The sequence below is a fragment of the Chiloscyllium punctatum genome, chromosome 7, assembly GCF_047496795.1.
Source record: "Chiloscyllium punctatum isolate Juve2018m chromosome 7, sChiPun1.3, whole genome shotgun sequence".
In the NCBI taxonomy this organism is placed as follows: Eukaryota; Metazoa; Chordata; class Chondrichthyes; order Orectolobiformes; family Hemiscylliidae; genus Chiloscyllium; species Chiloscyllium punctatum.
The window spans coordinates 62917368-63135341 of NC_092745.1; the positions used below are offsets into that span (position 1 = coordinate 62917368).

The following is a 217974-nucleotide window of genomic DNA, read 5'->3' on the forward strand; positions in this document are numbered from 1 at the left end:
CAGAGCAGGTCAGGCAGCATCCAAGGAGCAGGAAAATCGACGATTTGGGCAAAAGCCCTTCATCAGGAATCAGGAAACGTCGATTTTCCTGCTCCTCGGATGCTGCCTGACCTGCTCTGCTTTTCCAGCATCACTCTAATCTTGACTCTAATCTCCAGCATTTGCAGTACCCACTTCCGCCTATTTAATACTATTCTATCTGCTTTTTACTTTAATCAACTCCGTTTACTCACTTTTACTTTTTACCAGTTATACAACTCATCAGCTGTTTGAGAATTGTGAAACGAGGGTTATTTGTATCTGTAACATGTTTCTATACTGAAGAATTCAATTGCTTGAGTTTTTAATGAGCTGTCTAAACCATTTCCGGCTGTGTATGCTTTTGTTTTGGAATTTGGTTAACAGTAGTTTTTGCTTGTTTTTGTTGCAGCTGAGCTCTAACTGAATAGTTTACAGAGTTTACAGTTCTTTAATTTCTATAGTAACAACCAAAGAACAATTGAATGGTTACAGTATAGAGAGAGGCTATTTGACCCATGTGTTGACTGTTGTGTCCACGTCTGGCGTCTGTAAGAGCAACTCAGCATGTCCCAGTCCCCTGTCTTCCCCACAGTTCTAAAAGTTTTTGTTTTGATAATTACCCTGTGCCCTTCTAAATCCGTAAGTGTATCTGCCTCCACCAAACACTTGAGCAGCAGTACCGTTTTAGTTGCCTAGTTATTGGAGGCATCATTATTGTTGAAATGGTCATAAGTCAGCTTGAAAGGAGCAATGAATGATGATAAACTATACTGTACAAATTAGGCTGATGATGAGATGAGTCAAGAAGTGTGGCACTGGAAAAGCACAGCCAGGAAAATCGCGTTTCGGGCAAAAACCCTTCATCAGGAATTCCTGATGAAAGGTTTTTGCCCAAAATATCGATTTTCTGCTCCTCAGCTACTGCCTGACTTGCTGTGCTTTCCAGCATCACAGTAATCTTGGCTCTGATCTCTAGCATCTGCAATATTCACTTTCGCATAGTTTCTACTTAACCACACTGTCCGAACTTCTTATTATGATTTTTAAAACTTCTATCAAACCTTTTCTTGGCCTTCTCCTCTCCAAGGAAAGCTACAGTCTTTCCTCCTACTAAATTATCTCATTTCTGGAACCATTCTTGTCAACGTCTTCTGCACTCTCTCCAATGTTTTTGAGGCTAAAAACTATACACAATACTTGATTTGAGGTCGAATCACTTTCTTATATAAGGTTGTCATAACCTCCCTGTTTCTTGTACTCTATGAACTTATTTATGAAGTCTAGAATACTGTATGCTCTATTAGACAGCTATGTCTGCTCTCCTACCACTTTTTCTGCTAATTGCTAAAACGTCACACTAAACAAATGGGAAATTTCACAGCCTTTTGTAAGCACTGTTAATTAAATGAAAAATGCATTCCAAAGCCTTCCTCTAATTGCTTTAAAAGAATGTTAACATTCAATGCCTTTATAATTGAAACCTGTTTTTACATCTTAATTCAGTGTGCAAATTAATACTTTCTCTTACAAATGGATAATGAGCTGAGTAATTGATTAAGGGAGGTTTTGGAATAGTGCCCATGTCACTAGACCTTAGGAAACCAGGTGAATGTTCTGAATTCAAGTACCTCATGACAGGTGGGGAAATTTAAGCACAGTAAATACTTAGAATAAAATTATAGCCTAATGATAGGCCATAGTGTTTTACAAAACTATCCAATTTGCTAATATTCGTTTAGGATCTGCCATCCATATCCTTACTTGTTTTACACGTGGTCTCTCTCTGGGTAATTCCAGGTAGAGGATGGGAAAAATTTCTGGCTGTAACAGCTGTTCCTATTTTGAGGTATTTTAGGTGTTGGAGTTGATTTCTTCGAATTCCAGAAGCAGCAATTACTGTTTTATATGCTGTAGCAGTGTTTTGGAACTTTTGAGAAAAGAAAGTCAAAACAACAGCACTTTTAAAAGGGAGAGGCACAGATAAAGGAAGCACATGGTGAGATCAGTGCAGGAGAGAGAAAGAAACCCACATTGCTAACTGACAGAGCAGTGAACCTGCGCAGTTACTGTCTTTGCTGTTGAATTCATGTATTGCTGGACATCGGGGTGCGTCTGGGAAAATTAAGTGAAATTCACAACTGATATTGGAGGAATCTGTTTGGGAGAGGTCACAGCACAGAAACAGATAAGTGGATATTTTAAGTGGGCTTTACAATAAGTCTGCAGTAGTGAGTAGAGTGTGTTCTTCCTTGATTTATGTTTTATTGAGATATGTCTCTTGTTTAAACTTAAAATATAAGCCATAAGTATTAATTTAACCTGGAGCAGTGTTTTACAGATGAATAAGACAGTGCTATTTTCTGGGTCTGTAGATTGAAAGAAGCAAAAATGGCCTTTAGTAGAGTGATATGCTGTTCTTGTCGGATGTGGGCATTTAGGGACAGTTTACAATTTACTGAGGATTATATCTGCAATAAATGCTGTTGGTTGCGAATCCTATCAGATCAAATGGATCAGTTGGAGAGACGGTTAGAGGCAATGAGGAATTTACAAAAGCAAGGGGATATGTTGGATGACAGTTACATGAAGGGGAAAAAAATCACAGATACAGTCATATAGATGGGTTAACTCCAGGAAAGGTAAGAGAGCTAGGTAGTTAGTGCAGGGGTCTTCTCTGGCTATCCCCATTTCAAATAAGTATGCTACTTTGGAAAATTTGGGGGTGATGGATTCTCAGGGGAACGTAGCATGAACAGCCAAGCTTCTGTTATTGAGACTGGCTCTAATGCAATGAGGGTTACGTCGGGTTCCAAGAGATCGATTGTGTTAGGGGGCTCTCTAGTTCAAGGTACAGACAGATGTTTCTGTGGCCAGCAGCAAAAAATCAGAATGATGTGTTGCTTCCCTGGTGCCAGGATCAAGAATGTCTCAGAGAGGGTACGGAATGTCCTCAAGGGGGAGAGGGGCCAGTAGGAGGTAATTGTACACATTGGAACGAACAACATAGGAAGAGAAAAGGTTGAGATTCTGAAAGGAGGTTACAGAGAGTTAAGCGGGAATTTAAAAAGAAAGTCCTGGGGAGTAGTAATATCTCGATTACTCCCGGTGCTACAAGCTAGTGAGGGCAGGATTAGGAAGATAGAGCAGATGAATACATGGCTGAGGAGCTGGTGTATGGAGAAGGATTCACATTTCTGGATCATTGGAATCACTTTTGGAGTAGAAGTGACCTGTACAAGAAGGATGGATTGCACCTAGTTTGGAAAGGGACTAATATACCGGCAGGGAGATTTGCTAGAGCTGCTTAGGAGGATTTAAACTTGTAAGGTGGAGGGGTGGGAACCAGGGAGATAGTGAGGAAAGAGATCAATCTGAGACTGCTAGAGTTGAGAACAAAGGCGAGTCAAACAGTCGAGCAGGCAGAGACAAAGCAGAGAACAAGGTAGGACTGATAAATTAAACTGCATTTATTTCAATGCAAGAGGCATAACAGGGAAGACAAATGAACTCAGGGCATGGTAAGGAACATGGGAGTGGGATATCATAGCAATTACAGAAACTTGGCTCATGGGTTGGACAGGACTGGCAGCTTAATGTTCCAGGATACAAATGCTACAGGAAGGACAGAAAGGGAGGCAAGAGAGATGGGGGAGTGTCATTTTCGATAAGGGATAGCATTATAGCTGTACTGAGGGAGGAGATTCCTGGAAATGTATCAGGGAAGTTATTTGGGTGGAACTGAGAAATAAGAAAGGGATGATCACCTTATTGGGATTGTAATATAGACCCCCTAATAGTCAGAGGGAAATTGAGAAACAAACTTGTAAGGAGATCTCAGTTATCTGTGAGAATAATAAAGTGGTTATGGTAGGCAATTTTAACTTTCCAAACATAGACCGGGACTGCCATAATGTTAAGGGTTTAGATGGAGAGGAATTTGTTAAGTGTGTACAAGAAAAGTTTCTGATTCAGTGTGTGGATGCACCTACTAGAGAAGGTGCAAAACTCTTGGGAAATAAGGCAAGGCAGGTGACTGAGGTGTCTGTGGGGGAGCACTTTAGGGCCAGCGACCATAATTCTAATAGTTTTAAAATATGATGGAAAAGGATCGAACAGATATAAAAGTTGAAGTTCTAAATTGCAGAAAGGCCAATTTTGGCGGTATTAGGCAAGAACTTTCAAAAGCTGATTGAGGACAGATGTTCGCAGGTAAAGGGATGGTTGGAAAATGGGAAACCTTCAGAAATGAGATAATGAGAGTCCAGAGATACTATATTCCTGTTAGGATGAAAGGAAAGGCTGGTAGGTATTGGGAATGCTGGATGACTAAAGAAATTGAGGGTTTAGTTAAGAAAAAGAAGGAAGCATATGTCAGGTACAGACAGAATAGATTGAGTGAATCCTCAGAAGAGTATAAAGGCAGTAGGAGTATACTTAAGAGAGAGATCAGGAGGGCAACAAGGGGACATGAGATAGCTTTGGCAAATAGAATTAAGGAGAATCCAAAGGGTTTTACAAATACATTAAGGACAAAAGGGTAACTAGGGAGAGACTAGGGCCCGTCAAAGATCAGCAAGGTGGCCTATGTGTGGAGCTGCAGGAGATTGGACAGATACTACACAAGTATTTTGCATCAGTATTTATTGTGGAAAAGGACAAGGAAGATATAGAATGTAGGGAAATAGATGGTGACATCTTGAAAAATGTCCATATTACCGAGGAGGAAGTGCTGGATGACTTGAAATGCATAAAGGTGGATAAATCCTCAGGACCTGATCAGGTATACCCTAGAACTCTGTGGAAAGCTAGGGAAGTGATTGCTGGGCCCTCTTATTGAAATATTTGTGTCATTAATAGTCACAAGTGAGGTGCCGGCAGATTGGAAGTTGGCTGACGTGGTGCCACTGTTTAAGAAAGGTGGTAAGGACAAATCAGGGAACCACAGACCAGTGACCCTGACCTCGGTGGTGGGCAAGTTGTTGGAGGGAATCCTGAGGGACAGGATGTACATGTATTTGGAAAGGCAAGGGCTGATTAGGAATAGTCAACATGTGCGTGGGAAATCATGTCTCACAAATTTGATTGAGTTTTTGAAGAATTAACAAAGAAAATTGATGAGGGCAGAGTGGTAGATGTGATCTATCTGGACTTCTATATGAACCTTCAACAAGATTCCCCATGGGAGACTGATTAGCAAGGTTAGAGCTGATGGAATACAGGGAGAACTCGCCATTTGGAGACAGAACTGCTCAAAGTTAGAAGACAGAGGGTGGTGGTGGAGAGTTGTTTTTCAGATTGGAGGCCTGTGACCAGTGGAGTGCCACAAGGATTGGTGCTGGGTCCACTACTTTTCATCATTTATATAAATTATTTGGATGTGAGCATAACAGGTATGATTGTTAAATTTGCAGATGACACCAAAATTGGAGGTGTAGTGGACAGCGAAGAAGGTTACCTCAGATTACAACATGATCTTGGTCCGATGGGCCAATGGGCTAAGAAGTGGCAGATGGAGTTTAATTTAGACAAATGTGAGGTGCTGCATTTTGGGAAAGCAAATCTTAGCAGGACTTATACACTTAATGAGGTAAAAACAATGACTGCAGATGCTGGAAATCAGATTCTGGATTAGTGGTGCTGGAAGAGCACAGCAGTTCAAGCAGCATCCAAGTAGCTTCGAAATCGATGTTTTGGGCAAAAGCCCTTCATCAGGAATAAAGGCAGTGAGCCTGAAGCATGGAGAGATAAGCTAGAGGAGGGTAGGGGTGGGGAGAAAGTAGCATAGAGTACAATGGGTGAGTGGGGGAGGGGATGAAGGTGATAGGTCAAGGAGGAGAGGGTGGAGTGGATAGGTGGAAAAGAAAATAGGCAGGTAGGACAAGTCCGGACAATTCAAGGGGACAGTTACTGAGCTGGAAGTTTAGAAGTAGGGTGAGGTGGGGGAAGGGGAAATGAGGAAACTGTTGAAGTCCACATTGATGCCCTGGGGTTGAAGTGTTCTGAGGCGGAAGATGAGGCATTGCTTCCTCCAGGCGTCTGGTGGAGAGGGAGCGGCGGTGAAGGAGGCCCAGGACCTCCATGTCCTCGGTAGAGTGGGAGGGGGAGTTGAAATGTTGGGCCACGGGGCGGTGTGGTTGATTGCTGCGGGTGTCCCGGAGATGTTCCTTAAAGCGCTCTGCTAGGAGGCGCCCAGTCTCCCCAATGTAGAGGAGACCGCATCGGGAGCAACGGATACAATAAATGATATTAGTGGATGTGCAAGTAAAACTTTGATGGATGTGGAAGCCTCCTTTAGGGCCTTGGATAGAGGTGAGGGAGGAGGTGTGGGTGCAGGTTTTACAGATCCTGCGGTGGCAGGGGAAAGTGCCAGGATTGGAGGGTGGGTTGTTTGGGGGCATGGACCTGACCAGGTGGTCGCGGAGGGAACGGTCTTTGCGGAAGGTGGAAAGGGGTGGGGAGGGAAATATATCCCTGGTAGTGGGGTCTGTTTGGAGGTGGCGGAAATGTTGGCGGATGATTTGGTTTATGCGAAGGTTGGTAGGGTGGAAGGTGAGCACCAGGGGTGTTCTGTCCTTGTTAAGGTTGGAGGGGTGGGGTCTGAGGGCGGAGGTACGGGATGTGGACGAGATGTGTTGGAGGGCATCTTTAACCACGTGGGAAGGGAAATTGCAGTCTCTAAAGAAGGAGGCCATCTGGTGTGTTCTGTGGTGGAACTGGTCCTCCTGGGAGCAGATCCGGCGGAGGCGGAGGAATTGGGAATACGGCATTGCATTTTTGCAAGAGGTAGGGTGGGAAGAGGTGTAATCCAGGTAGCTGTGGGAGTCGGTGGGTTTGTAAAAAAATGTCAGTGTCAAGTCGGTCGTCATTAATGGAGATGGAGAGGTCCAGGAAGGGGAGGGAGGTGTCAGAGATGGTCCAGGTAAATTTAAGGTCAGGGTGGAATGTGTTGGTGAAGTTGATGAATTGCTCAACCTCCGCGCGGGAGCACGAGGTGGCGCCAATGCAGTCATCAATGTAGCAGAGGAAGAGGTGGGGAGTGGTGCCAGTGTAATTACGGAAGATCAACTGCTCTACATAGCCAACAAAGAGACAGGCATAGCTGGGGCCCATACGTGTGCCCATTGCTACCCCTTTGGTCTGGAGGAAGTGGGAGGATTCAAAGGAGATATTGTTAAGGGTGAGGACCAGTTCAGTCAAACGAATGAGAGTGTCAGTGGAAGGGTACTGTTGGGGATGTCTGGAGAGGAAAACACTGAGGGCTTGGAGGCCCTGGTCATGGCGAATGGAGGTGTAGAGGGATTGGATATCTATGGTGAAGATAAGGCGTTGGGGGCCGGGGAAACGGAAGTCTTGGAGGAGGTGGAGGGCGTGGGTGGTGTCTCGAACGTATGTGGGGAGTTCCTGGACTAGGGGGGATAGGACAGTGTCAAGGTAGGTAGAGATGAGTTCAGTGGGACAGGAGCATGCTGAGACAATGGGTCAGCCAGGGTGGTCAGGCTTATGGATCTTGGGAAGGAGGTAGAACCGGGCAGTGCGGGGTTCCCGGACTAGGAGGTTGGAAACTGTGGGTGGGAGATCTCCTGAGGTGATGAGGTTCTGTATGGTCTGGGAGATGATAGTTTGGTGATGGGGGGTGGGGTCATGGTCAAGGGGGCAGTAGGAAGAGGTGTCCTCGAGTTGACGTTTGGCTTCAGCGGTGTAGAGGTCAGTGCGCCAGACTACCACTGCGCCCCCTTTATCCGCTGGCTTGATGGTGAGGTTGGGATTGGAGCAGAGGGATTGGAGGGCTGTGCGTTGTGAGGGTGAGAGGTTGGAGTGGGGGAGGGAGGTAGACAGGTTGAGGCGGTTAATGTCCCGGCGGCAGTTGGAAATGAAGAGGTCGAGGGCAGGTAATAGGCTAGCGCGGGGTATCCAGGTGGATGCAGTCTGTTGGAGGTGGGCGAAGGGGACCTCGGAAGGTGGGCGGGAGTCCTGATTGTGAAAGTAAGGTCTTATTGTGTGTTGCGGAACAAAGAGACCTTGGAGTGCAGGTTCATAGCTCCTTGAAAGTGGAATCGCAGGTAGATAGGATAATGAAGAAGGCATTTGGTTTGCTTCCTTTTATTGGTCAGTGTACTGAGTACAGGAGTTGGGAGGTCATGTTGTGGCTGTACAGGACATTGGTTAGGCCACTGTTGAAATATTGCGTGCAATTCTGGTCTCTTTCCTATCGGAAGGATGTTGTGAAACTTGAAAGGATTCAGAAATGATTTACAAGGGTGTTACCAGGTTTGGAGGATTTGAGCTATATGGAGAGGATTTGAGCTATAGGAAGAGGTTGAATAGGCTGGGGCTGTTTTCCCTGGAGCGTCAGAGGCTGAGGGGTGACCTTTTAGAGGCTTATAAAATCATAAGGGGCATGGATAGGATAAATAGACAAAGTTTTTTCCCTGGGGTGGGGCAAGTCCAGAACTAGAAGGCATAGGTTTCGGGTGAGAGGGGAACGATGTAAAAGAGACCTAAGGGGCAACTTTTTCATGCCGAGGTTAGTACGTGTATGGAATGAGCTGCTAGAGGAAGTGGTGGAGGCTAGTACAATTGCAACATTTAAAAGGCATTTGGCTGGGTATATGAATAGGAAGGACTTCGTGGGATATGGGCCAGGTGCTGGCAGGTGGGACTAGATTGGGTTGGGATATCTGGTCGACATGGACGAGTTAGACCAAAAGGTCTGTTTCCGTGCAGTACATCTCTACGACTGCAGATTGAGGTTGGTTCTTAATTGCCCTCTGGACAATTAGGGATGGGCAATGCATGCGAGAATCATAGAATCCCTACATTATCCCTACAGCTACCCTCCAAAGACCCTCCCACCCAGAACTAACCGTGTCCCTGTAACCCTGCATCTCTGAACTATTGCAGGAAACCGGAGCACTAGGTAGTAAACGACGCAGACAGAAGCAGAATGTGGAAACTCAACAGTCACCCAAAGATTAAATCCAACCATGGGTCCCAGTGCGAATCACTGAACGGCACTGCCCTTGAAAGAAGCAAGCAAACGCGTTTTTATTTTGTAGTTGTCCTCGTCCAGGCAATGTTGTACAAATCGCATGAATGAAAAGAACAAGGGACTGTGTGTGATTTAAGTCGTTCGTTCACTGAGTCAGGTCAGGTAGAATTGGCCGATAGGCTGCCAGGATCTTTATAGTATAGGTGTTCCTAGAACTTGGGGGGCGGGCGCAGCTTCTCCGTCACCATAGCAACGGCGCCGAGTTCGCTTCCTTACCCGAACGCTGATTCAAATTTGAGCCAATGGCATCAGCTCATTTGCCTAATTTATGTAACTGCCGTTGAGTCTGAGCCAGCTCGCGGAAGGCAATGTCTAACTGTAAAAACTAGTGGAAAATCGACCGGGAGTGAGTGGCGGCACTGGGAGGATTAATGTTTGGGGAGGGGAGAGAGGGACAGGCTGGTCTCTCCAGGAAACTGAATTTAGAAAGGATTAAATTTCCAATAAGTGACCAACCTGGAAACCCAACGCCTTCAGTATTCATTAACACAAAGTGAGGTTCGCTGCCGAATGTGATCTGTCTTTAACAAAACCCATTGGCTGGGCCTGATCGAAACACTGCAGTTTCCAGACACCTCCAGGAGACAAGATTTGTGGTCGTGGTCAGTATATGAACAATAAAGACCTCCTTGCTTCCCGTTTGGCTCTCTTGGTCTGTTCGCCACTTTTCACGCTTTGTTTCTAACTTGCGCCTGCCTTCGTGTCCTTTGCCTCTCTCCCTCGCCTTTTGCATTTTCATCAGAGTTGTGCTTGCTTTTGCAAGTCTTTTCACTTGCGTTGCCTTCTGAATTTGAGTTATTCATTGGGGAGCTAATAGTGGGGGGACTGAGGGAAATTAAACTTCAGGTTTGAAGTGTCCCTGTCTGCTAAAAAGTGACAAATACGAAGTACCCTAAATGCTAGTTAAAACTTCGCCTTGTACTGTTGGGTTTGTAGCTGTCCATTAAGTTATTATCCAGCTCAATGGCATTTGAAACGTCTTGTATTCTTTAATCGGATTTCTCCTTCGTGGCCCAGTTTAACATTGGAAATTCATGAGTGAACTGGAGCTAAGACGTCCAGCAGATTGGATTGTGGAGACAAGTTGGAAATTCATCTGTGTTTTAAAGTGAAAGAAATCAGATGCCAATGATAAATTGATAGGATGCCCACAACTAGGGAGAATTTAGATTTAGATTACTTACAGTGTGGAAACAGGCCCTTCGGTCCAACGAGTCCACACCGACCCGCCGAAGAGCAACCCACCCAGACCCATTCCCCTACATTTACCCCTTCACCTAACACTACGGGCAATTCAGCAAAGTCAACTCACCGAACCTGCACATTCTTGGACTATGGGACGAAACCCACGCAGACACGGGGAGAATTGTCTGAGTGCTAACCACTGTGCCACCGTGCCGCCAGTATTTTGGCAAAATTAAACATGGTATAATCTGAAGAAATATCTAACAGTTCCAAGTATTTATCGATTTGGGGGTTAGTGCCAATTTTATAAGAATTTGAACAAAAAAAACCGAAAAAGGGCTTTTTGAATGTCAGTAAGTTTTTGAACTTTACTAGTGGGAAAATAAGCGGATGGATAGAAAGAATCAGAGGTTTCCTTCTTCATCTTAGGCTACAGTGGGTACAGTATATTCAGGAAATTGAAATGTGACAGTTTACACGTCTAGTAACAACGTCCCCCGCCCTACCACACCCCAACACACACCTAACCCCGCATTTAAAATGGACATAAATTATGAATAGATGGAAAATTAGAGCGTCTTTCAGGGTTTATTGCGTCTCTTTGCTTGATTTCCTTGTTTTCCCCATCAAATGTCCCAGCCCAAGGCGAAGCAATTCAATAGTTCCAAGCACAACAGTGGTAATATGTGCTGCACTGAAAATTGTTATAAACTGTGTTTTTACTTCTTTGTGAAAATGCAATTTAAATATAAATCCGAATCTTGTAATCTTTTGAATTTGCATATGAGGGATATATCATCTTTAGTATTCACTGTGAAGAATGAGATCTTTGTATATGTATTGTAATATAAATGTATCTTAGCTTTCATGACTTGCAACAATGGTTTTACTGGTTTGCTGTATTTAGTTTTCATCAAAGCTGTTTTGTTTATTTCAAATCTAGTAATAGATTTTGTATCATGGATGCAAAATGTTTTATAGTGTAGTTTCTTTCAGCAAATATAACCATGTGGAAAGTTTAAAGCTGAATAATATATTGAAGAGCTGTTTTACCGTCTTAGTAAAACATTACTATGTTCATATTATAACTGTTCGCAGATTTTGCTTTTAAAGATTAGCATTTGCTGCCTGGTCTGAATTAAACTTAAGATGTATTATACAAAAGTGCTGAACATTATTCAGTGACATGATCTACTGTATGCCTGATCTACAGTGTGGAATAATTAAAATTAGCCAAGGGACAGCATATGACAACCACCAGTACCACATACAAATAACTATTCAAAACGAGGTAACTTACTGAATTTAAGACTTCAATTTTCAGTTACATATATTAAACAGAGGTAAAGCAATCTTTGAGAAAATTTCTAACTCAGGTTGAGGCTCAGGTTGTAAGTTTGCTTGCTGAGCTGGCAGGTTAGTTTTCAGATGCTTTGTCACCATGCTAGGTAACATCATCAGTGAGCCTCCGGTGAAGTGCTGGTGTTCTGTCCCGCTTTCTATTTATGTGCCTTGGTCTTAAGGTGGGTGATATTGTTTCCAGTTCTTTTTCTCAGAGGTTGGTAAATGGGGTCCAAATCGATATGTTTATTGGTGGAGTTCCAGTTTGAATGCCAAGCTTCTAGGAATTTTCGTTCATGTTGCTGTTTAGCCTGTCCTAGGATGGATGTGTTGTCTCAGTCAAAGTGGTGTCCTCCTTCGTCTGTATATAAGGATACTAGGATCAGTGCGTCATATCTTTTGGTGGCTAGTTGGTGTTTGTGTATTCTAGTGGCTAGTTTTCTGCCTGTCTGTCCAGTGTAATGTTTGATACAGACCTTGCAAGGTATTTTGTAAATGATATTCATTTGTATCTTGTTGGTATAGAGTCCTTTAGATTCATCAGTAGCTGTTTGAGTGTTTTGGTAGGTTTTGTGGGCTACCAAGATGCCAAGGGGTCAGAATAGTCTAGTACTATACCAACTAGCCACCAAAAGGCATGACCCACTATCACTGTCCTTACGTACAGATGAAGAAGGACATTGCTTTGACTGGGACAACACATCCATCCTAGGACAGGCTAAGCAGAGACATGCACGGGAATTCCTAGATGCCTGACATTCAAACTGGAACTGCATCAACAAACACATTGATTTGGACCCCATTTACCCCGCTGAGAAAAAGAACTGGAAATGATATCACCCACCTTAGGAGATGAAGGTACATAAATAGAAAGTGGGACAGAACACCAGTGCTTCACCGGAGACTCACTGATGATGTTATCAAGCATGGTGACAAAACATCTGAAAACAAACCTGTGAGCTCAGCGAGCAAACGTATAACCAGAGGTAAAGCTTTATTTGACTCAATGTCAGAATTAAGATTGGATAAACACTTAATAACTAAGGACTAATCTTGGCATTTCTTTATTTGATTTATTCAAAATTCTTCAAACATGTAAACAGTTGTGATATTATTCCTGTGTCTAAGATCAGTGGATGTAGAGTCAGGAGGAAAAAAAACAGCAGAATAGACCGTAGGAGCTAAGCTTAACTGCTTACTGAAATCCAATCCATCTGTTCTGAAGAAGGGTCACTGGACCAGAACCATGAACTTTTTTTTCTCTCCTAATGCTGCCAGACCTGCTGGATTTCTCCATCAATTTCTGGTTTTGTTCATTTTCAGGGTTGCTTCTTTGGTTAAGAAGATGGGAAGTGGTGTTCTACATTAATTTGTGTAAAGATGGAAACAGAAATTTCTGGAAATTTTCAGATTGGTAACATTTTGTGGAAATAAATCAAGATTTAATGTTTTAGTTTGATGTCCTTTGTGTCAGTTCTGATACTAATTTATCAGAACCTGGAGGTGAATGATTATTTAAAATTTGCATAAACAATTTGGACTTGAGAAATGGAAATTCTAGAGGAATATAATTGAGTTACCTAAGAACTAGGTAGCTACTTGAGCCTGCTTTTCTACTTCATATGATCATGGCTGATCTCATCTCAGCCTCAACTCTATTTTCCTGCTTGTTCTCCATAACCCTTCAACCCATTATTAATTAAAAATCCGCCTATTTCCTCCTTTTAAATTTACTCAATGACCAGACATCCACTGCATTCTCGGAATTCCCGTGCATGTCTCTGCTTAGCCTGTCCTCCTATTCACTACCCTTTAAAGAGAAGTAATGTATCTTCATCTGTTTTAAATCTGCTACCTCTTAACCCTTCTATTATAGTTTCAGGATATGTTAAATTTGTACTAGTCCTTGGTCAAATCACACTTGGAGCACTGCTCTTGTCTCCATATTATTATTTTTCCTTATTTATTCTTATGGATGTGGGCATCGCTGGCTGGCCGGCATTTATTGCCGGTCTCTGGTTGTCCTTGAGAAGGTGGTGATGAGCTGTCTTATTGAACTGCTACAATCCACCTGCCATTAGGGACGGAATTCAAACAAGTGAAGGTAAGCTGATATGTTTTCAAATTAGGATGGTAGGTGGCTTGGAGGGGAACCTGAAGGTGGTGGTGTTCCCATATATCTGCTGCTCTTGGCCTTTTAGATTGAAGTGCTTGTGGGAAGGTATTGTCTTGAGGATCTTTGGTGAATTTCTGCAGTGCACCTAATAGATAAAACACACTACTGTTACTGAATGGCACTGTAACAAACTCTCTCCATCACATACAATCAAGTGGGTTGCTTTGTCCTGGATGGTGTCAAGCTTCTTGAGTGTTGTTGGGGCTGCCAGGCAAGTGAGGAATATTCCATCACACTCCTGGATTGTGCTTTGTAGATGGTAAACTGGAGTACAATTCTGTTGTTGTTGATGGCCCACAGCATCTCATGAATACCCAGTCTTGAGTTGCTGGATTTGTTTTGACGTCTGTCCTATTTAGCATTGCAATAGTACCACACAACACAGTGAAGGTTATTCTCAACATGAAGGTGGGACTTTGTCTCCACAAGGACTATGCGATGGTCACACTTATTGGTACTGTCTTGGACAGATGCATCTGCAGCTGGTTGGTTCCCTTACCCCTGCCGCAGACCCAGATTTGCAGTTACATCCTTTAGGAGCCGACTAGCTCAATCAGTGTTACTACTGCTGAGCCACTCTTGGTAGTGGACATTGAAATCCCCTACTCAGAGTATATTTTGCGCCCTTGCTTTTGCGTTCTGTGCTTCCTCTACGTGTTGCTCAACATGGACTGGTCAGCTGAGGGAGGACAGTGCATGGTAACCAGCAGGATGTTCCCTTGCCTGTGTTTAACATGAAGTCATAAGACTTCATGGGATCCAGTCAATGCTGAGGAATCCCATGGAACTCCCTCCCGACTGTATACCATTGTACTGACACCTCTGTGGGTCTGTCCTGCCGGTGGGACAAGACATATTCAGGAATGGTGATGGTGCTGATTGGGACTTTGTCTGTAAGGTATGATTTAAAGAGTATGACTGTCAGGCTGTTGCTTGATTAATGTGAGACAGCTCTCTCAGCACGAGCCCCCAGATGTTAGTGAGGAGGACTTCACAGGATTGACAGATCTGTTTCTGCTTTTGTCTTTTCTGGTGCCGAGGTCGATACCAGGTGATCCATCCAGTTTCATCTCTTCGAGACTTTCTAGCGATTTATACAAGTTAATGGCATGCTTGGCCATTTCAGAGGGCAATTGAGAGTCAACCCCATTGCTGTGGGTCGGGAGTCATATGTAGGTCAAATCAGGTGAGGATGGTAGATCTCTCCCCTTGAATGACATTAGTGAATCAGTTGGGTTTTTACAACAATTGGCAATGACTTCATGATCATCAGTAGATTCTGAATTCCAGAATTTTAAAAAAAATTGAATTCAAATTCCACCATTTGCCATGGTGGCATTTGAACCTGGGCCCCAAGAACATTATGATTGAGATTCCCTACAGTGTTGAAACAGGCCATTCGGCCCAAAGAGTCCACACCAACCCTCTGAAGAGTAACCCTCCCAGACCCATTCCCCTAACCTATATTTACCCCAGACTAATGCACCTAACACTGTGAGCAATTTAACATGACCAATTCACTTGACCTGCACATCTTTGTGACTATGGGAGGAAACTGGAGCACCTGGAGGAAATGCATGCATTCACAGGTGTGCAAACTCCACACAGACAGTCACCCAAGGCAGGAATTGATCCCGGGTCCCTGGTGCTGTGAGTCAGTAGTGTTAACCACTGAGCCACCGTACCACCTCGGTCTCTGGATTAATAGTCTAGCATTAATACCAATAGGTCATCGCCTTCCCATGCAAATGTTACAGGCGCTGGAAAAAATGTAGAAAAGAATATTACTAGTGCTGAGTGGATACATTTAACCAGAAAACATGGAACAGGCTGGGATTTTTTTCTGTCCAAAAATAAGAGAGTTCAGATGTTTTCTTGTATTTATGATTATGTACTTTGGCTTGTTTTTTAGAAAACATATGATCCCGTAGAGGCTTTTAAAATTATGTGTAGGTTTTATTTCGGTTATTGTAAAGAGGATGTTTCTTCTGTGTGACATCAAAATTTGGGGTGTTATGAACTTAGCTAGACCCCTCAAATCACGTTTTAAGCAGGTAGCCCAGACCGTAATTTAGCGAAACAAATAGCAAGGTGTATAGTTGATATTCCCAGAGTAAATTAGCTGGTTCAACTGCCAAGTTTTAAACAAACAAAATTTATTTCCAAAATTATGCAGTAAAACACAAAGAACAGAAAACAGAACAATGGACAACTTATAATTATCCAAACCTGACTTAATGGTGCTGTTCCAAAAATACTTGCAACAGTCACAATACACACATCATTTATAACAAACAGTAAAACATGGCACAAGCAACTTGCAGTTCGAAATCAGAAGGGCAGAAGGAGACAGAAAAGGCTTCTAACTTCCCCTAAGACTCTTATTCAACACCATACCTGAACTGAATTGAACTACACAGCTAGAGAGCTGGCCAGCCTTTTTGATTATGCCGGGTTTTTTAAGACAAGGAAATCTTAAGTTGAAGGTATTATCTGTTCAGGTAAACAGAAAGCCCCAATGAACCATTCAAACTTCAGATACGAGGGAGCCTGGTCAATTACCCCTTCTCTGATAAAAAGCTCAAGGACATAGTAACCTTGTAACAGAAGCAATATTGTGACAGGGGCTATAAGTCTCAGAATACAAGTAGATGCAAGCAGATATTTGGAAGGTTACTAAATCAGTGGTAAGAACATCAGTGAGATGATTTATCTGTTTTAATTTCTGTTCTTGATTCATTCTTCTCATTCAGATCTGAACTTATCCTGTTTCTTTACAATGTCCAAAATATATTATTTTGCAATCTTACTGATTGCAATTCTTTTAGGAGACATATCTTCAGGTTGAAGAACCCTCAATTAGCTGGTAATAATCCCTATCTCTCAAAACGAAATTACTTGTTCTTTCATTTCTGTCATGTTCATTCACCTTGGGGTTATAGATTGTATCGCAACGACTAAAATTGATTACAATTTCATAGGCCTAGCTTGACCTGAGCAGAATATAGCTTCACTATGATTTCTTGAAAATTGAACTCAATTGGTTTGCAGTTGATATTTCTGAGCTGAAAATGTGTTGCTGGAAAAGTGCAGCAGGTCAGACAGCATCCAAGAAGCAGGAGAATCGATGTTTCGGGCATGAGCCCTTCTTCAGGCTCATGCCCGAAATGTCGATTCTCCTGCTTCTTGGATGCTGCCTGACCTGCTGCGCTTTTCCAGCAACACAGTTTCAGCTCTGATCTCCAGCATCTGCAGTCCTCACTTTCTCCTAGTTGATATTTCTGGTCTAGTTTTACATGTTTTGGTATGTTGAGTCTCTTTTTCTTGATTCTTGTCCTGAACCATATCTTTTTCTCTAAAGGAACAAGCCTATAGAATAAACGTAGTTGTCTCCTACAGCTTATGAATGATCATGTGAACATACAGCAAGCTGAAAATATTAATGGAGCATGGAATGTTACTTGAGAATTACCTTTGTATTACTGTCAACTGGATTTTTCTATGTTTTGGGGGGGTTGGTGGTTACGGCTGTATTTGTAAACAGAGAATAAAAATCTTAAATTTATTTTTCAGTTGATATGCAAGTTTGATGCCAAGTTCCAACTGGTAATCCTTCAGGCTAATCTTGTAAATTAAGAATATTTATCTGTTCAGGCCACAGTAACTCTGTTAGAGGTAGCCTTGTTTGTCATATTATGTTTCAATTCCTTGTCAGTTAACACACTTATCTCTGATATAAACAGGACAATATTTGACAGTTCTATATTTCACACAACCAGAACTGGCACATTGCAGCCCAAAGTCTTTGTTTTATTATGCTTTTTAAGTAGGTAAGGCAGGAGGCTGGAAGAACACAGCAAGCCAGGCAGCATCAGGTAGTGCAGAAGTCGACGGTTTGGGTGTAAACCTTCTTCAGGTCTCCATCCCCAGTCCTGAAGAAGGGTTGCACTCAAAACATTGACTTCTGCACCTCCCTGATGTTGCATGGCTTGCTGTGTTCTTCCAGCCTCCTGCCTGTCTACTTTGGATTCCAGCATCTGCAGTTTTTTTTGCCTCTTTTAAGTGGGAAAGCCATATATTTCAATTAACAATACTGTTTTAGTATATGGTTTAGGTTCGCTCACTGAGCTGTCGGTTTGATATCCAGACGTTTCATTACCTGGCTAGGTGACATCATTAGCGGCGACCTTCAAGTGAAGCGAAGCTGTTGTCTCCTGCTTTCTATTTATATGTTTGTCCTGGATGTGGTTCCTGGGGTTTGTGGTGTTTTAGTATCCAGAAAACACTTTCTACATCTGCATGATTTATTCATTAATATTGTCTAGTTCTTATCTGCACTCTGTCTCATTGAGAGTTAACATTTGTTGTATTTTAATTATCGGCAGATTTTAAAACCTGATTTTTAGCCTAAGTCATGAGGGATGTTTCAGTTCATTTAGACGTGGGTTTTACTGACTGGCCCATCATTTAATGCCTATTTCTAAATACCCTTGAGATGGTGATGGTGAACTATCTTCTTGAATTGCTGCAATCCATTTTGTTGGTACATTCATAATACCATAAGGATGTTCCAGGATTTTTTCTCAGTGACACTGAAAGAAAGAAAGATGGCTGTATTCCAAAGCAGGAAGATGAGTACCTTGAAAGGGAACTGGCAGGTGTTGGTGTTGCCTTGATTTTTTCTTTGAAATGAGTGGTTGTAGGATTGGAAGGTTCTGTCTGGGAAACTTTGGAGTTCTATAGCCTGTATATTAATGGTGAAAGTAATGAATGTTTGTGGATGGTTTGAAGGTTCTGCAGTGATGGAGCTGCACTCATCCAGGCATTTGTGGAGAATTACATCACACACCTGGCCTTTGTCTTGTAGATGGTGGACAAGTGTTGGGGAGTTGGGAGATGATATACTTGTTGAATGATTCCCAGCTTTTGATCTTTACTTGTTGCCACAGTATTTATATAGTGAGTCTAGTTCCGTTTCTGATCCATGGTAATCCCTGGAATGTTGGTAGTGGGTTAATGTAATATAAAGGGGTGATGGTTGGATTATTTTCTTATTGGAAATGGTCATTGTCTGGCTTTTGTCTGATGCAAATGCCACATATCACCCTAAACCTGGATACTGTGCATATCTTGTTGCATTTGGACACAAACTGCTTTGGTATCTGTGGAGTCGTGAACATTGCTGAACATCTTGTTATTGATGAAGCAGCTGATGATAGGGCCTAGGGCAAATAAAATTGCACCATCAGGGTCCTCTTGTGGCAGGGTGGTAGTGTCCCTGGACCAGGAGGCCTGGGTTCAAGTCCCACCTGTTCCAAAGGTGTGTAATAATGTAGGTTTGCTCGCTGAAGGTTCATTTTCAGAATTATGTAACATCTTCAATGAGATTCTGGATGAAGCCTATATTAGCATAATCTATAAAATAGGTAGAAGCTGAACAAAAGTGGAAGAATATGTATTGTCATGTCAATTCCTGAACAGGTTGATTTTTAGAATTTTTTTTGAGTAATGATCAAGACCTACGTGAAATTGAGATTATTTTGATTTTTAAAAAAACGTATTCCTCCTTTACAGAATGGTTTTTAGCTTTGAGGGAAACTTCCAGGTAGTGGTGCTCCCATGCATTTGCTGTCCTCGTCCTTCCAAATGGCGGAGGTCACAGCTTTGGAAGCTGCCTTTAATGATGTTTTAGATGGTAGAACTGCTGCCACTGTGTTGGTGGTGGACAGAGTGAATGATGAAGGTAGTGGATGAATGTGACAATAAGTGGCAGCTTTGAGCTGTGTTTTCATTATGGATACACTAGAACCAATACTTACTTATAGAATCACAGAATGCTCACAGTGTGTAAACAGGTTCTTCAGCCCAACAAGTCCTCACTGACTCTCCGAAGAGTAACCCACCCAGACCCTTCCCTATTGTAATTTGATTTTTAATGTCTTAGCCCTGTTTAGCTGAATTTCTTTCAGCTTGCGTCGTTAGAGATCTGTGCTTTGGATGATAAGTAATATTTAGTTTGACAAGAAGATATGGCAGCTACAATCCAGAAGATAGAACAGTTCCGTTCAGAAAGTAAATGCTAAAACTTTGACTAAGAGTTATTTCATTCTTGTTTAAAAAACATTTGTGTTTGATGAATTTCCTTGGTTTTATTTACAATCTAGAGGGTTTGTTGCATTTGGTAACAAAAGCCTGGAAATTGACATACACAGTACTATCATATGATTGAATGCAGATATCAGATTTGTATTTCCACTACTTAACAATAAATTGGTTAATGCTTTATTTTAAAATGGCAAAGGGAGGCATTCATTGTACACATTATGTATTTCTACAATGAAACTTACTCAAAATATTTTCGGGCTAAATTCTTGATAAAAGCCACTACAAAATAGTGGCCTATTAAATCGGTTGTGGAAGGTGATTTCATGCTTTAGAAGCCTGCTCTAATATATGATTTTGTCTAGATGTTAAAACCTGTGAAGCATTTCATATAATTTTGTGATTTAGCATAATCTTAGCAGGTTTTGAGAAGATTTGTAACTCAGATTGAGGCTCTGGATGTAGGTTTACTCGCTGAGCTGGAAGGTTCATTTTCAGAATTATGTAACATCTTCAATGAGTCTCTGGATGAAGCCTATATTAGCATAATCTATATAATAGGTAGAAGCTGAACAAATGTGGAAGAATATGTATTGTCATGTCAATTCCTGTGATTTAAGAATTTTCTGATTGGTCAGAATTCTTGTCACAATTACTTCCAGACCCTTTTTTTTTAAATTGCTTTGTTTTGGAATTGACTGTATTTATGTGTGTAGATCATTTAGCTGAATTAAAATAATTGTGTCTTTGAGATTAAAATATGTATTTTAGCCTCAAATCCTTGACAAACATATTTTATTTTTGTTCAGAATTGTTCTTTGATAAAATGTTTAACATTCTGTAATATGATAACTGTATTGCCTACACTTTCGATCATAATTCTACTTTCTTTGAGCAGAGGAACTACTGTATTATGTAATCAGTAGATTTTGATTTTTTATACAATATCAACTAACATATAGAAAATTGACCATTGAGTGAACTGTGCACTGAATATTATATTTTCTTTAAATTTCACTACCTTCCCAGTTGTTTGAAAGCTATTTCTGCTGAGCATTTTTATTATGACTACTCTACTCTACCATTTATAATAGTCACAAATGACTCCACTGTAGTCATAAAAATGTTTTGATGATAACTTGCTAAGCTTATAATTTCAGTAACTTGGTCAACTTTGACAGTAGAATGCTGTAGTGTCCTAGGTTTTGTGAACAAATTCTGCTGGATCAACCCCTTGTTTATGTGACCTCAAACGATATTATAAGTGATTAGAACCTTATTTTTGTATTCTTTATATGCAAATACAATTAATATTGACGTTTGGAAGTCTGCTTTTTCAATTATTCCCCCTATGATGTTAATATGAAATATAATTAATTTGGCAACCTGCGAAATCCATTTGACATGGAGCAGAAGTGCATTCCTACCAAGTTCCTGACACTGCCGCCTGCTCCTGGGGCTGTGGAAGAGAACGGGGAAGAGAGAAGCCAATGGAGAATAAAAGATCCCTCATTCTGAGACACCGTTTCTGAGACATTAGGAAGGGCAGATCTACCTAACAAATAAAAGGCAACTTTATGATAAAGTATTTGAGCATAAAGCAAAAAATCAGGAAACAGATACAGAAATGGAAATACTGTGAAGTAGTCATCGTAATCTAAAAGTGTGGTATCAATTTACCAACCAGTGCTGAGAAATATCAAGTGATGGATTGGAAACAGTGATTGTGGTGGAAGCCGTGTGCTAAATATTTTTTAAAAGATACATTAAATTTGTCAGTTTTGTTTGTCTGAAAGCTATTTATGTTGAGCATTTTTAATTTGGCCCCTCCGCCATTATAAATCCTGCTTTTAAGATGACCACTTCGCAGATATTCCTAACAGAGGTTACACCAAGCTGACTATAGTTTTTGCAAAGATGCTAACACATGGCATGTGGATTGTCCTTCCTTTACTGAAATATGCCAGGTGCTGGCAGGTGGGACTAGATTGGGTTAGAATATCTGGTTGGCAAGGACGAGTTGGACTGAAGGGTCTGTTTCTGTGCTGTACATCTCTATGACTGTATGCTCCCACTTCTTTTGGATTGGAGATGAATGATTTGTTAATGACATTTATGGATATTTGGAATAATTTCTCACTGTTTTTGTTAAGGCGTCATCTAACTATTTCAGCTTGTTTTACCTTGCCAGTTAACTTTGCCAAACAGCAATTCCACGACTCAGGTAGGCTTTGGCTGCTAAATTGAAATGTTACAAATAAATAAGAGAAAAAGACCTATTTGTTTTCAGTTATGAAATGTGCTCCAAAGCTACTTGCCACCACTGAAATTATTAACTTTGCCATTTTATTGAAGAAGTCCTGGTGCATAATTCAGGAGAATATAGTGTACTTTAAAATGTACATTTAATACAAACATTTTTGAACTAGTATCATTTGTGTGTTTGACAAGTATTACACTATAAAACAAAGTGACAATTTAGACAAAATCATGCACTGTTGGCGTCATTGGCAAAGCAAGTATTTGTTGCCCATCCCTAATTGCCATTTAAACTGAATTGCCTGCTAGGCCATTTCTGTGTGCATTTAAGAGTTAACCAAATTGCTGTGGGCTTGGAGCTGCATGGTGGTCAAGGATGGCAGATTTTCTTACTTAAAGGACATTAGTGAACCAACTAGATTCTTTCTTCAGCAAAATTGAAAGTTTTATCAATAAGGAAGTTAACTTTGAATTTCAGATTTTAAAACAGTAAATTGAATTCAATCAGCTGCTATGGTGTGATTTGAATCCCCACCCCCAGACCATTAGTCTGTGTCTTTAGGTTAGTGAGTGGTTCAGTGACATTACCACTTTCCACCATCCCTGACATGGTAACGAGATTGTAACACCTACCAGATATTTAAGTAACAATCTTTTTAGGTAAAATTGAAAGTAGTGTTTGCAGTTTCCTGCACTATGCAGACATTGCAATGATAAAGATATGAAAAATTAGTATAATTTTATCCATAATCAATGTTAAAGTTAATTGATTCAAGCAAATAGTTCAATTAGATTCAATTTCTCAAGCATATTTTTGGCTATGACGTTTACTGTAAAATAAAAATGACAACACATACAAAGCTATCTGATTGTCAGAGTTATTTTACAATGTGAAAATAAAATTAACTAGTTGAATTTTCTGCTTTAAGAAATGTGCTCAATGCTCAAAGAAAGTAACTTGATTTTTGAACATGAAGATTCCAACTGGCAGAATCCCCTTTTACTTTTGAATTTTTATAGCTATACTTTTTAGGCCTGGATTGCACAAATCATTAGGAGGATCTTCATTTTGGGTTGTTAGGAATTTAAGCAGTAAAATTCAAAATAGAATTATATAAGTTTCTGTAATATATCTCTTGAACTATGAATGGACTATAGCAGAAATCTTGCTGTAATGTCATTCATAGGATAATTGTCATTTTTAGGCCAACTTTAACTGCCATTTTTAAATGTAGGATGGATAAGTTTCAACAACTAAATGGTGGCTTTTTGCTGGGATCCTTTTAATTAAGTAAAGGTTGTGCTGCTTGCCAAATCCAAGGGCATGCAAGTCATGGGTTGCCTCCACCGCCAAATCTAAGTGATCTGATGCCTGGAGGAAGAACGCCTCCTCTTCCAATCAATGGCGAACGGTGGCTCAGTGGTTAGCACTGTTGCCTCACAGCGCCAGGGACCCAGGTCTGATTCTAGTTTCGCACGACTGCCTGTGTGGAGTTTGCACATTCTTCCTGTGTCTGCCTGGGTTTTCTCCAGGTACTCCGGTTTGCTCCCACAGTCCAAAGATGTGCAGGTTAAATGCTAAATTGCTCATAGTGTTCAGGGATGTGTAGGTTAGGTGCATTAGTCAGAGTGAAATGTAGAGTAATAGGGGAATAGGTCTGAGTGGGCTACCTTTAGGAGGGTCGGTGTGGATTTGTTGGGCTGAAGGGCCAGTTTCCACACTGTAGGAATTCTCATTCAACCACAGCATCAACGTCAATTTCACCAGTTTCCTCATCTCCCCTCCCCCCACCTCAACACTCCAACTCGGCGCAGCCCTCTTGAACTGTGCTACCTGTCCACCCTCCTTCTCGTCTAACTGCTCCACCCTCCCCTCTGACCTATCACCATCAACCCCCACCTGCATGTACCTATTACCTGCCCAGCTATTCATCTCCCACCACTACCACCACCACAACCACCACCCCAAAGAAGTGCTTATGCCTGAAACATCGATTCTCTTGCTCCTCAAATGCTGCCTGACCTGCTGTGCTTTTCCAGTGCCACACTTTTTGACTCTCATCTCCAGCATCTGCAGTCCTTACTTTCTCCTGTTTGCTGTGCCTTTGTTTAGTAACTTTACTTACTTGGCAAACTTGAGTTTAGAAGAACAAGAAGTAATCTTTATTAGAACATGTAGATCTTGAGGAAACTTAACAATGTGGATGCTGAAAGACTAAAACTAAAGGATTTAATTTAGGACAGCACAGTGGCTCAGTGGTTAGCACTGTCGCCTCAGCAACAGTAACCCGGGTTCGATTCCAGCCTCTGGTGACTGTCTGTATGGAGTTTGCACATTCTCCCCGTGTCTGCGGGTACTTCGGTTTCCTCCCACAATTCAATGATGTGCAGTTTAGGTGAATTGACCATGCTAAATTGCCCATGGTATTCAGGGATTTTGAGGTTAGGTGAATTAGTCTGGGGCAAATGCAGAGTAATAGGGGAATGGTCTAGGTGGGTCATTCTTCTGAGGGTCAGTGTGGACTTGTTGGGCTGATGAGCCTGTTTCCACACTGCAGGGATTCTATGATTTAGAAGATAAGGGGTCTCTGATTTAAAGTGGAAATGAGCCTTTGTTTTCTCTGAGGTCATTAGTGCTTGGAATTCTCCCTCCCCAGAGGGCAATTTTGAACATTTGCAAGGCTGAGTTGGATAGTCTCAATTGACAAAGGGTTTAGATCAGAGAGGTGCTGGAAAAGCACAGCAAGCCAAGCAGCATCCGAGGAGCAGGAAAATCGACGTTTCGGGCAAAAGCCCTTCATTAGAATTGACAAAAGGGCCCAGTGGGCATAGGGAATGGAGAGGAAGTCTTATCGAGTCTACAATCTGATCAAACCTGATATTATCAAATGGTGGAGCAGATTTCAGGCAGTGAGTGCTTTTGAATGGCGTACTCCTTCTTCTAATTGTTTCCTGTATTTTCTTTGTTTGCATGGAATTTCTGTCTTCATTGGAGATTGTCACTAGATAAAAGCAATCATTAAAGTTTATACAAATAAGCTGTATATTTTATGGGTTATCATGCAAATGTTCCTATGTTTTCTTTTGTAGGTTACAGTAGAAGAATCTGGGGCCATTATTAAAAAGTCACACGACGTTTTGTGATCTGAAATAACTATGATCTTCAGGAACTAGAAAAAAATGGGAAAAGAGCCCACAATGTAGTCGGCATTCCTGAAGATGTCATGCATAGGTAATTTGTATCTTGGACATTAATTGAATTTTAAACTAAAATAGGAATTAACATCCTTCTGGAGCCAACAGTGGATATGTTGAGTGATGTCATATGACGCAACTGAATGGATGCAAATAATATTTTGGTTAGCCTGCGTGAGCACCCTTATCATATCCGATACAGGTAGGAATTCTTCAATTTTTTGTTTAACTTGTAAATTATATAAACTTGTTTGAATGTTTTCATTCAATTTTGGCCTATATTGGTAAAACAATTAAACATTTATCTTTTTAAATAACTTAAAAAGCACTTTTTAAGAAGAATCTTGTATCTCTTGATTCTTCCCTTAGGAATTTTAATCACACTGAGTTAATCTCCACCACTCCAGCCAAAATGGGGATCAAATCCTGTGCTCTGGACATCAGCCTGATCCAGCCAATTAAGCCACCTAGTCCTCTAAGAATGTGCATTGTCTCTTATAGTAAAAATATGGAAATCTATAAATTGGACAAAAATCCAATAAAATACAAAAGTCAAAAAATGCAAATCAAAGTATTTTTTTCCCTACTTATACTGGATGTACATGTGTGAAAGTCAGATTTTTTAGATTAATTTTTAAGGTTAAATTTATGGGGTCAATTATTGCATGGATACTACTTTTTAAGGCATTGAAATTCATGCTACAGTCCAAAAAAGATCATTAGCAGAAGCCCAATTGATCTCTAAATAAAGAAAAAAGACACAACTAATTACAGTAATTTCATGAGTTCTACAGGGAAACTGAGCTGCACACAACCTGACTCTGATCTGATGCGTCTTAAATGTTCACACTAAATTCTTCCATTTCCCTTCATTTTCCCTCATCTACTACCCGGGGGGGTTAGCTCAAATGGTAGAGCGTTGCCTTTGCATGCGAGAGATAGTGGGATCGATGCTCGCATGCTCCACTTCCTTTGTGGGTGGCACAGTGGTTAGCGCTGCTGCCTCACAGCGCTGGAGACCCGGGTTCAATTCCCGCCTCAAGCGACTGACTGTGTAGAGTTTGCACGTTCTCCCCTTGTCTGCATGGGTTTCCTCCAGGACCTCCAGTTTCCTCCCACAGTCATAAAGATGTGCAGGCCAGGTGAATTGGCCATGCTAAATTGCCCGTAGTGTTAGGTGAGGGATAAATGTAGGGGTATGGGTGGGTTGCGCTTCGGTGGGTCGGTGTGGACTTGTTGGGCCGAAGGGCCTGTTTCCACACTGTAATGTAATCTACTGTTGTTTTAGTTTTTAAAACCAGCATTTTAAGCTTTTATTTCTGAAAGTTATCGGGCATTTTACTCTCCTACAGTTTCACCGATCATTGTAGCTGTGAGAAATTGTCAACAGCTGTATGGTATTTACAGTGAAGTAAATGCATATAGGCCTATCTTGTAGGAAATGATGGTGTGGTAAACTTTGTATCATACTAATTATACTAATTATAGTGCTCATTCAATAATGAATTTAAGAAACCCGTAGCCTAACATTGTACATAAAAATGCATAATAGCACAAAAAAATTTCATTTCCTCATTGTAACATTTATGTACAGAATAATACCTTGACTCTCAAATATTGATCTGTTTATCTTTGAAGAGCTAGGGTTGACTTTTAGATGAGATATATGGAAAATTCCAGATTTTTTTTGGCCAAACATAGGGGATCGACTTTATTATCGTTAGTTCTCTTTGCCTTTATTAAATATATTCTGACAGGTTTTTGTCTTTTCTCCAAATCATATCTTGTGCATGGCATCAAATATGTACAGGTGCTTTCTTTTTAAGATTGTACCGCCTATTAAGTTCCTGAGAAAATAGGATAGTGAATCCAGCAACAAATTACTTGGCTGCATCATAGGAATTTAGGTAAATTAAAGACTGGTCTGAAATTTGTACAGGCATTCCCAGCATAATTTCAGAAGTTGGAAATGCTGCAGGAGGTCTGAGAATTAGGCTCAGCTTTTATACTTTTGCCGTGTAAGCTACAGTGCTCAAACCATCTCCTTTGTCAAAGGAATGGAACATGTAGTCTTGATCCTTCTTTAATCATATGTTGGGGTCTGTTGTATTGCTGATATGCCAATAGAAAGCAGAGACAAGACTTTCTAAATGGTGGAAGCAAAGTTTGCTTGACTTGGAATGCTGAAATCCCTGGCAGCTTTTGAGTTATTTTATGTTGCTGTGGTCAGTAGAAAGGGCTGTGAGCACTATATTTTCTCACTCTTCCCAAGTTGATGTCCATGTTGTGCTTATATGAGCAGAGTTTCCACCAATAATTTTAAAATATGGGACCTTCTCTGTGCACTTGGGAGAAGTCAGCTGCAGCACTAACCTCGACATGGGAAAACAAGAAGGAATGTGTAACTTTTTTTAGATTAGATTAGATTAGATTACTTACAGTGTGGAAACAGGCCCTTCGGCCCAACAAGTCCACACTGCCCCGCCGAAGCGTAACCCACCCATACCCCTACATCTACATTTACCCCTTACCTAACACTATGGGCAATTTAGCATGGCCAATTCACCTGACCTGCACATCTTTGGAGTGTGGGAGGAAACCAGAGCACCCGGAGGAAACCCACGCAGACACGGGGAGAACGTGCAAACTCCACACAGTCAGTCGCCTGAGGCGGGAATTGAACCCAGGTCTCAGGCGCTGTGAGGCAGCAGTGCTAACCACTGTGCCACCGTGCCACCCACTTGTTACAAATGGCTTTACATTTCGACTCCAGTGATCCTCATATGTTTGTGGATGGATGATTGAGACAACCCACACCGGTGTCCAAGGAGTCAGTTGCATAAAACTTCAATATAACTGTCACCATTCCTTCAGGTCACGAGTCATGTTTCAGCAGTTAGTGTAATTCTGTGTCAGTGTCTGGGATGTTCTCAGTGTGCATTCTCAGTGATTTTTGCCTTGATCATTCAGAGGAAATGGCATTGAGGACAAGATGCTTTGGCCCACTTGCATGTCATAAAGCGTCCTTCAGCTTCAATCTTTCATGTGAAGACTGTTAAACATCTGCTCACAGTTGTTGCCAGTCTTGGTCTTGCTGGTGCATTTGTTCCTCCATTTCTTTATGCTTTCTTGCGTTGTGTCCTATTTTGGCTGAACCCATCAGTGAATCTTGCAATGAACCTGTGTGGCAAACATAAGAAACTGAAAGGTCCTCACTGCTGTGAATGGGTATCCTTCTCATCACTCATAAATGCCTGTTTGACATACTCCTCCATTCATGAGACATGAACTACTGACGAGGAGGGCTATGGCATGCCTGTATATGGTACTTGTACTTTATTCTGATGAATGCAGCAGCAGTCATATTGCAAAGACATTTGGGAAATTGTAGTGCTGCATGAGTCATGATACCTTTTCTGTGCCACATTGCATATAAGAACACATTGCAGATTACTTGCACTTTAAAGTGTTAGGAAATCAAATTGGTGTCTTGTACAGCCTATGAAAGCCTGCCCTACTTTGTTTTGTGGCCTGCAGGTATCTCCTTTTAAGGTTGCTTGTGATCATTTCCATTCACAGAGATGATTATATTCAATCTGCAGTGAACAATGACATGGTCAAAATCACTTGTGTCCAGGGTTTGCATACCCAACAGGTATATACCGCATGCATTTCACATGCACAATGATATAGTTGCGAAGGACTGCAAGTAATGATTGACTCAGTGCCTGTTGAATTGACTCCCATCTTTCAGAAGTGAAGCTCCTGATTTTAAAAAAAAAAGCCTGATTCCTGCCACTCCATGTGCAACTTAGTCATTTTCTGTTCGTATTTTATAGTTAGAATATGGAAGGAAATGCAGGTCACCCTTGGCATCGCAAGTCATAGGCTCAGCATGGTCAAGGATACCTCTTAACTTGCCTTTTTCTACTTGGCAAGTCTTGCACAGCCCATCACTACATGATCCCACCCACAACCTTGACTTACCACCATACCCTCGACTGAGCCCAATCAATCCCCCTGAGGCTTGTCACTTCACACTTTTGTCCAGCCTACCAAAATGATCCACAGTACTCTTGTTGAGGCCACTGTGGTGGTGACTGGTGATTGTTGTCACTGACATCTATCCCTGCTACAGTAGGGGAGCCAAAACCAGAGGACGAAGGTTTAAGATGGGAGGGGAAAGATTTTAAAAAGGACCTGGGGTGCAACTTTTTCACATAGGGTGGTGTATATATGGAACGAGCTACCAGATGAAGTGGTAGAGGCAGGTACAATTATAACATTTAAAAGACATTTAGACAGGTACATGGATCGGAATGGTTTAGAGGCATATTGGTCAAACACCGAGAAATGGGACTAGTTCAATTTAGGAAACCTGGTGGACATAGATGAGTTGGGCCAAAGGGCCTGTTCTAGTGCTTTTTATCTTTTTATGACTCTATTGATAATTAACAACAATTAGTTGTGGATGTGTGAGTATCATGGAATACTTCATCTAAACAGATGTGTGATTTGGAGTTGCTTCCATTTTCAGTTCAATGAATGTTTACAATGATGGAAGAAGAAAACAAACCGTATTTATTGCCATGTATGATGACAATCCAAAGGAATTGACAGGGGCTACCATAAGGGTTTACTGCTGTGAAATTAAAGTAAAATTATGCAACATCAAGTTTTTAAAATGTTGTTTCCTGCAGGTTTTGTAGTTTTTAAGGCTACCCAGGCAAAATCCCCAGTAAAAAGACATAGATTTCTGATTCCTGGCTTTATTGTTAAACCAATATGACCAAATGCAATTTTGCTTGTCTCTGGAGTGATTTGATTTTTCTTTTCGAAATACACAACCTACAAGAGAGAGTCTTGTGATTTCAAGTTAAATTAACATTTTGAATTTTTAAAGTGGAAAAATTAAGTAACAAGCAAGAAAATTGTATTGATGGAGACTCGACCTTCAATGTCTACCAGATACTAATTTTTTTTTATTGCTTTAAATATACAAGTAGTATCATTCCATTTGATGAAATAGATTAAAGTGTAATACAATATTATTAGACAATATTTTTAAAATATTTATTGAATATATAAAACATGGATGAAGGTTGTGTAGCTGTTCAATGATACTCATGAGATTAACCAACTGTTGCTAAGGAATTTGTAGTTTCCTTTGTACACTCTTTCCAGCTAAAATACACCACTAAATTTAGTTCTCACCATTTATAAGGCAAATCTACAAATTCCTGGAAATATATAAAATAGTATTTCTCATGGGGAAAATGGAAAGTTAGATGACCTTGTCCTTGAAAAACAGGGAGGCGTGTCTGAATGTAGTGCAATCCTTTTAGTTGTTGTGTTTGAATAGCTGGTAGTGTGTACAAGTTGAGATATGGGTGTAAAGCTTATAATAATGTATAAAAGTAAGCTGAAGAAGTAATAATTGGTAGAGATTGTATGTGAATAAAATGGATAGTATCTTCTGCATCATAAGAGATGAGGGTTGCAGTTTGTAGGCAATGGCATTTGAAGATGAATTCACTTGTGTGCCATTGTTGAACCATGTAGCATCGCATTCAAGTTCTCTGACAGCTGTGGCTATCTGGTTGCACTGCCTTTGCAAAGCTTTGCTGGAGGATCTCTTTTACAGAGTCATACAGGTTGGAAATAGACCCTTCGGTCCAACCAATCCATGCAAAACATAATCCCAAACTAAACTAGTCTCCACTTGCCTGTTCCTGACCCATATTCCTCCAAGCCTGTCCAATTCATGCCTTTTAAACATTGCAAACCTGCCCATATCCATCACTTCCTCAGGAAGTTCTTTCCACACACCTTTTGTGCAAAAAAATAAAAATTGTCTCTCACGTCTCTTTTAAATCTCATTCCTCTCGCCTTACAGATGTGCCCCCTTGTCTTGAAATCCCCATTCCAAGGAAAAGGACACCTACCATTAACCCTATGTACACCCCTCATGACCTTTTATAAACCTCAATAAGGTCACCTCTGAACATCCTACGCTCCAGTTAAAAAAGTGCCAGCTTATCTAGCCATCTATACCTGGCAACTTTCTAATAGAACTTTTCTGAACCTCCTCTAGCTTAATAAAATCCTTCCTATAATAGGGTGACTAGAACTAGGCATAGTACTCCCAGAAGAGGCCTCATCAATGCCCTGTACAACCTCATCATGACATCCCAACTCATGTACTCCAAAGGACTGAAAAATGAAGGCATGAGTGCTAAACGCCTTTTTAACCACCTTGTCTTTTTGTGATCTAAATTTCAAAAAAATTATGCACCTAATCCCCGAAGTGCTTCTGTTTTACAACAGTACCCAAGGCCCCACCATTAATTGTATAAGTCTCACCCCTGTTTGTTGTACCAAAATACAATACCTCACATTTATCTGATTTGAACTGCATTTGCCATTTTTCAGCCCATTGACCCATTTGATCAAGAAAACCTTCTTCATTGTCTACTATGCCACCAATTTTCGTGTTGTCCACAAACTTAGTAACCGTGCCTTCTGTATGCTCATCAAAATCATTTTTATAAAATGACAAACAAAAGAGGACCCAGAACTGATCCTTGTGGAACACCATTGATGACAGGTCTCCAGTCCGAAACGCAAGCTCCTACTGTCACTGTTTCCTGCTGTTAAGCCAATTATGTATCCAATTGGCAAGTTCACCCTGAATCCCATGTGACCTAATGTTTCTAATTAGTTTACCACGTCAAACCTTGTCAAACGCTTTTCTGAAATCCTAGTAAACTATGTCTACTGCTCTGCCCTCATCAATCTTTTTGGTAGCCTCCTCAAAAAAACTTAATCAAGTTTGTGAGACATGATTTTCCTTGCACAAAATCATGCTATCTCGAAGCAATTATTGCCTCTCTAAATGTTTATAAATTCTCTCTTGCTATGCTAGACTAATACCTGGAATGCATCATTGTCTTTTAGGAAAATTGGACAGGCTAGGCTTTTTTCTGCTGGTGTTTAAAAGAATAAGCAATGATTTGTTTTGATACATAAACAATCCTGAGGGCTGGATGTGGAAATTCCCTTTCCACATATGGGACAATCTATAATTGTGGGTTATTGTTTTAAAAATGAAGTGTCACCCATTCAAGACAGATGATTTTTTTTTTTGTCAGGCATTCATGAATGTTTGAAACTCTTGTTGAAGAAGTGGTGGATGCAGAATCTTTGAATATTTTTAAGGCAGAGGTGGATGGAATTATGATAAGCAAGAGGGTGAAAGATTATTGGAGGGTAGGTGAGTGTGTGTAATAATCAGATTGGCCGTGATCTTATTGAAAGGTAGAACACGCTCAGGAGGTGGTGTGGCTTCCCCTTTCTTCAAAAGGACAATGATCCCATTACCTCGACCAGATCTCTTGTCACCTCCACAAGGTGACCAATGCAACATCCTTGGCTCTTCCATGAAGTTCTAGCATCTGCCTCAATTACACAGTTAACCTGCAAAAAGCATGCATTACAGTGTTGAAGTGCTATCTTACATTGGAAACAATGGGACGGAATTAAGAAAACATTATAATCTCAATTTTTAGGAGCCATTGAACATAGCCCAGAAAGGTTCTAAAGTATGTATAGGAACTTGGGCATTAAACAATACAGCTTACCTTTTTTTAGCATTAGTAAACTTTTAGCTGCTTCTCCAGCTAGATGTGTCCTGTCCAAAGAAACTATCTGAAGCCAAATGATAACATTTTCAAAATGTGAATTAGGTTTACCTTTCCTGTCAATTAATGGTCAACTCTAAAGAAAAAAAGCCAATCTCCAATCTCCCTTCATAACTGAAACTCTCCAGTCCGGACAACATTCTGGTAAATCTCCTCTGCACTCTCACCAGTGCTATCACATCCCTCCTATGATATAGATTTCAGACTGCACAACGTACTCCAACTGTAGATTACCCAAGATTTTATACAGTTTTAGTATAACCTCCCTGCTCTTAAACTCTAAGCATCAGCTAATAAAGGCAAATGCACCATCTGCTTTCTTAATTACTTTATTCGCCTGTCCTGATTCCTTAAGGGACTGGTGAACATACACACCAAGGTCCCTCAGGGTCTCTCCATTCATTGTGTGTTTTCCTGCTTTGTTTGCCCTGCACAAGGGCAGCATCTTGGATGTTTATATTAGATTAGATTTTTAGATTAGATTACTTACAGTGTGGAAACAGGCCCTTCGGCCCAACAAGTCCACACCGACCCGCCGAAGCGCAACCCACCCATTCCCCTACATTTACCCCTTTACCTAACACTACGGGCAATTTAGCATGGCCAATTCACCTGACCTGCACGTCTTTGGACTGTGGGAGGAAACCGGAGCACCCGGAGGAAACCCACGCAGACACAGGGAGAACATGCAAACTCCACACAGTCAGTCGCCCGAGTCGGGAATTGAACCCAGGTCCCTGGCGCTGTGAGGCAGCAGTGCTAACCACTGTGCCACTGTGCCGCCACAGATGTATCTGAATTTAATTCCATTTGCCGCTGATCAGCCCATCTGACCAGCCCAATTATATCCTCCTGTAATCTAAGACTGTCCTTCACTTAATTTACTACCCAACCAATTTTTGATTTATTTGCAAACTTACTGTGTAGCCCTCCTACATTCATGCCTAAGTCATTTATATAAACCATAAACAGTGAGGACACTGATACCAACTCCTGTGGGACCCAACTGTGCACAGACGTCTACTCAGAAAACATTACTCAACAATCATCCTCTGCTTCCTTCCAGTCAGTCAGTTGTGAATCCAATTTGCCAAATTGTTTTGGAAACCCATGGACTCTTACCTTTGTTATCAGTATCCCATGTGTGACCTTATCAAAAGCTTTACTGAGGTCCAAGTAGATCTGCATCAAAAGCATTGCCCTCATCTACACACCTGGTCACCCCTTCAAAAACTTCAGTCTTCCTGACCATAGTATGGAATGTGCCATACACAGTGTAGTTCTACTGATTTTTGAAGGCTTTTAGTAACGACTTATTTTTACAATCTACGAATTGTCTTTCCACAATCCTGGCTACATCATTATATATAGGAAGCCCCTGATTTACTAACGTCAGATGTGTGAATGATGTGGAGGTGCTGATGTTGGACTAGGGTGGACAAGGGCAGAAGTCACACAACACCAGGTTATGGTCCAACAAGTTTATTTGATATCACAAGCTTTCAGAGTGCTGCTCCTTCATCAGATGATCCAACATGCGCATGGTTGTATGAAAAATGACTATATTATCCTGCATTATGTTCTGACTTGTGTACAAATCAACTTGTAAACTACCTCCAGAATGGAGCCCATTCATAACCCAAGGACTGCCTGTACTGCTATACTCAACTTCCAGGTGACTCCCTTCTGCCACTATTGTCGAGTCTTGAGAATTTTGTCATTACCTGTTCTATATACATGAAATATATGCTAGCCTTCCTAGATATGTTTTAATGTGTTAATAATAGTAAACAACCTTTCTTTTTCCTGTTGTGTTAATATTAGCTTACCAGCATTTTGAGGTGGTGAAAACATATTTTATTAAGTTTAACCTTTAAATCTGCAATATTGTTCTTCTAAATGTCCTGTATGCAAACCAGTGGAATCTGAAACAAATTAGAATGTACATTTTAATGACACTGCAGAATCTGTTGTGGTTGGTCAATATTTGGCAAAGTTGTTGCATTATGAGAGGAAGAACAATAATCATATACTCTCTTTCTCATTTGTGTTGTTTAGGTCAACAAAAACAAGGATGTCCATATCCTTGTAGTTGTTACCTTTTCCAGTATTGTTCAAAATAGTTGTTTGTAATTACACAGTTACTGCATGCAATCCTAAATGTAAGAAACAGTTCATAATCTTCACTGTTGTGAACTGGGGTTTTTCATACTTTATTCTTCACGCTAATCCTGAATTATAATTCACATAGATATCTGTAAAAAGAAGCAGATACGTTAATAGCACAAATTCAGGGTGTTATCTTGCCTTGATAATGGCAAAATCTGCAACTGTTTTGGTATTCACAAACTGCTACTTGTGCTCATCCTCATTGAAGATAGCTGTTTTACTGCTCTTAGAAACTATTCTGACCAGAAAGCCGTCAAGGAAGCTATTACTAAATACTAGCTGCTGAAAGAATAGAATTGTTAATCTGGCTGTTCTGTGCCAGTGTGTAGGCTTGCAATTCAAGTGTCCCCCTCGTTGTTATTTTGGTTTAGATCTCTATTTTAAATGGTTTCGCAATTATATACTTGACCCAAATTATGACATTATATCTAATTAACTACTCAATCTGACATGAAAATTGTGGCTTAATAACATTTTTAGGTGAACAAACCTGTTTACAGATATTGGTGAGATAGGTGGGACTGTTTAACATTGCTGTTTGCCTGACCTTTTGAGCTCCCCTTGGATCAAACCATCAACCTCCTCTGTTCCTGCCTCCTGATTAGCATTTGACATTGCAGACCCCAGATTTTCTATATGGATCCCAACATGACAGTGAAACCCTGTTTAAGAACTACATTGCACAGGCACCAAATCCTTTAATAATCCCAACTTTTACTGACTACTTTTATTTCTTGAAAATGTTCTGGCTAAAGTATAAAGTTGCCAATCCTGTTCAAGCTTAAACTTTGATTTTGTTTCTATAAAAGGAGCATAGTGTTAAGTTATTAACTAATTTAAAAACCAGATTTGTTTATTACTTGAGCAGTGAAAGCCAATTATTTTATGATACTTTATCCTGTCACTGTCTTGCTGGAGTTTTTTGAAATTAAATTATTATTATGGTGGAATGGCACCTTTGGAAATTTTCATTAAGTAAAATCCTTTTCTCGTTCCATGTGTAATCTGATTGATTGCAGCTTATAAGAAATTTCATGGCTTTCAAGTTGAATTTTAACTTCCATTTTGGAGAAGTATATTAGTGCAAAATTACTCTTGGACTTCTCAGTTACCCTAACTTCATTGTTTGCAAACACAATATTTTCAGTATGTGTTTTCATTTCAATATTTTCACTATGATGTGGGTGAAGAATTAAGCCACTTGGCTCATGGAGTTTGCTCCACTCTTTGATCATGGTTGATGTATTTCTCAACCTCATTCTCCTGCTTTCTCCCCATAACCCTTAATCCTCTTATTAATCAAGAACCTATCTAACTGTCGTAAATTCATTCAATGACTTGGACTCCTCATCCCACATTGCCATAGTGTTCCACTGACTCGCCACCTTCTGGTTAAATACATTCCTCCTCGTCTCAATGGTATGTGGTCATCCCTTCACTCTGATGCTAGGCCTTTGGGTCCTAGGCTCTCCTACAAGAGGAAACATCTCCATGTCTACTCTATCCAGGTGCCTCTATATTCTGTAAGTATCAATGAGATCTCCTCTCCTTCTTCTAAACTCCATTGAACACAGACCCAGAGTTGTCAACTACTGTCCCAGGATCATTCTTGTTGAATGTCTTATGGACCTCTACCAAGGTTAGCACATCCTTCCTTAAATACAGGGCCCAAGACTGCTCACAATATTCAACATGTCATCTGACCAGAGCCTTATATGCCCCTGTAGTACATCTCTGCTCTTGTGTTCATGCCTTCTTGAAATAAAGCTATCATTGCCTTTCTAACTGCAAACTGAACCTGCATATTAACTTGGGTGTCCTGAGCTAGGACTCCCAAGTCCCTTTGTGCTTCAGACTTCTGAAACCTTTCCCCATTTAGAAATTAAGCTATGCCTCCATTCTTCCTACCAAAGTGCATGACCTCACACTTTCCTACATTGAAGTCAATTTGCCACTTTCCTTTTTTGCCCACCCTCCTAACCTATTCAAGTCCTTCTGCAGACCATTTCTCTTTCTCAACACTACCTGAACTTCTACCCATCTTTGTGTCATCTGCAAACAATACCTTCAGTTACTTAATCCCGATCCAGAGATTTTTTCTCCAATCTGTGTCTTCTGCTAGAGAGCCAATCCTCTAACAATGCCAGTATCTTTCCCCAAGCACCATGAGCTCTTATGTAGCTGGCTCTTATTTATCAGCCTCCTGTGTGGCATCTTGTCACAGGCCTTCTGGAAATCCAAATAGATCAAGTCCATTGGCCCTCCTTTATCTAACCTGTTTGTTACCTCCTAATTTATTGCTGGATTCTAATTTATTGTTGATTCTAATTTATCAGGCATGATCTCCCTTTGACAAAGAAAGCTCTGATGACTCAGCCCTATTTTACATGCACTGCCAAGTGTTCCGCAATCTCATCCTTAATAATGGACTGTAAAATCTTACCAATGACTGTGGTCAGGCTAACTGACCTATAATTTTCTGTCTTCTGCTTCCCTCCTCTTAAGCAGGAGTGTTAAGTTTGCCATTTTCCAATCATCTGGAAACCCTCTGGCCATGCTAAATTGTCTATAGTGTTCAGGTATGTGTAGATTATGTGCATTAGTTAGGGGTAAATATTAGGATAATAGAATAGGTGAATGGGTCTGGGTGGGTTACTGTTGAAGATCAGTGTGGACTTGTTGGGCTGACAGGCCTGTTTCCACACTGCAGGGATTTTGATTCTATGACTCCAGTGATTCTTGAAAGATCACCACTTGTGTCTCCACACTATCTCCTTCAGAACCCTAGGGTAGAGTCCATCTGGTTTGGGTGATTTATCCACTTCCATATCTTTCAACTGCTTCAGCACCTTCTCCTTGATGATGGCCACTACGCTCTCCTCTGCCCCTGAATCTCTTGAAGTTTGGTATGCTGGTGTCTTCCACTGTGAAAACTGATGGAAAGTAATCTACTCAGTCCTTCTGCCATTTCTCAGTTCCCTACCACAAGTTCCTCCAAAAAACCATCCCACAGGCATTCCATGAATGCCTTTCCTTGAGATCCATTACCAACCCGATTTTACCAGCATATTACTGCATATTGAAGTCCCTCATCATTATTGTAATAAGTGCCTTTCTTACATGCCTTTTTTATCTTCTGATTTATACAATAATCTATAACAAGATAAGTTTCCACACTATGGCTGTACTGATGCATGTTGTTTCATGTCTCAAGTTGCCATGTTATGGAATTGATTACTTTTAATGGTGATTTTTGTAGAATGGAAGCTTCCTGCTTGGAATTGGCCTTAGAAGGTGAACGGCTGTGTAAAACAGGAGACTGTCGAGCTGGGGTGTCATTTTTTGAAGCCGCTGTTCAGGTTGGAACAGAGGACCTGAGAACCCTCAGTGCCATCTACAGTCAGCTTGGAAATGCCTACTTTTACTTGCATGATTATTCGAAAGCACTGGACTACCACCATCATGATTTGACTCTTGCAAGGTAGGCATGCATTTTCCCTTACCTTGAGTCTCCATGTATACAAAACTATCACATTCATTTCAGCTTTTTTCTTGAGGGAAGTTATGTTAAAAACATTTTGCTGGAATTTCATTCCTTATAGTTATGAATATTTTTATGCAAGAATATCAGTTTAATTTTATTACTTGTAAACCAGTTTTAATGTTTTCTATATTTTAATTTTGTTTGTTTTTTTTAACGACAGTTCAAACAGTATTTCAATAGATTCCACTTTTAAGATATTGCTGTGAACCATTAAACATTTGATCTACCCCACTCTTTCAACTTAAATTTAGTTTCCTTTTTGACTACTGGTGGAAACCAAGATAAACATTAAAACATCCAGCGTTTTACAAGATGAGTTTTTAATTCTCCAGATTCATCTGCATACCTACTTTCCGTTTTCCACCTGAACCCTGTAGGCAAGTGGAATTTTCTGCAGTAAGAGGCTGCTGCCAGAAACCTAAAGGACCCTTTCAAGTAGCTGGTTAGGAGTGGGTCAGTGGGGGAAAATAATTGCAGTTGATGGGTTGATGATGGCAAGGAAAGAATAGGACTTAGGTGCCCCAAGGTTTTCATAGGGGGTGAGGCTTGGAAGACTACACCTGTTCGCTCCCATAGAAAGAACAATTAAAATTACTTGGTGTACCAGGCTGACTTTAGTTTTGAAGTTGGCCTGGCAAGATACCCTCAATGTTTTCCTTGCATAGACATGGAGTTAAAACTTTACTTGAGCCCTGTTGATACCATTAGAGCCCGAGCCACCTAGTTTAAAGTGTGATTGTGCCTTTAAATAGATATTCTGCTTGAAAGATATGCTTAAAAAAAAATCTTTGTTGGTGGAACAGGTAAGTTACTACTCTAATTTTACCTGCACCCAGTTTCCATCAAAAGGGAAGATTTAAGATCATGCTTTTTATCTGATGCATAATGTGATTTATGTTTTAAGTTAACAACATTTTAATGACTGCTCAGCTTGGAAAACTGAGTCAATATTGTGCTGTAAACTTAAACTGTATGAAACCCAGCATAACCTATCTAAGTTTCAAGTTTTGAATCTTCTATTGCTGAAGTGAAATAAACATGAAATGGCAATTGCAATTTTTTTGGAAGCCTGTGTTGTTTTTCCACATCAGCTATTCGTGTTTCAGTTTTGTGATCTAAATGAGCCATTTTGTTCAAAATACTAAATTATAAATGGACATATTTAGCCTGTCAACATATGAAAAGAGAAGAAATTGCCCAAAACTTCAGCCTTTATTTCAATCCAGTTGAATTCCAAAGACCTGCTAGTACATACAGTATTGCAGAAACCAATGTTATTTAGTTTGGGCAAGGACATTTAAGCAGGAAAAACAGAAAAGGATATCAAATGTGTTTAATGAACTGCATCAGTTCCACATTGAAAATTGATTAATGTTAGTTACAGATTTATTAAATATTATATGCTGACAAAAATCAAAAGTATACATAGAACAAAGGGAATAGTTAGTACAGATGGATTTAGAAAGCATAAAGATGTATCAATATCAAAGGATTTGATGCAGAAAACTTAGCTTCTTTTTGTTTTAAATTACCATTTGCTTAATTTTTCAGAACAATTGGTGATCGACTGGGAGAAGCTAAAGCTAGTGGTAACCTTGGCAATACTTTCAAGGTTTTAGGACACTTCGATGAAGCAGTTGTTTGCTGTCAAAGACATCTAGACATTTCCAGGGAACTCTGTGATAAGGTAATAGTTAGGAAGAATTCATTGTGCTTGGTAGTAGTTCACTTGCTAACCTTTTTTTTGTGTGCTTTTGTAATCAATTGCTTTAGCATATTCCATAATATTATTTTGTTAATGATGTGTGGGCCCTGATTATTCAGCAGGGTCAGTTAGCTTGTTTGACTAGATGGCTGATTTGCAACACAGAATGATGCTAACAGTGTGAGTTAAATTCTCTGCACTGGCTTAGATTACTGTGAAGGATTCTCCTTCTCAACCCCTTCTCTTGAATTTAGTATCTTGAATGTATTTGATTATTCAGTTAGATTATGGCTGATCTGTATTTTAACTTCACACAGTACGCTTGACTTGTACTCCTATAATCTTTATCTCACATAGATCTGTTAATCTCAATTGCTTTGTCGAGAAGAGCTCCAGATTTCTACTATGCTTAATATAAATGAGAACACCTTGACATCATCCCATCCTAGCTCTAATTTTAGGACCATGATCTTTATTCTGGATTCTCCATCAGAAGAGAGAGAGAGCCCTGTATCGGCTATATGAACAATCCAGTTAGATCACCCTTTCAATACTCAAGCAATAATTTATGCAACATGCCCTTGATTAAACCTTTTTAGTGCCGGTATAATTTTGGTTGAATAGTGAGATATTTCTGAGGTCATTATATTCTTTTTGAGGTGTGCCCAAAATCGGATTTCAGTGCTCTACATAGTACTGAATCAAAATGTTGTACAACTGTAATGTAACTCCTAGCTACCTTCAGATAAAGGCCAAGATTTTATTAAATTGATTTATTTTTGTACTTGTACACTATCTTTTAGCATTCCTTATTTTTACCTCAAGCTTCTTTTTAGAAGTTCTTAACTCTTGCGATCCAGAAAATAGTCTGATCTAACTTTCTAGGTGTAAAGTGGATAACCATACCTTCTGTTGCGCATACAGTAGATACTCGTTTATCCGAATACCAATTATCCGAAAATCGGATTATCCGAACGGAATCTGACGGTCCTGTGAAACTATTACAACAAAGTGGTGTTACTGATAATGGTGTCGCCATCACATCTTTTGTTGGTGGCATAGGGTAAATGAGGGTTACCTGAACTGAAGAAGATCTGCAAATATTGCATAAAAGAGGTGTTCATAACACTGCTGCAAAAATCTCAGTCAGTCAATTGTAGAAGTGTTAACATAATTTTAACCAACAATGGTGCAAAGATCGGGTCTTTAGTTTAACTGAGGAAAACAAGGGGGTACTCGCACAAAAAATGATGTGCAAGCGTTGCAGCAAATAAGGTGTTAATGACACTGGTCCAACAATTTTAGTCAGTTAATTGTTGCAGTATTGAAAGCATTTTAACACATGAAAATGACTGACATGCTGAAGGATTTTAAAATACATGACAAAGTCAGTGGTGTCTTCATTCCCTCTACGACTTTTTTCTGAGTTCGTATCTGGTGTAACTGATCGAGTTTGTTGTATGTACTTACCATGTCTGTGAAGAGAAAGCACACCACAGTGACAATTGAACAGAAAAGTGAGATTTTACAGTGCCTAGACCGTGGTGAGAATTGCACAGAAGTACAACATTGGAATAGCGACAGTGTCTGACATCAAGAAAGCAAGACCAGCAATTGAGAAATTCATCAGCCTAAGTGACACTGCAAATGCTGTGAAAAGAAAATCCATGAAAGCAGCAAAGGATGAGCAAATTGTTCAAGCTGTATTTTTGTGGTTTTCACAGCAGCATGAAAAGGGAATTCCCGTATCTGGCCTGATGATACTGGAAAAAGCTTCCAGTTTCCATGAATTTCTCCACACCGGTGAGTCTGATCACAGTGTATCATTGGGCTGGTTACAGCGCTTCAAACATCGTCACAGTATTAGGCAGCTCAGCATTCTTGGAGAGCAGAAGTCTGGATGACAGCACCGTGGAAGATGACAGACTGAAACTGCAATCCATCATTCATGAAGGAAAGTATGAACCTGAGCAATTATACAATGCAGATGAATGTGATTGTTCTGGCGTGTACTGCCAGAGAAAACACTTAGGTCCACCGCGGAAAAGCAGGTGTCGGGAATAAAGTGCAGAAGGATTGGCTCACTATTTTTTCCTGTGTCAATGCCACCAGCACTCATAAATTACAGCTTGTCTGCATTGGGCGATATGCTAATCCTCGTTGCTTTATGAACTGTGACTAGAACTCGTTTCCCATGAGGTACAGAGCACATAATAAGCATGGATGACATATCCACTTTTCTCAACCTGGTTCCATGAAGATTTTGTACACGCTGTCGGGTCACATTTGGCAAGCAAAGGACTCTACCAATGCACCCTTCTGCTTGTTGACAATGTGGGGGCACACACGGTGAAAGGCAGCCAGTTACATTCAGCAGACTGAGCTATCAAGTGTTTGTTTTTACTACCCAACACCACTTCAAGATTACAGCCGCTTGATCAGGGAATCATTGCAATTATGAAAAAATATTACCGCCATGACATGTTGCGTGCCGTCCTGGATGAAGACAATGCTGACAAAGGACTGCAGGAAATCATTAAGGGAATCACAGTCAAGGACGCTCTGTTCATGATTATTGAATCTTGGGACTGCATCATGCCATCAACAATTGCAGACTGTTGGTACAATAGCTTGCATATTGGGAGCCATGCCAGTGAAGTGGACACCCATCCAGAGCAAAGCAAAACCACTGACATCACTGAAAACTGCAGACAGCTGGGTTTAGAAGACTTTGCAGAAATAGAGATTGATGCTTGGGTGAACTGTGAAAAAGAAATTGGAACAGAGACACTCACCGATGATCAAATAGTCAACGTAGTCACAGAGGAACAGCAGGAATGTATGAATGGTGTGGATAGCAAGGAAATTCTGATACTGGCATCACCTCCAGAATTCATTAATGAAGCTAATGACAGTTTGCGACTTTTCATGGAGTGGTACGAAGCACAAGATGGAGTTGATGTCGTTAAACTGATGCATCTTCGTCAAATGTTACTGTTCGCAACAAAAAAAGAGACAGCACTTCCTCAAGCAATAGCAGCTGGATAATTTCTTCGGAAATAATAACCAACCTCCACTTTGATGAATTCCTTTTTATTGTACAGGTTCAGAAAAAGTGATCTGAGTTGTAAAATGTCATTAATTTTTAAGTGATACGCAGTGTTTGCACAGATTTTTAGTGATCAAATGAAATAAAAATTCTGTTTTAACACAATTATGGGCAATGCAGCTTCCTTTGTTTAACGTCAAATCAATTTACCGAATAATCAATTGTCCGAATGAAAACCTGCCCGCCAAGGACTTCAGATGATCAATGACTGTCCTTTTGCAACTTTATGCCTTTTTAACTTACAGTAAGTAATTATGCAGTAATAAGTATCACGTCAGTGCCTTTAGCAAACTTAGGTATCTGGTTCTCTATTACTCCCATTTATACAATTTTATAAATTGAATGGAAAGTTGAAAATAAGAAGGAGGAGGAGGCAATTCAGCCTCTCAAGCCTGCTCTGTAATTCAGTATGATCAGGGCCAATAACTTGGCCTCAACTTCACTTTCCTGCCTGCTTTTCATAACCCTTAAACCCATTACTATTTTAAAAAACATACATTTGTTCAGTGTCCTGGCATCCATTGCACTCAGGGTTAGTGAATTCCAAGATTATTTCCTCCTTGTCACTGTTTTAAATCTGCCATTCTCTCTCTTTGTGTAAGTATACTATACCTATATCCTTATCTTGTCTTTCTAGATTGCCCCGACAAGGGAAACACATTCTTGGGAAGCCCACTAGTTGCACCTTGCCAATTTGAGCACATATCTGTTCTGCTTACTATCTGTCTCATACTGCTTAACCAATAAGTATATCACTGCACTTTTACTGTCAGTGGAACAAAGTCCTGGAACTCCCTCCCCAACAGCACTGTGGATATACAGACATCACAAAGACTACAGATGAAGAAGGGGCTCTTGTACATAGTTAGGATTGGGAATGCTTGTCTTTCGATATGTCCAGATTCCATGAATAAATAAACAAAACTCATTTGCCAAGTAAATAAACTTCTTGCTATTCCATGTGCACTCATTTTTTGTTGACAGCTACTTAATCTAGTTTTCTGATATTCATTTGAATGCAAAATCTAATGGAAGTACTGTTATGATCCCACCTTTTAAGGTAGCTAATACTGGCTGGATCAGATCCTGAAATGAAACCTGGGAGGTTGCCAGATAATTGAGTTTTAATTTTACAATTCGTTCTTCAGTCATTGAGCATACTATATATGAGACTGCTGATGTTCTTAATAAGGAAATGTAAGCTTATTATACAGAAAAAAAATTATGGGATGAATTTTCACAATCTCTGAGGTAGGGACACCACAAGACCCTTGCCAACAGTTCTGCACATCTGTTTTGTTTTTTGCCGAAGTGAATAACTTCACATTTTCACATGTACCATTTGTTGTCCATTAAATAAGTTAATCCAAATCCTACTGAAACTGCTTTACATCTTCCTTTCAATGCACGTTCACACTTAGCTTTGTATCATTCTCAAATTTGGAAATGTTACATTTGGTCTCCATCTCCAAATCATTGATAATATAAACAGCTGGGGCCCATGTATTGATCCTTGCAGTACATTACCAGTCTGAGCCTACCAATCGAGAATAACCTATTTATTCCTACTCTGTGTTTTAAGTCTGTTAGCTAAATACAGTACATTATATCCTATTCCATATATTTTGATTTTTCTAACCAGCCTGCTATGGAGGACTTTATCAAAAGCTTTCTGAAGATGTAACTGTGCCACATCCATCGGCTTCCCTTTGTAGACTCCAACAAGTTTGTCAAATGTGATTTCCCATTCACAAATCCTTGCTGATGGTGCCTATCAGATCATTATCATTCAGGTGTCCAATTAATCCCATTCTTTGTAATAGATTCTAATGTTCTCCCTATTCTTAAGTAAAAACTTAAGAAGTTAAGAGGTCAATAATTCCCATTTTTGTTTGTCTCTCGCTCCCTTCTTAAATAGTGGGATGACATTTGCCATTTTCTAATCCAGAATTATTACACAATCTATAAAAATTTAGAACATAACTACCAATGACTATCCCTCTAGCCATCTCCTTCGGTACTCTGGGATGTAGACTATACCGTCCTTGGGATTTACCAACTTTCAGCCTCATTTAATTTCTTATTACAATCCTCTCAAGGCTGATTTACTTCAAATCTTTTAGCCACCTGATCTCTGGGAAATTTCTTGTATATTCCTAAGTGAAAATTAGACAAAAGAAAATCATTTTGGTTCTCTCATTTCTCTATTACACTCTATACATTTTCCTGGCTCTGTAATGGGGACACACACATTTTGGCCAAATGTTTCCTTTCTCCATACCTACAGAAACTTTTACAGTCCATTGACATTACTGTAGCTTTTCTAAGAAATCATAAAATTTGAAAATAAAACCACTAACTTGTTAAGTTGAATGGTAACTTTGTTAGAATTTTAAGAAATCATTTGCACTGTAGACTTTTATTAATCTTTTGAGTAATTCGTTTTCTTCATACAATTTTTATTTTGACTTTGTGTTTTTAAAAAACAGGTGGGTGAAGCAAGGGCACTTTACAACCTTGGTAATGCATACCATGCTAAAGGCAAAAGTCTGGCTTGTGCAGAAACTCAGAATCCAGGTGACTTTCCAGAAGAGGTGATTGTGGTTTTACAAAAAGCTTCAGACTACTATGAGTGAGTAGTTTCTTTCAATAAAATATAAAACATTAAAATAGTAAAAGAAACCATTTGGTCTATTGTTGCGTGACAGTTTTCTGAGTGAGTTACTTGTTTATCGAAATGTGCCTGCCACCTTAAAAGCTGTGATGGATTCTGTTTCCGATCTTTGGCAGTAGTTCAAATTTTTTTTGCTAAACTACCACTTCAGAAATTCATATTCCTTGTGCATCTCCTCTTACTAAGGAAAGTATTTTTGTATAGAAATCAGCATTTTATTTTTTTTGTCTAGCATAATATCTTGCTTAAGAAGAGGAACAAAGTAACTGGGACAATAAAAATATTAGGCTACTGAATAAACTTGAACATGAAAGACTGCTTGATGGCTAACCTTTGGTTTAGTGAGCATGATCAGCTTGTTTGTTATTTGTTCTTTCTGAAAAATATAAGAGCTAGGATCAGGAATTCAGCCCCTTGAATCTGCTTTGCCCTTCAATCTGACCACGATTGATCACATGTCACCCTCTACTCCACTTTGCTGCCACTCCCAATAACCTATCAGTAATTACAACTGTATCTATTATTTCCTCCTTAAATTTACTCAGTTTGCTGGCAGGCAGGAAAGTGGTTTGAAGTGTGTATACTTCAATGCCAGGTGCATGGGTTGGTACCTGGGATTTTGATATTGTGGCCATTTTGAAGACATGGATAGAGCAGGAACAGGAATGGTTGTTGCAGATTCCGGGGTTTGGATGTTTCAGTAAGATCAGGGAAGGTGGTATAAGAAGGGGAGGTGTGGCATTGTTAGTCAAGGACAGTATTACGGTACCAGAAATAACTTTTGATGAGGACTCATCTACTGAGGTAGCATGGGTTGAGGTTAGAAACAGGAAAGGAGAGGTCGCAGTATTGGGAGTTTTTTACAGGCCTCTAAAAAGTTCCAGAGATGTAGAGGAAAGCTTGCAAAGATGATTGTGGATAGGAGTAAAAGTAACAGGGTAGTTGTTATGGGGTCTTTAACTTTCCAAATATTAACAGGAAGCACTATAGTTTGAGTACTTTAGATGGGTCAGTTTTTGTCCAATGTGTACAGGAGGACTTCTTAACACAGTATGTAGATAGGCCAACAAGAGGCGAGGCCACATTGGATTTGGTACTGGGTAATGAACCAGGCCAGGTGTTAAATTTAGAGGTAGCTGAGCACTGGTGATAGTGACCACAATTCAGTTACGTTTACTTTAGTCATGAAAAGTGATGGGAATATACTGCAAGGCAAGAGTTACAACTGGGGGCAAGGCAATTATGATGCAATTAGGTAAGATTTATGTGCATAGGTTGAGGAAGGAAAGTGAAGAGGATGGGCACAATTGAAATATGAAGTTTGTTCAAGGAACAGCTGCTGTGTGTCCTTAATAAGAATGTACCTGTCAGGCAGAGAGGAAGTGGTTGAGCGAGGAAACCGTGGTTTACTAAAGAAAGTTGAATCTCTTGTCATGAGGAAGAAGGAGACTTATGTAAAGATGCAATGTGAAATCTCAGTTAGGATGCTTGAGAGTTACAGGTTAGCCAGTCTGGACCTAAAGAGAGAGCTAAGGAGAGCCAGGAGGGGACATGAGAAGTCATTGGCAGGTAGAATTAAGAACAACCTTGAAGCTTTCTATAGGTATGTCAGGAATAAAAGAATGACCAGGGTAAGATTAGGGCCAGTCAAGGACAGTAGTGGGAAGTTGTGCACGGAGTACAGAGAGGTAGGAGAGACGCTAAATGAACATTTTTTTCATCATTATTCACACTGGAAAAAGACAATGTTGTCGAGGAGAATACTGAGATGTACGGGCTATTAGATTTGCCGGGATTGAGGTTCATAAGGAAGAAAGAGGTGTAGGCAATTCTGGAAAGTGTGAAAATAGATAAGTCACATGGGCTGGATGGGATTTATCCTAAGATTCTCTGGGAAGCTAGTTTAGAGCCTTTGGCTTTGATATTTATGTTGTCATTGTCTGCAGGAATAGTGCCAAAAGACCGGAAGATAGCAAATGTTGTCCCCTTGCTCAAGAAGGGGAGTAGAGACAGCTCTGGTAATGATAGACCTGTGAGCCTTCCTTCAGTTGTAGGTAAAGTTTTTGAAAAGGTTATAAGAGAGGATTTATAATCATCTCGAAAGGAGTAATTTGATTAGAGATAGTCAACACTGTTTTGTGAAGGGTAGGTTGTGCCTCACAAACCTTATTGAGTTCTTTGCGAAGATGACCAAACAGGTAGATAAGGATAAAGCAGTTGATGTGGTATATATGGATTTTAATAAAGCATTTGATAAGGTTCCCCACGGTAGTCTACTGAAGAAAATACAGAGGCATGGGACTGAGGGTGATTTAGCGGTTTGGATCAGAAATTAGCGAGCTGTAAGAAGACAGAGTGTGGTGGTTGATGGGAAATGTTCATGCTGGAGTTCAGTTACTAGTGCGGTGCTGCAAGGATCTGTTTTGAGTCACTGCTGTTTGTCATTTTTATAAATGCCCTGGATGAGAGCGTAGAAGGATAGGTTAGTAAATTTGTGGATGAATCTAAAGTTGGTGGAATTGTGGACAGTGTAGAAGGATGTTGCAGGTTACACAGGGACATAGATAAGCTGCTGGGCTGGGAGGTGGTAAATGGAGTTTAATGTAGAAATGTGTGAGGTCATTCACTTTGGAAGGAATAACAGGAATACAGAACACTGGGCTAATGGTAAGATTCTTGGTAGTGTGGATGAGCAGAGAGATCTCGGTGTTCATGTGCATAGATCCCTGAAAGTTGCCACCCAGGTTGATAGGGTTGTTAAGAAGGCAAACAGTGTGTTAGCTTTTATTGATATAGGGATTGAGTTTAGGAGCCATGAGGTCATGTTGCAGTTGTACAAAACTCTGGTGCAGCAGCACCTAGAGCATTGCATACAGTTCTGGTCGCTGCATTACAGGAAGGATGTGGAAGCAATGGAAAGAATGCAGAGGAGAATTACCAGGATGTTGTCTGGTATGGAGAGAAGGCCTTATGATGAAAGGCTGAGAGATTTGAGCCTGTTTTCGCTGGCGAGAAGAAGGTTACGAGGTGACTTTATAGAGGCATTCAGGATGATCAGAGGATTAGATAGGTTGGATAGTGAGAGCCTTTTTCTTTGGTTGGTGATGGCTAGCACGAGGGGACATAGCTTTAAATTGAGGGGTGATAGTTATAGGACAGATGTCAGAGGTAGGTTCTTTACTCAGACTAGTAAGGGAGTGGAATGCCCTGTCTGCTATAGTAGTGGGCATTCCAACATTAAGGGCACTTAAATGGCTATTGGATAAACATATGGATGATAATGGAATAGTGTAGGTTAGATGAGCTTTAGATTGGTTTTAAAGGTTGGTGCAACATCAAGGGCCGAAGGACCTGTACTGTGCTGTACTGTCCTATGTTTGATGACCTGGCATTTTTGCACTCCAGGGTAGTGAATTCCACAGATTCATTACCCTTTGAGAGCATTAATTTCTCCTCTGATTTAAATCTGCTGCTCAATGCTAAAACTATGACCTGTCACTCTAGATTGTCTGATAAGAAGAAACTTCCTTTCTATGTCTACTTAGTCAATCCCCTTTACTCAATAGCATCTTGTATACCTCAATTAGATCTCAAGTCATTCTTCTAAACTCTAGAGAATGCAAGTCTAACCTGCTCACTCTCTCAAGACAAACCACTCATCTCTGGAATCAATCTAGTGAATCACCTCTGAGTCCCTACTTGTGTAAGGGGACCAAAACTGTCATTACCGATACAGTCTCACAAATGCTTTGGACAGTTGCAGCAACACTTTTTTCTACTTTTCTACTTTATTCTTTAAGCAATAAATGCCAAAATTCAGTTGCCTCCCTTATTACCTGCTGTACCTGTAATTCATGCACTAGAGCACCCAGATACCTCTGTACAAAAGCACTGTGAAGTTTCCATTTTAGAACAGTCTTACCGGACTCTAAATGTCAACATATATTTTCTCTCCAGGGATGCTGCCAGACCTGCTGAATTTCTAGTAATGTCTGTGTTTGTTTCCGAATTCCAGCATTGGCAGTATTTATGCTTTTTAATCAAGCTTGTTTGTGAACTCAATTTGTCACATAAATACTATGAAAGTGTAACCCCTGACTAGGGACAATGTCTTAGGAGGCAGGCAGGAATCAGACATGTGGCAGACTTTATTCAAGCAACATGGTGCAATACTTTAGGACAGATGACAGTGGCAATGGTGCAATACCTTAGCAGGGATGACAGTGGAGGGACAATGGCGGACATTTCTGGGTATAATGCAGAAGATGCAGGATCAGTTCATTCCAAAAAGGAAGAAAGATCCTAGGAGGAGGCATGGGTGGCCGTGGCTGACTAGGGAAGTTAAGAAACATATAAAGTTAAAAGAGAAAAAGTATAACATAGCAAAGATAAGTGGGAAAACGGAGGACTGGGAAGCTTTTAAAGAACAACAGAGGATTACTAAGAAGGAAATACGCAGAGAAGAAATGAGGTATGAAGATAAACTGGCCAAAAATATAAAGGAGGATAGTAAAAGCTTTTTTCAGGTATGTGAAAGGCAAAAAAATGGTTAAGACTAAAATTGGGCCCTTGAAGACAGAAACAGGGGAATATATTACAGGGAACAAAGAAATGGCAGAAGAATTGAATTGGTACTTCAGATCTGTGTTCACTGGGGAAGACACAAGCAATCTCCCTGAGGTAACAGTGACTGAAGGACCTGAACTTAAGCGAATTTATATTTGCCAGGAATTGGTGTTGGAGAGACTGTTAGGTCTGAAGGTTGATAAGTCCCCGGGGCCTGATGGTCTACATCCCAGGGAACTGAAGGAGGTGGCTCGGGAAATCGTGGATGCGTTGGTGATTATTTTCCAGAGTTCGATAGAATCGGGATCAGTTCCTGCAGATTGGAGGGTAGCTAATGTTGTACCACTTTTTAAGAAAGGTGGGAGAGAGAAAACAGGAAATTATAGACCAGTTAGTCTGACCTCAGTGGTGGGAAAGATGCTGGAATCTATTATAAAGGATGAAATTACAACACATCTGGATAGTAGTAACAGGATCGGTCAGAGTCAGCATGGATTTATGAAAGGGCAATCATGCTTGACTAAACTTCTGGAATTTTTTGAGGATGTAACTCTGAAGATGGACGAGGGAGATCCAGTAGATGTAGTGTACCTGGACTTACAGAAAGCTTTTGATAAAGTCCCACTTAGGAGGTTAGTGAGCAAAATTAGGGTGCATGGTATTGGGGGCAAAGTACTAACTTGGATTGAAAGTTGGTTGGCTGTTAGGAAACAAAGAGTAATGATAAACGGCTCCATTTCGGAATGGCAGGCAGTGACCAGTGGGGTACCGCAGGGATCAGTGCTGGGACCACAGCTTTTTACAATATATGTTAATGATATAGAAGATGGTATTAGTAATAACATTAGCAAATTTGCTGATGATACTAAGCTGGGTGGCAGGGTGAAATGTGAGGAGGATGTTAGGAGATTACAGGATGACCTGGACAGATTAGGTGAGTGGTCAGGTGCATGGCAGATGAAGTTTAATGTGGATAAATGTATGGTTATCCACTTTGGTGGCAAGAACAGGAAGGCAGATTACTACCTAAATGGAATCAATTTAGGTAAAGGGGCAATGCAAAGAGATCTGGATGTTCTTGTACACCAGTCAATGAAGGTAAGCATGCAGGTACAGCAGATAGTGATGAAGGCTAATAGCATGCTGACCTTCATAACAAGAGGGATTGAGTATAGAAGCAAAGAGGTTCTTCTGCAGCTGTACAGGGCCATGGTGAGACCACACCTGGAGTACTGTGTGCAGTTCTGGTCTCCAAATTTGAGGAAAGACATTCTGGCTATTGAGGGAGTGCAGCGTAGGTTCACGAGGTCAATTCCTGGAATGGCGGGACTATCTTATGCTGAAAGACTGGAGTGACTGGGCTTGTATACCCTTGAGTTTAGAAGACTGAGAGGGGACATATAAGATTATTAAAGGATTGAACACTCTGGAGGCAGGAAACATGTTTCCGCTGATGGGTGAGTGCCGAACCAGAGGACACAGCTTAAAAATACAGGGTAGACCATTTAGGACAGAGATGAGGAGACACTTCTTCACCCAGAGAGTGGTGGCTGTGTGGAATGCTCTGCCCCAGAGGGCAGTGGAGGCCCAGTCTCTGGATTCATTTAAGAAAGAGTTGGATAGAGCTCTCAAAGATAGTGGAATCAAGGGTTATGGAGATAAGGCAGGAACAGGATACTAATTAAGGATGATCAGCCATGATCATATTGAATGGTGGTGCAGACTCGAAGGGCAGAATGGCCTACTCCTGCATCTACTGTCTATTGTCTATAACATCCAGTTAATGCAGGGAGAGGATCAAAGATCTTCTCCAAATCTGGCCTTGACATAAGAACCCATTCGTTCCCTTAATCTATGAGTCAGATCAGAAGAGAAATCAATGATAAACTCTGGTTTTTAAAGTGAAAAAACAGTATTCTTATACATTTTGTGTAACAATGATCACATATAATGTGGTTACTGTGCCCTCCCCATTTCTCAATATGACCAAGCCTGTGAAATTATTGATAAATGATGAACACTCCTATGGACTCCCTAGGTTTTATGATGCCGAACAGATAATGTAATCTCTAGGCCTTGGGATTGTTCGATGTAGTCTACTAATTTGCATTCAGAGTTACTGGCTGTTCTCCTTTCGGCATGTCCCTGGCTTTCTTATCTCTTTTTATTGCTTGAATTCTATTGTTCATTGTATTTCATCTTTATCAAATTCTATTACTCATCTTGTATAAAAAAGTTGGCTGTAATATTAATTTCCATTGTAAAGTTTTATAATTACATCTACTGTTAGCACTCTTTAACAAATGAGATGTGGTGTGCCAGGCATCTCTTTAATGTCATCCCCTAATGTTTTTATTATACTTTGGTTATATGTGTGTGTCTATAATTACATTGAAATCTATCTCTGTGATTATTTGAAAATTCTTTAACTAGAATCTATTTCTTAATATTGTAAATCATTTCAAAGGAACAGCTCATTTCTGCGAAATAACTTTAGCTGCTGTTTCTATGGCTGCATGATGCTTAACTAATGCTGTTCGCCTATGGAACAACATCCTTTTCTTTAATGAGATTGGAATTAATTACTTGTCATAGTTTAATGAACCTTCAGTTCCTTCCATGAAGCACAATTCCATTATTTCATCTGTCTTTGTTACAAATCTTTGAACTGTTTTTCCTTGAATTTTCCTTATCAAGGCTGTCTCTGCACTCCTTGTAACTTGTTCAGGCAATGCTCCCTTTTGGAATAATCCCTTCTCAAAGGCACTATTGTTTCACTTAAATGCCGAAGCAGGCTTTTTAGTTCTGTTTTAATCGATTTGTTGATAACAGTTGGTCAACCATGTTGCTGAAGGCACTTTATGCCTGTCAAATATACAGATACTTCATTTGGAGACACTTATTTCTTGTTTTAAGGCAAATTTGTCAGATATTGCCATTTGGGCAATTTGGGAACACTATTTGAATTGATAATTGGCCGTTGACACAAAGCATAATTTTTAGGAGCAACATTTCAGTTTGTGATGGTCTCTGTTAGATACATAGGCACAGTTTGTTTTTTGTTGTAGTGCTAAGCTGCTCCATAACATATGCCTTTTGGTAAAGATTCACGTCTGTGTGCAATTGTAAGTATTAGTTCTGATAGTAAGGATGAGGCATTGGGAGGCAGATTTACTAATTCTGATGAGAGCTAGCTAAAAATTAAAGAAAGAAAAATGATAAACCTCTGGATTCCTAACATCTTGATTTATGGTTCCATGTCTTTAGGGTGTGCGGTGGAATATGGAGGGATTAGATCTGGTTAATGTGCCCAGGGCTTTTTTTCTATTGTTTTCTGATGAACTTTGTTCATGGTGGGTAAAATATGTTTTCTGTTTGACATCATATAATCTTCTGGAGAATTTTGATCAACCTTAAAAGAAAAATCCTCTATCCAGTTTTACTAGTTTGTTCCTGGAAAGGAATGAAGAGCTTGGGATATCTGTACAAAGGATTCCAGCCAGTGTTTCTTCTAGACTGTGCGGGAACCTGAAGTACCTGTGCAGTGTGTTGACCACTTTGACATAATGTGAGGTGGTGCAAATAATTTTTAAAGAGACTATACACATATTTTAAATAAAAGTGCCCACACTATTTTGTAAAAAGGAACATAGTCTTACACCAAATCCATTAGCCACTAATTTGTGCTTTTAAGTGGTAGATGTACAGATTTGATTCTGGTACTCCTGATTTTCACAAAGGGTTTGCATAGACATAGATATGAGCAGTGATCATTATCAACTATTTTATATTTCTTAACTGAATTAATTCTTACATTGTTAAATTACAATCTGAACTAACCATCAAAGATCAGTTCTATTTACTGGTAATAATTTCATTCATAGGGCAAATTTAGTAATTGTAAAGGAGCTGGGAGACCGAGCAGCTCAGGGGCGTGCTTATGGAAATCTAGGAAATACACATTATCTTTTGAGGAACTTCAGAAAAGCAGTGAAATCCCACAAAGAGGTATGAAATAGCAAACATCTATATTTAACCCAATCTTAATTTCAGAATATTTACATGGAGATGCAAATTTATTAAAATTACGTAATTTTGTAATGTTCTCTATAGTTAGAAGGCAGGATACAGTAATCTGGATTTTCTTGGATTAATATTTTGTGCCCTGTTGGAAAGTGAAGCCACAATGTATTAGTTCTTTATTTACTTACTATAGGCATGGATCTGAAGCCACTAGATCCTGCTGTAACTATCTGTAAGGCATAAACTCTTATTGTGTGCTTGTAAATCTTTTTTGGCTTTTTTTTGCCTGTTCATGTCTGTCACAGTTCACAATGCTTCTACAGATGTTGAGAGATAATTTGCATATTGTGTTTATGTTTGCATGACCTGTGGATTTGAAGTATATTATTCTCCATGTTAAATTGTCACCAGATTTAAAAACCTTGTTTTTAAACTGCAGGAAATGGAAGTTTCCTTCTATTGGTTTTGCCTACTAACTGACTGATTATATTGTAAGAGTTATGCGAATCAACTACACAAGTGCAACTCATGCCATTCCTTTTAACTATGAACTTCTGTCAAAGCCAATTTATGAAAATATCAAATTATGAACTTGAAGAAGGGATGATGCTATCAAACCATAAATGAATATTTATAGTTAGTGTTTTGTGTTTAAATTGTGCCTTACATAGATATATTTGGATTCTTTAATCATTTGAAATTTTAAATGCAATCTTATGTATGTAGACTGTGCATTTCAAGCAGCTAGATGCCTTTAATTTAGTTTTAAAGGGGCTATGTTTTTGCTCTGTCAAATATTGCAGTAAATAAAACTGTAACCTGCAAGTTCAGCTTACTGTGCAGTGTACACTACAGTTCTATAAATATTTAAGTTGACTACTTTGATATTCTGCTTGATTTTAACTCATTTCATGCTTTTTAGCGCTTAGAGATTGCAAAGGAGTTTGGAGACAAATCAGCTGAAAGGAGAGCGAGTAGTAATCTGGGAAATGCCTATGTGTTTCTTGGTGAATTTGCATTGGCGGCTGAATATTACAAGTGAGCATTATTTGCATATGAAAACCTTTTTATCATTTGTTTTGAAATCAAGTAAGTTAAAGACCGTGAGAAAAGTTTGTTTGAAAGCCACGATTTCAACAATTTTGAGGAGCTTTGGCCTTAAGTGACCATTCATGTGTAAACTCAGACCAATAAGACATGGTCCACATTATCATGGCTATTTTGAATGACTGTTTCTTGCTCTGGTTTGAAGTCCGTTAGCTTGGCATAGTTCAATGATCAAACCTGTACCCTGATCAAATTCATGTGTCTTGACTATATGGTCTGGTACTTGACTAAAATTCACTTGTGCATAATCCACAGATGATAAGTAGTTGCAGGACTTTCTTTTTCCCCTCTCTTCAAAATAGCAATGCAAGGACCAATGCATGCTTAAATTGCATGGCATGGTCACTTAGCTATATACGGACCAGAGTTTAAATCCAGGCCTTTTCATTAAAAGATTAGTCTGTATGTCTTGGTCCCACACCACAAGGTGAAATCAACGTATGACCATGATAACAAATTATGTTTTAATGAGTGTGATCTTGACAGAGGCTAACGGCCTGTCAATTCCTATTTCTTTTGAAATGGAACAAAATATTTCAATGTTGTGTGACATTTTAAAATGTTTGTTTTAAAATACTTGTGCTTTACTGATTCAGGAGAACGTTACATCTTGCTAGGCAGCTAAAGGACAGGGCAGTTGAAGCACAAGCTTGTTACAGCCTTGGAAACACTTATACTCTTCTTCAAGACTACGGAAAAGCCATTGAATATCATTTGAAACATCTTATGATAGCACAAGAACTTGCAGATAGGTAAAGTTATTTTTAATTGCTTTAATCTCTAAGATCTAGTTTATGGCTGTTACCACAAATCATAATCCACAATATATTCATTCCAGTATGTGAAGAAATGTTCATTGTAGTACTACATTTAGTTTGCAAGCATCTCTTATAGTAAGAAATTAAGCCTTATTGACAGATGTTCATAATGAGAATAATGCTTATCTATCTGAAGAAAGCCAGCCTAACAGAAATAATAAAATTAAAACAGAAATTGCTAGCAAAACTCCACATGTCTGGCAGCAAGTATGGGAAGAAAACAGAGTTAGTGTTTCAATCTGGTGACACTTTATCAGAATCCAGCATGTCTATTCTTGTTTCAGATCTTCAGAATTTGCAGTCTTTGTTTTATTCTATAAGAAATAGTGGTGAGACTAATGTTACTTATTGTTATTGCAGCTTCAGGTTAGGGAAATTGCTGGTTAAGTGTGAAAATCTAACTTTCAAGGGCCCTCTTGTGATGTATGTTCCTACTCCTGGTCTAAGAGGTCAGGGTTCAAACCTGACATGTTCCAGAGGTGTGTAATCACATCTCTGAACAGGTTGGTTTAGAAAATCGGATTTAAAACAATTGAAAATCTAGCTTTCATCATTCAAGCTGTGCAGTTTTATTTTTGCCTATGAAAACTGTCTTTCATTCTTTTCATTATCTTAGAAAAACATTGAATACCTAAGAACCAACAGCTAGATAAGGAGATTATCCTTAACATTTTTTCAGACAGATGAATGATGGGTGAATACTTTATTTCTATGCCTTAACCTTTTTCTTCCAATTGAATGCATGATGTTGCCCTCTTAATGTGGTAAAGTGCTAATTTTGCCAGTCAACCTCTGGGTACTGAAAGTTAGGTATTAAATGTGTAGTCACTTTCTTTTTTAAATTCAGGCTTTAATTGTAGTAGAGTTGCTTTTCTAACCTTTTTGTTTCTTTCCTTTTTTTCCTCCTTTCCAATCCTATTTTTCTTCTTGTTTGCTTTCCCTCAGCATTGCACTTATTTACTCTGTTAATCACATTATAAGTAAACATTCCTACAGCCTGGTTAAGGAGGTCGAAAAGTACAAGTACCATTCAGTTTCCTAAGCAAGGGCATTGCACTATTTCTATCGTGCAGTGTCCAGAGCAAAATATCATAGAAATTAAATGGCCATGAGCAAGAATGGTGGTTATTGTTCATTGATATGCTGCAATAAATTCTGAGCAAATTTGTACTTGATTTTATCTGACTGAATCATAGAAGTGTTATGGCATAGGAGGCCATTTGGTCCATTGTATCTGTATCGCCTCTCCAAAAAGACATCATGCATTACTGCCTATATCCTGTCTTCTCTTCATACCCATGCATATTGTTTCTATTCAGATGTTCATTCAATGCCTTCTTGAATGCCTCAGTTGAACTGCCTCCACTTCACATCCAGGCACTATGCTTCCAGACCTAAGCCACTTATTATGTGGAAAAAACTCTCCTAATAATTTGCTTCTTTTGCAATTCACTTTAAATATGTGCATTCTCATTCTTCATACTTTGTACCAGTGGGGACAGTTTCTCCCTACCTTCTATATCCAGCCCCCTCATGATTTTGAAAACTTCTGTCTGATAATCTCTTAGCCTTTCTCCCCTCCAGAAGAGCAATCCCAGCCTCTCCAATCTATCCTCATAATGTAGATTTCTCAGATGTAGAAATAGTTCTTGTAAGTCTGTGCTGAACTCTTCCCAATGCGTTTGCATCCTTCCTCTAATGTGGTATCCAGAACTGTAAACAGTATTCCAATTGAAGTCTAACAAATGTGTTTTACATTCTCAGCATCATCTCCTTGTTATATTCTATGCCCCTATAAATAAAGCCAAGGGTACAGTATGCTTATTTAACTGCTCTCTCTATATGTGCTGCCTCCTTCAGTATACTCCAAGGTTCGTCTGCTGTTTTTTTTAGAATTAGAATTGGAATCCCTACAATGTGGAAAAAGGCCCTTCGGTCCAACAAGTCCACACTGACCCTATGAAGAGTAATTCACCCAGACCCATTCCCCTACTCTATATTTACCTCTGACTAATAACCTACACTATGGGCAATTTAGCATGGCCAATTCACCTGACCTGCACGTCTTTGGATTGTGTGAGGAAACCCATGCAGGCACTGGGAGAAGAGTCGACCGAGGCTGGAATTGAACTTGGGTCCCTGGCACTGTGAGGCAGCAGTGCTCACCACTGAGCCACCATGCTGCCCTGTTTAGGATTATAGTCTTGTTTTGTACTTTTTGTCCATGTCAGGAATAAAGGTAGTGCCTTTAGTGTAGTGCAGTTTGTCCCCCATCAAACTGCATTATCTCACATTTCTCTGCATTGAGCTTCATCTGGTATTTATTCGCTCACTCCTCCAACTTCTCTTATATCATTTTGAAGTTCTACACTGTCCTCCATGTTTTCAGAAATCTTAATTAAAAGACTTTGCATGGCTATTATAAGATCTGCACCAAAAAAATGTCTTTTTTTTTCCCCCAACTAATATTATAAATATGTGGCCCAGTAATTGAAATCTAGCATTTATGCAAAGTACTAACTCTATCTCCTCACCCGCATACCCCATGTACAGTGCAGTATTCGTAACAAACAAAGTTTTTTTAAATGAAGTATTCCTCTGTTTCATCAGAGTACTTGTTTAGTCTTTTTCAAATACACATTTTATATGTATTCCACTTTTTGCAAGGTGACATTGTTTTATAAATATATACAGAAATCCATTTGTTAACATGTTCTGATTATAGCCCAGACAACTTCCAGAGGTATATATTCCTTGTTTAAGAAATAATAGCACTTGCAATTAAAGGAAAAAAATCAAATAATATGAACTAACATCGTTAACTCTGTTCTTCTTTTGAATTTTAGGATTGGTGAAGGGAGAGCTTGTTGGAGTTTAGGAAATGCTTACACTGCACTAGGAAATCATGAACAAGCTGTACAGTTTGCTGAGAAGCACTTGGAAATTTCAAAAGAGGTAACATTTTTGTATAACTTGCAGTTAATTAAATGCTTTTCAGTATAGGAAACAGAACAGTAAATATGTGCATAGATAGTCCCAACAAACTGTATAACCAGATAATCTGCTGTTATGATAATTGAAAGATAAATATTGGCCAAGACACTAAAGCTCCCCTGCTCTCCTTTAAAGTAGTGCTATGGTATCTTTTAAATCCATCTAAACAGGCAATTGGACCACCTTGGTTAACATCTAATCTGCAAGGTGGCAACTCTGACAGTGCAGCACTCAAGTATTGTACTCGATTTTTCTATTCAAATTCTGGATTGGGACTTTGAACCTGGATACTGGATTAGTGGTACTGGAAGAGCACAGCAGTTCAGGCAGCATCCAACTTTGAAACTGGAACCTTGTGACTTGAGTAAGAGCACTGTGTGATTGCAAGGTTGCAAAGCTGCTTGGACGGTCCATGCACTGCAATTGGAGTGCAGATGAATTGACCTTCGATTCCAGACATTACTGCCATGCATGGATCTTGGAAGTCCACAAAGCGGCAAGAAAGCTTTTAATAGGAATGTGCACTCTAAGCATTGTAATATTGCAGTTCAGCATATTTTGCTGAGGTTGCATTATCCAGAAGCTTTTATCTGGGTTACAAATTGAGCTGAGGGTTGAGACATGAAATGATGACAGAATTTTGTGAGTTAATGATGAAAGCTTGTTCCAAAATATACTATTCGGTGGTGGTGGGGGGAGGGGGGGAAGAGAAGAAGTTTCAAACTTTGCTAGATCCACTAATTATTGAAGCTATTTTCCTCCCATTCAGTTCAAGTTTTGCATTGCCAGCAGATTAATAAATATACCAATTAGTAGTCAGTTCTGTAGTTTTTTAAAATAGTTATCATTCATACTCTTGAACATGAAGGTGAAGAAGTGCTGAAGAAGCTATAAATGATAAGCCAAAACAGACTGTCGGATTGTATCAAACAGCAAGTACCATTTGCTTCTATGTAGCAAGTAAGGTATTGATTGTACCCAATCAGCCCATGCTCGTAAAACTAAAATGCAGTGTTGGACATTAGATGTGTTTTTCCCATTGGACATTTGCTAAATAGACCCAGGTGTGCAAAGAAACACAGACAACAATTTAGGATTCTGGATTAGTGGTGCTGGAGATGACACCCACAGCAATCAACCACACCGCCCTGTGGCCCAATATTTCAACTCCCCCTCCCACTCTGCCGAGGACATGGGGGTCCTGGGCCTTCTTCACCGCCGCTCCCTCACCACCAGACGCCTGGAGGAAGAACGCCTCATCTTCCGCCTCGAAACACTTCAACCCCAGGGCATCAATGTGGACTTCAACAGTTTCCTCATTTCCCCTTCCCCCACCTCACCCTAGTTCCAAACTTCCAGCTCAGCACTGTCCCCGTGACTATCTCCTTTTCCACCTATCCACTCCACCCTCTCCTCCCTGACCTATCACCTTCATCCCCTCCCCCACTCACCCATCGTACTCTATGCTACTTTCTCCCCACCCCCACCCTCCTCTAGCTTATCTCTCCACGCTTCAGGCTCACTATCTTTATTCCTGATGAAGGGCTTTTGCCCAAAAAGTCGATTTCGCTGCTATTTGGATTCTGCTTTAACTGCTGTGCTCTTCCAGCACCACTAATCCAGAATCTGGTTTCCAGCATCTGCAGTCATTGTTTTTACCTCAACAATTTAGGATTGTCAGTTGGCTTGTATTGTATTTAAGTGTATTGAATGCATGAATTTTGCATTCAGTTTGAGAAGAAGGAATTTGGGTCTGCAGCAACTGAGCTGAGCTTAGATAAGGGCAATTACAATGGAATGAGGGCAGAGCTGCCTGAAGGAGTTTTGCAGCAAAGATGATTGAGGAAAAACGGCAGACATGTAAGAAAATTATTTCATGGCTCAAAGCAAAGCTATACCCCAGTGAAGAAGGTTTCTAGGAAGATTATAAGCCTATCATAGTTAACCATGGAAGTTAAGGTTAGTATCAAACTTGAAAGGAAGAAAACACAATTTGGCAAAAATTAATAGTAAACCCAGATCTGAGAAAGTTTTAAGCAACAAAGAACAACCAAATAAATAATTAGAGGAAGATAAACTTTGAACGTAAACTTGCAAGATGGACAGCAATAGCTTCTTTTAAATATGTGAAAAGCAAGAGAGAAGCCAAAGTGAACATAGGCCCCTTGGAGAATGTCCTGGGGAAATAGTGAGGAACCTGGAAATGGCAGAGTTGAATAAATATTCTGCATTAGCCTTCACAGTAGAAGACACAAATAACATTCTAAAATTACTAAAATTTCAACATGTAAAATAAGGAGGAAATAAACACAATAACTATATTACTAGAAGAAAAAAATGTAGTCATTAGCAGGATAGGTAAAGGGGAAGCAATGGATGTTCCATATTTGGATTTTCAGAGTGTTTGATAAGGTATCACACAATAGGTGACTTGAAATCCCACAATGTTAGAATTTGTACTTTAGCAAGGATAGAGGTTTGGCTAACTAAAAAAAAATAGATTTAGGATGGGGGCATTGGTATTGTTGGGATTCGAGAGTGTCTGGCAAGGCTTCACCGTTGTTCGTTCTTGAAATTGGCGATTAATTGTCACCTTTTAACCAAGGCAGTTTTTATGGCAGTGAACGGTGTTACTCTGCTACCAACTATTATTATAATATATTTAGCTATTGACATTAGGGATAAAAGTCTATTCAACAGAACGAATACTAGGATTTAGTTTGAGAAAATTATGTAAAGAACCTGAAATGTAACATCATTTGAAGTAAAAATTCATTTCAGATTAAAGCTGTAAATCATTTTAAGAACTCTCAGCTCTAAAGGTGAATCTTTGTGTCTTCAATGTAAACATGATGTTTTTTTTTAAGAAGAAAGCTTCAATCTGACTCATTGTTGTCCTTCAGCTGAACACAGCCATTTCTAGTCTTGTACATGATTGTGTGTTCCTATTCCTCCTGCATAGGGGGTGGGGTTAGTAGGAAGAATCCTAATCCTCCTTGAACTTGTTCAATACCTTCATCAGTCTTTCTGCTCCTTGCCCATCTACAATGCCAGTTAAACAGGTATTCCAATCTTTTTGGTTTGTAGCCTCAATTACCAATCTTGGATATGGGAAATTAATATAGGTATCACCTGCTTTTCGAACATTTGCTTTACACAAGTTCGCTTTTATGAAAGAACTACCTTAGTACCTGTTTTTGCGAATCCGAAGAAGATTTTCACTTTTATGAAAAACAGCAATACTTTTTCCCATATAAATGATGCACTTTCACATTATGCCATTTTTGGCTTACAAAAGGTTTCCTGGGAAGGCTCTACTTTCAGATAGTGGGTGCTATCTGTAATAGGCTCTGTGCTCACTGGTCAGAGTTTCCTTTACCAGACATCTTCTGATTGAAGAGTCGTTTTATAATCTAAAAGTTTGAGTTCTGTAAGACGGGGAAAAATATTGTTGTCTTAGTGCATTATTGTTATTCAAAACACCATTAGCTATGTACTACATGTTTAGACTTCAAAGATTTCCTGTGTCTAGTAATATGAGGCAGATGAAGTGCATGAGCACTTCAAGAATACTGTTTCTGAGAAGCAAGTCGATATTTCACAAGGTTTGTAAACAGTTATCTATTGCAAGCAGCATAACTAAGTGTGGACATATCTACATCTCGAGTGATCTATTTGCAAGAAAATTCCAATGTTGAAATTCTTTGATTTAGAAAAACTATTTTTTTTGTTAATCACACACATTATAGAAATACAATATTACTTACTGTTCCACCTTCTAGAAGTTTAGATAGCTGTTCAAACTATATCTGAATGAAAAAGTCAGCTTTTGAAATACTTAAGACACTGCTTAACATTGTGGAACTACATGCTGGGTCACAGTTTATAATAGTAATGTGCAATTCTTTTTCAACATATCAATATTTTATAGGTTGGGGATAGAAGTGGTGAACTTGCAGCTCGGATGAATCTTTCAGATCTTCAGATGGTTTTGGGCATTAGTTATAGTGCAAACAACTCCATTTTGGCCATAGGCCATGAACTGGAATCCAACTCACAAGGTAAGTATAATGAAAGATAATTTTTGAGGTCCTAACTCTAAACTGTGCTCTGACAACAGCTCTCTGCTGCAGTCCTTGAAGTGGCTCTGTTATTGCAAATTGCACAAAATTATGTTTTAATGTTGGTATTTTACTTAACCATAAAGTGATTTGCTAATAGTTCACTTTTTTTTTCGGGCTAAATATAGTTACTAGTACTGGTATGAAGTTTATCTTGAGGTTTAAAATATGAGTCTTTAATTTAATCCGCACTGGTTTATCTATTTTAATAATCACCATCACAATTACTAAAGTGCTTCGTTTTGGTGAAACAATAAACAAAGACCAGATCTAGACGCCTACAGGATAATGAAGTGTGTATTTTTGGAAGAGCCTGGTACTGCTCAAAATAATATGGTGATTTGGAAATTATTTTCAACATTTTACTCATATCAACTTTTACATAAATTATTTGTGTTTAGCTACATAGAAGGCATGGTAGCTCAGTGGTTAGCACTGCTACCTCACAGCGCCAGGAACTGGGTTCGATTCCAGTCTTTGCATGGAGTTTGCACATTCTTCCTGTGTCTGCACGGGTTTCCTCTGAGTGCTCTGGTTTCCTCCCACAATCACAAAGATGTGCCAGTTGGGTAAATTGGCCACGCTAAATTGCTCGTAGTATTCAGGGATGTGTAGGCTATGTGCATTAGTAAGGGGTAAGTATTGGGTAAGGAAATGGATCTGGGTGTGTTCCTCTTCACAGGGTCGGTGTAGACTTGTTGTGCTGAATGGCTTGTTTTCACACTGCAGAGATTCTAATTCTAAAAATCAAAAAAGTTATTAGAAGGCATGGTGCCTCATAGCACCAGTGTCTGAGTGAGTTTTCTCTGGGTGCTCTGGTTTCCTCCCACAATCCAAAAATGTTCAGGTTAGATGGATTCACCATGCTAAATTGGACACCATGGGTACAGCTGTGCAGGATAGGTGAATTAGCCATGGGAAATGCTGGGTTACAGGGATGAGGCAGGGGTGGTTCTGGGTGGGATGTTTTTTGGAGGGTCTGTGTTGACTTGATGCATTGAATGGCCTGCTTCTACACTGTAGAGATTCTATACATAATATTAAAATGAATTTTTAAGTGAAGTTTGTGCAACTTTTTAAAAAACATAAATTGAAAGAGCTTTGCCTAGCTCATAGGATACTCAACACACATTGGAAGAGATCATAACATCAGTCTTTATACTTTCATTAAATAATACAAACTCATCTTCAGTCGCAGTTTCTAGTTGGAAAGCAACACACATTAAAAATAAAAGTAATAGCATTTTGAGACATGATTTTCCCCAGCGAACAGAAAATTCGATGGAAGATTCTTTGCTGGAGTGAGAAAGTAGATAGAAGAGCTAATATTGCATATTTATTAAGTTGGTAGTTAAAAACCAAGGTCAAAAGGCAACAGCAAAAACCCTCTTATTGATCTATTATTCTAGGTGCTCGACCAAGCTTAGGACGTCGACAGAGTATGGAGAAAATGGAACTAATGAAGCTAACACCAGATAAGGTACTGATATATAGTTTTTGTAAAAAGAAAATTGAACAACTTAACATCTTGTGACACAAAGGAGGATATTTGGATATAAATTTGGACCAAGATGCATGATTTTTAATGAGCATCTTAAAAGAAGTCTGGGATGCTTAGAAGTTTAATGAGGGAAATTAACAGACTGTGACCCAGAAAGCTAGGTGCAATTAATCAGTAGGAGATTCAAAGTAATCGGGATGCACAAGTGGCCAGAATTGGGGAATACTTAGGTCTCAGAAGATGTAGGAATGGAGGAGGTTACACATATAGAGATAAATAATGCTGTGGAGAGATTTGAGCACAAGTGTGAAGATGTTTATACTTTGAGGTGTTAATGTAGACCCCGACAGGCTAAATGGGATTTGGTCTAAATTAGATTTTAGGGCAGCTCAAGTGGAATCCGTGCAATGAAACAGCATTACTGGACAGAATCTGTCGAGCCAACAAGAAGACTTAATTGGCCGAGATGGTTCTGGACCAGACCTCTACCACCTTCCCGCCTAGACCTGAATTATGTTTTGGATGGGAGAATCCAAGCACCACTTTGCTGATTCTAAGAATGTTTCACCTGTCTTCAGTGATGTGCAAGTGCCATTTTGATCAGTGCTTACTGACTAATACGGAGAAAGTGAGGACTGCAGATGCTGGAGATCGGAGCTTAAAAATGTGTTGCTGGAAAAGCACAGCAGGTCAGGCAGCATCCAAGGAGCAGGAGAATCGACGTTTCGGAAGGGCTTATGCCTGAAACGTCGATTCTCCTGCTGCTTGGATGCTGCCTGACTTGCTGTGCTTTTCCAGCAACACATTTTTAAGCCAGTTACTGACTAACACGCTGTGTTTGCAGCCACCTGATTTCTCAACCCTACAAAGGGCACACATCCAGTAAGTAATGAGGTTCAGGCTGACTGCTTATCATTCTTAGTAGAGCAAGTTGCTAGCACTAATTTCACATTTTTATGCATGACTGAATTTATAGACCTGTAACTTTTGTTTTTCTTATTAATTTTTCTTATCCAATGGGGTTGGCAAAATGAGGTAATTCTTTTCTGACTGGAAAAATTGTAAACCTGGTAAATCAAAATGTGACTGACTTTGCTGGTTGAAAAATGTCAGCATGGATCTATTTTGTAACATTTCAGGACAAATTGTCACTTGGAGTTAGAACCTCATTACCTAATGGTTGATTTCTTGTACCTTTCACAGAAATGAACTGTTGGGCAGCTGAAGTACTTGTATGAACCCATTAATGGATCTTTTTCAGTTCTGATGATATAGTTGACCCCTTGATTATAATTTAAAGTAACACCTGAGTAAAGTTTGTGTTGTGCATGTTATATTCATGTGTACTGGCATTTTGACATGGCTTCAGAAGGCACAGACGTAGTTGTTAAATAATACTGTGAATCCTTGTCAATGTCCTGATCTGCTGCACCTAATGAGATCAATGCAGGCTGCTTAGCTCCTTGACTGACTGCTAAGACAGATAACAGCATCAGCCACACTTTAGTCAAGGCTACAGTCAGGTAAGTAACTGGCACCGGTTTGAATGCTGTCTGTCTCAGTTGTAACTGGTGCTGGCAGTTTGTGAATTGTGATTTTGTACCTAAGATAGGCCATGATGAATTTTTAGTCACATGTTTTATAAAGCTTGAAGAATGCTAATTTATCAAGCTTCTGTTTGGCTTAATATGAATGCTGTACAAGGTGAGGACCCTTTAGATTTCAAAGTGGGACAGAATTAAAATAATAAGTGATCGGATGCTCAGGGTTATGATTCCAGACTGGATTCAAGTGTTTTTGCGAAATAATTACTATATTAATTATCATAACGGAGACTTTATCCTGGCCAGGAAAACAGTACACTAAATGACAGAAGAACTATTTTGTCTCTAAGTGCCAGTGGGAAGTGGGGAGGTGAAAGGGCATATGTTTTATCACCTGTGCTTGTATAGGAAACTGCCGTGAGAAGGGGAAGTAGGTATTAAGAATGATTAAATGAAAGCTGATTAGTGGAGTATGACCTGCTAAAGATGTGGTATGGTTTTGAGTAAGTGCTGGAGGGATGAAGGCAGAAGTATGAAAATGGAAAGAACATGGTCAAGGGCTACATTGACCATGGTGAAGAGAAATTCTTAGTTGAGGAAAAAGGAAAATATATTAGAAGCATTGAGTGGAATTTGCCATGGTCTGAAAAAAAATGATGGACAATATATAACTATAGCTTCCCTAAACATTCCAGGTATATCCAGTTGCTGAGATAATTGCCTAAGCCTGAAAGTTAAAGTTGTAGATGTCTAGAGTGCAGAAAAATGCCCTTTGGCCCTACGAGTCTGCATCAATCATAAATAACACAACTATATTCTAATGCCATTTTCCACCTCTTGGCCCATCGCCTTGTATGCCTTAGCATCACAGTATACATCTAAATACTTAGTAAAAGTTAAGGGTTTCTGCCTCTACCACCCCTATAGGCTGAGAGTTCTGGATTCTGACATAAGTTGGGGTGAAGAAGGTTTCTCTTCGCACTCCTCCTAAACCTCTTGGTCATTGATCCCTCCACCAATCAGAGAAGATTTTTTTTTCCCTGTTTACCCTGTCTATGCCTCAATGTCAGTCAATACAGTATCAAACTTGAAAGATCTATCTGAAGCTGGAAGTTGAACTACAAAATGCAGATTACCACTTCTTAGTGAAGGCAAACTGTTTTGCCATCTTTCTTCTAATTCTTCAGAAGAGACTAAGTGGATGGTGGGTAAGATGAACTGCTCAACTCAAACTTCTGGTTGATCACTTTTCTCTTCCCACATTTCAGTGTCCATCAACCATCCAGTTGCCATGTTTGAGGAATTTAACATGCAGGTTTTGTAATTGAAAAAGTTTAATTTAATTATTTTGTCCAGGTTGAAAACTGGAACAGTGAAATTCTTGTGAAACAGAAACCTGCACTTTGGAAGCCATCAACAAAGTTGCTATTTCTAAATCGATTCAGGGTCAAAAAGCATAAAAGTAACAGTTCATCTGCTAAAGTTCCTCAAAAGGTAAGTTTTGTTACAATACTTTATTTTCATTGTTTGCATGTTGTAATTTGCAAAATTATACATCACAACATTTTAAAACAACTGTAAGTTGTCAGTTATGATGTGTTATGATCCTTGTTGATGGTAGTTACAGAATTAAATTTGACTCTATAAACCATATTTGTTTAATTCATTTTAATTAACATGGTAGCCAGTCACTGAAACTCCATTCCATGAGGCTGCCGAACTTTTTTTAAACAACAGAAGTGTTATAGAGGAAAAAAAATCAAAGTAGCTAAATATAAAATGGTTTGAAATAACTCAAAACAAAATCTTATCCCTTTTCTTGACATTGTAGAAACAGAAAATAGGAGCTGGAGTAGTAGCCCATGATCCTTCAATATGATCATGACTGATTATCCAACTCAGTACCCTGCTTCCACTTTTTGTTTATTTAGCCCAAATAACTATATCTAACTTCAAATCATTAGTCACACACCAGAGAACCAAACTCATTGTACAAACCAACTCATACAACCATAATCCCAAACTAAACTAGTTCCCCCCTACCTGTGCTTAGCCCATATCCCTCCAAACATTTCTAATTCATGTACTTCCTCAAATGCCTTTCAAACATTGTAACACATTGCAACCAACACTTCCTCTGGATGTTCATTCCACACATGAACCACAGTTGAAATAAAATTGCTCGTTTCTTTTTAATCTTTCTCCTCTCACTTTTAAAAATATGGCCCCAGTTTTGAAATCCCCCACCCTCGGGAAAAGACATCTGCCATTCACCTTATCTATGGCCTTCATGTATTTATAAACCTCTAAAAGGTCACCCCTCAATCTCCTACAATCCAATGAAAAAAGTCCCAGCCTTCCAGTCTATTTTGATATCTCAAACCCACCATTCCTGGCAACATCCTTGTAAAACGTTTTTGAACCCTCTCCAGTTTAACATTACCTTTCCTATAAATGGGACAACACAGTCCTCCAGAAGGGCGATAGAGTACTCCAGAAAAGGCCTCACTAACACCTCCTGCACAACCTCCAACGTAACGTCCCAATTCCTATACTCCAAGATCTGAGCGCTGAAGACAAGCATGTTAAATGCCACCTTAATCACCCCACTAAATGTGAACTCAGTGTGTCACTCTTCAGCCCATTGATCCCACTGATCAAAATCTTGGGGTCTATCTGCAAACTTACTAACCATGTTTTCTATATTCTTATTTAAATCATATATATAAATGACAAACAAGAGTGAACCCAGCACAGATCCCTGTGGAACACTACTTGTCACAGGCCTCCAGTCCAAAAAACAACCCTCTACCATTACTCTGTCTCCAAATCATCTCTCTTTCCTGGCATTAAGTAATTTTGCATCCAATTGGCAAGCTCAACTGGAATTCCATGTGATCTGACTTGAGTAAAGCCTTTGACAAGGTTCTGTATGGTAGACCAATTAGTAAAGACCAAGTAAACAATGCCCTCATCATCATCATGGTTACTTCCTCAAAAAACTCAATCAAATTTGTGAGACACTATTTCCTTCACACAAAACCATACTAACTACCCTTATCATTCCTTGCCTCTCAAAATGCATATAAATCCTATCTTTCAGAATCACTACCAAAATCCAGAGTCACTTCTTCAAAACATTCAATGTTTTGGCCTTAGTTACTTTCAGTGACTAGAATTCAACAGACTCATCATTCTGTAGCTGAAGATATTTCTCCTCATCTTGGTCCTCAATGGCCTCCCCCCTTATCCTTAGACTGTAGCTTAAGACTAGACTATCCATTATGGAGATTCAAAGATTTGATATTCAGGAATAATTTCTCTAGATTTAAGTTTGACTTAACTGATTCTCCCTAGTCCTTTGCTGTGAACTATGAAATCTTCTTTTATCAATGCTCACAAAAACTGAATTCAGATTTTCACCTTTTAATAACCTGCAGATTTCAAATCAAACGGTCCTTTAGCAAACTAAATTTTTCTATTGGGGTAACTGCTTTACTTGAACTGTCCGATACTCCTTTTCCAGAGATAAACTATATATCCTCCAATCCCAGTCAGGTCTTCTTTTAACTAACCTAAACATTTTCATATTTTTACGTTTTCTAAGCTAAAATCAATCCTTGATTTTTCTAAAGCAGAAACAAGCAAATTGCCTTCCAGGTTTACCCCACCTGTCATAAATCACCAAGTAAAAGCAATTTTTCATTCTAGACAATTCATGCTGTCTGACACATCCTGGATTAGATCAGTGCTGTGGGAGGACTGTTTGACCTAGTTTTTTTTAAAAACCCTTGCCAGAAAACTAACCAAATCCACATGCCACTATTTTAAAAGTAAACTCTAAAAATAGTATGCATTAATATAAATCAGACTTCTTTCATCACAGTGGATGATTAAACAACTCACTGGAATTGTTTCCACAAATATCCCAACCCTCAATGATTGGAGAACTCAGCATATGACCGCAGATGACAAGGCTAAAGTATTTACATTCGCTTTCAACTAGATGTGCCAAGTGGATGATCCATTTCACCATCCTTTTGAGGTCTGCCATTCTTGACCGATTCATTCATTGCACGTGATACCAAGAAATGGCTGAAGGCACTGGATACGGCAAAGTTCATTGGTCCTGACAACTTCCAGGCATTGAGATTGTGTCTCAGAACCAACTACACTCCTAACTAAGCTATTTCTGTATGGTTACAGCATAAATATATCTGACAATGTGGACTATTGTGCAGGTATATCCTTTGCATAAAAAGCAGAACCCATCCAATCCAGCCAATTACTAACTTATCAAAACAATGTAGATTTATTGTCAAAGTGATGGCAGAGGCCATCGACAGTGCTATCAAATGGCATTTGCAAAGGAATAACTGCTCACTAACATAATTTGGATTCCACAAAGCGACTCACCTCCTGACCTCCATACAGGTTCAAACATGGTCAAAAGAGTTGAACTCCAGAAGCCAAGTGAGAGTGACTGCCTTTGACAACGTGGGTTGGGAAACTCTTGGTTGGTTGGAATCATAATCATATCTACACAAATGAAGACAATTATGTTTGTTGGAGGTCCATTGTCTGCAGCGTTCCTCAGAGTATTCTGTGCCCAACCACCTTTAACCACTTAAATCAATTAACATCTGTTCATCATGAACTCACAAGAAATATTTGCTGATGATCACAGAATGTTCAGTACCATTCACTACTCCTCAGGTACTGAAGCAGTCTGTGTCCACATGCTGCATAATCTGGACAAAATCCAGAACTGGCAAATAGCATTTGTACTAGTGCTGAGCATTGACATCTCCAAGTGGTAATCTAGAATTACCCTTTCACAATCAGTGGCATTACCATCACTGGATCCTAATATCAATTATCTATGGAATACAATTGATCAGAAACTGAACTAGTATCTCGTAGGCACCATACCATCCGTGCTGTGTAGATGTAAAAGCTGTCTCGGGCTAAAGTCTGTTCATTTTGGTCAATTGTTTTTTTTTAAGAGAAGAGATGGAAATTAGAATTCCAGGCTGAACAGTAGTCCTAGAGAGCAATCTCCATTCCCAGGCCTGCTGGTTGTGTATTTCCTTCACACTCATTGTTCTTTAAAATTTTTAAAACTCTGCCCAAAATCCAGTGATTGGTCCATATGTTTTAATATTAAGGATTTTTGCTCTATTCCACAATTATGACTTTGGACTAAATCACTGTTCTTCCATTATTACTGGGTTGGTTAAACACTGGAACACCATTGTGGATCTCCATACACATCATTGGCTGCAGTGGTTCAAGAAGGCAGCTCACCATGCTGTGCTCAAGGGCATGTGGAGATGGGCAACTGCCCTAAATCAGTGGTATATCATCCCATGAATAAATGAAAAAGCACGAATTTCACAATCCTTATGTTTTGATTTCTGGATCATGTCCTAATCTTGGCTGCATGACTGACTTTTTCTCCAGTGGGAAAAATGAACACAGGAGTAATTCTTGAGGGAAAAAACTAAGATGTACTTCAATGGAGTATACTTAGAGTCATACAGATGTACAGCATGGAAACAGACCCTTCAGTCCAACCTGTCCATGCCAACCAGATATCCCAACCCAATCTAGTCCCATCTGCCAGCACCCAGCCCATATCACTCCAAACCCTTCATATACCCATCCAAATGCCTCTTAAATGTTGCAATTGTACCAGCCTCCACCACATCCTCTGGCTTTTGAGAACCTCAGTCATAGGACAGATGTTTCCCTCCTGGAACCTGTAGTAGATACATGAAAATTTCCACTATCCTTTCAATAAGCTACAGGTGTGGACAACTGGACGTCCCAGGTGCTAGTTCCTCCAGTAGATTTTAGGATTACCTTCAGTGGTCCCAATATTTGCCTATAGAATCTTGGACTACAATCCAGGTGCAAGTCTGACGTCAGTAAATGTGGTGAAGGAAGTACACCACTTCTTAGATACTAGATATATTCCCTAGATAATGAAATGATTTGTTCTCCTGAAGGGTCATTAAAGTAATAAATGGATGTCCTTGAAAGCTAATAACGATCAAGTGGATACTGCTAAGTAGTTAACATTTTGACTGGAAGGAAAATAGAAATATCAAGTGTTTTATGCTGCTGGGAGAAGCAGGTGGGGAATGAGGAGAGAAGATGAAGAACAAAAGGCAAGGTCTGGGATAAGAAAGAGGAGGAAGAGATTATTCAGCACAGATACCTTGGAACAAAAGGTTGTAATAAAGCAAAAAAACATTATGCTTCCATTCACATTCTAGAAAAATGAACATTTCTGTCTGAAAACAAAAACATGAAAAACTAAGATCAGCATATGCCAAGGGGAATTTTAAAAAATTGACAAATTTATAGTCTAAAATTGTAGAATTCATTGCTTAGAAGACTGTATAGTACCTGATCAGATGGTGTCATTACTGAAGCTTACCTTGAGCTTCAAGAGAGCAATGCAGCAGGCTGAGATCAGAAACATGAGACCAAAGTGGTGAACTGAAATGGCAAACAACCAGATTCTGAGTTGGGTTTAATGTACTGGGTGGAGATCTTTCACAAAATGAAGTCTCCAATGTAGAGAAGATTATATGGTGAGGAGTAAACACAGTATGGTGATTTGGAAGAAATATAAGTCAATTATTGTTTCACCACTGGAAGGAGTGTTCAGGGCTTTGGAGAGTAAGAGGAAAAGAACACTTTTTGGGAAGGGGATGAGGTATTAGGGTCAGTTTTAAGTAGTGAATCAGGATGCTACAGTGGGGACAGTATCTGTGGATTGCTGACTGAGGAAGGGAGGGATTGGTGGCATTGTGCTGGAATTAGCAGAAGTGGCAGATGATCTACTGAATTTGAAAGCTGGTGGTGTGGAAAGTGAGGGCTAGAGGAACCTTTGATCAAAGAGCCTGTCAACTACTTGCCATGAACACCCCTTTTCTGGTGTTTATATGCACAAATTTTGTATAACTTATGTAGAACCTGCTAAATACTGTAGTCATTGTAAATTTTCATTATATCCAGAGAATCAATCCCAGTGTGGTGGGAGATGAAGGATTTTTTGACTTATTGAGCCGATTTCAGAGCAATCGAATGGATGATCAACGATGTTCATTCATAAAGAGTCAGAATGGGTTGACAAGCACTGCACCAACCTCATCAACCCCATCTAAAACATTTGGTAAGTGAGACTTTCTTACATATCTTTGTTATACCTATATATTGATTCCTTTCAGTTCAAATTTCTTTTAGGTATCTTCAATTTTGCTCACATTCTTAGTCAGTTCTTTGACTATGTGGGGTATCTAGCTCCTTTTTTTGACTGGAAGCAGTTGTTTGTTGTAGTGGCCAGTATATTGAGTCCAAGTCAATGTGCTTATTGATGGAGTCAGTGGATGAGTGCCATGCTTCTAGGAATTCTCCAGCTGTCCTCTGTTTAGCTTGTCCTATGATCGTTGTGTTGCCCCAGGTCACTGTCGTCTAAGTGTATGGCTAGTAAGGACAGCTGGTCATGGTGTTTAGTGGCTAGTTGATGTTCGTGGATGTGGATGGCTAGTTGTCTGCCTGTTTGCCCTTATATATATGTGTTTCGTGCAGTCTTTGCATTGATCATCATAAGTTATGTTGCTTTTGCACATGATAGGTATTGGGTCTTTTGTTCTGGTGAGTTGTTGTTTGAGTGTGGCTGTCGATTTATGGGCAGCCATGAATCCCAGTGATCAGAAGTCTGGCTGTCAGTTCCAAGACTCTTTTTATGTAAGGTAGCATGGCTAATGAGTTGGGTTGTGACATATCCTCGTCACATTGTTTGTCTATTAGGCTTCTGCGGACGAAGTTGCGGCGATTTCCTTTCTTGGCAAAGATCTTGCAGAAATCCCCACAACTTCGTCTGCAGAGGCCTAATAGACAAACAATGTGATGAGGATATGCAACGACCTAACTCACTAGCCATGCTACCTTACATAAAAAAAGGTCTTGGAACTGGCAGCCAGACCTCTCCGACTACTGGAATTCATGACAGCCCATAAACCGACAGCCACGCTCAGACAACTCATCAGAACAAAATACCCTATACCCATGTGCAAGAGTGATGTAGTTTACAAGATTCCATGCAAAGTCTGCACAAACAATATATTGGGCAAAGCAGACAACTAGCAATCTGCATCCACAAACACCAACTAGCCACTAAACGCCATGACCAGTTGTCCCTAGTAGATGACAGGGACCACAAATTCAACTGGGACAACACAACGATCATAGGACAAGCTGGACACAGGCCAATCAGAGAATTCTTAGAATCTGTGAATGAGCGCCATGCTTCGATCAACAAGCACATTGACCTGAACCTAGGTCACTACAACAAACAACCGGAAGCAACAGGAATGGAAGCAAGTAAATTTCAGAAGAGACAGTATTGCAGTGCTTCACAAGAGGCTTCAAAGCGCTGAAGATGTCATGTAGACAGCAGACAAAATGTCTGCAAATCAACTTCCCAGCTCGGCGTACATACCCACAACTACGACAACCTGCACCCGAGCTACAAACCTTTACAGAAATCTTGAACGTAGTCAAAGTGGTGCCAATATTTGAAGCGTGGTTGCTGCCTAGCCAGTGATGCCGTCATAAATGAATGAAATTTTAAAAATTTAAACTAGACAGAGAAAATCATTTTCCTTTTTTGAAGTTTGTACATTCTTGTGTTAAAGTGAACATATCCCCAATAATCTTGCCCTTCAGGTGCCTCACCGCAGACAGGTGAATTTTTGGATCTGCTTGCAAGCTCCCAGAGCCGTCGGCTAGATGATCAACGTGCAAGCATTGGCAATCTTCCAGGTTTACGGCTAGACCAGCATAATAACCACTCTGTACTTAGTCACCTGATCACCCGTGGAGATAGTAAGGAGCCAGACGATTCTTTCTTTGAAATGCTGGTAAAATGTCAGGTAAGCCAAACTTCAATACCATGCATCTTTATTAAGCAAATATTGTGGTTAATGAAGTTTGCTTCATCCCCCCACTCTTCTACAAGGAAAAGACTCTTGCTATTCATTTTATCTATGCCCCTCATGATTTTATAAACGTCCAGGTCACTTCGGAACCTTCTACACTTCATTGGAAAAAAAATCCCAGCCCATCTAGCTTATTTTTATAACTCAAGTATTCCATTCCTGGCAACATCCTGGTAAACCTTTTGAGTCCCCTTCAATTTAATAATATCCTTCCTGTAACAGGGTAACCAAAACTGCACATAGTACTCCAGAAAATACCTTATTAACGTCCTGTACAACCTCAACATGACATCCCAACTTTCATACTCAAGGTCTTAGCAATGAATGCAAGTGTGCTAAATGCCTTCTTAACCACTATGTCTACCCGCGATGCAAATGTCAAACAATTATGTTTTAACAAATGCAATACCTCGCATTCATCTAAAGTAAATTCTGTCTGCTACTTCTCAACCCATTGACCCAACTGGTCAAGATCCCTTTGTAATATTAGATAAGCTTCTTCACTGTCCACTATACCAACAATTTTGGTGTCATTCGCAAACTTGCTAACCAAGCCTCCTACAATTTCATGCAAATCATTTGTATAAATTACAAAAGTGGACCCAGAACCAACACCAATGGAATACCTGTGGTCACAAGTCTCCAGCCTGAAAAACAACCCTTGGCTACCACCCTCTGTCTCCTACCACCATGTCAATTTTGTATACAGTTGGAAAGTCACCCTGAATCCCATGTGATCTAACTTGGTTCTACCATGTAGCACCTTATCAAAGGCTTTACTGAAGTCCATTTAAACAATGTCTACCCCTCTACTCTGAATCTTTTGGTTACTCCCTCAAAAACCTCAATCAAGTTTGAGAGACACTATTTCTCCTCACACACAACCATGCTGACAATCCCTAATCTGTCTTGCCTCTCCAAATGCATATAAATCCTATCTTTCAGAATCATTTCCAAGTGAAATAGAAAAATTCAAATATGGAAATGTGCTAAAATGCAATCAATGGATTTTAAATTTCAAAACAATATTCTGAAATTTTAATTTTGAAAATACTAACTATTATTATAATAAATACTTCATTGTAAGTGACTTAAATCTTTAGTTTCTTCATTTGAATTTCATTCTTCTTTCAGGGTGCTAGACTAAATGACCAGAGATGTGCACCACCACAGACTGTACATAAATCTATTACTGTTCCTGATGAAGATTTCTTCAGTCTTGTCCTGCGATCTCAGGCCAAACGGATGAATGAACAGCGTGTGGCACTTCCCTCCAATATGAAGGAACAAAAGAGGGAGCTCTCCCATTGAATGACATATACATGCTTGCTTACTCATAATTAAGAATCTAATTATTCTGGGAAAGTTTAAATTTAATGTCTTGAATTTGATACAATTCACACTGCACTTTTGGAATAATGGCTGTCTTACATTCTCAAGGTTCTGTTGCCCACAAGTGGATGTGGCTCTTAGGTTTTCTTTCATTGGTCAGTTCTAAATTTTCAAAGGAATTTGACTCGAGAAGGTATTAAAACTGGACTAATGGTTCAAATTCCTTATAAACTAGTCAAAAATATTTAAGTAATCTCCATTTTTTGTAAAATTGAAAGCATTCTTATATCAATGTAATGATGAGTAATAACAGGATCATCCTGCTTTTTTTAAAAAAGAAGTGTTAGATCAAAAATATTAATGTTGGTTACATTTATTTTCAGATGTATTTCAATTTCAGTTAGTATAATAAAGTTGCAACCAGATTTTTTTTGAAAGATGAGCACTACCTGTTTTAGGATTTCATTTTAAACTGATCTTCAACATTTAATTACTAAAGGAAATCAGTGTTTATAACAATTATCTGAAATACAAATATATTTGTAGCCTTGATGTATTCTACTACTAATCCTGTGCTGATTATTTTTTTATTTTCTCTTGCAGTTTAGAAAAGTTTCTTCAAATTGTACAATTTCCAGATTTTGTAAAAAAAAATCTGCTGCTATAAGAAATGCTTTTAGTTCTTTATAAATGCTGAGTACTGGCTTTGTAATAATTTTTTTGTGGTTAGTGTCAGTCTTGACTTTTCACATTGGGTTTAAAATCTCCAAGTCTATCCCTTTTGAAGTCATTCATTCTAGGTTTATTTCAGTCAGGTAAAAAATATTTTTTTAAATAAAAAAATATAGTTGTAAAAGTTCTAAACAAAGGTATTCCTCAAAGTTGGAGGAGAACAACAATTCTGGACTATCTACCAGATTTTTTTTTCAAATGTAAATCTCAGGATAAAAGCTATAAAGAGGCATATTGAACTTTTTTCCCCTACTAGTGTCTCTTAATAAAGCAATTTGAGCTGGTAATGTTTCCTAACACTATGCATTTCTTATATCTTTTGCAATAATGATAGAATAAAGCGAGTGAACAAGCTTAAAAATATTGAGTCAATATTTGATTTGGCTTTTTTGAAAAATGATCCCAAGCAGTGCAATTTGAAAATGTGTTCTCAGAGCAAAAGGAGCAATGTGTTGTATTTATCACTACAAAACACTGAATATTGACAATATAAAATTGCATTACTTTTAATATTTTTAGGGAGGCAAGGACAAATTTTTTTGCCTCGAGTGTTGATCATTATTGGCTTTCACTTCAACTACTGAATGTTGGTTGAGTGTTTTATTTCGTAATGATGTAGTGTGTTGTGGAATCATGACTTCACTAATGTATTTTTATTGTAGATATAACATTAAAGTATGTTGCCTTCAAATCAGAATTTATGTCTCTAAGACTGTACATAAAGTAAAATTACTCAGTGGTCAATTGCTATATTTTCAGTGATCCACATATGAAAGAACATTGTAAATGTTTTAGAAGAATATTTTTGACAGTGTACAGATAGACATAGAGATGTACAGCATGGAAACAGACCCTTCGGTCCAACCCGTCCATGGCGACCAGATATCCCAACCCAATCTAGTCCCACCTGCCGGCACCCGGCCCACATCCCTCCAAACCCTTCCTATTCATATACCCATCCAAATGCCTTTTAATTGTTGCAATTGTACCAGCCTCCTTCCTCTGGAAGCTCATTCCATACCTGTACCACCCTCCTGCGTGAAAGAGTTGCCCCTTAGGTCTCCTTTATATCTTTCCCCTCTCACCCTAAACCTATGACCTCTAGTTCTGGACTCCCCGACCCCAGGGAAAAGACTTTGCCTATTTACCCTATCCATGCCCCTCATAATTTTGTAAACCTCTATAAGGTCACCCCTCAGCCTCTGACGCTACAGGGAAAACAGCCCCAGCCTGTTCAGCCTCTCCCTACAGCTCAAATCCACCAACCCTGGCAAAATCCTTTTCTGAACCCTTTCAAGTTTCACAACATCTTTCCGATAGGAAGGAGACCAGAATTGCACGCAATATTTCAACAGTGGCCTTAACAATGTCCTGTATAGCCACAACATGACCTCCCAACTCCTATACTCAATACTCTGACCAATAAAGGAAAGCATACTAAACGCCTTCCTCATTAACCTATCTACTCCACTTTCAAGGAGCTATAAGCCTGCACTCCAAGGTCTCTTTGTTCAGCAACACTCCTAGGACCTTACCATTAAGTGTATAAGTCCTGCTAAGATTTGCTTTCCCAAAATGCAGCACCTCACATTTATCTGAATTAAATGCCATCTGCCACTTCTCGGCCCATTGGCCCATCTGGTCAAGATCCTGTTGTAATCAGAGGTAACCTTCTTCGCTGTCAACTACACTTCCAATTTTGGTGTAATCAGCAAAGTTCCTAACTATACCTCTTATGCTCACATCCAAATCATTGTTAACAGCTGGGACCCCAAGCACTAATCCCTGCAGTACCCCAAATCACCACCTCCCATTCTGAAAATGACCCATTTCTTACAATGTTTCTTGTCATTTTTTGAGAGATTTGTGAGAAGATTTGTAGCTCAGGTTGAGGTTCTGGATTTGTTTGCTCGCTGAGCTGGAAGGTTCATCTTCAGACGTTTTGTCTGGAGGCTCGCTGGAGATGTTACCTAGTATGATGACGGATCCTCTGAAAATGAACCTACCAGCTCAGCTAGCAAACCTACATCCAATGTTTCTTGTCTCCTAACCAATTCTCAATCCGTGCCAGTTTATTTACCTTTTATTTGATATGCTTTGATTTTACATACTAAAAATCCAAATACAACATAGCTTATATATTTTAGAAGTTACATCCTGAAATCTCCAGTTTCCCCTTCATAAATCCATTATCAAATCCCTTTACAAGAGACTCCTGCATTTTCTGTACTATTGATGTTAACAATCTGTAATTCCCAGCTTTTCTTCCCTACCCTTTTTTTAAAATAGTGGGGTTTTACTAGTCAACCTCCAATCTGCTGGTACTGTTCCAGAATCTACAGAATTTTTGAAAATGTCAGCCAATAATAATACGAACCTCCTTAAGTACTCTGGACTGCAAATTTATTCAGTGCTGGAGATTTATCTGCTTTCAGTCACATTAATTTTGCCAGCATCTTCAATTCTACCTTCCCTATGGATCCATTGCTTCCCTAGCATTTCTGGGAAATTAATTCTTGCTTCTGTAAGACAGAACTAATTGCACTGCCTTTTCAAGAAGCACAACAATGCAGAATCACAAAACATTTTGTGGCTTTAGACTGGAGCAAGATTAACCACCGAGAGCATAACCTAGGAACTTCATGAGGAAGGAGGTCAGAGCTACAATGTCTCTTTAATAAGACTGTGTACTTTCACTTGTAAAAGATCTGTGACAAATAATGGGTGAATGAAGCATGGCTGGGGTCAATCCAACAATTCCTCCTTTAATCATGGCACAGGGAGAAGCAGCTGGACAAGAACAAGCCAAAGGACAGTTGTTATACAAAACAGAATCTACAGGCTTAGGTGTAACTCTGCAAATGAGTGGGAAACAGTGTAGAATAAAACTCAGGCTACCCTGTGTCAGTGTATCATCCCTAAAGTTTTAGACAAGGTCCGGAGGTCAGATAATCCCAACCTGGTAGCCTACAAATAGCAGCTGCCCTATATTTCCACACTAGTAGATTGTTCTAGGATATTACTGATTCTTTCTTTATGACAGCCCACCAATTTACATCTTTTCTCCTTGATGGAGAGAGAGTCAGATAGCTCACAAATTAGGAATCTGATCTTGCTGGTATCGCACTGGTTCAGGATGCAGTTGAATGTGCTCATATAGCTATCAAAGGACCCACCGCAAACCTTTGTCAACAAAGGATTCCACTCCATCACTTTTAAGCTATTTGTGACCATATTGCAGATCTGCACTAGATGTCTAAGAAACTGCACAACACTTATATCCTGGATCATTTTTTCAAAGGCTATCAGCTCACACAAGGATAGTTTCTGGATTATCAATGAATATCCCTTCACATTTTGTTTATGACACCTCTAAGAAATGCTCCCTTCTACAGAGATATAATGCAGCACACACACATGCCTGAGATCACACACATTGCAGATCAGACCACTGACAGGCCTTGCAGAGATGAGGCTCTGGATGGTGCTATACAGTATAACCCAAACAAGGCTTTTGCATCATAGCAATCCACTGCATCTAGCACAATCTCAGCTTTCCAAAGTAGGGATGTGCTTGCTGAGGAGATTCAGCAGCAAGACGACAAAGAGGAGGACAAGGCCAAGAATCCAAAGATGGGCTAGGATGGTTATCAAAGATTGAAAGACAGTCAACTGAACTACAACCTGTAGTCGCCTGATTCTAAGATGCATGAGCTTTGTTAGACTTAAGCTCTTGTTAATATTTAATTGATGTAGTTAGTCAGCTCTCTGCTTGCCACAGTCCTTTAGGGCTGGGTATTTTTTCTATTTATTGATCTAAGCAATCAAACATAGACTCTTTCTTTCAACTATGGTTCTAGATGTCCTCACCTCTGACAACTAATATGCATGCAGAAATCTTACCTGAGACCCAAAGTTAATGCTAAAACAGCTGTGATACTTGGAGCAGTTAGTTCTTCTACTCACACTCCTGAATGTTTGCACAAAAATAATCATGCTAGACATATGAGTGCCATCAGGGAGTCCATTCCCTGGTGAATATCACTGCTTTGTTCCACATCCTAAGTGTGCACCTTTTGTGCTTTATACCCTCATAATCCCTTCAGTGCTTTTAAATGAGTCATCATTGTACTCTTGTAAAGCCCAAGAATCCTCACCAACAACACTACTAGCACAATGACATATACAGTAAGGAACTGCATCCTCCATTTAGCTCCACACTTATTTTACATTGAAACGTGATTTGGCCATTGCCTATCTCAGTGTTGAATATAGAGTCATAGAGATGTACAGCATAGAAACAGACCCTTTGGTCCAACCTGTCCATGCCAACCAGATATCCCAACCCAATCTAGTCCCATCTGCCAGCACCCAGCCCATATCCCTCCAAACCCTTCCTATTCATATACCCATCCAAATGCCTCTTAAATGTTGCAATTATACCAGCCTCCACATCCTCTGGCTTTTGAGAACCTCAGTCATAGGACAGATGTTTCCCTCCTGGAACCTGTAGTAGATACATGAAAATTTTCACTATCCTTTCAATAAGCTTTACGTGTGGACAACTGGACGTCCTAGGTGCTAGTTCCTCCAGTAGATTTTAGGATTACCTTCAGTGGTCCCAATATTTGCCTATAGAATCTTGGACTACAATCCAGGGGCAGGTCTGACTTCAGTAAATGTGGTGAAGGAAGTACACGCTGGTTACTTCGAACAATCTGGCTGGTATCCTTTGGGCTGAACAGTCTCTGTATGATGCACACTTGCATCCTCTTTGATCTGAGTTGCTTGAAGCAACGAGGTCTCTGGCAGTGGAGGGAGCAGGGCAACTCTGGAGAGTCCTTAGAAACTGCTGCTAAGGTTGCTGTTTGTCAGTTCTCCTCCCTGGGAGTGCCTGTTAGCATTATCCTGTATCCTTGAGAAGAGAGGGTACCTGGAACTCAGGCTGAAGCCCCTTGAGCTGGGGTTTGTAGTACCTGCAGATGGAAAGAGTTAGTTGGCGAAGATGCAGAATAGGTGATGCAAGTCAGCTCATTTGTTTTTGTGCTCATCAGAGAATAGCTAAAGACTCTCCAGAGTTGCCGTGCTCCCTCCAACTCTCCATTGCCAGAGACCTCAGTGCTTCAAGCAACTCGGATCAAAGAGGCTGCAAGTGTGCATCATACAGAGACTGCGAACTGTTAGACCCAGTTGCTTACTGGGCTGTTGGTCTATTTTTTAAGGGGGTAAGAATTTATTTGGCATCACCTTTGCTGGTCTTGGCCCTCTCAGCATGGTTGTACACCAGCTTCTCCCGCAACAAGATAAATAGAATTAAGTGTGATGGTAACAGGAGCAGGAACAGTTTGTGAACATGTATAACCTTATCAGGCAGCGAGATGTACTCAGTGAACAGGACGTGCAGTGAGCAGGAAGTGTTAGCAGTCTGAGAGGATGAGGGATCACTCCTTGAGTGCACAACATCCATGCCGTAGTGAGGCTTGCAAGCTGTAATCCTTAGTGAGATGCCTGTACAGTGACAAAGTGAGACTGAGTGATGCCCCTGTATGAGGTAGCAGGAAAAAAAGATAGTGTCACTCACTCTTGTGGCATGTAGGATATCATTCGGTTTCTTGCACCACTGCCCTGCAAACTGCTCCTAGGCAGAATGAATCTAAAGAGATGGTCTCCTGGTGCGATCATCTGAGAACAGCATGAACTTTCTCTCTGTTACTTTTTAAGAGTTATGTTTTATCGTCACAAGTACTTCTGTACAGAACCACATGATCACAATGAAAAGTGTATAATGTCACCATTCCCAGTACCTAGGTACAAAATCTTAGATACAAGGTAGAAAAATAAAGACACAAATTTAAAAGTTAAACATTACAGACCCTCTTAGTATAAAAGGTAGAAAAATAAAGAAATAAAGTTAAAAGTTCAACAGTGTCTCAAGTGCTTAGCCATGCTGAGCTTGCACTCCCTAAAAGGGCTCGATCTTCTCCACTTTGGCCTGCTCTCCAGGAGACCTCGGACTGCTTGCTCTCACTGCTGCAGATGCTGGGGAACCTCCCTCCCCACTGCACTGGGCTCACTCTTCCTGCGGTGGGCTTGATCATTGCCATACTTCAATTTCAAAGTAGTAAATTTCAGGCTTTGGTCACTCATATTAAAAAATGCACATTTCACACAAGTAATACTATTTTGTTAGAAGGCATGAAAATATTTTCTCCTCTTAGATTTTTTAAATATTTCCTTTGAAGCAAGTTATGGTATTACTTAGAAACTTGGGAGATAAAGACTGGCTGTGTCCCATGATGACTTTCTTCTAATATAATTGAAGAGGCCAGTTAATCATTTTGAATATAGTTTCACAAGTTCTGTCAGTTCTCTGCCATTTAATACAAAAAGTTTTTTTTGCTCAAATCATCAGGAAAGCCCACTGCATATTTTAAGGTGAAAGTGAAAAATACATAAAGCATTGCATATTGTTATGATCACAGTTGGTGTTGCTACTGGACAAGTCAAATTCCCAGAATGAAATGTTGCTTGAAAAATCATATATTGTTCTTTGTCTAATTTACACTTTCACAAACATAAGAACACAAAACACAGATCTGGTTTCAACAATAAAAAAAAGTTTACTATGTGAAAGAAAATTAAAACAAACCCACATATACATCAGTTTGAAAGATTTTGTAACAGTAAAACAAAATCCCATTACTCCTCAATACCATCATTTTACAGTTACTTAAAAACCAGAAGGATGTTCCCTCCCTTTCAAATCAAAAGGTTTGGCTTAATCACTTACTTTCAGTTCCAGTCCTGAGACACATCTGAAGCCCTTTTCTTGAAGAGTTACACAATTGATCTTACACTTTCTCAGCTTTGAAGAGCCATTGCAAATTTATTAGCAAACACTCCTGGTTTAGGAGTTTACACAAACTATAGAAGTAATTTCTTCCATTAACTGCTCTGAACAGCCTGGTTTTCTGGCAGAAACTATACTTGCACTTAACGTCAGTCAGGTTTTCTATGAAATGCATAAAAACTTCCAATTTTTTGAATTAACATCAATCCTTGATTATTCTAAACCCTGATATCTTTCAATATTTTCTCTGTCCTGTTGTAAAACTCCACAATAGATGGAGTTTAATTTAGATAAATGTAAGGTGTTGCATTTTGGTAAGGCAAATCAGAGCAGGACTAATACAGTTAATGACAGACTCAATGAAGTGTTGCCAAACAAAGGGACCGAGGGGCACAGGTGCATGGTTCCTCAAAGGTGGAGTCGCAGGTAGACAGGGTAGTGAAGGCAGCATTTGGTATGTTTGCCTTTATTGTTCACAGGAGTTGGGCTGTCATGTTGCAGCTGTACAGGACATTAGTTGGGCCACCTTTAGAATACTGCATTCAATTCTGGTCTCATCGCTATTGGAAACCTGTTGTTAAACTTGAAAGGATTCAGAAAAGATTTACAAGGATGTTGCCAGAGCTGGAGGCTTTGAGCCACAAAAGAGGAAGAATAGGCTGGGGCTATTTTCCTTGGAATGTTAGAGGCTGAGGGGTGACCTTATATAGGTTTATAAAATCATGAGAGGCATGGATAGGGTGAATCGCCCAGGTTAGGGGAATCCAAAACTAGAGGGCATATGTTTAAGGTGAAAGGGAAAAGATTTAAAAGAGACCTGAGGGGCAACTTTTTCACACAATGAATGTTGCATTATGGAATGAACTGCCAGAAGTAGTGATGGGAGCAGGTGCAATTACAACTTTTAAAAGGCATCTAGATGGGTATACGAATAGGAAGGGTTTAGAGGGATATGGGCCAAATTGCTGCCAAATGGGACTGGACCAGTTGAGATAGCAGGTCAGCATGGACGGGTTGGACCAAAGGTGCTTCCATGCTGTATAACTCAATTACTCTTTAAGCCTTTAGTCGTCTGCTCTCTGACACACACTGGATTAAATTCATGATTCTGAAAAGACTGATCGAGTTACTTATTATGCCCATTCACAAAAATAGATTAACATCTATATGCTACTAATTTAAAATCCAAACGTTAAACAAAAATTTTTTTAAAATTGTCTCTTTAATCACAATATGCATATAAATATTTTAATTATTAGGTAGACAAAGATGGCATTGTGCAATTTAAATGCTACTGAAAACAGCTTAATTGTGCCATTCTAATGCTATTAAATAAAGCCTAAAATATTACTGTACATCACAAATAATATAAACTAGACTAAGCCCAATGATTTTTTTCAAGGTGGACTCATGCAATGATAGAATCCTGTTTTTAGTTGGTTTTCATTAATTTTAGTTTTGTTTAATACTGTTGTTATATTTCAGGTGCTCCTCAGTAAAACATCACAGCAATATCACAGTGCATCTAGGGAAACAGACTGATGGCCAAAGCATGCACACTTCTTGTACTTCCTCATAGAAAAGGAACCTTTGTTTTGCAGTAAGGTAATTGCACAACAGTAGAGTACAAGCAGATCAGTGATAATACGGGACAGCTATAGAGTACTGCTGCAGGTGATGTTCAGTCCTGGAACTGAAAGCTGGAAACTGAAAATTTAACATGCGCTGACCATAGCTAAAGGTCTGCACAAAATCAAAATATCTGTGCTATCTATAGAATTTCCTAAAGTTGATATACACCATTCTGGCTGGCTGAAACAATGGCAATGGACCAGACCAACAAATGCTGCTTCTAGTCAAAACAATTTTTTTAAAAGTTCAATTGAAAAATGTACGTGCTGTGATCAAAATTCTCTGCCTTCATGAATTAAAAAAGGAACTTTTAAAAAAAAATTATATCTAAAGCTACAGATCAAAACTTAATTGAAAGATGAAATTACACTGTATTTCTGAAATAATCTTAAAATTACTCTTATGCTACATAAAGCTCTCATTGAAAATGTGCATTTCAACAGGAATATTTAACTTTTAAAGACAGTATCTCATTGTATACTTTTTTCTTACAATTTGCCATTTTATCATTCAAACTTTGTTCACAAAGAGATGTGTGCACACAAAGATTGTAACTGTCTGCCCAAATATAAAAAACTCATTAGCAGCACAAATGTTAACAAATTTGTATTTGAGAAAAAGTGTGTTATGAAAAATGTTTAATTCATTTGACTGAAATTTCCAACAATCCACCAAATGTTACAAGATACAACTAATGAAGTTTTCTTCAACAAAAATCCTCATTCTCTTTGGCTTTCTTCAGATTTTGGTTTATTGAAAGCCTATGGAACAAACAAGCATTAATGGTTCAACTCCAGAGTTTTAAAAATAGTAATCCACATAATCAAACACTTCGGTGAAGTAATCAAAAACACTATATTACTCCATTTACTTTTTCTGAGATTTTCAACGATTTTTTTAATCACTCAAGTAAATGGGATACAGAAAAATTCACACAAGAAACTCATTATGTACATTAGGAAGCTCTTCCAGGAAAAATGAACCTTTTATCATGACTTCAAATTCTTCTACATTACAGTATTTGACATAAATTACACTACTACATTAGGAACAAAACACTTGTTTAAATTTGAAGTTGGAGATAAAGTCTTAAAAAATAAACAAAACTCATGTTATACAAATTAGGATAAAATAAAAAATCTCAATTTTAGAACAGTGACACTGTACATTACAGAAATTGTCCACAAAACCAATAATTCAACTCTTGCTTAGGAATGCACCGCATACTTTCTTCCAGCAAATTCTGATAATTCATTAAAATTGTGGATTGATTTTAGTTATTACCTATTCTCCAGGAATTGGCTGACCTTGTTGCCCTGAGCTGGTGTTGGGTGCCTTAGCCACGCGAATAGGCTTAGCAGAGCTAGGTTTGTATTATTTCTGCGAAGCATTTGAGAACAGGTGATTCAATGGAGATATACACAATACAGAAAGCTGGACTGCATTGTGTGGACCAATTATTTTAACTCTGTGCGAGGGAACACTGGGGTCATGCTTATAGATTATGCAAGGAATGTAGGTGGCTGCTGAACATCAAACCTATCAACAGAGCTCCAAAGCATGTGGCAAACTCTCTCTTGTATAACTTAGAGAGATCTGGACCTGTTTCTGACTGGTGTGGAGATCACCTTATACATGGTTGGTATTCTGTACAATCAATCAAGGTGAACATGGACCCTGGGACTAATCTCAAATTTTTAAATTTTGGTCTCAAATTGGCTTGGGTTTTTCATTGATTTTTACCATTCCTATGAACAAGATTCTTTTATTTTCTAAACTCAGCATTCATCTTTGCAGGAAACCACAGTCACTGCAAAGCACAATTTATCAAAACAACATTTGCTGTTGTGAGAAACGAAGCTCACTGCCAAATAATTTTAGTCAGAGTCAAATTCCAAAGCAGTCTTTATTCATACGTTCTTGCAAGCCCGGGTGACCACAAAATAGGCACACTTCGAATAATATTGTTGCACATTTATACAGTTTTCTCGGAGCCTCTCTGTACCTCCCCTTTTACCTCACGTGACAGTTGTATTGTTTTGTGCAGCTGCTAATCTAATCGGCTTACCACATCTGTCTGTGGCCTGTTGTGAGCGTGCAACCCCCCCTTGATAGCTGAGTCTTATTACTTTTGCTGATGCAACACTGGGTCTCATCACTTCTGCACACTGAGTCTTTATGACTTCTGCAGAAGCAACACTTCGACACATTTTCCACACTGTCAATTGTATTATACAGTTATTCATATTAGACCAGACTTACTGAAAATAAATTCAGTATAAACTCCATTTGTCCATACAGAAATATTAATTTTCACAACTCTAACACTAAAGTGGTTTCCAAATTAAATAACTTTGTTCTCAAGCAGAATCTATAAACATGCCAATTATTATGAACCCAAATATATTACTACTGGACTTGATTGCTCCCAGAATGAAATCTTTTGTTTTTTTTATTTTTTATTTTTATTTATAAAAACAAAATAACATTCACTGAATGTCAAACACACAATGTTGCAGGTTTGGTTTAAGATTATTATTCAAATAAATGAAGAAAAGTAGAATAAACCAAACTATTTGAATGTGTTAAACGTAAAGATTGAAAAACATGGTTAAACACAATACCATGAAGTGCAAGAACACTCACGTACAGTAGTCATAGTAGAGACGGCTATACGGGCTTAACTTAAATGTGGCTTCAATTCCCAATCTTGAGAACCAGCCTCTTCCTCAAGTCTATATAACTTCACTTAGACTTTCATAGAAACCCTAGGAGAAAGTGAGGACTGCAGATGCTGGAGACCGGAGTTGAAAAATGTGGTGCTGGAAAAACACAGCAGGCCAGGCAGGTAAGACCACAATTTCCCCTCCGACGTGCCCTCCACTGCATCTCCTCCACTTCCTGCTCCTCCGCCCTTGAACCCCGCTCCTCCAATCGCCACCAGGACAGAACCCCACTGGTCCTCACCTTCCACCCCACCAACCTCCAGATACATCGTATCATCCTCCGTCATTTCCACCACCTCCAAACAGACCCCACCACCAGGGATATAGTCCCCTTTCCACCCAAATCAGCGTTCCGGAGAGGCGACTCCCTTGTCAGGTCCATACCCTCCACCAACCCAACCTCCACTCCCAGCACCTTCCCCTGAAACCACAAGAAGTGCAAAACTTGCGCCCACACCTCCCCCCTTACCTCCCTCCAAGGCCCCAATGGATCCTTCCATATCCATTGCAAATTCACCTGCACCTTCATATACATCATTTACTGTACCCGTTGCACCCTATGTGGTCTCCTCTACATTGGGGAGACAGGCCGCCTACTTACGGAACGTTTCAGGGAACACCTCTGGGACACCCGCACCAACCAACCCAACCGCCCCGTGGCTGAACACTTTAACTCCTCCTCCCACTCCGCCAAAGACATGCAGGTCCCTGGCCTCCTCCATCGCCAGACCCTGACCACACGATGCCTGGAGGAAGAGCGCCTCATCTTCCGCCTAGGAACCCTCCAACCACACAGGATGAATGCAGATTTCTCCAGCTTCCTCATTTCCCCACCCCCAACTTATCTCAGTCCCAACCCCTGGATTCAGCACCGCCCTCTTGACCTGCAATCTTCTTCCCGACCAGCCTCATTCCTGAAGAAGGGCTTATGCCCGAAACATCGATTCTCCTGCTCCTCGGATGCTGCCTGGCCTGCTGTGTTTTTCCAGCACCACATTTTTCAACTTTCATAGAAACCCTTCAGGATTTTAAGCAAACATTTCTCTCAAGCTGACTCTTTTCACTGAGGTAATATTTCTCTACAGTTCTAAATTACTTTGTTTCTTCTGGATCAACTGTCACAATGCATCACTTTTTATTAACTCATGAAACTCATCCAATGAAAACAAAACCCCACTGCTCTCCAGGAAGACTATATGCACTCAAATCACATCCTTTTTACATCACCAAATGTCAACTATAACTTAATTTGAGAAATGGTTTGATCTTCATATACCTTTCCTCCCCATTCTAGGTACAACAGTTTTTTTTTCACTTCCACAATCCTTACATTCTTTTTGGTAATACATCTGCTAACATGCAGTCTTATATAATAAATAATCAGCAATTCATTGCATTATTTCTAAGCACTGAAGTGCTTTTAAAGTTGCCATTTTTCCAAAGGGCCAAGGTACTTTCATGTCTATATGTACCACCATGCACTAAGACACATTTGAGACTCTAATATCATGTTAACATCTTGAAACTACGAAAATCAGCTATTTGCTCACCAAATTTTCTCCTTTAAATTATCCTTTAATCTTACTTACAAACTCATTAAACTTTCTAATCTCCTAATATAAATGAACTGAATAAATTAATTTTGCACTCATAAGATGTTATATTCCTTATATGAACATTTATTCATTTGTTTGTTGGTCAGCTTTTGTTGATTATGTGTATTATACACCTACTTCTTGAATATTGTGGGAGAGAAAAATGAGCACAGGACGACAGGCTTTGGCAGCGAGAGAACGGCAAGAACACCAAATTTCAAACGAACGTAACATAGCCAGAGTTGCCATATGAACAAATCAGCACCCTTTTCTCTTGTAGTACAAATCATTACAATTTTGCAATCCTGTATTTGTCTTGATGAGTCCAAAATGGAAAGATTCTTTTCAGTGATATTCAAATTCTGACCCAACATATCTATTTCTTATAAATACAATAATTGACACTTTATCATGAAAGTTTTCACCACCAAAAGGAGAGGGGACCTCTGAGCAGGAGCAGAATATTTGACAGTTTAAGCCCTCTAACACTTAATAAGATCATGAGCAATCAGACAATGCCCTCATTTCCATTTTCCAGTCTATACTCTATAATCTTTGACTCCTTTATCAAAAATCCATGTAATACTGCCTTGATTAAGTTTAAAGATTCAGACCCCATCGCTGTCACACTTTAATGACCCGAGAGGGTGAAAACAAATCACGTGCCTTAAAAGGGTTGACCCCTTATTTTTAAGCTATGCCCTTTAGTTTTAGTCTCCCCTGTATGATGGAATGCTGCCAGAATCCACCTTATCTAATCCCCTGAAGATCTTCCATTAAGATCACCTCTCATTCTTCTAAACTCCAATTGAATCAGATCCAAACTGTTCAACCTTTCCTCATGAGATAACCTCTCACCCAGGAATGAGTTGAAAAAGTCTTCTCTGATCCATTTCTGAAGCAATTACATCCTTTATCAAATGAGACCAAAACTGTGCACAGCACTTGAGCTGTAGTCAAACCAATGCCCTTTACAGCAGCAGTAAAATTCCCATTAAGCTTATACTCCATTTTCCTTGTAATCAATGACAATATCCCATCTGCTCTCCTATTCACTTGCTTTGAAAGAGCTAAGCAACTTTCCCCAAGCCTTCCCTGTACCCCTACCATTCTCCACTGTTTCCAGATTTTATTAAATTTCATTTGAACTGAATCTGCTTCTGTTGTCCTTTCTGATTGTGCAAAAAAAAAACTCTCAACTGACCTCTATTTCTTTTGCCTATTACTTTAAATGTGCATTTTATGGTTACTAATCTCTTAGCTGGCAAAAACAAATTTCCCACTCTTTCCTACAAAACCCTTGCATCATTTAGGAATCAGACAAGATCAGCTAAGCCACTGCTACATAAACATGTTACTATTTGGTCATTCCAATTGTTTTGACCTCTGTCAGTCAGACAAAAGCTTTAAAAAGAAATGAAGGCAGATACCAAAAATACCAGCTTTCTTGCTGCAAAAGGAGGACCTCTGCCCTGATGAGGAATAACCTGAATAATAATGATGTGGACTTGTTGGGCCAAATGGATTATTTCTACACTGTAGGGATTCTATTCCATTCTAATCTAAATTTACATTTTTATGTTAAGTAAAGAGCCCAGAGCAATTGGTACTTGCTCTCCTGATTGACTGTCTCGCATCATACCCTGTTCTGTTAAGTATTATTGATCAAAGTGGATTATAATCATCATAGTTAGTATTAAATTTGTTCACATTTTGAGAAACTGAAGGATTCTACAGACCTAGTGCAAAAGGCAAGGGAATTTCATTGTTACATTCTTAGGTCCTGTTTCCATTTGAGTAGATATGGGGATTAAAAGTCAACTTAAACATGCACGGAGATAATTTAAGCGATTAACATCAATGAATATAGCAGTAAATTTGTAACAACCTTTCTCCCCAGCATAATTTATTTTGCCTCCAGTTTTCCTAGTTGAGTGTCACTGCCCTGTTTAGTGGCTACTTCTTATACCTCCCTGATTCTTGACTGAGCAGCTCTGTACAAGCCTCAATGAAATTAACTGCAAATGATACGTGTCCCCATCACATTTGAAAAAAGAAATAATTTCAATACCAAGCAATTAATCTCCAAGCATACACCTCCCAAGACAAAGAACTGCAGAGGCTGGAGATCCAAAATATAACCAGAACCTGAAGAGAATGTCAGGGCAGAGGTGAGTGTAGCAGCCATCACTAAGAAGGTGCTGAGGAACTGAGAGGTCTTAAGGTGGATAAACCATGTGTACCAGATGGACTGCACACCAGAGTTCTGAGGGTGGATAGCTGGAGAAGATTGCAGAGGCATTGGTAGCGATCACTCAGGAATCACTGGAGTCAGCGAAGGTCCCAGAGGACTGTAAAATGGCTACCGTAATACATCTGTTTAAGGAGGGAGGGAGGCAGAAGACTATTCACATTATATGTTAACGATCTTAATAACGGAATGAGGGCATTATTGCCAATTTTTCAGATGACACAAAAGATAGGTGAAGGGGCAGGTAGAGTTTAGGAAGCAGGGAGGCTGCAGAAGGACTTAATAAGCCAGGAGAGTGGGTAAAGAAATGAAATAAGCCCTTCATGAAACATCGACTCTCCTGCTCCTTGCATGCTGCCTGATCAGCTGCGCTCTTCTAACTCCACACGTTTCGACACTGACTCTCTAGTATCTGCAGTCCTCACTTTCTCCCAGGGAGAATAGAGTAGGCTTTGGAAATCTGCAGCACAAAGGGTCTTGGGAGTCCTATTTCAGGAATGTCTTAAGATTAATATGCAAGTTCCGTTGGCAGTTAGGAAGGCAAATGCAGTGTTAGCATTAATTTCAAGAGAGCTAGAATACAAGAGCAGAGGTGTACTGCTGAAGCTGTATAAGATTGCATTTGGAACATTGCAAGTGGTTTCTAAGGAAAAATATGTTGTTTTTGGAGGGCATCCAGAGCAGGTTTACAAGAATGATCCTAGGAATGAAGGGCTTGACATATGAAGAGTGGTTGTGGACTGTGGGTCTGTACTCAATGGAGTTTAGAAGGATGGGTGGGGCAGGAGGGGATTTCATTGAAATTTACTGAACATTGAGAGGCCTGGAGAGAGTGGATATGGAGAAGATGTTTCTACTAACAGGAGAGACTAGAACCAGAGCGTACAGCCTCAGATGGATGGGCCGACCCTTTAGAACATAGATGAAGAGTGGTGCAGTGGTACTGTCCCTACCCCTAGACTGGGAGGGCTGAGTTCAGGTACCACCTGCTCCAGAGGTGTGATAGTACCTCTGAACCGGTTGATAAAAATACTTGTTTGATGGCGCCGGAGAGTGGTGACACTGCATAACACTTTTCACTGTAAATTGTAACAACATACACGTGACTATAAATAAACAAACAAGTAAATAAATAAAGATAAATAAATTATCTACAATTCATTCCATTTAAGCACTCCCCCAGCTGGATTATGATCACAAGATCATCTAAAAGCAGCTAAATTGTTTGCAGCAAATTGTTCCTCCTATTCATACAAACACTAGTCCTTCTCCTATCTTTGTCCCACTTCCTCTAAGAGGAATATTTAAAAATACTTAACGAGGCTTGGTTTTCACACATAGCTCAATGACTTATAAACATGTTCCCAAAACCTGGCTGTCAACAGACCAATATAAAACATCCAATACTTGCTATACTGTACGTTTATGTTTAGAGAAAATGACATCCTACAAATCAACCGATTGCTATTTTACAGTTAAGGGTTAATAAAATATGGTTTAATTTCTGACATAAATGCATCTAAGTTTCTTGGAAGACTTACTTGCGCTCCCACATTTTCTATGATGGGTAACTCATTTTCATGCTTTTTCTCCTGTACTCGCTTTTTCTCAGTAACATCCAACTCGGTGACATTAATTTCTGACAGAAGCTGTGAAACTGCATCAAGAGGCCTGTCTGCTGTACCAAGTTCTTCAGGAACTCTACTCTGCATATCCTTTTCACTTGCTCGTCTCACTTTGTGTAATTTACTGACAGGTAACTCAGTTGCCTTCTTATTTTGGAAATTATTACTTTTGCACTGTTCAACAATCTCTTGAGCTTGGTAAATATCAACATCTTCTGTGTCAGGATTTTCCTCTGATGGTTGTGCAATGACTTCATTCCTTGACACCAACTGGTCAGGAGTGTATCTAGCACAATGACAATCTTTATGGTTTGGTGCTCTTCTTCTACGCAGATGATTGTCACCTTGCCCATTACTTGCCATCTCAGCTCTTTCCCAATTCTTTAAATCTTCCACACCCTGGAAATTTAGATCTCTTTGCCCAAAGGGATCTGCAGTTACTGCATCATGATTGGGATCTCTTCTGATGAGAGGAAAATAACTAGCATCACCTCCAGCTTTGTAATCCACATATCCTCCCCTTTGGTATAAGGTATTATCAACAGGCCCTTGTACACTATATGGCACATTATGATGTGCAATTGGAGCTTGAGGACCAACATTTGGAAGTGATCTAAATAAACCATATCGGACAACTGCATGACCACAAGAATAGCAGAATGCCTGCAAAGAGAAAAACAAAAAAAAATGGTGATTATAGTAATACCTGAGACTAGCTGAATAGTAAATTATGCAAATCCTATCCCCATAATTAAAAAAAATTTGAGTGCTTCAGGAAGAATGTCACTGGTTACTAGTGGTGTGCCACAAGGATCTGTTTTGGGATCACTGCTGTTTGTCGTTTTTATAAATGACTTAGATGCAGGCATAGGTGGATGGATTAGTAAATTTGCAGCTGACACTAAAGTTGGTGGAGTAGTGGACAGTTTGGAAGAATGTTACAGGTTGTCGGGGGACTTGGAGAATTGGGCTGAGACGTGGCAAATGGAGTTCAATGCAGCTAAATGTGAGGTGATGCACTTTGGGAAGAATAACAGGAAGGCAGAGTACTGGGTCAATGGAAAGATTCTTGGTAGTGTGGATGTGCAGAGGGATCTCAAAGTCCATGTACATAGATCCCTGAAAGTTGCCACCCAGGTGGATAGTGCTGTTAAGGCAGCATATGGTGTGTTAGGTTTCACTGGTGGAGGGATGGAGTTCCGGAGCCGCAATATCACGCTGCAACTATACAAAACGCTAGTGCAGCCGCACTTGGAATATTGTGTACAGTTCTGGTCACCATATTTTGGGAAGGATGTTGAAGAATTAGAAAAGGTGCAGAGGAGATTTACCACAATGTTGCCTGGTCTGGAGGGAAGGTCTTATGAGGAAAGGCTGAGAGGCTTGGGTCGGTTCTCATTGGAAAGAAGGCTAAGAGAGGATTTGATAGAGACATACAAGATGATCAGAGGATTAGATAGGGTAGACAGTGAAAGTCGTTTTCCTAGGATGATGATGTCAGCTTGTATGAGGGGCAAAGCTACAAATTGAGGGGTGATAGATTTAAGACAGATGTCAGAGGCAGGTTCTTTACTCAGAGAGTGCTAAGGTCTGGAATGCCCCACCTGCCAATGTAGTTAACTCAGCCACATTACGGAGATTTAAACAACCCTTGGATAAGCACATGAATGATGATGGGATAGTGTAGGGGGATGAGCTGAGAATAGTTCACAGGTCGGTGCAACATTGAGGGCCGATGGGCCTGTTCTGCGCTGTATTGGTCAATGTTCTAAAATTAACTTGCAAAGTAAGCTATTTTAATTCATTAACTTCAGGCCTGTACAGAAAATAAAACTTTCACAATAGTTTTATCGAACATAAATTTTAAAAAAAGTGATGGTAATATGGCTAGAAACATCAAATGATCTGCATTCCTGTACTTTATGTCATTGCGTTTGGAAACACCAGTGGAACATTAATTAGTATGATACTAATAAGGTGAGTGCTGACTGCATAAAATATAACTTTAAATAAACACTATTCTCTTTGGCATTCAGAACAGAGACTTACAACAACAGCCAATATAACTGTCAGGGTCACAGGGAACTGCCAGATCCATGGTAGGTCTTTCAGGAGATCGCGGAAAAAGTGACCGATAGGCTCCCCAATATGTTTCAGTGGTTCAGTGATCAGTGTTGTTACAGTAAGCATGAAGGCCTTAAAAAGAAGGCAAATCACATTATTTGGCATTTTAAGTAAAATCATTACATTGATGATCCAAAATTATTTGTTTTTACCTTGGTTGGGGGAACCTCCAAAATAGGATCCACTAACAGAGCCTCGTAGTACAATTCACAAGGGTCTTTCTGTAATGTCCAAGTTTGCCTGAACCACTCTGTTGGAGAAGAATCTGACTGTTAAAGGGCTTGTGAATTAAAAAAGCTTATTCTTCCATATTAGTTACAAAAAAGCTATTTATGCGGAATTTACAAATTTTTTTCCAAAATGGTGGCATAGTGGTAATGTCAATGGATCCAGAGGGCCAGAAGTCATGAGTTCAAATCCTCCCATGTCAACTGATGAAATTTAAGTTCAAATAATACTAGAATTGAAAACTAGTCCCCGCAATGGTGACCATGAAACTTTCATCGACTGTCGTAAAAATGCATGCAATTGACTAATAATGTCGTTTAAGGAAGCAACTCTCCCATTTACATCTGGTCTGGCCTGGGTGAGAATTTAGGCCCACACAGCATGGCTGAGTGTCCTCTGAAATGGCCTAGTCATTCAGTTCAAAAACAATTAGGGATAGGCAAAAGATTTGGCCCTTGCCAGGAATGGGGTGGCAGGGTGGCTAAGTTGTTAACACTGCTGCCTCACAGCATCAGGGATCTAGGTTCAATTCCAGCCTCCAGTGACTGTCTATGTGGAGTTTGCACATTCTGTGTCTGCATGAGTTTGCCACAGGTGTTCCAGCTTCCTGCCATACTCCAAAGATGTGCAGGATAGGTGGATTGACATGGTAAATTGCCTGTAGGGATTTATAGGCTAGGAGAATTAACCATGGTAAGTGGAACTACAGGGCTAGGGTAGGGAATTCATCTAGGGCCAGATGAGATGCTCTTTGGAGGGTTGCTGCAGACACCATGGGCTGAATGGCCTCTTTCTGCAATGTATGAATTCTAATGATTCTATGAATGCCCACATCCTAGAAAAGAATAAGTTATTACCTTGTATTGCAAGCCAAGTTTGCTTAACCTATACTGTTATAGTTCTAATTGGAAAACTTACTTTTTCTACCATCAGAAATAAGACACCTGTGAGTGGAAGGAAAATCTCTAGTTGGGCAGATGAAGCAAAACTAGGTGCTCTGGAGATATTTTTCTACAAGTCTGTGACAGGTCTGAGCAACTTGGAGGTGGTGAGGACTGCAGATGCTGAAAAGTTAGAATCAATAAAATGTGGAGCTGGAGAAAACATAGATGAAGGCTCCTGCCTGAAACGTCAATTCTCCTGCTCTTCTGATGCTGCTTAACCTGCTGTGCTTTTTCCAGCTCCATATTTTATCGACTATAATAGTTTGACCCTTTCAGACTGGAGTTAATTAAACAATAGCAAGCAAAAGGTCACTGAGATACCAAATCTTCATTACATGCTTCAACTCAAGATTTGAAATGATGTTTAATACAGTGCCATAAAAAATTTTTAAAAATCAAACACGCAAGTGTCAAATAAAATTTTGCTTCCTGTTATGAAATAGACCAATGTGCTCTTCCAAATATGTTTATGTTATATGTACAAGGCTGCAACTCCTGTGATGAATTTCATCTAGCATCTAATTTTGCCAACATATTTATGCTTCTGAAATCCATTAACAACTTCCTCAGATTTCTACATTTTCAACTTTTGCTTCATTTGTAAGTTTCGACATTATGCTCTCTGAAAACAAATCTCCGCCATCAATATAACTGAAAAGAAATTTGAGGCATGGTGGGCATTGAGAGAGGGTGTTGATCAGTGAGGTTAAATTTATAATTTACACTCCTGTTCAAAATTAACAGAGATAAACCTTACAATTAACAGACAGTCAATGTAACATCAATGGTGAAGAAACTTTTAAAAGTCAGTAATTAAGCAGTCTCAACAATGTGTTAACAAAAGAAAATCAGTACTGATCTGCTGAACACTAATGGAGTTCAACCAAACTACGCAAATTTTTCAATTAAATAATGGTGATAGTTCGTGACAGCTGTGTGGTTAATGGTGATTTGAAAAGTTTGTGGTTTTTTTTTAGCTCATACCTGTCCAGTTAGTATGAACACTTGTGCCTTTGGCATGCAGTTACTTGAAAGGAGAGCAGCCTCGAGACCGATTATGTATCTCTCCATAGTAAATAGCAAATATGATAGAATTTTACATCAGTCTTTTAGATGTACATCATACAAGCTAACTGTCATGAAATCTTGCTGTAAGCCCATTTGCCTGAGAAGTGTGGAGTTAACAAATAATTTTGTGTATTGCCATAATTTTCCCCATTAAACATAATATTAGCTCTCAGTTGGATAGACCTAACACTTCTACCTGATTATGTTATCTTTTCACTACAATTTGGCCAAAAATCGACACAACTAGTACAAATTGAAAAAAGATTCACAGAATTGCATTTTACTATTTGTGTTTCTGCAAATTTTTTTTATTAGTTTGCTCGAAGCAAATTAGGCATTTTTTAAAAAAAACATTATTTTACAAATAATGTCCAATTGCGCTGCCCCAAGGCATATTTTGCAAACAGCAACACACAAGTAAATGTAAGAAGAAAGTTGGGCAAATAAAATTTTTCAAAATGGGTGAAATTTAGGCCATAAGTAATCACTGTACCCAAGCTAAAAATCTGTCTATCTGGATAATTGGGCTTGTAGCATATTATGTTTAAAAGCACCACTGCCCTAACTGACTTCCATTGGACAAAGGATCAGCAATATTTATGCTGATTCCTGTGATGGATTTAGTAATAATGGAAGGAACATTTGCTACAATCCCCGAATTTACTTATTTGCTGACATTGGTCATTGATGTAAAAAAACTTCATTTGTACCTTTTACAATATTTGGCCAATGAAAGCTGTAGAATTGATTTTTATACATTTTTTGCTGCTTTATCTCCTGTGAGAAAGTCACCCATAGGCTACTGCCACAAGTTGTCAGAATTCTCCAGTTCCTGATCAATAACATAGAACAGCAAGCACAGCACAGGCCCTTCGGCCCACGATGTTGTGCCAAACAATTATCTTGAACTAAGATGAACCTAACTTACACACCCCTCAATTTATTGCCATCCATGTGCTTGTCCATCAGTCGCTTAAAAGTCTCTGACTCCACTATCACCACTGGTGGTGCATTCCACACACCCACCACTCTGTGTAAAGAACCTACCTCTGACATCTCCCTTATACCTTCCCCCAATCACCTTAAGATTATTACAACACCACTGATCTTTGTGTAATCAGCAAACTTACTATCCCATCTTCCACTTATTCATCCAAGTCATTTATAAAAACTACAAAGAGCTGGGGCCCAAGATCAGATCCCTGTGGGACACCATTGGTCACCAACCGCCAGGTGGATTAATTTACCTTCCTGGCACCCCCGGTCCTTGCTCTCACTGCTCCTGCTGCTAAAAAAATGGAGGCCGCCGATCCCACTAATAAGAGGGCTGGATTTAGAAAATCAGATCGAGACTGCCTTTGTTATTATATATTTCCAATGATTCAGACTATGCCCCCTCTGACATCATGGGATGTTTGCACTTGCACACCTTCAATTGCAGATCAATCTACTAAGGCATTTAATTTTGGTGCTTTAAGCTTTTCAAGTTCTCCTGGTTGCTCCCTGTTGTATAATATTGCATTGTCAAACATCAGCTCTGCCCTATGATCAGTTGGCTCAGCATCAACCTTTTTTTGTGTAATTCACCTCATCCTGGAACCTATTCATGGTGTCAAATGCCATGAAAGACAAGCTCATTTGTTTAAAGTGGTGTGGCTCCAATTCTGGCTTGACTGGGTGTCAGTGCCAAATGTTTCTTCACCTCAGCTGAATCAGTTCCACATGCCCGATCAAATTATTCCTCAACAAAACTTTAAACAGTAAACTAAATCAGACAGCGACCAATACAAACTATAACCAAACAAGCATAATTACTGACAATTTTACAACGCGATACAATAAAATGAAACCAACGTACTTTTCCAGTGCTACATCTGTTTGATAAATAGTGCTTGCTATTTTAATAATGCTAAAAAGTTTGTATTTTACAAAACCAATGCTTCGGAGCATTTGATTTATTTAAATCTTAGCATTCTCAGCAACTCCTACTCACCAAGCAGGCTCCCTTTCCAATCCATGTTCTGTACCCCTGTACACATGGGTTTATCAAGTTGTAACTTGGCAAAATTAGCTTGTCGCTTAGCAAAAGCCGTCTGTAAAGAAAAATTACATCTTATAAATTGAAGGTTTGCATTACAAAAATTGTTGTAAAGTTGCACATTCAGCACAGATTGTATTTTTGAAAGCCCTGAAACTCTGCAGTTAAGGCAAGCCAATACGTTGCTATATGGAAGTATACTATAGCCCATTGTAGAACAATTCTAAGGGATACATACAACTGCCTGCTGTGTAAGACATATAGCCTAATAGAAAAGAATAGAAACACTGACAAATGACAAAGTTGTTCTATATATTCATTTTTAAAGTAATTGTTTGCCCATATGGATAACATCTAGCATTGGTACTGGATATTAAAATCAAAACCAGGAAGACTAGAGTGCATGCTCTACATCTGCTTATTTATTGCTTCTAAGGGAGGTTTGTAAAAAGTGGCCAGATTCAGATCAATATACATAAAGACCTGGAAGGAGGTTATCCTCTCGGTCAGTGGTCAGAGCAGTAATAAGGAAAGAGGTCCTGGATAATCATGTCCAACATACTAAAACAAACCAAGAGCTCACATGTTAATACTTAAATCAAAATTGAGACATTAACCATATGAACTGATAGTATTCAATTAAAACTGAAACTTAATGACCTATGCTTTCATATTAATCTAAGAGTCTTCCAGTATTGATTAATTATATCAGTGCAAACAAGAAAACAGCACATTTAAAATTGCTGTTCAATGTCCAATTATTTGTCAGGCCCGAAGATCTCGTGAAGACGCATGAGTCAGTTGTGCTAATTGTTGACTACTGTACCTTGTATAAAAACACCCAGTTCCAAACAAAACTAATTAGAAAGCACAACAAGAAGAATCGATAAGGCCGTGTAAATGGTGGGGCAACAATCCATACGATGTGAAATATTATAATAATAAATGTTAACATGGCCAACAACTGAAACAAAAGAATAGAGAAAAGTCAGTCAAAAAAGATACCATACTACTTGCAATCAAAATCCATAAATCTAATGTACAAAATGTTCAAATATGCACTGCAATTTTTTAATCTATGTAAATGGTTGTTAATATGGGTCAGCTTCCTAGCCTTTAGTGTGGAGGTACTGAGTGAAGTACAAAAGCATGGAAACTAGAGTGAAATAAAACCACAAGAAAGTTCTGAAATATAGAGGTAAATAAACTAGTTACCTTCATTGTGCAAGTCCTTTATTACTGTAATTATACATTAGATTCTATTATTTTGCATGTGTGCATATGGCTCAGCTTAGTACACCGTTAGCAATGCTTATAAGAGTCAGATCACAGGTACAAGGCCAACTGCAGGCCTCAAGCAAAGTTGTCTCACACTTCAGTGGTAAGTGTTGTATCATCAGGAAAGCGGTCTTTCAGGTGAGACATTAAACCAAGAAATGTTGATTTTATATACTGCCTTCCTCAGGATGCCCAAAAGCACTTCATAATTGATTAAACACTTCTGAAGAGTGGTCACTATTGTATGAAATATGACAGGCAAATTCACATACCAAGCCCCCGACAACAGAAATAATAGACCGGCACTAAGTAGAGCACTGAACTCCGCCATGCCATGTTAACTCGTTATTACAATTACACTGCTCTTCTTGGAAGCTTTGCCTTGTCTGTTTGATGCTTTGTAATTACAGTGTAGGTTAAATAAGCCTTCTTTAATTAAAAAGGTTCCATTTCACCATGGGAACTTCAAGCCAATCTATATCTAACAAACTGCTCTGAAAATTCTGTTCATTTTTACAACCGTGATGAAAGCCACTACAGCCACTGAGATAGTCTACAACATTCTCAAACAATCAAGAGCATTCCCAATAGAAGATCTCACAACATTCTAAAATAAAATGCTATTTTGTCCTATTTCTCATAGTTATCATTGAAAAACCATTCAGGGTACAATTTGTATCTTTGTCAAAAACTGGAGAGAAATTTCAAAATGCTTTGGCCCTCATGCATGAGCTGGTACGCAGATACAACAAGTTAAAAAAAGACAAATGGAATTTTGGCTGTTATTGTTAAAAAATGCAGGGAATTGCTGCTGAAACTGTACAAGAGTGAGATTGCACCTGGAATATTACATATAATTTTGGTCCCTTTGAGGAGGGATATAATTACATTAGAGGTAGTTCTGAGAAAGTTCATTCGATTAATTCCAGAAATGAAAGGCTCATCTTATGGAGAAAGATTTAGCAGTTTCGGCTTGTACTCGCTAGAGTTTAGACAAATGAGAGGAGAAGGGATTGAAATATATGAGACACTAATGGGGCTTGACGAAGTAAACGCAGAATGGATGTTTCCCCTTTTGGAGCTATCTAGAATGAGAGACCATTGTTTTAGGCTAAGGGCTGCCAGAAGTAAAAACAGGGATGAGCAGCAAGTAATTCTCTCAGACAGTTGTAAATCTATGAAATTCATACCACAGAGTATATTGGACACCAGGACACTGAACAACTTTATAAGGAGGAGATAGATTTTTAATTTGTAATGAGTTAAAGAGTTATTGGGAGCAGGCAGGAAAGTGGAGTCAAGGCTGAGGCGAGATCAGCCATGATCATATTAAATGGTGGAGCAGGCTAGAGGAGCTGAATTGCTTACTTTTGCTCCCAGATCTTATATTCTTATGCTGAATTCTTCCTTGGGCCCTAGCCTCACATTTCACTAAATGCTTTCAATTAGTGTTTGAGATATGTTGCTTACAGGCAAACAAGAGTCAAAACTATTAGAGAAGTAATAAATTATTAGATCATCTGTTTAAGTAACATTGGTTAAGAACTACACCTTCACCAGGACATCAAATGGACTGCTGTAGGTCTCCAAAAGAAAGCCACATGATCCTTTATATCCACCTGAGAAAACAGATAGGCCCTCAGCATCACTGACAGTGCAGCCCTCCATCAGTACTGCATTGTAGTGTCAGCCTAGTTACATGCATAAGTCTCTGGAGTGGGACTTAAACTCAAAATTCTGATCCAGATGTTAGAGTGTTGCCATTTAAACCAGAGATTAATTAAACCTGATTCACATACATATGAAAATCTGGACCATCTTTAAGACAGAATAAATTGCGAATAATTTTGGTTGACGTGATTACTAGTCTAATTGATACACACATCCATACTGGTCATGTTTGCTCAATTTAAGCCAGTTTCCTATTTCAACAGTCAACTAACATCTATAAAGCATAACATGAACTGTTATTTATTGACAGTCTTGGCTCGGATAAAATTCACGCATTATAAACAAAAATCATTTAATGTTAAATCTAGGAACTGCTACTCTTACCAGAAACGCTGTTAAGGGATCCACATGAAACGTGTCCTCAAATCTCCATTTCCAACTTTCATAATCATGAAACTTAAAATTAATTAAAATTTTACTGAGTGCATCATCCAAAGCACCAGCCTTCCATGCCTTATCACTGAGAAACTTCTTAATTGCAGTTACGTCCTGTTTTGTAATAAAAATTTCGGCGTCATAATGAACTTCATTATCATCATCAGGCTGGAGGAAACAAGTAAAAATAAAGAAGTAAGGTTTTCTTTTAATAGGAGCAATGATTCAAGATAGAAACCGTGTATAAATCCCAGTAACTGTATGTCTGATCTTACATAAACTGAAAATGTTGTATCTTAATAGCTTTGCCTTGACTACAGCTATTGAGAATGACCTACAGCCATAATTATCAGGAATTCACAGCGTACAAGAATATTCCTAATTGGTTTCAAAGGGAAACATTGACAGTGGTTATTGGGAGACCCCATCAGTCAAAGACCTGTACTGAAAATTTTCAAAATGGCATTCTTGTTGTATTGGTCACCCACACTAGGAAATCTTTGAGATTAATGATTCTTATAATCCTTAAAGAACAAAAGGGGCAAAATAGTAGTCTGCCATATAATCTATTTACTCAATTTATATATCTCAAGATAGAGGTAAGTGACCACAGGGGACCATTCTAAATAAAGTTTATGTAATTTCTCCATGTCCATTGAGAGCTGCTATGTGAAAACAAGAACTACCAACTTATTGTATAATTTACATTACTAAACCCATTCCAATTGCTTCTCATATACATTTTCATGGTACGAGCAATTTTGAATCTACAACACTCACACAATCATCATCAGGATCTGGGTATTAACTTGTAAACTTCAGACAGCATTCTTCTCTTAAACAATATTCAGTACAAGTTATAGGTTAAACTGCAGTGCAATATTGGGATTAATGCAGATTTTACCAGTATTGGGACCCTGCAAACACACAGGATTAATGTCGATTTCACCAATATTGGGACCCTGCAAACACACAGGATTAATGTCGATTTCACCAATATTGGGACCCTGCAAACACACAGGATTAGTGTGAATTTCACCAGTAATACATCGCATCATTCTCTGCCACTTCTGCCAACTTCAAACAGACTCCACCACTAGGGATATATTTCCTTCCCCACCCCTAGCAGCGTTCTGGAGAGACCATTCCCTCTGCGACTCCCTCGTCAGATCCACATCACTCCCCTACCCACCAGCCCACACCCTATTCCCAGCATCTTCCCCTACCACGCAGGAAGTGCAAAACCTGCGCCCACACCTCCACCCAAGGTCCCAAAGGATCCTTCCACATCTGACAAAGATTTACCTGCACCTCCACCAATGTCATCTACTGTATCTGTTGCACCTGACGTTGTTTCCTCTACATCGGGAAGACAGGACACCAACTTGCGGATCATTTCAGAGAACACCTCTGGGACACCCGCACCAACGAGCCCCACCGCCCAGTGGCTGAACACTCCCTTCAACTCCCCCTCCCACTCTGCCAAGAACATGCAGGTGCTGGGCCTCCTCCATCGATAAACCCTAACCACCTGACACCTGGAGGAAGAACGCCTCATTTCCCACCTTGGGACTGTGCAACCACACAGGAATATGGATTTCACCAACCCACAGTTTCCCTCCCCATATATTATCCCAGTCCCAAACCTGAAACTCAGCACTGTTCTCTTGACCGGTCCATCGCTTCTCCCATTTATCTGCTCTACACTCCTCTCTGACCTATCACCTTCTCCCCCACCTTCATCTACCTTTCACATTCCCAGCTACCATATCCCCAGCCCACCCCCTCCCAATTATCACTCAGCCCCCTGGCCCACAAGCCTCATTCCTGATCAAGGGCTAACGTCCGAAATGTTGATTCTCCTGCTTCTTGGATGCTGCCTGACCAGCTGTGCTTTTCTAGCACCAAACACTCGACTATATCGCAGTGCAGCCTAGAAATGACCAATGACAGCATACAAACACTGACATGTTTCAAAAAGAAGTAGATCCTGCAGATAGTACAGACTGCTGCTACTGAACATAGGTGAAAGGGGGTGGATGATTATGAATGTGGTGTCACTCAAGTAAGTTGCCTTGTCTGGATGATATTAAGCTTCTCAAGTATTGTTGGAGCTGTACTCACGCAGTCAAGTGGAAGCATGTTCCATTACACTCCTGACTTGTGCCTTGTAGATGGTGGACAGGGTTTGGGGAATCAAGTGAGGAGTTACTCATTGCAGTATTCCTAGCCCTTGGCTGACCCTTGTAGTCATGTATTTATATAGTGAATCCAATTGAATTTCTGGGCAAAAAAAGTCCCCATTATGTTGATAGTGAAGGTTCAGGAATGGCAATGGGATTGAATGCCAAGAGGCAGTGAGTGGATTGTCTCTTGTTGGTTTTGGTCATTGCCTGGCATTTGTGTAGTACAGATGTTACTTGCCACTTTTCAGCCTGAGCCTGGATAATATCCAAGTCTTACTGCATTTGAACAACAACTGAGGAATTTAGCACGATATGCTTTTATTCTGATGGGGAATAAAAGGAGAAAGCCCAGGTCAGCAGAAAAAGGAGTCATTGCACCAACAACAGCATTTGATTAAAAGTAGTAAATGGCTAGCCAGCCGCCAACTGTTGACTAGGAATTGCATCACTCTAAATCCCAGGAAAAATAACACATCAGGATGGAGAACCTCAACAAATTTCTACTTGCTCAGTGTTGAACTATATGTAATGTGGATAAAGTAACATAAGTCTAATCAAATATTCTGCTCCTTGAGTACTTACCAAACCTAATTTTCCAGTCTCCAAAAGCAGTTTATTCAGGTATCTTTTAAAAACAGGACTGCAACTGATTTCTGTTGATTCAGTTGATGTTTTCTGTCTACATTCTTCAAACTATTAAAAGGGAAAAAAATCAGCTCAGTTATAATATATCCCATACCATATTCACAGGACATGCAAGAGTATTTAAATAGTCAACATTAATTCACATTGTGTAATATCAGCCCTGAGCACTACCACTAGCAACATAAAACATCATACCTTGAACTTATTACTGAGATATAAAATTAGGGAATTTACATCAGTACTAAACATATCAACATACAAGACATTGTAAATGTTTTCACAATATGGGCTTACTTCAGTTGCAGGATTCTTTGTTCTATCAATGTGGTATAAATTCTACATTAAACTATATCACTTTTGCATTTGTATTGTAGGTGGCGGACAGTAGAAGATATCCTATTTGTGAATGAAGGTTAATAAAAATGTACTTAGTTTTTCCTGTAGAATGTTAGAACACAGACTAAGATCTGTACGTATCTTTGACTAGCATGAAAAATATTTATTTCCCTTCTCTGGGTTCTGTAACATAAAGAAGGAGCAAAGTAGCAATGTTCATGAACATACCAAAATGTTCTCCAACTAACACACCATTCTGACACAACGATTGCATTCCTTTATCATCACAGGAGCAATTAACCAAAGGCATTAAAGAATGTGAGAAAAAGTCAGATATATGAAGTTGGATATAATTCAGCTATGATATCATTAAATGGTGGAATAGGTTCAAAGCGATATGGCATAATGGTATTCCTATGCTCCCAATGTTCTGGAATTTCCCACTTAACACACTCAGAAGAACACTGCTGCGCAGTCAAAGAGAAAATTCATCCCAACTAATTTCAGGAGAACCAAGTATGGATAATAAATTTAACTTTGCTGCTGACACCATATTTTCAACAACCAAAAATTCATAAGCTTTCTATTGCTGGAAATCCAGTGGTTGAAAAAATACAAGAACCCACTCAGAATTCACCTGTGATATTATATCCATCCTCAAATGGAATCTGCAAAGACACTTCAGAAATTTGTTGCACACTGCCACCTAGTGACAGGGACAACAATTAGAGCTCAATTGCCTGGTAAAATGGGCAATGTTGGTGGGATAGCAATTTATACTAGTTGTTATGTGTCGCCATTGTCTTACCAAACCATAGGGGCTGCTCTCTTATCAAACAGAAGTGACTGATGCTGATTTAACCTGAGGGCCACCAGACTTCAGGTGGGGGAAGAGGTTGAGGAGAAGAGTCGTTCATGGTAACTTCAAACCGGTGACGGGAATTGAATCCATGCTGTTGGCATCAAACTACTCTCTAAGCCGACAATCCAGTCAACTGAACTAGACTGATTCCCACTAGTAAGTTGTGATGCAGGCTGCAACACGTGCATCAGACAGCCTACAGCTTTCAGTGAGTGCTGCATCACACATTACATACATAGCTTTAATATTGTTCAAAAACAATATATATGCACTATATGCATATCACAGATTGACATATCCTCCTCAAATCACATTTTTGCGTTTCTCCATGCCTTATATTCACGTCTTTGTCCAATTTATAAATAATATTTAACGGAGTGACAACAAAAGAACAGCAGTTCTTCCTCAACCTCGTAATGGTCAAGAGGGCCACCCCATTTCCTGCTCTCGCCCCTTCACCTCTTCCCAGAACTGTGATGGGTTGTTGGTCCTCACTTACCACCCAAACAGCCTTTATATTCAAATAAAGTCATACCCCACCACTCCTGCAACCTCCAGCACATCATTACTAAACATATTTTGCATCTGGTCACCATTCCGAGGGGACCTTTCCCTCTATGACATCCTGCTGCATTCCTCAATCAGCTCCAACATCTTCATTTCTTTTACATTCATGATTGTGCAATACGAGCACTTACTTTCTATCATTAGTTTACCTCAAAAAAGGTTGTGCACCAACTTTGGGAATTACTGCAGTTCATATGGTGAAGGTGACCTCACAAAACCTAGCACCTCTCACCTAGCAAAGTGAGAGACCTGGACAGTGATGGTATTCACATTCACTTGCTGCCTTTTTCCTTACAATTGGGTGATCACATGTTTAGGCAGTACTGTCAAAGTAGTCTGGGTGAATTGTCAAAACTTAACAATTTTGTGATTCTGTACATTGTACACACTGTAATCATGCTATCCTGGTTATAGATGGATCTGATGATTCAGAAGGCATAAAGCCTGCTGATCATGCAATTTGTATTAAATTGAGTTGGCTTAGTTTCATTCAGTCAGAAAAGTCAGGAGTGGTCAAAACATTTCTGATTTGTGCCTTTTAGGTGGTTGAGAGGCTTTGAGTAGTTTGGAGGTAGAATATCCAGCTTCTGATTTGCTCTAGTAGTCATGGAATTTGTGTGGTTATTTTTAGATTAGATTAGACTCCCTACAGTATGGAAACAGGCCCGTCGGCCCAACAAGTCCACACCGACCCTCCGAAGAGTAACCCACCCAGACCCATTCCCCTACCCTATACTTACCCCTGACTAATGCACCTAACACTATGGACAATTTAACATGGCCAATTCACCTGACCTACACATCTTTGGACTGTGGGAGGAAACCAGAGCACCTGCAGGAAGTTGTTTGTGGGGATTCTCAGTAATGACATTCCATTTGAAAACTATTAGACTTTTTCTTGTTAGTACTGATTGTTGTGTGTTACTTGCTAATTATCAGGCTAAGTCAGGCATAAAGATATGCCAGGAATTGTGAATGGAGTTGAGCATTGTGTAATAATCAGCAAATAGCTCCATCTCTAACCATATGCTAGAGGGAAGGGGCTAAACTGAGGAACAACAGAGCTCTTGTGGTTTTTGATAGTGTCCCAACTTCTGAGCCAGGAGATCTATATTCAAGTTCCACCAACTGCATTGGGACTGGAGAACATCTCTAACCAGGTTGATTAAAATATCTACTCTGAGGACCAACAGAGTTCCTGTGATGCAGTGGTAGTGTCCCTACTTCTGGACCAGATGATTCATGTCCCACCTGCTCAAGAAGTGCGTAACAACATCACTCAACAGGACAATTAGAAAATATCTGAGAAACACAGGCTCTTGTGATGCAGTGGCAACGACCCTACCTCTGAACCAGATGATCCATGTTCATGTCCCACCTGCTCCAGAGATGCATCATAAGACTAGATTAGTCAATAATAATTCTGAATATGTCAGTGTTTCCCCTCAGTTAAGAATATTGAAGAACACTTGCAGCCACTTCCTAGGGCAGGGGATTTTACAACCATCTTCCTTTGTGGTAGGTATGACTCCAACCACTGGAGTTGTCCCCCACAAACTCCACTGACTGTAATTTGAATGGATTCTTGATGTCACATGCATTCAAATAGTGCTTTTAATGGCAAAAGCAGTAAGTTGCATCTCACACCCATAACAGTTTGTGAAATCCTGCAACACAAGTCACACAGTTGTATATTTTTCATTCCCTCCCTTTTGTTTTTTAAAATCTAAAAATATGTTAATAGCAACGAAAATGAAATAGAAAAAAAAGCTACTAACCCTTTTTTGTAAATTATCAAGTTGTCTCTCACAACCAGAACAATCTGGACATAATTCTTTTCCCTGATTAACTTCTGTATAATCCCCAGTAGTCAGAGTTTCAGTGTCTTCTTCCTTAGTTCCAGTCTTCGATGAAATGAACAAAGAACATGTAATTAACTTCACATAAAACATATTTTAGGATATAATGACTAATATAAAGATCAGCCAGGTTAGTGTAATAGTGAATTCATAACTAAAAGTAAAGCAAAGCAAACGTCTTGTATTTATAATCAAATTCCTTCAATTAGGCATGAATCCAATTATGTAAAATAAATAATATGGACTCAGATTAGGCTGCCAAAATAACAAGTTTAATGATGGTTGTCATGATTCATGCATGTACTGTCCAGCAACTTGTCGCAAAGAGCTACGGATTGAATACTCTGCACGACTCCTCACTAACCTAATGAAGATAGCAGTTTGTCCTCAATTTCCCAATAAGTTTAATGAAATCACTTCATTGTAAATTACCATTAGTCATAAAACTAAATGTACTAGAAAAAGTTAAGGTTGCTATGTTAAGCGTATTTTTTAAAAAATTAAGATAATTTATGCCTTTCATCTATGTCATGCAACTTCTGCAGCCCAAACAAGGAGGTAGTGAAACTGCACAATCTCACTCACACAAAGTAAATGTTAGTGTTTAATTTTTCTTTTAGCTTGAGGGAGAGAAAAAGAAACAGTCTTTCTTTCGCTCACGTATTTCTCAACGTACCTGATTTTATCCCATTCTCACTTATTTCGCTGTTTTGGTTTCTTCCTTAATCCTTATAATCGCATTTATGAAAGAGATAAACTATTTGTTCCACCATTCAAAGTCCGAAATATGCAGTTGACCTCATTGTGCTGTTATCAGTTTGCACTTCCAAGGACAAAAACAAGTACAACTTACAGGACAAAAAGCACTCAAGCTGAACGGTGAGGGAAAATGTCTAACAGGCCACACCCTGGATGCCCCGCATCAATAAAAACCTGAACTAGTGTCCAAGTTAATGAGACCAGTTTGTAACATGTGATTGATGTCTATAGGTGGAATAATAAGGCAGCTTATTTTCTAGTTCCTATGTCTCCAAATTGGTTCTGATCTCAAATCAAAGACTTGGATAATGCCAAAGTTTATTGAAATTTGCACCAACTTCAATTTGGGTTTGTTTTTCAGCAGATAAGCTTAGGAAATTACAGTGAGTGAGATATGATGTTTCATACATGGTACCACACTTTCCTAGGAACTGAGGTGTTCCAAGAGTATACTTATCAAAACTGTGCGAACTTGATTACAATCTTAATCCCCAAAACACCACCACCAACCTTCCTTCCCATTCAAAGCAATGAAATGGGGATTGCCCTAGATTTAAATTTATGTAGTTTTCACATTGCAGCCACTTAAGATTGAACAATAATGATGCACATGGTTGCCTGGAATGAGCATGTCTTGCAGCTTTCATTATTTTTTAAGGGAGGACCACAATTGATGTGATCTAGTTCAGGACCAATTCCAACACCGAACAACACAGATGGCCTCCTTCTTCAAAGACCGCAATTTCCCCTCAGACGTGGTTGACGATGCTATCCACTCCATCTCCTCCACTTCCCGCTCCTCCGCCCTTGAACCCCACCCCTCCAATCGCCACCAGGACAGAACCTCACTGGTCCTCACCTACCACCCCACCAACCTCCAGATACATCGTATCATCCTTCATCATTTCTGCCACCTCCAAACAGACCCCACCACCAAGGATATAATTTCCCTCCCCACCCCTATCAGTGTTCCGGAAAGACCACTCCCTCCGCGACTCCCTCGTCAGATCCACACCTCCCACCAACCCAACCTCCATTGCCGGCACCTTCCCCTGCAACCGCAAGAAATGCCAAACTTGCACCCACACCTCCCCTCTCACTTCCCTCCAAGGCCCCAAGGGATCCTTCCATATCAGTTAGAAATTCACCTCTACACACATTTACTGCATCCGCTCCACCCGATGTGGCCTCCTATACATTGGGGAGACACACCGCCTACTTGCGGAACATTTCAGAAAACACCTCTGGGACACCCGCACCAACCAACCAACCACCCTGTGGCGGAACACTAACTTCCCCTCTCACTCCGCCAAAGACATGCAGGTCCTTGGCCTCCTCCATCGCCAGACCAAGGCGACACAATGCCTGGAGGAAGAGCGCCTCATCTTCCGCCGAGGAACCCTCCAACCACAAGGGATGAATGCAGATTTCTCCAGCTTCCTCATTTCCCCTCGCCCCACCTTATCTCAGTCCCAACCCTCGGACTCAGCACCGCCTTCTTGACCTGCAATCTTCCCGACCTCTCCGCCTCCATCCCCTCTCCAGCCTATCACCCTCACTTTAACCTCCTCCCACCTATCATATTTCCAATGCCCCTCCCCCAAGTCCCTCCTCCCTACCTTTTATCTCAGCCTGCTTGACACACCCTCCTCATTCATGAAGAAGGGCTTATGCCCGAAATGTCGATTCTCCTGTTCCTTTGATGCTGCCTGACCTGCTGCGCTTTTCCAGGGACACAATTTTTAAGCTCTGATCTCCAGCATCTGCAGTTCTCACTTTCTCCTAGTTCAGAATCGTGTCAATTTTAATGCATAAATAATAAAAATAGACTGACATTTCACCAAAAAAAAGTTCTGGTGTCCATTCCAAAGTGGAGATTTTGGGGTAAATGCAAAATTATCAAATTAATTTATTTGGAAAGTAAAATAAAATCCCTATTCTTTTAATATGTGCAAGTAATGTCCATCCAAACATTTTTACCATGCCTTTATGTGAGGTTTATTGCAATATTGTGTGTATGGTGCAAAAAAGAGAGAGACTGGTCAATCACAAGAAATTTCAAATAGTTGAAATGACTAATGTCACCTTCCAAATAATACTAATTTTGAACTTAAACCTTCCTTGAAAACAGAATACACATCAGTTGCTGGTATCAGTATATACAGAGTGTCTGTATCTCAGACAGTTTTATGAAAATACCCAAGTGAAAGGATTTAAAATCAAGAATTCTAATATTCTGTTATTATAACACAAACCTACTTAAATATTTCATTGCTGCAGAAGGGATTATTAATTACTTGTGCTGCGTTTGAGATTTCTGTTTTGTCATATGTTTGCTAGCAGTTTATTCAAATTTTTTTTTGGAAGTTTGGATGGAAATCTAGAATAAAAAGTCTGATGGTCAAATGACATAACAAATAGCAGACATTGTCAATATTCTTGTTTCACAAAATTGCTGTTGATTTAGATGGATCCAGATCTGTTTGTTGAGTAGCAATAAAGATGTTGCCGTCAAACAAGATTGCATTTGGTAGATCTGTTCTACATCAAGTACTCAGTCTTTCCCTGATACAGATGACTCATGTCAGGTTTCTGGTAATCCAACCTGAAACTGACCATTCATCAGAGTCTCTATTACATGCAGTCAGGCTAAAACGAAAATATAAAATACATGTACGTACACTGGCCATAAATGCTTGTTTACAACTGGAGTTTGAGCATGTGCGCTAAATGCGTTGGGTGTGTTGGAGGGCAGGGAAGGAAAGCTGAATTATAAAAGGGAACAAGACAACTTTGTTTGCAGTGCTTATGGTTGACTTGGCATTCCCAGAATTAGCTTATTTAGTAATCAAAAAGAGAGCAAACAATCTCATCACATTCCGAGGTGACATGTCCATCACTTCTCACAGGTATAAGGATGTCAATATAAAAACTTTAGCAGCTGTCACCATATATGGTCCAAGCTGGCTGGAAAATGTGCTGAATTAGACAAGATTATCTTTAATATAGCAAGTCAGGCAAAAATAATGGAGACAATATTTTGGAAAGCTTTGCTACAACACTATTTCATATTATTCGAAGATTAAAACGTGGTGTCAGGATCCCGCCACAACAAAGCTTACTACAAAGAATTACCTGTTGTGGCCTTCTCATTCTACCTGTAGCAGCATCATAATTCAGCATATCTGTTGGATCAATCCATTCATCATCATCATCACCTTGTAGGCCATTCACTACGAGCAGTACTTCAAATATCAACCAAAGCATGAACATGATTCAAATCTAAAGGCATAAGATAAACATGGCAATGTCATTGAAATAACCTTTGCAAATGCTTCAGTTTGCTTTAAGAAATATGTAATGTAGAATACAAGTAATGATTAGGTACAAAATTAATTGTTTTTCTTTCCTTTAATCACACCAATCATTAAAGCATGTGGGGGCATGTTGATATCATTAAGAATGCTATTCAAATGCAAATTCTTTACTTTATTGGTGGTGGAGGAAAAACTTTTCAAAGCGATTATCTCCATGTCAACTGATCCATTGACGATCACACCAAAATTTCTGCATGTCTGTTTTCTACCTGCAGGCCAATTGACTATCCATACTATAAATGTGACCCCTTACACCATAAGCTTTTCCTTTTCACAGTAACCTTTGGCATGGCACCTTATCAACCATCTCCTAGAGATCCACGTACAGTACATCAACTGGTTCCCTTTTATCCAAAGCATATGTTACTCCTCAAAAAAGAATTCTAATCATTGATTAAACATGATTTCCTTTTGATGAAGGGCTGAAAATATGTTGCTGGAAAAGCGCAGCAGGTCAGGCAGCATCCAAGGAGGAGAATCGACGTTTCGGGCATGAGCCCTTCTTCAGGAATGAGGAAAGTGTGTCCAGCAGGCTAAGATAAAAGGTAGGGAGGAGGGACTTGGGGGAGGGGCGTTGGAAATGCGATAGGTGGAAGGAGGTTAAGGTGAAGGTGATAGGCCGGAGTGGGGTTGGGGACGGAGAGGTCAGGAAGAAGACTGCAGTTTAGGAAGGTGGTGCTGAGTTTGAGGGTTGGGACTGAGACAAGGTGGGGGGAGGGGAAATGAGGAAATTGGAGAAATCTGAGTTTATTCCTTGTGGTTGGAGGGTTCCTAGGCGGAACCTGCCTACGGAACCGACTCCACATCTCCTTCCTCAGCGCCTGCCTACGGAACCGACTCCACATCTCCTTCCTCAGTGCCTGCCTACGGAACCGATTCTTCCGCCTAGGAACCCTCCTTCCACAAGGGATGAACAGGGAGAGACACAGAGAGACACAGAGAGACACAGAGAGACACAGAGAGACACAGAGAGACACAGAGAGACACAGAGAGACACAGAGAGACACAGAGAGACACAGAGAGACAGCACAGTTACCACCTTTGCTGTTTGAATTCGTGTATCGCTGGACATCGGAGTGCATCTGGGAAAATTAACAAACAGTGAAATTCACAACTAATCTTGGAGGAACTGTTGGGCGAAGTTCACAGCACAGAATCAGGTAAGTTAATTATAGTTTTAAGTGTGTCCAAGAGAAAGGCTGCAGTACAGTGGATTCTCTCTTGATTATATGTTTTTGGAGATAAGTCTCTTGATTAAACTTAAAATATAAGCCATAGCTATTAATTTAACCTGGGGCAGTGTTTGTAGAGGAATAAGATGGTGTTATTTTCTGGGTCTGTAGATTGTGAAGGAGCAAAAATGGCCTTTGCAGCGATATGTACTTCCTGTCAGATGTGGGAGTTTAAAGAGAGTTTAAGGGTTACTGCAGATTATATCTGCCATAAATGCTGTTGGATGTGAATCTTATCAGATCAAGTGGATCGGTTGGAGAGACAGATAGAAGTGATGAGGAATTTGCAACAGCAATAGTATATGATAGATGGCAGTTATTGGGCGGGGGGGCGGGGCGTTGGGGAAGAGGGGGGTATGTCTCAGATACAGTCATAGAGATGGGTTAACTCCAGGAAGGGTGAGAGAGGTAGGCAGTAGTGCAAGAGTCTTTTATGGGTGTACCCATTTCAAACAGGTATGCTGTTTTGGAAAATGTAGGGGGTGATGGATTCTCAGGGGAACATAGCATGAACAGCCAAGTTTCTGGTGTTGAGACTGGCTCTAATGCAACGAGGGGTATGCAGCTTCCAAGAGATCAATTGTGTTAGGGGATTCTGTAGTCAGAGGTACAGACAGACGTTTCTGTGGCCAGTAGAGAAAAAGCAGAATGGTGTGTTGTTTCCCTGGTGCTAGGATCAAGGATGTCTCAGACAGGGTGCAGAATGTCCTCACGGGGGAAGAGGGGCCAGCAGGAGGTCATTGTCCACATTGGAGCTAATGACATTGGAAGGGAAAAGGTTGAGACTCTGAAGAGAGATTACAGAGAGTTAGGCAGAAATTTAAAAAGGAGGTCCTCAAGGGTAGTAATATCTGGATTACTCCCAGTGCTACGAGCTTGTGAGGGCAGGAATAGGAGGATAGAGCAGATGAATGTATGGGAGAAGAATTCACATTTTTGGATCACTGGAATCTCTTTTGGGGTAGAAGTGACCTATACAAGAAGGACGGATTGCACGTAAATTGGAAGGGGACTAATATAGTGATAGGGAAATTTGCTAGAACTGCTTGGAAAGATTTAAACTAGTAAGGTGGGGGGTGGGGGGGGAAAACGCGCGTGGTGAGACCCAGGGAGATAGTGAGGAAAGAGATCGATCTGAGACGGGTACAGCTGAGAACAGAAGTGAGTCAAGCAGTCAGGGCAGGCAGGGACAAGGTAGGACTAATAAATTAAACTGCATTTATTTCAATGCAAGGGGTCTAACAGGGAAGTCAGATGAACTCAGGGCATGGTTAGGAACATGGGACTGGGATATCATAGCAATTACAGAAACATGGCTCAGGGATGGGCAGGACTGGCAACTTAATGTTCCAGGATACAAATGCTACAGGAAGGATAGAAAGGGAGGCAAGACAGGAGGGGGGGAGTGGCATTTTTGATAAGGGATAGTATTACAGCTGTGCTGAGGGAGGATATTCCTGGAAATACATCCAGGGAAGTTATTTGGGTGGAACTGAGAAATAGGAAAGGGATGATCACCTTATTGGGATTGTATTATAGACCTCCCAATAGTCAGAGGGAAATTGAGAAACAAACTTGTAAGGAAATCTCAGCTATCTGTAAGAATAATAGGGTAGTTATGGTAGGGGATTTTAACTTTACAAACATCGACTGGGACTGCCACAGTGTTAAAGGTTTAGATGGAGAGGAATTTGTTAAGTGTGTACAAGACAATTTTCTGATTCAATATGTGGATGTACCTACTAGAGAAGGTGCAAAACTTGACCTACTCTTGGGAAATAAGGCAGGGCAGGTGACTGAGGTGTCAGTGGGGGAGCACTTTGGGGCCAGCGACCATAATTCCATTAGATTTAAAATAGTGATGGAAAAAGAATAGACCAGATCTAAAAGGTGAAGTTCTAAATTGGAGAAAGGCCAATTTTGACGGTATTAGGCAAGAACTTTCGAAAGCTGATTGGAGGCAGATGTTCGCAGGTAAAGGGACGGCTGGAAAATAGGAAGCCTTCAGAAATGAGATAACAAGAATCCAGAGAAAGTATATTCCTGTCAGGGTGAAAGGGAAGGCTGGTAGGTATAGGGAATGCTGGATGACTGAAGAAATTGAGGGTTTGGTTCAGAAAAAGAAGGAAGCATATGTCAGGTTTAGACAGGATAGATCGAGTGAATCCTTAGAAGAGTATAAAGAACGTAGGAGTATATTTCAGAGGGAAATCAGGAAGGCAAAACAGGGACATGAAATAGCGTTGGCAAATAGAATTAAGGAGAATCCAAAGGGTTTTTACAAATATATTAAGGACAAAAGGGTAACTAGGGAGACAATAGGCCCCCTCAAAAGATCAGCAAGGCGGCCTTTGTGTGGAGCCACAGAAAATGGGGGAGATACTAAATTAATATTTTGCATCAGTATTTACTGTGGAAAAGGATATGGAAGACATAGACTGTAGGGAAATAGATGGTGACATCTTGCAAAATATCCAGATTACAGAGGAGGAAGTGCTGGATGTCTTGAAACGGTTAAAAGTGGATAAATCCCCAGGACCTGATCAGGTGTACCCGAGAACTCTGTGGGAAGCTAGAGAAGTGATTGCTGGGCCTCTTGCTGAGATATTTGTACATCGATCGTCACAGGTGAAGTGCTAGAAGACTGGAGGTTGGCTAACATGGTGCCACTGTTTAAGAAAGGCGATAAAGACAAGCCAGGGAACTATAGACCAGTGAGTCTGACCTTGGTGGTGGGCAAGTTGTTGGAGGGAGTCCTGACGGACAGGATGTACATGTATTTGGAAAGGCAAGGACTGATTCGGGATAGTCAACCTGGCTTTGTGCGTGGGAAATCATGTCTCACAAACTTGATTGAGTTTTTTGAAGAAGTAACAAAGAAGATTGATGAGGGCAGAGCAGTAGATGTGATCTATATGGACAAGGTTCCCCATGGGAGACTGATTAGCAAGGTTAGATCTCACAGAATGCAGGGAGAACGAGCCATTTGGATACAGAACTGGCTCAAAGGTAGAAGACAGAGGGTGGTGGTGGAGGGTTGTTTTTCAGACTGGAGGCCTGGTGACCAGTGGAGTGCCACAAGGATCGGTGCTGGGCCCTCTACTTTTTGTCATTTACATAAATGATTTGGATGCGAGCATAAGAGGTACAGTTAGTAAGTTTGCAGATGACACCAAAATTGGAGGTGTAGTGGACAGTGAAGAGGGTTACCTCAGATCACAACAGGATCTGGACCAGATGGGCCAATGGGCTGAGAAGTGGCAGATGGAGTTTAATTCAGATAAATGAGAGGTGCTGCATTTTGGGAAAGCAAATCTTAACAGGACCTATACACTTAATGGTAAGGTCCTAGGGAGTGTTGCTGAACCAAGAGACCTTGGAGAGAAGGTTCATAGCTCCTTGAAAGTGGAGTCACAGGGAGATAGGATAGTGAAGGTGATGTTTGGTATGCTTTCCTTTATTGGTCAGTGTATTGAGTACAGGAGTTGGGAGGTCATGTTGTGGCTGTACAGGACATTGGTTAGGCCACTGTTGGAATATTGCATGCAATTCCGGTCTCCTTCCTATCGTAAAGATGTCGTGAAACTTGAAAGGGTTCAGAAAAGATTTACATGGATCTTGCCAGGGTTGGAGGGTCTGACTACAGGGAGAGGCTGAACAGGCTTGGGCTGTTTTCCCTGGAGTGTTGGAGGCTGAGGTTTACAAAATTATGAAGGGCATAGGTAGGATAAATAGACAAAGTCTTTTCCCTGGGATTGGGGAGTCCAGAACTAGAGGGCATAGGTTTAGGGTGACAGGGGAAAGATATAAAAGAGACCTAAGGGGCAACTTTTTCATGCAGAGGGTGGTACGTGTATGGAATGAGCTGCCAGAGGATGTGGTGGAGGCTGGTACAATTACAACATTTAAAAGGTATTTGGATGGGTATATGAATAGGAAGGGTTTGGAGGGATATGGGCCGGATGCTGGCAGGTGGGACTAGATTGGGTTGGGATATCTGGTTGGCATGGACAGGTTGGACTGAAGGGTGTTTCCATGCTGTACATCTCTATGACTCTAATCATTGACATCCTGCAGACTCCCTAATCACTCGTGCCTGCTAACATTCCTAGCACAGAAGAAAATGTGCGCATAACAACTCAGCTTTGTCAAACAACTTGTCCCACAAAAGTTTAGTGAATTTCTTTTCATTTCTCTTTCTTCCTCTCGTTCTCAGCCCAACCTTTCTTCCTCTCTTTATTTCTCTACTTCTATCATAAATATATACCCCCTTGTCAATTCATATGGTAAACTTCACAATTCTTCAATCTGAGCGGGCCATCAGTTGCTTTCATGGCTAGATGCCCCTGTTCGCCCTCAGCAGATTTATCAGCTTGAAATTTCAGCAAATTGGCACAAAAATAATAGAGATTAAATGAGCATGGGTACATTTATTTAACAACATATGCTATTCATTGTCTTACTAGTGTAGATTTTAGCTCCTATTTCTGTTGTAGGCCCTTTATCAGAACTTAGCAACCTCTAACTGAAAACATTATCAACATCCATGGGATTTCCCTAACTCCTGATTGTGACTGTTCCAATGAAAAACTCATCTACATAATACTTTCTGAAGCATTTAAAATTAATTGCAGTCAGAATATACAAGTAAATGCATTCAAGAAAATGAATTTGGTATAAATTGGAGGCTTACCATCACTATTACAGTTATGAGCAGTATGCAGTCCAATTCATTTGAAATCCAGAATTCAAAACTTGTCAGAATCAAAATTGAAACAAAACAAAAACTGCATATCAGAAATGATATTGCAGTATAACCACTGGAACTATTCAAGGAATTTCTGTTCAAAGGCTACTTGGGACACAATCTACACCTTTTTAAAAAAAATTCATTCCTGGGACATGAACATGTATATATATGGTGAGTCCAGTTGTGTTTCTGGTCAATGGTAACCCCCAGAATGTTGACAGTGGAGAATTCAGTTGACTGTTAATGGGTGGATTGTCCCTCCCTGGCAATGGTCATTGTCTGGCATTTGTACAGCGCAAATGTTACATGCCACTTCTCAGTCCAAGCCTGGATATTGTCCAGGCCTTGTTGTATTTGAACTTGGACTGCTTCAATAAATGGAGTTGTAAATGGTGCTGAACATTTTTTACTGATAATTGCACATCCTCTTTTCTGACCTTCTGGAGGGATGATCATTAATGAAGCAGCTGAGAATGGTCATCTGAAGGAAACTATTGAGGAGCTCTTGCAGAGATGTCCTTGAGCAGAGATGACTAATGTCCAACAACTACAACTATCTTTCTGTGTGGCAGGTAGGTCTCTAACCATTGGAAAATTTTCAACAATTACCATTCCCATATAATATCTATTATGTAATTTATATAAAATTTAATGGCATTCCATTTTAATTCACACTAGGAATTGAATTCTTGTTCATTTTGATCACTTTCAAACTTCATCACCTCAAAGATAAAATTTCTGTTGATTCTAAAGGAAACATTTAGTAACTTCCTGGACCAAACAACTTAAAGAGGAAAGTAATGCAACATACCAGCAACCTGTCAAAACACCAGATTCACGATTTTCGTTACATGCTAACCTTTCCTACCTGGTATGCATAAGCACCTGCAGTAGGGTGTCATTACTGCCACGTTTACCAAATAGATTTTGTTATCAAGGGTGTGGAACTGCAGGATATAGGGAGTATTTTGCATTAGTGTTTACGGTGGAGGACATGGAAGACATAGAACATGGGGAAATAGATGGTGACATCTTGAAAAATGTCCATATTATAGAGGAGGTAGTGCTGGATGTTTTAAAATATGTAAAAGGTGGATAAATCCCTGGGACCTGATCAGGTGTACCCCAGAACTCTGTGGGAAGCTAGGGAACGGATTGCTGGGTCCCTTGCTGAGACATTTGTATCATCGATAAGCACAGACGAGGTGTCGCAAGACTGGAGGTTGGCTAAAGTGCTGCCACTATTTAAGAAAGGTGATAAGGAAAAGCCAGGGAACAAAAGACGAGGAAGCCTAACATGAGTGGTGGGCAAGTTGTTGGAGAGAATCCAGAGGGACAAGATTTACGTGTATTTGGAAAGGTAAGGACTAGTTAGGGATAGTCAACGTGGTTATGTGCATGGGAAATCACATCTCACAAACTTCTGGTTAATCCAAGATGGAGGATAGGAAAAATTTCTGGCTGTAACAGCTGCTCCTTTTTTGATGTATTTGAGGTGTTGGACGTAACTTCGTTGAATCCCATGAGCAGCAATTACTGTTTCATATACTGTTGCATTGTTTTGGAACTTTGGAAAAAAAGTCAAAAACAGCAGTATTAAAAAGGGAGGTACAAAGGAAGCACATGGTGAGGTCAATGCAGGAGAGAGAGAGAGCGAGAGAGAGAGCGTGAGCGAAAGAGCACGAGCGAGAAACCGACACTGCAGTGAACCTGCACAGTTACTGCCTTTGCTGTTTGAGTTCGCTGGAAATCGGAGTGCGTCAGGGAAAATCAACAAACAGTGAAATTCACAACTGATCTTGGAGGAACTGTTTAGGCGAAGTCACAGCACAGACACAGATAAGTGAATAATTTAATCTGGAGCAGTGTTTTTGTAGAGGAATAAGACGGAATCTGTAGATTGTGAAGGAGCAGAAATGGCCTTTACAAGAGTGATATGCACTTCTTGTCAGGTGTGGGAGTTTAAGGAGAGTTTACGGGTTACTGTGGATTATATCTGCAATAAATGCTGTTGGTTACGAATCCTATCAGATCGAATGGATCAGTTGGACAGACAGTTAGAGGCAATGAGTAATTTGCAACATCAATGGTATGTGATGGATGGCAGTTATAGGAAGGGGGAAAAGTCACAGATACAGTCACAGAGATGGGTTAACTCCAGGAAAGGTAAGAGAGCTAGACAGTTAGTGCAGGAGTCTTCTGTGGCTATCCCCATTTCAAACAAGTATGCTGTTTTGGAGAACGTAGGGGGTGTTGGATTCTCAGGGGAACATAGCATGAACAGCCAAGTATCTGATATTGAGACTGGCTCTAATGCAATGAGGGGTATGTCAGGTTCCAAGAGATCAACTATGTTAGAGGACACTCTAATCTGAGGTAAAGACAGGCGTTTCTGTGGCCAGCAGCGAAAAATCAGAATGTTGCTTCTCTGGTGCCAGGATCAAGAATGACTCAGAGGGTGCAGAATGTTCTCATAGGGGAGAGGAGGAAGCAAGAAGTCATTGTACACATTGGAACCAACAACACAGGAAGGGAAAAAAGAAATGAGATTCTGAAGGGAGATTACAGACAGTTAGGCAGGAACTTAAAAAGATCCTCGACAGTCGTAATATCTGGATTACTCCCAGTGCTACGGTATAGTGAGGGCAGGAATAGGAGGATAGAGCAGAATGCATGGCTGAGGAGCTGGTGTATGGCAGAAGGATTCACATTTTTGATCAAAGGAATCTCTTTTGGGATAGAAATGTGCAACAAGGACGAGTTGCACCTAAATTGGAAGAGGACTAATATACTGGCATGGAGATTTGCTCGAGCTGCTCAGGAGGATTTAAACTAGTAAGGTGGGGAGGGGTGGGACCCAGGGAGATAGTGAGGAAAGAGATCAACCTGAGACTGGTACAGTTGAGAGCAGAAGCAAGTCAAACAGTCAGGGCAGGCAGGGATAAAGGAGGACTAATAAATTAAACTACATTTATTTCAATACAAGAGGCCTAACAGGGAAGGCAGATGAACTCAGGGCATGGTTAGGAACATGGGACTGGGATATCATAGCAATTACAGAAACATGGCTCAGGGATGGGCAGGACTGGCAACTTAATGTTCCAGGATACAAATGCTACAGGAAGGATAGAAAGGGAGGCAAGAGAGAAGGGGGAGTGGCATTTTTGATATTGGATAGCATTACAGCTGTACTGAGGGAGGATATTCCTGGAAATACATCCAGGGTGTTATTTGGGTGGATCTGAGAAATAAGAAAGGGATGATCACCTTATTGGGATTGTATTATAGGCCCCCTAATAGTCAGAGGGAAATTGAGAAACAAATTTGTGAGGAGATCTCAGCTATCTGTAAGAATAATAGGGTGGTTATGGTAGGGGATTTTAACTTTCCAAGCATCGACTAGGACTGCCATAGGGTTAAGGGTTTAGATGGAGAGGAATTTGTTAAGTGTGTACAAGACAATTTTCTGATTCAGTATGTGGATGTACCTACTAGAGAAGGTGCAAAACTTGACCTACTCTTGGGAAATAAGGCAGGGCAGGTGACTGAAGTGTCAGTGGGGGAGCACTTTGCCGCCAACGACCATAATTCCATTAGATTTAAAATAGTGATCTAAAAGTTGAAGTTCCAAATTGTAGAAAGGCCGATTTTGACAGTATTAGGCAAGAACTTTCAAAAGCTGATTGGGGGCAAATCTTTGCAGGTAAAAGGGATGGCTGAAAAATGGGAAGTCAATAACGAGAATCCAGAGAAAGTACATTCCTGTTAGGGTGAAAGGAAACGCTGGTAGGTATAGGGAATGCTGGATGACTAAAGAAATTGAGGGTTTGGTTAAGAAAAAGAAGGAAACATATGTCAGGTATAGACAGGATATTCGAGTGAATCCTTAGAAGAGTATAAAGAAAGTAGGAGTATACTTAAGAGGGAAATCAGGAGGGCAAAAAGGGGACACGAGATAGCTTTGGCAAATACAATTAAGGAGAATCCAAAGGGCTTTTACAAATACATTAAGGACAAAAAGGTAACTAGGGAGAGAATAGGGACCCGAGCTGAAAGTGTGTTGCTGGAAAAGCGCAGCAGGTCAGGCAGCATCCAAGGAGCAGGAGAATCGACGTTTCGGGCATGAGCCCTTCTTCAGGATGACTCCAGCACCTGCAGTCCTCACTTTCTCCTAGAGAATAGGGACCCTCAAAGATCAGCAAGGTGGCCTTTGTGTGGAGCTACAGAAAATGGGGGAGATACTAAATGAGTATTTTGCATTAGTATTTACTGTGGAAAAGGATATGGAAGATATAGACTGAGGGGAATTAGACGGTGACATCTTACAAAATTACAGAGGAGGAAGTGCTGGATGTCTTGAAATGCATAAAGGTGGATAAATCTCCAGGACCTGATCAGGTGTACCCTAGAACTCTGTGCAAAGCTAGAGAAGTGATTGTTGGGCCTTTTGCTGAGATATTTGTATCAGCGATAGTCACAGGTGAGGTGCCGTAGACTGGAGGTTGGCTAACGTGGTGCAAAGGACTGATTAGAGATAATCACCATGGCTTTGTGCGTGGGAAATCATGTCTCACAAACTTGATTGAGTTTTTTGAAGAAGCAACAAAGAGGATTGATGAGGGCAGAGTGGTAGATATGATCTATATGGACTTCAGTAAGGCGTTCAACAAGGTTCCCCATGGGAGACTGGTGAGCAAGGTTAGATCTCACGGAATATAGGGAGAACGAGCCATTTGGATACAGAACTGGCTGAAAGGTAGAAGATGGAGGGTGGTAGTGGAGGGTTGTTTTTCAGACTGGAGGCCTGTGACCAGTGGAGTGCCACAAGGATCGGTGCTGGGTCCACTATGTTTTGTCATTTATACAAATGATTTGGATGTGAGCATAAGAGGTACAGTTAGTAAGTTTGCAGATGACACCAAAATTGGAGGTGTAGTGGACAGTGAAGAAGGTTACCACAGGTTACAAGAGGATCTTGATGAGATGGGCTAATTGGCTGAGAAGTGGCAGATGGAGTTTAATTCAGATAAATGCGAGGTGCTGCATTTTGGGACCTTAATGGTAAGGTCTGAGGGAGTGTTGCTGAACAAAGAGACCTTGGGAGTGCAGGTTCATTCTTCTTGAAAGTGGAGTCACAGGTAGATAGGATAGTGAAGGCAGCATTTGGTATGCTTTCCTTTATCAGTCAGAGTATTGAGTATAAGTCATGTTGTGCTGTACAGAACATTGGTTAGACCACTGTTGAATATTGCATGCAATTCTGGTGTCAGTTCCTATTGGAAAGATGTTGTGAAACTTGAAAGGGTTCAGAAAATCTGGATTTGGATGGGTATATGAATAGGAAGTGTTTGCAGGGATATGGGCCAGGTGCTGGCAGGTGGGACTAGATTGGGTTGGGATATCTGATCAGTATGAACGGGTTGGAGCGAAGGGTCTGTTTCCGTGCTGTACATCTCTGTGATTCTTTGAAGAAGTAACAAAGGGGATTGATAAGGACAGAGTGATGGATGTGATCCATATGGACTTCAGTAAGGTGTTTGAAAAGTTTCATCATGGTAGATTGGTTAGCAAGGTTAGATCACGTGGAATACAGGGAGAACTAGCCATTTGGATACAGAACTGGCTCGACAGTAAAAGACAGACAGTAGTGGTGGAGGGTTGCTTTTCAGACTGGAGGCCTGTGATAGGTGGTGTGCCACAGGATCGGTGCTGGGTCCATTGCTTTTCATCATTTATATAAATGGTTTGGATGTGAACATAGGAGGTATAGTATGTTTGCAGATAACAGCAAAATTGGAGGTGTATTTACCAGCAAAAGTTACCTCAGAACCAGAAATGGAGCTCTAGTGCACAGAAAAGGTTACCTTGGAGTACAGTGAGATCTTGATCAGTAGGGCCAATGGACCGAGGGGTGGCAGATGGAGTTTAATTTAGATAAATGCTAGGTGCTGCATTTGGTAAGGCAAATCAGGGCAGGACTTACACACTTAATGGTAAGGTCCTAGGGAGTGTTGTTGAACAAAGAGACCTTGGAGTGCAGGTTCATTGTGCCTTGAAAGTGGAGTCATACGTAGATAGGATAGTGAAGTCTGCATTTGGTAGCTTTCCTTTATTGGTCAGAGCACTGAGTATAGGAGTTGGGGTCACGTTGTGGACGTACAGGACATTGGTGAGGCCATTGTTGGAATATTACATGCAATTCTGGTCTACTATCTATCAGAAAGATGTTGTGAAACTTGAAAGGATTCAGAAAAGATTTACAAGAATGTTGCCTGGGTTGAAGGATTTGAGCTATAGGGAGAGGTTGAACAGGCTAGGGCTGTTTTCTCTGGATGTCAGAGGCAGAGGGGTGACCTTATAGAGGTTTATAAAATCATGAGGGGCATGGAGAGGGTAAATAGACAAGGTATTTTCCCTGGGGTGGGGAGTTCAGAACTAGAGGGCATATGTTTATGGTGAGAGGGGAAAGATTTAAAAAGGATCCAAGGGGCAACTTTTCCACACAGAGGGTGGCAAGTGTATGGAATAAGCTGCCAGAAATAGTTATGGAGGCTGGTACAATTACAACATTTAGAAGACATCTGGATGGGCATATGAATAGGAAGGATTTAAAGGGATATGGGCCAAGTGCTGGCAAATGAGACTAGATTAATTTAGGATATCTTGTTAGCATGGACGAGGTGGACCGAAGGGTCTGTTTCTGTGCTGTACAGCTCTATAGCCAAACCAGATCCTTGATGAAATGGTGAAGACATCATGCAAGCTTGAGTGCTGATGGCACCATATTAATAATTTGACTGTGGTCTGTTTCTGAATTATTGATTTGTAATTGAGTATTTTAAGCAGTTACCATATTTAACAAAATAGCAGCGATTGCATTGATAATGTGTGTGGGTATGAACAGGTAGGGAAAAGTTAAGTTTTGAGTTTCGTGAAACAAGAGGATCAGCTGAGCATGACTCAGATTAGATAAGCACTTAGTTAACAATGATGTGTTGGAGGCAAGGGTAATGGGTTAACAAGGTGGAAAAGTATTCATTATGTGGAGCCATTTAACAATATTGGAAGCATTCAGTATGCAACATTAATTAACAAAAAGGAAAATAATTCATTATGTGAAGCCAGTTATCAAGGTTAAGGACAATTAATCTTCACTGTTGGCACTCGCTGATTGAAATGGTCACCCAAATGTCACCTTATATGGATACTCCTCCCTGTAAAAAAACTTCTGCTCCAGAGAAGACCGAGAACTTACATCCCTCTGCACATAGACAATTGATCTCCCTCCCTCCCAGGCCCGGAATAAAGATGAAGGAGGTAAAACTATACTGTCTCTCTGAGCATTTTGCTTTGACTGAGGTGGGAAACAAAACATCGTCTTGATATACAGAACAGGTGTATCATTAAAAGCCTGCACTAGCACAAGTACCGCTAACCGCTGGAATTCAGGTATGCTAGCAATCCAGTGCAAGACCACACAGCTCTCATTTTGTCATATCACACTTGTTAAATTTTGCATCCACAACTTACTAAATGCAAACCGCCATTCAAGATTAAAAAAAAACTTAGGGACTCTGGAATCCAAGTTAGACAGCCAGGAGTCTAGAAGAACACAACAAGCCAGGCAACATCAGGAGATGGAGATGTCAACATTTCAAGTATAACCCTTCTTCACGATGGGGGGGGGGGGGGGGGTAAGGGGAGCTGTAGGTAATGGGGATGAGGTAGTGAGGAAGGGATAGGTGACCCCTCGCCCTTCAAAGTCCTGAAGAAGGGTTACACCTGAAACGTTGACTTCGCCACCTCCTGATGCTGTATTAGTGGTGCTGGAAGAGCACAGCAGTTCAGGCAGCATCCAAGGAGCTTCGAAATCGACGTTTCGGGAAAAAGCCTTTGCCCGAAACGTCGATTTTACTGCTCCTCGGATGCTGCCTGAACTGCTGTGCTCTTCCAGCACCACTAATCCAGTACTTGGTTTTCAGCATCTGCAGTCATTGTTTTTACCTCCTGATGCTGCCTGTCTAAACGCAAACCTTCAGCACTCAGGCGCCAGGCGGAAATTGTGGACTGCGGTTATTTTCACAGCCGCCGACAAGGATGTGCAGGAGTCACCGCACGGCCCTAAATAACTCAGAGGGGCCTGAACCCCCGCCTCCTGGGCTCCGAGGGAGGGTCACTACTACAGCGCCACAAGATCCTCCCACCGCCCTGTCTATTTCCAGTCGCCGTTCCCTCTTGCAGAACTACAGACTCAAGCACATTATCCTCACAAGGTGTTCATTGAAGGAAGGTTACTGAATACCGACGCCATAAACCTCCAGGCCTTGTACTGTACCTGCCCTCGGCTCCTGGCTCCACCCCCACCTCTGACCACGCGCGACCAGCTCGAGCCGCGGACCGTTGCCGAGACGTCATTTCCGGCAGCCTGTGCATGCTGGGAGTTGTAGTCCTGATCGTTGTCTCCCTCCCCCTTCCTCCTCCATACCCACTCAGCAAACACCAGGCCGAACCTGCAGAGGATGGAGATCTGAAAGATAACCAGAAGTTGGAGAGAGTCAGGGGGCGGAGGTGGGTGCAGTGGCCGTCACTAAGGAGAAAAGGCTGGGGAAGCTGAGAGAGCCCTGAAGGAGCGAGCAGAGGACATTGGTGGCGATCTTTCCGGAATCAGTGGAGTCAGGCAGGGTACCAGAGGAATGAAAAATGGCTAATGTAACACCCTTGTTTAAAGGAGGGACAGAGGCAGAAGACTATTCACGTTACACCAGGTTATAGTCCGACAGGTTTAATTGGAAGCAATTAAACCTGTTTGACTATAACCTGGTGTTGTGTGATTTTTAACTTTGTACACCCCAGTCCAACACTGGCATCTCCAAATCTTGACTATTCACGTTGTACGTTATCAATCTCAGCAAAGGAACTGAGGGCATTGTTACTAAATTTTCTAATGACATAAAGTGAGGTAGAGGGGCAGAAAGAGAGCAGACAGCAGAAGGTCTTGGACAGGCTAGGAGAATGAGCAAAGAAGTGAATACAGTGTGGAAAAGTGAGATATTTGCACACTCATGAGAAGAATAGAGGTGTAGACTATTTTCCAAACAGTGCGGCATGCAAGTTCCACTGGCAGTTAGGCAGGTAAATGCATTTTTGCAGTCATTTCAAGAGGGCTAGAATATAAGAGTAGAGTTGTACTGGGAAGGTTCAAGTGTCACCTGCTGTAGAGGATAGCAACTCTGAACAGGTTAATAAAAGTACTCCTTTGATGGTGCCAGAGAATGGTGACACTGTACAACATTTTTAACTGTATTTTGTAACAAAATATATGAAACAATAAATACATTGCTTCAGCCAGACGATGTTGAATCTGTGGAACTCATTGCTCATCAAGTTTACCTGTTTATGTAGTATTCTGTGCTTTACAGCTTGTGTCTTAGCAACATAAAGTATAAATATGAGAAGGTTGCTGCTGATAAAGTGCATTTTCACTTCAGCATCTCTGCAGGTCTCAGGACTCATTCCAGATTTGCAGTGGGCAAGTTCTCACATCTAACTTAGATTAGATTCCCTACAGTGTGGAAACAGGCCATTTGGCCCAACAAGTCCACACAGATCTTCTGAAGAGTAACCCACCCAGACCCATTTCCCCCTGACTAATGAATCTAACACTATGAGCAATTTAGCATAGACAATTCACGTAACATGCACATCTTTGGAATGTGAGAGGAAACCAGAGCAGCCGGAGGCAGACACAGGGAGAAAGTACAAACTCCACACAGACAATCGTCCGATGCTGGAATCGAACCTGGGTCCCTGGTGCTGTGAGACAGCAGTGCTAACCACTGAGCCACTGTGTTGCCTCAACTTCTTTGGGGTTGTGGGGTGTGCAAAATGACTACTTATGAGGAAATGATAGGGTGCTGTGTAGCTTATCTGGTTTGTACCTGACCCTCCTGGTTCAAGTTTCATGTCAGGACTTGATGCCAAGGAAGTTGTTTTCAGTATGTGGACAAACAAATTGTGTAGTAACATACACCAGTGGTAAAATTGGACAAAAATCATGGTTAGCCAAAGAAATTGGGAATCTATACCGTCATTATGCATATCTCCAGCCCATAAGTATGTGTTGCCACAACAACTCTGACATTTTTGCCACTGGTCGGATCAGCTGGGAGACAACAAGTCTGGATCAGATTGGTGTCCATAACCCCCACAGTGGTTCAAGTGTAGTTCTGTCTGGGATGGCTGCACAGCTTGCCTCTTTGCCATACCTGTTGTGGATTTCATTACGCTCTACCTTTGGACAATTAACTAATTGCCTTATGGGAGAAGATAGCTAACTCAAAAGGTCAGTGGGAAGGGTTAGGGTTCAGATACATACTTCAACTCAGCAGTTGTACTGCTTGCACCTTTTAGCTTCCAGGATCCACTGTACTTGTACATGTTTCAGTACTCCAAATACACTAGCCATAGAGTATCATCAAGATGTATTTCTTGGAGTGACTTCCATGATAGCTTCAAGTCCACAGATGGATGTGTTCCCACTGTTGAAAATAATGTTATGCACCATCTCCTACAGTCAGGGCTTCTTTCTTCATCTTAATCAGAGTATTGCACCAATCTAATGGATGTACACTCTGACTGGACCTCTTGCAATTTGTGAAGAGTTTATGAATAGCTTGGTGGCATTCTCAGCCTTGCCATTGAATTGGAGGTAAAGAGGTGATAATCACATTTAAGTCACTGTGTCTAAGGAGACACTGCAAATTCTGTTCACAGGATGACTGGTAGCCCAAATCTTGCAAACATCTCTTGGGATTTTCTCAGAACACTGAACTGTGCTATCTATTTGGCTCATAGACTGCATTATTTTAATTCAGTTCTATCTTGGACAGATCAAGGTAACAAACTATCTGGATGCTAATGTGTGTTGCATGAGCTGCTGACATTAGTTCCTTCCACATTTCAGCAAATATTGTCCCTTGAATATCAATTCCTTTCTGACAGATCATGAAAATCACAATTGTGTTGAAGTACCTTTGGAATGATTGAATGACCAAAAGATACTTCAGGTTATCAGAGCAATCCACCGCAGCATGATTCAGCAGTTGTCAACATGAAACATCAATGCAAGTGATTACACTGTAAAACCATAAAATATAGGAGCAGAATTAGGCCATTTTGCCCTGTGAGTCTGCTCGACCATTTAATTATGACTGAATGTTTCTCAAACTCATTCTCCTGCCTTCTCCCTATAACTCTGATCCCCTTACTGATCAAGAACCTATATTATCTCTGTCTTAAATGCAAGCAATGACTTGACCTCTGCAGCAATGAGTTCCACAGATTAACCACTCAGGCTGAAGAAATTCCTCATTTTGGTTCTGTAGGGTCAGAAGAACAGATTCAAGAACAGTTTCATCCCTACTGTTAGCGAAATTTTGAATGGACCTCTTAATTGTTAATGTTGATCTCTCTTTGCACGTTCTCAGCAGCTGTGCATCCTGCACTCTGTTCTGTTATTCTGATACACTTGTATAGCACAATCTGCCTGTAAAGCACACAAGACAGCACTTTTCACTGTACCTCAGTACACGACAGTAATAAATCAAATTGTCCCTTCACCCTGAAACTGTGCCTGCAGATCCTAGTTTCTCCTAATAATGGAAAATCTTCTCCACGTCCACTCTACTCAGGCCTCTCAGTATTTTATGAGTTTCAATCAGACCTTGCGTTCTAAAATCCTTGAGTACAAACCCAGAAGTCTCAACTATGCCTCATATGACAAACCCTCTAACCCAGGGTCATTCTTGTAAACCTCCTATGGACCCCCTCTGAGACCAGCACATCCTTCCTTAGATATATGCCCCAAAGCTACTCATAATAATCGCTTTCAGCCTTCTTGAAATGAATGCTAATGTCACATTTGCCTTCCTTGATGGGGTTAACTATTTTTGACAATGTTTTTGGAATCAAAATTTCTTTGAAATCTCAGGAACATTGTTTAGTGTCTTGTTAATTCAAAAGAATAGTATTCTATTTCATTGGTTGTTGAGTTCAGACTATAGATGTAAACTTCAAATTTATCCTGAGGGAACACAATCAGCAGAAGTGTTTTCTTACTTAGTGTGACCTTGTCTCAATTGTTTCCAATGTCTTTGAGGCACATGTTTTAAGTCATTGATTCTTTGAGTCCAAATTGAAATCTATGGCACTGTAGAAGGACTTCTTTTAGATTGTAATATTAAAGAACCAATATATTTACTGAACCTGTTTTGAAGCACCGATTCTCAGTTTTTTACTCAGAACCATTTTGCATGCTTCTGCATTAAAGAAGAGTAGTTTTATGATGACTGATAAAGAAAAACTTACTCAGATCCAAAGCAAATCCAGTCATAGCATTCCAGCATCTCCAATTTTGACTTAACACAGTCATTTTCCTACTGTAACTTATCCAATATAGTATGAACAAGGTTTAATTTGATTCATACTTTACATCACACTATGCTCATTAATTTATGGAGGAAAGCTTCTAGAGTTTATCATGATCTCAAGTTGCTACTTCAGCAGTTTCTTCAAATCAACCATCCCAAAATAATTTGCAATGGACTGCTCCTAAAATCCTTCAACCACATGTACTTCTGTACTGGGAAAGCTTTGCCACTGATCCCAAGTAACAAATACTTAAGAGTAGTTCCCAAAAGTTTGCAGAATATTCTAAGATAGGACTAACGTTTATCAAGACTCACCTGGTGAAATATAGCACAGCTGTCAAGAATCACAAAGTACTTTGCATTGCTAATAAATATAGCTACCTTTTTGGTAGTGAATAGAAGATTAATTTCCACATGATAGTCTTGTTTAGAATCTCACCAGATGGATAGCGTGCAATTCTTTTCAAGTATGATCATTAAATTCTCTACGACATCATCATGGTTATAGGAACAGTGACATCCTGTCTGAGCAAACTATCTAGCATTTCATTTAACTTAGCACCTCAAGAAACTGAATCACAATACATGTTTTGACCTTATTGGCTCATATTTGGTACCCTGCATCAATTTGTCTTGCCTCGATATTGAATACAGGAAGAAGCTCCAATATTATACACTGCTTGGTTAGTATCTCATAAGTATTGATTGTGCATACTATTACCTCAGTAGATGGTATTTTGTTAATTGTATTATCATCATTGAACCTACAATATTCATGTCTAGACCTTTCTATGCATTAGATACTATATGCTAATGAAATATTGAGCTTACACATATCAACACTACATTGGACCAGAATTTATTTATATACTTAAATGAGAAACTTTGCACCTCCATAAACATCATTCTCAGCCATGAATGTTACAAGCCTAAAATCTCAGTGTTTTTTAATAGAGGTGAAGCAACATTACTTAACATCTCAAATAGTCTCAGGAGCATCATATAAAGTAGTTGCTTGACTTCAACTTAAGTACAACACATTTCAAATTAATCAAACTAAAACTGATGATATGACTTTTGTTTTTGGTGCTCCATCCGTTGCTCCAGCTATTTTGCCCATGTGCAGGTGATTCTTTTGCATGATATTTTAGTACAAAATAATATACCTTTCTACACTTGTTGCAATTGTTTTTCAAAGATAAGGCACAGCAATCTTGTGGAACTCCTGTTTCTTTCTACAGATCCTGCTCTCACATCTATGGGGATTGATATTTCCTGCTTGCCTGCACCATGTTTTGGTTTTCAATGACTTTACATACCTCTGTCACATTCTGTACCTTCAACTCACCAATAATTAAGTTGCAGCACCACACTTCCAGTTGTGCAACAAACTTCACCCGATTCCAATAATTTTAGATTAGCTTCTTGAAACAATCTCAGTCTTGATCTAAAGTCTGCAATCTTAAAACACAAATCAATCTCAAAACATCTCCCAGAGTAATAGCATCAAGTTCACATCTGGCATGTTTTTGCAGTGCTCACCATTATGTTTCACCAGTTTCTTGCATTGTTCTCTTGAAGTTGTGTCCCTTATTGCACAATCAGCAATGCAGAGAGATCTTTCTCAGCACCTATTCTATCATGTTCTTGTCCCCAGCCATGATCCCATCTGTCCACGTGGAGTTAGGTTTGCATACTTCTTCCCCAGGGAAATGTCACCACTTATAATTCCTGCTTAAGCTTCATCACAGGAAATATAGCTTTCCCAGGCTCACTTGAAATTCTTCCACTTTTCCAGTGAGCGCGCGAAGTGATGGTAGCGTACTTCCAATGCCATTATACATATTCTTCAGTTTAAAAACGGTGTAGACGAATGAGATATCTACTGAAATAGTGATGCTTTTTAAGCAATCACCACCACCACCATCTACATTCTGTGGACACTTTAAATGGTAGCTGTAGATTTTTTTTTAAAAGAAGCATTAACATTTTGTTTTTAGCATACAAAATGACAAACTTACTTATGATGTGTTAGAATTAATCCAAGTCTGCTGTTTTACTAGATCTCAGAAGAGAAAAACAAACTGACAAATAATACAATGATGACAAAGACAGGAACCTGTACCGTACTTCACAGAAGTATCTGATCATATTGTCTCCAGGAATGCTGCAGAAGGGCAGCACGATGACTAGCACTGCTGCCTCACAGTGCCAGGGACCTGGTTTCAATTCTAGCCTCAGGTGACCATGTGGAGTTTCCACATTCACCCCATGTCTGTGTGGGTTTCCACTGGGTACTCCAGTTTCCTCCCACAGTCCAAATATGTGCAGGTTAGATGAATTGACCATGCTAAATTGCCCATAGTGTTCAGGGGTGTGTAGAAGAGGCGTATTAGTTCGGGGAAATGCAGTGTAATAGGGTTAGTGTGGACTCGTTGGGCCAAATGGCCTGTTTCCACATGGTAGGGGTTCTACGATTCTATGAAGGGAAGGGACAGCATGCACAGTAAAATGAAATTAACAAGTAGCTTATAACTATTCCCCTTTGGATATTGCCTTTTCGATTTAAACATGCAGTGTGCAGAAATGTCAATAAGCTTTGTACTAACCTTCAATTTTCAATACTGGTTTGCCAAGTCAGTTGCTTTGGAATAGGTAGAAGACAACAACAACTGGACATACAACCTAATTTCACATGGACACTAGATATTGAAAACACTGCCTCATTAATCAATCAACTTCCCAGTAAATCAGCTTTTTCACCTGTCGTATAAATTATTGTAATTATTAGATATTTGGTGTTCTTGCATTATCTAGATGAGTGAAAGACAAAAAATATTGACATGTCTTTCTTTTCGACAATGTCCAAATAAAATCAAACTACTGCAAATACAAACACAGTACTGGAGAAACTCAGCAGGTCTAACAGCATTTGTGGAGAGAGAAACAGAGTTAACATTTTCATTCTAATATGATTTCTTCAGAAAGGATAATATTCAAGTTCTATATCACCAAGCGACTGTTTAGATACAGGTATTTCTGGGATAATGTGTGTTTGGTCAATGTGAATTGGCTATAATGTGATTGATGAATAATGGACATTGTTTGGTATAGCATGAATTTTCTACTGGACAGATATGGCAATCTTCCATGGAGCAATTTTCTATAGCGCAGGAATGCAACCACTGCATTCTACCAGAAATACCAGTACAAAAAGTTAATTTAACAAAATCAATTGGCTATAGCAAGTTTCACATGTCTTTAACTGTCAGCCAACTGCTCATCCTTAATGCACTAAGGATGGTTGCTAAATATTGTGGGCAAAGAGCCAAATTAGGACTTCTGAAATTTAATCAGTACCCACTGGGAAAAAAAAATCAAAAATGAAATTATTGTGACATATTACTTGATGCAATCAAAAGAAACTTTGTTGAGTGAAGGATGCTCAGCAGGTAAAAAAAAACTTCAAGCTGAGAAAGCTGATTGTCCTGCAAGTGTGATAAACAGAACTCACTCACAAATCAATCAGCCTGAGACAAAGCCTTGGAAACAAGAACAATTTATTACAATCTTGCAAGAACCGGATGCCTCTGCAATAAAGCAGAAATGCGCATGAAAACAGAGCCTGATAGCATTCTTATTTAATTTACAAGTTGCGGAATCACGCCTCCCTTTTCCCATCCTATCATAAGCCGATTACCTCACTTGTTAGTTATTCTCTTAGCTGGCCATCCTGCTGTCCTTATCTGCATTCTTTGTTTCTTTTTTGTTACAGCTTGTTCTTTTATCCAGTTTCTCTTATCATATTATAAGCTTTATTGTGAAATGCCCTTGCTGCTTCTTTTTGTGGTCAGCTACAACCCTTTAAAGTTATTTCCTAGTTTAAAACTATTTTCTTTAAAAGACCCTCTATATTCGTTAAAGCCTTGGCCTTCAGTATGCTATATGCTACAAGAATTAACACCCCACCCCCCCCACCTGCAAAAACAACATTTCTAATCTCCCACACAAGCATTCTGAAATCCTTGATTTTTAAGTTTGTATGCAATTATGATTGCTTAATGCTTATGTGAATTATTTAAATTGTTCATTGGTCACTCTATGATTAACAAACTTAGTATCCAAATTTCACTTTTAAATAACTTAAATCCAAGTTCATAAATCACTGGAATGTCTGTTTCCACACAGGAGTTAAAAATGTGCAATATTTGGAAAGAAATAAAGGAATGGAATAGATTGTAAAAATATAAATGGGACAAGTTACAGAAGGTTTCATAACAGATAACATTTTGAATTTAATTTGTTGGCTAAACTGGTATGCCTGAACAAGGATAGCAGGATGCAAAACAAAAGGGTAGTTGCAAGAAATAAAAGATTTCATTGGGTGAGATGGAAGTCTTGGAGTGGATAGAGATTGCTCAATTTGGAGCTCAATAGGAGAGGATCGCTAATGGCCCATCTTAGCGTAATCCAACATGAAATGATAAACTGAGAAGGTGGAAACGTGTACCGCATGGATTTGCGCATTTGTTTAATAAGCCTTTCCGTTGCAGGACATTTTCTTTGTCTTCAAGTGATCCAGTCTATATGGTCATTTCTGATTGACTAGAAAATATCTATGCATTGGCCACAATTCACAATTTTAGAAAAGAGAATCTTGTGATTAAAGTTCTAAGAATTATTTTGCTGCACAATCAGAGCTTTCACTTTTCAGTTCTGAAACAATAAACAGAACTAATCAGCAAACAAATGTGTGCAAGGGCACACAGTGAGTCTGTGTGAAGTAGAGATTTGTCAAAAAGAATGGGAGTTAGGAGTACATGTGACATAGGAGAATGAAGTATCTTGCAAAAATGTGAAGGATAAACAATAAAGATAAGAAAGCAGATAGTTTCAGGAAGAAAATGCATTATTATTTCTGCATAATACCACCATTGATCAAATAAATGAAACAAACTGAAGGAGCCATCACTATCCAATCTTGGTATGAAACAAATTTATTTTACGTTCTTCATTAAATAAATGTTTTTATAGAGAAAACACTGCACAACCACACTTCGTAATTTTCATTACATTTTCAATCATTACAAGGGTTAGAAAACAAACTACTAAATGAAGTGCATAGGATACCTCCTGTGGTTCCTTGTAATCAAAACACAAATACGCAAGTTAAATATTAATGAACACAATATTTTAGTATTTATATTAAACTGAACTGTACAATAGAAAATAAAGCATTACATATACAAACAGAAAAAATAACATTTCACAAGTTATTTCAAACTTTGTAAGTGCAAGGACACAAGCATTTATTGGCTTTCACGGACCTGTTTGTAAATACTGTACTAATATTACCCATGCACACATACAATGGAAAACCATGCTACAGGAAGTATAAAAGCAAAGCAGCTATATCTGAAATGTTCTGCAACCAAGTGTCCTTCACCACTTGTGCTATCAAATGGCTTGCTTTAATACTTCTTACATCGGAACAAATTCATGTTTAGGTTGATTAAATGAATATTCACCTTTTGGCATATTGTAAAATCAACATACATAACCAATAATTTGTTCTATAATACTCAGCCAGTTTTCTACATTAGATACTGGCACAATGAATAAGGAATGTCATAAATACTAAGTGAATGTTTGCCTCACTAGATTCAGTCATTGTGTTACATTTCGCGGCAGAGCTCAGTGACAGCATGATCATTGTGGAAGACCCAAGCACAGCATAATAATACAAACACAGACAGCATTTCCAACTAGCTTGAACAGCAGCACATATTGACTTTGCTGTCTCATAAGTTCTACTGGTCAGTTACATACAGCAATGCCAACAAATTTCAGCTCTTGGATTACAATTACAATTGTGCTTTATTTGCATTGATATCAATTAATCAACTGCTGTTGTAAGTCCAGAGTGTTACTGTCCTGTCAGCAGATGAAGATAAGAAAGATAGATCCTCAGTGTGCCATCTACACTGTATAACTTTGTCCTTATGCTTAGACACCACTGTTGTCGGAAGTGGTTTTATTAGATCTCCTGTGGAGGAAAGTTAAAAGTTACAAAAGTCTGCAAGTGTGGTAAGCATTTAGTTGCATCAAATTAAAATAAATTTGCAAATGTTAACATGTAAAATGCTTGCTGGTGACCAAACATTTTCCTTAAGTTTTTAGTTTATTTAACCTGAAATAGATGTTACTTATATCCATACTGCAAGTTTCATAGTTCTTCAACCATAATAAATAATCAATATAGGAAGTACGTGAAAATAAATATAAATAATTTAGACCTGAAAACATATGAAAAGGGACTCTCCAGGTAGGCAAAATGAACCAGATAATCCCAGAATGTACTATTGTCACATCCTAGACTATTCACGGTTAGCTATTGCCAAACAAGTTGTGGCTATTTCAGACAGTGTATGGCAATTTCTCATCCTCATTAGTCATTTCCATATGAACTTCACAAATATAAGCACAAAGGCTTAAAGTATCTATGATGGCCCCAAATGTCAATAGGCTTGTTAACACTTACTGGCCATACCAAAAATGATACTAATTATATTTACTGCCACCAACCATGTAACAAGAAATAGAACTCTATCTTTGGTTGCAGGAAAAAAAAAGTGAATAAAAAAAAAATGAAAACTTCATGAATGCGTCAATCAGCTTAAAGTGAAAAGCAACAAACGATTACAAAATATTTTCAACTGATAGCTCGTAATAGATTTACCTCGTAAGTCAGTTACTTTGACAGTAGTGTCATAAGATCCTGTAAGAAGGTAGTAAGCTCCTGGAGAGAACCGGACCGAACGTACATCACTACCATGTGGTTGGTAAATTTGCACCACTCTGCCTCCTCTGATATCATAGAGCATGCAGCTAGAATCCTCCTGACCCGTGGCTAGGAGTCTTCCACTTGGGTCTACAGCCACAGAAGCAACAGCACTGCCTGTGTAACGAAAGTTATACAATGATCCAAAAGTGGTACATACTAACTTCGCTAAGAGTATAATTGGCTCAGTTCTGTGATCAAACTACAAAGTGATATATCTTGGTACAAGGGGCAATATAAACCAAAGGTTGCAATTAAAAATGCAGTAATGGACCTGGAGGCATTTCGTATGTTTTCCTGGGCTTTGTGCACAGAGGCGTCAAGTACAAGTGCAAAGTACCTTATGACTTGGAGGTGCCAGTGTCAGACTAGAATGGACAGTTAAAAATCACAATGCCAGATTATAGTCCAACAGGTTTATTTGGAAGCACTAGCTTTCAGAGTGCCACTCCTTCATCAAGTGGTCGATCACAGAATTTATAGCCAAAGGATTCTGGATTAGTGGTGCTGGAAAAGCACAGCAGTTCAGGCAGCATCCAAGGAGCAGTAAAATCGACGTTTCAGGCAAAAGCCTGTATTCCTGATGAAGGGCTTTTGCCTGAAACGTCGATTTTACTGCTCCTCGGATGCTGCCTGAACTGCTGTGCTTTTCCAGCACCACTAATCCAGAATCTGGTTTCCAGCATCTGCAGTCATTTTTTTTACCTTATAGCCAAATGAGTTCAATGTCACAGAGATGTGATACATTAAACAATTTTAGGTTAAATCTTTCATCTTTTAAAATTGGATATGCTGGTTTAATGTTATGAAAATCACAGAACTACTTTTAAATAACATTCTCTAGTTCAGCTTTTCTAACAATAGGTGTGAAGTCTGTCTGTATCCCAATGTTTAGTCAGACTGACAAGCCCACTACATAGTTTAACATGGATTCATGCAGTTTTTAAGTGAAATAAAATGCAATTCTGCAAAAACAAATTCACCCCATAAGCTTAAATGTGCGCGCATGTTGGAGCAACAGAGTGTGTGTGCATGCGAGTGTGTGCGTCAGTGCACGTGATTGACTGTGTGTAGGCTTGGTTAAGTATGATGGGGTATGTATCTGAGAGAGGGTAGGGGATGTGTATGTGCGCATATGAACGAGAGAGCGAGAGAGAGCGCGAGAGAGCGCGCGAGATGTGGTGAGACATCAACCCAGGGTCCCAGTTGATGCCCTTCCCATGGGTGCCAAACTTTGCTATTAGCATCTGCTTAGCCACTCTGCATTGTTGCTTGTCCTAAAGTCAGCCTTGGAGTATGGTCACCTGAAGGTCTGAGGCTGAATGTCCTGGACCGGTGAAGTCCCGCCTGGTGATTGTTACGCAGTGTCCATTCATTCATTGTTGTAGTGTCTGCTTGGCCTCACCAATGTACCATGCCTCAGGGCATCCTTGCCTGCAGTATATGAGATAGACCACATTGGCCAAGTCACGAGTACCTGCTGCGTACATGGTGAGAGGTGCCCCCATGTGAAATGGTGTTATCAGTGTTGATACTTTGACATCTCTTGCAACGGCTATCATGACAGGGTTGTAAGCTATTGTTGTCCTGAAGGCTGGGAAGTTTGTTGCGCACAATGATCTGTTTAAGGTGTGGTTGTTGTGGTTTGAGAAATGGAGGCGTGGGCAAGGTGTTCATTCTCGTCAATAATGTGTTGAAAGCTGCAAAGAACATTGCATAGTCATTCGGCTCCCAGGAAGTACTGGACAATGAAGGTTACCCTGTCTCCTGAGGAGGTCATTATGGTTACTCGCAGTGGCAAGTCAAAACTGACGGTTGGTGAATTGAGCATCGTACCCTGTTCTTATGAGGGCATCCTTGAGCACTTTCAAGTGTCCGTCATGTTCCTCCTCATCCAAGCAAATCTTGTGTATGCAGAGGGCTTGTACATAGGGGATGGCTATTTTAATAAGTTTCAGGTGGAAGCTCGATAAGTGTAGCATCGTGAGATTACCCATGCATTTTACTTTGCTCAAAAACTATATGAGTCTCTGTAAAACTATACAGAGGGCTTGTCAGTTTGACTAAACATTGGGACATAGACAGACTTCACATCTACTGTGAGAAAAGCTGGACTGAATGTAATTTTAAAAAAAGTTCTGGGATCTACATAACAAAGAACAGAAACCAGCATATCCAATTCTAAAGGATTAAACAATCTAAAATTGTTTAATGTATTACATCTCCATGACACTGGACTCCCTTGGCTACAAATTCTGTGAACATGATCTTATACTCCACAACAACCCGATGAAGGAGCGGCGCTCCGAAAGCTAGTGCTTCCAAATAAACCTGTTGGACTATAATCTGAAGAAATTATAACAAACCTTTATAAAACACCACTTTAGATTCAACTGGAGTATTACATCCAATTCCAGGTATAGTGAGTGTGAAGACATTAGGAGATGATGAAGAAAAAGATTTCTGAGAACGGTTCCAGGGATGGTACTTGGATAGATTAGAGAAGCTGGGATCATTCCCCTTACAGAAAATTGTGATTTCATAGAGGAGTTCAAAATCATGAATGCTCTAGATTAAACTAGAAACTTGAATTAAAGTTTAACAAGCTAATCCTGAACTATCTTTCAATCAATAATGAATTACAATCAAGTGCTTAATTTCACTATTTAATGGGTGTTCAAGCTTATGCATACGTTGTGTTGAAACTGGAGTAACCTTACATCAGCAAAACTGACAAGTTCAGCTTAATTCAATTATAATTTCCCATTGCACTCCAGCAGAAACTCCAGATTGTTTTCCAATATATTAGCCACCAGCCAAATGTGGCTAATTGTGAATCTGAATGTGGCCAACTGCATTTCTAAATAGCGAATTGTGGACATCATTGGACAGTGATCTCAATATTTGTATTAGATCAGTGCAATAGTTATATAGTTAAAATTTGTATGTCACAAGACAATAGAATGTGAGAATATTTTTTGATTTTCAAGTTTTCTACTTCTTTATTGCTGAATGATGATGGATATTTCTTCAGGAAAAATAATGCAAAAGACATTTACCTGTATTGCACCAGTGTATGTAAGGCCTTTCTCTTAAAATTAGTGCAGGTGACTAAAATAGAGTAGCAAGAGCCATCCTTATGTTTAGTCAGTCATTTTTGTTGGACACTTATGGTAAAGCTTATTTTACCTACTGGCTATACCAGACTCAGCCATTGCTCAATTTTTTTCTCAAACAAATATCAGTCACCAAAACCAGACTTACCCGATCCATGAAATGCTGTTCCAACAACACGAACACAGCTTGGAACTCTCAGATCCCAGAACCTTACAGTCTTGTCTTGTGAGCCAGATGCAATCATCCATCCTCCCCAAGTGTAAAGTGCTAGAATATGACCTATAATAACAAAACAACATTGGTCTCTAAAGTAATCCAAGCTATAGTGACCATTTATAAAGGAATATACATTTAATTGATTACAAAAATAGAACAAACTTCAGCATCAGACATCAAGAATTGGAGAATTATGTTTGATTCATCCCTTTTCACATTTGGCTAACCAGAGCTAGAAAAGATGCTGACAAAGTAGTTCTTGCAAACCGAAGAAAGCAATTTTTCTTTTCCCCAATGAATGGTATTTCCAAAGTTCACCCTTCCCTCCCATTGCATTGCTTTCAACTTAACCAAATTAATTAAGGGGATTGTTGGTCAATCTAAAGAATGTGGACTGCAGTGCTTCAAGAAGGCAACTCATCACCTTCTCAAGGGCAACTAGGGACGGGCAATAAATGCTTATCAACCAGCAATGCCCATATGCCACAAGAGAGAATTCAAAAAATCCATTATATGCCAGGAACTCCTCACAAACCTGAAAAGTCTTGCTGAACCTGCATGTTAGTTTTATATTTCTTGTACAAAGGTTGTCATTCAGAAAAATTAGACAATGTTTTAAGAAGTTCCTTATCATTTATAAGGTAACCTGACTTTTCATTTCTCCTCCCAAAGTAAGCACCTCACACCTGCTCACCCTGATATCCAAAAACAAATTTATTCCTATCACAGCTTACCTATTCTAGGGAATCTTCCAAAAAGCCTAATGTCTCTCTCATCATTGTATTATCAGCAAACTTTGATGCATTACTGTCCTCATTCAAGTTATTATTTAAGATTGTAAATAGCTGAGGCCAAAGCAGCCTGACATTTGAAAATATTGGCTTTATTTTTTGCTCTTTGTTTTCTGCCCAATGGCCAAGCCTCCATCTCATAGTCATACAGCCATACAGTCCCAGCCTTTCTTTTTAACTCAAACCTTCCATATGCAGCAACATGCTGGTAAATCTCTTCTGAACCCTCTCTAGCTTAATAATATACTTCCCAATAACAGAGTAGTCCCATTAATTTCTTCTACTTTTTCTAAAATTAATAACTTTGTGCGCCTCATAAAAGGAAGCCTTTTGGCTTCCACTGTTTTTGATTATGCTCTTAGTGTCTTTTGTATCATAGCAAATACAGAATATCTGTTTAAAGTTTGTCATTTTCTTATTCCCCAGACTATAATTTGTCCTGTTTCTCCCTCTAAAGACCAACATTTACTTCTGCTAATCTCCTCTTTCCTGGGTTTAAGAAGAAGTTCTTAAGATCTGTTTTGCTTGCTTCTAAAAATTTCCTATTCAGAGGCTTACAACTATTCTCTGTGAGAATTTTCTTTTAATCCAGATTATTTTTCCTGAATACACGTGATCAAAGTAAAACTGCCAAAAAGACAAACTCTGATAAGAATTGCCAGCATTTTCACATTGACTCAATTCTGCACTACAATGCATAAAGAAGTCTAAACAACAGATTTTTTTTGTTTATCTTTAAATTCATTTCTTTGCGCTGAATTTCAATAAATGTTTGGCAAGTATAGCATTAGATTTTACAGTGCATTGAAAAATATCTCTAACTAATACCAAACTATTACGTTCTTATTTATTTGTTCTTGGAAATTAAATTATGGTCTATTGCATTAAAGAAGTAAAAGCAGTGATGAAACATTAAAAACACAAGTGCAAAAATCAGCTGAGGCAACAAATTCAGGCCATCTATTCATCCTGGTATATGGCATTATTTTCTATAATATAAAGAAAATTATTTAAAAAAGGGAATAAGTATCTATTTTACAAGAGAGGAAAACCAGAGCAATTATTGCAACCTTACCTTTCAAAACCTATTTTAAGGAGTCTGAAATGCAGGTGATGACTGATAACTAGCTCCAAACACATTACATATTAAAATACATTTTCTAGCATTAAATTAAAAGGGAAAAAATGCAAACAAGATTCCTCATCTACTAATTAAGTGAATCCTGGACAGTAACAAGTACAATACATAATTGATTCATGTTTAATAGAGTTACAAAAAAGTCACTTTTTAATTGAAAAAAGCATTTTCATCTACCAATTGTTTCTAGTTACAAAAGCAACATCAATTTAAGGTTTTTCAATCTATTTCATACCAGTATGCCCACTGAGTGCATGTAATCCCTGGCCTCGTTGACAGTCTGTTGTATAAATATTACAATCTCCAGCTCCAGCACTGATTAAGATTGCTCCTCCACTTTCGGGGCCCTCCATGAAAGCAAGATCCCGGATAGTACCATCATGCATGCTGAACTCCAAATCAGGACCTGTGAAAGAACACCTTACTTATTTAGGTTTTTCTTCTGTAGCAACAGACACAAGCAAATCTCATTCATCATTAGAATATTTTACAACACACAAATGTAATTCAATACAATTTTCAAACATGCATAAAATATGTAATCATTTTAGCAAATGCAGTGAAAATACTAATGGAATTTTGTAATCAACCCACCAATTGCTTTGAAGGAATGGACTTCTGACAAATATGACAATGTTTTGTCACTGCTAATTCCTGAAATTTCCTGCTGAATTCCTCTAACTTTCTCAGGTATGCATGCAACTTTTCTGGGTGAAGCTATTTCTCTTTGGCTTTGATATTTTGCTACTATTTTCTCCAAACTCCGGAAACATTGCAGAGATTTTTAAAAATTAGAACCACAGACCCCAGTTTCAATTTAAACATATTCACAGCACTGATCATGCGTTGAGTCTCTAAACATTCCCTGCAGTTTATAGTTTGGCTCATTCAGTTTTGACATTATGTCTGTAAGGAATCCGAAGTCTGACAGCTCATTGCACATTTCATCCCTTGATTTAAGAAAAGTGACTATTTCAGGTATCAGATCTTAAATTCTTTGCAAGAAATTCCCCCAACTTATCCTCCATGCTGATGCAGATGGTTAAGTTCACCGTAGGCAATACAATTTGTCGAGTTAAAGTTTAAGCAGTAAAGGGCTTTTGCTTGAATTGAGTTTACTTTCTTAGTGACAGCTTACATCACATGACAAAAGTGCATAACATTACTGGCTAGAGCTTACTGGTGGATTATACACTGTTAATTGACAATAGAGGGGAAAATCAGGATCATTTCTGAAAAATGCAACAAAGCCTGCATTTGCTCCAAGCATGGCTGCAGCACCATCAGCTTTAATGGAATCCAGTTTCTTGACTGGAATGTTTTTCTCATGCACATGCTTTTGAATTTTGTATATATTCTCACTACTTGTTCTCTTTAAGGGGCACTTAAGAGTGAGAAGATCCTCTTTATTTGGTATGACCTTAAAAACCATACATACAAAAACAATTAGAAGGTGGCGATGGATATATCAGACTGAAATGAGAAGCATTCAATTCTTCAGGTCTGACTGTTGCAGAAATATGTCTTCAGACAAAGATTACACTCATCCTGCTTCTGTGAATGCATTGAGTGAGGACATGCTCTGGATTGCCGTTATTGTTTCTTCATTGTTCTTAAAGTTACTGAATAAAAGAGTCAGTGACTGCTAGCTTTGCTTCTATAATTACTTTGCCATCTGTGAATTATCTCATATCTTGGCAGAAAATGGCAAACATAAAATGATGCTTCAGTGTAAGCCTTTCCTTATGCTGCTGGTTTAAATAAAAATTACTGCTGAGCTTTCCAAACAGCTTTCCTCTGAAGTATGCTGTTCAAGGCAAAACAATCCTTGAAGTTACTGTGTATCACAGTGTGGTGTTGTTCCAAATTCCCCTTTTTACTTATCCGTATATGCTGGTGATACATAACAGCAATTGCTCTTAGCTTTTATAACAGCAATTCAATTTCCTGTTGCACATGAAAGTTGTATATTATTGGTTTATTTTTAGATACCCTAAATTCATCACTCATCATTATTGCTTCATCTTGTAGTTCAGAACCTCAACCTGGGCGTCGGATGCAGAGGTGATGACCTGACAGAGGTTTATAAAATCACAAACCTATCAGATAAGCAGCGGAAGAAAAAAAAATCTACAGGTCTACACAGAATAGGCAGAGGAGCAAAACCAGCTGAACTCTTCTTGCAGATAGTTCCCATGGACATGACAGACTGAATAGTCTCCTATATTTCTAATACAGTAATATACTAGATTTACATGTATTTAGAAAGGAGAGTCAACAAGACTCTCTGCATGGAAAATTGTGTCTCACTAACTTGATTGAGTTTTTTGAAGAAATAACAAAGAGGATTCATGAGGGCAGAGCAATGGACAAGTTCCATATGGACTTCAGCAAAGGTGTTCCACCAAGCTTCCACATTGTAGACTGGTTAGCAAAGTTGGATCACATGGAATACAGAGAGAACTTTGGATACAGAACTGGCTCCAAGGTAGAAGACAGAGGGTGGGGTTGGAAGGTTGCTTTTGAGACTGGAGGCCTGTGACCAACGGTGTGCCACAAGGATCAGCGCTGAGTCAATTGCTTTTCGTCATTTATGTAAATGATTTGGATATGAACATAGGAGGTGTGATTATTAAGTTTGCAGATGACACCAAAATTGGAGGTAATGGATAACGAAGAAAGTTGTCACAGAATAAAATGGGACCTTGATCAGATGGGTTGATGGGCTGAGGAGTGGCAGACAAAGTTTAACTTAGATCATTGAAAAGTGCTGCATTTTGAAAGGCAAATCAAGACAGGACTTATACACTTACTATTAAGGGTCCTGGGTAGTGTTGTTGAACAGAGATCTCGTTCAGCTCGCTCCACTATAATATGACAGTGATGTTCCTCTGCAACCTTGAGCTATAGAATATTGCACTATGGAAAACTGCTATAGAAAATCATGCTATAAAAGATTCCTAACAGAAAAATCGCAATGCCCATTCAGTAGAAGGTTTGCGTTATCCAAACAACGCTCACCATTCAATCACATTATAGCCATTCATGTTGACTAAACATGTGTTATAGTAGAACAACTGTCATGCAGGTTCATAGTTCTTTGAAAGTGGAGTCCCAGGTAGACAGGAGTGAAGGGGGTATTTGCTATGTTTGTCTTTATTGGTCAGTGTATTGAGAATAAGAGTTGGGAGGTCATGTTGTGTCTCTGCAGGACATTGATTCAGCTACTTTTGGAATACTGCATTCAAATCTGGTCTCCCTGCTATAGGAAAGCTGTTGTGAAACTCAAAAGGATTCAGAAAAGATTTACAAGGATGGTGCCAGGGTTGAAGGGCTTGAGCTACAGGGAGAGGTTGAATAGACTGAGGCCATTTTCCCTGGAGCGTCAGATGCAGACGTAATGACCTGACAGAGGTTTATAAAATCACGAGCAGCATGTATAAGGTAAATAGACAAGGTCTTTTCCCTGGGTTGGGGGAATCCAAAACTAGAGGGCGTAGGTTTAGGGTGAGAGGGGAAAGATTTAAAAGGGACCTAAGGGGCAACCTTTTCATGCAGAGGGTGATGTGTGTATGGAATGAACTGCCAGAGGAAGTGGTGGAAGCTAATACATTACAACATTTAAAAGGAATCTGGTGGGCTAGATAAATAAAAAGGAGTTCAGAGTGATATGGGCCAAATGGTAGCAAGTAGGACTAGATTAATTTAGGATATCTGGTTGGCATGGATGAGTTGGACCCAAGGGTCTGTGTCCATACTGCACAATTCTATGACTCTACACTGGCCTCAAAAATCAATTCTTAATATATTTCTTATTTGTTCATGTTGCCTCAAAACTTACTTTACTCTGCAATTATAGACCACGTTAACCAAAGTGAAACATGATTCGACAAGCCAGCAAAGCCTGTTATAAACATGCACTTTTCTCTAGCCACACACCTCTGGAAGTGCAAGTCATGCAGCAACATTAGTGTGAGGGTGAAGGAATGGGACAGGCAATGAGGTCAACTGCAACAGATACACATGGCGAAGGAATGCAGATGGGTGGTGAAGCCAATGGTCACAGATGTGCACAGATGTCAATCATGACCAAAATGTTGGAGACCACAGTCATAAGATGTCAGCCTTTTTACACTTGCCTCAGACTGAGCACATAATTTAGATTGATACTTCAGGTCATGTTCAGGACGTCTGTGCTGTTGAAGGTGCGAATATTTGGTTTATTCATTTGTTGGTGTCACCTTATTTCTAGAAAGTTAACAAGCATGGATCTTCACCTTTTGTCAGTCCTTTCGCCTTTACACATTCCACATAGGTCAACCACACCAGTCCAGTATTTCTGTCACCAATTTTTTCTCTTCTGTTTACCCCTCATACATTTTCTTACAATATTTCCTTAAAATAAATTCTCTGTCTACTATTAAGTCTTAATGCGGTGACCAATATACCATGTACAAATTTTCTATTGTCTCCAGCAATTTCCATTGGTCTGTTTGGATCTGCAGAGAATCCTCCAATATATCCAGCTCATCAATTATCTCTTTGCTTTTTCTCCATGTCTTTAATAGGATGTTAAATCAAGGTCATGTTTACCTGATCATATCGATGTAAATGATACCATTACACATTTGAAGAAAAGTAGGGAAATTGTTTCTAGTATCTTTGCTAATACTTATCCCTTAACCAGATTCACAAAATATAATGGTTTGATTACTATCTCATCACTGCAAGAAGGACTTTGCTGTATCAAATTAATTGTTGTGCTTTCTATATTACCACATTATAAAAAAACTTCAAGACCCGACTGTGCTTTGGAACATCCTTTATGTGACGTAAGGCACTTTATTAGGGATTCGCAAACCACAGGTTATGACCCCTTTAGATTGGTTTGTAGAACAAATATTTGGAGTCAGGGACTATTCCTTCTCTGTGGCAGCAACAGTGATTGGAGACTGTCCTGTCTGGAATCTCTGGCAGAACACCAAATCAAACAGCATGAGGCAGGTGGTGAGCCCAAAGTGTCCTTTAACACAACTTATTTTGGCAGTGCCTTTGACTGGGTCTGTTTGCTGAATTGGTGCAGCTGAAGTCAATTGCATCTCAGTAAGTGACCAATTGTAGTAAAAACCAGGTGGTCAAAAGACAAAGCTAGAATGGCAAATGTTGGAGTCATAGAGATGTACAGCATGGAAACAGACCCTTCGATCCAAGTCGTCCATGCTGACCAGATATCCCAACCCAATCTAGTCCCTCCTGCCAGCACCCGGCCCATATCCCTCCAAACCCTTCCTATTCATATACCCATCCAGATGACTTTTAAATGTTGCAATTGTACTAGCCTCCACCACTTCCCTCTGGCAGGTCATTCCATACATGTATCACCCTCTGCATGAAAAGGTTGCCCCGTAGGTTCCTTTTATATCTTTCCCCTCTCACCCTAAATCTATGTCCTCTAGTTCTGGACTCCCCCCACCCCAGGAAAGAGACTTTGTCTATTTATCCTATCCATGCCCCTCACGATTTTATAAACCTCTAAGTTGCTGATCTTTGAGCGGCCCTATTCTCTCTCTAGTTACCCTTTTGTCCTTAACGTATTTGTAAAAACCCTTTGGATTCTCCTTACTCTATTTGCCAAAGCTACCTCATGCTCCATTTTTACCCTCCTGATTTCCCTCTTAAGTGTACTCCTCCTGCCTTTATACTCTAAGGATTCATTCCATCTATCTCTTCTACACCTGACATATGCTTCTTTCTTTTTCTTAACCAAACCCTCAATTTCTTTAGTCATCCAGCATTCCCTATATCTACCAGCCTTTCCTTTCACCCTAACAGGAATATACGGTATCTGGACTCTCGTTATCTCATTTCTGAAGGCCTCCCATATTCCAGCAGTCCCTTTACCCGCAAACATTTGCCCCCAATCAGCTTTTGAAAGTTCTTGCCCAATACTTTCAAAATTAACCTTCCTCCAATTTAGAACTTCATCTTTTGAATCTGGTCTACCATTTTCCATCACTACTTTAAAATGAATAGAATTATGGTCGCTGGCCCCAAAGTTCACCCCCACTGACACCTCAGTCACCTGCCCTGCCTTATTTCCGAACAGTAGGTCAAGTTTCGCACCTTCTCCAGTAGGTCCTCAAAGAACTTGAATAAATTTGTCAAATAAGCTTACCCTTTCACAAAACAATGTTAACTCTTTCTGATTGCATTGTGCTTTTCTAAGTGTCCTGTTACTATTTCTTTGATAATGGAATATAGCATTTTTCAAATTATGTTAGGCCTTAAGTGTCCAACCTTTTGTGCAACATATTCATTTTTTCTTTCTCATCAGGCCGTTGAGGAAGTGTTGGAAAAATAAACCTTCAGAAATTTAGGAATAGGGAGACCAGTTGGTTGTTGAGACCTTCAAGCCTGGAAGCAATCTCCCTTTTTTCCCCACTACCCTTGCAAATGGTATGACATACAAGTCTCTGGGGAATGGCAGGGGTGGAACATGCTGAATCTGTAATGTAGAGTTCAATTGATCCTATTAACATAACTGGCATGAGGTTTGGTTGCGAAAATCAATGTTTAAGTGATCTTTAATTCCTGCAAGTTGGCTATCTTAATTTCAAGCTTGTAATTTGATTAATAATACAGTTACACCACAATGAAAGAACTGAATGAACAAAACTTAAAATATGGATCTCTAGTTTAAGATCAAATATTAAACTGATATGACTAAGTTTATAACTAACACACCAAATGGGCTAGCTGCTTGGAAACTGAAAAGTCATTTGAGATGAAAGTATTATTTCATTATTTGCATGCAAACTGGAGAACAGAGAACGGGCTATGTAAAATGATCCAAAACTTGATTGAGGCCCCCAAAAAAACAACTGGTCGATCACTGAGCCTTGAGAAAGCAGGCTTGGCCTATCCAGAATTGATCATGTGAATAGCAAGAAACAAAAGGATCTGAGGAAGGGACACGGGACCTGAAATGTTAATTCTGATTTCTCTTCACAAATGCTGCCAGACCTGCTGAGCTTTTCCAGTCTATTCTGTTTTTGTTTCTGATTTACAGCATCCGCAGTTCTTTCAGTTTTTATGTGAATAGCAAACACTGATGAGGAGTTGTGTCCTGAAATGATAGCGAGCTAGCTCAGGACAAAGCAGGTTGATCGGGTACTTGGCGATCAGAACACGAGAACTGATCATTCCCTTTATTCTGACTCTAGATCTAGCCCCAGTAAAGTTCCATACATGGACACTAGGTTACAATAGCTAGCTTAGAACAAAGTAGCCTGACCAACTACTTGGAGACCAGAAGGAGACAATTGAGCACTTCCTCTGTTACAATTGTGCAAGGTTGCCTTGAATTGTCCATGTGGATGAGAAAATATGGGATAATCTGGGATAACCTTTCAATTTTCTGTCTTTCCTAAAATATTAATTAGCACAGTACCACAGATTACAAAAACATTTTCATGTCAGCTGACAGGCAAAACTCACCGCCTATGTTCTTGAAGAGGTCAGAGACAAATATAGCAACAATGCTGTCCATTAAATATTCTACCAGCATCACATCATCACACCTCGTGCCATCATTGCTTCTTACATCCTGTCTGTAGACATCATATTACCCATAAACCCCTCAAGGTCTGCTAAGTGAGCCTTGCTTTTCAGAGATTTTGAATCTTGTTGAATTATTGACAGCACTCAGCAGTCCATTGAACCCCTTCATCACCTTGTAGCTGCTTCCTTTCTACCTCTTCTAGCTGCTCTCCCATCTCTCCCTACCCTATGGCTGCTCCTGTCATCTCTCCCTGCATTTCCCTGCCCTGCGGATGCTCCCTCACAGCATCTCCCTGCCCTGTGTCTGCTCCCTTACTGCATTTCGCAGACATGTAGCTGCACTTTCTCCAGACTTCATTGTCTAATTTGTAACATTAGACTCTTTTACAAGCCATTCTTACAAACCCCCATTATTACTTGATTTATAGTCTGTCCTACGCTGAACTTACCGTCTGGCTGTCTATGAATCACTCCTACCAGTGACTGATTTCATTGCTATTTCTAATCTCCAATGAAACGGATTCTACAGTTGTTGCTTCAAACCAACATTTCCCACTACCATACTGATCTTATCCTGTATCAACTGAGCCACAACACTGTTCCCTTTCTCCTTTCCTTTGAAGGGTCCGTTTCGGTGCTGAATGACTCTACGACTCTAAGTCTCTGTAATGGTTATTATATCATGTCTACTTGTTTCTTTTTGTGCTATCAATCAATTCATCCATCTTGTTATGAATGCTGCATACCTTCAGATAAAAGGGCTTTTAATTTTATCTTTTTTACCATTTTACCTTACTCGACCTGATTAACCGATGTGTTTACATTTGTATGCTCTGTCCATCCAAGGCACACACTGGTTATCATCATGCACATTGCTACCTACAAGAATGCCTTGCCTTATCCTTTCTAACTACTTTTTCTTACTGAGTTGAAGTTTCTTTTTGAGTGTTAAAAAAAAGGTCATGCGCAAATAACGTTTTGGGATCTGAGTTGTTGACATCCACAGTAAACCTCTGAAGCAAAAAGGGAACAGTAATTAGCAAATGCAGTACTTTAAAGTTATAAGAATTGTCCCTTCATTCTATTAGATTTTAGTTGATTTGTATAACTTTCTTTAACTGCTTTTAACTCATTACCTACAATTCCCTTCCCTCACATGAAAGGGATGACATATCTCAGTTTTGAAGGCTCTACTGTCCCCCAGTATCCACAAATATTTTTTAGGGAAGCGAATTCCAGATTTCCACTAACCTTTTTGTGAAAAATCCTCCTTGACCTCACTCCAGAAAGCCCAACTCAAATTTTAAAATTATGATTCTCTCATCTGAGAGAAAAAAAATTCGCTACCATATCAAATCCTTTTAAAATATTAGTGATTACACATTTGATCAACAGTAAGTCTACAAATCAGAATCAAATTCCACTAAAAGGTTATGTAAACTGCAATTCATTTGAGCAGCTAAAGAACCCAAGATATTTTACATGGGAGAGAACAGTAAAAGCTACTCAGTTATATGCTTGATTTGGACTTGAAGGAAATCGTTTAGCTGGCATAATCACAAGGTCTTCTTTGGTTTTTCTTTGCCTTGCAATCTCCTCCTACTGTGCACTTGTATTTGCCTTCCATTTATATGACCCCAGTATTCCCCCCTTGCTCCATAGCTACTATTTGAACTTTTTCTACAATTCTCAGTAGTAACTAACTAAACTTCTGATCCACTGATAGTCTCGACTGAAGCCGCCTCTGGGAATACTCAAAAGAAATTTATAATAATCTCCCAATTTTCCCAGACTATCCCTAATTCATATCTTTTGAGGCTCAGACTCCAGTTCTCCAATCCTGAGTCAAAGTCCATAGAACAAACAGCACACTGCAGATGTGGTTGCAATGCACTGTGGACAATCTGTTCCCACATGCTACAGCTACAAAATTTCACCTGCCTTGCCACTTTCATGTTCAATTGATTTCAATTTATCACAACTGTTCCATCTGATTTTATCAAACAGTTTAAAGAGTTACACTTCAAATTTAATACATCTCTTGTATTTCCACTCATATTTGTTTAACTACTGCTCGCATTTAGAGGGATAAAATGTTGAAAAGTCGCCAACTGCTCACCGAATTAAAGCCTGAACACTCGTCAGCTCTTTGGGGCTAAAAAACAGGAGCAGGTCATTTTGTCTCTGTATAGAATTCCTATTTGCACTATATTTTCAAGTTTGCAAATCAGGCCTTGCCAACTTAACATGATTTTTTTTGCAATTTATCTCCACAATGCCTTTTTCCATTGTTAGCCTGTCTAGGTTATCTGGACAATAGGCTACAGTAAATCTGTTCCACAACTTGTGTCAACATTCTTTTAGGAGAAAGTGAGGACTGCAGATGCTGGAGATAGAGTCGAGAGTGTGGTGCTGGAAAAGCTCAGCAAGTCAGGGGTTGGTTGATGAGGGTGTCCCAGAGACGTCCTGTCTCCCTGATGTAAAGGAGACCACATTGGATGCAATGGATACGGTAGATGACATTGGTGCAGGTACAGGTAAATTTCTGTCAGATGTGGAAGGTTCCTTTGGAGCCTTGGACAGAGGTGAGGAGAGTGGTGAGGAGAGTGGTGTGGGCGCAGGTTTTGCACTTCCTGCGTGGCAGGGGAAGGTGCTGGGAGTACAGTGTGGGCTGGTGGCTAGGGCTGGGGGTGCACGCCGGGTAGACCCGACGAGGGAGTAATAGAGTCATAGATGTAGAGCACGGAAACAGACCCTTCAGTCCAACTCATCCATGCTGACCAGATATTAATCTCATCTAGTTTCATTTGCCAGCTCTTGACCCATATCCCTCTAAACTCTTCCCATCCAGATGCTTTTTAAATGTTGCAATTGTACCAGCCTCCACCACTTCCTCTGGCAGCTTATTCCATACACGTACCACCCTCTGCATGAAAAAGTTGCCCCTTAGGTCTCTTATATCTTTCCTGCTCACCCTAAACCTATGCCCTCTAGTTGTGGACTGCCCCACCCCAGAGAATAGAATTTGTCTATTTATCCTATCCCTGCCCCTCATGATTTTATAAACCTCTATAATGTCACCCCTCAGCCTCTGAGGCTCCAAGGAAAACAGCCCCAGCCTATTCAATTTCTCCCTATAGCTCAAATCCTCCAACCCTGGCGACATCCTTGTAAATGTACAAGTTTCACAACATCTTTCCGACAGCAAGACGACCAGAATTGCATGCAATATTCCAAAAGTGGCCTAACCAATGTCTCATACAGCTGCAACATGATCTCCCAACTCCTTTATTCAGTGCTCAAACCAATAAAGGAAAGCATACCAAACACCACCTGCACTATCCTATCTACCTGCAACTCTACTTTCAAGGAGCTATGAACCTGCAGTCCAAGGTCTCTGTCCAGCAACACTCCCTAGGACATTACCAATAAGTGTGCAAGTCCTGCTAAGATTTGCTTTCCCAAAATGCAGCACCTTGTATTTATCCAAACTCCATCTACCACTCCTCAGCCAGTTGGCCCATCTGATTAAGACCCTGTTGTAACCTGAAGTAACCTTCTGCGCTGTCCACTGCACCTCCAATTTTGGTGTCATCTGCAAATTTACTAACTGAATATCCTATGTTCATGTCCAAATCATTTATATCAATGACAAAAAGTAGTGAACCCAACACCGATCCTTGTCTGAAAAGCAATCCTCCACCACCACACTCTGTCTTCTACTTTTGAGCCAGTTCTGTATCCAAATGGCTAGTTCTCCATGTATTCCGTGAGATTTAACTTTGCTAAAGTCTCCCATGGCAAACCTTGTTGAATACCTTACTGAAGTTGTGAAGGGAATGGTCTCTTGGAATGCTGATCGGGAAGGGGAGCAAAATATATCTCTGGTGGTGGGTTTGTTTGTAGGTGGTGGAAGTGGCGGAGGATGATGCAATGTCTGCAGAGTTTGGTGAGGTGAAAGGTGAGGATGGGGCAGGGTGGTTTCTGCCCTTGTTGCATTGGGAGGAGTGGGGTTCAAGGGTGGTGGGTGTGGGAAGTGGAGTAGATGTGCTGGAGGCCATCGTCGACCACGTGGGAAGGGAATTGCGATCTTGGGAGGAGGAATATGTCATTCTAGGAACAGATGAGGCATAGGAATTGGGAATAAGGGATGGCGTTTTTAAAGGAAGCAGGATGGAATGAGGTGTAGTCTAGGTAGCTATGGAAATTAGTGGGCTTGTAGTAGATGTCCGTGGTTAGTTGGTCGATGGAAAGAGAGAGATCTGGGGGCGGGGAGTTATCCGAGATAGTCCAGGTGAATTTAAGGTTGGGGTGAAGGGTGTGGGTGGAGTTGACGAAGTATTCAATCTCCTCATGAGAGCACGAGGTAGCACCAATACAGTCATCAATGTAGTGGAGGAACAAGTTGGGGTTGGTGCCGGTGTAACTGCAGAAGATGGACTGTTCCATGTAGCCGACAAAGATGCAGGCATAGATAGGCCCATGAGTGTGTCTATGGCTATGCCTTTGCTTTGGAGGAAGTGGGAGGATTGGAAGGAAAAGTTGTTAAGGGTGAGGACCACATCTGCCAGGCATTCTCTTAGACAGCATCCTGAAGTGCGTGCTACCAGGCAGAAAATTCAGAGACAATTTTCTAACCCATTGCACAGGAATGCCACAGCCACATATTCATGGCTTATATCGCTCTTAGCTTTCAACACAATTTTCAACAAGCTTTTCAGTATCAAATTCCTAGATGGCAAAATGTTTTAATGAAGCGTAAGAGCACTTTCAACCTAACATTTCAGTTGCTTAAAACTGCATACAAACGTACCTGTAGCGTTGCAGGTTTCTGCACTAAATGGCAGCACTTTCACATATTTATCATTTGATCCAGTAGCCAATAATTGTCCGCAATGACTCCAAGCCACACAGTAGATTGATCCCTTGTGGTGTTTGTTCCTTTTAAACTTTACTACAGGTTGCTTAGGCAAACTGTATGCACTAGAGATAGATCATGGCAAGTGGTAGGGAAAATGGGGATAAAATGAAGGCAGGAAGGAAGAAATAGAAAGGAAAATCAGATATTCAACAATTAATAAATATTAACAGGTCTTAAAAAAGTTTTTAAAAACGTACTAAGTATTTCATATTTCCAATAGATCGATGGTAGACATTGTGTCATTCTGAAGTGAAGTCAGCTAATGAGCAAGCTCTTTGACAAAAAAATAAGATTTACATTTAAGATTAAGAAAAATCATTCATCTAAATGGCTTTTCTATATAATAATGGTCTTTAGTGTTTAAAGTATTTGTATTTTAAATAATGTGTTCCTCATTTAAATTTTTTCAAACAAAGATTGGCCTGAATGAAAGTTGCAAAGATCTCTGAAATTGCTGGATTCCCTAAGCTAATCAAAATCCTGAGGTAGGATTTAGGTGCCCATTCGTAGTAGGTTGTGTTTATTCACACCTCTTTCAAAGTACTGCTGGGGAACCTGGGCTCAAGTCTTAATCCACTTTGAACATATTCAAAGCCTTTTTGAGACTCAGGCATGCTTCACCATTGAAGAAACCTCATGAATCAGACAAGTCTTGAGGACATCCATATTAACGTTACCATCCAAATTTAGCTACAAGTATGAGGTTACTAGGTCTGCAAAAGACAAGGTACAAAGGAACTTCATTGTGCATGGGTTATATGTTATGATTCATTCAAAATTCTATGTGAACTAAAAAAAAAAGAGTGTAAGTTGGTCTCATGAATGTAAATCCCTATGTAAATTCATTCCCTGCAGCGTCAATTAAGTTCCTATAGTTAAAAATGCCTCTTAACTCAGCACTAATCAGGAATGACATTCTGTAAAAGAAAGTTGGGAATGGAAAATAAAGATCTTCCCATACAAGGAATGATCTTCAGCACTAAGGAAATGCATGCGACTCCCACAAATTTATTTTAACCAATACTCCCCTGGATCTTTATGCAGAAAGGGGCATTGAAAATGGCAAGAACTCCAGTTTCCTTGCAGAAAATTAGCAGATAATTTTCTCCTGGAACACAACTTATCACAAAGTCAACTAACTAGTTGCTAGAAAATTTGAAAGTGAAGCTGGAAATGAGTCACCCATTAACCTCAGTGATGGAACTCAACCATTTTGTGCTCCAAGTTGCATCCTACCTCCCTGTGACAAAAGTTGAAGAGTGGGGGTCCTGCAGATGGATTGCCTTCATTGCATTAAAAGCATGTGTTTCTTAACACACATAAGATCACATTTCATAGCCTCTTTAGGGACCAATAAACATCTTTCAGATAAAAATACTGATAATAAAATGCTCAATGAAAGGGACTTATATATAGATAGGGTTTTATCAAGTGTTGAAGAAGATCTCAAGAATGGTCCATTCAGTAAGTCAATGTTTGAAATGTAGTCATTGTCATAAAAAAAACACACCAGCTAGTTTACAAACAGCTTGGTTGTCTAAACACCAGATTAAATGACTAGTTAATCTTGATTTGATTGTTGCGTTTGTTGGAGGAATGTCAGACACCAGATCTTACAAATCTGGTGTAACATTTTAACTTGGAAGACTCATATGAAGCACTGTTAAAATACCCCAATATCCAGAACAGTGCTACTAATTCAGTTTGGCAGCATTGTCTCGGGCCAACTGGGAGGAATTCTAATTCGAAATAGATCTTTAGAATTTCATTAATACATTATCTGCCCAATAAACCAAAAGTGCTCAGGGGTAGTGCAGACTCCATGGAGAGATATTGCTTGCTTCCTCCTCCTAACAGAACAGTCACTTCACAATCAGCTTGGATGCCATTTTTTAATTATCTTGACAGTTACATTTTTAATAGTTTCATAAATTACCTTTTTTTCATGAAAAGAAGAAAATTACCTTGGGTCAATAGTCTCTGGGTAGGCACACACCCGTAAAGTTTTGGTATTTGAACCAACAGCATAGAGTGTCCCACTTGGATGGAATGATACTGCTCTTATAGCTTGAGTGTCTTCGAGAGTATTAATGGCAACAAATTGCTTTCTGGCTCCATCATCCTATAAATGTTTAAAAGAAAATCAATTAAATCTTCTGAACTTGCAGAATAAACAGATGCCCTGCAAACATTCCTATACATATGAAATCAGAAATACTGAAAACAAAATTTGCTTTAAGATGCAAAACTCTCATCACATCTTATGTCTCATACTTCTGGAATTACATATTATAAAAAGAACCTCAATTATCTGGCATTTGATTATCCGAATCTTGGATTATGTGGCAAGATTGCAAGGTCCCGATGCTAGACTAAACTGTGTTATCCGGCATTTGATTACCCGAATTTCGATTATCCGAACAAAATACTCTCCGCCTGTGTCGTTCAGATAATCGAGGTTTCTCTTTAATTTAGATTTTTCTGGATCAATCAGATGTCTGAAAAATTCACATACACAGTTTATTTCTGTGGCGTAAAGATTTCTTCCTACGTAATGGCATCCTTCTACAAACCTCAAATGTTGACAATAGAAAGAGACAAATGTGTAGAAATTTCTCAAAATTCACCAACTAAACCAGAGTTTCACAGTATGGTAGATTGGTAATTATTAGAATGCAGGGTGAAGCACCAGAGTTGCAGCCAATCTGACATCTGCCTCACTTTCTGTTCCATAACGGTCTATATCAGCTTCAGAAAGTGCACTTCATCTTTCAATTAGACGAATGAAAAGTTCAATGATTTTGAATCATAACTTGCTCGTTTCTACTGTGATTGCGGGTGTTATAAATGATTCGGCTTTTCCTATCTATAGTCCCTAACAGGCTTTTGTGCAACGTTGATATTGTCCCTTGTCAGGGCCACGAAGTCTTGGTTTCAAGTCCCACCTTCTCCAGTGGTGTGTCATAGCATCTCTGATTAGCTTGATTAGAAAATACACACATCTACAGTCTTTAAGGGCTCTTGAGGTGTGGGGTAGTGTCCCTATCTCTGGAATAGGAGACCTAGATTCAGGTCCAATCAACTTCAGAAGTGTATACTAACATCTCTGACCTGATTAGATAATTTTCTAATCATAGTCCCTCAGGATTCTTGTGGTGCAGGGGTATTGTCCCTATCCCTGGACTAGGACGTTAGTGCTCAAATTCCACAGGTACGTAATAACATTTCTTAACAGGTCGATTAGAAAAAATCTATCCATAGTCCCTATACCTAGTCCAGAACGTCTGGGTCTAAAGTCCAGTCAGAATGTATGGTGCTGGAAAAGAACAGCAGGTTAGGCAGCATCTGAGAGCAAGACAATCAATGTTTTGGGTATAAGCCCTTCATCAGGTATGTGGTTGGGGTTTGGGGGCTGCGAGGGGTGTGGGGGTGGGGAGAAGTGGGGGGGGGGGGGCAGAGGTTAGCTGGAAAGGCAATAGATGGATGCAGGTGGGGGGGGGGGGCGATTGTGATTAGTCAGTGGGGTGGGTGAAATGGGAAGGTGGGAAGGAAGATGGAAAGGTGGGACAGGTCGAAGTCCTAACTGCCCTCGACATTTGATTTAAAATATCTATTATAAAATACCTAAATGCAATAAAACAAAAGTTAAGTAAAATAATTGAGAAAAGAAACAGGTTTGTGCTTGGCTAAAATAGATAAGTTGGAAGCCTGTTAGACTGAAAGTCCTATGGTCTCTGCTTCAATCCCAGATTTTGGGGCTCTTGTGGCGCAATAGTAGTGGTCCTGAAGTAATGAGTTCAAATTCCACTTGCTCCAGAGAAGTATCATAACACATCTGAACAGGCTGAATCAAAATAGCTATTGACACCTCCTCCTGACTTCTTTAGTCTCTTGTCCTATTCTCAATTTATCTCTTGTATTTCACCCCATCACAAATTTCCCAGTTTATTCTTTTCCTTCTCTCTATAGTTGCTTTAAATCAAATATATCTCTCACCTTTTCCAGCTTTAACAAAACTGGAGATGTTTTATTTGTTCATGGGATGTGGGCATTGCTAGCTAGGTTAATATCTATTGCTATTCCCAATTACCCTGCAGCAAGTGATGGTGAGCTGCCTTCCTGATTTGCTGCAGCCCTTTAAAAAGCGCTGTTAAAAAGTGACTTCCACGATTCTGACCCATCAATTATGAAGAAATAGCAATTTAGTTCCTAGTCAGGATGGTGTTTGCCTTGGAGGGGAACTTGGGAACACTACTGCTAACATGTATCTGCTGTTTTTGACCTTCATCCAGGTGTTAGAGGTCATAGGTTGAGAAGGCGCTGTTGGAGGAATTTTGATGAGTTATTGCAGTGCAGCTTGTAGATGGTACACAATGCTGCCACTGTATGTCAATGATGGAGGGGTGCATGTTGAAGGTGGGGGATGTGGTGCCAAACAAGTGAGCTGTTTTATCCTGGATGTTGTCAAGTTTCTCTTGTGTTATTGGAGCTGCACTCATCTAGACATGTGGAGAATTTTCAAACAAATTCCTGAATTGTCTTCTAGTTGGTTATCAGGCATTGGAGAGACAGCAAATAATAGAATTAACAGCCTTTAAAATTGCACTTATAACTAAAGTATATATATGGCTTTAGTTCAGTTTCTGTTCAAAAGTAGCATTTAAGATGCTGATAGTCAGGTATTCTGTGATGGTAATGCCATTGAATATTGAAAGATATGATTAGATTATTTTTTTGTTTGAGATAGTCATTGCCTGGCATGAATGTTTCTTGACATCTGTCAGCCCAAGCCTGGATACTGTCATGTTGCATCTGAACGTGGAATGCTTCTATATCGGAGGTGTTGCAAATGGTACTGCATTAATATGCAATCATCAGCAAACATCTCCAATTCTGACATTAGGACGGAATGAAACAGCTGAAGATGAATCATCTTAGGATACTACCTGAGGAACTGCTACAGTGATGTCCTGGTGCTGAGACGATTGACCTTTAACAACCATAACCATTTGCCTTTCTGCTAAGCAAGACTCCAATCAACAGACAGCTTTTCCCCACTTCCCGCTGACACTAATTTTGTTAGGGATCCTTAATAAAATGTTTGATCAATGCCTTAACTTCACCTCTGGAATTGAGCTCTTTTGTGTTTGGACCATGACTGTAATGAGACCAGGAGGCCCTGGCAAACCTCAAACTGGTTGTCAGGAAGCAGGTTATTCCACTGCAAATGCTATTTGATTGCAATGCACCCTGTCCATCACTTCATGAATGATTGACAGAAAAATGATAGGGCTTAACTGTTTCTTTCGTAACAGATGCTGAGTATTTCCAGCATTTTCTGATTTTGATATCAGATTCCAGCATCTAAAGTATTTTCCTTTTGTAATTAATTTTAAAAGGAAGGTGACAATGGACTGGGAGTCAATTTTAGCCAGAGAGATGATGTGCTCGTGGACTTCCACATATTAGATTAATAATTGCAGAGTTTTTGATGTGCACAATTTATATGGAGTGAAAAGCTGGAGGCCAACCAATAATGCAAATAGTCAAGGCTACAATAATAAAAGACATAGATGAGGGTTTAAGCAGCAGATGCGTTGAAAGAGTGATAATGTTACCATGCTGGAAGTTGAAAGTCTTACTGTTATCATTGAGATGAGCTACAACCGTATCTTAAAGCCAAATATGAGACCAAGCTTGAGAACTATCTTTTTCAGTCTCTTGTAGTTGTCAGCGAGACAGATGCAGTTGGTGGCTGGTGACTGATGGCTTTGTCTTTTATACAACAGAAACAAATATTGGCAGGCAGAATAATGGACTGATCAATGGGCTGGCTAACTTTAAAAAGAAGATAGTTCGGGTACAAATGAGGTAGGGTAAGTCAAGGCAGAGCTTTTTAACATGATGATAAAGGTAAACATTAGGTTGATAGTACAAGCAAGAATCAGGCTGAACATCAAAATGATTATAAGGAAAGTGAAAATGATCACATGAAAATAAGTGAGGATAGAGAGTACAATTAGACACAGCTATCATAAAAAGCAATCTGAACAGCTTCGACAGAAATACACATAGTAAAAGGGTAGTAAGCAGAAGGGTAGAAGTGATTAGGGACTAAAAGGGGAAACTAGCTATGGAGGCAGAGAGCATGGTTCATATATTAATAGAGAGATTCAAACTGTGAACTAAGGAAAGATTCAGCAACAGGTAATACATAAGCAGACAAACAACCAATATTAAAAAATTCTTGAGTCAACTTCCACTGAAAACCCTACTGTAAACATTTATATAGGGAATTGCACCATTGAAATATGGAGTTAGCTGACAATTCCTTATTATGCCCAGAGCGGCACTCTTAAGCGAAGTCTGATCTACAAGTTCCCTATTAAATCTTGAAAGGAACTGTGTTTTTTACTACTTCTTTTAAAGACTGTATTTAAATGAGGAAGAGCTGCTTTAAAGCCAACGATTGAAAAGGTGACTGTATGTTTTGAAAGCAAGTACCTAGACATCCATTGCAGTTGAGCAGCTAATTTGCGCTAATTGACAATGTGGAGCTAAGGAGTATACAGATGTAGCTTCTTACTGACAACATGCAGTTGACTGGTCTATGTACTAGTGACCAGTTATCAATGACAGAGATCTTTTGCCTGCCAACAGTCGGGTGACTGATTGTCAGGTAACTGTGCAGCTTTGAGCTGTAAACAAGTTACAGACAGAGAGAAGTGTTCAGTTCTTCAGCTCGTGAGCATTGCCTCTCTTCGCTGCTGATAAAACTTCAAACCTGAAGGAAACTAGTTTTATCTTTCCTGCAACAACTGTTGTAAACTGTGACCTTTAAACGAAAAATCTGCGATGCTTTAAAAGTGATCCAGCCACTTTGTGTTGCTTACCAATCAGTGGAAGCTTACAGAGAAAGATAGGTGAAGCAACATGCTGACCAGCAGAAACATCATAAGGATCAAAGTCATACAGCACAGAAACAGACCCTTTGTCCAACCCATGCTGATCAAGTTTCCCAAACTAAACTAGTCTCACTTGCCTGCATTTGACCTATATCCCTTTCTTATTTGTGTACCTTTCCAAATGTATTTTGGATGATGCAATTATACCTGCATCTACCACTTCCTCTGGCAGTTTCAACAACAGAATCTGGAACAAAGATTATTGAACTCTCTTTCAATTTTTTTCTCCCCTGCCCAATAACCTAATTTCCCTGTCTGCCTTGCTCACACATGCAAGGAAGATTTTAGTTTTAATTTGTCATCTTACAAGCTGACAATTTATAACTGTTTACATAAAGCTAGACTCTAACTCCTTGTAATACAAAAGTAATTCTTATTCAGTAATGAAACCTAGTCCTTGCTCTCTATCAACCTGAAGGTCAGATAAATTGGGAAACTTCATGTATTTTCTAAAAGCTAACTTTTATGACAATTCTGGGAATAGCAGAGCTCATTTCCAGCACACTACCCCAGTGAGTTATGACACTGTATAGTTCAGTTCCACATCATAATCATTCCTTATCCATAGTAACTTGCATGGCAACAGCTACTCGCTGAAATATTTTGAACTTATATTTGCTTGGTGGAGAAACCTTCACAGACTGCCAATTTGAATTGGCCATTATGTGCTCCGGAGAATGTTGATTCAACCTGTTATTTGTTGTGCTTTTATAAAGCTTCTAGTTGGTTGCCTTGACTACTATCTGTGAGCATGCCAGCACTGCACTACCAATATACATACCTATTCACTGCTGATGCATTAATTAACACTAACAAAAAGTTTTAAAAAAAGGCTGATACCTGATTAGTTTATACAAAGTTAATTAGGTCAAATCCAGTGTGGAATTTTTTAAACAACCAATAATTAGAAAAAGGCAATACATCTACAGCACAATAAAAAACAATTTTTGAAAGAACTGAAAAAACACAAAGTAAACCATGGTCATTATAATACATTTTTTCTTAGCTTAACAAACAAAAAAAATTGGATCATAAATCGTTTCTCTACCATAGATAGAAGAAAGACTTTTCACAAAGATTTGTTGCACATTCTTAATTGCACTCAAGGTGGTAATGAGGTGAGCCACCTTTCTGAACCATGGTAGTCCACAGGGCTTGGGATAGGACAACCTATAGTGCTATTGGCAAGTTTCAGAATTTTGACATAGCAACAGTGGAAGAATGGAGATACAGTCTCAAATTAGTATGTAATATGACCTGAAGGGGAACTAAAAGTGATGGATTTACTACCCTATATTTCTAGGTAACAAAGGTTGCATATTTGGAAGCCATTGTCAAAAGGAGTCTTAGCGTATTGATGCAGCACATCTTGTAGAATGCACACACGGCTGCCATAGTGCATTGGTAGTAGAGGTAGTAAGTGTTTAAGGTACGGTTAAGATAGGGTGCCAATCTAATAGGCTGAATGGTGTTTAATCCTCGAATCTTGTTGGAATTGCATTCATTCAGGCAAGTAGAATATTTCCTATCATATTCTTGACTTGTGTCTTGAAGTTAGTGGGCAGGCTTTGGTGAGTTAGGAGAGGAATTGCTTGCTGCAGAATTCCCAACAGAAACTGAACTGGATCAGCCATATAAATACTGTGCAATACAGGAGCACGTAAATGGAATTAAACCCTCAGGTTTTTGATACTAAGGTTCAATGATTATTATACCACTCTATGTCAAAGAGGTATATGGTCAGCTGCTCACATGTTTTACATAGAAACAAACCAAAAAGACAGACAGAAGTCAGACTCCAAAGAAGAATAAAATAACAATTATCACATGCAGATAAAAAGGTTTATGTTTTTTCTAAGAGCAGTGCTGAGTCAATTAATATTAAACAATTATATAATTCATTTGTGAGAGAATCTTTGTTAGCTTGGTATATGTAACATAACATGCACCAGTAAATTATAACATTACTTAAGTGGTGTACCTCTTCATCCTTTGTCCCATTTCCACTGGCCAAAGCATTTTCCATCACTGGTGAGTTTATTGCAGTATCTTTTGAAGATGAAGAATCCACACTACATTAAAAAAATTAAAAGGTTATAGTTAACTATATAGGTGTTTGTTAAAAGATTAAGACTGTTTATAGTTTAAAACAGCACCATAGAGCAATGACCTGTAAGCATAATTGTCAAGTATTAAACAGCAGCAAATCTACTGGGATAACATGTCAAGTTGTATTATTTAGATTGCTTTTTAGAACTCTTTACGAGTAATTATTCTTTTTTTCAGAACCATGGAAGCAGTTAATCCCATAAAGTTACTACTAAATTAGTTTTGTCAACATCTCAGCAGTGACCAAATAAAATAAACCATTGTGCAATGATTTGCAATGGGTTAAAATTGTTCAATTTACAGCATTCAGAAAGGCTGGACCAGTGAATAACAATAAATAGAGAAAGTATTTGGTTCAATAAGGATATTGTAAATGAAAATATTCCATTGCGTTTTAGGTCAAAACTAAGAAACCTTTTTTGTAATTTCCAGTCATCCATTTATATTGTCACTGAAATATATACATATTACTTACTTCTGCATAGTAAAGAATGAGGACTCATCAGAATAAGGGAATGCCTTCCCTGTGATCGTTTTACTTGGAGTAGTTGTGCACTGGCTTGAAACATCAGACAATCCTGGACGCTGATTAACTTCAAGTGGTGTTAAAAAATTAGTGGCTGAAGAGCCATTTTGTACAGTTAATTGGTTTCCATTACACTGCTGGTTTGGAGACTGTGCCTCAGTGCTAAGATTATCCATTCCTATATTTAATTCTTCTAGCTTTTGCATTGATCTGTTTAAAAAGAAAAATGACCAATGTTAACAAATACAATAATTTAAAAAGAGCTATACAGCATTTTACTACAGAGATCCATGCTGACTGTTAAACAGTATTTAAAAATCTTAAGAAACCTTTTTATATTAACAAGATACAATGGTTCAGTGTGAAGATATATTGTCTTTGAGAGGGGAACAAAGAATGTATGCTGTGATAGTGCTTAAACCAGAGCTAAAACTGACTTGTTAAGGAACTGTTCTGTGAGGTTCTGCTGCTGGCTTGCTCCATCATCTTCATTGACCCCTCCTTCTAGTAACATTTGCTGATACATTTGTCTTTGTTGCTCTTTTTGTTCTAGATGCTGTTGGTAGCGCATCCGCTGTCGATAGTACTCTTGAAATTGATCTGCAGGTTCTCTCGGCTAAGAGATTAAAGATAATCATATTAAAAAAAAATATTATGTGCATTCATAAGAGATTTTATTTAGATGGTGTTCTATATATCAGGAGAAATCAACCAGAATCTTGATGGGTCGTGTAATGAATGTATACTGCTCCAAGAAATCCACCTTATAACTCTGGTATATTCTAAGTTTTTAAAAAACATTTTATAGCATAGAGTCTTAGAAACCTGCAAAGTCCTAAATATCATTCTATGTTGAGTCTGTCTTACTTAGGGCATTGATCGGGCATAACAATTGGCCTAGGAAACAGGAACACTGACAGTGTATATGTTGCTGCTGGTCCATAACAGCAATAGGTTTAACAATGGTAATCCCAAATAGCTTGCTAACATTCATTCACTGGGTGTTCACATATAAAATAGGTAACTGGAGGCTTCTTGCTGCTCATGTAATGTGGACCAAAGAAATTTCAAATTCAGATTAGTGGAGTAAATGAAAACAGAAAAACATCCTATTGTTATAATACCTGGATCTTCTCTAGCAGCTAAAAGCCTGTGAATTGTTGCAATTGTTTCAAAAACAAACTCAAAAGAAAAAAAAATTTAGTGTTATCATAATAGAGCAGAGAAGAATCAACAGCATTTTCCAGAAATGAAGCTAGAGTTCTCTACAAGACATTTTAGAAAAGCACATTGAGAATATGTAATGAAGTAATAGTCTAACTGATCACAAAATGGGAGCATTTGAAGTACAAAACAACAGGGGAACTTTCTGTATAAAGATTAGGAAACTTTTCACAGAGTTTTGAAAATAGTTGAAATTTAAAGAAATATCTTCAAATAAACAGTATTTTGTTAAAAGTAAATCAGCTTTTCTAAAATGAATTAATTTTCAAAATTGAATCAGTAGTAATTGCCTTTCCAATTTTTGCCAAGCTAGCTAACACTCAAGTCACGTAAATCATTAAATGAGTAATATTGAGCAGCTCAACACAAGCTACTGGAATTAGAGAACTATGTCATGATCTTTAAAATAAGATTGGTGAGCATAGCACAAAGCTTAAGTCAAAATAGTAGTGATCAGAACCATGGAAAAATAAATAACAGAGATATCACTTGCTTGTCGCTATTTCTCTCAAATGCTCTGCAGCTCAGGATTGGTTTAAATGTTAGTTTCACTCCTGACCAGAATGAAAGCAGTTCATAATGTTACAGAGTTATAAATTAATAACTTTGAGAAATAGTTTCATGGTTAAGAGTTCAGCCTTTGTCTAACCAGGAATCTCTGTCACCCTTCAAAACTGTATCCATTACCTAAATCTTATAAGTGTATTCTTTGAAAAATAGACAAATCTCACACAAATGCAAGATGACGTAGTACACATATGCAGATACTGGTTCTTTTTGTTAATGAATAAAAATTACATGTTACAGGTTTAAAATGAAAAATCCTAAAGTAATAGTTATAATAATTAATAAATCTAGCAAATACCTCATTCTTTTCCATTTTAGAAGTGGCTGGATTTGATGCTAATTCTATGGAATTGACAAGTGATGCTTCATTCTGAATCAAAGTTTCAGCATGCTGAACTCTGGGCACTGGGGAATCTGTCCTAAAGACATGGAAAGAAAAGGGAAAGGTACTGAATTAGCAAAATAGTTAATAAAATATAAAAATTATTTTCAAAAGAACATGGCAACTTTATACAAGGAAAAAGGAATTATTCACCTCTGAGGACATAACCTGTGTTTTGTCTTCAAAAGAGGAAGGTGACATGAACCTAGACACTGAGGTCATTAAAATGTTAACCTGAAAATGGCAGTTGTCACATGAAATGGGGAGCTGGCACAGAATATTGAATAGCCAATGCCAAACATTCCAAATAGAAATGATATCACAGGTGGATGCAAATTATTTGAAGTTTATGGGCTTTCATCTGCCACTGGCGTACAGTGGCAGCAGTACACAATCCACTGCAACAACTCACCAAGGTCCCTTCAATAGCACTTTCTTAACTCGATCTTCACTGCATAAAAAGGACAAGAGTGACAGAATCATAGGAATGCCACCATCTGCAGGTTCCATTTTAAGCTACATACCATGCACCTGGAACAATATCACCTTTCCGTCACTGTTGCTGGGTCAAACTCTTGGAATAGCTCAGGAGGACATCCGCAGTTCAAGAAAATGGCTCATAACCATTATCTTAAGGACAATTAGGGATAACAACAAATATTGGCCTCACCATTGACATCATATCATGAAGGAATGAAAAAGTAAAAATCTACACGAAATGCAAAAATACATATGGAGCTTAACAAATGGAAGCAAACAAAGAACAGAAAAAAAAAATTGAACAAACAGTCAATGCTAGCAAAAAAGAAATCACACATGGTATATCAAAATCAAAATAAAAGGTTTTTAACAATGACACTAATAAGGAGTGATCAGGCATAAGGTGAACCCCTGAAGACTATTTATTTTTTCATTAATTAGAAATAATACAGAAAGAAATAATTATAATTATTAGTTTTACATATATTGTCAGGGAATTCATGGTTATACTAAGGGTAGATGATTGAACACTGAAAATTATGCAGATAGAAAAAAAAGTGAATACATTTTAAATAATCAGCAAATGCGAGGTCATCTACTTTGGACCTAATTTGTGCAAATGGTGAACAGGTGGAAACAGTTCAGGTCCAAATACATAGACCATCAAAATGTTATGAACAAGTACAGATAATTAATCAAAAAGCCTATTTGAATGCCACTCTTCACATCTAGAGGATTAGAATAAACAAGGCAGAAGTCAAGTTTCAGCAATATTAAGCCCTGATCAGGCCACAGCTGGAATACTGTGGACAGTCTGGACACACTATGGCGATGGAACTGTGAAGGTCCCAAAATTGTTAGATAAGCAAGGGAGGAAAATTCTTGTGTCAGTTTCTATCATAAGGAAATAAGTATTTGAAAACATAATGGCACTGAAGTCAAAAAAGTCATCAGAACCTGATGGCCGTTATGGATTCTGGGAGGTTTCTAACAGAAAAAACTGTTAATGTGACACCCCTATTCAAGAAGGGAGGAAGGCAGAATGCAGAAACTGCAGGCCAATTTGCCCATCATCTAATAACTGATCAATGGGAAAATTCATTATTAAGAAGAAATAGCAGGATATTTAGAAAAGCTTAACCAATTTTAAAAAGTCAGTATGGTTTTGGGAAAGGGAAATAAAGTTTGACAAATGTGCTAGAATTCTTTGAGGGCATAACAAGCAGCGTTGACATAGGGGAACTGATTGGAATATATCTGGATGCCCTCTCAGGTGCTGCAAAAAAGATTACTGCACAAGACATGAGTTCATACCATTAACATGGATTAACATGGATTGAGGATTAATTCACATGTAGAAGACAGAGTTAGAAATAATTTGAAAAGATGTAACCAGTGAAGTGCTACAAGGATCATTATTTACCATTTATGTTAATGACTTGGAGGAAGTGGAGTTTAATACATCCGAATTTTCTGATGATACACAAATAGATGGGAGGACATGTTGTGATGAGGATATAAGAGATCTGCAAGAGGATACAGATGGGTTGGGTGACATGGCAAAAACTTGGCAGATAGAGTTTAATGTGAGGCCATGCACATTTAAAGAGTGCATAGATGAACTGCAAAGTTATTCATTCCAGTCTGTCATAAAATGGTAAATGTGCTCAGACTATGGCAAATAAGGGGAGTTAGTGATAGTTTTAAAGTCAAGGAAGAGACATACAAATTTGCCAAAACTGATCTGAGGACTGGGATCAGTTTAGTTTCCAGCAAAAGGGAGACTAATTAAGAGGGGAAAATAGAATGTGACAGTGAACTTATAGGAAACATACAAACTGATAGTAAAAGATTCTATGTGAAGAAAATAAAATCTCTAGTAAAGTTGAGTATAAGTTCAAGACAGTCAGAACAGGAGAATTTATAGTTTGAAACAAAGAGATGGCAAACCATATTTTTCCATACTTAAAATAAATACATATTTTATGTTCTGTCTTCACAAAGGAAGACAAAATAACATTCCAAAAAATATGGAGGGACACAGAACCTAAAGAGAAGATTTAAATGAAATTACTATTTGTAGAGAAATAGTGCTATGGAAACTAATTAGATTAAAGGCAGATATGTCACCAGTGTCTGATAACCTTCTTCAGAGAGTACTTAACAAAGTAGCCCTAGATAAAGTAAATGGACTAATAGTTATCTTCCCAAATTTTATTGGCTCTGGAACAGTTACAATAGGTTGGAAGGTCGATATTTAGGAATGGAGGTAGAGAGAAAACCTGCAAGTTATAGACCAATTAGTTTGATGTTGGTTGTGGGAAAAATACTAGAACTCATTATAAAATATGTAATAGCAGAATGTTTGGAAGATAGTAACAAGATAGGACAGAGTCAGCATGGATTTACAAAGGGAAAGTCAAGCATGACAGATCTGCTGGATATTTTGAAGGAGTACAAGACTGGCTAAGAGGGAGCCATGGATGTGGTTTACTTGAATTTTCAGAGGGTTTGCGACAAAGTCTCACAAAAGAGATAAGCATACAAAATTAAACCACATGAGACTGGAGATTATGTACTCAAATGGATTGTGACCTGGTTGGCAGACAGGAAACAGTGTAGGAATAAAAGGGTTTTTAATCAAAGTGACAGGCAGTGACCAGTGAGATGCTGCAGCTTGGACTCCAGTTATTCAGTGTATATTAATGATTTAGATGAAAAAAAAATGCCATGTCTCCAAGTTTACAGATGGGCAAACACATGGCAAGGACAGTATAACATGAGGTTATCCACTTTGGTCAAAATAATAGGCCAACAGATTATTATCCGAATGGCGAGAGACTGAGAAAGAGAGAAGTGCGATAAGTCCTGGGTGTCTTCATCAATAGCTGAAAGTAAGCTTGCAGGTGTAACAGGCAGTGAAACAGGCAATGGTATGTTGGCACTTACAGCGAGAGGATTTGAGTACAGGAGCATGGATGGCTTGCTGCAACTGGACTGGCCACTGGTATGGTCACAAGAAGGATTGTGCGCTGTTTTGGTTTCATAAACTGAGGAAGCATGTTCCAGCTATTGAGGAAATGCAAAGTGTGTTTACCAGATTGATTCCTGGAATGGCAGAACAGATGCATAAAGAGAGACTGGATCAGTTAGGATTATATTGATTGGAGTTTAGAAGAATGACGGTGATCTTGTAGGAACCTACGAAATTCTAACAAGATTAGACAGGGTAGTATTGAGTGTATATAAGATAGAAATTGATAGGTTTTAGGGATTAAAGGTTACGGGGAGAAGTCAGGAGAATGAGATTGAGAAAGATAATCAGAAGTGATCGAATGACAGTAGACCTGATGGGCTGAATGGCCTAATTTTGCTCCAATATACAGTCAGAGATGTCAAGTACGGAAACAAACCCTTCGGTCCAACTAGTCCATGCCGACCAGATATCCTAAATTAATCTAGTCCCATTTGATAGCACTTGGCCTAGATCCCTCTAAATCCTTCCTATTCATGTATCCATCCAGATGCCTTTTAAATATTGTAATTCTACTAGCCTACACCACTTCCTCTATCAGCTCTTTCCATATACCCTCACCTTCTGCATGAAAAAGTTGCCCTCAGGTCTACATGCAGAAAGGCTGTTTTGGTAACCTGGGAGTCCAGGGACCACAGTCTAAGGATAAGGGGTAGGCCTTTTAGGACAGAGATGAGGAGAAATTGTTTCATCCAGAGTGTGGTGAGCCTGTGGAATTCTTTGCCACAGAAACAAGCGAACGTTTCCAAGAATGGAATAGATATAGCTCTAGAGTTAAAGGGATCGGAGGATGTGGGGAGAAAGCAAGATCACTGGAGATGGATGGTGAGCCATGATCATACTAAATGGCAGAGCAGGCTCAAAAGGGCCAAGTGGCCTACTCCTGCTCCTATATTCTACGCTTCCATGGTAGGAAGAATCAAAAGACAGACTCCTACTTAAATGGCAAAGACTTCAAAAATTGTAGTACAGAGGGATCTTGATATTACTGTGAAGAAATGAAAAAGATTTGTGCTTAAGGCACAACAAGTAAAAAGATACAGAAATTTGGCCTTCATTGCTAGCGGTATGGTGTTAAGAGTTTACAAATAGGCAAGTCTTTTACAAATTTACAGGGTGTGGAGATGGCACATCTGGAGTACTGTTTAGAGTTTTGGTATACATATTTAAGACAGAACATATGGGTATAGGAGGTTCAAAAAGATTCACTAGGATGATTCCTGTGATGAAGGGATTTATTTATTGAGAACAGCTAACCAGATTAGGCTGTGTTCTGAAGGAGAGTCACTCTACCCAAAAATGTTAACTCTGCTTTCTCTACATAGATTCTGCCAGACCTGCTGAGTTTGTCCAGCAATTTCTGTTTTTGTTTCTGATAGTCAGCGTTAACTGTTCTGCGATTTTTAAAGTTAGGCTTTTATTCTTTACAGTTTAGGAGAATGATGGGTGATTAAAGGGGTTTGACAGAATAAATAGTGAGAAGATATTTCTATAATGGTAGAGCCTCAAACTACAGTACAGAGTTACAGAAGAAGGGAACACACATTTAAAACTGAGATGCAAAGAAATTCTCCTCTCAGATGGTAGCGAATGTCTGTACTTCTCTACTCCAGAAAGTTGTTGAGGTGAGATTAAATGGGAGGTTGGTAAATATTTGAAATATCAATGAGTTGAAGGCTATAAGAATTTGTCACAAAAGAGGAATGGAGATCTGGAGCAGATCAGCCACGATTGTATGCCCAAGACAGGGCAGGCTTGAGAAGCTGAATGGCCTACTCCTGCTCCTATTTCTTTTGTACTTTATTACAACATCCATATTTACCTCCCAGTTGACCAGTTTAGTTTCTTTCTATTAACTAGGTTGTGGGAACGTGCAAATTAAAATTATAAATCAATGAACTATTTTCAGTGATCTGTTCTAAACTGCAATTGCCGATACATTACAAACGATTAAGACAGTATTAGACATGTCAGTTAACCCAGAGCCTTTTAACAGTAATAAAAATATCAATAAATACAAAAATAAACTAACCTTTCTGGTGATTCCTCATATATGCTGTGACAGTCTGTGTTTTCAAGCAAGAGACTTCTGGAAAGGTTTTGTGTACCAGGATAATTAAAGTTTGCAAAAGAATGAGACATTGGAGAACTTCTATTAACTATATCAGCATTACGCTTCTCCTGACTGGTTAGCCCATATGACAGTCCATCCAACGCTGGGTTCAAAGATCGTGACATGTATGCATCAGCAGATTGTGGACGCCTCATTGGGGATGATGGGTAAGGAGACAGTTTATTAATTAGTGGTGTTAAAATATCAGAGTATGAAGACCTTGTAGGCTTTACAAGTTTGTCTGTGTGGATATTCAAAATCTTTTGCTCAAAAGCACATGAGAAAGTATCAGGCGATAAATTCTGAAGCCACGAGAGAAGGCTCAAATCCAGATCATCACATCCATTTCCACAAAGTAAATCAATTCCGAGCAGCACTTCACTCTCACTAATCTCTTCACCAGTTGCTCTACTCTGACAGAATTCTACACAAGACTCATACAGCAATCCTTTAATGACAAGTTGAAATAGTCTGTTATTGCTTGCTTTGAAACCAGCTTCACTCAGCTTTCTGTCAGCAGGAATGAATTCTGCCACCATAACACAGGCCTCCTCAAAGCATTGAACACGAGCAGTGCTGGGATTCCAATCCTTGAATTCTGCATGATTTGTTAAGCGAGGAAGGGTAAGCAATAAGCAGAGTTTGCTGTAGTCGTCCTTGGAGGGACAATATTCTTCCAGTGCATGGAGACACTTTACAGCCTCTTGCATTGTGTACTCCAGCTGCAACAAATAACATCCAATACATATGAGTTTTTTTTTAGGGCACATATATTTTAATGCAAGTCTAACCTTTATTTTCACAAGTTAAAAAGGTATAAACATAATGCGAGAAGCAATACCCTGCTGAGTAGGAGAGCATAAGCTAAAACAAAATTTAATTTTAAACATTTAAAGAAAAGGGGAGGTTGTGGAGTTATGGTAATGCTATTTGACAAGTGATCAAGGCTCAGGCTAATGGTCTGGGGACAAGGCAGATGGAATTTAACAAATTTATAAATTTTTTTAAATCTAAAAGCTAGACCAGCCATGAAATCATTGTTGATCATCTGTAAAATGATTTGAAACTCCTTTAATATCCTTTATGAAAGAAATCTGGCATCCTTACTTGGTCTGGTTGACATGGACTCCATACCCACAAACCTGTATGCAAACAGCAACATCTAAGAATGAGATGTCAGTCTGCTGAGGCTCCAACACAGGACTAGATGCATGAAAAACAGAGGCAGTATGCAAGATAGAGCTAAGCAATACCACAACCAGTAGGTTAGATCTACTTGTTATGAAGCACAATCATACCAGACTCAAAATGTTAACTCCGTTCCTCTCTCCACAGATGCTGCCGGACCTGCTGAGTTTCTTCAGTGTTCTCTAGGTTTATTTGAGATCAAATCTAAGCCATGCTGACTGGTCACATACAGTCACGAACAGTATTGCACAATTAAACAGATGACTTAAAAAATAAATCATCCTCCTCAAATGATACGAGAACCCAGCACATCAGTGCAACAGAAGGAGCTGAAGTATTTGAAATCAAATTCAGCCAGAAGAACTGTAGATGATCTATTTCAGCATCCTCCTAATATCACAGATGTCAGGCTTCAACCAATTTGTGGCTACGTGAAAACAAGAAATGGCTGAAAGCGCTGGATCATGCAAAGGCTACGAAATAGCTGTGCTCTCCAGCCCAGTAAGGTAATAGCATTTACCTGGCATATTCAACCTCATCTGTGTCTTAATTATGCAAGCCCTTGTTCTGACATTATGCTCTCAGGTCCTAGACTCTCCCATAATGGGAAACAATGTTTCAGTATCTATCCTTTAAAGTCTCCAACAAATTTTGTATGTTTCAATAAGGTCAACTCTCACTGTTAAATAAATTCCAATAAGTACAGGCCCAACTCACTCATGTTCTCTTCAAACAGTCCATTCATACCAGTTATCAGCCTAACAAACCTTCTCTGGACTGCCTCCAATGCTAGCATACTTTTCCTTAGATAAGGGGCCCGAAATTGTCCAGTATTCCAACTGTGGTCTGATTAGTGCCTTGTACAATTTTAGCAAAACTTCCTAATTTTTATACTCCATTCCGTCGGAAATAAAGACCAACACCCAATTTGTCTTCATTATTACCTACTAAACTTGGATGGTAACTACTTATGATTCATGGACAAGAACTTCCAAATCCTTTTTTTCTGTAGCTTTCTGCAGTCTTTCTCCATTTAAAAATACTCAACTCCTCTGTGCTTCCTGCAAAAGTGCATAACCTCACATTTTCCCACATTATATTTCATCTGCCAAGTTTTTGTCCACTGGTTTAACCTCGGTGTATAACTCTGCACTTTGTGTCATCCTCACCACTTGCCTTTCTACCTCTTTTGTGTCTTATGCAAATTTGGCTCGAATAGATTCACTCCCTCAACTGCTTCTCCTTTATCTATTTTGCTTAACATCTTCTCAAAAGAATTCCAATACATTTGTCAGCCAACTATGTGTAAACAAGGCCTGATGTGAGAGGTTTGGAATAAGGACATGTGACAGCTCAAGCCATAAAGTTATTAAACCTGATATTCAGTCCAGAGGGTTGCAGAATCCTGAAATGGAAAATGAGGTGCTATTCTTCCAGCTTGAGCATTGCAGTAAGCCGGAGACAGAAATGTTGGCCAGGAAGAAGGTGGTGTGTTAGAGTGGCAGTCAGTTGAAAGCTCAGGTCTTTTTTCAGTTTTTAGCCATATAAGAGAAGGTCAGAGGCTAGGAATCCTGCAGCGAGTCACTCACCTCCTTTCTTGACAATACTTTCTATCATCTACATTGTAGAAGTTAGGAGTGTAACGGAATATCCTTCGCTTGCCTGGATAAGTGCAACTCCACCAACTCTTAAGTAGCTTGACAAAATCCAAGACAAAGCAACCACTTGATTGTCACCCATTGACCACCTTAAGAATTTATCTCCCCATCACAATGCACCACACAAACTCATCCTGGCTTTTTTAACAGTATGCTCCAAATCTATGACCTCTACAACCTAGAAGGTCAAGGGCAGCAGATGCATGGGACACCACCATCTGCAAGTTTCCTTCCAGGTCATACACCATCCTGACTTGGAACCATACCACCGTATCTTCACTGTTGCTGGTTTAAAATCCTGGAAATCCTCTCTTATCATCATAGTGGATGTGCAACCAGTTCACAATCAGTGGTCAGACAACCAGTTCACAACCACCTACACAAGAGTTAAGCAATGAATGTTGCCCTAGCCAGTGACACTCAAATCCCATAAATGAACGAATAATAAAAAAATTCACTCTGCCCACCTCTCATAATTAGTTTCAAAATATGCATCTATTAAACAAATGTCAGATTTAAAATTCAGTTCCTATTAGTTACTGTAATTGGCTGGTGATGCTATAGCACAATGTTTGTTACTGTAAAAGCTTGAATTATAGAAAAAAATCCTGAGGCACTTCAAGGAATTGAATTCATAACAAAAGTCAACATAAAGTTGAAGAACTAAATATGAAAATAGATTATTAAAATATTGGCCACATGATGGGATTTTAAAAATACCTTATCAGAAATAGAACTGGAGAGGTCAAGAGGTTTAGCATGAAAATTTCAGGGCAAAAAACTACACAGTTGAATGAGGACAGTCGGGAGAGCAGCCAGGAGAGCATCAGAACAGATGTGTGGAAGTGGCAACAACAAAAATGAGGTTTCAGCTCTGCAACAAGTGAGGCAAGGATAATCTTACATAAATAGAAAGGCTCATTCAGAGCAAGGAGAAAATATGAGGTCAGAAGTTCAGCTTGGAATGAAGTAGGATACCTAGCAAACCTATGGAGAAGAGATAATAAAAGGAACTTTAGGGAAGTAATTATTAGACCTTCAGAGAAGTTATTCTTGGATCCTCAGTATTAAAAATAATATATTTGCCATGTTTAGCATTTCAACTTATTTGATTGAATCATACACAAGAACAAATTAATTAAGTCATGCACTTACATGCTGAGGTTCATCATCTGCTGACACTGCATTGTTTACACATAATGCTTCCAAAAACTTCTGTTTTAAAATAATATATCGGAATCTGGAAAAGTAGATTTACCAAATTAAATAATTTTTAAATAATGATTAACAATTCTCACAATAACATTACTAAATTATTAGCATAAATTTCCTCTGGTTGCAGTTTTAGAAGCAGGCAGCATAATTTAAAAATAAGGGGGATAACGAGAAAAGTTCTGACACACAGCTGTGAACTTTCAAAATTCTTGACTATGTTTAAGGTAGAAATTGATAATTTAGGATTACCAATGGTGTAGAGAATTATGGGAATGGGGTGGGCCGAAGGGAGTGATGTGTTTGAGCTGTTATTATTGAAATGAATGTTGGACAGGCTCAACGAGCTGAGTGGCCTCCTCCTGTTCTGAGATAGTGATTAATTGGCTGTAATTTTCAAGTAAAGTGATTATATGTATAAAAGTAGCAAATTTTAACAGTAAATTTCTAATACCAAATATTCATAGTTGTGAAATTCAGATGCCGACTTCAGCCTCCATTTCCTTGTATGCAAATCTCTTAAACTGAAAGTTTATTAATTTGCTCACTTGGCAGACAACTACAGACATAAAAACAAAATACCGCAGATGGTGTAAATCTGAAAAGAACAAAAAAAAAGTGGAGAAACTCAACAGGTCTGGCTATATCTGTGGAGAGAGAAACAGAGTTGAAGTTTCAAATCCAATTCAACTGTTCTTCAGACCAACCCCTTTCAGTTCTGAAATTATCATACTGGACTTGAAATGTTAACTGTGTTTCTCTCTCTGGAGATGATGGCTGACCTGCTGAGGTTCTCCAGCAATTTCTGTATATTATGACTGATGTCTGAAATGCAAGAATATTGTTACTTCTACACAAGCTTGTTAAAAAGTGTGGGGGTGGGGGGGGAAAAACAGGTAAAACCAAGAAAATAAAACAATGAACTTACCTTTTTGCATCAAATTTTTCCATACACTCAAGTGGCTGGATGAATTGAAGCACTTCATCCCAATGGCCATCAAGCACCAGCTGTCTGTAAAATACCCAAAGAGGATTTAAGATGAAAATACTAAATTGTTTTAGATGGCACAACCCAAGTTTATATTTTCATATCCAACCGAGAAAAGGAATTAATACAATTGCCAACACTTATTTGATTGACAATCTTACTATCTAATCTACTTTTGTATTTACAAGCCTGCAGATTGGTGGGCAACTCTGATGCCCAGCATGCTTATGCAGCAATCAGTGGAGTTATCTTCACCATCCTTACTGCATCCCTAGTCTGTGCTGATATTAGAAGTAGTGTGGTTATTGAAACTACCACTGGTGTTACAGCTTTTATATATGATTCAATAAGCCCTGCTGGAAGCAAATGTCTCTTGATAAAGGCAAGGTACACCTGATTAAATTCTGAGGAATTTCAGGAAGGGTCACTGGACCTGAAATGTTAATTTTGATTTCTCTGCACAGATGCTGTCAGACCTACTGAGCTTTTCCAACAACATCTGTTTATGTTTCTGATTTACAGCATCTGCAGATCTTTTGATTTTTACAATTGATTAAATTGTTTATTGCAGTCAAATCAGGCCTTCTTGTGGTGCAGTAGTTGCATCCCGACCGCCTGTGTTCGAATCCCATCTGCTCCAGAGGTGTCTCATAATATTTCTGAGCAGGTTGATGAGAAAAATAAGCTTTTTTTAAAAAAAGGTAGCAAAATCATAGTTCAAAAACAACAACTATGGATGCTTGAAATCCATAATAAAAACAAATTGTCAAATGGTATGATTGCATGCTCTGTGAAGGCTTATCACAAGTATCATCCACTGTGGCAATTACTGGATGGTTCCTTGTGCCTGTAGAACCATACCTCAGAAAAATGTCAATTATTTCAGGAGAGGACAAAAGAAAAAATGTGGCAAAATATAGCATGCATAACAATTTTACTAGGTAAATGCTGTTAAAGTGGGTCACACTGTGCCACCATTACCAACAAACTTGTGTGCATCATTTTCCATCTTAGCACAGGAACTGCCATCCACTGATTTACTTTATTATGAAAAACATGCATTGATTGCATTTTTGTTGAATTTACCATAGAATTCATCCCATCAAATTCCAGTACTCTTATGTACTTAGGACAACTAGTTTATGTGCCCAATTATATGGAAACAGTATTGTTACCCTGTAAAATTGGATCATTGTGCTCTATTTAATCAGTTTAAACTTGTATTTGTTTTGCTGTCTTTGTTAATCCATGTATCAAATGATTTTAGACACAATTTCAATCCAGCTCTCAGGGGCATGAATCTATCACACAAAGCTCTCCCAAATTTAGCACAGAATAACAAACTTGCTCAATGAAAGAAAGATCTGTTGAATGATTTGGTCAACTAGTTCACACCAGTTCAGTGCAGGGTATCCCTGAAGTTAGGGAACAGTACTATGAGCTTTACTACTCATAGGTCTACACTTTATATGGTAACAACACTCACCACACAAAGATTGTGAAATCTCAAGTCCTAGTTAATGCTGCAGTCTTCAAGAGAATGGTCTGAAACTAAATCCCTCTACCAAAAATGAAGAAAAACTGATCCTTAGGGTTGAATAAATAAAATGTTAAACCAAAAGCAAAACATGCCTATAAATCTGAAATAAAACCCAAAAATTTTCAAAACATTTAGCAGAACATGTAGCGTCTGCTTCATCAAAACTGGAAGATGGTTGAAATTGGCAGCTTTTAATTACCAAAGCAAGAAAAAGGAGGGGCAGAAAAGAATGATTTGGATGTGAACATAGGAGGTATAGTTAGTGAGTTGACACCAAAATTGAAGGTGTAGTGGACAGCGAAGAAGGTTACTTCAGTGTACACGGGATCTTGTTAAGGAGTAGCAGGTGGAGTTTAATTTAGATAAATGAGGTGCTGCATTTGGAAAGGCAAATCAGGGCAGGACTTATACATTTAATGGTAAGGTCCTGCAGTGTGTTGTTGAATGAAGAGACTTTGGAGTGCAGGTTCATAGTTCCTTGAAAGTGGAGTCTCAGGTTGATAGGATAGTGAAGGCGGCATTTGGTATGTTTTCCTTTATTGGTCAGCACATTGAGTACAGGAGTTGGGAGGTCATGCTGTGGCTGTAGAGGTTGTTAGTTTGGCTACTTTTGGAATATTGAGTGCAATTCTGGTCTCCCTCCTATCAGAAGGAAATTGTGAAACTTGAAAGGGTTCAGAAAAGATTTACAAGGATGTTGTCCGGATTGGAGGGTTTGAGCTTTAGGAAGAGGCTGAATAGGCTGGGGTTGTTTTCCCTGCAGTGTCAGAGGCTGAGGGGTGACCATATAGAGGTTTACAAAATCATGAGGGGCATGAATAGGATAGACAAGGTCTCTTCCCTGGGGTGGAGTCGTCCAGAACTAGAGGACATAAATTTAAGGTGAGAGGGGAAAGATTTAAAAGGGACCTAAGAGGCAACCTTTTCATGCAGAGGTGATACGTGCATGTAATGAGTTGCCAGAAGATGTGGTGGAAGCTGGTACAATTACAATATTTAAAAAGGTATCTAGATGGGTATATGAATAGGAAAAGTGTAGAGGGATATTGGCCAAGTACGGGCAAATGGGACTAGATTAGTTTAAGATACCTGGCCAGAAGGGCAAGTTGGACTGAAGGGTCTGTTTCTGCACTGTACATCTCTATGACTCAATGATAACTACAAAAATCTGGTACCACCAGAGGCAAGAGCTTTTAGATGATAATGGATGGCAGTGCAAAGCAAAAGGGAATGATAAAAAGTTACATTGAAAACAAAAAAAATCCAAAGGTGTGCACAAATACAGCAAAATTTCGTATTAACTAAATGTTATTGCATCCAAAATGCACAAAATCAAAATAAGCTGGCAACCACACTACGTACCTGAGGAAAAGCATATCATCGGAATACAATCCATTTATTACACCACTTTCTTTCTCAAGAGATAGCATACTAATATGGAGTTTCCTTGAATTAAGAAAATCCAGGATTAGTTTAATTATTTCCGCTTCCTTAACATTAATTGTCTCTTCGGCTGTCATGATTATAGCTTTTCAAGTGAGCAGACCTATTAAAAAAAAGAATGATTTTAAAGGAAAATAAACTACTATTGTGCTTTGCATTGAAATCAACTTGCAACTAGTTTCATTCTTTAAAGTACAAGTTTTCAATCTTTATAGTTCAGGAAAGTAAATGTTCTGAATTAGAATGTGTAAGAGCAATTAATTTCTCCAACTGGCGAAAGTTGAAATCATGTTAGTTTTCAAATATTCTGTTTATGAAAAAAATAGAAATATTTTTAAAACAAATTTCCAGTCTTGTTATATGTATTCTCTCATTTGTGGCTGAACATTTTTTTTCATCATACAAAGTCATTTTCTCAGAAAAAAGGAGAAAATGTGCAATGTCTAATATGTATCTTTTAACACCCGAAACAGCACATTTCCACATAAGTTACTGCATGTCCTAATTTCACTCAAAGAAGCATTTAAAAAGTTTTGACATGATAGCAGTAAAAGTTGTGATGCAATCCTATCTCCATTGAGGACTATGCAACCAATTAAGTTTGTTAAGTAATGAAATACATTAGTGTCATTATGATAAAAATATTTGCATAAGTAGTCATTGAAAAATTACATGTTACATTTGAGCACTACAGAATCACACACTGAAGCTTCCAGACTCCGACTTTGTTGATCTGCATACCTCAGTTACTATTCTACATAAACATACCAAGGGGATTTTTACCTGGACCACTTTTCTGTGTGTTAGATCAGAGGACTTAGTTGTGGAGGGAGAACATCTAAGTTCACTTGCATTGATTAAACTGTCTGGAAAGGGAGAGGAGGAAAACAAAAAAGACTTGCTGAATATTTTGGGACTTGAAAGAAAGGAAAAAAATGTGATTGAACTCAGAATGGACTGCAAAACCAGCTAAATCCAAGCACAATCTCTGAGATTTAACAAAAGCTCTAAACATCTGGTTCACTCCTTAAATTGTCAATATTTCATGTGCTCTTAAGTATCACAGGTGGTTTTTAAAACCAGAATGGAGCTACACAGTTGGACTTTCCTAAGTGTTTTGTGAGAAAAATAAAACAAGCCCAGGAAGATTGATGGTGTTTAGACCAATCAGGCTAAGTTACAGTTGTTCTTTCCAAAAGGTCATGAATCCTTTGAAAGGAACTTCCTGTACTTAAGGTGGTTGTATCATTTCTCTCTGGCTACGTCATCACAACAGCTGAAACCTAAGGGTTTCTCCAAATAGACAGAGGCGAAGACTTGACAGGTCATAATGTCATACAGTATGGAAACAGACTCTTCGGTCCAACCAGTCATGCTGAACATAATCCCAAACTAAATTAGTCCCAACTGGTGCAGAAGGGGTCCACAGTTTAACTCTTTCTTTCCAGTAGTCTTGAACAGAACGTCCTTTGAATTTAACTGGGGAGCCTAAGCTAGTGTGCTGTACTGTCTGCAGCATGTGAGAACTCCTTGATAATTCTGGAAGTCTGGTTGACCACACCTTGAGGAAGTGCTGCCAATTTGAGTGAGAGTCTTGGAACTTGAGCATCAGCTGGAGGCTATGTGGATAACTCATCTGTTGAGGTGGTCACCCTGCAGACTAAGTAGCTGCAGGCAGAGCGGGAAAAGATAACCAGCAAGCAGAGGAAAGGGGCCAGGAAAGCTCAGAGGGTACCCCATTTGATAACCAATTTTCTGTTGCAAAACAATGACAATGAGGTTTCTACTGGAAAATAACAAGGGCAAGGTTCCACAGCACTATAGATTGCTCAACTGTACACGATAGTGGAGCAAGATTTCAAGGAAAATTGTGTTAGGGAACTCAGTAATGAGGAGTGGAAAAAGCAGTTTCTGTAGCCACAGAGCTGATCTCAGGGCAATGTGTTAACTCTCTGGGGCCAGGATGAGGAATGTTACTACATGGCTGCTGGGCATCTGAAGGGGATAATCAAAGGGCAGGGTAAAAGCTTGTACTAATGATATACGCAAAATGAGAGAGGAGGTCGCGCATCAAGAATTCAGGAAGCAAGGCAGTATATTAAAAGCAGGAACTCTCCGATTGTAACCTCTGGATTACTCCCAGTGCCTTGGTTCTAACAGGTATAGAAATTGAAGAATGGGGCATATGAATGAGTGACTCAAGAGTTGGTGTCAAAGGGAGGGGCTTGGATTTCTGGAACCCTGGGATTGTTTCTGGGAAGGTGGAACATGTACAAATGTGTCAATCTGCACTTGAACCAGAAAGGATCTAATATTCTTGCAAGTAAATTTGCTAATGCTAATAGGAACACTAAATAAAACTACTAACAAACTGAACATTCTCTTTCTCCTAACTAACCACTATCCCTTAACGGAACACAATTCTATTAGTATGCTGTTATATTACTAAACATTACATTAACTTAAACTCAAATCCACAATCTCTAATGCTGTCTTCCCTCTGATCTTCCGATTCTGCTGTCTTCTCCCTGCGTCGTCTTCTTTCTTTTTACTGTGAGTATTTTTACAGAAAAAGGTATCTTTTGACTTTTAGTGCCTATTGAGGTTTGTGAGCAAGATATTTATTGCTTTGGATGGCCTTTGCTCTCTGGCTTTAAGGCAGTTGTTCTGAACAGTTTTCAAAATGCCCAGTTTTTTTTTTAGGACCTCCAATATCTTTCCCCCTCTCTGTTCCGATGTTGTCAATATAATAAATTCAAACTCAACTGGGTTTTAGTATCCTGGACATAAATTAATTGGTTAAATTTGAATTGTTGTCAAAACAGCAACCAAAACGCAGGTATCCATGCAACATGATACATGTATCCATGTTACATGTACCTATTTTGAAATAACCCATCTCTTAGCTGTTCTGTCTGGCAGCAGCAGTTGTACTTTAAATTTACTTTAAAATTCAGAAAAACACTTTCTATCTTAAAATGAACAAAAACTCTTGCAACTTTGTAACTGAAGGAATAGAAATATATTTCCAAATCAGGATGGAATGTGGCTTGGAGGGCAAACTTGCAGGTGGTGCTGTTCCAAAGCACCCGCTTCTCTTGTCCAAGATTGAAGTGGTCATGGGTTTTGGTAGGTGATATCTCAGAATGTTTGGCAAATTTCTGTAAGTGCATCTTGTAGACACTGCTGCTACTCAGAATAGGTGGCAGGGAGACTAAACATTTGTGGGTGCAATGCCAATCAAGCAGGCTGCTTTGTCCTGAAAAGGTGTCAAGCCTCTTAAGTGTTGGACCTGAATGTATCCAAGCCAGAGGGGAGTTTTTCATCATACTCCTGACTTGTGCCTTTCAGAAGGTGAACAGGCTTTGGGGAATCGGAGGAGAGTTACTTGCTACAATACTAACAAGCCTTGTCATATAGATTTTTTTTTCATATGAGCAAGTCCGGTTTATTTTCTGGTCAATGGTCACCCTCAGGACGTTGATAATGGGGGACTGAAAGTCAAGGGGTGGTGGTTAGACTCTCTCTTATTGGAGATGGTCATTGCCTGGCATTTATGTGCCATATGTAACTTAACAATTTTCAACCCAAGCCTGGATATCATTGAGGTCTTGTTGCATTTGGACATAGTCCATTTCAGTGTCTGAGTAATCGTGAGTGGTTGCTAGCAAACATCTCCACTTTTGACCTTATGATACAGGGAATGTCATTTACAAAGCAGCTAAAGATAGTTACGCAGAGAACACTATCCCAAGGAACTCCTACAGAGATGTCCTGGAGCTGAGATGACCAACCTCCAAAAACTAGAATCATCTTCCTAGGAGCCAAGTATGACTCCAATCATTAGAGATTCCCCCACACCGATTCCCATTGACTCAGTGATGCCATACTCGGTTGAATGTGGCCTTAATGTCAAGCACTGTTACTCTCACATCACCTCTGAAATTCAGCTCTCGTCAATGATTGAACCAAGGCTGTAATGTGCTCAGTAATTGTGTGACTAACTGGCCGAATCCAAGCCGAATATCAGTGAACAGAATATTGCTGAGTAGGTGCTGCTTCATAGTACGGTTGATGACATCACCCATTACTTTGCCTGGTGATGTTTCTGACAGGCTTTCCTGGATTCTTCTTTGAGGTAGGGTTGATGATTGAGAGTAGGGTAATGGGGTGGCAATTAGTTGGTTTAAATTTGTCCTGTTTTGCCCAGGTATGTTCTGAACATACAATTTTCCACATCTTCAGGTGGATGCCAATACTGTGGCTATACGAATGGCCATAACCTTTGCAGAATCCAGTGTCCCCACGTGGAGTGAATTGAATTGGCAGAAGACAGGCATCTGTGATGCTGTGGACCTAAGCAGGAGGTCAGGATGAATCATCCACTCGATACTTCTCGCTGAAGATTGCTGCCAATGTTTCAGCCTTATCCTTTGCATTGATGTGCTGAGCTCTCCCATCATTGCGCACAGGATATTTGTGGATCCTCCTCCTCCAACAAGAAATGTAATCGTCCACCACAATTCATGACTAAATATGGCAGGACTGCAAACTTAAAATCTGTTCTGTTGGTTGTGGGAATCACTTAACTCTGCAAGTCACTTGCTGCTTATGCAAGTAGTTCTGCTTGGTAGCTTTAGCAGGTTGACACCTCACTTTTAGTTATGCCTGGAGATGCTCTAGGCAGGCTTTCCTGTGTTCCTCTTTGGACTATGGTTAGTCCCCTTGCTTGACAGTAATGATAGATATGCTAGGCCATGTGGTTACAGATTATGTTGGAGTACAATTCTGCTGCTGATGGCCCAGTGACTCGTGGATGCTTAGGCTTGTGTTGCTAAATCTGTCCCATTGACCTTGGTGAAAGTACCATACAACACGGTGATGGGTCTTACCATTGTAAAGGCGTTACTTTGTCTCCACAAAGAACTGTGTGGTGGTCATTTATACTGTGATGGACAGATGAGTCTGTGGCAGATGGATTGGTCAGGATGAGATCAAGTATGTTTTTCTGCCTTGTTGGTTCCCTCACCACTTGTTTCAGACCCAGTCTAGCAGCAACGTCCTTCAGAACCCAATGAGCTTGATCAGCAATATTGCTGCAGAGCCATTCTTGATGGTAGACATTGAAATCCCCCACCCAGAATACATTCTACACCTGTGTCACACACAGTATTTCCTCCATGTGCTGTTCATCACAGAGGAGCACAGAGTCATCAGCTGAGGGAGGACAGGATGTGGTAATCAGTAGAAGGTTTCCCTGCCCATGTTTGACCTGATGCCACAAGGCCGCATGGTATCTGAAGTTAATGCTGAGGACAGCCAGTGCAACTCATCTCATCTGTTTACAACTGTGCCACTCTCTGTGCTAGGCCTGTTCTGCAGGTGGAATAGGTCATATCCAGAGATGTTGATTGTTGTGTCTGGGACATGGTCTGTTAGGTACGATTCCTTGAGTATAACTATGTCAGGCTATTGCTTGATGGGTCTGTTTGACAGATCTCCCAATTTTGGCACTAACCCCTAGATGTTGGGAAGGAGTACTTTGCAGTTTTGACATAGCTGTTTTTGTTTTCCAGTACCTAGGTTGATGCAAGATAATCTGTCTAGTTTATTTTTGAGAATTCATAATGATTGTTACAACTGAGTGACTTGCTAGGCCATTTTAGAAGACAGTTGAGAGTCAACTCCAGTAGGTCTGGAGTCACCTGTAGGTCCAACCAGGTAAGGTTTTTTTTTTAAAAACAGACACGGTCATCATTAGACTCTCAATTCCAGATATCTACTGAGTTCATATTCCAACACCTACTGTGTCAGGATTCACGCCTGAGACTCCCGACAAAAGACCATTGACCTAAATGCCCTTCTACTGACACAGCTAACACTTAGGTCATCACATATATACAAAGCTGAAACATTTTGACCAGGCAATTCCTACAGTTTCTACAACATATCAGGTTTCACCTTCAGATTTAATTCAGTGATTGACAGTTTAGTTACAATGGTATCTATAACAACTTTTAATCCCACATATTAGTTCCTGAACTTCTAAAACCTTAAAGCAGGGATTAAATTCATTGAGGTAATGAATGTGCAAGTTTTCTGGACTCCTAGTTAGCTGAATATTTCTTTGATGACAATTTTAAACCTGTTCCCTCTTCTTTGCAGCCACTTTCTCTTCCTATCCCTCCAGCAGATTCCCCTACCCTCTGCACGTTTCCTGCAGTACCTCTTTCACCTGCACCACTCTTGCATCTTCTGCCTTTCCTCCCTCCCCTGATAGTCAACTCGTCTCCTATGCTCCCCCACTGAATCCCCTCCTACCCTGGACCAGGCAGACGGCCCAAATCCTCAGCAAAAGGCAACATCCCAGCAAAAGGCAAGCATCCTGACAACTCCGTCACCGCTACCAGTAACTTTGTTAACAGCTTGCTGCTCCTCCAATCAGACTGTTTCTCTCCCTATATGTGGATGATAAACTAACCAGTAAGTTATCAGCAGCAAACATGCGTGATTGGCTGAGCAGCTCCTTGAGGATTCTGTCCATCTACTTACACTAGGGTGGGAGGCATTTTAAAGATTGATTGAACCAGTGACTGAACTTGTCCAGGCCTTTTGCTGGCTTTCAGGCTGCTGTCCTGGTGTATTTTAAGTCATAAGTAAATCATGTTAGATTAGAACAGCCTTATGGGATGATGATATTATCCACAAAGTGTTTGGTGAATAGGATTTAAAAAAAATACTAAGGGGTTAGTAACTAAAAATGTAAATGAAGGCAGTACAATATGGATATCAATTTGAGGAAGGGTATAACATGCAAGTAATTCGAAAGGAAAAGGACTTTAACATTTGAAGCACTGAGGAAACTAGAAATTAGTGTCAGTCAGGCTGAAAATCTTAAATTAAAGCAGAAAATACTGGAAAGACTCTGAGTTATGGTTACGCCCGTAAAGAAAAGCAGAATTAATTGATAGTATCTTCATTTTTCAGGGTACTGTATCCTGATCACTATGTACACTTACTGATCACCTTAGTTAAGCGAAGGTGTAAGTGAACAGGTATCAGTTCAGAAAAGGTTTACCAGATCACCCTCCTCCACTTGGCTGAGCTTATCTTCTCATATCCTTCTAAACCCTCCTATTCATATACCCATCCAAATGCCTTTTAAATGTTGCAATTGTACTAGCCTCCACCACTTCCTCTAGCATCTCATTCCATACACGTACCAACCTCGGCATGAAAAAGTTGCCCCTTAGGTCTCTTTTACATCGTTCCCCTCTCACCCGAAACCTATGCCTTCTAGTTCTGGAGTTCCCCACCCCAGGGAAAAGACTTTGCCTATTTATCCTATCCATGCCCCTCAATTTTGCAAGTCTCCATAAAGTCACCCCTCAGCCTTTGAAGCTCCAGGGAAAACAACTCTAGCCTATTCAAACTCTCCCTATAGCTCAAATCCTCCAACTCTGGCAACATCACTTCCATGACTACTATCTTTGCCTGCCTTTTTCAAAGGTATGCCAAATATTTCTTGTCATAGTCCTACATATATACCCTCCATCAACTATTTTATGCTGTGCCCTACCCTGCTCTCACCCTAAATTCAAATATTCTTCAGCGTTACTTTTATTTCCATCCTTCTTTTAATTTTACATGGTCCATCTTCATCACTTCCCCCTGACTTCAATGTCTTCATTTCTGGCAATAGGTTATCAACTAATGTTCATTAAAATCCCACTGAGACTTCAATAGCTACCTTGATTTCACTTTCTTGGATCCTGCACCTTAGAACTCCAATCAGTTCTCCCAGATTCTCCAACCGTCTCATTTGCATCATTAACGCAAACTTCCACATCAGAACTTGAGATGTCTTCTTTCTTCAACAACTGAGTATTCACCCTACCCCCAAACAAAATTATGGCCAACAGCATGCCTTGAATGTGTGCATATCACTTCATACAATTTCACTCCTCTCTTCCCTTCTGTCTCAGAATCACAAAAGAATTTCCCCTGTCCTTATCTTTATTTTCACCCCATCAAGCTCCACAGTCAATAATTTATTTTCTACTTTTTTTGATAGCTCCATCATGTTTCCACAACCAAATATATCTTTTCCTCGTGTTTCAGAATTGGTGAAGGGATTGTTCACTCTGTGATAGCTGGTTTACTTTTCAGTCACTGTCAAACACTGTTCTGTTCCTGTTGCACCTTTTCATGCAAATGCAAGAGATACAACACCCGTCCTTCCACCTCCTTTCTCTTCACCATCCAAGGCCTTGAATATTCATTCCAGGTAAAACACGAGGTTGACTACAGCAGACATGTTTTGCATGATGGATCCTCAAATAACTTGCTTGGTTATTATGGGAGCATTTGAAAAATAAATTACTGAACAGGCTCCTCCTATTTGTTGTCTTTCCCCAAGCTGTAGCTCCTATAAATTCTGGAGTACTCAACTCCACATCCCTACCATATCTGAACCATTACACTAGTGTGATATCTTGCCGAATGTGAATTTCTGGATCAACTGTAAGTTTCAATTTATCAGCAAGTTCATTCATTCTGTTCATCTGCCACTATTTGCTCTATATCCCAAACTGATCATTCGACCCCTCTTTCCTTTCCCTATACCCAAGACAGAAGTTCAGCATATCTTCAAATTTTTTTTAAATAATTGCCTGCACCTCCTTTACATTTTCTCTCACAAACACATAGTAACTCAAAAGCTGGATTGACCCTGTCCAGGAAATTTCAAGTTACTGTGCAGCCACACAGTTAAGAAGGAACTTTGTGCAGTATTTTATTTGACATTGCACTTTAAAAAAAATTCACAGGATCTGACTGTGTTGATCAGAAATTATTGTCCACTTTTACTTGCTCTGAAGGTAATAGTGAGCTGCCTTCTTGAATCACTGTTGTCCATATGGTGTAGGTACACCCACAGTGCTGGGTGGGAAGAGTTCCAGGATTTTGAGCTAGCAATATTGAAGCAGCAGTAATGTTACTTGAAGCCTGAATGTTGTGCAACTTGGAGATACCTTGCAGGTGACAAAGTTCTGATGCATCTGCTGCCTTTGGCCTTCTAGGTGGTAGAGGTTGTGTTTGGAAGATGTTGTTGAAGGGATCATGGCGAGCTTTGCAGTGCACCTTGGTGAAGGGAATGAATGTTAGAGGGAGTGAATGTTAACAGGTGTGTACCAGTCAAGCAGGCTGTTTTGTGTTGGATGGAGCTACATTCATCTGAGCAAGTGACGTATATGCCACTGCAGTCTTGTCTTGCGCCTTGCAGACAGTGAGCAGGCCTTGGGGAGTCAGGTGGCAAGTTACTAACCACAAAACTCTAAGGCTCTAACCTGTTTTTGCAGCCATAGCATTTGTATGGCTGGTCCAGTTCACTTTTTAGCATATTGTAACCCTCAGAATGCAAACAGTGGCAAGATTCAGCAATGCTAATCATAGAGTCAGAGATATACAGCACAGAAACAGACTCTACCATCCCACTCGTCCATGCTGACCAGCTATCCCAACACAATCTAGTCCCACCTGCCAGCACTTGCTCCATATCCTTTTAAACCCTTCCTTTTCATATACCCATCCAGATGCCTCTTAAATGTTGTAACTGTACCAGCCTCTACCACTTCCTCTGGCAGCTTATTCCATACACACACCACCCTGTGTAAAAAGGTTGCCCCCTTAGGGCCCTTTTAAATTTTTCCCTTCTCACCCGAAATCTATGCCCTTCTAGTTTTGGACTCCCCCACCTCAGGGAAAAGACCTTGTCTATTTACCCTATTCATGCCCCTCATTATCTTATAAACCTCTATAAAGGTCACACCTCAGCCTCTGATACTCCAGGGAAAACAGCCCCAGCCTATTCAGCCTCGCGCTATAGCTCAAACCCTCCAAACTGGGCTACATTCTTATAAGTTTATTCTGAATGCTTTCAAGTTTCTTCCTGCCACTGAATATCAAAAAGAGACTGTTAGATTCTCTCTATAGAAATTGTCATTACCCAGCACTTCTACATTGTAAATTTTATTGGCTACTGATTAACCCAAATTTGAATGTTGTCTAGGTATTGCTGCATATGGACACAAGATGCTTCAAGACAAAAATCAACAGGATTCTGAAGACAGATCAAGGGTTAGAGTGAAGGGAAACTGGGTTAAGGTAGATGATTGCTAGGATTTAACTGAATAGTGGATTACACATGACTGACTTAATGGACTACTCTTGTTCTGATGTTCAGTATCGGAGGAATCGCATATGACATGAACATTATGCATTGAATGTTGCTACTTCTGACCTTAGGATGGAAGGTCATTGGTAAGGCAACTGAAGATGGTTGGACCTAGGACATTATCCTGAAGAACTCCTGCAGTGATGCCATAATCTCCAAAAACCAAACAATTTTTCTTTATGTTAGGTATGACTCCAATTACTTTATGCCATACTTGCTCAAGTGCTGCGTTGGTGTACAAGGGCAGTCCCTCTTAGTTCATTTCTGAAGTTTAGCTCTTTTGTGTACATTTAAACTCAGGCTTTGATGAGGTCAGTACTGAAGTGGCCCTGGCAGAAACAAAACCAAGCATCAGTGATGTTATTGATAACACTACTTGATAACACTTTGCTGATAATCAAGAGCACACTGATGGAACAGAAATTAGATTAGATTGGTCCTGCTTTTTGTGGATCAGACATGGAGTATTGTTCACATTGCAGGGTAAATGCCACTGTTGTAATTTGACAGGAACAGCATGGCGAGGGGCACAGTTAATTCTGAAGCACAAGTTTTGCTGAAATGTGCCCAAAGCATTTGTTGAATCTGACTGAAAACTAATGTGAGATAAGGAGAGTCTCACAAGGATACTGAGGTGAATCATCTACTTGCACTTCTGGCTGAAGACTGTTGCAAGTAGCTTGACTTTTGTGTTGGCTCCTTCATTGCAAAGACTGGGGTTATTGGTAGAGCTGACTTCTCTTGTTAAATTTTCCATCACAATTCCTGACTTGATGAAGCAGAACTCCAGAGTGCAGATCTTAACCATTAATTGTGGAATTGCTTCGATCAATCAGATAATGCTTCTGTTGTTTGGTATAAAAATATATTGTGTTAAAGCTGCATCCGGTTAATAGCTTACAATCTCTACTATATAGAAAATGACTATTCAGCACATCATGTCTGCACCGATCCTCCAAACAGCATCCCACCCTGACCCAAACCCCCATCTTATCCCAGTAACTCCACACTAATCCACCTAACCTCCGGCACATCCCTGGACTCTGGGTAATTTAGCATGCCCAATCCACCTAACCTGCAATCTTGGACTATGGGAGGTAATTGGAGCACCTAGCATTAGCACTTCTGCTGATGATGGTGCACACTGCTTGAAGGAAGCCCAGATTTGAGTTGTTAGATCTATTCTCTGTTTGAAATCTGACACATTAACACCGTAATAGTGCTAGCCAATAGGTTGGAGGGAATCCTCAATTCGTAGATGTAACTTCATCTCCACAAGGACTATGCAACGGACACTCCTACCAATGTAATCATGGACAAATATCTGCAATAGGTGGTTGGGACAGGACAAATTCAAAAACGTTTTACTCATTACAGGCTGCACATCTCGTCTAGCAGATACATCCTTCAGCACTCAACTGGTGATGACAGGCTACGAACACTGAAAGCCACACAACCGTCATCATAACCTACATTCAACTCCTTAAGCTTTTGATGATGGTTGATCTGTACTTCAAGTGTATTTACTTGCCATTATTTCATACTCCTTGATGATAAATTGGTCTTGAAAATTTCAATTAACCCAGTATCCTGCCTTTTGGGAAAGTAAATTTCAGATTTCCATTACCTTGTATGTGATGTCACTCCTCAAAGAACTTCGATTTTCCCCCTTGTTCTGGAAACCTCACCAGGGGAAGCAACTTTCATTTTAAAAACTTTGATTACATTTCTTGTCAACTCAAGAAAATACAAGACAAATAATACAACTTGGTTCAATTTAACTTTTTGTGCTCAATTTTTGCATGTGACTCCCCACTTTATTTCCAGCTCAGTGATAAAATTCTTGAATTGTCAATCAAAACTCAAATCTATTCAACATGCTTGAGCAGAAAGTGACAAGCTGACACTTCAGTGCACTACTGAAATACTGTTGGAGGTGCTACCTTTGGTAGGAGTTGTTAAACCAAAGTCATTTCTGTCTGAACTAATGTGGTTATAAGCTCACTTGGCATAATTCAAAGCAGATCTCAGGGGTTCTCCAAGTGACTTAGCCAATACTTATTCCTCAAACACCATTAATTTTAAACAGACTATCTGGCTCTCTTATGCAAACACATCCTTTCGAGGGTAAGAAAGCCAAGATAGAATGTGCTTTCATAATTAGCAAGATTAGCATTTATTAGTCACCCAAAGCCTATGGAAAGATGATGCTGAGCTTCCTACTTAAATCATTACAGTTCATGTAGAAAGTACTCCCACAGTGTTGTTAAGTAGCCAATTCTAGTAAAAATGAACAAACACCCTCTGGAAGTCCGTATAAGCATATATCCATAGAGACTCTGATATATATCAAGCTTAAATATTAACTCTCTCTTTCAACAGATACTGCCTGACCAAAAACGTTCCAGCATTTTCTGTTTGTTTTTAATTTCAGATTTTCTGCATGTGCTATATTCTGCTTTTATAACTGCTTTCCTTCAGCTATGTCAGTGACCTCAAAGAATCTATCAGATACAATTTACACAAATCTATACTGATGCTGTTTTGATCAGCTCAGGTTTCCATGCATTCTGACAATCCTACTTACAATATCTTCTAATAATCCCCAGAACTAATGGTCATGTAAGATTATTGGCTTCTTTCTCCCTTTAGTAGCGGAAATAATGGAGCAACCCAAATTTTGACCAGCTTTGCCTCTACCTTCTCTTTAGTTTAAATAAACTTGCTCCTACAATCTCAATAAACTGCCCTTATCTCAATATCTTCAAAAGCTTCTTCAAAGTCTGTCTTCCATCATGACTTAGGTCACCTCCCTAATATTTCTGGGCCCCGAAGGGTAGTTGGACCCGAAACACTGACTTTGCTTTCTCTCCACAGATGCTGCCGAACCTGCTGAGCTTAGCCTTCAATTTCTGTTGTGTTTCAGACTCCCAGCTCTGATGAAGCCTGAAACGTCAACGGGTTTTCTTTCACTGCCTAGGTCTGCTGCTTGGTGTTTTTCCATTTAAAGACGACGTGGCTAGGAACATCATCAGCTGTTGAACCGGAGACCCAGCCTGTTCAAAGCCAGGACAAAAGATGTGCAAATCATTTGTCAGTATTTGCAAGTTCCAGAGTGTCGGTCTGCTTTAATCTCTCCTTAGCCAACTCAGGGGTATTTGTTACGGGTATAGAAATGATTTTTTTTTGGTAGGAGGCACATTGATGGCTAGGGGCAGGACATTCATCGTGATTGAGCCGGACCTCCAACACATCGCACTATGAGGCGGCCTCGTCACTCGCGCCGTGGATAAACAAGCACAGGAAGGGGATTTAAAAATAAAAAAAAATACACATAGCCTCGCAAGGACACCCTCAACCGCAATCGGATATTGTGCCAGACCGGCGTGAACGCCGGTTGCCGCGGGCAGCCGCCCTCACAACTCACCCGGGCACCACCTTCTTTCCTCCCCTCATTCACAACTTAAAAACACCCAGATAATTCTTGTGTATTCGTACCGGCAAGCTGCAATCACAGGGAGTGCCGCCCTATTGTGCGTGTGATATTTTTTTCTTTAGAATTTGGCTCACTGCTCTCGGCTTTTCCTCCACACTCGCTGCTGACCGTTATTTTCTTTCTCCATTGCCAGCTGACAACCGCGGCCCGAGTCTCACAATCTCGCAGGAAACGCTTCCCAACACCGTACTGCGCCTGCGCGCCGCCTTAACGAACTCCTGAGGGTCAGGATTTGGCAGGGGGCTGGGTCCGGCGACTGGGAGGGGGACGGGGACCAGGTCAGCGATCATCCTGAATGAGAGAAAAGAAATCCGATCCGATTCGATCCGCCCCACCCCACTTGTGGTGAGAAATTTCCATGCGGTGACGCTGACTTACCCAGCTGCATGGTTGCAGGAGAAGCCCGGCGCGCCCCAGCCCTCCCTCGTGATGCGGGCACGAGCCGCAGCCGTTGGCCTGTCTTGATGCCGGCGCCGCTCGCGCAGCCTCGGCCGGGCGGGATTAACCGCCACCACTGGGCCCGGCTCGGCCACTCACCGAGTGAGCGTGTCTCTCGGAGAGATACCGTTTGTACCCCATCCCTACCCTCCCCATCTTCCAGTTCAATCCCTTCTGAATTTTTAAGTATACCCTGACGACGCCCGTGAAGGAGAGACGCCAGTGTTTCGTCTGCTCTTTTAAGGTCGGGCGTTATGCATGTCACTCACCGAGTGTTTACCGTCTGCGCTGCCTATTTTACTTCCCTCGGTTCAATGCTGCATCGTGCGACTCCCGCCATTGGATTTGGGCCGGATCTCAGGTTGGAATAACGGTGTTTATCTCATCTACACAGGACAACCCGTATGTCGACTGTCTTTTTGCTTCCAGCGACAAACAAAGACACAACTGTTGCCCGACAAGGCTATTACAGCGGTCTCGTCCTGGCAACAGGGTGTAGCTTCCCAGAGGATTCTCACCTCCTCGATCCCTCACCCAAAATGTTCCCCGCCTATTTGAATATGTTTCCTAGACTTCAAAAAAAGTCCGTCATTGAATGTAGCAAATTGTATAATGTTTGACTGATTGCAAATATAATTGCGCTGTCATTTACAGCATTTTAATAATCGCCAATATGTGAACTCGAAATATGTCTTTAAAGACTGACACTTCAATGCAAATGTGCATTATTCTTATCCCCCCAACTCTTCTAAAATAAATATACTTCGACCAACCATTACACAGTCGTTGCAATCATTTTACTCATTTTTGAAGCCAACAAAACCTCTACAAGTCGAATGAATTCTACGTTATTCTGGATTAGTGGTGCTGGAAGAGCACAGCAGTTCAGGCAGCATCCGAGGAGCAGTAAAATCGACGTTTCGGGCAAAAGCCCTTCATCAGGAATAAAAAAACATCTACGTTAATTCATTCCTGATCCTATTCGAAGGATGGGTTCTGTTGGCTTCGGAAGGACGTGAGGTTTGGTGAAAAGTTCCTTCAAAAATCTTAACTGAAAAGAAACTTCATTTTTTAAAAGGAAATATAGACTTTTAATAAATCATCTCTGATGACCTATTTGTATTTTAGAAACAGTTGAGCGCACTATTTTAAGATAGATTTCCCGTTTCTGGCGGGAGATTCAACATATTTCCTCCCTGACTGGCATACAAAAAATGAATATTACAGTGTGAAACATGAATAATTGGTGAAAATAGTTGTTGTGCAAATGAGACAGGTCTCGATAATTCAGCAACTGATTTTGTGGACTGTTTTACCTTTTATCAGAAAGAGTTCAACATTGAGTCACAGAAGGATATGTTAGGACAGCTGTGGTTAGTGTGGCAGGTGTTTATAAGAACTTAGCCTTAGCTATTGTAGACATAACTTCCAAAGATGGGCAGACGGTATTGGGGCTGCTCAAGAGACCAACATTTTCTGATTGCAGAAATCTCATAGCTGGAAAAGGCTTGAGGCCATGGCAAGAGTTAACACAAGGATGAAAATTTTAAGTTTGGAGATAACACCTAGGCTCAGTGATTAGCACTGCTGCCTCACAGGGCCAGGGACCCTGGGTTGAATTCCAGCTTTTGGTGATTGTCTGTGTGGAGTTTGCACATTTTTTGCATGTCTGCAAGGGTTTTCCTCCCACTGTCCAAAGATGTGCAGATTAGGTGGATTGGCCTTGGGAGATGCAGTGTTACAGGGATAAGGTAGGGGGTATGGGTCGAGATGGAATACTCTTCAGAGGGTTGGTGTGAACTCGACAGGCTGAATAATCTGCTTTCACATTGGAGGGATTCTGTGATAACACTGGAGCAGGAACTAATTTGGCTAGAGAACACTGGAGTGATGACTGAATATTAGTTTTAGAACGAATTAAAACTTATGAAAAGTGGAAGATGGTGTGCCAGCCAGGCAATAATAGACTTGCTTCTAATAATTTCTGTCAAGAAAATCCCTCAGGGTGCATCTATGGCATGAAAGGATGTTGTATTCAGAACTAAAGTTAAACAAAGTATGGTACATACAACATGAGGATTAATATAACAAAGCATTTTATCAACCAAAATTCTCATCGTCATCTGGGCAGATCTCCACAGAAAATACTTGCTCATTTTAATCAGTAGATTTATTTTCACTGGTGCCCTGCACCAGTATTGTATTAAATAAAAACAAATTTCTTATCAACTTCAGCCCTGGTTTTCACTAGCAATTTTAAACAAGCTTTTTCAATGAAGTTATCCTACTTCTCTATCTCCAGTTTAAATTTGAGAGTGGGAGTTTATTCTTAAATGGAGAGAAAGTGAGAATAGCACAATACTTACTTCTTAAATTTTTCAAAAAACTCTACTTCGACTATGATTCCACTAATGCTTGGAACTTATGCCACCTGACCCAGGTGACCATTTAGTATGGTATTAGGAACACTGCTTTTCATATATGGTAATGAGCTGGATTTGTAAGGCATGACAATTTTGAAATTGAAATATTACATAAAATTTGCAGATGTAATAAACAGTGATAACGACAATAGTGTGGTTTTAGTTGTTGTAGACCTATTATCTCAGCCGCAGGACATCACTGCAGGAGTTCCAAAGGATAGATGTTTTCTAATCAACCCTGTTTAGAGGTGTTCATGACATATCTTTGGAGCAGCTGAACTTGAACCTGAGTCTTCAGATCCAGAAGTGGTAACACTATTCTTGTGCCATGAGAGCTCTCATTCCTCAGGATAGATATTTTCTAATCAACCTGTTCAAAGATCCCCTGAGGTGATGAGGTTATGGATGGTCTGGGAGATGATGGTTTGGTGGTGGGAGGTGGGGTCATGGTCAAGGGGCAGTAGGAGGGGGTGTCCGTGAGAAAATATCTATCCTGAGGAACCAGAACTGTTGTGGCACTGTGGCAGTGTGCCTTTGAGCCAGGAGTCCAGGTTTCAAGTCGTACCTACTAAGAAGCATGTAATAACATCTCTGAACAGACGAATTTAAAAATACCAGAGGAACCAGGACCCTTGTGGCATGCTGGTAGTGTCCCTAGCTCTGATCTGGAAAGCTGGGGTTCAAATCCAACTTGCTCCAGAGGTTTGTCGTAACTTATCATGAACTGGTTTAAAAATACATAATATCCTCAAAAATTAAGGTTTTTGTGACGCCCTGACAGTGTCCCTACTTCTGTTCAAAGATGTTATTACTTACCTTTGGAGCAAGTGGGACCTGAACCTGGGCCACCTGACTCAGAAGTAGGGACACTGTCAGGGCGTCACAAAAACCTTAATTTTTGAGGATATTATGTATTTTTAAACCAGTTCATGATAAGTTACGACAAACCTCTGGAGCAAGTTGGATTTGAACCCCAGCTTTCCAGATCAGAGCTAGGGACACTACCAGCATGCCACAAGGGTCCTGGTTCCTCTGGTATTTTTAAATTCGTCTGTTCAGAGATGTTATTACATGCTTCTTAGTAGGTACGACTTGAAACCTGGACTCCTGGCTCAAAGGCACACTGCCACAGTGCCACAACAGTTCTGGTTCCTCAGGATAGATATTTTCTCACGGACACCCCCTCCTACTGCCCCTTGACCATGACCCCACCTCCCACCACCAAACCATCATCTCCCAGACCATCCATAACCTCATCACCTCAGGGGATCTCCCACCACCTCCAATCTCATAGTCCCACAACCCCGCACCACCCGTTTCTATCTCCTGCCCAAAATCCACAAACCTGACTGCCCCAGCTGACCCATTGTCTCAGCCTGCTCCTGCCCCAACGAACTCATCTCTGCATACCTTGACATGGTCCTGTCCCCCTTAGTCCAAGAACTCCCCACCTACGTTCGGGACACCACCCATGCCCTCCACTTACTCCATGATTTTCGCTTCCCTGGCCCCCAACGCCTTATCTTCACCATGGACATCCAGTCCCTATACACCTCCATCCCCCATCACGAAGGCCTCAAAGCCCTCCGTTCCTTCCTTTCCCGCCGACCCAACAAGTACCCTTCCACTGACACCCTCCTTCGTCTGACTGAACTGGTCCTCACCCTGAACAACTTCTCTTTCCAATCCTCCCACTTCCTCCAAACCAAAGGAGTAGCCATGGGCACCCGCATGGGCGCCAGCTATGCCTGCCTCTTTGTCGGATATGTGGAACAGTCCATCTTCCGCAGTTACACTGGCACCACACCCCACCTTTTCCTCTGCTACATTGATGACTGTATCGGCACTACCTCGTGCTCCCACGAGGAGGTTGAACAGTTCATGCACTTTACTAACACCTTCCACCCCGACCTCAAATTTACCTGGACCGTCTCAGACTCCTCCCTCCCCCTCCTAGACCTCTCCGTATCTATCTCGGGCGACCGACTCAACACGGACATTTACTATAAATCAACCGACTCCCACAGCTACCTAGATTACACCTCCTCCCACCCTGCCCCCTGTAAAAACGCCATCCCATATTCCCAATTCCTTCGCCTCTGCCATATCTGCTCCCAGGAGGACCAATTCCAATACTGAACAATCCAGATGGCCTCCTTCTTCAAAGACTGCAATTTCCCCTCAGACGTGGTTGACAATGCTCTCCACCGCATATCCTCCACTTCCTGCTCCTCCGCCCTTGAACCCCACCCCTCCAATCACCACCAGGACAGAACCCCACTGGTCCTCACCTACCACCCCACCAACCTCCAGATACATCGTATCATCCTTCGTCATTTCCGCCACCTCCAGACAGACCCCACCACCAAGGATATCTTTCCCTCCCCTCCCCTCCCCTATCAGCGTTCCGGAAAGACCACTCCTTCCGCGACTCCCTCGTCAGGTCCACACCCCCCACCAACCCAACCTCCACTCCCAGCACCTTCCCCTGCAACCTCAAGAAATGCAAAACTTGCACCCACACCTCTCCCCTCACTTCCCTCCAAGGCCCTAAGGGATCCTTCCATATCCGTCACAAATTCACCTGCACCTCCACACACATCATTTACTGCATCTGCTGCACCCGATGTGGCCTCCTCTACATTTGGGAGACAGGCCGCCTACTTGCGGAACATTTCAGGAAACACCTCTGGGACACCCGCACCAACCAACCCAATGGCGGAACACTTTAACTTCCCCTCCCACTCCGCCAAGGACATGCAGGTCCTTGGCCTCCTCCATCGCCAGACCAAGGCAACCTTCCGCCGAGGAACCCTCCAACCACAAGGGATGAATGCAGATTTCTCCAGCTTCCTCATTTCCCCTCCCCCCACCTTATCTCAGTCCCAACCCTCGCACTCAGCACCACCTGCTTGACCTGCAATCTTCTTCCCGACCCCTCTGCCCCCACCCCCTCTCTGGCCTATCACCCTCACCTTAACCTCTTTACGCCTATCGCATTCCCAACGCCCCTCCCCCAAGTCCCTCTTCCCTACCTTTTATCTTAGCCTGCTTGGCACACCTTCCTCATTCCTGAAGAAGGGCTTATGCCCGAAATGTCGATTCTCCTGCTCCTTGAATGCTGCCTGACCTGCTGCGCATTTCCAGCAACACATTTTTCAGCATAGATATTTTCTTCCCAACCTGTTCAGAAATAATATTGCACACCCCTGCAGCTGGTGGGACTTGAACCCAGGTCTCTTATCTAAGAGGTAGGAATACTATCACTGTGCCACAAGAACCCTAGTTCCTCAGGATAAAGTCTAAGGCCCAACTATCTATGGCTGCTGCTTAATGATCTTTCCTCCATCATGAAGTCAGAAGTTGGACTGAATGCACAGTGTTCAGTATCTTTTGCAATTCCTGAAATATGGAGCTATTCATATTCATGAATTACTGAGTGTTGTTAAATTGTATTCAACCGGGCATGTCCAGAGTACTGGATCACTCCTGATTTGTACCTTGTAAATCCCGTACAGGCTTTTGGAGTCAGGAAGTGAATTACTTACTGTAGGGTCCTGGCCTCTGACCTACATTTGTATCTACAGTATTTATATGGCGAGTCCAGTTCAGCTTCTGGTCAATGGTGACCTTCAGGATGTTGATAGTGGTGGATTCAATAACTGTAATGCCACTGGAAATAAAGACACTATAGCAAGTCTTTGTCTTGTTGGAGTTGGACCTAATTTGATACTTGGAGAAAGTGACGACTGCAGATACTGAAGATCAGAGTCGAGAGTGTGGTGTTGGAAAAGCACAGCCGGTCAACTTTGACCGGCTGTGCTTTTCCAGCACCACCCTCTCTAACTTGGTACTTGGTGTGGTGCGAACGTTATTTGTCATTTGTCAGCCCAAGCCTGGATATTGTCCAGGTCTTGCTGCATTTGAAAATGGACTGCTTCAGTAATATGAGGAGTCATAATTGATGGTGAAGGTTGTGCAATCATCTATGAACAACCCCACTTTTGACCTGATGATGGATAGAAAGTAATTGATGATGCAGCTGAAGATGGTTGAAGCTGAGGAACACAGATGTCCTGCAGCTGAAGTGACTGATCTCCAACAATCATAACCATCTTCCTTTGCATTAAGTATAACTCCAACCAGTGGAGAGTTTTCTCCTTGATTTCTATTAGCTCTAGTTTTGCTGGGGCTCCCTAATGTCAAGGACACTCAAACTCATCTCCCCTCTGAAGTTCAGCTCATCTGCTTATGTCTGAATCATGGATGTAATGAAGTAAGGAGTTCAGTGGTTCTGAGAAAATCTTCCCAAAGCCTATTTCACTTTCCATAGGACATAAGGACTGTAATGGAGTACTCTGCACATGCATAGATTACTGCTTTCAACAACACTCAAGCAGCTCAACGCCATCCAGGGCAAAACAGCCCCACTTGATCTGCATCCTATCCATCATTTTAAGATTAATTTCCTTCATCCGAGTGTACTGTTGTTGCATTCTATTTCATCTACAACACATTACAGGAACTTGCAAAGCCTTTAACTTTCCAAACCCATGACTTTACCACCTGAGAAGGACACAAAGCTTTCACTGTATATGTGACAATAATAAATCAAATCAAATCCTTGTAGAATCAAGACCTACTTGAACCATCCACTCTGAGAACTCCCAGTTCCCCCTCTATTAACTATGAGCTCCTTCCCACCCAACTACAAGTATGCACCTCACCTAATCAAAGGAATGAAGCCTGTCCCTAGAATTTATGTGCTCATTTCCCCAGAATTACATGGTCTATCCCCTGACGATAAGCAAACAAAATGCTATGACTCAGTGTGATCCAACTGCTGGACTGATTGGACTGGACACCTTTATTGACCAGGGCCTCCTACCCAGACTAATATCTTAGTAGTATCCTGACTGACCTATATGTAACCCCCAGACTGCTTGCTCTTGATCTGCAGGACTGAATGTGGCCCAATCCACAGACTACAAAGACACAGAACTCCACATTCTTGTCAGACCAAGTGTGTGACTGACTGCGACCAGCCCCCTGAATTTATAATTGGACTGTGGCAGAACATCCTGACTGATGTTCACCACATAAAAAGTCTTCCCTTTTAATTTTCACATTAATATTTACTTGAAGCACTTGCTGACTGTTTACATTGTAAGCTGCTGCCACATGCTACAGCACTGCCCTGTACAATGAAATGTCCATCCTCTGTCTGATTGATAATTTTTTTCTTCATTGCTCCTCACCACACAAGCGGTCTGTCTCTCTTTGTATAATAAAAAGTGAGCTAAACCAGAAAGGCTGTAATTCAGTGTTAAAGCCTGTGTGCGAAGAAGGAGGTAAAGACCCATAAGATGTCTGGCTCCCATGTCAACACAAAGAAAATCTTGCACAGATACACATTAGATGTCCAGAGTCAAGGAGACCTGGCAAAAACATGCGAGTCTTGGGTATTCCGCAGCACCAAAGTAGATCATTGCATTGAACCATTCTTAAGTGATGGCTGAGTTGGTCTGAGAGCAAACACGATGATGAGGCTGGTGCTTTGCCAATATTGAGTGGATGAAGGGTCCAGAAAGAGCATGCCCATTGACCATGCAAGGACCTTGTATGGAAGAAGTGGTTCCCTATAAAAATAAGCTAGCTGGTTAGCACAGGCATTCCACAGCTGCAATGGATGCTGACAAGGTGCCAGGTACTGGTTCTGTTTTACATGGTGAGTTTGTACTTTCAAGTTTCTTGATGGAAGTATGAACTGGAAGTAGGCTGTTAACTGAAAAAGTTGGGGTAATAATGTAATGCAAATTTTCTAATCAACTTGCTCAGAGATGTTATTACACATCTCTAGATCAGGTGGGACTTGAACCTAGGTCTCTTGACCCAGAAGTAGGGACATTAGCACTGTAGCACACGAGCTCCTAAATGCATGGAAATAAGCTGTACAAAAGTCACCAATTAATGAATGCTTATACTTATGAATGCGATCTCATACAGGGATGTAGTTTGAAACACCTGATATTCGAATATTTTATATACTTATGAATGGCTGCTTTACATTGTCCTGCATTGTGTTCCAACTTGTGTATAAATTGATTTGTGAACAGACTCCAAAACAGAATCTGGTCACAACCTGAGAACTGTCTGTATGCCATTCGAGGGCAAGTTTCTGAACTCAATAGTTAAGGCTTGCAGGTAAAATTGAGCAGGGTTTTCTAGTATTGAGAATCAGAATTTTCTTTTACTCCCACCCAAGATTATTCTTGCCACACCAGGAAGGGAAAAAAATCCACCCTTAATTCTCTGTGATTTCATGTATTTTGAAAAATAAGTTAAAAGCTCATAAAAAAAAATTTTGATTTTTGCTGTTTTGTCACAATGTTTATTAACTATTCTCATGTTACCAGTTAAAGAATTTCCCTGTTTGCATTCTGACTCAGGAAGTTAATTTGTTACCACATGGTAACACAGTGGTCAAAAGAAAAACAACCACAGAAAAATCCATTAGTGTGATGGTGTCTGAACCTAATTACAACATGACAATTGTCTATATTTTCAAGGACTTAAAAGAATAATGTACAGAAGCAAGTCTCATATATATGGGATCACTGCTAACCCTGAAATTAAAAGGCATTCTATACAATTCCAGAATTGGCAAATCACTTATCGATCATAGTTTTCATACATTTCAACAATGGAACCATGATTGTTTTTTTTTGTGAATTTAAAACCTGAAGTGTTCTTTGTTAATTCTGAATCAGTCTATCAGAAAACAAAATGGAATTACAGATTTTACTTAACAGCATAGTACATGATAAATGTTGGCAAAAGGAACTTAATTCAAATCTCAATACTTAATACATTTTTCTATTGTTCATTTAGTTTGATAAGTTGCACATACTGCCTAAAGAACAGTTTAAACAATTATATAAAAACATTCCCATTTCACTACATATATATTCTTAGATTGACTTTTCCTCAGAATCAACATTGTAGTATTAATTATAATTCTATGCTGAATAAATTACAAACAAAACAACCATCATAGGCAAAATGCCCATAATTACAAGGGTTATAAATCTATCAGGGCTTACAACTTCAGACATATTTCCACTGACTTCAATTTTTGTCTTACTCATTAAGATTTTCCAGGGATTCTCAAATATGCTGCACTCTCAATCTTTTCCCGTTAGAATCATTTTTAGAAATGCATAAACGTTTGATAACTTTAAAATGAGTGACACCGAAAATTTGCTCCAATAAAGAGTACAAACCTATGAAAAAGAAAACTTTTTGGTTAATGGTCCTTAATGGACTAAAGATGCATTTATTAAGGACAGGTTATACCTTTCATTTCTGACTCACGAGAATAAACCAGTGTTCAAAATAAACTACAAAGCAATACTATATCTGGTTTTATAGCCATTACTCTGAACAGGTCAGGTGCATTCTGAGACTTTACAGTTCAAGTTTGCTGTGGAAGCTGTAAAACTAATAAATCCTGTGAATGGATGAACTAAACTCCAGAACTCCTTGAAAGTGGAGTCGCAGATAGATAGGATAGTGAAGGAGGTATTTGGTATGCTTTCCTTCATTGGTCAGAATATTGAGTACAGGAGTTGGGAGGTTATGCTGCAGTTGTACAGGACATTGGTTAGGCCACTGTTGGAATATTGGGTGCAATTCTGGTCTCCTTCCTGTCAGAAAGATGTTGTGAAACTTGAAAGGGTTCAGAAAAGATTTACAAGGATGTTGCCAAGGTTGGTGGAATTTTGAGCTATAGGGAGAGGCTGAACAGGCTGGGGCTATTTTCCCTGGAGTGTTGGAGGCTAAGGGGTGACCTTATAGAGGTTTACAAAATTATGAGGGGCATGGATAGGGTAAATAGGCAAAGTCTTTTCCCTGGAGTAAGGGAGTCCAGAACTAGAGGCCATAGGTTTAGGGCGAGAGGGGAAAGATATAAAGTAGACCCAAGGGACAACTTTTTCACACAGATGGTGGTACGTGTGTGGAATGAGCTGCCAGAGAAAGAGGTGGAGGCTGGTACAATTGCAACATTTAAAAGGCATCTGGATGGGTATATGAGTAGGAAGGGTTTGGAGGGATATGGGCCAGATACTGGTAGGTGGGACTAGATAGGGTTGGAATATCTGGTCGGCATGGACGGGGTTGGACCAAAGGGTCTGTTTCCATGCTGTACACCTCTATGATTCTATAATATCAAAACAAACAATGGGGATTCCTGACCTCTTTTTAAAAGAGCCAATGAACAACAGAGGGTCTGACAGCATCATAGAAACTTATAAAGTAAGTTTATATTTGGCCTTCAGAAGCAATACCTTATAGTATTTAAATCCTGTATAAATAGGTATGTAAATAGTTTGTGGGAAATTTTTAAGCCATGCTAAGATAGTGGGGCAAGATTTTGGAAGATAAATGTTTTAGGCATCAGGAAGCATTTCTTTACTTACAGGATCAATAACGAGAACACTTTATTGGCAAGAAGAGTGGGTCAGGCCTAAGACAGGTGTTCTGAGAAAAGATAAAGCATATAAAGGGACCTGCATCTTTCTCTAGATCTTATGATTGTTCCCACCTTCCCAGTCTCAGGAAATACAATGTGTTTATTGAAGAACCCAGTAGATTGGGCTATAAGTGCATATGGTAGCAATTTATAAAGCAATGTTGCCATTAAAATACAGATTATTATATGTCTATGCAAAATAAGTATTGTCAAAAATCTCTAACACAGAATCTATCCATTAATTGATCTTCAATTCCAGTGTTAAAGCATTTGGAGAACATTTGAAGCAGATTAAATTGATGTTGTAGAATGAGGCTTCAAAAAAACTCAACAATTAATTCACGATGACAATCATACTTCAGACTATAACTATTGTCTCTATACGTGAAAGTTAAGATGAAATAGGCTGTCAAGTACAGATCATGGAACAGGGCAATTCCTGTAAGTAAATTACATGTACATTGGTGCTCAGTGATTGCTTTCAGAAGCTAAGCATCTTTCAGTGATCTGGCATGACCGTTGCATTTTCAAGGCTATTGTTTTAGTGTGTTTAGAATGGGTAGCTGGAAGTATGGTATTCAGTTAATTTTGCCTTAGCATAGTGCAGTAAGAAATGCACAGTCAAGATTTCAGCACTGGCTTTTTTCATTCACAGATTAAGTAGTGCACAAATTACACATTTGGTTGTTCAATGAGTCCCACATTAATTTCCAAAGTATTCATGTTATCTTTTAAAAACATATATGCTTTGCTGAAAATAGAAAATTTTATGATTTGATACAGTAATAGAATGGACTATCATTTTATGTTTCAAAACAATATTTAATATAATATTTAAAATAATTTGTCTTTGATTAACATTTGAGAGATTTTCTCCAAAAAATAATTTTAAAGTTTTGACAAGTTAAAGTGATGGGAATTATCATAATGGTACTGTAGATGAGATTTGGGGTGTGTAAAGGTGGAAGAAGATGGGTTGTTCTCCATAAAGCAGAGAAGGGGAAATTTAACAAATGTGTTCAAAGTCATAGAGGATTTAGAGTAAATAAGGAAAAACTGTTTGCAGTGGCAAAACAATGATTAGCTACAGTATGCAGATTTAAGTAACTGGCAAATGAGCAGGGGCAAAATCTAATGATCTTTGCTTAGAAATGTGCTTTAGAATGCACTTGAAAAAGTGGTGAAAGAAAATTGATAGTAGCTTTCAAAAGGAAACCAATATGGGCGGCAAGGTGTCAAGCACTCCTGCCTCACAGCACCAGAGACCCGGGTTCAATTCCTGCCTCAGGCGACTGTGTGGAGTTTGCACATCCTCTGTGTCTGCATGGGTTTTCTCTGGTTTCCTCCCCCAGTCCAAAAATGTGCAGGTCAGGTGAATTGGCCATGCTAAATTGCCCTTGGTGTTAGGTGTAGGGGAATGGGTCTGGATGGGTTGCTCTTCGGAGGTTCGGTGTGGACTTGTTGGGCCGAAGGGCCTGTTTCCACACTGTAGGTAATCTAATCTAATAAATGCATGAAGGGGAAACATTTTTCAAAGCTATGAGAAAATGGTATGTATGGGCACATTGGGATGGGAACAAGTGGGAACTAATTGTATAGTTCTATCAAGGAGTTGGTGCAGGCACACTTTCCTTCCAAATTAGCATTGTAAAGGATACACAACAGAAAAACAGGCCACTGTGGCTAACTAGTCCATGCTGGTGTTATGATCCATTTGAACCATATCTGTGCTGTGTTAGCCCATAATTCAAAGTCATCAGTAATGTATTTTGCCATCATAATGAGCACATTCTGTCTCACGTGGCAAATAACCAGAAATTGGCAGAGAATCAGCTGGTTCTGGCAGCATTTGTGGGAAGAAAGCAGAGTTAACATTTCGAGTTCAGTGACTCTTCATTAGCATGAATCACCAGACTCTAAATGTTAAGTCTGCTTTCTTCCCATAGATACTGCCAGGCCTGTTGAGTTTCTCCAATAGTTTTTGTTTTGTTTCAGAACTCCAGCATCCACAGTTCTTTATTTTACTTTCATTTAGCTCCCGTGACAGAGGAAAACACTTACTGCTATGGTTTTATCTAAGGCTTGAATTCCTCAAATAAACAAGTTATTATTAGAAAGCTTGAAGTTAAAATTCTAAATCAGTTCCCTCCCAATCTCCCTTTATATAAACTCAAATCTCATTACATTAAATTTGCATTGCTTGTTTGATTTACCCTTGAAAACTTCAGTGACTTTTACAAGCAGCAAATATGGAAAAATGTGCATGCACAGTACAGGATACATGGAGGTGCACATTTTCTAAACCAGGAAGTAAGTTTTCTTTTCATAATTAAAAAAAATCTTAGATATGTTGGGGTTAGACTTACAATGTAGACAAAGTAGAGTACAATAGTTTGATATGGATAAGGTAGTGAAAGGCTGGACCTGACTATGTATATGAAACTTTCATTGTACTGCTCCCCATTGGTCAATTAGTACTATTTAGATGTTAGATGTGGATGGGAGGAAAATATGAACTTAGTTGTCTGACAAGAACTTTTGTCAGGGGTTTAGATGTTAGCTTTATAATAAAATGAAACTTATCTAGGGGAGTTCCTATTAAAATGTTAAACAAATCTAAATAAGTGCAGTGAAGGGAAAAGCTGACTCTTCAAAATGTTATACATTCATAATATATGCTCTTCAAACAAGACAAAATAATCTTCAAAGATGTCATGCTTTATTTACTTTATTCAAAGAAAAAGTATTCCACAGTACTAGTAACTAGCAAACTAAATGATTGCATGACAGAATTAGACAGCACAGCATCTGATAAATGAAGCAGAGCTCCAATAAAGATTATGAATTTTGAACATACAACACACTGTATATTTAGCAACAGTGGCCATTAATAAAAATCAGTTAATTCTGGCTTTAAACAGCCAAAACTGTAAAACAGTCAACCTATGATTCCCAAGATCAAAGAAACCAAAAGGATTCAATAATTGTGACTGCCAACATTAACTTAGCTTGAGACCCAAATATACTCCACACAGTCTGTAAATATACTCCTGAAAACACCAGTGTTTGTGATGGCATAGGAAACCATGCCAATTGAGTTTTACAAGGAATTAAAAACGAACATAAAAGGATAGAAATAACTGCAAGATTTAGAGACATTTCTCTTTGCACCCACCACCCTCTCCCATGATTCTCAGTTCACAAATAAATTATTTGACAATCAAATTAAAATAGTGAGCCATTCTTGTTTTGAACACATTATACATCCATTCTCCAAGTATATTGTGGAAAATGCGGCAGTAATATTGAGGCCTCTTTACAACTCATCATTACTCAGATTCCTTATTTACAGCATTTTGGTTCTTACACCTTTTTTTAAAAAGTCAATCTGATTTTGAAATAGGAATACTGCACAAAATAAACTATTCAAAAATAGACTGCAATGGGCTGGATTTTAAGTTCCTGATACAATTGAGATTGGGAGGGTCCCAAAACAAGGAAATGGATATCTGAAGTAAGCGCAATATAGCTATTGACTATGTTTTTGCTTAAACAATGCATTTCCATTTTTCTGTAGCTTCCAAACCAATTAGCATGAGTGACTGTGATAATGACCTTCATGAACTGTTCATAAATCCGGTGCTAAAAAAAAATACATGAATTAAATGGATTTTGGAATACAATAGAAATTGTTAGAACAGAAGTCCAGATGATTAAAGGTTGTGCCTCATTTTAGTGATTGTGTCCTGGATGCCTTAAAAATCCACAGGATGATAGTCCTTTTTACTGTTAGAAGTATGAATTCTGTTAGTGAAACAAAGAATTTGTGGCTTGAGGTTACACCCATGATACCAGAAGCAGGAATGTAGTGCCATCTGTGTATTCAAAGCTGAAAATGGTTTAACGACTCGCACCAGGCTAACTTCTAACCTCTAACTTCTCAATTTGCCTTATCAAGCCTAATCTTGCACCTCACTCCTGAAGAAGGGCTCATGTCCGAAAAGCCGATTCTCCTGCTCCTCTGATGCTGCCTGACTTGCTGTGCTTTTCCAGCAACACATTTTCAGCTCTGATCTCCAGTATCTGCAGTCCTCACTTTCTCCTCACTCCTAATACCAAGTTTCCTTGCAGGTGCATCCATTCCTCTCTTTTTCTACACACTTTCTCACATCCCCATTTGTCCAATCACCAATGACATCCTTGTCCTTCTGTAACAATCTGTCCCTCAGTCATCCTCAACAAAGCTCTCCATCCATCAGTTTAATACATGCTGTTACGCTCATCACATGTCTATATTGCTCTTTGCAGATGAAGAAGAAATAGAATACAAGGGTGGTCCTCAGCGCTGGACCTCAGTGGAGAATCAATGTTCTTGGTCTTTGGAAATGTAGAACTGCCTGCCAGTTACCTCAGAGTAGAATTCAATATCAGAGAGCTCCATGACATTCAACAGTCACTTCATTTTGTCTTGATGTCAGCAGCATATAATTCCTGATCATGCAATTATTAAAATAATCATGCCTGAGCTGTAATTCATGTAATTATTCTCCTGAAATTAGACAGGACACATGCAAACCAGGCACCAGTTTATTATTCACCCTTCAATACAACTGGAAAGATAGATAACAGAGCTTTCACCTGGTGACACTCATATCACCAGATTAGATGGCAGGGACAATGACAGCAGACATCTGCAGTATACTACAGGTCTAGCCATATGGGGATTAAAATGGAAAGGGGAAAAATAGTCAAATGTAAGCTACGATGTCAGTGCAGGCTGGAGGGGTTACCCTTTCTCATGTTTCTTATGTTTCATCAACAAGAACAGCAACAAATAACATGCAATGAATTGGCAGGCAATCCAGTTGCACCATGCACATGGTCGAGAGATTTAGAAGGGTTGATCTCATGCACATATGGCATAATGTCACAGGCCTTTGCACTGATATTTTCAGCCAAGAAAGAAAAGATTCCTGTATGAAGCATCAAACACCATAATCAGATAAGAGCCTTCACCAACAGCTTGCAGACTTTGAATGCCACCTTAAGTAGGTTTTACACTTGGCTGTTCACTGCCCCATTGATCTGCAGGGAAGTGTTCTTCAGCTTATTGTGAGTAGGGGAGTGTTCATGGGCCAAAAGAGTGATAATGCCAAGATGGAAAATGAAAGTGGGAACTTGGTTTAAAGTGCTCTTACTCGTCTATTATTGACTCACACCCCACTATCCCCAGCATGTTGCCTCCTATCCCAATAGCCAGGTTTGCCTCTGACAAGGTTGAACAATCTTTGCCAGGCTTCTCATGAGCTCCAATGACCTGAGGATGTCAGCCAAGTGCATTCTGCGATCAGATCAAGATCTGAGCAGCCAGCATTTATTGCTATTGAAGCCACGGGGGTTATAATATGTAAAAGAACTGGGAAGAGAATGAGTAACGGTTTGTAATTCACAAGCAGCTGCACACATTATATAATGTTCAACAGAAGCTTCTATTTCATTTTAAGCCATATAAATAGAACTTCTTCCCACTACATTTTTATGCTGCCCTCCATTATTGGTCTCTAGCCACCAAGTCACTTCTAATGACATGACACATTAACACCCAGCAATAAGGGAGCTGTGAAAGCTGTGTTTGGCAGGCGGACAAGCAGTTTTTGCAATGAAGTATGTCAGTTGAATGGATTGATGAAACCCAAGTGAATCTCAATAAATCAGGAGAATTTTGGTAGCATATTTGCACCAATGCTAGTAGATTGGCATCATTATGTTCTGCCTTCTCTTAGAAATCATCTGATCAGATGTATGTCCTCATCTTATTCCTCTTGCAGATCTAAACTTTATTGCTGTGTAACATTCTGCGGAGCAGATCATTCCATATTATTCTGAGTTGTGGCTGGTGTGTACTTCAGTCCATACATCTGATGCCAGAATGCCAGTGGATTGCTTACTCAATGATACATCTAGTTGTCAAATGGCATTCATTGTATTGTTCCTAGACCCCTCTGGTTGGGCTCCTCGTCAGCTTTACTTTAAGTGGATATCCTCATCTCTGAGCAGCCAATTGGTAAATCCACTTCAAGGTGTGAAGAGGTTAGGGAGCGTGAACTGCCACAGGATAAAATCTTGTTGACGACTGTATGAATGGTTTTTGGTATCCACACTGATGAGAGTAGAAACCTTTGCAATTTATAAATATATGTGCATTATCTATGGTGGCATTACTTGCTGCATGTATGTGGTTGAGAATGCTCTACACCAGTCAGAAACCAACTCAGCTAATAACTCAAAAGTTCACTCCATCTGATAGTATCATCAAGAGGTAAAGGGGGCATAATTGCCAGCCCTTGCAAACAAGCCATCTCTTATCCATCAACTGCAAGATCCAGCTCATGTCTTCAGCAGAGCCCAAGAAATATCAGATGCAAAGACGTTGAGGATAGTGGTGACTTTGTTAGCTCTTGGGAAACAGCAGTTCTTATTACTGCAGGTAGGAGCTTCCTGTTACACAGGTGTTCAGGCTTATCAAGGAAGCTTATTTTAAAAGTTGTCTTGTCATTGCAATTCTCTTCTGATCCCAATGTTCCTTTTGAGATGCAGTTCTATGGAAGAACAGGCTTTTGCTGCTCATGGTTATCTTTGCCCCCCCTTCTGAGCTTAAAAGAAACATATTAGCACCCTTCTACATAATGTAAAAATTAGAAAATTGACCTAGTAACACATTGAAGTTGACAATGCACTTCTCCAGGGGCTGCTGTTAGAGCTGGACCTTGAGAAATTGGAACGGATTTCCTGACATACAGCTAATTTCCACGGTTTTAGTCACTTCAAATCCAAATCCCAATCCCATGCACTCCTGCTCATTAAAATTCAGCCCAAATATATAGTGATTATATAGATGAAGGGAACTAACACCTTGTCATGGAGTTTATAAGAATCATGAACACAGAAAATAGATTACACTAACCAAGACTCAAGTTAAATAGTAGTAAGCACGATATCTGGTCAATGTGTTCTGAAAGAAGGTCACTGGACCTGAAGCGTTAACTCTGATTTCTCTCCTGTGTTTTTCCAGCAATTTCTGTTTTTGTTTCTGATTTTTAACATTCATAGTTCTTTTTTGTTTAAAGAAATCTGGTCAGTAAAATTGTTTTCAGCCAACCCGTTCTTAAATGACGCCTGGTATGTTCCACCATCTAAATCATAAAATAATTTTGGTTCAGAGGTCCAAAATCAGGTCTCAACTTCTCATTTTTCTAACAGGAAAAGGTGATTGTTGAAAATAAAAAAATATGAGCAGAAACGATTTCAGATGTTGTAACCTGCTTTTTTTTGCATAACCTTATCTAAGTGAATAATGTAAACATTTAAAGATATGAACTGAATCAATCATCATTTGTGGAATTGAGGATATAAAAAATGTTGTTAGCATAGAATATTTTGGTAAAATTAAAACACTGCATCTCTTTAACAAAATGTGGCTAACAAAGCAAGCTTTCTCCATTACGTTATGTACATGTTCATTTGTACAATTCAGGGCACAGTTTATATTTATTCATTACATGTAGCCTTACCTTCTGTAAATGCAAATAACATCATGAAGGTCAAGCATTATAACTTCCCAATAGTAAAAATAAACACAAGTCAGTTTCTAAGTATTTTGAGGTCCAAGAGTAACGTTTTGTACATACAACTGACCAAAAATATACAGAAATATGATTGCATAACTTACATTTAAATAATATAAAAAAGAATTTTACATTAGTCTCATGTTGTCTAAAGGGATTTGAAGCCTGAGGCTTTCAGAAAACAGAAGTGGAACAGCCAGCTGGTCTAATGGTGAAGCACTGTTCATCCTTTGTTCTGGTGTTGCGATGTTCGTCCTTTATCTGGCAGGTATAGCAATTTTAACTGGCAAACATGTAACATTTAGGCAAAGTCAAATAGGGGAGCAAGGAAACACCACAATCACAATCTTAGATCACACTTTCTCTGATAGTATGATAATGGGGTTTCCCTTTCCATCTGGCTGCAATAATTGTGGCAGCACAATAATCAGGTACATCGAGCACATGCAGTTGCAATGTTACAATGCTCCATAGCACTCAGACTAAAATTTTGGCTGATAATAATTACATTATCTGAGGCAAGAATTCAGTATTTTGTTAAGCCACAAGCATTGTGCTTACTGCTGGACAAAAACAGGGCAGCATTTCTTCCAAGATTATACAGAAGCTAATGGTCCCTTGTCACAATCTTTCGAACATTAAATAGCAAGAAACAGAAATGAGTTCTATTCCTCTCAACATGCAAAACTGTAGAATATATTATCCTATATACAAAATATAACTTTAAAGACTCATATCAAGTATACTGAATAATTAAATGTTAGGGCTTATTTGTTTTCATCAATGTTTCAACATAAATAATATTTCTCTACATTGATTAGTAAACTATAGTGTTCTTAGTGTTTAATGACAGCAAATTTTAAGCATCCTCCATTAAAGTAAAATATTCATTTTTGAACTTCTCCAGTTATAAATGCTGCACGTGTTAGGAAGAACACAAATCAGTGCAATACCAGACATAACTAATCCACCAACAGGAAAACCAAGTATTCAGCAATGAGTTCAGTAGTTTTTAGCACAACTGAGCTGATTTGAAAGAAAGAAAAATCCAAAGACTTGCAATCAGCTCCCTTTTACACAATTAATTAATTTGGCTGAACGTGGGAGAAAAGCGAAGAGACAAATAGAGTTTCTTTAACTGAATGCATACAATTATTTTCTTGACAACTGACAGAAACAAAATATTTGCCAATTACAGCTCCTGCCCACCACCCTTCCCAAAAAAACCATAACAATCCCAAATTTAAGATGAAACAGACAGAGGATAGCTAGAATGTGAGCTTTGCTGTCAAATCACAAAGTATTCTAAAGTATTCTTTACTTGAAGCTATTTCAGACTACAGTGCTAAAAAAGTAAGCAATTGCAAGCAAAGAAATTAGCCACTAGATGGTGCGACAGATTTCAAAAGAAACCATTAAAGAAAGTAAAAGGAATTTATCTTACATCACATCTTCTGCTCATTCGGGATGTGTGCATTGTTTTTCATAATGGAGGGAAATAGTGAGGACTGCAGATGCTGGAGATCAGAGTCCAGTGTGGTGCTGGAAAAGCACAACAGGTCAGACATGATCCGAGGAGCAGGAGAATCGATGTTTCGAGCATAAGCCCTTCATCAGGACGGGGGTCCAGTGACCTTTCCTCAAAACTCTGGGTCACCAGACCCGAAACATTAACTCTGATTTCTCTTTATAGATGCTGTTAGACCTGCTGAGCTTTCCCAGCAACTTCTGTTTGTTTCTGATTTATAGCTTCTGCAGATCTTTC

General features: G+C 39.7%; 3 protein-coding genes and 1 long non-coding RNA gene across 18 annotated transcripts; 2 read left to right on the forward strand and 2 right to left on the reverse strand.

Annotated features, from left to right (window-relative positions):
- The first annotated feature begins 9359 nt into the window (after positions 1–9359).
- LOC140479734 (G-protein-signaling modulator 2-like) lies at positions 9360–78678 on the forward strand. 3 transcript variants are annotated; one of them, XM_072573816.1, is made up of 15 exons: positions 9360–9672; positions 25224–25530; positions 38457–38678; positions 40293–40428; positions 46045–46187; positions 54680–54803; positions 55741–55856; positions 56522–56677; positions 59590–59698; positions 63669–63798; positions 65268–65338; positions 68260–68397; positions 73933–74089; positions 75646–75851; positions 77052–78678. In XM_072573816.1, exons 2-15 carry the CDS (start codon positions 25472–25474, stop codon positions 77226–77228), a joined length of 1944 nt encoding a protein of 647 aa, XP_072429917.1. In that variant the 5' UTR covers positions 9360–9672; positions 25224–25471; the 3' UTR covers positions 77229–78678. The 3 variants fall into 3 exon arrangements, with proteins under 3 accessions (XP_072429917.1, XP_072429918.1, XP_072429919.1); XM_072573817.1 differs by having other exon boundaries at positions 25224–25365; XM_072573818.1 differs by lacking the exon at positions 25224–25530.
- A 5900-nt stretch (positions 78679–84578) lies between these two features.
- Positions 84579–129430, reverse strand: clcc1 (chloride channel CLIC-like 1). Of its 4 annotated transcripts, none has more exons than XM_072573823.1 (11): positions 129355–129430; positions 114796–114942; positions 110821–110946; positions 107215–107325; positions 104396–104614; positions 101889–102026; positions 101018–101117; positions 96937–97034; positions 96710–96856; positions 94577–95323; positions 84579–87224 (listed from the first exon to the last, which is right to left on the reverse strand). In XM_072573823.1, the coding sequence occupies exons 2-11, from the start codon at positions 114931–114933 to the stop codon at positions 87183–87185; spliced, it is 1866 nt and encodes a 621-aa protein (XP_072429924.1). In that variant the 5' UTR covers positions 114934–114942; positions 129355–129430; the 3' UTR covers positions 84579–87182. The 4 variants fall into 4 exon arrangements, with proteins under 4 accessions (XP_072429924.1, XP_072429922.1, XP_072429920.1 ...); XM_072573821.1 differs by lacking the exons at positions 84579–87224; positions 129355–129430 and adding exons at positions 120963–121023; positions 129024–129348 and having other exon boundaries at positions 88356–95323; XM_072573819.1 differs by lacking the exon at positions 84579–87224 and having other exon boundaries at positions 88356–95323.
- Positions 129431–138428: 8998 nt separating this feature from the next.
- Positions 138429–198060, reverse strand: LOC140479737 (WD repeat-containing protein 47-like). Of its 10 annotated transcripts, XM_072573826.1 has the most exons (17): positions 197193–197344; positions 193909–194023; positions 184244–184326; positions 183380–183563; positions 180418–180501; positions 179433–179517; positions 175351–176153; positions 169721–169841; positions 168069–168247; positions 167581–167841; positions 166978–167068; positions 159996–160153; positions 157924–158093; positions 145786–145956; positions 143553–143684; positions 140187–140405; positions 138429–139493 (listed from the first exon to the last, which is right to left on the reverse strand). In XM_072573826.1, the coding sequence occupies exons 4-17, from the start codon at positions 183535–183537 to the stop codon at positions 139348–139350; spliced, it is 2778 nt and encodes a 925-aa protein (XP_072429927.1). In that variant the 5' UTR covers positions 183538–183563; positions 184244–184326; positions 193909–194023; positions 197193–197344; the 3' UTR covers positions 138429–139347. The 10 variants fall into 10 exon arrangements, with proteins under 10 accessions (XP_072429927.1, XP_072429929.1, XP_072429926.1 ...); XM_072573828.1 differs by lacking the exons at positions 184244–184326; positions 197193–197344 and adding an exon at positions 197898–198060; XM_072573825.1 differs by lacking the exon at positions 184244–184326.
- On the forward strand, positions 197442–198406 carry LOC140479738 (uncharacterized). Its single transcript, XR_011961103.1, has 2 exons — positions 197442–197535; positions 198023–198406. It is a non-coding gene; the product is annotated as an uncharacterized lncRNA (long non-coding RNA).
- Positions 198407–217974: the final 19568 nt, after the last annotated feature.

Excerpts from the sequence above, each read along its gene's own strand:
- LOC140479734 (XM_072573816.1), top strand. The coding sequence starts at position 25,472 with ATGGATGCAAATAATATTTTGGTTAGCCTGCGTGAGCACCCTTATCAT. Across the intron at positions 56,678-59,589 it reads GCACAAGAACTTGCAGATAG|GATTGGTGAAGGGAGAGCTT; the intron begins GTAAAGTTATTT and ends TTTGAATTTTAG. Across the intron at positions 63,799-65,267 it reads ACTGGAATCCAACTCACAAG|GTGCTCGACCAAGCTTAGGA; the intron begins GTAAGTATAATG and ends CTATTATTCTAG.
- clcc1 (XM_072573819.1), bottom strand. The coding sequence starts at position 114,933 with ATGTTCATGCTTTGGTTGATATTTGAAGTACTGCTCGTAGTGAATGGC. Across the intron at positions 104,615-107,214 it reads AGACTGGAAAATTAGGTTTG|CCTGATGATGATAATGAAGT; the intron begins GTAAGTACTCAA and ends TGTTTCCTCCAG. Across the intron at positions 101,118-101,888 it reads ACTGGGTGTTTTTATACAAG|ACGGCTTTTGCTAAGCGACA; the intron begins GTACAGTAGTCA and ends TTTTCTTTACAG.
- LOC140479737 (XM_072573827.1), bottom strand. The coding sequence starts at position 183,537 with ATGACAGCCGAAGAGACAATTAATGTTAAGGAAGCGGAAATAATTAAA. Across the intron at positions 167,069-167,580 it reads TCATTCTTTACTATGCAGAA|TGTGGATTCTTCATCTTCAA; the intron begins GTAAGTAATATG and ends TTTTTAATGTAG. Across the intron at positions 143,685-145,785 it reads TGCACTCAGTGGGCATACTG|GTCATATTCTAGCACTTTAC; the intron begins GTATGAAATAGA and ends TTGTTATTATAG.